Source organism: Dasypus novemcinctus, chromosome 5, assembly GCF_030445035.2.
Source record: "Dasypus novemcinctus isolate mDasNov1 chromosome 5, mDasNov1.1.hap2, whole genome shotgun sequence".
In the NCBI taxonomy this organism is placed as follows: Eukaryota; Metazoa; Chordata; class Mammalia; order Cingulata; family Dasypodidae; genus Dasypus; species Dasypus novemcinctus.
The window spans coordinates 29,322,365-29,600,955 of record NC_080677.1 but is presented as its reverse complement, the minus strand read 5'-3'; the positions used below and the strand labels follow the sequence as shown (position 1 = coordinate 29,600,955).

Sequence of the window (278,591 nt, the reverse complement as noted above, 5' to 3'; positions counted from 1 at the left end):
AGGGGTCGGTCCAGCTTAGGACGAGGGGTCGGTCCCACTTGGGACGAGCGGTCGGTCCGGCAGCAGACGAGGGGTCGGTCTCACAGGGGTTGCGCGGTTCAGCTGACGGGGTCGCCCGGAGAAGCAGGCGACGAACTGGGGACAAGGGAGGCCAGGCCCTTGTCGGGGGCTCTCAGGACTGGAGAGCGCAGAGCAGAAGAACTACCGCGGAGACAAGGTAAACACGCAAGTCCACTTTATTGAGGGAGAGGCAACAGTTTTATAGGGGCTGGGGAAGGCTGATTGGTCGAAGCCACACCCTGTTCTGATTGGTTGCCGGCGAAAGGTCAGTGGGAGGTACTGGACGGGGGAGGGGTGGTGGTTAGGGATTGGCTGTCGCTGTTGCTGGGGGAAGGGGCAGGGTTTAGGGATTGGTGGCTGCTGTTGCTGGGGTGGAGGGCAGACTTGAGTTTCCCGCCCACGCCTGGCTGTTGCTGCTGTCGGGGGAGGGGAAAAGGGCAGACTGGAATTTTCCGCCCTGCGCCTGCGCAGGGAGAAAGAAGAAGAAGGGTGCCACCCCACAGGCATCGTGTGGCGCCATCCGGGAGGAGGGGCGGCCGCGGAAGCATGGCTGCCGAGAAGGGGAGACCCGAGGGCACTCTGCGCCCATGCCGAGCTTCCTTCAGGGGTGGCGGTGAGTCCGACCAGCCACCCTATTATGGGGGCAGCGGCTTGGCCTGCCGCGGCTGCTCCCCCGCCAGGCCAGCAAACCACACTTCAGCCGGAGGGGTGACCGCACTGCTGGATCTCCTTTCTTCACCGCGAGCCTCCGTGAGAACCTCCAATCTTCAGACAAGTCTGTCAGCCACCAGCCTTGCTTTATTGATCCCTGGGGAATTAGGGAGCGGCTGGGGAGAGCGCTCAGATAGCCTGCAGTGGTGGCAAGTTTGCCAGAGGCAGCCAACGGGAAGTGAGGAGAAGATGAGCCAAACGAGAGGGATGGCAGCAAACTATTGCTCTCGGGAGGCCCCTCGACGGGCTGCCACCATCTGAGACGAGGGCTGAGGCACTTCATTTGGATTTCCAAGGTTGGAAAATGTGGGAAGACTTGTGTCACCTTAAAAACAGTCCAAGTTTGTTCATAAATACCGAATGGTGATAAATAATCGATTACTTGGGAGGCTACCTCTTGTACTTAATGAAAGTCTTCCGTAAAAATGAAAGTCCTTGGAGATACACATCAGTCACCCAAAAGTACCAAAACCAAAGAATTGGCTTTGTTCTTGTATTGGTCGGTGGCCATCGAAGGCCTTTCCGGGCTCACCAGGGGCATGGCCTACATTTGGACTGTCCACGGACTACCAGTGGCCTCAGAAATCCAGCCTGTTCTCTACCCAGCCATTTCAGGCAGTCCCATCCACACTTCAGCAGCCTGGTGATAATACATCTCGCGTGCTGACCACCAGCGTCCTTGAAGAACGGGCCTGTGCAAGTGTCGTAGGGCAGTCAGACACACAAAACTACAGCGTTTTTTTTTTTCTAACCACATTGTAATCATTTTGGAAAATATTAGAACATATGAAGAAGGAAGTATTTAAATGATCTGTAGTTTCATCTACTGGGCAAAGACACACTAATATGTTTGTGCATTTAATTTCATGCTTTTTTCTACGCATTTTTAAACAAAATCGTATGTGTATATGATACATCACATGCGATTTTATACTTTCCTTTTTTCACTTATCATACAATAAATGTTCCCATATCATTAATAATCCTTTGAAAAATTTGTAGTAACTACATAATACCTTATAATAAGGTATACAATATGAAATGCATTGAAAATAAAATTATTTCCACATTTTCAGTCTTATAAATACACCCAAAAGAAAAGGGAGCAAATAGCATGAAACAAGAGTTTACAGAATTTGAAGAAATGTTCTTTGGACATAAAAAAGATACCCAAATTTATAAGTATTTAAAAATTGCAAATTAAACAATAATGTGATATCATTTTCACTTATACATTGCAAAAATAATTTAAGACTCCTACTAATCCCTCATGTTGGTGAGGACATGGAGAAAAACACTCTCAAAACTACAGGTAGAAGGATAAATTAATTCAGCATCTTTAAAGATTTATTTTTTTATTTATTTCTCTTCCCTTCCCTGCCCTGGCCGCCCCCCACCCCATTGTCTGCTCTCTGTGTCCATTCACTGTGTGTTCTTCTGTGCCCACTTGTATTCTTGTCAGCGGCACCAGGAATCTGTGTCTCTTTTTGTTGCATCATCTTGCTGTGTCAGCACCATTCCTAGGCAAGCTGCACTTCTTTCGTGCTGGGTGGCTCTCCTTATGGGGTGTGGCCTTGCATGTGGGGCTCCCCTATGTGGGGGACACCCCTGCATGGCACAGCACTCCTTGAGCTCATCAGCACTGCATGTGGACCAGCTCATCACACTGGTCAGGAGGACCGGGGTTTGAACCCTGGACCTCCCATGTGGTAGGCAGATGCTCTATCCATTGAGCCAAATCCGCTTCCCTAATTTAGCATCTTTAAAGGACAATATGGCAATTGCAATGTTGTTTGTAATACTGAAAATTGGAAATAACCTAGATGTCCATTAATAGGGGATTAATTAGATAAATGATGATAAATTAAAACAAAGGAATATTATGGAGTCTGTATAAAGGATAAGATAGATTATGTATGTACTGACATGAAAAGATATCCAGAACACATTGATATATTGTAAATTTTAAAAACAGAAACAGAAGAAAAAAAACATGATGCAATATACTTCATCCTCTCCACACCTACTTCAGTGTGGGGGATTGATTTGTTCCTGGAAATGGGAGCTCTCGCTGAGTCAGTTACACAGGTTGTCACAGCCCTGCCCTTTCTAAGATGCATTTTTTACTTTCCACATTGGCAAAGGGTTGTCTATGCTCTTTAAATTTCTCAGAATAATGGCATGAGTCCAGCTACAGTTTATGTACTTGTCAGTCCATTCCACTAGGCTAGGGTATTGTTTAGGATGTCCTGCCTAGTGTCAAAAGAACTTTTGCCATCATTAATTTCCTGTTAAGCTTTATCCTTTGTTTCCTCTACTGTTTTCTTTAAAGTGCTTGAGTCTTCTTAAAACTTGTATTTTAATATCCAGCATTCTCTTCTTTTGTTTCTTTGGACCAGATACAGCATCATTTCCTTCTCAAAAGATTCTCTTCTTTTGTTTCTTTGGACCAGATACAGCATCATTTCCTGTAAACTCTTTTGCTAGTCTATAAGGGGTTAAAACTTTCTGCCAGAATTCAAACAAAATAGCAAGAGGAGCATAAATAACATGTATCATATAGCAATTACAGCCAGCGCACAGAGCTCTCATTGGCTGAGTGCAGTCGCAGCAGGGAGCACAAACCCTCATTGGCCAAGAACATACACTCGAGGGTGCTCTGCTGGCTCTCATTGGCTGAGGGTGTAGAACTGTACAGGGTACGAGGACCACATGTGGTGGTGTTCTGTAATGGATTTATATATATTTAGGATAGTCTTTGAGAGACAAATAATGTTGTCATATCATTACTAAGGTGAGTTAAATGGAATATGTTTCTATGACCCTGCTTTTGTAAAGATATATATTAGTCACAATGTCAATATATACAAAGACAACTATTAGCCAGTTAACAATGGTTATCTCTGGGCAGAGGGTATAGGAGACCTTTCTACATTATATATGCATATGCTCTCTTTGAAAATTTTGTAATGAGCATGATTACTTTTGAAAGCTCAAAAAAGGAATAAGCTTCTTTAAAGACAGGTGGCTGCTGGGTGTAGGGAGGGGGAGGAAGAGATGTGATGTGGGGGCATTTTCAGGCGTTGGAGTTGTCCTGGGTGGTGCTGCAGGGACAGTTACCCGATATTGTATGTCCTCCCATAGCCCACTGGGTGGACTGTGGGAGAGTGTGGGCTATGATGTGGACCACTGACCATGAGGTACAGCGGTGCTCAGAGATGTATTCACCAAGTGCAACGAATGTCTCATGATGATGGAAGAGGTTGTTGTTATCGGGGGAGGAGTGGCATGAGGGGGTGGGGGGTATGTGGGACCTCATATTTTTTTAATGTAACATTAAAAAAATAAATAAAGACAAAAAAAAAAAGACACTTTAGTGACCAGCTTTATGTAAATCTTGGAGTCTGTTTCTGATTATTTCCCCATGATAAACTCCTAAGAGTAAATATTTGTGGTCAAAGACCTGCAATCATGTAAGGCTCGTGATACATTAAGCTTTATTGTTTTTCAGAATGTTGACTAATTTACACTTCTATCAGCAGTTTTAAATTCACTCATTTATTCATGGATCCAACAAATATTTATTAAGTGCCCCTGATGTGCCTGCTACACTGCCAAGATTTAGGATTACCACAAGTAATTCAGATTTGATCCCTTCCCTCATAACTTACATAGATGTTCATCAAATAGATGTATAGTAACAAACTCCGGTGATTGCTGTGAAGGAAGCTAAAGGTTGCTTCAAGAGCCCATTGGTAGAGGAGATGGGTAGAAAAAGCAGAGTGTTCCAGCAAAACGGATCAGGCTCCACAAAGGCCCCAAATTGGGAAGGGTGAGAGCACCTTGGGGACAGAAAGGGAGCCCTTTGGGCTGAGCGCCTGGTGTACCCAGGGAGGGAAGCAAAATGATGGACAGCCAAAACCAGATCCAGAAAATTTAAGGTTGGAGGATGTGATATTTGGGATTATTGCACCCCCCATTCACCCACCCTTTATGAGATACATTATACTTTCATGCCCCTTTGATGTTGGATTTGGTCATGTGGCCCTTCACTTTGACCAATGGGCTGTTAACGTGACACACAGCAAAGGCTTGGAAATGTGCTTGTTGGGTGGAGTCTAGATTTAGACAACCTTCTGTGAGAAGAGCCTGTCCCACGTAGAAGAAAGAGAGGTCTGTGGAGCAGAGCTAGCTTTGGGCCTGCTGCTCTGCAGGCTGAAGCAGAACCACTAACCGCCCCCAGACACGTGAGCCTCTTGTTTGCCTCCAAGTTTGAGAATGAGTTCTCCTCATTCCCAGGAAGCATCTCAAATTTATTATTTCCATTACTGGTTTAATTTTCCAACTTGTCAGTTCTGCTCCATAAAGAGAATTTTCATTTTTTTAATGAAAAATATTGTTTAAATACCATCTTTTCTTATCCCAACTGAAGGAGGCTTTTGGCTTTGCCTTGTCTTTCCACACCTCTTTCATAGGGACCCTGTCAAGTACTTTTGTGGGATTTTTGTCCTGTTTCATACATTATTTTCAAAGCCAAACTGTTTCAGAATCTTCAGAAACATGCATACACCCTTTCCTTCTGCTGAAGTGTTGAAGTGTGTTTCCATGGGCTCCGTTTTCATGCTCATTTATCTCTGAACTATGAAAGATCTACTTGGGTTGAGTATTTGCCAATGGCTAAGCATTGAGATGAACTTGGGCCTGCTCAGTGTCACTGTGGATGCTGGTTGATGTTCACAGCTCCTGATGTTCATAGGTATACATTGTTTATATTTATCCTATGGGTTCTGCTAGAGCTGTGGCTGCTTGGCCTGGTTCTGACACTAGCTGTTCATCTCATAAAGTACAACCCGTGCAGTAGAGCGCCTGCTGCCTGGGTTTATCGTTAGTAAATACTGGTTCTCTGAGGTGGAGGCGAAGACTAGGGATGTGACTTACAGGGACTTCCTGCTTCATTTTAGGTTGACTGGTTTGCTCTGTTCAGATAATACAGCTCCATGGACCTGTAGTTAAAACACATTGTGGACCTTCTGACAGTATTAGAGCGCTTAGGTTTTGGCTGTTTTCTGTGTATTCATGGGGACTGGAGCAAGAACGCATCAGGGACTTCCAGGCGTTTTAAATGAAGACCGCTTTTTCTTTGTTTTGGAAGAGGAGCATTATCTGATTTCATCAGATCTGTCCAGGACCCCATCAACATTTTAAGTGGCTCAGGATCCATGGACTTGGCAGTTGCAGAATTTATGTTAGTAGTTCCCATTTTTCATAGATTATCCTCGTGGTACACCACACATAGATAGTTGTCATTTTACTGAGGCACAAATTTGACTTGTCTGCTATCAAGCTGATATATGAGAGCACATAACACAGCTACTGAATAAACTGGATGACTGTCTAGCATTCACATCACACTGTGGCTCTACTGTTTGCTACTTGCTAATGCATAGTCAGCATTTCAGCTGAAATGATTTTTTAAATTTGTATTTCTTCGTGGGAAAAAAAACTTGACATTAAGAGAAAACATTTTAACAATAATTAAAGTGCCCTATGATATGAAGTATGCAAAGAAAATGTGTGAAGGAAACATGATCGAAAAGAAATGCAGGAACCTGCATAAACATCTTTGTATGTGCAAATTTAGATATTAAAGAAATCTTAGGACATGCACCCGGTAGATACCAAGGGCTCTCTGTACTACTTTGCTTAGATCACTCTTACTTAAGTGATCAAAGTTCTTGAGTGTGGATTTATGGGAGCTGTAAAAGTTTAGATCAATTCCATGATTGAACTGAAGATGCAGAAGATAAGCCAATTTTTACTACTGCTTCTCATGTACTATTTATTCTTTGCTCAGTGCCATGCATGTGTTGAGCACATTACGTACATTTTATCATTTGATCCTCAAAATAAATCCAACAGGTTTGTGTTATTATCACCATTTACAGCTAAAAAAATTAAGGCTTATATAAGTTAAATATCTTTCCAAGTTCACCCAGCCTGTTAGTAGCAGAGTGGCAACTGGAGCTCTTCTCTCCATCACACCTTCGGCCCTCTCTCTAGCATACTCTTGAGGCTCCTTAAACTATATTCCTACTAACTTACAGAAACAGTACATAGTGGGGAATCTGTTTTATATCTGGGTCTAATAGAAGTTGAATAAAACGTAGTGCTTCTTAAAAATAAGGCAAAGTTTGTCCTATTAAGGCTGTTTTGCAACAGACCAAGAAAACAAATTAGTTTGGAGTAACTACACTTGCAGTTCCAATAATCTACACCGAGCTAGCAGTCCATTGCCTTATTCCATTAAAGAATAAAACCGAAATTCCGGCTCTCAGGGAAGATGTTTAGAATCACAGACCCAGAAAAAAATGTAGGGTAACTTGGATAAAGCCGTTTCATTTTAGGGATGAGAAAACTCAGGGACAGAAATATGAAGGAGCATGTCCAAGGCCTTAAGACTTGGTGGAAGAGCTAATTCTAGAATTCAGATCTCTTGGCACTCCTCCAGGGATTTTCCCACAGTACCATGGTAATAGCTATGAAAAGTAAACTTTTGTTTTGTTCTGTTGTTGGCATTTTCATAAAATCTGTGTGTCAAGTTAACAACTAATTGCTTAATTCCTCTTTGCTTTAGTGAGCAGATTCTACCCAGGCTAATTTTATTTCACAAAAAGCAGGTATAAGGCAATATAAACTATTTAAAATAAGATCTTTATAGAAGAAAAAGACTTTTATTATACAGCTCTGAATAGCTAGCGGTACACACCTATAGCACACAGGTGAGTCAGAGGGTGTGGTGACGGAGCAGAAATAGAAAACTGATCATCACAAACAAAGCAAATGCCACAGAATCTCCATTCCTGCTCAGAGACAAAGGCTAAGAGGAATCTGGTCTTTTGAGGCTAGTATTTCATCCCCTGAAAGGAGCAGGTCTCGCCTAGAAGCAGGAAGGGCCCATTGTGTTCACACCTGCTCCTGCCTTCACTTCCCATCCCGCCCTCCTCTGGTTTAGGCCTGCGCTACCTCTAGTGGCATCATGACAGAAGCCTCCAGAATGGTCTCTGCCAGTCTGTAGTTGACTGCAGTCAGGGAATTGTCAGATTCACGCTGACTCATCACTTTGAGCCAAGCAGTCAAAACAGCGCACAGCGAAGTCCAAGCTCTTTAGCCTCACCCAAGCCCTGCCGCAATCCAGGCCTCTGCCTGGGGGCTAGTTCACATGCTCCCCTCCGTGAGTCCTCATTCTATGGGTTGGTCTTCTGGGTGCCACAAGTGTGCATTGTGCATTCCTTCCCTTACGCCCTCAACCTAACAGCCCCAACCCTTTTCCCCACCTCCTCCTCCTCTCCACATCTCCAGGCCCTTCCCAGATCTTTAACCAGCTCAGCACCCTTCATGGAACTTTCCTGGAGCATGACACAGCATGAGGCCAGGCATGCCTCTCCTGGATCTCCTGCTGCCGGTAGAGACTGATAAAACTCATAGCACGTCCCTGTGCTCAGCTCTGTGCTAAGTGTTTCCTCATGAACTAACCCATTAAATCTTACACAGCAGTCCTGTGTGGCAGGCATTGCTATCTTGGTTACAAGTGACAGATGAAAGCACTAAAAAAGTTATTGTCTTACTTAAATGAAAAGTCCCGAGAAAGCAATGATTCCAAAGGCCGCATGAGAAACCATTCTCTTGCCAGCGCTTGGCTCAGCTTCTGCGGAGGAGCTCCTTTCTAAGTTCAGGGGGTGAGGTTAAGGGTGAGCAGGTACAGAAGCTTCTGGCTCTCATCACTCAACACCCAGTCAAGCAGGAATCAAGAATCTTTCCCAGAATTTCCAGCGGTCACATTCTGTCTGCATTATGAATAAGTCACTTGACCGTTTCTGAGTCAACCAGAGTGCAAAAGGAATGAGACTTGTGATTGACTTTGCCTGCTCTTACATGACTTGCCCTGCTGCCATCCTCAAAGCACACAGGCGAAAGTGGAGAAGGAGGGGTCCTGTAAAGGGAAAGAGCGCTGCTGGGCAGCCAAAAGCCACAAAGGCCATGTAGGAGACTGAGAAACATCTTGACATGGAAAGCATTCCTGCACACTAAAAATAAAATGAGTCCTGCTTGTCCAGACGCATGGCGAATATATCTTTAATAATAAGCCTGAATGACAGACAGCTGTTTGGAGGTTGTCCACCAAAAAGTATTTTTGAGAGTTATCTCCAGCTAGACTAGAAGATAAAAAACATGAATTCAGTTTCCAACTCAATTCATATAGCATTATTCAAAACCTTCTATTAGAAGGTTACATTTTAAGGTAGGAAATAGCACAAAAATGGACTTAACATTTTCACCCCACCCCCAACAGCTGCCTAAAGGTGGAAGCACGCCTCCACCTGCACCCTTAGGTGACAGCTCGCTGCCCTGAAGAGTTAGCCTTCAGCACCGTGAGCACGTGCGCACATCCCCTGAGAGTCCCCTCAGGGTTATCAGAGGGGAAATCGAGGTGACCGGGCCCCTCCTTTACGCGGCCCCGAGGTGAGACTGGGTGCCGGCAGAAGCCGCGGCCACCCAGCGCTGGCTGGAAGCCGGCCCGGCGCGCAGGCCTGAGCCGTGACCGGGTGGCCTTCGCCCGCAATCCCTTTCCCTCCACGGAGCCGCCAGGAATGGCCAGCCCAGGGACGCGCGGGCGCTCTGCGTGGAGGGGGAGCTTTAGCGAGTGCCCATCTTCCATTTGACCGAGAATTTCCGCATTTCGGACCAAACACCCGTTGCATGGAGTAGAAATGTTCACCCCATTCATACGGGAAAGGAAGGCTCCAGAGCGTTCCGAATCCTCAGGGGACTCATCTCCAGTGCATTCGCTGCCCTTTGGTGCAGACCAAGGAGCAAGCAGCAACGGGACAGTTTTTCAGAGCTTTGTTCTCTAGAAATTGGGATTAATATTCATTAAAAGGAGAAAAAATGGCATTGAGGCAGATTTGCAGCAACAAGTGCTTTGTGGCTTGCAGGAGTGTTTGAACATGACAGTGTCACGTTTAAAGGTAAAATGAAAGTTGCTGTGTACTTACCACCAAAGGCAGAAACTGGAGAATGCCCAGCACTGTACTGGCTGGCTGGCTTAACTTGCACAGAACAAAATTTTATATCAAAATCTGGTTGTCGCTAGGCTGCCTCAGAAAGGTCCTGGTCGTTGCTCCAGCTAGCAGCCCTGGTGGCTGCAATTTTAAAGATGAGAGCTGGAACTTCAGCACTCGTGCTGGGTTTTATGTGGATGCCACGAAAGAGCCTTGGAAGTTGAACCACAGAATGCTCTCTTCCAGAGCAGAGGAGTTTCCCAACTCACAAAGGTCTATTTCCCAGTGGACCTCCAAAGAATGTCTGTTGTTTTGCTTGAATGGGAAGGCATGGAGGTCTGATCTGTATTTTGCAGAATCCAGGAAAATAGACCTCGCTGTGGGCATTTGCTCCATTTTGCAACCCAGTGCTTTGCCCTTGGGGCAAAAAGCCTTTAGTGGATATTTGCGGCCAGGTGAAAGTAAATGGAAGGCTTCTGATGCTACCCATCTTGTGACATCTCATCCAAGGTCTCTGCTGGACATATTAATTGATCAAGGAAAAGACGCCAAGTTCCTTTCAGACAGTTGCTTCCTGCTCAATAAATTCCTGTTGTTTTTAGATCGCAAGAGGGTTATGATCACAGCACTACTTCATTGCAACCTTGATTACTTATCACATCAGACATCACGCAAAATACCTGAATGCATGAAAAACTTCAGATGGTAGAATCTTTTCAAAATTATAAAAGTTGTAATAAACAGAAATGCAGAAAAAAAATAGGTGCCTTCCCTCATACTCCAAACGTTTTAGTATCCCTATGCAGTGTTTGCATTTACTTCTACCTCTGTGACTCAGGAAGGAGAAAATATCTGGGTGGGGTGCCAGTCTTCCCCAGGTTTTGTTTATCTCTGGCATTCCTAGGCTGTGCAGCCAGATACATCAGCATGCTGTGTGGACAAACCCTCAGAGTCTCTTGGTTCTCAAAGGAAAGAAGGTACCTCTTTTGGCTTCTCAGCATGTGAAACAACAGCTCTCCCATTTTTAGTCAAATACTAATTTACTTCCCCTTTCCCTCTTCCAGCCTTGCTCTTATCCTGTCCTTCTCCACCCATCTCTCCCACCTCACTGACCCTTCCTTTATTACTTACCTTTCATTCTCCTTGTTTTCCTTTCCTTCTATTTCTACCTCTTTCTTGCCATTGATTAGCTTCTGTTACTTACCCTGCACGTTTAAGTGCAGTGTGCACCTTGGTGATAACAGTAATGTCAGTTCAAATAATTCATCCCTAAGTGATTGGGCTTAAGCCAATAGGAGTGAAATCCACACACTGGATCACCAACATGCAGGAAAACTTTTAGGAGATGGAATGGTGGTAAATTCAAGACACTTTGAGATGATGGATAAAGGATTCCCAAAACCAGTGCCACCTAGTGGTTTGCTGGAGTATGGGCTGTGGCTCAGATTTCTTCGCAGCTTTAGCAGCAGAAAGGGGCAGGGATGTGAATGCATTGTTCTCCCACAGGGCAGAAGTCCCAACCGCGTGTGCAAGATGCTATTGGTCAGGATCCTGTTGACTCCTCACAGCACCCCCACGAGGCATTGTCATCCCTCTAACTGGGGCACTGACAGGTTAGCTCGTATGTGGGGCTGGGTTTCCAACCCACACCTTTCAGACTTCAAAGACAGTGCTCTTTCTATAACACACCAAGGAAACAATAAAGCTGCTTAGTTTATATGATATGGACACAAAAATTTAGTAGGGGTAATATTCACTTGTTCATGATTTTTCGTAGAATCTAAGATGTTTAGAAATGCAGTAGAAGGAAGATTTCATAATTTTTAAAGTCAGTGGGGACGTGGTTGTATCTTCAGCTTTCTATTTCTAAAGTTAAAATGGATAGAATTTGTAAGATCCACCTCTGTTTAAAATAAAGACTCTACCTCCCCTAATTCTTCAGATTTTCAAATAAGAAGAGTGCTTACATTTCCATTTCATTCCCAGAAATGAGTTAAGCTCTTTTCCCATCAACCATGTAAACACCAGCCCCACTATCATGTTTCTTGAGACTATTTAGTTTGATTAAATGTCAACATATATGACCAAATAATTTTTTTAAAAAATAAGAAGGTTGGCTGCTCTTGATGACATGCCATTGACATGAATTAAATTTAAACAGCAGAAGTCTCTCATGTAAATTCACACAAACAAAAGTAGAGACCACCTCAGAAGGCCCTCATCCAGTAGTCCTGGTAGAGTCCAAGGTCAAAAGAGTCCTGGGACTAAACATGAGAGTCATTGGTCCAGGGCACTGGCCTGTTATAAGAAAGAGGTTGAGAATGTACACTGTAAGTTTTCCTTATACGTGATTCATTGCTTCTCCCACATGGCTTTCAGACTTGTCTTTGGCATTGACAATTTGATTATAATATGTCTCAGTATGGGTCTATTTGGGTTTATCCTGTTTGGAGTTTGGATATGCCTTTTCATGTCTTTCATTAAACTTGGCAATCAGCTGTTAATTTTTTGAGTATTCTTTCTGCTCCTTTTTTTTCTCCTGGGACTCCCACAATACAGATGTTGATAGACATGATTGTGCCCCACCCATCTCTCAGGGTCTCATTTTTCTTCATCCTTTTTTTTTCTGTTTCTCAAACTAAATGATTTCAGTTGTCTTATATTAAGTTCACTGATGCTTCTGTCTGCCAGCTCCAAACTACTGTTAAACTTCTCTAGGGAATTTATTTCTGCTACTGTGCTCTTCAGCTACACTTGGTTCCTTTTCATGATATCTCTTTTATTAACATCCTCTTTGTATTCATCTATTGTTCTCCTGATTTCCTTCAGTTCTTAATCCATGTTTCCCTTTAGTTCTTTGAGGATATTTAAGACCACTTCTAAGAAGTCTTTGTCTGTTATTTCCCAGGTCTGGTGTTTCTCCTTGAAGGTTTCTAATGCTTTAATCCTGCACCATTGCATGGACTGTTTCCTGTTTCTTTGTATGCATTGTAATATATTTTTGCAACCTCAACATCTTGATAATTTAATGTCAGAATCTCTGGAATTTAGACTCTGAGCTATCAGTTCCTGCAGGTTGTATGAGAGAGAGAGAGAGAGAAAGAGAGAGAGAGAGATTGCTGAAAAAGAAGACTAAAGGAAAAGGAGAAGCAAGGAGAGCACCAAGATGCCCATGACATCCATATTTCCAGCCTCACTTGAGGAAAGGACAGAGTTCCTGAGCAAATATGTTTGCAGCAGCCCCAGCAGGCCCAGTGCCCTAGTTGCATAGTAATGAGTCAGAGTGGTTGCAAGTCTGTGTGCTGGATGGTACAGCTGGTCTTTGGTTTCCCTGCCTGGCTGGCCAAGGCTGGCCAATGGGGGCCGCTGGGAGCCTTGCCTAATACCTGCTGTCACAGCCTTGCCCTTTATCTCTCTGCACACTCATGCTCCCACCCACACTACAGGATGGATAGTCTGTGGGAAAGCAGTGAGAAATCCCCCTGGAGCGAGGCTTGGATTTCCAGCTAAACTGTCAATGCCATGAGAATCTCAGGGGAAGTGTCAGGTGTCCAGCCCTTGGGAGGACATGAAGAGGAGGAAACACAATGGCAAGGCTGGCCAAAGAGAAGCTTCTGTGCTTTACTGTCTGTTCTCCATCAATCAGTAAGAACTCCTTTCCCTCTTTCATTTGCTTTGTCAAAATTGAGGGCAGATGCTGATCTGTGGGAGTTTATGTGGAAGCAGGAACTTTTCTTTTTACATCTTTCTTTCCCTACCTATTTATGAGAAAAGTTGGCTCAAGCCCTTGGTGAGTTTATTAGAAACTCAAAGTTGACCGTGAATAAGATAAAACAGAAAGATATTAGAAAAAAGAGAAGTTGAGAGAGAGAAAGAGAAGATTTTTTAAAGAATCAGAAGACATAGTATGTACATTTCAGGTGCTAGCTTTAAACCCATAGAAAATAATACAAGAAGAGAGAGGGGCAGTTGTTTATCCCTACCTATGTCTCCTTTGTGCACTAAATCCCAAGCAATGATCCCATCAGAATCCTAGAATTTCCAAGCTGGAAAGGCCCTCAGAGATCATCTCTTCAAATCTTTTCATTTTCAGGATGCAGAAAATGAGGTCAATGGATTCAATCACTTGCCCAAGGCTGAGCAGCTTTTCCATGATACTGGCAGTTCAGTGGGACACTCCTTGAGTTGCACTGACCCAGACAGCTGAATGAGTCTGTGTGACAGTGACAATGGGATTGAATTCTACAGAAAGCACTTTGCAGAAGAAAAGGTATGGCCTATTCATTGCTGACATTTTTTTTTAATAGCAAAGCATCATGGGAATCTGTCTGTCCCTTTGTAGTTCAACCATATTATTTTACCAACATTGTATCAGGGGCTGCTGGAGGTATGAAAAGAAGAGAGAAGGTACCCCATGGTTTGTAGATTCCTCTGTGGCTAAGGAGACACTAACACCACTTTCACCACTCTCTGACCTGGGGGAAGTTGCCTATCAACTCTGGTCTAAGTTTCCTCATCTGTAAAGTGCAGGAATTGGAAGTCCTACTTTGGCAGTACTTCTCTAAACTGAGATTAATCCAGGATAGGGCATTATAATTGTTAAATAAATACTAAATATTTAGTCTTGGTGCCATTACAGTTATCAGACAATGTTGTATTTCTTTCTGTTTGTATTTCTTGTGACCAATAAATGTTGGATGAAAGAATGAATGAATGAAAAAAATTCCTAGGGCAAAGTCATTCCAAACTGCACTCTATTATTTGCATTAGTGACTTTGAATATAACAAGCATGCTGCTCTTAGAGTTTCCTCACAGGAAAATTTAGCAGATGACAAAAGCTCTTCTAGAAATGGGAAAGGGTAAAGATCAGTTCACCCTCCATTGTCTCCTATCTCACTTGGAGTAAAAGCCAAAGGCATGACAATGGCCTGCAAAGCCCACACCATCTGCAACATCCCCAACTCAGCCTCATCTGCTACTCTGTACCCACCTGTGCTGTTCAAGGCATGCTGGCTCCTTGCTCTTCTTTGGACACACCAGGCAGACTTCCACCTCAGGGTCTTTGCATGTGCTGTTTCCACTACCCAGAATCCTCTTCTTCCAGGCATGCTTCTCTCTCACTTCCAAGTGTGATCATCTCAGTCATGCTTCTCCTGAACATCAGATTCAAAACGGTTTCACCCCAGCCCTGGTCCCTAGCAGCCCCTTCTCCTTTTCTTCTTTTATTTTCAGCTGTAGGTGTCATCTCCATCTGATATACTACAGATTTTATTTTGTTTTTTGTCTGCCTCCCCATTACTAGGATGTGAGCTCCATGAACGTAGAGACAGTGTTTTGCCACTGCCATTTTCCCAACCCCCAGGTCAGTACAGAGCAGAAAGCGGGCACTCAGTGCATGTGTGTTAAATGAATGAATCTTATAATTACATACTGCTTTGTGTTGTACTTGGATCCTTGGGAAATCAGGAGATAGAAAATTAATTAATTAATTAATTAAAGACTCACATTTTAAAAGGCCTTGCTAGGGGCTAGTAGCTCTAAGAACTTATGTGGCCTTGTGTCGATTCACGTACCCCTGACGACCGCACTCGGAGTCAAGGTCTGTTATTTCCTTTACCCTTGCTGGTGTCTCCGAGCACTGCCAGGCCCTAAGGCTCAGTCCTGGAGACTCTTTCTATAACTATCCTCACTTCCTGGGACTCAAATATCATCTGCACCCTGACTATTACCAAATGTATATCTCCCCCTCAAGGCCTGTCCTCTAAACTCCAGACTCCTTTATCCAACTGCCAACTCCATATAGCTCTTTGGATGTCTAGTGAGTATAGCAAGCCAAACCTGCCTAAAATTAAACCCTTAAACTATACCCCCACCACTAAATCTCCCGCTCAGAAAAGGACAAAACCATTCTTCCATTATTCAGGCTATTACCCAATTTCCCTTATTCAGGATGAAAACGTGGGAGTGATTCTTTATTCCCCTCTTTTCTCAGGTCCCACATCTATCGTTGCCAGATTTAGTAAATGAAAATATGGGGTGTCCACTTAAAAATTTGAATTTCAGATAAAAATGAATACTTTTTCAGTGTAAATATGTCCCAAATATTGCATGGGCCATATTTATATAAAACCCAGAGTTTAAGATCATCAGAAAGTAAATCCTGAGCTGCCCCGCAAGCCTGAATCTATTGTTGTATACTTTTTTCACTTTCTTCAATCCCTATACATGCTTTATGTCTTGAATTTTTGAAATGATATTTTCAAACCCTCTCCTTCCCAAAACAAAGAAGAAGTTGCATCAATCTAATAAATTTGTACCACCAGAGAAGCCAGGGCAGTGCATGTCCTTCCAACTTCAATTAACCTGGGCTTGCTTACCCCTGTTGTAGGATTCACTGGTGGAAGTTCCTGGAATTTACCCAGTGAAAGCAAAAACTGCTATCAGAATTAGCATTCTAAGATTTCTTCCAAGTTAGTAAGTTCATGATCTATTTTTTGTTCATTTATTCATTCATCTGAGTGTGCTCAGGACTGAGGAAGTTCCTGGGATGTGGGACTTTTACTGCCCAAACTGGGAAAGTCTCAGGCAAACTAGGATGAGTCGGTTATCCCATTAACAGGTCAGGGCACTGGGCTGGAAGCTCACGGTATGAAGATGAAACAAACAGTCGTCGGTCTCAGGGAACTTGGGGCCTTATAAGGGAGGCAGATTTAACTGTTATGTGTCTCATAGATGGTGGATGATGTAAACTCTTTGCATGTTGTGCTCAAGGGTTGGCAAACACTGAGAGGAGATGGTCAATCCTATCACAGGGTAGGGTCAGGAAAAGTTTATATCTTGACAGATTTTTAATCTGGCCTCCTAAATGTGCTCACAGTTTCACATTTTTCTCTAGGATTGCCTTATTTACCTCTTTAGTTGAAAAGGGACCTATGAAACTTTAAACTGAGAACTTCTAGAAGAACACCTAGGAGAAATCTTTGTGACCTTGCATTAGGCACAGATTTCTTAGCTATAATAAAAATGCATGACCCATGCGTCAACTTTATTGATACATATTGATAAAGCATAAATCTATCCAATGGAGGGTAATTAATGGTATTTGGTATAACCACATAGTTGTGCATTTATCACTTCAATCCTTGTTAGAGCATTTTCATTATTTCAATAATAATAATGAAGAAAAAACAAACAAACAAAAAACTCACCTCTCAATCTCTCTATGTTTCCCCTACTGTACTTAACTGCTATTCTGTTTCCATCTCTCTGGTTTATTTGTATTTATATTTTATAAAAAGTCATATATACAATATCACCCATATTCATATTTCACATGAGGTTTCATTATGTTATACAGTCCCATGCTACATTTTTTAACCTTCCTTCTAGTAATATGCATAGACTTTCCTTAGACTTTCCCTTCCTACCACTGTCATACCCATGTAATAGCTCTGCTAGTCGCAAACACCATGATGTGTTTCACCATTTCTATTCATTTTTAAAGATTTACAAATAACCTTTTTACCAATTCTGCACAGATGAACGCTCAGCTTTCCATTCTCTACCCTCATTCTATTTTCTGGTGATCTGTATTCCAATTATTAACTCCTTGAGTTTACACAATATATTTAGTTCATAATAGCACAATCATACAGTATTTGTCCTTTTGTGTCTGGCTTGCTTCACTCAACATAATGTCTCCAGGTTCATCCACGTTGTCATGTGCTTCATGACTTCATTTCTTCTTATGTATATACATATTCCATCATGTGTATACACCACAATTTGTTTATCCATTCATCAGTTGATGAATACCTAGATTGTTTCCATTTTTGGGCAATAGTGAATAACGTCACTGCAATCATTGGTATGCAGATGTCTGTGTCCCTGCTTTCAGTTCTTCTGGGTATATGCATAGTAGTAGTATTGCCAAGTCCCATGGCAAGCCTATATTCAACTTCCCTAGGAACTGCCGAATAGTCCTCTACAGTGGCTATACCATTCTACAGTGAATAAGCATTCTTATCTCTTCATATTCTTCTCTATCCACAGTGAATAAGCATTCTTATGTCTTCACATTTTCTCCCAATACTTTTAGTTTTCCGACTTTTTAATAGTGGGCAGTCTAATAGGTGTGATATGATATCTCATTGTAACTTTGATTTGCATTTCCCTAATTGCTAGTGATGTTAAACATTTTTTCATGTGTTTTTCTGACATTCATATCTCTCTTCGGACAAATGTCTATTCAAGTCTTTTGCCCGTTTTAAAATCAGGTAGTTTGTCTTTTTTTCTTGAGTCATAGTATCTCTTTACATATTATGGATATTAAACCCTTATCAGATATATGATTGCCAAATATTTTCTCCCACTGAGTCAGTTGCCTTTCACTCTTTTGACAAAGTCCTTTGAGGAGCAAAAGTGTTGAATTTTGAGGAGGTCCCATTTATCTATTTTTTCTTTCGTTGCTCATGCTTTGGGTATAAGGTTTAAGAAACTACTGCCTAACACAAGATCTGGAAGTAGTTTTCCTACATTTTCTTCTAGGACTTTTATGTTGCTGCTTTTATATTTAGGTCCTTGATCCGTTTTGAGTTAATTTTTGTATAAGGTGTGAGATAAGGGTTCTCTCTTTCTTTTGGCTATGGATATCTGGTTCTCCCAGCACCATTTTTTCAATGGACTGTTCTGGACCAGCTCGGAGGGCTTGACAGCCTTGTCAAAAATCACTTGACTGTAGATGTGAGGGTCTATTTCTGAGTTCCCAGTTCAGTTCCATTGGTCAATCTGTCTGTCTTTATGCCAGTACCATGCTGTTTTAACCATTGTAGCTAAGTAATATGCTTTAAAGTCTGGAAATGAGAGTCCTCCAATTTCATTCTTTTTAAAGACACTTTTGGCTATTCACATTCCCTTACCCTTCCAAATAAATTTGATAAGTAGCTTAAAGGCTTTTGGGATATTTATTGTGTTGAATCTGTAAATCAGTTTCGGTAAAATTGACATTGTAATGATACTTAGCCTTCCAATCCATGAAAACAGAACATCCTTCTGTTTATTTAAGTCTAGAAGAAATATTTTTAAGAAGGAGATTGGAATCCCATCTCATCTCATCTTTAAAGTATAAAAGTTTGTCTTTTTTTAAAAGGGGGAAATTGTTTGCTGGTTGTTTATTTTTTTGGTACAACCAAAAATTAGTGGGATATTGCATTATGGGAAGTGTTAACTGTCTTGGATGTCAACTTAATAGTCCATAGAATCAGGGGTGGCAGTTTTTACACCCTATACTACATCACATGCTAAATGGCAATTTGGAGTGACAATCATGCATTTAATGTGATGAACATTTTAAATTACTTCTATTCCCATGTTTTTTAGTAGAATTGTTTCTTAAAACCCCTCCCTGGTCTTGGCTCTCCCTGTCAGAACTGTGCATACATTATATCATCCTGGGTCGTGGTCATCCAGTTTTCTAATAACTTTACTTTGTGCCGTGAAAGATTGGAAATGTCGGTATGTAGTTTGTATGAGATTAAATTGTGAATCAGTGGGAGCTATGATGTAACAGCTTATCAATGTTTGAAGATATTGGTGCTTGATATTTTCTTGAGGAAGGCTTGCCTCCTAATTTTAAAAGCTGGAAATTCACTGGAATAACTTAAAAGAATTTTCACTACAAGGCGTTTCAGATTTTCATTACATACCTTAAGAAGTGTATACAAACTGTTCATGTCTGTGTCCTGATTTTCAAATCGACCAATAAAATCTCAATTAAGGAAGAAAAAAAAAAAGAAGCAGAAGTGGAGGTTGAAAGATGGTGTTATTTTGCAAGTTTTGCAAAATGTGTCCCTGTCTTATGCCAATTCTTTTCATTTCCTGTGGCTGCCTTACCAAGTTGCCACACAATCTGAGATGCCTACAACAGCAGAAATGGATTCTCTTCCAGTTCTGCAGTCCGGAATTCTGAACTCGAGGTGCCAGCAGGTCTGTGCTCCCTCCAAAGCTCTAGGGAGAATCCTCCCTTGCCTCTCCCCGCTTCCGGTTGCTCCGGTCACTCCTTGGCTTGTAGGTCCATCGCTGATCTCTGCCTCCATCTCCACATGACTGTCTTCTCTGCGTCTCTCTGTATCCTCGCCTCTTGTAAGGACACCAGTTACTGGATTTGCAACCTACCTTAAATGCCAGATGATTTCATCGTGAGATCCTTGACGAATTACATCTGCAAAGATCCTATTTCCAATAAGATTGCATTCTGAGGTTCAAGGTGGACATGAATTTTTGGGAGACACGTTGAAGCCACCGTACCAGAAGTCCTGGAGAGAGACCCACCCATCTGTTTGCGCAGTTGTATGGAAGGAGGTAGGTGCCATCGGGGCCTTATTTTGACTTTTGTCACTCTGCACTTTTGCCTTTGTGAGCCTCTTCTTTAATTAAAAAAAATTAAAGATTTTTTTTTACAGCTGTGCTGATATGGCCCAAGCTGTGTTATATTCATTATTTCCTTCTGATTCTAAAACAAATTAAAACATATTTGTGAACCCTGGGCACTGTGCCAGCCATGCATCATGAGAAAGCTGGCCCCAGGGGTGACCCACACCTATTGGAAAGGAAAATCCAGCTGATCATTTTGTACACATGAATGACCAATGCCCGGGAGCAGAAATCATGCCTTCAGAGCCTGGGTCCACTATTGATTTTCCACTAGTTTCAAACAAGCTCGTTAACCTCTCAGGGTCTCAGTCCCCCAATGTGTGAAGAAGGAATGAAAAATTCAACACTCACTTAAAACTCACTCCTAGGGTCTTAAATATTAAAAATTCACTCAGCTGTGTACCAGGTGCTGTGGTGCAAATGGGAAAATCAGAGACAAACACCCCACAGTCCCCAGCCTTAGCAGGGCTGCTGCTGAATTCCCTCGAAAGAACACTCTGTCATTAAAAATGCACAGAACAGGGGATCCGTGAACAGGCACCTGCCTTCCTTTGTCTGCTTATTTTATTGTTCATTCAAATATTGATCATTCCACAGAATGGCTTATAACCATGAGGGTTTAATTGGAAATATAAATTCTGTTGAAATCATGCATTTCCAGTGGGAGCTGTCTGTCAAAAATTCTACAATGTTATGGGTCTGTATACCATTCATGAATGTCTCCATAAGTCAATGTGTGCTCTTTTTAAGTTTTCTCTGGCTGCATTCTTTGAGACTAGCATCGATAGTGGTGGCGGTGGGGCATATGGCATGATTAAAAGCAAGATGCCTTCCCCTAGAAACTTCTCTCCCCTCCTAGGGTGCTACACTGGCCTGAGGGCCTATCGCTAATTATTCTTTCCTTTGGGCCATAATCGAGTTAAAGGTTCAAATACTCCCTTCAGCCATTAAATCAGACAGTTTTCCACAGGGACAAGGCAAGTACTGCGAATCAGGTGGAAAGAAGAGTGCTGAGAGAGGAGGAAGTTCATGGAAGGGAGCCTTGAGACAATCCCCGCCCCCACTCCACTCCCGTGACAATTTTGGCCTAATCTGGAGATAAATTCCATGTCAGTCAGTCAATACATTTTTACCTGGAGGCTCTGTGTGTTGAAGGCGTGGGTTATGAGGGGAAGTGCCTGTGCCAGTCTCGATTACAACTCTGCTGTCTAAATGTCATCAATAACAAGTGGCTGCAAATGCCGTCCATATGTGTCAGTATGTTTTTAGAAATGAACTACTTCTCCTTATTGACCATTTTACTTGAGCAACTATGGATTCAGGAGTACTTTGAGTAGAACAGCAATTTTCCCAAATAGGCAAGTCTTTGGAGAGTTATAAATGGATTCTTTCATTATCTTAATTTTCTTTCTTTTTTTTTTTAAATTTGTTTTTGCTAGTGTTTTTCTTTTCTTTTTTTTTTTTAAAGATTTATTTATTTATTTCTCTCCCAGTCCCCCCACCCCAACCCCGGTTGTCTGTTCTGTATCTATTAGCTGCATGTTCTTTGTCCACTTCTGCTGTTGTCAGCGGCACGGGAATCTGTGTTTCTTTTTGTTGCGTCATCTTTCTGTGTCAGCTCTCCGTTTGTGTGGCACCATTCCTGGACAGGCTGCACTTTCTTTCACGCTGGGCGGCTCTCCTTTCGGGGCGCACTCCTTGTGTGTGGGGCTCCCCTATGCAGGGACACCCCTGCGTGGCAGGGCACTCCTTGCGCGCATCAGCACTGCGCATGGGCCAGCTCCACACGGGTCAAGGAGGCCCGGGGTTTGAACCACGGACCTCCCATGTGGTAGACGGACGCCCTAACCACTGGGCCAAGTCCGCCACCTTAATTTTCTATTTAGTTATTTTCCCTTGATAACTGATCCCTTTTAAACTAGTACTTTTAATACATCAATCACTCATTTTTCAGCACAACAGTACATATTAAAAGTAATATTTCTTATCAAAAGGTTTTATACATTTAACAAATAAAGAGTACACGTTTAGTTCTTTCTCCTTAATACAACAACACTTTATATTTCTCTATGGTCCTTCAGATCTTCAGGCATGTTCATGGTTTGTGCTTCTGTAACCTGAGCTTTCCAGACCACACCAGCCTGGGTGACAATCAAGAGGGTTTGGCTTACTATTACAATAGCAACAACCACATCTCTGATTTGAGCTTTCCCTGGTCCTACCCAATGGCATCACTCCACACTCCAGCCTTTCTCCTGAAGGCCTTTTGTTTATGAAAAGGGTTCTTCTAAGGCTGGAGGCACCATTATCTGCCATCAGATACTCGTGAAGTCCTCATTGTCTGGAGAATAAGAGCTAAGCACAGAAGACTGTGGTAAAGGCTGTAGCAGATTCTGGAACAAAGCAATTATGTGAGCTTGGAGTAAGAAGGAGATAATGGCCCAGGGAGTCTGCAAGATGGAATGGAGGCACCTAGGTCACTGAGGAGGCCCTACTCAGAAGGACAAACTGGGAAACAGCACTCTAAGCCAGTGGTTCTCAACCCTCCTTGAACATTAAAATCACTCGGGGAGTTTTTAAAAAGTCAAAATCCAATAGAAGCCCAACTTCAGAGTTATTTATGTAATTGGCCTGGTATGGGACCCAGACAAGCACCTTTAAAATGGTTCCCAGGGGAAGGTTAGAATGATGACTGTGGTGCTAGATTAGGGCTGAAAGTAGTACGAATTCTTGTTTCTTTTAATATAGGTATATATTAAGATACAGAAGGAACTATAGAGCTACATCTATCTGTATGTGTATATCTCCTCGCTCTGTCCACTGAGAGGTCCTAGAAGCAGTGACACCCTGTATTAATGAGCACACCTACCCACAGAGCTTACTTTCTAAACACAATTCTCCCATGAATGGAATCAGGGTTTACTGGAGAAATGGCAGGTTCTAGGCCTGGGGCAGGGAAAATAGAAGATGAACCTGGAGCATCTTGTATTATAGTAAATGGTACAAAGTAAGCAAGTCAAAATTTTAGAAAGCAGGGTGGGGACCACACCAGAAGGATACCAGGGCCAGCCTGAAAGAGCTCCCAGTGGTCAGAGCTGGAACAATTTGAGCAACAAAATCGGTAAGTGTAGTATTGGATTATAACCCAAAGCATAAAATAAATATCCATGAGTTCACACTGATATAATTACATTAAATATGTGATTGAATAAATAAATAAATAGAGGAGAAGGGACAAATTCTCCACACAGAAGAAGTTCAAGTAATAAATATAAAAGGAACGAGGGGATAGAAAATCATCTTTCCAATACCCAAGTAATTGCCAGCAGGCTAGATCTACAGATGAATGCTAAGGGCAAAGCTTTAAGGAAAAACGGGGTATTTTCCTAAAGAATAGCACCCAAATATTTGTTAATTGCAGTAGTGGCCTTAACATACGTCCATAGAACTCGTTATACTTTGTCCAAGAAGTGGTACCTGGTCCCCTGCCTCTTGGGTGTGGGCTGGACTTGTTGACTTGCTTCTGACTAATGGAGTAGGGAAACATGACAGCTTCACGGTGGAAGACCTGGCAGACACCGCCTTGACTGAGTGATCAGGCTGACATAATCAGCAGGAACTCATGTGGGTCCCAGGTACCCTCTCATATGATGCAATGAGAAAGGCCCTGCACCTCTGTGGGATTCTTCACAAAAACCCACAATCATGAGAAAACAGGCAAACCCGAGTGACAGTCTACAAAATCCTGGACTAGTACTTTTTAAACATGTTAAGGTCCTGAAAAACAAGCTAAAAATAAGCTTTCACCGATTGGAAGAGACTCGGGAGACATGAAGACTGAATAGAATGTGAGTGCCTAGTTTGGATCTTTGAACAGACAAAGGCCGTTAGGAAAAACGGGCAAAATCCAAATGAATTCTGAAGTTTAGTTACTAGTGCTGTACCGAAGTCAATTACAAGTACCACCATTATGTAAGATGTGAGATCAGGGGAAGTTGGTGAGTGGTATATGGGGTCTCTATGTACTATTGTCACAACTTTTATGTAAATCTAAAAGCATTTATGTAAAATATTACTACATAAATAAGATGTAACAGGAAAAAAGTGCTCTCCAGGTGATTTGAATGAGCAGGCAGGTTTGAGAAGCCCTGTTCCAGGTAAAGGCAAAACTTTGAGCAGAAGCTCAAGGGGAAATGACAAGTTTGGTGGCATACATAATAAGAAGTGGTAGAAGTTGGGGCACAAAAGGCAGTTGAGTCAGATTGTGAACAGTCTGCCATGCCGTGCAGGATAAGAATTTGGTCCTTTACACTGTAGACCCTAAGTAAACTAAAACTTAAATCTTTAAAAGAGTATTTTCTATGGTTATACTACAGTTTAAGATTTCTCTAATGTTGGACATTTGGGTCATTTCAAACTTTTGACAAATTAAGAAATAAATATCTTGATACATAAATCCTTGAATTTCTAACTAGTTCACTCGATTATAGATGCAGATTTACTGAATTAAAGTAAACAACAAATGTAGCTAAATTGCCCTTTCCAATGATTATTTAAGTTTACAGTCTTATCAGTAATGTAAAAGAGTATTCATTTAATTATATTGAATATTATCTTTAACAAAACAAAAAACAAAAAACCTTTTCCATTGATAAGTAAAAAGAAACAATCTTGTTTTCATGAGACTGGTCATTTTAAGGTTTTTGCTATTTTCATAAAATATTAAATGTATGATTTCTTTTAATGTCTTTTGTTCAGTTTAATTGAAATTGTCAGGCAGAAGTTGTTAACTTTCATGAAACCTTTCTATACTAAGGCCATGAACTCAATTCTATACTGAGTTTTGCAAATATTTTCTCCATTTTTTTATTAAATTTTTATTTTATGTGTAGCAGGTCTTAAAAATATGTACAGGGAAACAGACTTTGGCCCAGTGGTTAGGGCGTCCGTCTACCACATGGGAGGTCCGCGGTTCAAACCCCGGGCCTCCTTGACCCATGTGGAGCTGGCCATGCGCAGTGCTGATGTGCGCAAGGAGTGCCCTGCCATGCAGGGGTGTCCCCCGCGTAGGGGAGCCCCACGTGCAAGGAGTGCGCCCGTGAGGAGAGCTGCCCAGCGCGAAAGAAAGTGTAGCCTGCCCAGGAATGGCGCCGCACACACTTCCCGTGCCGCTGACGACAACAGAAGCGGACAAAGAAACAAGATGCAGCAAATAGACACAGAGAACAGACAACCAGGAGAGGGGGGGAATTAAATAAATAAATAAATCTTTTAAAAAAACAAAAAGTACAGAAGTAATACATGTTTTATGTTGTCATATCTATTACAAATTCTTCTTTGTAATATTTTTCCATTGGTATTTATGCTTGAAAAGTCCTTCCGTACCCCAAACTCAGAAAATCAACTACTTTTTTTTCTTTATTTTATGGCTTTATAATTTGTATCTCATTCTTTAGTTCACCTGGAATTTATTTTGGTGTATGGTATGAGATGAAGATCTAAATCAGTTTTTCCTGAATGTTTAACCAACTATTGAGATACTAAATTATTACCTCTACAAGGATCTGTTGAAAAATTCTTGGACCTTTTGGAGTATTCTTTCTCCCAGAATAATTTGGAGTGGTTTGCAGTTCATTGCTTGCTGGAAGCAGTATACGGTAAAATTAAGATTTCAGGTGACTATTACTCCTTCACCATTCCTGGTTTCTACCTGTATTGACAACTTGTTCTGGGCTGCAGTGAGCCTCTGAGCAACCTTGTCCACCTCCAAGTGCATAATGCAAAATGGCAGCCACTGAGTAGAAATAGAGAGAGTCATTAGCTTGGGATGAAATAGCCTTGGCTGCCTCATAGAGTAGTCGCTGTGCAGGGAGAGGTTACCAATGATTGTGTATCAGTGACGGTCCAGAAATCTCCTACAATTCAGGTCAGGGGCCTCTTAGACACTTCAGTTAATAAAACTTCTGGAAGGTGCCAGATAGTTGATTAACATGTCTAATCCACAAGACAGTTGCACTTTGCATTCCTTTCTGTGATTTCATGAAGTTTCAGACCATGTATGTTAGGGAAGGGTATGGTGAGTCAAGTATCTCTCTGCCCAGCAGACCTCCTACTCCAGTAGTCCAGTAATATTTTCATACTTATTTCACTCAAGTCAGCCTTTTAAAGAGGACTTCATATTTGCCGACCCATTGATTATGTGATAAATTTGGTAATTTCCCTACAGTGCTTTGCTTCACTATTCATCAACTTAGATTTCTTTCCTGGTATTTTGCCTAAAAGTTTTGTCCATTCGAATCCTTGTAGACTTGTCAATGCTTATGGCTAATATCAAAGAGAGAAAAAATGATGATACGCTTTATTTCCTAAAGCTATCTTTATCCAAAATTACTCCTTGACAAAAACTTCTCCAAAACCTTAGTTTTTGAGTGAAAAATGTGTGTTTTCCCCTAAAGCTGGTCTCCTTCTTCAGGTGCCTTCAGTAAGTGTATCCCACTCCACGTAATAGAACAGGTTGCCCAAAATAACCCATTCCCAGCAATGTTGCTGCAGCAGAAGCCCATACACTGTGCAGCTTCTTTTATTCTGAGCACAGTGCAATCTCTCCTTAGCACATTGATCTTTTAGCAGAATTTCTTCTTCACTATTTAGCGAAGTAACCCACTCTGCTTTAATCTACCCTCCATAAGTAAGTAGAGTTAAGTCTGTTTTAATACATTACTTAATATGTTACGCTATTGTATTCTGCAGTCACAAATAAGCAGCCGAATCAACCTGCCTGTGGGCTGTTGAGTCTGAATTTTAAATGGCACACATAATTGGGTGGCACTTGAATCACCTGTTTGGGTAGTGACTCGAATTTGCCTTTTGAAGGGATCCAAAAGAAAAATGCAAACAGGTTGCCATGACATCTCAGATCAGTGGTGTGTTTCCAACGCCGCCCCCCTTCCCCCCCACCAATTGTTAAGAAACTTACCTGAGTTAGAAAAGTTGCTTCAACTACTTGCTCTGGAAATACATTGCACTCCCCAAGGCTCCCAATTAGTGTTCAACTTGAATTTATTTCTACTCTAGCCCAAGGCCATCTCAGGGATTTTGTCCACCCCCATCCAAGACATGCGGCATTGCTCTTTTCATGAGGCTGGCTGTGTGTCTGTCCATTAGCCTGGCTCATCTGAGACTAATTCAAAGATGCTAAAAAGACCAGAAATGATGCTACTGGGCACATTTACAAAACCACAACTCATGTCAAAGCTAGATTTGGATTCTTTTTTAAAAGTAAATATTATGTTTATTTTCCATTCTTTATGAATGAAAGAAAATTCAAAGTTTCTCAATCAAAAAGTATATGCCAGAAGCAGATATGGCTCACCTGATTGAACACCTGCCTACCATATGGAGGGTCCAGGGTTCAATCCCCAGGACCTCCTGACCCATGTGGTAAGCTGGCCCATGCGCAATGCTGCTGTGTGCAAGGAGTGCAGTGCCATGCCCTCGTAGGGGTGCCCCACATGCAAGGAGTGCACCCTGCAGGGAGAGCTGCCCCGTGTGAAAAAAGCGCAGCCTGCCCAGGAGTGGCACCACATACACAGAGAGCTGACGCAGCAAGATGACGCAACATAAAAGAGACATGGTTTCCCAGGGCCACCTGATAATGCAAGCAGATGCAGAAGAAGACACAGTGAATGGACACAGAGAGCAGATAATGGGGCGGGGGGGAGGATGAGGAGAGAAATAATAAAATAAATTTGGGGGAAAAAAGTATATGCCAGTGTTTGTAATAAAACTTTAATCCATAAAAATCTATAGAATTAGACTTGCATAATTTTCATTATTTTGATTCTGGGGGAGAGTGGGTTGCATTAGACTCTGTTGTTTTGGTTGGCGATTACCAGAATGTCTTGTTATTTTTCATGGTTACATTTGGGACCATGGACATATTCCTATAAATGGCTTGGGGCAGTCCTGCTCAAAGTGTGATGCACAGATTGATGCTGGTCCAAGAGGAGATACAAAAAGAGATTGAGAGATGATATCTGCTGTTGGAAAGGATGGGGAGCAACTGGAACTCATTCATTGCTGGTGGGTGTGTAGAATAAAACAGCCATTTTAGAAAACAGTATGGATTATAAAGTGAAACATACATTTATCATATCACCTAAAAATCCCACTCTTTGTTATTATTCAAGAGAATTAGAACATATGTTCATACAAAGACTTTTATGTATCAATATTGTTTATAATAGCCCAAAACTGGAAACAACTCAATTATGCACCATCTGCTAAATGAATAAAAAACTGTGATATATCTATATTATAGAATACTTTATAGAAATAAAAAGGAATGAAATATTAATATATGCAACCACATGGATGAGCATCAAAACATTATTTTAAGTGAAGGACATCAAACACAAAAGACTACACACTGTATTATTCCATTTATTAAATTCTATTAAAAATAAAACTAGAGTGACAGAAAGCAGGTAGGTGATTGCCTGGGATTGGGGGTGAGGGTGGAGGAGATCTATTGCAAAGGGGCATGATGGAACTTTCTACGGTGATGGAACTGTTCTATATCTTGATTTTGGTGGAGGTTATTTGACCATACACAATCATCAAAATTCATCAAACTATGCATTTAAAATGGATTATACCTCCATAAAAGAAGGAAGGGGAGGGAAGGGTAAGGAAGGGGACGGGACAGGAGGGGAGGAGAAGAAAAGGATAGGAAGGGAAGGGAAGAGAAGGAAGGGGGGGAGGGGTAAGGAAAGGGAGGGGAGGGAAGGGGAGAGGAGGGGAGGACCAAGAATAGTAAATCTTCAATTCTGAAAACAGATGGTTTGAAAGGAAGAAATAAAATTTCAGGGAAGCAGACTTGGCCAATGGATAGGGCGTCTGCCTACCACATGGGAGGTCCGAGGTTCAAACCCTGGGCCTTCTTGACCCGTGTGGAGCTGGCCCATGTGCAGTGCTGATGTGCGCAAGGAGTGCCGTGCCACAGGGGTGTCTCCCGCTTGGGGGAGCCCCACGCGCAAGGAGTGTGCCCTGTAAGGAGAGCCGCCCAGCACGAAAGAAAGTGCAGCCCATCCAAGAATGGTGCCGTACACATGGAGAACTGACACAACAAGATGATGCAACAAAAAGAAACACAAATTCCCAGTGCCGCTGATAAGGATAGAAGTGGTCACAGAAGAACACAACAGCAAATGGACACAGAGAGCAGACAACTGGGAGGGGAGGCGAGGAGGAAGGGGAGAGAAAAAAAAATTTTTCACTGAGCCACAACCAATAAGCCTGCAGTGGATATATTTTTATTTTATGTTAAATACAATGAATGCCAAGATTCCTTTGTAAAATGGGTGCAGGAGGACAGGACTGATATGCACGTTGCAATCTCGTGACAGCAAACACTGCAAGTCAGGGTGCACCATTTGACCTGGGGTCTATCCGAATCTTTGTAGTAATGTGCATTCAGATCAAGCCTTTGGAGTGTGGTCCACTTTCTCTGAAACCAAAATGTCATTCTTACTATAACATTTCTTTTGTGTTTTTTCTTTTTACCAGCACCTCACTCAGAAATTAGCATCAACAGCTTGATGTTTACATCAATGAATCAAGGCTGTTTCCATAGCAACTCCTCTAATTCTCCAGAGCTGCAATTTTATGTCAATTTACTATTAATGGTAAACCAAATAAAAGAAAGCAGACAGAACAGAGAAACCTTAGGACTTAAGATGACTAACCGAACAAGAGGAGGGGAGTAAACGTGTCATTGGCAAGGGTTTGAATGTTTAGTGGCGGTGATGCTATTTAGCAGTTAACCATTTCATGCTTAGGTTTGTATAATGATTTTGTAGGACCATAGAGTCTTTGAGCTAAAATGGACCTTGAAAGTCATCTAGAACCCATTATTTTAAAGTCGTGGAAGCTCAGTCCCAGAGAAGGGAAGAGATTTAATGCAGGTCATCTGGCTGGTATGCAGTAGAGCCAAGACCAGAACACAGGGTGCCAAGATTAAGCCCGGGGCTCTTTTCACTCACGACTGGATACTGTCTCTTTTATGTGTCTGTTTGAATGCGGAGGCTCAGCTAAATAATTTCTGTGAAAATTCATTGTACTGCCTAACAAGAGTGTCTCTACCTGGCCTACCAACAAGGAAACTGAGGCAATCAATTATAGTTAAGCATGGCCATTGCCTGCAACTGAGAAGAAAAATCAGCAGCTATGCAGCAAGCTTGTATTAATCAGTATTCAAGCATAAGAAGCAGAAATGGCTGTAGGGATTTTACACAGAATAGAGTTCATTATAGGGAATTAGATGCATACAAAATTGGTGGAGGAACTGGAGGACTGGGCAGTAGGCCAGGTCCCCATTACTGGGTCCTAGAATCCTGCAGAACTGACCCACCAGAGGAGCTATGATCACATCTTTCCCAATTAGGAAGGAGGAAATCAGGAGACTGTCCCTGAAACTCCTGAACTCAAGAAAATGCCAATGCAGATAAGATTCACGATCAAGCAGGTGGCATCCACAAGTCACAGGCCCCTCAGCAACAACTTCTTATCACTGAAAATCTGGCAACTTGGACACTGGAACACTTCTGGAAGGAAAACAAACAAACAAACAAACATAACTACATTCCATGACCATATCTGGCAGTAGAGAACAGCCAAAATCAAAAGGAATTTGCTTCCACCTCATTTCTAACCTCAAGTTTCCAACGAATGCATCTCATTGGCAGTATGTAATTTGCACCTAGAACTTTATCTGCAGGGAAATGTAAAAATGCAGTTTTTAAAGTTTTCCAGTTTCTTCAGTACTGGGAGGTGCACTGAAATGAGGAGGGAATGAACACTGAGCATCCATTGACAATATCCAGGTAAAAGAATTCATTAATCCAGTGGGTTAGTTGATAGTATAAATCCACAACTTGGAGCATTACCTTGGAGTAACTTGATGGATGGGAGGGCAAAAATGGAAGGGAATAAGACAAAGCAGCCACTTTAGAGAGCTTTGGACAATAGCAATGAAAAACTTTCAGGCCAGTAGACCATGACTCAACAATTCCACTTATCTTTTTCTAACTCAGAAAAGCAATTGTGCATGTGCACAAGCAGGCACGAATGAAGATGTTCATTTCAGATTGCTTGCAGGGAAAAAAGAAGTATTGTAATAGTCATCAATAGGAGAATGACTGAATAAATCATGGAAAATTCTTACTGGAGAATACAGAGTAAGGTTAAAAAGAATAAGATGTAACTGTATGTATTATCATTAAAAGATCTTTAGGACTTACTGTAGAGTGAAAAAATTTTGTTTTAGTATATATGATATGATGCTACTCATATGCACGAAAAAGAGAACAATCCACAAAAAAAAATTGTTAAGTTTTATGATGTGTAGGTACATATCTATAACTTTATATCTATATCTGTATGCACATACATATATATGATTGTGTAATGAGATACCAAATTGAGTCTCTTTCCAGACCTACTTCACCTGAGGTGTCAATACAGGTAATATCAGATGTTACAGTGATTATGAAACACCCTGTAGGGATAATTTACAAAGGCAATAGCCAACACCAATTACAAGGCTCAGTGATGAAAGAGAGAGATTCATGAGATTTCTCTTTTGTAAAATTTTTTTAACAAATCAATTTTATTGATTCATATTAATAAAGCATAAATCCATCCAAAATGTCCAATCAATGGTATAATTACTTAGTTGTGTGTTCATCTCTTTAATCCATTTTAGAACATTTTCATTATTCCAGTAATTATAATAAAAATAATAAAAACAAAAACCAAACACACAAAACTCATCACCTCTCAATCTCTCTCCGCTTCCCCTGCCCTACATAGCTGCTATTCTGTTTCCTTTTCTCTGGTTTATTTGTATTTATATTTTGTAAAAACAGTCTTATATATGCAATATTACCCATATTTGTATTTTACATGAGTTTTCACTATGTTGTACAGTCCCATGTTACATTTTTAAACTTTCCTTCTAGTAATATGCATGTCCTTAGACTTTCCTTTTCAACCACTGTCATACCCATGTGATAGCTCTGCTGGTCACAAACACCGTGATGTACTTTCACCATTACTATTTATTTCCAAAGATTTACTAGCAACATTTTAAGCAATTCTGCACAGATTAACCCTCAGCTTTCCATTCTCTACCCTCATTCTATTTTCTGGTGACCATATTCCAATTATTAACTTCATGAGTTTACACAATATATTTAGTTCATAATGGCACAATCATACAGTATTTGTCCTTTTGTGTCTGGCTTCCTTCACTCAACATAATGTCCTCCAGATTCATCCATGCTGTCATATGTTTCACTACTTCATTTTTCCTTACCACTGTATAATATTCCATCACGTGTATACACCACAGTTTGTTTATCTGTTCATCAGTTGATGGACACCTGGGTTGTCTTCCGACCTTAGGCAATCGTGAGTAACTCTGTTATGACTATCCATGTGCAGATGTCTGTTCCTGTCATTGCTTTCAGTTCTTCTGGGTATATGTCTAGTAATGGTATTTCCTGATCACACAGCAAGTCTATATTCAACTTCCTTAAGAACTGCCAAACAGTCCTCCACAGTGGCTATACCATTCTGTATTCCCACCAACAGTGAATAAGCATTCTTATCCCTTCACATCCTCTCCAACACTTAGATTTTTCCAACTTTTTAATAGTAGCCAGTCTAATAGGTGTGAAATGATATCTCATTGTAGTTTGTATTTGCATTTCCCTAACCACTAGTGATGTTCAACATTTTTAAATGTATTTCTTTACACTTTGTATTTCTTCTTTGGACAATTGCCTTTTCAAGTCTTTTGCCCAATTTTAATAGGGTAGTTTGTCTTTTTGTTGTTGAGTTGTAGTATCTCTTTATACATCAAGGATATTAAACCCTTATCAGATATGTGATTGCCAAATATTTTCTCCCATTGAGTCAGCTGCCTTTTCACCCTTTTGTAAAAGTCCTTTGAGGTGCAAAAGCGATGAATTTTGAGGAGGTCCCATTTCTCTAGCTTTTCTTTTGTTGCTCATGCTTTGGGTATAAGGTTAATAAGCTATCCCCTACCACAAGATCTTGAAGAAGTTTTCCTACATTTTCTTCTAGGAGTTCTGTGATTGTAGCTTGTATTTACAGGTCCCTGATCAATTTTTGAGTTAATTTTTTTAGAAGGTGTGAGATAAGGGGTCCCATGAGATTTGTTTTGAAGAGATTTCCGAGCATGGGAGGAATTCTTGTTGCCTTCAGGTCTAATGAAAGGGGCTTCACTGGAAATACTGGTTTATATTCCCTGTATTGAGGAGTGGAGCAGAGTGGATGTGAGTCTGACTCATGCTCAGGAAATGTGAAGGGTAGAAAATGGTTGACTAAGTGCTTGGTGTGGGAGCCAGAAAAAGGTATCCACTCTCCTGTGAGAGGCAGAAGGTTCCTTTGGATCAGGATAGCTGTGTGGGCAGTGGGAGCCCTTTGAAATCCTGCCCAAGTGGACCCACCAGGAGGGCAAGGAACCCCAGCTTCTGGAGCATATGTTGGGTGGACTTCTGGGAACCACAAATGGAGTAGGAAGCCCAGGGGATCAAACGCTTTGATGCCATGCAAGTGTAGAAGGCAAAGAGGTCCCCGGGGCTGGGCATGTCCGAACAGAGGGAACGTGCCCAAAGCCAGGAAGAGCCAGCTTTAAAACCCACCAGGCCAAGAGAGCCCAAGACCACCCAATGAACAGAAGCTGTCTGATGCCATCGTCTCTCCTCCTTAGCCTTGGGAAACCACACCTGGCAAGCAGGGGAAAGGTGAAGGTGAGTAAGGAGCAGGACAGGGGGCCCAACTTCGTCCCCGAAAAGCAGACACCACTAATGACAAGTCTTGGTGGGGGAAAAAAATCTTATCATTGAGTGAAGATTCAAGTGTTGATCAATATCTTGGATTGGATGTTTTTTTTTAAAAAAAAAGTCCGGTATGTGAAAGTACCTCAATAAACCTGTCTTAAAAATTCCAAGTATGAGAAGGATTTGACAAGCCTTTGCTGGCTGAGATGTAGCTCACATGCCTCTAGGATCTGAATGTGGCCCCTGAGAGCAGCCAGCAAGGAAGGAGGCCCTCTGTCTGAGAGCCGCAGGGAACTGAATTCTGTCAACAACCCAATGAGCTTGGAAACAGATTCTTCCCAGAGCCTACCAATAAGGGCCCAGTCAGCCAGCACCTGGAGTCTGGCTTCTTGAAACCAGAAGCAGAGAAACCAGTAGAGACAAGCTAGACCCGTGACCTATAGAACTGTGAGATAATAAATTTGTGCTGTTTTCAGCCACTAAAAAAAAAAAAAAAAAAGCTTATTATGGAAAATTTCAAACATATGCAAAATTAGAGAGAATAAAATAATGAATCCTCATGTACCCATTACCTAGCTTCGACAATTGGCAACTCACGGCCAATCCTTTTATTTTAATCTATACCTTCACCTACTCCCCAGTCCTCCAGATCATTTTGAAGCAAACCCCAGATATATAATTTCATCCATAAATATTTCAGCCATGTATGCCTAAAAGATACAAACTATTTTTGGAAATAAAAAATAGCCATGATATTGTCACACCCTCAAAATTAAAAATAATCCCTTTAATATCATCAAATATCTACTCAATGACCAAATCTCCCCATTTGCTATATAAAATTTTTCATATATAAATTTCCCCCACTCAAAGATTACCGCTGTTAATATTTGGCATATTTCTCTCTGGACTTATTTTTTTCTGTTTTTTTAAAAATTAGTTTATTACGGACAAAATTCCTTCCCTTGATTTTTTAACTTCTCTCCTACTGCCTGGTCATAGCAGTAGGAGAATATTAATATTCTATTAATATTTGTTCTCTAGTCAGAAAAATCAGTAACATCTTTTAGTAATAAGTACTATAACATTATGACAATTGATATTTATTGACCACTTACTATATTCCAGGTACTATGTTAAGGACTTTATCACTTGTAATTATTACAAAAACTTGATGGAGTGGGCTCTTTTATTGTACCCGTTTTAAAGGTGAGGAATCTGGGGCTTGGAGAAGATAAATATCTTGTCCAAAGGTGTAGCAATGTCCAGTTCCTTTATGTAGCTAAGAGGCTGGGCTGAAACTGTCCAAGGGAAGGTCTTCTCTCTGAAGCTGCAAGTATCTTAGAGGAAAAAAAGTCCTGCAAAGTCCTAAATTAAGCAGTGAGCCAAGAACAATAAGACAGATTGGGTGGGCGATTGGAGGGAAGCAGGGAGCTCAGAAACTGGTACTGAGAGCCACAAAACAGAGCCAAGGAAACTGCAAACTAGGGAGATGAAAGCAGGAGTGAATGCATAGAGGGGACAAAAGTTTCTAGGCTAACTTCTGGGACCATAGTGTCATCCATGACTATATTTAACATGCCCGGATGGGCCAGGGGTGGGTGGAACCAATCCATTTTAATACACCGCTTAGCACCGAATGCCAAGCAAACACATTCTTTCATTTTTTGCACCATTGCTGCCCTGGAGTTGTTGTCGACATTCATCTGCCCTCCCCACCCCTTGACTGACCTCCCTAGGAAAAGCCAGCAGAGCTAGTTTTTCAAGGTCAGTACCTTTTCTTTTCCTGGTACTCTGGAGTAAAGGATTTCTTCCAGCCCATTATGATGAGCTATTTCTGGTGGGGATAATCGCAACATCTGACCTCTGGATTTGTGCATCTAGAGCAGGGGTTCTTAACTATTTCAGGGGGTCCGTGAACTTGAATTGAAAATTCAAGAAACCATTATTCTTGTGGGGGTATGTTGGTACGGGTGTGTCATGAAACTATCTGCTGCTACATTCTGAGAAGGGGTCCGTGGTTTTTACCTGCCTGGCAGAGGGGTCCGTGGAACAAAAAAGGTTAAGAACTCCTGATCTAGAGAGATTTTATTCAGCTAAAAGTCTTGAAGAAATGCTCCAAATTGCCAACTACATCCTTGTCCTATGTCTCTTTTCTCAATTGTATTTACACTATAGTTACCACTGAAAGAAGAAAACCAGTGAGATGTAGCACCACTGCTTTCTGCAAAACAGAAAAGATCTTAAGGATATTTGAAGGAGCAAAAACTATTCACTTAAAATATTATTTTATTTTTTTAATTATAGAGAGCAGCTAGTTAGCCCAGGAAACTTGACATATTTTCCTTGATATTGCCAGTCAGAACTATTTTGGACAGGTGGCAGCAGAGGGCACTCTTTCTACAGATTATCAAGAGTTTTCCTTCTCAAAGGGAAACATCGGTGGGTTAATGCCTTTATGTATACTAGTTCATGGCTCCTTGTCAAAAAATAAATAAATACATAGCTTGCTTTTATTGCTAATGCCCTGTTCATTAATTCTGAAACTGTTTTATTCTGTTCCTTTGAATAAATACTACTTATTTCTCCTTAAGCATGTTAACTCCCTGTTTCACCACGGTAAGTTTAAAGTTTAGCTCAGAAAGTGAGGGCTTCTACTGCCTTTCCACTCCAGTTTAGGTACTTTCCTCTACTGAAGACCACAAGTCATTTTGGGAGCATGCCAGGAGAGGAGGCTTTGGGTGCACTCTCTGCGTGAATCGGCCACAGACTTCTCCGACACTCCTTCCTCCTCTTCTTTCCTTGTCTCCTCTCCTCTCCCAATCTCCCTCCTTCTCCACACCTTTCCTTGCTGTTCCACACTCCCATTGTTCCTTTCCGCCTCCAAAGTCAAAGGCTTCACCATCCAAACTTCACATGTGTGGTGGGCAGCCTCCAAGATGCCACCGGGGATCCCCACCTCTGGTGTACTCTCCCTGCAGCCCCTGCTGCTTGGAGCAGGGCTGACCTGTGTAAACCTGTGCTAAGATAGTGTGTGACTTCCCAGGTGAAGGTCACAAAAGACACTGTGGCTTCCACTCTGCTCCCTCTTGGATCACTGAGCCAGCAGCCATGTTGTGAGGATGCCCAAGTAGCCCTGGGGAGGGTCCATGTAGCAACAAACTGAGCTCCTGCCCACCCGGCACTGACTTACCAGCCTGTAAGGGAGGGAGCCACCTGGAAAACAAGTCCTCCAGCCTCAGAAGGCCTTCAGAGGAATGCAACCCTGGTGGATGTCTTCACTGCAACCTCTTAGGAATCCCTGAGCCAGAACCACACAGCTTAGTTACTTCTGAATTCTTGACCCATGGAAGCTGTGAGACTTTGTTGTTTAAGACAACAAGGCTGGGGCAATTTGTTATGCAGCAACAGAAAATGAACCTTCCTCTCATCCTGCCTACTGACACATTTAACCTGGCTCTCTTTGCAGTTTAATATCCTTGTGATGACAACTCTACAATGGCTCATCAATAATTTCAGGATAAAATCCAAATCCCTTGACATGGTGCAAGGTCTTCCATGACCTGCCCACTGCATGCCTCTAAGCCTCACTCCACCCACTCTCCTTTCCTCCCCATCTCTCCAGCTAGACACAATGCATTCCCCCAGACATGGAGGGATAAAATTTCCAATACAATACAGGATGCCCAGTTAATGTGAATTTCAGATAAACAACAAATGAATAATTTCTGTTGTTATGCAATATTTGGGACATACTTATGCTAAAAATATTGCATGGGACATACTTATCCTAAATAGTTATTCATTGTTTATCTGGAATTCAAATTTAATTGGGCATTCTGTACTTTTATTTGCTAGATCTAGCAACCCTACAGGTGTGACCTACTTTCTCTCCACTCTGTGCTCATCCCCCTGCCTGGATCACCCATCTCTCCTTGGCTAACTTCATGTCCTGCAAGATTCAGCCCAGACATCACTGCCTCTAGAAAGCCTATGTGACACTCCCGTGCCCACAGGTGTGCCTGCTGTAGGCGCTCACATATCTCTTATCACACTACACACAATGCAATTCTTAACTGGCCCATCTTTAGTACTAGAGGCAGAACTTCTTGAGCTCAGGCACTTTCTTATTCACTATGTAGCTTCAGTGCCAGGAACACAGCATAATCACAGCTGACAATTACTGGGCGCTCACTAGTCTCTGCTCTAAGATATTTACATATGTTAACTCATGGAATCCTCTCATCAAACTGAGAAAGATACTATTAAAGCAAACGGAGGCATGAAAAAGTAATCCAGCTTTCCCACACTCACTCTCAGTATGGTTGGGATTCAAAGCTGGGGATACTGCCCTTCGTGGTGTTTGATGAGTGCTTACTGAATGAATTCAAGGACGCATTATCTCGCTACGTGCCTCCATGCTAGATAATTGCCTTCAAACGAGGGCCGGGTTAAACTTTTTCTTCTCCGCCCCTTCCTTTTTCACGATCTCCAGTCACCTCTACCAGCACAAAGCCCAGTGCCTTCCTCATGGTGAATAAGAAAGGGTCATTCTGGTCTGCTCCCCACTCCTCAGATCCAGGGACCACCACGTCCCACACTTCCCTCAGGAAGAGGCACAGCACGTGCCTTCGGAATATGGATGAGAATGTGACACAAACACATAGTGGGGGGGGAGGGGGGTATGTGCCAACAGAGCATGTGGTTACTAGCATGTGTTCTAGAGTGAAACTTCCTGGGTTCAGAGTTCAGCTTTCCTTCTTACCTGCTGTGTGGACAAGCCCCGTGCCTTAGATTCTTCCTCTGTGGAACGAAGATAATGATAGCTGTTAACTCACAGGATGTTCTTGAGTATTAATAATGGGCCTGGGACAGAATGTGCTCAGCAAGTGCTGGCTGTGACAGCGTAAACATCATTGTGCTCAGCCTGCGTGGGCCTGGCACCCCCAGGAATTCCTGTGACTTCCTCACCACCCTTCCTCTCTGTAAGGGTTAGAAAGGTATATCTGCACTGATATCCTCTGGAGTTTCGGGGCCCAGTCTTAGAGATCCAAATTGAGCAAGCAAAATCGAGGTGAGCGGCTGGCCCCAGGCCGGGAGAGCAGCAGCACTGAGGCACAGGCCCACTGCCCTCACTCCCTACCTGCTGTGCAGGACAGGCTGCTCCTTGCTCCAGACCCACAGGTCAAGCAGCAGCTCTGCATGTGCGGCTACCCCAGGGGAAAAATGCACTCTCACTCTCAGGGTCTGCAGCCCCAAAGCCTGCACGACTCTCACAAGGGGCCTGATATCCACAGGAACCTTGGTGCCTTTTTAGGGTGGGTCTCCCAGCCTGCCTTAGTCATGAGGGTGAAGAATGTGATGAAAAGGAGGACTCACTGCCTGCCAGGCACTGTGTGGGTGCTGTACATCCATTACCTCACAAATTCCCCACGATAGTACTATAAGGCTTGGAAAAAGAAACTTAGTAATTTGCCACATCATACAGCTAATAAGAGAAGAACCAGCTTTTGAAACCTGTGTTCTTGATGCCTGTGATATAGAAGCAGACACTTCAGCTGCCCTACCCTGTGAGAGCATCTCAGTACACTATTCTGTAAAGTCTACAACAAATGGGGGAAAACTAAGTGGCATGCATTAATGTATAACAGAAATCAGTAACATGTATATAGTACTTGTGTCTGTTAGAGATTTTTGGTTGCAAGCAACCAAAACCAACTCTGGCTAAGTTAACAAAATAAATTATTGAAAACATAATGGTACGGGTCACACAATCCAAGGAAATCTATGGCCTCACAAAAGAAAGTAGCCAGGCAGGGTGCCTTACACAGATCAAGGCTGCAGGACCTCCTGAAAGATGAGGCTGCTTCCACCATTTTAAGATGATATGATCCTAAAACCATGATTCACGTTCCATGGAAGAGGTTCTATTGGACTCACATACTTGCCCCTTGGCACCTTGACCCACAGTCCCAACAAAACTATATCTGATTGTTCCTCAAAATAACACTGGGATGCAATCCCAGAAGGAGGGGCACAGATGCTGGGCAGGTAAGCCCAGTAAAAGTCCACTCTAATACTGTGCCATTTCCAAAGTGTTTTTGCATCCATCATGTGAGATGGTCAGTGGTTGATGCAGTGTATCTGGATGCCAAATAAAATTATGCCCTGACTTTGCCACATCCTTACTATTGAGTACCTTGTAAATTTTTAAAGAAAGCACTGTAATGCATAATTTATTATGTTACTCCACTTGCTGAGAAATGTGGGCTTGCAAATCAAAGAGATCATGCCTATAGAACTTGCTTTACTAGTAGACGTGCAGAAGCAGAGCTAGGGGGAAAGGTAGCTAGAACGGGCCTTCAAATTTAGTACCTATTTCTGTTGCCAGCGTCTACATTTTGTCAAGCACTTCAGGTCAGACCATTTCTTAGCAGTTAGCCATACTCTGAGAGCACTGCAGCTCTGGAGCTACGACAACTGGGTTCAAATCCTGGCTCTGTTATTGATAGCTATGTGACTTGGGGGAGATGTTTAACCTCCCTGTGCCTCAGTGTCCTTATCTGTGAAAAGAAAGTGATGATAATAAAAACACTAATATAGAATAAACATATTAAATAAACTATTGATTATATAGTTAATAAAATAGTTATGTTATTACATAGTTAAATTATTATATAAAATAGCTCTTTATATAATAAAAAGAGATAAAATTCACCACATTGGAGTACTGTGAATATTAAAAGAGTTAATACATGGAAGGTGCATTATAGAGTACACAGCCCATAGTAAGTCCTTTTGTTTGCTATTATTAGAATTTCCTAATTTCAGAGTTCTTACTTGAAAGAGCTTCTGGAATATGATAACGAAAGGCCTGTACCCATTTCGAAGGTTTGGATCTGCTTCAGAGCAAGTCCTTGCCCTGGTTATGGAACAAAGTTCTCTGGTTTTCCATATGATATGGAATCACATTTCCATATGATTGTCCTTCCCTGGGTTCTCTGCTCACTTCTTCAGTCCATCCTAGTGACCTTTTACTGAGACCCAGCAGCAGGCCATGAAAGGCCCCAAGGCGTTCCAGGTGAGAGTCCACAACAAACACAGCCTTGTTTGTCCATGAGGGTAAAAGGTCAGCAGAGCGGCAGACTGACTGTCTGTGCTTTGAGAGGCTGGTGACCTGGAGCATGAGGCCCCTGAGGTCCCGTATGTAGGTATGTCCTCGCCACCTGCATTACTCGCCCGCATTCTTTCTCGACTTCTTCATCTACTTAGGGTTGCTATGTTTAGTGAATAAAAATACAGGACACCCAGTTCACCTTGCATTTCAGGTAAACAATGAGTGGTGTGTGTTTGTTGTTTATCTGGACTTCATCTTTAACGGGGTGCCCTGTATTTTACCTGGCAACCCTATACCCACCCCCTGTGAACACAAGGGCCCCTAAACTTACTAAAAGATGGGAACAAATAGGGCCCATCGGGGATGCGAAGACACTTGTTCTGTTGAGCTAGGTCTGCCAAGCTAAACACAATGTAGGTTTCCAGGCAACGTTAATCCCACAGTATACTTGCAACTCAGATGTCTGTGCTCAAATAAATCTGGGAAATTCAGCAATCTCTAACTCAATCACTTTCTTCTCAGTTTACACATTACTCTTGTCCAGTGTTTTGGTTCTATCTTGTTTTATTATCCATACAAGGATATTGTTATTTATAATACATAATATACAAAACCTATAGCATTTATCTGTTAAATGTATACTATCTACAGAATAAATACATATCTATTTCAAGTATTAGTGTTCTATAGAAAGTTCGTTTAGATAGAACATCTTTTAAAACTAATTTTTTTTACTCACTTTTCCTTCCTGCATCTCAGACCTTCCCCATGGAATCAGTTTTTCTTTCCCTAAATAACATCTTTATTAGTGAAATCTCTTGGTGGCAAACTCTTGGTTTTTGTTTGTCTGACAAAGTCTTTACTTCATTCTCTTTCCTGGAAGACAGTTTGATTGAGAATTCAATTCTAAATTGTCAGTTATTTTCTTCCAGCACCTCACTCAGCATTTCGTTCTTTTCCAGATTTGGTGTTGTAGTTCAGAAGTTTGCTCTGCTGCTATGGTCTAATTGACATTTCTCTGCCTACAGTCCCTTTTATACATGACAAGATAAAACAACTTTTCTTTGTCTTTGCAGTTTCATTGTAACAGGTTTAAGCATGAATTTCTTTTTATTAAGTATGATTAGGACTTACTGTGATTCCTAAATCTATAGGTACATGTCTTCCATGAATTCTAAACTATTTACTTTCATTATCTATTCATATAACATCTCTATTCACTCTTTTTCTCTCCTTCTGGATCTCCCATCAGTGATAGTGAGCTCTGCACTGTATATCCTTTCTCTTAAATTCTCCAGATTTGTGCCTGTCCATGTTGCAAATATTTCAATAATTTCTTCAGCTCTATGTTCTAGTTTCCAATCTGTTTTTAGCAATGTCTTATCTGTTACTTAATCTGAATTTCAAATTTCTAATTTCAATGATGGCATTTCTTATTTTTAGAAATAATATTTTTTTCTTTTTCAAATCTGCCTGTTTTTAGAGTATCTTATTCTTTGCTCATGTTTTGTAGTTGCTCTTTCCTTCCTTTAAATGATTTAAATGCTTTCATTTTATATTTCATATGCAATCATTCCAATATCTGAAATCCTTGGGTATTCTGATGTTAATGTTCCAGAAAACTTATAATAGTTGTTTCATTACCAGTTTGTGTGATATTGGATTTTGAACTCATATTCAATGGGTTTTCCATGTGGAAATACCAAAGGGCTTAGATGAAGAGTGAATTTTATTTGATTATTCCAGGTACCATAGAGCATCAAAATCTAAAACCACAGAAAATCAATTTCTCGCATTGTACCTTCTCAGATGATAAAAGTAATCTACAACATGAAACAAAATGGTAGACTTTTCCCCACATACCTAATATAGGTCAAGTTAGAAATATTTCCTTGTCATCTCCTTTTTCTGCGAATAGAATTTTTCTAGTCTACCCAACGGAGTAGCCATTGAAGGAGCCAAGCTTAATGCAGGGTCCCAGTTCCAGCCTCTATCCCTCATACAACTAATAAAATCCAAAATACTGGGTTTTCATCATCAGAAAATGCTCCCAGTTAGGTGTTTATATATATATATAACAACATAAACATTTTTTATTAAGCTTCTTAGTTTCCTTTTCCTTTTTTAATATAATAAACTTTATTTTTAAAGAGGTTTTAGATTACAGAAAAGTTACATGGAAAGTATAAGTGATTCCCATACACCCCTCCCTCTTGCCTTCCCACATCTTCCCCAAGTAATAACATCTTATAATTGTGTGGCACATTTGTTACCATTGATGAATAAGTATTGAAGCATTGCTTCTAACCAAGGTCTATAGTTTACCGCTCAGTTTCTTAATATCACAATAGAATGATGAAAAAACCAGAATAACAAAATCATGAGTCTTTGCAAATCTCTGACAAAGAACAGAGACTTCAAGGCAATTGGGGGCGCGGGGGCACTTGGAGAAAAGACTTGATGGATGTACCAACATCGTGTCTCTCCTTGGCCGTCGGGGCAGGGGAGGGGGGCATGCAGTGGTGCGAAGGCACCGCTGTCAGAAGCTGCCCTGGCGTTTCTGCCTCACGGCTGAGGCCCACGGGACGGGCACAGCCGGCCTGGGACTGCCGGCGCCTTCCTAATACCTGTGGCCTCCTGGGCCCCTGCGGGCTCCCAACACCAAAGGAACTCTAGCCAGTGCTAAGATCCTCGCTGAAGCCGGTTCTGCTGGGCGGTGGCGGGCGAGGAGCACCGAGGAGGCACGGGGGCAGGCGACACTGCTGGGGGGTGGAATCCAAGGAGAGGCCGAGACTTGTCTGGGAGCCAGCCGGGCCAGGGGTGCTGCAGGGCTGCGCCAGAGTTCCATCGGGCTTACCGGTCTAGTTTCTTGTCTCCTTTTAATTTTGCCCTGGGGGTTGCTCTAATTTTGCTCAGTTATGTATTTATGTTATTTTATATAGAATTTCTTGTATAAAAGGTTTTTCAGGATGTCTGGTTCACTATGTTACTGGATAATGGAATCCCACATACATTCTCCAGACTGCTCTTGAGATGCCTATTTACACATGAACACATTAGCAGGTCCTGAAATTAAAAAGAGGAGGGGAAGGGAGTGCTATGAAGTGTTCTTTAGGTCAGTTTTCTCTAAACTGTTTTTGACCCTAAACCCTTTTTTCAAATAGTACCTATCCTTCAGAGCTAGAAATTCCTGAAATACTGTTTAGGAAACACTGGTCAAATTATTTGAATAGTGATAGTGCCAGAGTCTGCCTGCCTAAGGACAGAGGCCCTTCTTGGTAAGTCTGGGAAGTGGCTAAGAGAAAATTTGCAGATTAAATGCCTTGGCATTCATGAAGATTTGAGTTTTTCTTGGTTTGGGCTTGGTTGTTGTTGTGGTCTTGGCGTTATGTGGAATCCAGATACCCCATGTACATTTGTTTTCCCCTTGGCTGGTTCACAGAGCTAATGGCATCTCTCTTCCCACAAGGAAGGAAAAGAAGGCCTTTTGATTCTAGCCCTTGTTTTCATACCCAAAAATTTCCATGGTATTATTCTGGGCACACAAACTTTCCAAAGCCAGTGCCATGCAGTAATTTGGTGGAACAGTTGTACAAAATCTGTTCTGTCATTTTTGGATAAGGGAACTTATTATATTTATTTCTAGACCATAAAGCTTCTTTTTTTCTGACAGCTCAGGAACAACTAATACTGAAATAGAACTTCACATAGAGTTTCTCCTGATTGAAGGACAGAAGTTAAGGTAGTTCTCCAACAGTTGGAAGAAAGTTAAATGAGCCGCATAAACAGAACATAGTCCTACACAATGTTCAACTGAGTTTTGGACTCAGTGATGGAATCAAATTGACCTGTCACAGAATTCTTTCATTCCAGAGCACAGATAGTTCATGTGCTTCTCAAACAAGAGTTTCCTAAATTATGGAGTTCCATAGCTAAGGAAATTAATTTTGCCACAAAATTCTTTCATTCCAGAGTACAGATAGTTCATGTGCTTCTCAAACAAGAGTTCCCTAAATTGTGGAGTTCCATAGCTAAGGAAATTAATTCTGTGAATATTTTCAGGGTCAATGCATAGGGTGTTGCTGTGGAACTTATAATAATGCAGTATTAAAAGCAAAAGTCACATAGGAAATAAACAGGAAAAACCAGATTCCTTTAGGAAGTGTTTTTATTGTTGGGCTTGTTATAGCACAAACTTATCTAAAGACGGGGGAAAGCACTGGGGTCTCTTCCAGTCCTGAAGTCCACATTTAAATTTTTTTCACTGCACTTAGGAATACAGATTTAATAAACAGACTTCTAGGAAAACATAATCTATCACAAAGAATGGTCAATCAACAGCCAGTCAAATAACCAGTCAATGTGTATTGAATACCTACTCTGTGCAAGGAATTCAAAGAAGTAATGGTCCTTTCCCTCAAAACATTTCTAGTGTGTTCTAGGAAGAAAGATATGTATGTGGGAAAAGCTAGGAAGGGACATCTCCTTTTTCACAGGTGTCTGTATGATAGTGCCTGATGAGGCCTTTCTAAATTTCCAGCTAAAATACCTAAGATAAAGAAAAAGGTAAAACTCATGACACCAAGAAAATTTTTTTCCACAAGGTATGCATTCCAATCACTGAAAATAATAGTGAAGCTGTATTAGAAAAGCACCTACTTACCTTCTTATGCTTCCCTGCCCACCTTGAAAGAAGGAGTGTCTCTCCCATGTCCCCGAGAACCAGAGGCACAGGATCAGGAACTCCTGGAGAACCAGGCAGCTGTCTCTCCTACGTGAATATCACCTTTAAATAGGCCGAGGGCACTGCGTACCTTTCCTACCCGCCACACCTCAGTGCTATAAATGCATCTGGCATTGCAATCCCAAGAAAACAGAGAGAGCAGCAAAGACCAACATTGGCACATTACATCCCGGGAAGCATAGTTTTGATGTGTACCTAGAAACTATGTCTAGTAGTTGTGGGGTTGACTTGGAAGAACCTTGGTTGGAGTTGCTTCAGATGTTAAATCCTGGGAATTAGGCTGAGGATGTTTCAAGATAGAAACGGGAAACAACAGAATGAAGGTAAATACCAGGCAACATGTGGTAGAGGTAAATAAACAGACTTTATTGGAATAAACTTACTTGCCAAGCACCAGCAAGAAGAAGCATCAGCCCCCATTCTCTCATCATCCCGTGAAGAGGGGCAATGCAGCACAGATTTATGTTCTAGAGGAGGAGCTCTGCCGCTCTGCTGCTCCATCTTCTTATAGTGCAAAGGTGAGAACAACCTTGTATGTAAAGAATAAAGTATTGGGGCATAAGTGCCCAGCAGTTTGAGTGTTCCTGAGCCCTGCAGGGAGCTGTCCGCATACTCAGGTGGTCAGCACCTGGCAACTTCTTAAGTTGGATTCAGGCTGCTGGGAGAAGGTTGTCCAATCCCATGGGAAACTGAATTAGTCCAGTCCCAGTCTGCCCCCAACCACTCTGCCTGCGTTTCTGGGGTCATATAACAAACAACACTGTTTCTCTCTCTGACTGTGTAGACTCATGAAACATAAGCCCACATACTGTGCGCAGAAAATGATTGAATTTTCAGAGGTGTCTTCAGCATTTGCTGACACCTCTGGGGGAAACATTCATGTCTTAAGTGGGAGAGACCTGGGTACAAAGCTCCTCATGAAGTTCAAAGGCCCTCCCAAATGCTTGGTTATGGATCTCAGGCCAATCCAGAGGAAAAAAGTCTCAAGGATCTGGCCTAGAGCCATTTGCCTGGCCCCTGAAGTGCTATAAATATGGCAGTACTTGGTCACAGATCTTAATCCAGAAGCAATGGGAGGTGTTGGCCATTAAGTACACATGAGATGACTAACCAGTAGGTAATCTGAAGCTAGTAATTATTCAACAGAACTAACTTCTGGAGTCAAAGCTGGTCTCTTTGACAATAAGAGACTAACTGTCTTATTGGTAATATCACTCTAAGGATGCTGGAAGATGGAGTATCCTGTCCTTGGGTAAAATGGATTAATCTGTCTTTGTCCTCTCAGGGAATACCTGTCATTGGTATTAGAGGCTGAGGATGCTGTGGCTGCCGTCATATTTTGGTGATTGTGAAGGATCCAGTGATACTTCCAGGGAACACACGGTATTTGACCCAACAAAAGAGCAGGGATGGTCCTACTTAGCTCACAGAAAAACCAGTGCTGATATCACACAAAGGACCACCTGATCTGGTCTATGGTGACCCTCTGCATCAATTTGCTTTTGGCACCATATGTGCAGGTTATAGGAACATATATAGGGTCAGGTAGTAGCAAATCATGAGCCTTGGAGGTTTATTTTGGTCAGTCTCAAGACAGAAGATTCCATGGCTAGATTTACCCTAAAATTCTACCTATTTTCCAGAGCAGCTGATGCAGCACTCGTTAGTTTTGGCTGCCTCGAGACAGGCTATACTACTGAGGCCTTGAGTTTCCCACTGAACCAGCAACTCAAGTAAGGCAGCAAATACTATTGGGTGGGCAGCCATTCGCCCATGAATTTGACTGAAGCTTTGAGGGCTGGATGTGGCCTTCAGTCGGATGTACCATTTCCGTTTCATAATGGAATTTCCTTGGCATTTTCCCACCTTGTGGATATTTTTGATTCAGGAGAATGAGATGGGCAGTCGGGTCAGAGGGTCATCTTTTTTTTTCTTTAGTGGGATAACCTGTTCCTCCCAGAGCTCAAAAACAGAGGCAAGCTATTCTGCAAAGGAAAGTCTCAAAGGACAAAAAATTAAAAACAGAAAATACGAGCAGAATCTCATTGTCAAAAGCTCCAATTACCTGTGAGGTCACTTGTAACTTCTTGGGGTCTGAAACAGATAAGGGGTCCAAGAGCAGAAATTGTTTTACTGCTCCCCACCCTGCTTCCAGGGTGCTTGCTACAGGCAGTGCTACTTAGATAGGCCTGCCTGGCCGGTGAAGTATAATAGCAGCTTTACTAAAATGTCTTTGTGGGATGTGCTGCATCTGAGGAGGCAGACCAGGGGCTGGGTCTCTTTCTTTGTAGCAGCCATAAGGTTAGCAGTGGGTCTTTGAGAAGTTGTGAAAGATTGCTTTGGGCTATTCACAGGTATTTCCTCAAGAAATGGGAGACAGGGACCTGAATTCCTGAATCTGTCCTCATTCCAGGCCCAGCTGTCTGTTGACAGCTTTGCCCAGCCAGCCCACTGAGCATGAAAACAGCTTTCATAGCTGGAGTTATGTTCAAGATGCCTTCAGACTCAGGGAATATTTGAATCCCCAAAAGTGGTTCATGTGTTAAGGATTGATTGACACCATATTTCTAAGGAACTCCACTCCTACAATGGATTGGTAGAGACGGGCTGTGTGCCCTGTTAAATAAAAGCAAACTTGGTCTTCTGCCTAGAGAAACACAAAGAAGAGGCAATAGCAATTTCTAGAGCCACAGACCAAATGCGGGGAGTAGCTATAGGCAGTTCAGTCACTGTTCTGTGACCAGTTCCTTGTTTAGTTCTTGTTATCTACAGTTATCCAGTTATCCACCAACCCCCGCTTTTTTTATTAGCCAATCTGGACTACTGAACTGGTAGATAGTGGGCATTTCATCTTTGCCTACATCTGTATGATGAGAATGATTTCCTTATCCCCCACTAATATTTAATTCTGGCTGGCACAGGAGGTGCAGGTGACTCCCAGGAATTCAGCCAAACCCCTAGTGCAGAGGCTCCAGCACAGGGTATAATATGGGTGCCCACCCAGCCTTAGTGCACCTTCCTGGGACTCTTATGAAGAACATCCACCCCAATTAGGCCGCCTGAAAAATCACAAGTACAGTCCAATCACACAGGTCAAACACCCACAGATGTTTTTGCCCAGGCTCTCAAATAGAAAAGAATATTAATTTTGAATCCTGACTGGGGGGTTTCTTCCTTTCCAGAAATAAGATAATAAAGAGAGAGGACAGAGATTTAAACTAACTACACACAAGTTTCGAAAGTGAAAATATGAGCAGAAGTGATAAACTAAATTGAGACAAAAAAATAAATAAAAGAACTCAGGCTGGAAATTACAGTTAGAGAACTACGCCTAGGTCCTGGCAAAACCTCTAAATGGCAAAGATCATTAAAGTCCTATAAACTTCCAGAGGAAAAAAAATAGTTTGCTTCAGCCTACTAAGAGGAAGGTTAACTTTAATTTTGCAGTTCTTAATTGCTGAAAATATTACTGATGTCTTCTAAATTTTGTGGAAAAAATAAAAACCTGTAACTCCCAAATGCTATAGCTTGTCAAAAGAAAGACATTTTAACAAGCATTTTGAATTCAACCTGGGTAAAATGGAATTCATCATTTTTCTTCAAAATGCTGCTCTTCTCTGTTGTTCTCTAATTCAGTGACTATCACCCTGCATCTATTTTCCAGGCCAAAGGAGAGAAAACAAATATCTTTGCCTCTTTCCACTTCCTCATGTCCTACATGCAAGTACTAAGTTGTATCATTTCACATTCTAATTATCTCTCGAATCCACTCTTTTTTTTATTATTATTATTCCCATTTCCCCTTTCCTAGTCCAGGTCGCCATCAGCTCCCACCTGGGTGCTGACGCAGCCTTCTGGACCGTACCCTGATTCTAGCTTTGCCTTTCCTCTATCCATCAATGCATTTGGGCTGTTTCCTTGTTAAAAAGCCTTTCCCTGATTCCCTTATCATCTTAAAACAATGTCCAGGCACGATTTGCTTGCCTTACAAGGCCTTGCAGGATCTGCCTCCTGCTTTCCTCTCTAGATACTTCTTCAGCCCCTTTCCTTTCACACTCAGCATTCCGCCCACTACAGTCGAGTCTCCAAACCACCATCCTCTCTCTCACCCTTACACATGCAATTCAATCTCCTGGAATACTCTTCCTTTCCCTTGTTCCCTTTGTTGGCTAATTCCTACTCAATTTCCGATCTCAGTTTAGATACTTCTGCTTTGGGAAAGATTCTTTGAATGCATATGTCCTTGTAGGTGCCCCTTCTGTGTAACTCCTCGGGGTCCTGTACTTTGTAACAGCACAGCGTTATCATGGCAGACTACTAGCCCTTCTCTCCCCTCAGAATGAATGTAAATGCCGAATATCGCCATTGCCTACCAGAGTGCTTCCATAAATATTTTGAATGAATGGACCTTCAACTACTCATCAAATATACCTATCCCGTCCATTTTTTGAAAAAAAATTTATTGAAGATGTTCTCTAGCCAAATCAGATACTAATAAAAATTAGCATAGCAAGAATGTGGGAAATCATGGTTCAAAAGGCTAAGAAGATCTGCCCTTGTTCAGTTTGCTCCCCAATTCAGGAATCCAGTTGAATTCTTCATTCTGGGGGTAAAGCTTGACCTTGTATTATCTCAATTAACCAGTCATTTAATTGCTTTCTCCCTTTTCTAGTAAAAGGATACATGTTTCTTGAATCATAATCTTCACTGAGCAAATCAGATGGCATCTCTTAACTTGTCTGATGACTACTTGAAACAATAACTGCTGTTGTTCTTGCAGAACTTGCTAACAGTGGCTAAGTTTTTACTGAACTGTAACATTGTGCCAAAAGAAATACTTAACAGAAAGTCTTTTTTCCCCCTTTTATAAAAGCAGAGATGCATAGAACAACGTAATGGACATTTTTATTGCTGAAGTTTTTGAAAAGTTATATTTTTCAACTTCAAAACTTATTTTAAATAATTTGGAGGAGTCCTTTTTTAATTGAAAAAACTCTAATGTACTACCCAGGGGCAAGAAAACAGTTGTCCCCAGATCTCCCTTCATAGCCTTAGGATCTGCTAACACTCCTGAGTTAACTGTGGTTTAAAACACGTGCAATATGATCTTGACCACTTAACAATATATGGGGAAAAGATTATAAAGAAATCTATCAAAATGTAAGGGGCTATTATTTCTAGATAGTGAAAATCAGAGAGATTTGAATTTCTTTTTTCTGCTTTACTTCTGAAAGACCATTTTTTTAAAAATCACAAACAGTTGTCATTCTTTTAACAAAATCAGACTATATACTTCATGTTTCCATATTAACTAAGTAAAACAGAAATGTATAAAAAGGAAAATGGCTGGAAGGAAGAATACCAGAGTCGAACATTCTTTGAATGATTTCATATCTGCTTCTGGTTTCTCATATTTTCAAATTGTCTATAATGCGGGGAGCAGACCTTTTTTTCATGTGAAAAAATCACTTCTGTTTTCTTAAGTAAAAAATTAAAGGTTAATAAAAGTCAGGAGGAGTGGGTGTAGCTCAGTGATTGAGCGCCTGCTTCCCATGTACCAGGTCCCCGGTTCAATCCCCAGTACTTCCTGAAAAAAAAAAGTAAATGCCTGCAAAAATAGTTCACATCAGCAAGATTCTGGGAGAGGGAGCAAGCCAGGGGTCAGGAGTGGTCTTATGGAGACAGAGATATTGCTGGGCCTTGGAGTACATGCAGGTGTGACTGGGCACAGAGGAAAGGGGAGGGCACGGCGGGACAGGAAGTTGGCCTGCCCACGAGTGGAGGTGAGGTATTGAGGCCTGAGCAGAGAGGTCAGCAGGGTAGCGGTGGGGGAGGAGCACGAAGGGGGCTCCTCTCGGCTGGGGAGTGCTGTGGATGTCCAGGGAAGGGCCTTGATCTTATTCTATAAGCAAAACATTGGAATTTATGCCATAAGTGCCCCAAGCGGCCCAAGAGATGATTTTCAGTTACACTCGGGTATGTTTCCACCAACTGCCGGCCCAGTTCCAAAGTCAACAAGACTGCCATTGGCATTGTCCCAAGTCGTTTTGTTACTTGTATTCTACCTCCTGCTGCCCTCTCTTTAGTATTTCTTTTATTCTTCCCATAAGCCCAAAGCTCTTGACTCCAGGGCTCCACTCGTGTTTTCCCTCTGTAGCAAGTTCCCTACTCTACGAAATCATCCCACTTTCTTCTTCCCATCCGCTCCCATCCAAGAAAAATTGTCCTTTTAGTGCTATTGATGGCAAATAGGAAATTATCCAGTTAGAGTAATTCACAATAAAGGAGTTTAACTTTTACTTTCAAGGGATATTCACATTTCAAAAGTGATGCTTGTACATCAGACAACAGAGGGGCGAGGTACCCTTTTGAATTACTTGCCTTATCCCTCAAAAACTACCAGCTCAACTCCCCAAAACCAACAACTTTGGACAAGCTATCAATCCTGCTCCAAACAGCAATGATGGAAAAATTTTAAGCATGGAAGTCATATGATGAGACCTGAACTTTAGAGAGACAGTCTGTCAGCAGTGACTAAAAAGGACATTATTTGGACTTAGGTATACCTCAGGGGAATGTGTTTACAGGCACACAGCAGAAACCCAAGTAACAGCAGGTTTCATCTTGCATAACAAGAAGTCCGGGGCTGATGTGGCAACTCAACAACACACTCAAGGACACAGAATCTTTCCATTTTCTGCTCTACCATCTCGACTCTTATGCCTTTGTCAACTTAAGGTCACAAAATGGCAGTCTTGCATTTTGAACTCCCAGGCATTGTGGCTATATTCCAGAAAGGAAGAGAACAAAAGGAGTAACCATGAGGAGGTGGTATCTGTAACAGGAAAGCAAAAGCTTTCCCATCCTCAGTTTACATCTTATTGACCAGAACTGTCACTACAAGCCCCCCTGAGAAGCAAATACATTTTATGGGGGACACATTGTCTCCTCAAACAAATCAGGACTTTTTAGTAAGGAAGTAGGGGAAGAGAAGGTGTGATACGCAATTTGGATCAACTTCCTTGGCAATCTATGGTAATTATCCTAGTCATTTATTGCAAGGCTGTAAAGGCCTAAACCAGGATAGTAACAGTAGGAAGAGAAAGACCAATAAGAATCTTAGAGACATTTCAGAAAAAATTCATCAGATTTGGGAAGTGCTATAAAGCCTAGTATAACTTGAACGGAGAAGAAATACGGTCTTCTATAATAGGGAACTTTCTAAGTATCTTAGACTTACTATAAGTACTAAAACTTTAAAAATGAAATTTGTGGAGGGCTTTGAAGGAATACTGGTAATTAATGTATGTAGAAGTTTTAATTAGCTTGACTATAAATGTGTGGAAATGGATAGAGTTGATGGTAACACATTATAGTGAGTAGCAGCTTGTTTATAAAAGGGATGGTGGCCGAAAAGGGTAGTTAAGAGATGTATGTGTCAGTTGAAAGAAAGTTAGAGAATAATCTAGAGACTGAATAACACAGTGAACTCAGAGGTAGATGAGATTTGTGGTTAATAGGGCAAATGCAAGAACGTCCTTCTGTGAACTTAGACAGATGTACATCACTCTTGCAGGATGGTGGGAATGTGGAGAAGCATGGGAAAAAATACAATTAATGTAACTTATGAACCATTATTAACAGCAATACTGTAATATTCTTGCATCAATGCCAAAGGTGCACTGTGTTAATAATATGGGGGTTTGGAAAATATATGCCAAATGTATGCTATGGACCGTAATTAGCGGTAATAGTCTAATATTATCTCATAATCTGTAACAAATGTTCCACCACAGTGTGGTGTGTTGGTGAAGGGCTGTTGCATGGGAACTCTACACACACGAATGATTGTTTCGTAAGTTCACAATCTCTGTAATAAAAATACATATTTTTTTAAAATTAAAATAAAAAGAAACTTGCTTGACTGGATTTTTTTCTGATTATAAAGGTAAGTTAATTAAATTGTGAAACTTTACAAATTTAAGCACTTGGGTAAAAATCTTTGGAGAAAAATCACTTATCCCCTTTCTTTCTTCATGGAATATTTTGACAATAATATCACTTTCCTGGACTATTTTGAGGTTGAGTATTATAAATATTTGCTAGTGCTGTGGAGAAGCAGCCCCACCGTAGCCCCCGGCAACCTTGTTGCAGAAATCCACAGAGGCTGTATGGACAAGCCTTGAAGCACAGTCTGTACTCAGCCCTGGTGATTCCCTGGAATCCTCCCAGGAATAATGCAAGATAGCAGTCTTGGGAGAAACTTTCCCAAGACCGTTCTGTTATCTCCCTCCCAACCTTGGCTCTCCATATATTTTAAATTATTACTGTAACTTAAAATTAGATTTAATATCCAGTAAAGCAAATCCTTTCTCCTGGGTCTTCCTACTCTCTCTCCCCTTTCTGCCCTTAGAGGTTTCTTGATTAGTCTTGGATCTTTACTTCATATAAATTTACAAGTTGCTTTAGGGGCTTGAGATGTCCTATTGGAATTTTTTTATCAGAATTGCCTTAAATTTATAGTTTCATTTGGGAAAACTGGTATCTTTACAGTATTGACTCTGTTAATCCATTATCATGGATTTCATTTAATCACATCTTTTGCTATGTTCTTCAATAACTCTTCTTATTTTCTCTATAAACCTGTTGCATATCTTTGCTACCTTATTCCCAGTTTCCTTACAGTTTTTACTGATATTGTGAATGCCGTAATTTTGTTCTTTCACATACCCTAGTTGATTATTGGGCTACATAGAAACACGACTGATCTTTGTGTATATTAATCTTATAGCCAGTAACCCTACTAAGCTTTCTAATGTGTTTTAGCAGTTTTCTATAGAATCCCTTGGGTACTATGTTATTTTCAAATTCTTTAAAAATTTTTCAAGTTAATTGGCATAAAATTGTTCACGGTATTGCCATATGATTTTTTTTAACAATTATTTTTTAAAATGTATTGAAGTGTATCACTCATATATAACACACATAAACAATAAGTGTATAGTAATAGTTGTGAACTTATAAAACATTCATACATAACATCATACAGGGCTCTCATACCTCACCTTACCACCAATACCTTGCATTGTTGTGAAACATTTTTAACTAATAATGAAAGAACATCCTCAAAATATTACTACTAACCAAAGTATCTTACATTTGGTGTATTTTTCCCCTAAACCACCCCATTATTATTTTTTAAAATCATTTAGACTTGAATATACATAAACAATAAGTGTATAGTAAAAGTTGTGAGCTTACATAGCAAACATGCATAACATCATACAGGGGTCCCCTACACCAACCCAATACCTTGCAGTGTTGTGAGACATTTGTTACAAATTATGACAGAATATTGTCAAAATCGTGCTACTAACTATAGTCCATATCTTGAATTGGTGTATTTCCCCTCTCACCCACCTTATTATTTTTTTTTAATATATTTTACGATAGAGGTTATATAGGTTGTGAAATTACAAAACAATCATGCGCAGGTGCAGAATTCCTGTACAGCACCCCTCCATCAACACACACTGTGGTAGAACATTTGTTACGGATTATGAGATAGTACCATCAGACTTGCCACATGATTTTAAGTATGTCCATCTATAGTTACATACTTCAAAAACTTATTGTCATAACATATATTAAAATTGCCATTTTAACCATTTTTCAATTGTGCAAATCAGTGGCATTAATGACATGTGCAAGGTTGTGCAACCATCCCCACCATGCATTACAAAAACTTTTCCATCTCCCCAAACAGAAAGAGGCCCCCTATCTTGTGGGAGGCCTCCACAGGGCAGTTTCCCATCTGCTTCCCTGGCTCCAGTGGGCTCTGCCATGGGACAGAGCTGAGGACTATCAAACTGCTCTGCTGTCCTATGGCTTGAGCTCCTCAGTAAAGGGGTGTCCCACAACTGGCATTGCAACCATTGGCTCCTTTTCTTTCGTGTCAGCCTTTTTGGTGTGTGGCTTCTCTCTCTCTCTCTCTCTCTCTCTCTCTCTCTCTCTCTCTCTCTCTCTCTCCCCTTCCCTCTCCCTCTCCCTTCCCTCCCCCGCCCCCCCCCCCCCTTTGGGCACATCTGGCTTCTCTTACTTTCATTGTCTAAGTAAGTAATAAACTGTCACCCAGTCTGAATCTAAGAAAGGCTCATTGTATTTTTATCAGCCAAATCTGTCAAGCCTTGGCCTTGCCTTGTTGTTTGCTTGACAATTGCACACCCCATAATACAATGACAATTTCAAAGCTACTTGAGTACTCAGATTTTTAGCCTATAAGTTGACACTTCTCAAACAATTGTGCTCTTTTAAAACATTAATGTATCTGGAAATCAGCTTTCGTCAGGCTCTCAGCTGTCTCTTCTTGAAGTCCTCCTTTCCCTTTTTCGTTTGCTGCTCTTCGGGTGTATCCTAGTCAGCCGGCTCTGAGAGAGGATTGATCACCTCTCCTCCCGGCCTACAGCGCAAGCTGCTCACAGCCTCTTGTCTGCAGGCTGGAGGCTGTCTAGCAGGCAAGCTGGCTTAGCATCTGATGCCAGGGGCTGGAGCCCCACAGGCGTGGGAAAAACCAGCCTTGCTCCACAGAGCCCAAAACCTGTAGGCGAGGCTCAAAGACCAAGGAGATGGAAAATGGGTTCCAAGAGCAAAAAGTCACAAGGAAGGCCACAGTTGCCTCTAGAATCAGGGTCTGAGGGAGAACGGTTTTGGAATATTTGGGGGAAGGACGGTCCTGGGAATTGATTCCAACAATCTTGAGACAGGCAAGTTTGTCTGTCAAATGGGTAGATGGTGTGGGGCAGGGCCAGAGGCGGGCACACAGGGGTGACTGCCTCGGATTTGGGGGAGCTGTTCTGACACCTGCCTCCTGTTATTGTGACTTGGGGGGTGATGCAAGGACAAGCTCTGGACAAAGGGCCAATGTACCCCGTGTGGGCTGGGGTGGGGGAGCACTGGGGGAGTGGGGTGAGGTGTGGCCGAGGGCACCTTGGGTGTGTCTGTTGAGACGATTGCGACAAAGCCATCAGGCAGCTGCTGTGAAACCAGGGCCTCCTCGGGTGGCTTGACTTTGCTTTCCCTTGGTAGGTGTCTGGCCATCCGCGGCAGCCTTGATTTTACACTGGTTTCAAAATGTTTCATGTGTCTCAGATGATTAATTGAAAAGTAAATAAACACACAAGGGCTGTGAGAAAAAAACAATACTGATATTAGAAATTTCATATGAAACACTGAATTCAGGACCGAGGGCTGTGGGAAGCAGGATCCGAGTGAGCCTGAACTCAGGCCGATGTGGGGAGCCCAGCAGGTGCCCCGCTGGTCTAGGCAGGTGAAAGGCAGTTTGCCAAAGAAATGCCCACGGTCTTGGGCAGAGCCAGGGAGCCCTTGACCCCTGGAGGTGGGGTCACATGCTTTGTTGCTGATCCTCCTGCCCACTTGTCCGGTGCCCACGGCCAGGAAGGAGGAGGCAGGGGGCTGTGCCGGGGACAGCACCCATGTGCGGAACAAATGGAAGGGCTGCCAGCTATTAGTGCACTGAACAGGAGAGCCGCTCCCACGCAGACAGGAGAGCCGCTCCCACGCGAACGAAATCACCTCATTTTACACCCCGGTGAGTCCCAAAGAGGACGGCTTCTGCCCTCTGTCCAGCTCGAGCTGGCTCCCCCCGAAACTTGGAACGTGCCTCCCTTGCTCCATTTTCTCTGCTCTCAGTCTCTCGCTGCAGCGGGATGAAAAACAATGCCAGTATCACCAAGAGTCCCAACTAACCTTCTGGGCCCAGTTCTAAGGTCTTTGCATACAGAAGCCCATTTTTCTTTACAACCACCTCCTGATGGAGGAGCTGTGATGTCACTGTTCCATGAATGAGGAAGCTGAAGCCCAGAAAGTTCGAGTCTTCTGCCCAAGCCCACACGGCTGGTAGGCTGCAGGGCTGGGATTTGAACCCGATGCTATTTCTATTCGCTCTGTGTTACTGCCTGAATTGTATAGCCCCCTAAAGCTTTGCTTTCACCAGGTATGTAGCCAATCTTGGATCCATCATTCACACAGAACAAAGTCCAAACTCCCCAGTCAGGAAGTAAGGTGCTTTCACCCCCTGACCTGGCCCTAATGCTGAGGTCCAACCTGGTCTCCCTTCTGGCCAAATGAAGCTATTCAGTATCCTCTGAACTTGCACATACACTCAATATCCTTGCACATTCTTGACCCAGCACTTTGCCCTCTTGCCCACCTCTTCCTCTCCCCCAACTCACTGGAGCACCTGCTTCTCCGTCCCGGGACAAAGCTTTAGTACAGATGATGATTCATACTTCTTCACTGATCCCCTCTTCTCCTTAGTTCTAATTGCTATTTATGGTCCCCCATATTTAAAACTCCTGGCCCTTCTTCCAGGAGCCAGAAAAGGTGAAAAGCTACATCTACTTTAGTAAAATACAGTCCTTTTAAAGGGTAGTGTCTTTAAGATTCTCTAGGCAAACAGATCAATACAACCTCCAGAGTTTTATCGAACCATCCCCTGTCCAACTAAAACCTTTTTTTATCTGTCAACAAAATCCAACCACTCATTTTGGGTTCTGTCTTCTTCCAGTAATAGCTCTTGGGGTCTCAATGAAACCCACATGAGCCACCCCTCTGCCACCTGCCCCAGTGTCCCTTGCTTCAGTGGCCCTCAACTTTAGCATGCGCACACCTCACTGGGGGTGCAGATCTTAATCTAGTAGGTCTGGGGCAGGCCTGAGCATCTGTATTTCTAATGAACCACCAGGAAATACAATTACTGCTGGTCCAGAGTGGTAATTTTGATAAACTCAACCAAACGCCTGACTGGCTATAACAAATACCAGTTCTATCTCTCTCTCTGCCAGTAGGACACTTACTGGGCTACCTCCAAGACAGGTCCTATCCTGGATCTATCCCAATTACACCCATGGAAACCCTCTGTCTCATGAAAAATCTGGAATCCCAGTTGCAGCCTCTTGGTTTCTCCTTCTGCTGGCTCACAGCTTCCTCTTATTTCAACTCTTTTGCTCTCTCTCCTCCTCTCCCCTCTCCCTACTTTGTATTTCTCCTCTCTTGGACCCATAACAGCTTCAGTTCAAAAACCTTCACTATAACTCTTGTCTTAGGCTCCTCACTAAAAAAACACAGCAAGCACTTCCTGCTGCCCAGAGTTTCTGTAATTACAACAATAATGTGTGCATACAGTTTTAAACAGTGTGCAGGCCCAACATGCTGGGAGGCGCATGTACCACACAGGGGGAGCATGTCGGTGTGGGAAGAGAATTAGAAAGAAGCTCAGAAGAACATCTTGTACTTGATACTTCGTTTACATGGGGGCTTTGATTATTTATTAGGAGAGTTCTTCTTTCCTGTAATCACAAAATAAAACGTATTATTGAAGTCGAGGAATAGTTACGGAGCCCTGGGGAAGCTCCAGAGGCTCTCAAAGAGCGTGAACAGACCTGTCACGTTCACACAGCCTGAACTGCTGGAGGCGAAAGCAAAATGCTCCCACCGCCTCCACGGGCTGTCACGCCTGGCAGCGGACAAGGCCATCTTGGAGGCCCCCCGTTGATCACCACCCAACACCGATTCTGAAACGTTTTTATTTCATGGAAACTTTTGGTAACATGATGAAAGATAGGACCTCTGTTTCCGGGTGAGCACAATCACTCAAGCAAACATCATTTCCTTCAAATTTCAGGGGTTCGCAGGCTTCCCAAAGATAGGAAAAGTGAACCCCAGATTAAAAACGACCCACCTACAAGAAGCATATTAAGCAAGAGTGATGTCCCAGAATTGTAGAGAAATGAGAGGTGGCATTGCTCAGTGAGGAGGACATTTGATATGGCAGGAGATGTCTGGATTCAAATCCCAGTTCCACCAGCACTAGGATGACACCTTGGGCCTCTTACTCAGCCGCTCTGACGTGGTAACACTTGGTGGTCCATGGGCTTATGTCAAGGATTCAGTGCGGCAAAGGAAGTAGGTACTCAGTCAGTGCTGGCAGACAGGGCTGTGTCACTCTGCTATGGAACTCAGCAGGGCTTTCGAAAGAAATAATTCTTTTTTTTTTTTTAAGATTTATTTTTTATTTATCTCTCTCCCCTTCCCCCCACCCCCCGTTGTCTGCTCTCTGTGTCCACTTGCTGCGTGTTCTTCTGTGACCGCTTCTATCCTTATCAGTGGCACAAGGAATCTGTGTTTCTTTTTGTTGCACCATCTTGCTGTGTCAGCTCTCCGTGTGTGCGGTGCCATTCTTGGGCAGGCTGCACTTTCTCTTGTGCTGGGCAGCTCTCCTTATGGGTGCACTCCTTGTGCATGGGACTCCCCTACGCGGGGGACACCCCTGCATGGCACAGCACTCCTTGGGTGCATCAGCACTGCTCATGGGCAGCTGCACACAGGTCAAGGAGGCCCGGGGTTTGAACCGCAGACTTCCCATGTGGTAGACGGATGCCCTAACCACTGGGCCAAGTCCACCTCCCAGGAATAATTCTTGATCAGAGTGAGAGATCTGTGCATCTGGGTCCAGGGAAAAAGGGCCTTGCCTGGCCTGTTTGTTGGAATGGCTGCTGGTCGGTTGAAGAGTGAGCACTCGGCAGGGCCTGGGTGAGATGTGGTAGAGCACCCCGCCTTCTATAGTAACCCTGGGAAAACGCACTTAGGGTTAGACTGTACCCACAAAAAACCTATAGAAGGCCTGAGAAGCCTGAATCGTTTGCTTAGAAGTACCGTTTGAAGTCCTTGGTAAAAATGCAACCTAAGGACAATTGTATTTCCGCATTGAAAGCTTTTTAAAAATACTTTACCCTGGGAGGTCAAGACATCAAAGAGCGTAATGACTGGCTCTTTATCTCCATTACCCTCTGCTTCTGGTACTTCTGTGAACATGTCCTGACCTCAAGAAAAGGTGGGGGGATCCAGGAAGCCTGCTGCCTGCATTGTGCGGGCCGTGAAACTTGCCTGAGTGCTTCTGCAACTCGGCCAGGATGAAACAATTCACATATACCTACCCCGCAAATCTCAGCTTGAGAGTGATGTCTAAGTCTATGAATTAAACGATTTCAGACTGTTTTCCAGTCATTTGGTAGGTGCTGCTAGTAAACGAGGTTGGGAAAATTACATGAGAAAAATGTTTTTGAAGCAGATCATAGAATTAAACGTGAAAGCAAAACCAATCAGGCGTCTAGACAAAAATAGAGGAGATCTTTATGGTCTTGGGGTAAGCCAAGATTTCTTAAACAGGGCACATGCACAAAAACTAACCATAAAAAGAGAAAAGTGACAAAACATTTCTCTATAATCTTGAGAACTTCTGTCCATTAATGGCACTATTATGGGGTTAACAGGCAATCTAAAGAGAGGGCAGCACCAATGCCTACCGGAAGCACCCGTCCCACAGTGATAAAGGACCTTGACTTATTTTTTTAAAAGACAGAAAAATAAAATCTTCAGTGGCCAAAGGACTTGAGGAGGCTCTTCACAAAATAGCATATCCAGATGGTGAACGGGCCCATGAAGAGGTGCTCAACATCATTAGGGAAATGTAAATTAAAATCACAGCAAGATACCTTTATGCACCCCCCAGAGTGGTTAAAATGTTAAAAACTGACAGCTTCAAGTGTGAGAAAGGACGTGGAGCAACTGGAACATCACACGCTGTGGGCAGGAATGTCACTTGTTTTCAACATCTTCCCAGGACTCCCCTGCGAATATGAAGTTAGTTGGTAGTAAGGGTTTAAGGAATTGTGCCTTTGACATGGGCCTTCTCTTTCGTGTCACCTTTTTTTCTTTCCTTTCTTCCCTTCGGTTGAGATCTCTGGCTCTGGGGCCACTGACCTGGTCTTCCTGCCCCCCGCCCCCCCCCTTTCCAGGGGGAGTAAATAGAGCAATAGACAATGCAGGCTGATGAGTTCACTCCTAGCACTGCAAAATGCATGCCTAAGCAGCCTCTTCCCATGATGGTAAGATCTCTTCTTTGTTAAAAGATACTCATGATTACTGTAGATGTAAATGCAGTCTTTTCCTGTAATTACTCTTTATTAAGCATGAATGCTCATGATTATCATCTTATTTAGTAAATTATCCTTGACGTCTGTTCACACCCATTGCTCGGTTACTCTGTTGTGTGCATGGGGCCTTATCCCTCCTCCTGCCGGGGACACCCAGCCCTCCTGCTGTGGCCTCTACAACACAGCGTTGCTCACAGGGCCACGGATTTCTCATTCAGCCAGTGGCTTCATTTGCCAAGGGCAATTTGGGAATATTGGTTCACAGCCTCCTTTCACAGCTTGTGCACACGTTCTGTGGCTGAAGCCATGGAAAAAGGGGACAAGTGATGGAGTCAAAACCCAACCCATTAATGCTTTCATTCGTTCATTCAGCGAATATTTTCAGGCACTATTCTAGGTGCTACGCATAGAGCTGCGAATCAGACAGGACTCTCAACGCTTGCATCCTACAACAGAGAGACCCATGAGGAAAACATAGACAAATTATTTTTTCCAAACACTACCCCTTCCGACACCCCCATCTCCTGGTAACCTCTCACCTACTTTCCATCTCTGTGAATTTGCAGAGATAATTTCTCTCTCATAAGTGATGCCACACAATATTGGCACTTATGTACCTTGCTTATTTCACTGAGCCTCGTGTTTTCAAGGTCCTTCCGCATTGTGGCATGCCTCCTTGGTGAACTCATTTTATCAATATCATTTTCACTATCTCAGAGATTGATAAACACTGTGAGAAAAAAATAAATAAGGTTACGCATAGCGCGTGACTGGAGAACCACCCTAGTGGCTTCAGATGGGCAGACAGAAAGGCTTCTGTGAACAGGCAACATGTGAGCAGACACTGAATACTAAGAAGGAGCCAGCCATGCCGGGATCTGGGGAGAGTGTTCCGGAGAGCAGCAGCAAAGCCCCTAAGAGGGGAACGCGGGCCGTGTGTGGCTAGTGTGTCCTGGGTATAATGAGCAGGAGTAGGAGATGCCGTTGAAAAGGCAGGAAGGCCAGATCAGGTGGGGTCTTGTGGGCAGTAGAAAAGAGTTTGGAAGGTGTTTGAGGGTTTCACACAGTGGCAGGACCTGATCTGCTTTGCAGCTGTGTGGAGAGTGGACCATAGGGAGACCTGGGATGGAGGCAGGAGGCCGGTGAGCAGGCCACTGCGGTAATCCAAGTGAGGGTCCTAGAGGCGAGGACCAGGGTGGGTGTAGGGGAGATGGGAAAAAGAGGGAGATTCAGGGTGAGTGTTGAAGGCAGAGTTAACAGGACTAGATTTGGGATTAGTTGTGGAATGATGGCACCATTTACTGGGGTAGAGAAGACTAAGGTGGATCATTTGAGGGGAGGGTCCTGTGGAAGGAGAAGAGAATTTGGACATGTGCCATTTGAGAGGCTTACTACACATCCAGATGGAGCTGCTAAGAGGGCAGCTAAATGGTACAACCACCATCGTCATAACAATTCTCATACTTAAGTGGGCGCCTGCTATATTCAAGGGTCCTCATAAATGTCAACTGGCTTCCCACTCAGCCTTACGAAATACGTGCTGCCACAGTCATCTTCCCCAGAAGTCCAGACAAGCGTACGGAGACTTATCCAAAGGTGAAGCTTCTTGCCGAGGTCCCGCAGTGGGGAGGTAGCACCAGGGCAGGAATTCAGGGCTTATGACTCTCAGTGCCCGTGCTCACCCTGAGCCCACCTGGCGAGAGGGTCGCTGGAGAGGGCTTCCATTTCCCTCTCCAAGGCTGTTTTGTGTGAGCACAGAGCAGAAGTGGGGCCCCCTGTGTAGGGCTGGGACTTCCTTAGCCAGGCCATTAAAGCTTCCTTGGGGATCGTTCCCTAGGCAACCTCCATCTCTTCCTAAAGAGAAAAGGAAGAGATCTTCCATGGGCTCATGAGAGATTCATCTTCTGTTTAAGTTTACTCAGTCTGAGAAGCTTTCAATTTTAGAGCAAAGATCGATTCTTCTGCATCTCCTCTCTCAGGGCATTTTAAAAATGTGACATGAATCACCACATCAAAAATATTCTCCAATGCGCTTGCAGTGAAGGGGGGACAGGGCACTGCTCAGGTTCTGGCCTGGAGGAAGAGCAGCCTCCACAGAGAGGCCCTTGCTTATCTCGCCTGTAAGGATTTCTTTAAAAGCTCCTGGAAACCTGTGTGGTGGGAAATGGTGACTCCAGTCATTGCTCAAACTGAATGTGAACCATGATTCCATTTATGTAGGGCGGTCAAGCAGCGATAGTAGCAAAATAAGATGGATGCTAGAGCTGGAGCGCCTCTCGGCGGGAAAAAGCAGGTAAGACACCAGAGAGAAGGAGGACGGTCCGGTTTTTTGGCTTCTTTTCTCCCTACCCCTAACGCTGCGATCAAGTTCCTGTGATCGCACAGGTTCATAAAGGGACACCAAGACACACTTTATACCCTGAGAGCAGGGTGGATGACACAGGAGGGGGCAGGCACCAAAGCACTTGAAGCTCAATCTCAAAGGAACGTTTCCTTTTCAAATTCATAATCCAGATTGTGACCCTCTGTATCTTTTCCTCTCTGTCTTCTCGCAGATCATTTCAACAGAGAAATCTGGCTCCCCCAGCAGTACACAACCAGTTGGTGTTCTGAGCTTGAGCAGTGCTCTCCTTGGATTCCTACCCCCTCAGCTTGTCTTTTGATTTCTATAAAACCAGACATTATCCAAAGGATCCATTGTTCACTGCATTTTCAGACTCGGTGTCATTTATGGACAATTTCAATAATGTGCCTGATTCATTTGTGCTTGAAGCATCAGAATGAGGCCCTCTGGACAATGCCAGAGATGCTGGCCTGTGGGTCTTTTCTTTTCTCCTGCCCTATTTCCCTAGGAGGAGAGTAAAACAAGAGTCCTGACTAGTTATGGGGTTATATGCACCATTTCCCCCCAATGAACTTAACACCCAGCATGAGAGAAGCAATTTCCACTAGCCTGATCAAACAAGTAAAGCTTTGTACTGGGGAGGGGTTAAGTGGGAAGTAGATCAGATTCCTGGATTAATTGATTTCAACCTCCTAAAGCAGTTAGACCTCTATGGTTTTTAAATTATTATTTGCCAGTCAACACCCAAAAGGAACAACCGTGAACAATGTATTAGGTTGGAAGTCTAGGAGTGTCCCTCTCAAGTGAGTGTCTGTACTTTTCCCAAAAAAGTGGTAGGTGGGAGAGGAGGTAGGAGAGGTTGTTTGTCTGCTCAGCTACGCAGCTTTCCCCCCCTCACTTGCCTCAACTTTTCTCATTTCACTAATTCAATTACCTTTAATACAAAGAACTCTTCTGCATTACATATCACACACATTTGACATATATTCTCTCATTTATCTCATCTGAATGTGAGCTGGATTTATTATTATTCCTAGTTTCTAGTTGGGGAAATTGCCATTCAAGGAAGTGCTGCAAATTAAGACAGAGACCACATTTTAGGCTTTGGCATCTAATTCCCCAGGGACTATTCATTCTAAGGGATCAGCCAGCTGTGGTCTGAAGCTTATAAAATTCTTTAATGAGAGATGTTTTTAAGCCTCTTTTTAAAAGTTCAAGCTAATATCATGACGATTGGTTTCATTGCTCTGATATCATGTCTACAAAGTATTAAATGCTTAAATTCAGAGAGAGCAAGCACTGTGAGATTTATCCCACCCAGAGACTGCACACAGGGTGTCATCTATCAGTGTTTAATGAATGAATGTGTTTCTGGGTAGTAATTACAAAATACAGTTATTTTCTTCTAAAACATTATATCCTCATTTCAAAACATGCAAATAGTAGTATATGCACAAGGAAAATAAACTAGAACAATTTATACTAAATTTTTAATGTCTGCCACAACATGATTAAAAAGGAAAAACTAATGGAAAATAAAATACATTGTAACATCCTTATGCAACAACAACTATGAGGGGAAACAAACAGGATTGAAAGCCCAGTTCCTCCACTGCCCACTGTGTGATTTGGGGCAACCCCTTTGTACCTCATTTTTCTCACCTGATAAATGGTGATAATGATAGTGTGTATTTCAGAACCTTGCAGTGATGATTAAATGAGACAATGGACATATAGTGTCCAGCATTCAATTGGTCATTCTTACTATTGTTATCATTCTTCTTATCACTTCCCCCCAAAATCACATTTCTCTGATCTGTACAGCACCATACCATGGCATGCAATTGCAAAATCTATGGCATTAATTGAGCAGAATGTAAGAACTAGAATTTTGTTTCCCCATCCTTCTTTATTAACCCCAAAAGAAGAGGCAAGAGTATTGCTGAAACCACAGTAACCTGGAAGGAGAAAGAAAGCAACCTGTCTTCAACCCATCTGGCATGTGCCAACAGCAGATGGAAGGGTGGCACACATGCCATTTTCTGTTCTCGGTCCCTGTCTACTTATTTTCTGACTTATCTCCATGTGGGGGTAAAAAGCATCTGCAATTTTACCTGCCAAGTACACTCTGGGTTGTTCAAGTTAAATCACTGTTTGCTAACCTCCAGAGCCAAATCAAGAGAGGACAGTAATGGCATATAATTTTTCTCCTTTTTTGTTTTTAAATAACCAAGTAACTCTATCAGAGATGTTCCAGCCCTGGGGACAACACACCTAGTGGAAGGTCAGGGAGAGGACAAGGGACTGAAAATTTTAAGATTAAATGTTATTTTGGGGACATGACACGGACAACCAGCAAGATGGCAGCAGAGTAAGGCACTTCTAGAGTTAGCTCCTGCTACAGGGCAGTTAGTAAACACCCAGAGCGCTCTGCAGTTAGCTGAAGCACCTGTTTGGGGGCTTCAGAAGACCAGAAGGGCATCCTGCCATATCCTTGAAGGAATGGAAGGAGGAGACCACCCATCTGCAGAGAAGACTTCTAAGTAGAGGGCTCCACGCCCCAGAGGCCCATGCCCATCCTCCACTGGAGGCACAAGCTACCTCAGGAGCTGTTCCAAGGCTGGAATTGAAAGCTCCACTTCCCAAAAATGGGGGAGGAAGAGACAGTTGGGCACCAACTTCAGCTACTGATGAGTAAATTCATTGGGCTAAAGTATGATTCTGAGAACAGCTAAAATTCAAGTCAGAAAGAGGCTGGTAATTCCCATCTAATCTCCACTCCTGGCATGAGGGAAAGTGGGGAGGACTGAAAAATCACAGTGCTGGTGGGAACCAGCTTCCATCCAGGTCAGATTACAGGTCTAGCCTAAGCCCCAGCCCCACCTCTGGGAGGGAGGGAGCTGGGGGAACCTGCACCAGCCTCTCAGGGAAATTACTGACCAAGCTGTGGAGGCTGGTGATTGTCCTACTTTGGAGGCGCAAGCTGCCCCAAGACTATTCTGTGGCTGGAATTGGAAGCTCCATTTCCCAAAAAGAGGCAAGGAGGAGATGGTTGGCCACTGATTTGTGGCTACTAATTACTAGACTCAGCTGGCTAAGATACAGCCCTAGGAACAGCTGGGGTGTGAATCTGTCCAAGTCTAAAAGAGGCCGGTGGCAGCCATTTTGACTCTACCCCCAGCCTGAGGGGAAGCCAGGACCAAAAATCACAGTGATGGTAGGAACCGGTTTCTTCCACCCAGATCAGCCTGCATCCTTAGGCTAGGCTTCAGCCCCACCTCTGGTAGGGAGGAGGCTGATGGGCCCTGCAGCAGCCTATCCAGGTAACTGCAGCCACCTTGACTGGCACAGACTAAATAATCGGAAGTCTACCCGGGCAACTGCTGTCATCTTGGACTGCACTGGATTGATTGCTGCCCACACCTGCAGCTCCATCCCTGCCTCAGGCAGTGGAGAAAGGGGTGTGAAGCCTCATCAGTCTTTCTCAGCAACTACAGTCTAGGCCTGCACAATTTGGATTATTCTACACAGCTGTGACTCTGTCCTACCCCTGGCAAAGGAGAAAGTTGGGAGAAGCTTCATTGGTCCTTGGTGCAATGAGGGCAGCTTGGGCCTCTACAGCTTATAGCACCAACTATATCCTTGGCTCCTACTGCACAATCCACAAGGGAGAAAAAGCAGGAAGCCCTAAACAAAAGATAAAAACTGCACCCAGAATAAATACTCTAGTAAGCCAGCTGCCAAGACACCAACCAAAAATTACAATCCATACCACGAAACAGGAAGGTATGGTCCAGTTAAAGGAATATGATAAGCCTCCAGATGACATAAAGGAGTTGAGACTACTAATCATAGATGTTCAAACAAATCTCCTTAATAAATTCAGTGAGATGGCTAAAGAGATTAGGGATATTAAGAAGACATTGGATGAGCACAAAGAAGAATTTGAATGTGTAGATAGAAAAATAACAGATCTTATAGGAATGAAAGGCACAATAAATGGAATCTTAAAAACACTGGAATCATATAATAGCAGGTATGAGGAGGCAGAAGAAAGGATTGGTGAGTTTGAAGAAATGTCCTCTGAAAATGAACATAAAAAAATACAGATGAAGAAAAGAATCGAAAAAATTGAACAAGTTCTCATGGAACTTAAAGACAGCAAAAGACATGCAAACATACATGTCATGGGTGTCCCAGAAGGAGAAGAGAAGGGAAAAGGGGCAGAAAGGATATCTGAGGAAATAATGGTAGAAATTTTCTCAACCCTATTTAAGGACATAGTTATTCATGTCCAAGAGGCACATCGTACTCCCATCCAAAAGAACCTGAATAGAGCAACTCCAAGACACATAATAATCAGAATGTCAAATGCCAAAAACAAAGAGAGAATTCTGAGAACAGCAGGAAAAAAGCAATGCATAACATATAAAGGATACCCAATAAGATTAAGTGCTGATTTCTCTCCAGAAACGTGGAGGCAAGAAGACAGTGATATGATATATTTAAGATACTACAAGAGAAAACTTCCAGCCAAGAATCTTATATCTGGCAAGATTGTCTTTCAAAATTGGAGGGCAAGATTAGAATATTCACAAATAAACAGAAACTGAGAGAATTTCTAACCAGGAGACCAGATTTTCAGGAAATGCTAAAGGCTGTACCAGAGCCAAAAAAAAAAAAAAAAGACAGGAGACAAAGGCCTGGAAGAGAATCTAGAAATGAAGATTATATCAATAAAAGTAACCAAAAGTGTCAAAAGAGTGGTGAAAATAAAAGAATGACAGACAAAACTCAAATAGGAATAAACTTAACCAACGATGTAAAGCACTTGTATTCAGAAAACTGAAACTCAATGTTAAAAGAAAACAAAAAAGGCCTAAATAACTGAAAGAACATTCCATGCTCATGACTAAATATCATAAAGACATCAGTTCTACTAAAGTTGATATATAGATTCAATGCAATCCCAATAAAAATTCCACCAGCACTTTTTTAATTGAAAACATGATTATCAAATTTATTTGAAAGTGTAAGGGATCCAGAATAGCCAGAAACATCTTAAAAAGGCAAAGCAAACTCTTATCTCCAGACATTAAATTATATTACCCAGCTATAGTGGTAAAAACAGCATGATACTGGCATAAAGACAGACACATAGAGCAATGGAACCAAACTGATGGTTCAGAAACAGATCCTCATATGTATGGTCAAGTGATTTTTGACTAGCCTGTCAAACTCACACAGCGTGGGCAGAGCAGTCCATTCAACAAATGATGCTGAACGAATGGAATATCCATACCCAAAAGAAGGAAAGAGGACCCCTATCTTATACCTTATACAAAAATTAACTAAAAATGGATTTTAAAAAAACTAAATATAAAAGCAAGAACCACAAAGCTTCTGGAAGAAATTGAGGAAGCTATCTTCAAGCCCTGGTGGTAGGTCATGGATTCTTAAAAGAGATAAGAGGAGGACTGAGATGGACTATGGATGTTTAATGTATGTAGAAGTTTTAATTAGCCTTACTGTAAAAGTGTGGAAATGTATAGAATGGATGGTAACAAATAGTGAGTAACAGCTAGTTTATAAATGGGGATGTGGCTGAAAATGGTATTTCAGGGAGGTAAATGCCAATTGACAGAATGCTAGAGAATAATCTAGGAACTGAACAGCACAGTAAACCAAGAGATGGAATGAGAATTCTGGTTGATGGTACAGATGCAGGAGTGTCCTTTGTGAGCTAAAGCAAATGTACATCACTACTGCAGCATGGTGGAAATGTAGAGAAGCATGAGAAAAATACAACTGGAGTGACCTATGGACTGTGGTTATCAGTAATAATGTAATATGCTTGAATCTATGCCAAAGATGAACTGTGTGGATAATGGAGCAGTATGGAAAATGTGTGCCAAATGTACACTATGGACATGGTAACAATCAGATGATATTATTTTATCTGTAACAAATGTTCCACCACAGTGTGGTCTGTTGATAGATGGATGTTGTTTGGGAATTCTGCACATACATGATTGTTTTATAAGTTTACAACTTATGTCATTAAAAATATATTTAAAAAATAATAATAGGATGGGTTTGGGGAAAAAGATACCAAATGTAAGATAAGGACTATAATTAGTAGTAAGATTTTGACAATATTCTCTCATAATCTGTTACAAATGTCTCACAACAATGCAAGGTGTTGGTAGAGAATTGATATATGGGATGCTTTTATATATGTTATGATGTTATGCATGCTTACTTTGTAAGTCCACAATTTTACTATATACTTATTGTTTATGTATGTTCATATCTAAATGATATAAAAATAATAATAATAGGATGGGTGGGGAGAAAATACTTTATTTAGTAGTAATATTTTGACAATGCTCTTTAATCATTAGTTTAAAATCTTTTAACAACAATGCAAGGTATTGGTGGTAGGGTGAGTTATGAGAGTCCTGTATGATGCCATGTGTATTTGTTTTGTAAGTTCACAGCTATTACTATACACTTGTTGTTTATGTGTGTTTATGTGTGAGTGTTATACTTCAATGAATCTTTTTAAATTAAAAAATAAAAGTAAATCTGGGTTGTGAATGGTGAAGTTCCCCTTTCCCCTATCCAGATCCCAGAATTTCCACAGTCAGGTTTACAATACTCATGCAAAAAATTAGAAAGATCTTTCTCTGTAAACACTCAATAGGCTTAGAGAAAAATATTTTCAGATACTGACGTCAGAGAATTATCCAGTACAAAAGCTGCCTCTCCTCCTATTAACCCCCTTTAACCCCCACCCCCAGAGGAACCTGCTATTCCACAAGCCTCATCCATGAACCCAGAGCTTCCAGTTGAGGATGATTTCTTCAATATCACTGACCACCAGAGGCCACTGGTTATTTGCAGAAAGCCTCCAAGATGAAAAACAGACACTCGAATAAAAAGGAACTTGAAAACAATGGAAACAATGCAAGAAATGCGAGGAAACTTCCCCTAATTGCCCGGTGTGCAGTGGCTGAGGACAGCAGCCTCCTTGGTAGTGTGCGTGGCCTGTTGCCTGCACGGGTTGCCCTAAGGGACCTTGCAGACAGCCCTTCCTTGCCTGTTGCTGGTCCTGTCTGTGACCTCGTGCCATCCCCTATCTAGGCTCCAGATGGGTATGCGAGGTGCCTTTGGAAAGCCTCAGGGGACGGTGGCCCGGGTCCACATTGGCCAGGTCATCGTGTCCATCCGCACCAAGCTGCAGAACAAGGAGCACATGATTGAGGCGCTGCACAGGGCCAAGTTCAAGTTCCCTGGCCGCCAGAAAATCCACATCTCCAAGAAGTGGGGCTTCACCAAGTTCAATGCTGACGAATTCGAAGACATGGTGGCCGAGAAGTGCCTCATCCCAGATGGCTGTGGGGTGAAATACATCCCCAACTGTGGCCCCTTGGACAAGTGGCACGCCCTGCACTCATGAGGGCTTTGCTAGCACTGCCCTCGCCCAACCCGTGCACTCCAATAAATGACAACAAATGCTCAAAACAAAACAAAACAAAAAAATATGCAGAGACAAGAGAAAATACTGTATCTACGAAGTGAGAACAATCATAGTAGAAGAAAGTGCTCTTGGAAATTATAAAAATGAGAGCCAAATTTCAAGTACGACCCCCAAGAAAAATTCAACAAAAGGAAAATAAGAAAGAAGATATTAAAATTAGAGTAACAATCTAGGAAGTCTGTATCATAAGACTAAATTTGGCTACATAAAACAGAAAACCTAAAACAATAATAGCTTAAATGGATAAGGGTTTATTCTCTCATAAATGAAGGTAGGCAAACTAACATTGGTATGGCAGCTCCAGTGAGACTTCTATCTTTTTGCTCTATCTTCTTCACTATGTGGCTTCTATCCTCAAATTCACATTAAGGTCCTAGATCACTGCTGGAGCTCTAACCATCATATCTTCACTCTAGCATCCTGAAAGAGCATGCTAGGAAAAGAAGAGAAGGTACTCCTCCCAGTTAAGTTAGCTCCAAAAGCAGCCTTCCAAGAAATCTATACAACACTTACATCTCATTGGCTAGAACTTAATCACTTGATCCCCACCTAGCTGCAAGAAGTGTGGGAAATGCAATCTTTTATCTGGTATTCTATCACACCTAACCACTAAAGATTTTTCTACTAAGGAAGAAGAGGAGGGTGTAAAAAATAGACTTAGAGGGAAGTGGATGTGGCTCAAGCGATAAGGCCTCTGCCTACCATATGGGAGGACACAGGTTCGATCCCTGGGGCTTCCTGGTGAAAAGGAAGAAGAGAAAGCCTGCCTGCATGGCAAGCCAGTGCCCGTGTGGTGAGCCGAGTGCCCACATAGCAAACCGAGTGCTCGTGTGAATGCCCACGTGAAAAGCCGAGTGCCCACGCGGTGCGCCTGTGCCCATGCAAGTGAGTCACGCAGCAAAATGATGATGCAATAAAAGAGAGACAAAGGGTAGAGTCAAGGTGAAGCACAGCAGAGACCAGGAACTGAGGTGGCACAATTGACAGGGAACCTCTCTCTCCGTATCAGAGGTTCCCAGGGTCAAATCCTGGTGAATCCTAGAGGAGAAAGACAAGAAGACAAAAAGAGAAATAGATATAGAAGATCACACAGTAAATGGACATAGACAACAAAAACAGCAGGGTGGGGAGGGGGAGAGGAAGAAAAATAAATAAATAAATGCCCTTAAAAAAAATAGAGAAAAAGTATCTTCGGATATTGAAATCTGAAAGTAGATGTAGGCAAGTAGCAGTCTTTGTTCCAGTGTCCAATTTATGATTAAAGGAGGTCTACAAAAGATGAATGAACAGGGAAAATGGGCAGGAGGAAATTACTCAGAATTAATACAAGGATATTATATTTCCAGGTTGATGGACTGTCAAGTAGCAAGAATAATAAATGAGAAAGGATCCTCCCAAGGCCCATCCTTAGGAGACTTCAGATTACTGTAAGTAAAAGAGAAGACCAAACAAAGGAGCAGAGATGAGCATGGCCATGGGTGTCTCCACCACACCACGGAAGCAGGAAGTCAGGGCAGCTGTGCCTTCCACATTCTGAGGAAAATAATTTTCATCCTAGAGTCCCATGCCTGGCAAAATAACAATCAAGTATGAGGAAAGTCTCAACTAATAAAGTCTCTTCTTGGTTACTTGAGAAGAAACTAAGAAAGATAGAAGTATGGAATCCAGAGGACAGGACAGTCAACACAGGAGGAAGGAGAGGAAATTCCCAGCAAGCAGCTGGTCAGCAGCCCAGAAGTAGCCACCCCATGGACTAGGAAAACAGAATGGATTTATTATCTGAAATTTGTATTAAGAAGCTGCAGGAGGGTGTAAGAAACCTTAGCAAGAGGTACAAAGAAAAGTAAACAAATAAAATATAAAGCAGTTACAAGAGCTAAATCCTCATCTACCATAATAGGAAGTTAGAAGATAATATCTAAAATAGATTAACGGAGGAATAGCAGTTTATGGATGTGATTTAAAATATGGACACATATAACAAATGAAAGAGCTAGAATAGTGGAGAGCGGTTGCCTCTGCAGAAGACGAAGGGGGGACTAAAGCAAGAAAATTTTTTCTTTTATATAAGCCTTTCAGCACTATTTTATAATTATTTGCATGATCACTTTGATATTAAAAATCACCAATTGCTTAATATGAAAACAAATAACCATTTGCTCTTCCTTTACTAAATTGTCCATACCACTTCAGTGGTGCCTTTCACTGAAATTAGAGAAATAAAATGTTAAATGAAATACAATCAATTAATCTAGATTAATCTCACCTTTATTAAGAATTCAATATCTCTATCACCTGATCCTGTGGATTCTAGAAATCAAGCTTTTTATGATCAAGGCTTATCTATCTCAATCTCACCACCTACAGGAAATGCCATTTTATATTAGGAAAGCGGACACGTGAGTATGTGCACACACACTCATGACCTTTCTGCCTGGGTTTCACTGATTCAGTCTGAAGGTGTTAGAACAAAAGAGCCACAGGAATGGTTTACCAAGTACCAGTCTGTTAAATTTCTGGGCGCTTAGAAATCCAGGTTCCCTGCTGTTGAAAAAAGCCAAAATGCATTGATGAGATAAATTGTAGAGAGAAAGAATCTGTCAAACTGAAATCAGGGAAGGAGACAGCTAACATAACATCTCGCCTGAGATAAGTATTATTTGAAAACTCACAGTGCAAGTTTGCCACTAAGAAATCCTGCTCCTCAAAGAAGCATTTAACTGGATCGACAAAGACAAGAAAAACGTGGGTGTACCGTGTTATCGTCCATGTGCCAAAGTACCCAAACCTTCCCTTCCGTTCCCTCTCCATGAAAGAGGTTTTGATTAAAGAGGCACAGGAAGCTTTTCTATCCTATTAGATAGAAACTGGAGAAGTTAATGGGCCTTTACAGTGTGTACCACAGAGGTGACAAAAACAAGAACCACATCAATCTCTTCTTGCTTCCCCTGGCAGGGGGAGAAGCATCAGCCTGTGTTCCAGGCTGTCCCCAAGCAGCAGAAAGGACAGGGAAGGTTCAATTCTGCCGTAACTGAGTTCCACACCTCTCCTCTCTGTGCTCACTTCTGATTCAACCTGAATGAAATGTCATTTCATTTCACAGATGCGGATTTTCCATTCATTAATGAGTGCCAGCCCTCAGTCTCTCTCCAAATAAACACCGCATTTTGAAATCAAGGTGCCCTCGAGAGTGATGTCATTCTCAGGGTGACATGAGCTTCGGACTCCAGGCCCCTCCATTCTTACCACTGGACAAGGAAAAATGCTCATGATGCATTGCTAAGTGAAAGGAGCAGGACATGGATGTGTGCACATGCTACCTGTGTGCATGTTTCAGAGAAATAGATCAAAATATTGTCTGTGGTTGTCTGTGTTAATAGAATTATGGGTGATTTTTCAGTGTTCTTCTTTGTAATTTTCTGTATCTTCCAAAATCTCTACAGGGAGCCAAGGACCATGATAAAACTTTTATCATTAAAAGCAAAACAATACAAACCTTGGAAAAAAAATTCTTTTTTCTATTTAGAGCAAAAGAAAGCACATCCTGTTCCTGCCTCGGGAGAGAGGGAGAAGCGGTAGGAGGGAGCTTGAGATGGAGCCGTAGCTGTTAACGGCCTTCTGGTTGCCCAAGGCCGTGAGAGCCCTGCAGTCCTGGTTTCAGAGACAGGCTCGGGTGGTGGCTAAGGGCAGAGGCCAGGGGGTGAGACTCAGGGTGTTACCCTGAGAATGAAACAAACTGATGCACCTGGGGCCCTTAGCACTGCGCCTGGCACACACTGGGAAGTGTTTAATGAATGTTAACGATTATTCATATTGCTCAGCGATTTTGGTCTCCCCTTGCCCCTCCAGTTCCCCTCCTCTGGACCCAAGGCAATGAGCAATTACTTTTATCCTAGAGGAGCTCCCAAGAATATTTTCCATCTGTGCAGGTCTGCTACATTCTAATGCATCATTGGGATGTGTGGGGATTTACTGGGAGTTACATTTTGAAACTGCTGTCCATTTTTCTGGACTGGATCACCTAGCCTTTGGCCTTCTAAACTCATCTCCAAGCTGGGGTTTCATTCTTCAGCAACGTTTTCCCAACATCATTCCGTCCTCCCTCTTCACTAAGTGTTTCCTGACTATTTCACTTGAATAGCCAAGAAGGATAAACGCTTTAAGCTGATTAAGATGGACCTTGGTTTATGATCATCTCTTTCCAAGGATTTTCAAGACAGAGTCTTTTATTCCTACTATGATACAGAGAACTGACAGGCAATACCATCAGGAATGCATGCTAGTTTTTCCCCAACACAATATCCCTCTTCAACCTTACATTATCTCAGAGCAAGAAATACCAGGCTTAAAGCAAATATACCAACCTTTCTAATGACCACAGTTAATTTTATGTTTGAACTTGTTATATTTAGTTGTCCCTCTTACAAGTACAAAGTAAAGATTTGGAAAAAAGGAAGACAGATTTCTTTTTTTTGAGAATTGACTGATTGAGGCCTGCTATGTCACCTGGTTGACCGGGCTTTCAAACAGAGGCGCTGTCACTCTCCTTTGTTGCCAGTAAGTGGCAACTTAATACCATGTCCCACACCACCATTGTTATCACTTTAACCTACAGAAGTCCAAGACTTGCAGGAAATTCCATTTTGGAGGATCCTTGTAAACGGCATGACTCCTTTTAGGGCAGGGGTATGTACCCTTTTTTGTTCTATGGACCCCTTTGCCAGTCAGATGAAAACCACCGACCCTTACTAAGTCCATAATATACTGTGTATTACTTAATAAATATATCACACCCGCACCAACATGTCCCTACAAGAATAATTTCAATTCAAGCTCTCGGGCCCCTTGTTAAGAACCCCTGGTTTAGGGAGTAGGAGCACAGAAAGCCCCAAATGGCAGGTAATAAAAAAGTGCATCTATTTAGCCTTGGGCTACTTTTCCTTTTACCATTTGAAATGTGAGTAGCTGTTGTTCAGAAGTTTGAGCCACTTTAAACAAACTAACAAAGCTGCAAAGAAGACATCTGACTCAAGAATTGTTGCAAAAGCATCTTTCTCATTCTACCCTTCTGTTCCAAACTGCTCCCTGATTTCACACCACGTGGGTGTGGTTGGAGTCCTTCCTCAGCCAGAGAGAAACCCAGCGCTCACTTTAACCAAATTGTCACTTTGAAGCTGTGGTCTTTCTGGTGGAGAATTTTCCATGGGCAGGTGAGGAAAAGGGGGCTAGATACTTTCTTTTTTTGTTAATTAATCAAATCATTTATCAAGTGCCCTCTTACTCCGTGACCCTTTAGGTGCTGGGTGTGGTAGTCCTGGGATAATGACACCACTTCTGTCCTTAGGCTGTATCCTAATAACCAATGAGCTGTGACATCATGCTGTAAGAGCTAAAGCACAAATAGGAACAAGTGTGTGAAATAGTCACAAGAGGGACCGCTGATCTACCTTGGTCAGAAAGCCTTCCCAGAGTAGGCAGGCTTTGATATTAAAAGAAGGGAAGGATTCTCCAAAAAATGAGGAGAAAGTCCTTTCTAGGCAAGAAAACTTGGTGAAAGCCCAGTGAGGAGAGCGTATGGTGAATCCAAGGGGTAGCTGAAGGGTAGTATAATATGGATGGGGTTGGTGAGGCTAAGGTGCAGCAGCAGATCTCGGAGGGCTTCAGAGGCAGTACTGAGTCATTTAGACTCCATCCCGAGGGCAAAAGAGAGCCATGAAAGGATTCTAAGCAGGCGACTCAGATGAGAGAATTCCCAAGTTACACACTGCTGCAGAGCAGAGAACAGCTGGGAGGGACTAGAACACGGGAGCCAGAGGCACCAGCCTGGAGACCTGGCAATAGACCAGGCCTGAACGAAAGCAGTGGGAATAGGGGAAGACATGGGCAAGGAGGAGTTTGGAGGCAGAAGACCCAAGGTTTTGTGCTGGATCCAATGGGACGGTGGAAGTCAGGGAGAAGAGTAGGATGACCCAGGTCTCAGCTTAAGAGAATCGAGGTTTTGGGAAGTGTCCATGCCATGATCAGAAACAAGTAAACAAAGAGGGGGACAAACTCCATTTGAAAGCCTCCGACATCATGTGTCTTCCAGAACAGAGGTTGCATGGGAGCACAGTTGAGCTGAGACACTCATGAGTCATTCATCTGGTCATATGTTCAACCTGTGTGTCTGGGCCAGGCCCGTGCTGGGCACTGCAATGATGACGCCCTGTGGCCTGCTGGGAAGATAGCGGGATTGGTTCCCATGCACAACTCTGCCACTTAGCAGCTCTGGGACTTTCACAAGCCAATTTACTGTTGAGCTTCCATTTCATCATCTCAAATATGGTGAGCGAATCCTCAGCTTGTTGGGATGATCGTTATGACAACACAGGGAAAGCCCTTGGTAAATTGTAAATTGCTGTAATCTGAATGATAATTTCCACAAAGAAGCTGAAAGTAGAGTTTGCCTTGTGTATAACAGACCACATTGGCTACAGAAGAGCAAAGAAAAGCCAGGTGAAGCAAATCAGTCTTCTTAGACGTGAGATGGGTCAGCAGAGAAGAAAGGAGGGAACCAAAGAATACCACTACCTCTTCTTCCTGCAGTGCACTGGCTGTACCTTTACCCTCAAGGTAAAGGAGGTGACCTGTTTATAGACAGAGAGAGATGTACTGGAATAGCAAAAGGGAGGGAGTAAAGTTGAAGACAGTTATCGGTGACCGTTATCTCAAATAATAGCTTTCTTTTAGTTGGCGTTTCCAGTGAATGCAGGTTAATTTTAAAATATGGTACAGGAAAACAGAGTTCCTTACATTTCTGTTTCTGCTAATAAGCCAAGGCCTTTCAATAATTTCATAGAATTCACTTCTTTGTATTCTGATAAAGACTCCACAAGGCAGGGCAGAAATTATTACACGCATTTTGTAGATAAAAGAAATAAGATTTTGAGGGTCTATAAGCTATTGAAGTAGACAAAATCACACAGCTGGTTAGTAACAGCTTGAACCCAAGTCTTTTTGTCTCCAAGAAAGACCAAAGCTTTTTAATACTGTTTTATGCAATTTACTTAGAAGAATCAAGGGATTTGAAAACTTTATAAGATATTGTTCAACAAATTCCTTTTATTTCTCAAAGAACAGGTCTTAAGAAGTTATTTGCCACACAAATTCTTTGCTCTAACTCCCTCGCTTTCCTGAGTTTTGAAACCTCTTTCTCTACTGGTGCTTTTCTCTTAACCCACAAGCAAGTTTGGGTTTCCATCTTTCCTTGACTCTCCCCGCCCTGGTAGATATGGCCCTACCTCTCTCCTCCCCTTCTTGATAAAAAAACAGTACACACTTGAAGTGTAGTCTACACTCCCTCAGTTCCTTTTCACATCTCAACCCACTAACGTCAGACTTGTGGGTGTCCTGCGGCATTGAACTTGCAAAACAAGGGTAAGGGATAACATCCCATTGTTACAGTTTTGGCTTTTGGATGTGATCTCCCTGAAGTATGACACCGTTGGCCACTTCTCCTCTCCGCGTGGCATCTGTGACCCCACTTCCCCGGCTCCTCTCCTCTCCTTCTCTTTTCCATTCAGTAAAAGCCTATGTTCAACCGGGACTGGGCCTGGGTCTTTCTCTCTTCTTTCTCAACAAGTGATGCAGTGGGTTTCGACCTTTTTGTATTTGCAGCACATTTTGGAACAGCTTGATTTCTGGAGGCAGGGTCATGGATTAAATTCATTCATAGATATTGAACTATCCCCTTGTTCTCCCTTCAGGTTGCTGTTTGAAGAACTGCCTGCTGTCTGTTTGCTGTCTCTTATGTCTATACTCACAAAGTCAAGTTTCTCAACCATCCCAGGAAACCTGCACGATTACCACAGCCCAGCCAGAGCTAAGTGATGGAGTGCCAGGCCCTTAGCCCTTACAGCGAGAAGGAGCTCCTCCCTGCAGGAGTCTAGAGAAGGTCCTGTCTGCTAACCACCCGACAGGCAAACCCCACTTTAGTTGTGAGCTTGTAGCTCACTAGAGAGAAGCCTTCTTACAGAGGGTGGCAACTACTGCCCTACCATCCCCTCCAAGGTTTTATTTTGTTTTAAATGCTGATAATTCTCAAAACTATACTCATAAGCACTTACCCAAGAGACATAAAAACATTTATCCACATAAAGACTGGTACACAAATATTCAAAGCTACTTGATTTGTAACATCCCCAGGCTGGAAGTAACCCAAACGTCTGCTGTTAGGTGAATGGATAAACAAACACTGGAGTATCCATCAAATGAAAATTACTCAGCTTGGAACAAACTATAAATAATGACATGGATGAATCTCAAATACTTTTGCTGAGCAAAAGAAGCCAGACACAAGGATACATAATATATGATTATACATATATGGACACTAGAAAAGACAAAACCAATCTCCGTAACAAATCCAATCTGCGGTTGCCTAATGCTTGGGGTAGGGATGGACTGCAAAGGGCACAAGGGAACTTGTGGGAGATGGAAATAGTCTACACCTTGATGAGAGTGGTAGTTACATAAGAGTATACATTTGTCAACATTCGCTAAACTATGCACTCAAAATGACTGCAATTTGTTATATGCAAATTATCCCTCAATAGAGCTGATATTACAAGTTAGAAAAAAACTACGTAGACTCTCAAACCTATAGCTCAGGGCTCCTACACTCATTTGTTCGTTTCTTCCATAACTCAACAATTATGCGTTAAGCACCTATTATATGCTGGTCTGTGCTATGAGCTAATTTATACAATGGTAAAAAAAAACCAGACGGGGTTTCTGAGGTCATTGGTACCATGGCCTTATCTGGGGGGCAGATGTTAATCAAATCATCAAACACATAGTGTCAATACAACTACAGTTAACTCTACAAAGACCAGTATGTGAGGGTATGAGAGTTTGTAACAGGAGAAGTTGACTTAGTCAAGATCCAGATAAGTGACGGAATTTAGTTAAGATCTAAAGGAGAAAGACGAAGAGTTAACTCTGAATGGGTGTGTACGTAGGAAGTGGGTGTGTATATAGGAAGGAAAAATGGAAAATCCTGGGTAAAAGGCCTGTACAAGGATCTACAAGAAGGCCAATGCACACCCAGCAGAGTTAATCATTTCTTCTCCTTTATCACCTCTCCACCTAGGGCAAACTTTTCTATTACACTGAATTTCAATATTCTATATGCATGCAAGCTTCTATATGCAGCTAAGCAGTCAGCTCCATGCAAGCTGGCTGTGAATTCATCTTTACATCCCCAGCACCAGTGCAGTCTTACCATAAATAGCTGATCTACAAATATTTGTAGAGTTGAACTAAATACATGTATAAAGCATTTAAGATTTCTATAGTGCCTTTGTCCCAAAAAGTTGAAAAAGTTATAGAACAAATATGAATATATCTTTACAAGTAGAATATGTGAAGGTGAACTATTGTAGGCATTTGCTTGGTGAGCAGTGGGAGAAGGAGAGGTTTTTGCCCATAACCTGGTCACTGAATTAGTTAGGAATACATTTGGCTGTAAGGTATAAAAAAAAAAAATCTCAGTGGCTTAAACAAACAGGGGTTATTTTTCCAACATGACAAAAAGTCCAAAGGGGCAGTTGCAAGCTTTGGCTCAAGCACCCAGTAATCCCACTACTCTGTTTTCCACCCTGTCATCCTAAATATATTGGCCTTTTGGCATCAGATTTATTGTCTCTTGGTTGCAAGCTCCTCATTCCTGCAGCACGAAGCATCTCGGTTGAGTTCAAGGCATGAAGAGCGGTAAAGGCAAGCAGAGAGCCAGCAAAGTTTTCTCGGAAGCTACCCACCTGATTCCCTCCTACAACTCATTAGCCAGAACAGACTCCCCTAGCTGCAAGAGAGGCTTGGAAATCAGGAATGGGATTGTCATGATAGTCTTGGACCAATCATGATCCTGCTATCTGTTGACAGGGAAGAAAGGGGAAATAGCTTTGCTATTGGGAAGGTGATTCACAGTGTCTACCACTGATCAGATATCCCCCGGTGCCTCCCTGCAGTTATATACTTCCTGGTGGAGCTAGATGGGAGCAAATCCTTCTTTAATGTCAGCAGAAACAAGAAGCCACTATCAGAGACAGTTCACATGAACATGAGACATTGGGCACCTGACTTAAGGCCCTTTGAAGCTTTCAGCTCCTAATGTCCCCACTCTCTAAATACTTTCTTCACTCACCACCTCCCCATCCCTTTCAACCAAATCAGTTCAGCTCATCCCTTAAGATAAATAACAGCCATTCCATCCAACTTGCTCATTTTGGGGCCATTCAGCAGAAGACTTGATGGGAACAGTGTGGGCCTGTGGAAAAAGTCTTCTCTGCTTACTAATTTATTTTCTTCCTTTTTGTTTTAGAATGCTCTTAGTTATGCGTTTAATGAGCGCAAACATCAGGAGTCCAAAGAAGGAGTCTAGATAATATGTCAGGAGTTTTTTTTTTTTAGTAGCAATCACCCATGCAAAAATGGTTTATGGATTTTAAGTTGGAGCATGTTTTTTTCAGGTTTCATGCCCAGGATCATTTACTGTGATTCTAAAGGAGGAAAGGACAGTTGGAGGACCTCAAGACAAACAGGTGGAAAGCACATATTTCATTGGCTTCCTCTGGCTACACATACACCCCTCTTCACCTAAATCAAAACAGAAAAGCATATTCTTGACAACAGAGGAGTGAAAGTAATCATGAGTAAATTATTAATGCTCGCTATAAACATAAGCCTACACATTGCCAGGCTATAACCATGAGTAATTAAGAAACCAGCCAAGGGCTCCTTAGGAACTTCCTTGAGAGCAGCTAGTACAGAATTCAGATGTGGAGGTAGGCTGCAATTCACGTGAGAGCCTCGGGACGGGCGTTAACTGCTCCCTCACCTGTGTTCCCACACACTTGATACCAGCCTCCCAGGGGAGCACCAAGCACAGGTCTCTCCCACACTCCAGGCCAGTCATTCCTTTAGAGTTGGAGACCCTCTAGAGTTAGAGGTTTTCCTTTAGCAGTTGGAGACCAGCACACCCCAAGGGCCCTGCAGAAACTGAAAGAAACGTCCCACCACAGATAGAAGGGTCCTTGAGGATCCCCATAGCCACTCTACTGGCAGGAATGAGGGTGCGGAAATTGTCACCAGACAATCACTGGCCTCAGGCACGAACGTTCTGCATCCCCAAGGGACGGAACATTAAGTGTGACAGAGGGGTACTAGCCACAGCAAGTTCTGTGGCTCCTCACACATACTTGCATTTTCAAGTGGCTTTGGCCCCCCTGGGACAATCTACCTCCACAGGGAACCCCTTCATCCGGATAATTCATTCCCACCCTTCAGTTGGCCCCTTAAATCACAAATTCCTCCAGGAAGTCGTCCCTGATTTCCCCCGAAGTTTAAATTAAGTGCCTCTTCTAAGCCTCTGCCCACTCTTCTCGGTTTCTTGGCCATTGATCCGTTTTCCTTTCTAGACATTTGTCTGCGCGAGGGCAAGAGGCAGTATCTTGTTTTCTTTTGAGTCTCCATTGCTGCTGACACCTCCTGGAGCATAGCAAGGGCTCCCAAAACTGTGGAGTAAATTGATGAAAAAATCAAGTGTCCAAGGGCGGGCCGTGCTGGGAAATGATATCGCACCACCCCTCCTATCTAGGGAACTCCAGCCTTAGGCCCCACTCTCCCCGCAGCACAGACTTGGGACTCTGTCCCTGGGAGGCGCACCCTGCGGCTTGGTCCCGCCTCCAGGTTTCCAGAGCGACCCCGCCCGCGCGAGCCGCGTCCCTGCGCGCCGGGCGGCGGCGGCGGCCCCCGAGCAGGAGCCGCCGGAGCAGGTGGGGGCGGCGGCCCCGCCTCCGAGTCCCGACAGCACTGGAGCTGGCGACCGGGGAGCGAGCGGGGCGCACGAGCGCAGCACCCAGCGCAGCTCGGCCGCGGAGGCGCCGCGTCGAGCACGGGCGCTGCGGGCCGGAGCCCGGAGCCGAGAGGCGGCGGCGGCGGGGACGTCGGCCGAAGCGCGGGTCCTGCCGGGCCCCCACTCGCGGGCTCGGCGGGTTGCAGCACGGCCAAGTGCAGGTAGCGCCTCCGCGCGCGGGTCCCGGTCGCTGCAAACGGGCGGGGGTGCAGAGCGAGCGGCGGTTGCGGCGGCCTCTCGGGCCTGGCCCGCAGCGGAGTGGCCGAGGGTGGGGAAGGGTGCTGCGTGCCTGTCCGCGCCCGGGGGTCCCCCAGCTCGGGCTGTGGCCCCCGCACCCGGGCGCAGGATCGTAGCGCTGCGCCTTCCTAGCGCCCGCCACTGGCTCCCCGCCGCGCGGCGCTACCCGGACCCGGCAGCCACCGGACCGCGGGGAAAACGAGGTTGCTGGGGACTTCCCGGGACCTGACCCTCCAGTGAACGGCCCCTGGCACCAAGGCCTCCGCGGCCGGCCTGGTCCTTCTCGAGGCTTTCCCTTTTGCTTTCCTCGCTTCACCCCCAAAACAAAAGGCGGGGTCTCGCTGAGGAGGGGTTTGTTGCGGGGAGAGCTGGGGCGCGGGGTAAAGGAGAGCTAGAAAATGGAAGAGGTGGAAGTGGCTTTGGGGATACTGGAAGCCACCCCCAGAGCTGGGAAGGGACTTGCCCAAGGTCACACAGCTGGGCTCAGAGCCAACATCTCCGGCTTCCTCGCAGTGCTCTTCTCCCAGCCCTTGAGGTTAGGGTTCAGGGTGTGCATCGGCAAGTTAAATCTGGCCACTAAGGCGCTTTAGACTCCTTTGGAGAATCAGGGAGAAGGTGGCAGAGCCTACCTGCGCGCGCCCCCCAGCCCCCCTCCCCCGGGAATGGAGGGGAAAGCAGTGTTGGTGGAGGGGGCACAGGGTTGCTCCGACATCGAGCCCACCCGGTTGCCGTGGGCAGGCACACACTGGCTTGCAGGCACAGCTCCTTCCGCGGGAGGCGTGCCAGCCGCGTGGGTGTGCCCGCCGCGCGCCGCGGGAGCGGGGGCGGCGTGGGCCGAGTGTGCGCTGCTCGCCGGGAAGAAGTTCTGCCGCGGAGAGGCCGCGAGAGCTGTTCCCCGCGCGGCGCGCCTGGACCAACCGGCAGCATCCCTGGCACTCGCGACTCTCTTCCTTTGGAAGGAAAGTTAGACTTGTAGCAGGAAGTTGGGCTGTCATTTTACTTCTCTGTGCCGCGGTGTCCTTGGCGCTAAGAGAAGAGCCTTGTTCAGTATGGTCTGAGTGATTTATACAGTCTGCGCTCCACGCCTCCTGCTAGAGTCTTTGGTCTATAGAGGGAGGATTGAAAATATATTCCTGTGTTCAGCTGTGTTCATTACAACTTCAGCCTTCCTTTAACACATTTTAACTTGAGGCAAACCTCATCTAGGTTGCCTTTGGGCCTTGTGCTGACCTGGACCGCGGGTTTACTGGCCGTCTTGATCTGAGTAGTGGTTGCGCGGGTGTACCTTTACACAAACGTATGAAACCAAGACCGTGCACTTGGCCTAAGTAAGTTTTACCTCGATACAAAAAGTAGATTAAAATCTAATACTGTGTGGTATTTGAGGCCAAGTATTTTAGAGATACATTTAAAAACCACAAAAACCAAATTAGAAAGTTAAAAGTGACAGGGCTGCAAAAGAAAGTTGGGAAATCATGAAAAATGAAATATGTGCTGGAGAGTGCTTTACGAAGTGCCTTTACCTGCATCACCTCCTATGATTCTTGAAGGGTGGTATTGTTTTTGTGCCTTATATACAGCTGGGAAAATAAAAGGTGACAGAGGTTGAATGACTTCCCCAGGGGGCCAGGGTAAGAACCTGGACACACAGACTTCAAATTCTGGAGCAGTGGCCAGAAACTGGCCATTGGGGGCCTCCTGATTCAGGACAGAGTGGTCAGGTTGACCGAAGCTGGAGGGCTGGCTTCCTGCCATGCCTCCTTACTGTTCCTTCCAGGAGTCTCGGTTGTTTTCACATTGTTGTGAGTATAAGATTGTGTCACCAACTGCAGTTAGCCAGCAGCAGAAGGAGTGGAGGAAGCGTGTGTGTCTAAGAACATGCAGTTTTAGGAATGGGAGAAAGCCAGCTGGTTCAGGTTGGCAGAGCTCTTTTTTAGTAGATTTATTACAGACATCATATATTGTGTGTGATTTTGCAGTCACACACACACACACACACACATACGGAGTAAATATAGCCTAGAAAAGATCTGAGAAATCAAAATGTAATTAATTCCAGCAGAGAAAGCTCTAGAATTTTTACTAGGGGACAGTCCCTTTTTCTCACCTTCTAGAATTTACAAATACATGCTTATGAACTTTAAAGTAAAAAACAGTCTACAAAAATAACTCAGCAGAAGGAAGGAAATTTGTTTTCTAGCAAATGTGTTTTAAATACATGTTAAAATGTGGTGTAGAAATCGTTGACACTTTACAGTACAATAACAATGTATTTAGGGAGAAATCCTGAGAAATCTCTAATCTGTACTCATGATTTTATACCTTCTGCCTAAAACCTAGAGAAGTAACAGCATGCTTTTAACCAGCCGGTTTCAAATTGCAGAGAAGAGCCCATTGTTGTAAATGTTTCCTTTGTACTTGGAATTGTAGAGTTTGGGTTTAAAGAACTTGGGGTAAATGGGGCAATGACAGAGTTATCTCTGGGTGAATCCATTCCCTCAAGTGCCATCAAGCATGATCATGCATCATAAAGTTATCTTTAGGCGAGTTTTGCTTTGTCACAGTAGCGTTCTGCCATCTGGCTGCTGGAATATTTAGAAAGGAGCCGTAATGTTTGACTGACTATGCTGATAGCATGACAAAACAAACTTCAAGAAGGAACTATTAAATATGAGTTAGGGTTGGTGAGGAAATGAGGAATTGCTTCTTATTTAGCCACTGCAAGAACGGGAGTTCACCCCAGATGCCGAGCAGGTGCGCGACTTCAGTGTATCACTGCCTTAGCCGATATGTGCTTTTCACCCCCTCCCCACTCCCCGCCTGTGCAATTCTAGCTGTGTCTTTCCTTAGATCTGTTCCACCAGGAACCTGACCTGCATATGTGTTGCACCTCACTCTTGGAGGAATTGCATACTGAGCTACATTTTTCAGGAGCCAAAGAGATAAAGTATAGCAAATGTAGCAGAAATGCCAAGAGGGCATTATGTAGGTCAGGCACTGTTGAGAGAAATTCATCTTGTGTGGGCGATGTATTCCAGCTAGACACTGAACCTGGGATTGTGGCACCCAGAAAAGGGTGCCAGGAGCACCTATGTACTCTGTTAGAACCAGCTCCTGGGGGTATCTGTGGCCTCTAGCCAGTGGAAGGGGTTGTCACAGTGAGCTAGGAGGAGGCAGTAGCCAACCTCAGTTTGAGTTTCTAGTCTACGTGTACATGTGGATATGAGTATGTGAGAGCACTAGGTGCCCAGGCAGCCCTCGCCTTATGCCTAAAGTGCAAAGAGCCAACCTGTACTGAGCACTTACGGTATGCCAGGGGCTAGGCTGAGATCTTTGTGTGGATGAAATCATTGCAACAGCGCCATAAGGGAGCTACTTAATTCTTCATGCTCCCATTAGCAAATGTGACACCAAGGTGGGACTTGACTCCAGAGGCCAAGTGCTAAACTATACTTGATACTGCTCTCAGAATGATCATGTCTCGCCCCGCTCTCTTCTCCTATCAGTCCACTCATAACTCTGCAGCACCTCTGACCTGCCTGACTCTTCCTTATTGAATGAGCCCCTGAAGGGCAGGTACTGTGTTTGCTTCTTTTGTTACCAGCACCTGTACCATGCCTGGCATAGGATGGGTGCTCTCGAAGGGTTGTTGAATGAGTGAACCAGTGAATGTACATCTTCAGCTATGTTCCAAGACCAAAGCCAGTGATTTTTGAGAGATCTGTTCTTTTGGCTAACACTGCCTTGTGCCCCTCCGTTGCTAAGGATCATCATGCATGATTGCATGGATAAGATGTATAATAGGTATCTCCTTTAGGGCTGAAAGATGCCAAGCTCAGCCCATAAAATCAGAAAGCCTCCGCTTTTTTTTTTTTTTTTAACAAATTAAATATTATTTCTTCCTTTCTGTAACTTATATAATTCAGAATTATATAAGAATTTGATCTTGGGGTCATCATTTATTTGCTATATCCTCTTGGGCAAATTACTTAACCTGTCCGTGCCTCAGTATTCTCATCTGTAAAATGGGAATCGTGATAACACTTATCTTGTATTTAGAGTAAAGAAGTTAGGAGATGTTCAGTGCTTAGTACAGTGCCCAGCCCATAGCAATGTTCAATAAATTAGCTATTATTCTTTTTATTATTATCGTGTGATACTTAAAAAATTGTTTGCCTTAAATGTGTTTCTACCTATTCCTGTTCACAAAATCATTTGAGTTTTCAAAAATATATAATAGACAACATAAAATTAGTAGATAAGGAAATTGGGATAAAGGGGATACACAAATTAGAAAGTCCTATAAAATCAGAGTTCATTTAGAGAACAAAATTGTATCATAAGGTGCCAGTAGCTTCTGTAGATGGGTTTACTCTAAGGTCTTGTGTAGTTTCTGGAGGTGGGATTCAAAATTTGTCAGAGCCTCTCAGCAGCCACAGAACCAAGAGAAAAACACAAATAGTAACATGAACCACAGTTACCATGAGATAAAAACGGCTCAGTTACACAGCTTTTCCTGGTCCTAAAACCTGGAATAACTTTCTTTTGGCGGGTCTTCAAAGCAGACCCAGTTGCCATAGAGATCTAAGTCTTCCACATCATCCCTGCCATGAAGACAATGGGAGTTTTGTGGCGGAAGGCAGTAATGTTTCCTAGAACCTTATTGCCTGTAGTTCCAGAGACGTAATCCCAGAACACGGCTCTGTAAAAGCCCTTCTGTGAAGGACCAAAACAGTATGGTTCAGGGACATGATCTTTCCTTAGACATGTTTCCCAGATGCCTAGAAGCATAGAACGATTCTTCTTTCCAAAGATTTAATTCTTGAGAGAGTCGGATGAATAGGCCCATCTTTAGGAACACTGGTTCTGCCTGGAGCCACTTAAATGAAGCAGATCAGTTTACCTCATCCAGAAAATGTGTCTTCATGCACATTAACTCTTTAATAGATGATTGTGTATTCATGAATTTTCATAATATCGATAATCCTGTAATCTCCCTTTAGTTGCAAATGTTATTACCTTATTATCCAGAAAAAGAAAAATCCAGTGCTCTGTTCTACCTCTTAATCCCCTTACTGCTTTCAGTACTTCTTGGTTACTAAGAATAAATGATGACATCCTACTTTTAAACATCTTAATCATTCAAATCACGGTCATGTCTTTTTAATCTCACAATGTGTGCATTTATCCAGATATAATTTGGATCAGTTAGGACTGCATTTACCAGCCAAAACAAGCAAATAAAAATAACCATGTACACCTGAATCTGGCTTAAACAAACCCAAGTTTGTCTTGTGGAACTAGATAGCCCAAGAAAGACAGACTAGGTCTGGTGCAGCAGCTCAAACAGTGTTATTGGAGAACTAGCCTCTTCGTTCTTCCAACTTCGCCAGCCTTAGCCTGTAGATCTCATCCTAATTCTGGTTGCCTCATGGTCACAATATGACTGCTTTATCTGCTTACATCTGCTGTACAGACAGGAAAAAAAAAGGAGGGGCAGGTGGCAAAAGGGTGAGAGTCCTTCTATTAGGAAGATTTTGTCTTTTTATTCAAAAAGGAATGCTCTCCCCTGGTACTTCAACCAACATTGGCCCTAACAGTGCCAAAGGGTTGCCCTAAATGTAAGGGAGTGTGAGAAATCAAATATTTTTAGCTGGGTAAATTGCAGCACCCCCCCCCCCCCACACACACACCATCACCAAGAAACTAGGATATTTGCTATAAGGAAGAAGGGGAGTAAGCAACTAGCAGTATTTAGCCACTTGACTTATTCCCATTACCCATGTCCTTGACTTAATTAGAAATTATGCAGTGGGGGAGCAGGTGTAGCTCCAGCAGTTGAGCACCTGCTTCCCATATACAAGATCCGAGTTTGATCCCTGTTACCTCCTAAAAACAAACAAACAAAAAACCAACTTTCATTGGGGAGTAGATGTAGCTTAGTGGTTGAGTGCCTGCTTCCCATGTATGAAGTCCTGCGTTCAATCCCTGGTATCTCCTCAAAAAAATTATGGTAGGTGACCCAGTAATTTAAAATGCTACACTTTGCCAGCTCTTCATAGAATTAGCATTAGAGAATGAAATACACCCAGCTGCCTTATATAAAGATTCCTACATCACTGTCACCAATCCCGCTTCTTTTCTCAAATTCAGATCTAAATTTCCATTTTTCAAAGGTACCTCAAACTCAATATGTTTAACACTAAACTCCCCCCATCTCACACCCACACACTTTCTCCTGCTTTCCTTATTTAACACTAAAGTGTCTTGGCGAAGAGCCTTGGGGTATCCTGGACTCTTCCTTCTTCCCCACCCTAGACATCCAATCGAGTTGCCGCCTGGACTGCTCCTCTCTACCCATTGCTGTGCTCATCCGAGTAAATGCTCAGTTTCGCTCCCGTGACCCCCAAATGGGTCTACCTCCTTTCTATTTCTTCTCCCTATAATTCATTTTCTGAACGCAGCCCACAGGGTGCTATTTCAAAAGCGCAGGTGTCTCAAAACATCTTTCCTCTCCTTAAAAGCCTACAAAACAAGGCCCTTGACAACCCGGCTGAGTGAGCTCTGTGCTCACTGCGGCAGCTTTTCTCCCAGCCGTGCTTGCACCTGCAGAGCCCTGCTGGTGCTCTCCCCGCTCCCTCCGTCACTGAAGGCTGGCTCAGAGGGTTCTTTCTTAGACTCTTTCCTTGTCTGTAACCCGTGGAGACAAGTGATTGCCTTTTCATTCATGGTTCCAAAGCATTTTATATTTCTATTAATAGTCTTGGCCCTGGATTCTGGTTTGTCTGATATTAAGAATGCTGCATCAGCTTTAAAAAACAAAAAACAAAAAAAAACAGTGTTATTGAGATATAATTCATATTCCACAAAATTCACCGTTTTAAAGTGGTTTTTACAGTATTCACAGAGGTGTGCAACCATCATGACTATTTATTTCCAAAACATTTTCATCAGCCCAAAAAGAAACCATTAGCAGTCACTCCCCCATTCCCTCCTCAGCCCATAATCTTTCTATTTCTATGGGTTTGCCTATTCTGGACATTTTATATAAGTGGAATCACACAATATGTGGTCTTTGTGACTGGCTTCTTTCATTCAGTGTAATGTTTCCGAGCTGCATCTATGTTGTATCATGTATTAGTACTTCATTCATTTCATTTTATTCTAGTACAGATATACCATATTTTGTTTATTGACTCATCAGTTGATAGACATTTGGGTTGTTTCCATATTTTGGCTATTGTGAATAATGCTACTAAGAACATTCATGTGCAAGTTTTTGTATGGACATATATTTGCATTCCTCTTAGATAAATACAAGTGGGTCATTTGGTAAGTCTATGTTTAACATTTTGAGGAACTGCCAAACTTTTCCAAAGTGGCTAAACCATTAAAAAAATCTTCCCATCCATGCTCAAGGGTTCTGAACCAGCTTTTACTGTCTGACTTGTATATTGTTGCTAACTTCTAAGCCTTGTTTTGTTTAGTCATGTTTCTTATAAAGAAGATATAGCTGGATTTTTTTTTTTTTTAAAGATTTATTTATTTATTTAATTTACCCCCCTCCCCTGGTTGTCTGTTCTTGGTGTCTATTTGCTGCATCTTGTTTCTTGGTCCGCTTCTGTTGTCGTCAGCGGCACGGGAAGTGTGGGCGGCGCCATTCCTGGGCAGGCTGCTCTTTTTTTTTTTTTTCACGCTGGGCGGCTCTCCTCACGGGCGCACTCCTTGCGCGTGGGGCTCCCGCACGCGGGGGACACCCTTGCGTGGCATGGCACTCCTTGCGCGCATTAGCGCTGCACATGGCCAGCTCCACACGGGTCAAGGAGGCCCGGGGTTTGAACCGCGGACCTCCCATATGGTAGACGGACGCCCTAACCACTGGGCCAAAATCCGTTTCCCAATAGCTGGATTTTTTAAAAAGCAATTTGTCTTTTAATCTTTTTTTTTTTAAAGTTTATTGAGTTCTCCAGTGACATTCATTTTTTATTTTATTTTTTTTAATAGGAAGTACCAGGGATTGAATCCGAGACCTAATATATGGGAAACAGGCTTTCAACCATTGAACTATACCCTCTCCCTTTTAATATCTTTTAATACAAGACTTTAATCTGGTTATGGTTATTGTGGTTATCTGTATACTGAAACTTATTTTGTGTTGTCTACATACCATACCCTTTATCGTTATCTCCTTCCCCCCCACCCCCCCTCCTTTTCTGCTTTCTCCTAGAAAAATACCTGGCCATAGAAACCCTAAAGAAGTAAGCATTAGTTATTATTATTAGCTATCATTTGGCAGCAAGGACCATAATCCATAGATTTGTTTATTCATGAAATATTTGTTGATTACGTGCTATTCATGTTTATAGTTTGGCTCAGGGCCTAGTATAGTACCCAACAGAGAGAAGAAGCTCAGTAAATATTTGTTGCATTGCAATGACTATGCAGAATGATATGCTTGTCGAAGACCAGGTGGTATAGTGGAAAGCTCCCAGGTTTGGATTCATACATACTTGGGTTTGAGCTCGCTTTCTCACATCCCAGCTGTTTGATCTTGGGCTGATTACATTATATCTTTGAGCCTTTGTTCCCTCATCTGTGAAATGGGGATAATAATGTCTGTTATGCAAAGTTGTTTAGGAAATAAAAGATAATTATATAACAATCAGAACTGCTAGCATATAGAATACACTCAGTACATGTGAACTAATGATTTTTTGTTAGTGACTGTTTAACAGAGCCCTCTCCCAACCAGGTACAGCAATATTAAAACATCAACATGCCTATCCAGGGAATCGGGTTAGGGTAACAAAGAAACTGGCCCCTTTCCTATATATCTGACATAAACAATCACTAACCTATTAGATTAAGCAAGGGGCTATTTTTACTCATATGGTAGAACCAAGGAAAAGGAACAAAGATGTACTTTATTCTTCTTTTTAAAGACTCAGAAATAGATTTTTAAGTTTCCAGTGCCCTTCAAAGCTTTTGTTTATTCCATCAAAGCTGTTGTTTATTCTAACATTCTTGAATGAAACGTTTTCTTTCAATTGTGCTATTCTCCAGCCACTCAGAGGAAAAATAAAGTAGCTTCAGAAATAGGTAAGATAACCAACTGCCCAAGATGAGACAAGCAAGTGAACGTTTTTCCTGAATTTAAAATTCACAATCCCCACATTTTAACAGTTTTCGTATGTTTCTTTTTTTTTTTTCCTCTGGTTTCCATCAAAATATATGCCCTCAGGCTTTCAGAAATTAGCCTGCAGTCTTCTAGGGGGAGAACTGAGGGCGGCGTACTAGGTCTGTGCCTGGCACTGTGCTTTCCTGTGTTTGTGGATGTTCAGTGAGTTTTACGTGATGACATTTGACTGACTGTCGTTTTGACGCTCCCCATAGAGATTACATGCTGAAGGATGGTGGGCCAGAAGCCTGTAGGATGTAGGGGCGTAGCATTTTGTGGTTGGGGTAAGAAAGCCAACAGTTGTCTTTTCAGAGCTGTGCGCTTCCCACGGTGCTCCCTTTCGCCCCAGGAGGCCCGGCCGGTGGTGTGGTGGGAGTCAGCGTGCCAGGCCAGCACGGCAGAGCCACTGCCAGCTCTTCCAGTACGTCCTGGACTACCCCAGCAGCAGTGCATATGGACCGAAGCAAGACGGTTTTTCATTCGCATTTACCTTTTAGATGTAGAGCAATTTCCAAACATTTTAAAAAACACTCCGTCAAAAATGTCCCCTGTAAAAAAGAAAGTTCTCTGAGTTAAAGATCCAGAACTGATCTTTTACGTTTTTAATAAATTTTAAATACATAAATAGTACACATGATACATACTTCAAAAAGTTTAAAGAGGGATGTATAGTGTAAAATAAGTCTTTTGCACGCCCCAATCTCAAGGTCACCTACTTGTCATGAATTCGCTAAATACATTTTCTACTTACATAAGCATAAGCATGTATGTCTAAATCTATAAATATATACATACATATGACACACGTAAAGACATACTCATTCTATATACATTTTCTGCTGCCTACTTTTTTCACTTTACAGTATTACCTGGCGATCATTCCATATGGGTATGTAGAGAAAGCTGCCATATTCTTTTAACATTGACCTATTGTGTCATTATCAGAGATGAACTGTGATTTCACAACCAGCTCCCAGTTGATAGATATATAGGTTATCACTGGTCTTTTGCTATTAAAAACAACACGCAATTTTTTTCTACCATGAGTGTATCCATAAGATAAATTCTTAAAATCCAAAAGTGCATTTTAAAATTTTGATACATGTTGCCAATTGCTCATTACAGATGTTGTTTAATATATATTTCCACTAATAATTATAAGTGTTTGCTTCCCTGCACTCTCTCCAACACATTTATCAAACTCTATGATCTTTGCTAATCCCATAGGTGAAAAATGGCATCTTCTTGTGGCTTTGGTTTGTAATTTCATATTATGAATAAATTTGAGCATCTTTGAATATACTTAAATGCCATTTGTATTTTCCTTTCATTTTTGGGGCCTTTTGTCCCTTTTTCTATTGGGTTATTATTATTATTTTTTTAAGATTTTATTTTTATTTATTTAATTCCCCTCCCCTCCCCCGGTTGTCTGTTTTCTGTGTCTTTTTGCTGCGTCTTGTTTCTTTGTCCGCTTCTGTTGTCGTCAGCGGCACGGGAAGTGTGGGCGGCTCCATTCCTCGGCAGGCTGCTCCCTCCTTCGCGCTGAGCGGCTCTCCTTATGGGTGCACTCCTTGCGCGTGGGGCACCCCTACGCGGGGGACACCCCTGCGTGGCAGGGCACTCCTTGCGCGCATCAGCACTGCGCATGGGCCAGCTCCACACGGGTCAAGGAGGCCCGGGGTTTGAACCGTGGGCCTCCCATGTGGTAGACGGACGCCCTAACCACTGGGCCAAAGTCCGTTTCCCTCTATTGGGTTATTAATCTTTGTTATGGATTTGTAGGAATACCTTGTATAGGAAGCATAGGATGTAAAGGAAATCAGCCATTTTCCTTACATTTTATTTTACTGTAATTTCCTCTCCATTTGTAGTCTGATTTTTAAAGTTTTACTGTGATTTTCCTCCAACTTTTATATGACTCTTGGCTTTGTTTATTGTGGACTTATGTATATACATATTTACTTATTTTTGCAGAAATATTTTCATCTATAGTTTTTAGGAAGGCCTTTTTAACTTTGAGACTATTTTTATTTTTTTAATATATTAAAAAAAAAAGACATTTAGATTACATAAATGTTACATAAAAAATAAAGGGGATTCCCATAGACACTCTCCCTACCCCACCCACATTTTCCCACATTGACAACATCGTTCATTAGTGTGGTACATTCGTTAAAATTGATGAAAACATTTTGAAACATTGCCACTAAGCATGGATTATAGTTTATATTGTAGTTTACACTCTCTCCCACACAATTTTGTATGTTATGGCAAAATATGTAGTGGCCTGTATCTGTCATTGTAAAGTTTATTCAGGACAATTCCCCAGTCCCGAAAATTCCCCCATATTTCACCAGTTTTTCCTTCTCCCTGCCCTCAAAGCCTCCAGTGGCCACCACCTCCACATCAATGATATAATTTCTTCTATTGCTAGAATCACAATAAGTCTATAGTAGAATACTGGTAAGTTACTTTAAATCCATAGTTCATTCCCAATCCAACTCTAATTGAGAGGGGGCTTCTAGCCCTTGGGGCAGATAAATGGGACTCTCTTGCTTGCAGTTGTAGACTCTCAGTTCCTTGGGATAGTTGTTGTCCATCATCATCTCCTTGTTAGTTGTAGATGAGTTGTTTTGGCTTCTTCGTCTCTCTGCCTCTCACTCTCCTGGCTGTTGTGAGGCAGTGTCCTGATCTGCTGTACCCCAAAGCAGGTCCCCAAAGCAGCCTTTGGCTCTTTCTCCATGTTTTAGTGAGAGCTGAGCCTTATCTGCCTGACCTGACGTCCATGTTCCCACAATTGTCTGAGACTATTTTTAATTCTTCCAAAGTTTTTTTCTACTGTTTTCATTATTTCTTTTTTAAAAAATCAAAAATTGGATCTCCTTGGAAATTATTTTAATGTGAGGTATGGGATCCTCACAATAAATGATCTCACTATATTTTCCAGACTGCTACCCAGTTTTCCCAGTAATTTATATTGAATGACTCATTTTCCCACTGATAGTCTATGTCATTTAAAAAAAATCATTTTCAAATTTCCCCAAAATACTTAGGTCCCTTTCTGGATTCTCAGTTCTACTCATCTCATTGACTCTCCATAAATCAGTACCATATTGTTTTCAGGATTGTGGCTATATAATCTGTTCGGAATTAACCCACACACACAAACCCCAATCTCTTACTCCATTGCCGCTACTCTTCTTTCTGAGGATTTTTCTATTTTTCAGTGATTTTAGTTTCCATGTGAACTTTAGTACCCATTTGCCTAGTTCTAAAAAACAAACAAGTTGTTATTTTTATGGTGATCACCTTAAATTAATATTTGTATGATAGTTAATGTTCCTACTGAGATTAAAATATATTTTTTCTATGGCTTCAGTGTTTGTCAGCAGTGCTTTAAAGTTTTATTTAACATGTGTCTTCATATTTTTATAAATTTATGCTTAGGTATCTTTTTGAAAATTGCTCTTATGAACATAATGGTTTCTTCTGCAATATTTCTAACAGTTTATTTTTTGTATATAGGAATACTATTGAATTTTATGTCAGTTTAGAAAGCCATCTTTCTGAGTTCTTTTATTGTTTGTCATAATTTTTCCATACTATCTGAAAAAGAAAAGATAATTAAATCCCCATCTTCCCAACTAATACAGGTTTTTCTTTCCTTCTCTTATCTAATTGAATTGCCTACTACTTCTAGCATAAAGATAAATAGTCACGGTAACAGTGATCATTCTTATCTTATTCCTGACTTTAATTGGACTTTATTCAGCCTTTCCCCGTTCCATTTGGTGAATTCTTCAAGTAGTTACCTTGGTAACCACAACCTATATAAGACTATGATTTTGTTTTTGTTTTAAGCAATACTGAATATCCACCACCTTCTAACTCCCCTCTCTCCCTCTCCAGACCTCCCTTCCAGCATCCAATTTTAGCTGATAAGGCCATTTTCCTGTGTTCTTCTAGTATTTAACATTTGTACCTTCAGATATACTTTATTTATAGTTTCATTCTCTTAAATATACGTGTTTTACTTATTTAAAAGGTATCTTTTTTATTTTATTGTGATAAAATTTTTATGACAAAATTTGTCATTTTATCAACATTTTAAAGTGTATAATCCAGTGGTAATAGTATCTTTTGGCCACCTGGGGATAAAAGCTAAGCAAATCAATATACATATATTATTTCCCATTCTAGCTCCCATTTTACCTGCCAGTTTTTGTTATATTTTTCTATTTTGCTTTCACTTACAGCAGTTACATTCTGTTCTATTACCATAATTCTGTAGGTGTTTTAGCCTTGTTTCTACAGTTAATTCTGTACTCACTGGCCTACTTTCTCTATTTTTTTTCCCTGCTTTTTTTCTTTTCTTTTCTTTTTTCTATTATTTTTCTATTTTTTTTCGATTATTTTTGCCCTATTTTCTCTCCTCAGCCTTTGAAAAACTGAACATTTTTCCTGCAGTAGCACCTTCAAAAATTTTCAGGAAACATATATCCTGCATGTTTTAAAACATTTGTCTCCTGCCTTTTTACTGCAATGACAATTGGATGGGGTATAAACTTTGGAGTCATACTTCTTTTCTCCAAAATTATGTAGCATGCTAAGATGTCTCCAAGACTGTATCATTTTTCTTCAGATACTATTTTAGTTTCTTAGATGCTAAAACAAATACCATACAATGTGGTGGCTCGAACAATGGGGATTTATTGGCTCACAATTTTGAGGCCAAATGGAGGTGAGTCCAAAATGGAGGTGTCAGCAAGCGATGCTTTCTCCGTGAGGACTGTGGCCTCTGGGGCTGGCTGCCAGGGCTCCTTGATCCTTGGCTTTGCTGTCACAGGGCACTGTCTTCTCTTTTCTCCTCTGGGTTCTGTTGACTTCGGGTTTCTTGCTCTTCTCTGGCTTCTCCCTCTGTGCCCAATGTTCTTTGCTTATTAGGACTTCAGCCATATTATTTTAAGGCCAACCTGGTTCAGTTTGGACACACCTTAACCAATCACATCTTCAAAGTTCCTGTTTACAAATGTGTTCATACCCACAGGTCAGGGGTTTGGACCTGAGCCTACCTTTTGTGAGGAACATGAGTTAATCTCCAACAGATACCATGTACCTTTTTTAATCTACAGAATTAAATCTTAGTTTTGGAAAGTTCTCAAAATTAAATATCAGAAATCATGTATTTGAATATTTTCCTTCCAGTACCTATGCCTTTTATCTAAGAAAAGCAATTTTTAAAAAAGATTTATTTATTTATTTTTATTTCTCTCCTCCCTTGCCCCACGTTGTCCGTTGTCTGCTCTCTGTGTTGATTTGCTATGTGTACTTCTGTGTCCACTTGTATTCTTGTCAGCGGCACCAGGAATCTGTGTCTCGTTTTGTTGTGTCATCTTGCTGCGTCAGCTCTCCGTGTGTGCGGTGCCACTCCTGGGCAGGCTGCACTTTTTTTGTGCTGGGCAGCTCTCCATGAGGGGCACACTTCTTGTGCGTGGGGCTCCCCTATGCAGGGGATACCTCTGCGTGGCACAGTACTCCTTGCGCGCATCAGCACTGCGCATGGGCCAGCTCATCACACGGGTCAGGAGATCCTGGGTTTGAACCCTGGGCCTTCCATGTGGTAGGCGGATGCTCTATCAGTTGAGCCACATCCACTTCCCTAAGAAAACCAATTATTTTTATCTGTTTTCGATATCTACCACTGTCTCTCTAATCCTTTGAAATTCTTTGTCCATTTCCATTTCATTTTGTCTGTTTTTTATCCCCCCCTCAATCCTCCATGGTCTTCACTGTGTTTTCAACTATATCTATTTGCTTTGGTTTGCTTCTAGTGTGGTCTTCATTTTTCTCTTTCACTTCTGCCAAATTAGGTTTTGTCTTTGGCTATTACCTTGCTATATCTTCCCAGAGTCCTTATCGCTTTCCTTTGAGCCCTTATTTAAATTGTTAATTGTTTCATTGAATTCTTTGCATTAATAATTATATCTTGTCACAATTTCCATCTGCTTCACAGCAGTATTTTTTTAGATAAATGTTCCTCATCTATCATCTGTTCTTTTTCCTGTTACCTTCCCCACTTTTTCTTTGTGTAGATTTGGTACTGGTTCCCTTTTTTTATTATTCATCTTAGAATGAGTTGGCTTCTTCTTGGACCAGTTATTTGAAGGAAATTTACTTAAGGAAGGGTCAGGGCAGCTTTGGCTCAGGGAGGTATTCTTTATGAGGGAGAAAGAGAAAGAGATCAGAGAGGTGGAGGGAGGAAGAAGGGGAGGAGAGGGGGAGAAAGAAAGGAAGAGAGAGAGAATGTGTGTGTGTGTGTTGTGTGTCTGTTTGCAATTTATTTTAGATACTCCATCTCTAGTCAACAGAGATGACTGGAAAAGGCTGCTGGTGATTTAGAATCTCTGTCCTTCAACCTTCCTCATCTCTACAGTGCACCTGCTGAAATGGTTTGTCTTTGCACCTGCCCTCCTCCCTGGTGGGAAGAGGTTTTCCCACCCAGAGGAGGCGGTGCTTCCTGCTTTGGAGAATGGTGCTCTGTGTGCTGTGTCTGACACTTGCCGCCACAGATGTACTCTCTACAGCACCTTATCATAACTTGTATCTGGTCATCATGACATTAGGCAGTCCTGTCTCATTTACTGAAGTTTAGGGTTACAGAAATCGAGTTTTACCAAAAAAGGAGCTTATATTTCTGATTTTCCATTTCCTTATTATTTTGAAATGATTTCCATGGAAAGGAAGGAACAGTGATGTTTTCACTCTACTATCTTCAAACCAGAAGTCTTTCTTGGACTCAACTTTGTTTTGAAAAGTGGATTTTCTCATCTTGAAGACTAAAGCAAGCTTTTTTCTCCTTCCTTTCAGATAGAGCATTTCCATTTCCAAGGAGTGACCACATCCTTACTTAAGAAAATTAACTTGGGAAGCACTTTGCTTTTTGGAGAGGATCAGATGCTATTTCTAATTTACTTAATACCTGTCTCACAGCAGTACTCATGAGTCCAATTTATGCAAATTAGGAAAAGAAGAAACATTCTTTACTTTTTTTCCTTCCCCTCCCTCTCTCCCACCCTGCTCTTCTTTGCGGTCTTTGTCCATTCACTGTGTGATCTTCTGTATCTATTTCTCTCTCTTTTTTTGTCTTCTCTTCTTGTTTCTCCTCTAGGAGTCCCCAGGATTTGATCCTGGGGACCTCTGATGTGGAGAGAGGTTCCCTGTCACTTGTACCACCTCAGTGCCTGGTTCCTGTTGTGTCTCACCTTGTCTCTCCCCTTCGTCTCTCTTTTTGTCGTATCATCTTGCTGCGTGGCTCACCGTACAGGCACTTGGGGTTGCTGCGTTGGCACACCTTTACCAGGAGGGCCTGGGGATTGAACCTGGGTCCTCCCATATGGTAGGTGGAAGCCCAGTCACTTGAGCCACATCCGCTTCCCTCTTCACCTTCTTATAGATGGATAAATAGATGGGCAGCGGGGGCATTTGAGCCAGCTCTAGAGACCAGTTCTCCCACTTACCCAACAGTTCCCTTTGACTCCAGTGTTGTTCAGCTTGCTGGGTGAGGCTTTCCTAGTAGGTGCTATAATCTTAGAGAACCCAACATCCATAATGAAATTTGTTCTCTCCCTGGTAATGAGGTCTATAGTTGGACAGGAATTTCTCCTGGACTTCCCCGCTTATTTTAGTTTGTAATATCATCCTTTAATAATCATTAAGATGATTATCTCATTTATAGACTCATTGAATTTTCCAAATGTTCTGCTGCCAAGATGTGTCTTCATCTTTTGGTTGAGCAGTTGGCCCAATCCCTGATATATATATCTATAAGCTATATCTATATGTTGATACATATAGATATTAGATATAGGTTGACATATAGGGATATGATATGCATAGGGATAGGATAAGGATAGAGATAGGAATAGGGACAGGGATGAAGGGAAGCAGGCAGCCGTGGCAATACCAAGATATCCAAGACAGAGTCCCTGTCTTTGAACCTTGAGGAGTCCATGGTTAGGTGAAGGGAGAGACACAGATCTGTGAAAAGAAAACGTCCAGAATGCCGAGTACCACAGTAGAAATGTGAACAAAATACTGTGGGAGCAGCAAGTCCATCAGAGGGAGAAGAAAGGCTGTGCAGAGAAGCTGGCACCCAGGAGGGGTTTTAAAAGAATTTTCCAGATGGAGAGGCTATCGCATGCAGGCCAAAGAACAGAGACAAAGAAGGAACGTTTGCAAGAAAATGTCAAAAGTGTGGTGTGGGTCAAGTACGGGATGCCCAGGAAGCAGCAGACGCTGAGGGTTTGACTTTGTAGTAAAAGGTCTTGAAAGGAGTTGGCGTTAAATAGGGGTGTGACACTGTGTAGTCTGAAGCTTGAGAGCTGCTGATCATTTTAGCAGACTTGGCCGTCAGTGAGCTGTGCTTGCTGCTCTAGGAAGGAATCTGCCTGGTGACAGATGAGGGTGGCCCCTTCCAGCGGGTTGTTTGAGGCTCTCGCATGACTTCAAACTGGGGAGGGGCTGGGGGCTGCAGAAGCTGCTTGGACCTTCTCTGGCCTCAGCCAGCAAAGCTGCGCCAGTGAGGACAAGGTGAAAGTACCTGAACTAAAGTCTCAGAAGCAGAACTTGGAAAGAGTGGTCTTTTCTGTCTTTCTCTCTCGCCTAGACTTCTACTCTGTGCCGCTCTGTTCTGCATGGTTTGGAGGAGTTTTCAGGAGTCCTCACAATTCTAAGTGAAGCCTTAAAAAGGAAGAGACACCTTCCTTTTGAAATCTAATCCTATAAAATGAATTAATTAAAGAGGTGATCAGTTATTTTGTAAAATGACTTATTATTTTATAATATTAAACTCCTCTTTTATACACAAGGATCTCTTGATTTGAGGGAGGTGTCATTTTTCAGAAGCATAGCTGTTATATAAAAAAATGAGGTTTACTTGTAAATGTATGATTAATATCATGCATTTTTAATAAACCCAGTACTTCTTTTAGCTAACTCAAGGGCAGGGTAAAAAAAAAAAAAAGACAGGAAACCAATACTTTCTCCTTTCATCCTTGGGTACCACATGCACAACAATTTCTAATGGTCTTTAAGTATAATAGAAATGCCTGCATCAATGGTAAATATTATCTGTTTTCCTTTTTTCTCTTCACCAAATACTGTTCAAATATTACAATGAATTCAATGAATGATATGGGAACATATTTGCATTTCAATAAGTCTTATAAAAGGAAACCAAGTTATGAGCTCATGGGGAGGTGTGACTTACCAGGTTTCCTTTTAGACTGTGGTTGAGAGTGTGTCTTCATTTTAGAATCCACGGAGACAAATCTGCATTAATCCTTCAAGATTTCCAGTGGTTACTTAACTGTACTATCCCGGTAGGGCTGAGCGGATTCAGTTTCAGGAGCCCTTGTCCATGCTGGAGTTTCTCGGGTGTCAGAAACCCTTCATATCATCTGTGGGTGCGAGGTGAACGGACACTCAGCTGGGTTTCGCTTTCCTTTTTGTGTATCAGTGCCAAGTCTAAGGCCCCAACCCACTGAAATTGAGTCAACATGAACACAGGTCTTTTTAATAGAGGGCACAATTTCTTTTAGTAGAGGATGAGACAGAGTTTCATCAACCTCGATGTTCTAGAACAGAGCTTGTCAAACTTCAGTGGGCATAAAAATCACTCGTTGATAAGACAACACCAAGGGGGCAGGTTCAGCAGGCCTGAGGCGGAGACTGCATTTCTTACAAGCTTCCCCGTTCTAGAACTACTCAAAGTGCGGTATTGGCATCACCTGGGAGCTTGGTGGAAACTCGGGCTCTGATGTCCTGGGATGTACTGTTTCCCAGAGCACGGTTCACGGTTATTAGGGAAACCTGAGATGAGTTTAGATAATGGGTAGATGAACATTTTGAGTCTAGTAATTGTTGGTTTACTTTTATTATTATCTCTTTATGACAAGTGGTATTAGTTTTCCATTTCCAGGAGTATATAAAAAGCTTCTTTTTCATAATGCACTTAGTTAAAAACATGAGTTGCTTTATAGAAAATTTTAAGTAAATACAAGTTCAGGTGGTACGTGGATGTGGACAAAAATTATAAATATCTTATGTATACAAATGACTTAGCAAGATGTTTAAGAACACGGACTCTGAAGCCAGACACCTCATATCTGAGTGCCAGCTCCTTCACTGTTTTTGACCTTGGGCAAGTTTCTTAGCCACTCTATGCTTCAGTCGTGGCACTTAAGTGGGTTAATATATGAAAAGCTCTAAGAATAGCAAGGGCTGTGTCAGGGCTAACCTCTTTTATGATTACTTGAACAAACGCTCAGGCCTTTTTTTTCTGTGCCTTTTATTTCTGCCTACCCCATACTCTGCTGCTCTGAGCCCTCACCAAAAAAGGCTAAGTATTTCCAAGATTTTTATACCAGTGAGGAGAGTGAGGGCAGCAACTTCCTACTGCCAACAGGAGGACAGTTTTAACTGGGAGAGGCAGGTGCGAATCAGGTCATAAAAGGTGGAAAGTCCCTGGAAAGGACAAGTCCCAGTGAAATGGCTCATTAAACGATGAGGAAGTGACGGCATACAGTGAGCGCCTCACAAAGTTGTATCATCACCACCACCTGGAGATACAGTTTCAAAAAATGCTTTATTATTTTACTTACAGCTCTGAAAACTTGACTACATGTATTCTGAGAACACTTTCATTTGTGCCTTATCTGCACATGGATTTAATTGATTGATCCTAGGAGATGAGAGGGTCATAAATATGAGGCCATAAATGTGAGAAATGAACTGCCGTGTGAGGTTCACTTGCCTTCATTAGTTTAGAGGGGAGGGAATCTCTGTTCTTTTCCCCAGTTTCACAGCCAAAGAAACAAGGGAGTCAGTATCAAAACATAAAATGTTACGAGTGCATAGAGAACCTTATATTCAGATTTCTGTTCAAATGTATTTTTAGAATCAGAAAAAATGCTTTGTCAAATGATAGTAGGAATCTTTCTTGCTTTTTTTTTTAAAAAAGCATATTTTCTGGTTCTGAACAGCTATAATCTGACAGACTACTCTTTAAAGAAAAAAACCTTGAGAGTTTTGATCAGAGCAACTTGGGTATAAAATTGTTTATAGTGGCTTATTTCTCTCAGAAATAACTCACAAAGCTCAGTAGTCATAATTGCAATGAGTGTAAATGAAGGATGTTGTTAATGTGGGAAAATGTAGGAGGTGTGGGGAGCAGCACATATGGGAATCCCCCATATTTTTTATGTAACATTTATGTAATTTAAGTATCTTTTTAAAAATAGAAATAAAAAAGGAAAAGGAAAAAAAAAGCTCGGTAGGCACATACATTTTTTATATTTACAAGATAGGTAAAGCCAGTCCACACTGATTTCTCAGCAGGTGCGGAGAGGCTGATTAAGTAGGGAAAGAAGGGGAGGAAAGGGTAGAAGGAAGAATCGTTACTTATCTACATGAGAAGGGCATTAAATCCTTCCTTCTGCTCGTAGCTCCCCCACCCTGTGCCCCCCAAGAAAAAGCTCCAGGTAGAGAGGGTGCAGTCAGGTGTAACTTGAGTACATTTGTCTTCCCACCCATTTTTAAAGATACCTTTTAAATTGGTTACCCACATTTAAAAACTGCATTTCACATAAAAATCTGCATTTGGGACCTCTTGGGGGAAAAGGTGGGGGGCGGGGGGGTGGTAATCTGGCCAGAAGTGGGCTTGCCTTCCCACAGGGTACCAGTCAGCCAGAGCTGAGAAGGGCCTCCTGCTCCCGGCCCAGGCCTTCCCTCCAGCTCGCTGGGTCTCCTCCATGCGTGCAGCTGCACCCCACTTCTAGCTGGAGCTGCCTGCTCCCCGCCTGCAAGGGATGCTGGGAAGTGGCTTCCTCTCTTCTGTCTTGGGAAGACAGGACTCAAAATGTGAGAAATTCCTCAGACATAGGAAAAAAGTTCAAAAGGTGCTGTGTGACCACAAGACAGGTGTCCACCCCTAGACAAGGAAGGCAATACTAGCAGAATAGTTCTAGCACCATTTACGCTCCTCTAGTGATTCCAGACTTTTCCTTTTCCCTCCCACACCTCTGAAGCCTCCAAGGCTGCTTGCATTCCATTCTCCCACTTGTGTACCTAGACGTGTACAGTATCCTTCTAACTAGAACAAACCCGTATATCCACCTTCCTGCCTCCTGAAAAATGCCAGAGCCTCTACCATGCACTTATTTATTGTCCCCTCTTCCCGAGTTTGAGTTAATTATGACATTCCCTACTCCATACTCCTCTTGGGACATTCTCCTACTCCTCCTTTAATTATAGTTATTTGTGCTCCTGGCGATGGTGGTGATGGTGATAAATACAGCTGCCAGTTAAGTGTCTGAACCTGTACTATGTTCATCATAAATAGTATTTGTTTCAGTACTCATAACAAAGTAAGCATTAAGGATTATACACCCCCTTCCTTTTACAAATGAGAAAAATGAGGCTGTGATTGAAGTTAAATGACTTAACCAAGGTCATCCAGCTGGAAAAAAAGTAGAACCCAGATCTGTCTGGCTCTAAGACCAAGCACAGCCCCCTGGATTCAGGGCTGCACACGGGAACCTGTGTTAGCTCTGTTCCCATTTCCACCCCTTTCCTTGATGCTTGATATCTAATGCACATTTTGATACTGTTTTTCAAAGTTCTTTCATGAGTTGAGAGAAAGTATAAAAGGCCTTTGAAAATCTGTTTTTTTAATCCTAAACATTTTTTACACATTTCAAAGCAAAATAACATTTTAGAATGGGTTGGGAGAACACAAAGCATCAAAGAGCTCATGGGTACAGCTTGTGACTTCCTGGAGCTCTGCATTCTTAACTGTCAGATTTTAACAAATACTTCTCTAGATAATGGCTTAATTATTATATCTGTCAAGAAAAAGCCTTCAAGCCATCAAGCATTACATATAAAAATATACTTTAATTATAGACTTTGAAAAATCATTCCCTGTACTTCCAGCAAGACAGAATTCCAGTAGCACCTAATCATTCTTAGATTCATAAGGATGAAACTAGATGAAGTGCAAAGGCATTTCAGTTAGGGAGGAACAAGTGGAAGAATTACACTTAACTTTAGGGGATCCCTTTCACTTGAGGGTCTCAAAAGAAGTTTTAAATATTTGCAGATGGGACAATAGAGGCAGAGAAGTAACATGAACTGAATCACACCAAGTTAGTGAAACAATGTGGTTTTAGATCAGAAAGCCCAGTTCTGTAAACGCAGTTCTGATACTCTTTCTGAGATTTTGTGGAAGCTACATAACCTCTGAGCCAAAGGTATTTATCTGCTATCTGGGTTGTTGAGAGGATTAAATGAAATTATGTATTAAAAGCAACTAATATAGTGCCAGGCATATATTTGGGATACAAAAATTATATTCTGTTTCTGTTAAATAATAATTAATGGCTATACAAATGAACTTCATGAATCTCCAAGTATCAACACAACAGCAGTTTATTTTCCATACAGTCTAATTGGATGATTGGCTGATGGGTGGCCTTTTAAAGGGTGAGTCAAGGACCCACAGGTCCAAGAACATCTTATGGTTCTGCCAACCCACAGGGCCTTTGCTTCAGCCAATGGATGGAAAATAGAGAAAAGTAGTATGTTTTTATGGGCCAGGCTGGAGGCAGAGAGCATCACTTCTACCTTCATCCCATTGGCTGGAATGCAGTCATGTGGTCTCACCTAACTGCATGTGAAGCTGGGAAATGTAGTCTAGTTGTACAGTGAGGAGTTACTTGAAGCTCTGCCACAGTTCTCCTTAAAGGTACTTCCTATTGTCATTATTTCCTTAGATAAGTGGCAAAACCCTTGCATTTAAATTTTTTATGTTATTATTCTAGTTTCATTCCAGTTCTTCCTAGGGGAAGCAGGCCTGTCTCCTCTCATAAGTTTTACTTAAAAGATGAGATTCTTATATAATGTATTTTCTCTTGTTCTATTAATACTTCAGCCAACCCTTTCATCCCTGCTATAAATTTTTGTCTGAAATTAATGTTGTCACTGAATGAAAAATGATATAAAGTATAGGGAAGCATTCGTGACTCAACTGCTGGAGCGTCCATCTACCATATGGAGGGTCCAGGGTTTGATCCCTAGGGCCTCCTGACCTGTGTGGTGTGGTGAGCTGGCCCACGTGCAGTGCTGCCACGTGCAAGGAGTGCCATGCCACACAGGGGCGGCCCGCAAGGAGAGCCGCCCCAAGTGAAAAAAGCACAGCCTGCCCAGGAGTGACACCACACGCATGGAGAGATGGCGCAGCAAGATGACACAACAGAAAAAGAGACACAGTTTCCCAGTGCCGCTGAATAATGCAAGTGGACACAGAGGAACACACAGCAAATGGACACAGAGAGTAGGCAATAGGGGGGAAGGAGAGAGAAATAAATAAAAAATAAATCTAAAATATAAAGAAAGGAAGGAAAGAGAGAGGGAGGGAGAGAGGAAGGAAATATCAAAAGAAGAATTCCCATCTCTACTTGAGCCAGTCACCCACTCCTGGAGAATTCCAAGCTTGCAGCCTGCCCTATGGAATTTGAACTTGCCCATCCCCACGGTCCCCTTTGCCTGCTTAGTACTAGGACTGTGAGTGAAAAACCAGAGGAAGGCAGTTGACAGTCAAACTATTGACAATGTAACCACTGATGAAGAAGAACTGAGAAAAATGTGAACAGTTAAACATGGGCTACTCTAAAGGTCCAGAATAATTGGACCTCGCATCAAAAAATAACTTCATGGCCGATGGGGTTAACTACCAGGGCAGATGGCCCCTCTTTGGAAATGGTGTTTATGTGTGATGAATCTGGACTCAGATGGGATCTCCCTTCATAAGACTTTCATGCTAATGTGCTGGAGGTGCAGTTAATGTTGGGGTTTAAGATATATTTAGGGGATTTGAATCTCTGGACTGACAATGTGATAGCCAGATCCTGAGCCTCAACAGACTCCAGCACCTACAATCTGATTTATTGGACTTACCACACTCAGCTAAGATGGAGTTGAAGAAGGACAACCACCACACCATGGAGCCTAGAGTGATTACAACTGAAAATGGGAGGATTGCATCCAGCATCCAGGTGGAATCTGACCCTCCTCTTGACATAGAGGTGCAATGGACACAACCAATCCAATGTCCACATAGAAGAGGTGGCATTGGATTGGGAAAAGTGGACATAATGGACAAAGGGTATGGGGAAAGGCAGGAAGAGATGAGAGGTGGAGGCGTCTTCGGGACATGGAGCTGCCCTGGATGGTGCTTCAGAGGTAATCACCGGACATTGTAAATCCTCACAGGGCCCACTTGATGGAATAGAGGAGAGTATGGGCCATGATGTGAACCAATGTATATGAGGTGCAGAGGTGCCCAAAGATGTACTTACCAAATCCAATGGATGTGTCATGATGATGGGAACGAGTGTTGTTGGGGGGAGAGAGGGGGAGTGGGGGGGTGGGGTTGAATGGGACCTCACATATATATTTTTAATGTAATATTATTACAAAGTCAATAAAAAATAAAAAAATTAAAAAAAAAAAAAACTTCAGCACAAAGTAACTCAACAATAAAACCTTATACAAGAGGGAGAAACTGACCTTCAGGGTAGATACATTAAAATAAACACATGGAGAGTTCTGGGAAGATGGCATTGGAGTAGGCAGGCAGGACTCAACTCTCACAAAAACTGCGGGGAAAGGGACCTGCTTTGGGAGTCAGCAGCCCAGGACAGTGCTGCACAGTCCCCAGGAGGATGAGGGACACGGAAGTGAAGAACCCAAAATGTGCGTTACTAAACCCCCACAGAGACCAGGAAGGGCCCACACCCCCCACCCTCAAGACATTAAGCCTGGATAAATCCCCTGGCTCACTACAGCTCGCTTAGAGGGAAACAAACATCTTCCTCCCTGTCAGCTATAGCAGGGGAAGAGAGTGGGTGCATCAGAGGGCAGAGAGTGGTTTATTTCTGGTCAGTTTGGCCAGCAGAACCCACTTTGAATCTCAGCTCAGGCCAGAGCAGAAACACGGGAGAGCAGAGATTAAAAAAAATACCTACATGGAAAAGTTTGCCAGCCTCCTGACTGGCCAGGAAATTTTAAGGGAAACAATTGCTTTTAGTTCTCTCTTTAATCCCAAATTCTGGGAGAAAATCTGCTCCCCATTAGTAAGTCCCAGGCCTAATTTTGATGACTTGAGCTGGGCAATATTCTATTGGTTTTTTTTTTAAAGGAGGTCCCAGGGATTGAGCCTGGGACCGCATACATGGGAAGCAGGTGCTCAACCACTGAGCTACATCCACTTCCTGGGAGTTGGTTTTTGTTTGTTTGTTTGTTTGTTTGTTTGTTTATAGAAGGTACTGGAGATAAAACCCAGGACCTTGTAGATGGGAAACAGGTGCTCAACCACTTGAGCTACAGCTGCTTCTTCCTGGGCAACTTTAAACACTCAGAATAAGTCGAATAAAATATTTAAAAATCAAAGAAGAAGGTGGCGGACTTGGTCCAGTGGTTAGGGCGTCTGTCTACCACATCAGAGACCCACGGTTCAAACCCCGGGCCTCCTTGACCCGTGTGGAGCTGGCCCAGGTTCAGTGCTGATGTGCTCAAGGAGTGCCGTGCCACGCAGGGGTGTCCCCCGTGTAGGGGAGCCCCATGCACAAGGAGTGCACCCCATAAGGAGAGCTGCCCAGCGTGAAAGAAAGTGCAGCCTGCCCAAGAATGGTGCCGCACACACGAAGAAGTGACACAACAAGATGACGCAACAAAAAGAAACACAGATTCCCGTGCTGCTGACAACAGAAGCGGACAAAGAAGATGCAGCAAATAGACACAGAGAACAGACAACCGGGATGGGGGGGGTAGGGGAGAGAAATAAATAAAATAAATAAATCTTTAAAAAAAAAATCAAAGAAGAGCTGTGAAAAAAAAACCCACTAGGCAAGAGAGACAAGTTAACCATCAGAGTAAGTTCACCAAAATACTCAGATGCCTAGATATCAGCAAAAAATTACAAGACATACTAGGAAACAGGAAGAGATAGCCCAGTCAAAGGAACAAACCAAATATCCTGATGCAATACAGGTTTTAAGACAACTAATCAATGATAATCATACAAATCTCTTAAGTCAATTCAAATAATTGAAGGAAAATAAGTCTAAAGAGATAAAGAATATTAAGACACTGGGTGAGCATAAAGAACAATTTGAAAGCCTGCAAAGAAAAGTAACAGAGCTTATGGAAATGAAAGACATAATGGATGAGATTTAAAATGCATTAGAAGGGTAATGGGTGTATCTCAGTGGTTGAGCACCTACTTCACATGTATGAGGTCCCATGTTCAATCCCCAGAACCTCCTAAAAGAAAAAAAAATTAGAAGGACTTCCAGGAAGATGGAGGATTAGAGAGGCAAAGGGATCACTTCTCTCCAAGAAAAAAATACCTTGAGAACAGGCAGAGACTGTCTAGAAGGCTTCCCTGGAGCTCAGGACACTGGGGGAAAGCAAGACACCACCCAGATGAGAGAGGAGTGAAGAAAAGGAATCTCAGCTCATTGAAAAATCCTGTGAATACAGCTACAAAAGCAGCAATGGCACCCTTCCCCTCACCTATGGAGCAAACAGCAGTCTGTGGACTGCAGCAGCTGCAGACTGAGGGGATTACAGAGGTCCTCTTCCCCAAGAAAGGGGAAAGGGAGGGACACAGCCTATAGCAAGTTCAGATTTTGGCCTGTGAACTTGGTCTCCTGCATTTGAGGGGTTGCAGAATTCCAGGCCAGGTGGGGCCACACCATTGTTTGCCCTGAGAGCCAGCAGGAGTAGGGAGAGTGTAAAGATAATTTGCCTTCTAAAACACCTGCCCTGGGCTGGTTGCTGAAGAGGCAGAGGCAGAGAGAGGGAGGTGTGATAGGACAAAGGTGGAGAACAGCCTCTTGAGAAAGTTTGTTTGTGAGGCTTCCTTAGCCCTGAGGACATTGCTTCTGTACCACCTACCCACCTAAGGAGTTACTCTGGATGAATTCCCCCCAACACTTGTGATCTGAGCTGAGAGGTCTATCAAAGAGTGTCATCTGCTGGCGAAACCAGAAAATTTCATGAAAAAAGGAAAAATAATAAAGAGGCAAGCAGATGCCTTTACTGCCACCCTTTCCAAGGCCCTTTGAAACTGGCCCGCACCCCATTACTGGATCCTTAGTCCTGGTTTAAGCAGTTAAACAAGGGCAATCCTAAACATCTAGAACAAGTTGGACCAAGAGTCAAAGATCAGTGGTAGCACACAGCTACATAACAGTAAATCCCTAAGCAAGGGAGAGAAACTGAACATCAAAGTAAAGTCAGCATCAGAACCAGATATCTAGACACCAGCATCCATCTACCACATGGGAATTCCGTTGTTCAAATCCTGGGCCTCTTTGACCCTTGTGGAGCTGGCCCACATGCAGTGATGATGTGTGCAAGGAGTGCCCTGCCACTCAGGGGTGTCCCCCGCATAGGGGAGCCCCACGCGCAAGGAGTGCGCTCCATAAGGAGAGCCACCCAGCGTGAAAGAAAGTGCAGCCTGCCCAGGAATGGCAGACACACACACGGAGAGCTGACACAACAAGATAACACAACAAAAAGGGACACAGATTCCCATGCTGCTGACAACAACAGAAGCGGACAAAGAAACAAGACGTAGTAAATAGACACAGAGAACTGACAACTGGGGGGGGGCGGGGGGGGGGAGAGAAATAAATAAATCTTAAAAAAAAAAAAGGCTTAGCCTATTTTAATATAAAACAATAAAAAAATACAATAGAGGAACAAAACAGCAGATTTGAGATCATGGAAGAAAGAATCAACGACATATTAGAAAGAACAATTGAAATTGAAGAGGAAGAACAGAGAGAGAAAAGAATGGAAAAAATTGAGCAGGGTCTCAGTGAGTTGAATGATAACATGAAGCACACCAACATACACTATATGGGAATTCCAGAAGGAGACAAGAAGGGAAAAGGGCAGAAAGAGTATTTGAGGGAATAGTGGCCAAAAGTTTCCCAACTCTCATGAAAGACCTGAGTCTATGTGTCCAGGAAGCACAGTGTACTCCAATTAGTATAAATCCAAATAGAGTTACACCAAGACACATAATATGCAGAATGCCAAATGCCAAAGATAAAGAGAAAATTCTGAAAGTAGCAAGGGAGAAGCAAAACATCACATACAAGGGCCATCTCATAACACTTAGTGTGGATTTCTCTTCAGAAACCATTGAAGCAAGAAGACAGTGTTATGATATAATTATGGTACTGAAAGAGAAAAAATGCCAGCCAAGAATTCTTTATTTACCCAAACTGTTCTTCAAATATGACAGTAAGCTTAAAATATTCACAGATTAAACACAAACTAAGAAAGTTTGTAAACAAGAATCCAACTCTACAGGAAATATTAAAAGGAGTTCTGCAGCCAGAAAAGAAAAGACAAGACAAGGGAGAGAGGCTTGGAGGAGAGTGTGGAAATGAAGACTGTCAAAAAGGGTAACCAAAAACATAAAAAGATGGACAAAAATAAGATATGACATATGAAACTAAAGTATAAAATGGCTGAAGTAAGTAATCCCTTTACAGTAATAACACTGAATGTTAATGGATTAAACTCCCTAATCAAAAGACATAGTCTGACAGAATGGATAAGCAAATATGAGCCATCCATATGCTGTCTGCAGGGGACTCACCTTTATACCCAAGGATGCAAACAGACTGAAAGGGAAAGGTTGGAAAAAGATATTTCATGCAAACAGTACTCAAAAGTGAGCAGGAATAGCTATACTGGTGTCAGACAAAGCAGACTTTAAATGCAAAAAAGTGATAAGAGATGAAGAAGTCCATTATATATTAATAAAAGGAGAAATCCACCAGGAAGGAATAACAATCATAAATATCTGTGCACCTAGCAGGGTACTCCAAAATGCTGAAAGGAGAAATAGACATCTCTACAATAATAGTTGGAGATATCAACACACCACTCATATCACTAGATAAGAGTAACTAGACAAAAGATCAACAAGGAAACAGAGAACTTGAACAATATGGTAAAAAAGTTGGACCTAATAGACATATACAGAATATTGCACCTCCAAATCATCTGGTTTTACATTCTCCTCAAGTGCTTTCTACAGGGGAGACATGTTGGGCTGCAACATGACGCTCAATAAATTAAAAATGATTGAAATTATACAAAGCACCTTCTCTGATCATAATGGAATGAAACTGGAAATCAATAATAGGTGGGAAAGGGGAAATTTTGCAAATATATGGAGAGTAAACAACATACTCTTAAATGGTAAAGGGGTCAAAGAAGAAATTGCAAGAGAAATTAGTAGATATCTCAAGATGAATGAAAACGAGAACACAACATATTAAAACTTATGGGATATGATGAAGGCAGTGCTGAGAGGGAATTTTATAACCCTAAATGCCCATATTAAACAAGAAGAGCTGAAGTCAAAGAACTAACTGAACAACTGGAGAAACTAGAAAAAGAACAGCAAACCACAATCCCAAGGCAAGTAGAAAGAAAGAAATAACAAAGATTAGAGCAGAAATAAATGAAATTGAGAATAAAAAAAAAACAATAGAGAAAATCAACAAATCCTTAGCAAGACTAACAAGAAAAAAAAAAAGAGAGAGAGAAGATGCAAATAAATAATAACAGGAATGAAAGGGGGGACATTATGATTGACCCCACAGAAATAAAAAGGACCTTAAGAGGATATTATGAAGAAGTATATGCCAACAAATTAATCAAGTGAGATGAAATGTAAAATTTCTAGAAAAGCACAAACAACCTATACTGACTCTACAAGAAATACAAGAACTCAACAAACCAATCACAAGGAAAGAGATGAATCAATCAAAAATTTTCTAACAAGGAAAAATCCAGGACCATATGGCTTCACAGGTGAATTCTACCAAACATTTCAAGAAGAATTAATACCAATCCTATTTGAACTCTTCTCAAAAATTGAAAAGGCAGGGAAATTACCCAACACATTTTATGAAGCCAACATCACCTTAATGCCAAAGCCAGAAAGATACTACAAGAAAAGAAAAATTACAGACCAATCTCCCTAGTAAACATAGATGCAAAAATTCTCAACAAAATGCTTGCAAATCAAACCCAACAGCCTCTAAAAAGAATTATACATCACAATCAGGTGGGTTTTATCCCTGATTGCAAAGGTGGTTCAGCATAAGAAAATCAATTAAAATAATACACCATATTGACGTATCAAAGGGAAAAAAATCACATGATGATCTCAGTTGATACAGAAAAGGCATTTGACAAAATCCAGCATCCTTTTTTTTTTTTTTAGATTTATTTTACTTATTTATTTCTCTCCCCTTCCCCCGCCCCCCCCCCCCCCCCGGTTGTCTGTTCTCTGTGTCTATTTGCTGCGTCTTTGCCCGCTTCTGTTGTTGTCAGTGGCATGGGAATCTGTGTTTCTTTTTGTTGCATCATCTTGCTGTGTCAGCTCTCCGTGTGTGTGGTGCCATTCCTGGGCAGGCTGCACTTTCTTTCACGCTGGGCGGCTCTCCTCACGGGGTGCACTCCTTGAGCGTGGGGCTCCCCTAAGCGGGGACACCCCTGAGTGGCAGGGCACTCCTTGCACGCATCAGCACTGCGCATGGGTCAGCTCCACACAGGTCAAGGAGGCCCAGGGTTTGAACCGCGGACCTCCCATGTGGTAGATGGGCGCCCTAACCGCTGGGCCAAGTCCGCCTCCCAGCCAGCATCCTTTCTTGATAAGAATGCTTCAAAAGATAGGTGTAGAAGGAAAGTTCCTCAACATGTTAAAGGGCATATGTGAATATCCCACAACCAACATCATACTCAATGGGGAGAGGTTGACAGCTTTCCCTCTAAGATCAAGAATAAGACAAGGATGCCCACTGTCACCACTGTTATTCAACATTGTGCTAGAAGTTCTAGCTAGAACAATTAGGCAAGAAAAAGAGATAAAAGCCTCCAAATGGAAAAGAGGAAGTAAAATTCTCACTATTCACAGACGACATGATCATATATTTAGAAAATCCTGAGACATCTACAACAAAGCTACACTAGCTAATAAACAAGTTCAGCAGAGTGGCAGGATACAAGATTAACATGCAAAAATCAGTAGCATTTCTATCCACTAGTAATGAGAAAGCTGAAGAGGAAATCCAGGTAAAAATTCTGTTTAAAATAGCAACAAAAGACTCAAATATCTAAGAATCAATTTAGCCAGCAATGTAAAGGACCTGTATTCAGAAAACTACAAAACACAGCTAAAAGAAATCAAAGAGGATCTAAACAAATGGAAGGATATTTCATGTTCATGGGTTGGAAGACTAATAAACATCATGAAGATGTTGTTTCTACCCAAACTGATTTATTGATTCAATGCAATACCAATCAAAATTCCAACAGCCCTCTTTACAGAAATATAAATGTCAACTACCTAATTTATTCGGAAGGGAAAGAGGTCCCAAGTAGCCAAAATCATTCTTAAAAAGAAGGGTGATGTGAAAGGCCTCATGTTTCCTGACCTTGAAATATATTATAAAGTTACAGTGGTCAAAACAGCATGGTATTGCATAAAGATAGACACATTGGTCAAGGAATTGAATTGAGGGTTCAGAAATAGACTCTCACCTCTGTGGTCAAGTGATTCTCAAAAAGCCTTTTCTGGGATTGAACAGTCTCTTCAATAAATAGTGCTGGTAGAATGGTATATCCATAATTGAAAGAATTAAAGAGGATCCCTATCTCACGCCATGTATAAGAATCAACACAAAATGCATCAAAGACCTAAACATAAAAGCTGGGACCACAAAACTCCTAGAAACATCTATAAGACCTTGTAGTGGGGGAGGGGGGGAGGTCTTAAACCTTACACACAAATCACATGCAACAAAATAAAAATTATATAAATGGGACTCCTCAAAAGCACTTTTGAACTTCAAAGGACTTTGTGAAGAGAATGAAAAGGTCTACTCAGTGGGAGAAAATATTTGGAAATCACACATCTGAGAAGGGTCTAACATCCATGATATGTAAAGAGATCCTACAACTCAAAAAAGACAAATGACCCAATTAAAAATAAGCAAAAGACCTGAATAGACATTTTCCTAAAGAGGAATTACAGATGCCAAAAAACATATGAAAAAATGCTCAGTATCTCTGGCTATTAGGGAAATGCAAATCGAAGCTACAATGAGATATCATTTCACAACTACTAGAATGGCAATTATTAACAAAACAGAAAACTACAAGTGTTTGAGAGGGTGTGGAATGTAGAATGGTACAGCCATTGGGAAAGTCTGTTTGGCAGTTCTTAAGGAAGTTAGATATATATCTACTACATGACCTGGCAATACTCCTACTAGGTATATGCTCAGAAGAACTGAGAGCAGTGACATGAACCGATATCTGCACTAATGTTCATAGTGACATTATTCACAGTTGCCGAAAGATGGAAAATGACCCAGGTGTCCATCAACTGATGGATGGATAAACAAACTGTGGTGTATTCACATGATGAAATATTATTCAGCTCTAAGAAGAGATGAAGTTGTGAAGCATATGACAATGTGGATGAACCTGGAAGGCATTATGTTGAGTGAAGCAAGCCAGACATTAGGTCAAATAATGTATGACTTTGCTGTTATAAATTAAATATAATGAGCAAACTCATGGAGTTAATAGCTAGAATATAAGTCACCAGAGAAAAGAATGTGGTTAGAGAATGGAAAGCTGAGGTTTCATCCATGCAGAATTGGTAAAAAAATTGTTTGGAAATGTTTGGAAATGCATGGAAAAGGTGAAAGTATATCATAGGATTTGTAATTACTAGTGCTAACATATGGGAATGATAGTGGTTTGTTTTTTTGTTGGGATTTTTTGGAGTAATGAAAATGCTCCAGTATTGATCGAAGTGATGAATGCACAACTCAGTGATTATACCAAACGCCATTGATTGTAAAAATTGTATGGTTTATGAAAGAAAAAAAATAAGGAGGGTGGGGTGGGGGGAAAATATACCAAATGTAAGATATGGACTATAGTTAATAATAATACTTTAACGATGCTCTTCATAATTTGTTACAAATGATTCACAAAAATGCAAGGTATTTGTGGTGGGGTGATGTATGAGAGCCCTGAATGATGTTGTGCATGTTTATTTGTTAAGTTCACAATTTTTACTGTGCACATATTGTTTGTGTATATTCATGTATGAATGATATACTTCAATAAATTGTTCTTAAATGAAAAAAATATATTAGAGGCTCATAACAGATTTGAATTACTCAAAAACAGAATTAGTGATTTCTAGGACAGAGCATCTGGACTGGAAAAGAAAGAACAGAAAGAGAAAAGAATGGAAAAAATGGACCACGGTCTCAGAGAATTGAGTGACAATGCAAAATGCACAAACGTACACATTATCAGTGTCCCAGAAGAAGAAGAGAATAGAAAGGGGCAAAAAGAATATTTGAGGAAATAATGACTGAAAACTTCCAAGCCCTTATAAAAGATATAAATATCAATATATTCAAGGACAGTGCAACCCAAACAAAACAAATCTGAATAGAACTACCCCAAGACATCTCTTATTCAGAATGACAAATGTCAGAGATAAAGAGAGGATTCTGAAAGAAGCAAGAGATAAGCAAAGCATCACATACAAGGGAATCTCCATGAGATTAAATGCCGACCTCGCATCAAAACTATGGAGGCAAGAAGAAAGTGGTATAATATATTTAAGCTACTGAAAGAGAAAAACTGTGGGCTAAGAATTCTGTATCTCACAAAAATGTCCTTCAGAAATGAGGGTAAGTTTAAAGTCTTCACAGACAAACAAAAACCGAGAGTGTATGTTACCAAAAGACCAGAATTACAAGCAATACTAAAGGGAGTGCTGCAGCCTGAAAGGAAAAAACAAGGGAGAGAGACTCAGAGAAGAGTGTATAAATGACCATTAGTAGGAAAGGTAAATTAAAGGGAAAAAAGACAGACAATAGTAAGATATGACAAGGGAAAGTCAAAGGATAAAATGGACAAATTAAGTAAAGTCATTATAGTAATAACATTGAATATTAATGGTTTGAACTCCCCAATCAAAAGGCATAGACAGACAGAATGGATAAAAAATATGAACCATCTATATATTGTCTACAAGAGACTTACCTCAGAAGAAAGGACAAAGCCAGGTTGAAAGTGAAAGGTTGGAAAAAGATATTCCATACAAACAGTAACCAAAAAAGAGGTGGAGTAGTGATACTAATATTGGACAAAATAGATTTTAAATGCAAAACTGTTATAAGGGATGAAGAAGGTCATTATATATTAATAAAAGGAACAATTTGCCAAGAAGAAGTAACTTATACTAAATATTTATGCACCTAGCCTGGGTGCCACGAGATACCTGAGGTGCACTCTGGCAAAACTGAAAGGAGAAATAGATAACTCTACAATAATATTTGGAGACTTCAGTATACCACTCTCAGTATTGAATAGAACATCTGGACAGATGATAAATGAAGAAACAGAGAGCTTGAAAAATATGATAAATGAACAAGACCTAATGGACATTTATAGAGCATTACACCTCAAACAGCAGGATATCCATTCTTTTCAAGAGCTCATGGATTCTACTCCAGGATAGACCATAAGTTGGGTCACAAAACAGGTCTCAGTAAATTTAAAAAGGTTGGAATTATACTAAATGCTTTCTCTGATCATAATAGAGTGAAGCTGGAAATAAATAATGGATGGAAAAAATTAAAATTCATAATTTTATGGATATTAAACAACATACTCTTAATAATCAAAGAAGAAATTACAAGAGAAATCAGTATAAATATCTTGAGACAAATGAAAATAAGAATACAACATATCAAAACCTATGGGATATCAAAAAGGCAGTGCTGAGAGGGATTTTATAGCCTCAATGCTTACATCAAAAAGGAAGAAAGAGCTAAAATTGAAATCTGACTGCACACCTGGAGGAATTAGAAAAAGAAGAGCACACTAATTCCAAAGCAAGCCAAAGGAAAGAAATAGTAAAGATTAGAGCAGAAATAAATGAACTGAGTATAACAACAAAAAACAATAGAATCAACAAAACCATAAATTAGTTCTTCGGGAAGATCAACAAAATCAACAAAACCTTAGCTAGACTGACAAAGAAAAAGAGAGAAGATGCAAATAAATAAAATCAGAAATGAGAGCGGGACATTACCATGGACCCCACAGAAATAAGAGCAATCATAAGAGGATACTATGAACAACTGTACGCCACAAAACTAGACAATATAGATGAGATAGACAAATTCCTAGAACACTTGAACAACCTACACTGACCCTAGAATAAATAGAAGACCTCAACAAACTAATAACAAGAGATTGGGAAGCGGATTTGGCCCAAAAGATAGGGCGTTCCGCTACCACGTGGGAGGTCCAAGGTTCAAACCCAGGGCCTCCTGACCTGTGTGGAGAGCTGGCCCATGCGCAGTGCTGATGCACGCAAGGAGTGTCATGCCATGCAGGGGTGTCCACTGCGTAGGGGAGCCCCATGCACAAGGAGTGCACCCTATAAGGAGAGCCGCCCAGCGTGAAAAAAGTGCAACCGGCCCAGAAACAGCACCACACACACGGAGAGCTGACACAACAAGATGAGGCAACAAAATGAGACACAGATTCCAGGTGCTGCTGACAAGAATACAAGCAGACACAGAAGAACACACAGTGAATGGACACAGAGAGCAGACAACTGGGGTGGGGGGGGGGGAGGACAGGAAAGGGGAGAGAAATAAATTAAAAATTAAAAAATTAAAAAACAAACAAACTAGAGATTGAAACAGTCATCAAAAACCTCCCAAAGATGAAAAGCCCTGGACCAGATAGCTTCACAAGTGAATTCTAACAACCATTCAAAAATGATCTAATACTAATCTTGCTCAACCTCTTTCAAAAAATTGAACAGGAAAGAACACTACCAAACTCATTCTATGAAGGCAACATCACCCTAATACCAAAACCAGATAAAGATACTATGAAAATAGAAAATTATAGACCAATATCTCTAATGAATATAGATTCAAAAATCTTCAACATAACACTTGCAAACCGAATCCAAAAGCACAAAAGAATTATACACCATGGTCAAGTGTAATAAACCACATTAATAAATTGAAGAAGAAAAATCACATGCTCCTCCTGATTGATGCAGAAAAGGCATTTGACAAAATACAGCATCCTTCTTGACAACAATACTCCAAAAAGATAGGAATACAAACTTTTTCAATATGGTAAAGTGAATATATGAAAAACCCACACCTAGCATTGTACTCAGTGATGAAAGACTGAAAGCTTTCCTACTGAGATTGGGAACAAGACAGGATGCCCACTGTCATCATTGTTATTCAGTATTGTGCTAAAAGTTCTAGCTGGAGCAATTAGGTTAGATACAGGAATAAAGGGGGGCGGCAGACTTGGCCCAGTGGTTAGGGCGTCCATCTACCACATGGGAGGTCCGCGGTTCAAACCCCGGGCCTCCTTGACCCATGTGGAGCTGGCCCATGTGCAGTGCTGATGCGTGCAAGGAGTGCCCTGCCATGCAGGGGTGTCCCCCGCGTGGGGGAGCCCCACGCACAAGGAGTGTACCCCATAAGGAGAGCCGCCCAGCACGAAAGAAAGTGCAGCCTGCCCGGGAATGGCTCCACACACACGGAGAGTTGACGCAGCAAGATGACGCAACAAAGAGAAACAAAGATTCCCGTGCCACTGACAACAACAGAAGGGGACAAAGAAGATGCAGCAAATAGACACAAAGAACAGACAACCAGCGTGGGGGGTGGGGAGGGGAGAGAAATAAATAAATAAATCTTTAAAAAAAATAAAAAAGGAATAAAGGCACCCAAATAGGAAAGGAAGTAAAGCCTTCACTATTCTCTGATGATATGATCCTATATCTAGAAAATCCTGAAAAATCCATGAAAAGCATCTAGAAGAAATAGAAGAGTTCAGCAGAGTGGTGTGATACAAGATTAATACACAAATATAAACTATTTCTATACACTATTGATAAGCATTCTGAGGAGGAAGTCAGAAAAAAAAATTCCATTTATAATAGTGACTGAAGGAATGAAATATTTAGGAATAAATTTAACCAAGGACATAAAGGACCTGTATTCAGAAAACTACAAAACATTACTAAAACAAACCAAAGACTTAAATAAACGGAAGGACATTCCGTATTCGAGGACTGAAAGACTAAATATCATTGAAGTGTCAATTCTACCCAAACTGATATACAGATTCAACATAATCCCAATAAATATTCCCATAGCCTTTTTTGCAGAAACAGAAAAGCCAATTATCAAATTTGCTTAGGGGAAGTGTATGTGGCTCAAGCAATTGGGCTCCCGTCTACCATGTAGGAGATCCAGGGTTCGATTCCCAGGGCCTCCTGATGAAGGTAAGCTGGCCCGTGTGGCGTGCTGGCCTGAACAGAGAGCTGGTGCACGCAGAGTGCTGGCCCACACAGGAGTGCCGGCCTGCTCAGGAGTGCTGGCCCGTGTGGCAAGCTGGCCCAAGCAGAGAGCTGGTGCAGCAAGATTATGCAACAAAAAGAAACATAGAGGAGAGACGATAAGAGATGCAGCAGACCAGGGAGCACAAGAGATTGAGTACCTCTGTCCTACTCTGGAAGGTCCCAGGATCAGTTCCCAGAGTGCCTAAAGAGAAGACAAGCAGACACAGACAGAAGAACGCCCAGTGAAGGGACACAGAACGCAGACAATGGGGGTAGGAGTGGGGCTATAAATGAATAAATAAATCTTTTTTAAAAATTTGCTTGGAAGGATAAAGGGCCCCTATTAGCCAAAAATGTCATTTAAAAGAATGAAGCTGGAGGACTCTTACTCCCTGACTTTAAAGCATATTACTTAGGTAAAAACAGCATCTTACTGGCCTAAAGATAGAACGATGGAATACTTATTCACTCTTGGTGGGAATGTAGAATGGTACAGCCACCATGGAGGACTGTTTGGCAGTTCCTAAGGAAGTTGAATGCATACTTGCCATGGGACCTGACAATACATTGCTAGGTATTTACCCAGAAAAACTGAGAGCAGTGACACGAACAGACATCTGCACACCAATATTCATATCCAAAAGTTGGAAACAACCCAGGTGTCCATCAAATAATGAATGGATAACAAATTGTGGAGTATACACATGATGGAATATTGTGCCGTAGTAAGAAGAAATGTAGTCATGAAGCATTTAACAACATGAGTGAACCTGGAAGATATTATGTTCAATGAAGCAAGCTAGACACAAAAGGAGAGTACCATATGATTGTGCCATAGAAATGGTGAGATCACATCATAGTGTTTGTAACCAGCAGAGATAGTATATGGGTATGATAGTGGTTGAAAGGGAAAATCTAAGGACATGTATATTACTATAAGGAAAGCTAAAAAATGTAACATGGGACTGTATAACACAGTGAAACTTTATGTGAAATCTGAATATGGATAATATTGCATATATAAGATTTTTTACAAAATAGAAGTAGAAATAAACTAGAGAGACAGAAACAGAATAGCATCTATGTATGGCAGGAAAGTACAGAGAGATTGAAAGATGATGAGTTTTTTGTTTGTTTTTATGTTTATTATTATATTGGAATAATGAAAATATTCTAATAATGGTTGAAGTAATAAATGCACAACTATGTGATTATACCAAACACCATTGATTATACACTTTGGATAGATCATTGCTTTACTAATATATATCAACAAAATAAATTTGTCGGAAAAAACCAGATGCCCAGACATCATCAAAAAATTGCAATCTATACTACAAAACAGGAAGCTACAGCTCAGTCAAAGGAACAAAATAAAACTTCTGAAGAAATACAGAATTTGGAACAATTATTTTTCAAATAAATTAATAAATCTCTTAAATCAATTCAAGGACATTAAGGAAAACATGAATATAGAGCTAAAGGATATTAAGAAGACAATTTGAGAGCATAAAGAAGAATTTGAAAGTTTTAAAAAGCATAACAGAAAGTTTGTAGATGAAAGCACAGTAATGAAGAATGAAAATAACACTAGAGGGGTGAAGTAAATGTAGCTCAAGCAATTTGGCTATTAATTACACTCACAACGTATGTGATTAGAAGGGGAAATTTTAGATCACATATATGTTGCTAGAAGAAAAATTAAAAGATAGAACTGTAGAATACAGTGAACCTTATTAAAATGATAGATTATAGTTAATGTTACAATTATAAAAGTGTTCTTTCATGATTATAACAAATATACCACACTAATGTGTGCTAAGATCAGGTCAGCGATAGGTTGGCTCAAAGGGAAGGCAACGCAGAACTTTATGAAATAAAGGACAGAGAGAAAGACACTAGAGAGGAGATAAAGATGGGACCAGGGGACTCACAGCTTCTGGAACTAAGAGCCTCAATCCTAGTTTCCACCTTGTATTTATTGGAAACTACCAAGCAACTGTTTGCTATCTGAACTGCAACATCATCTGCAATAACAGGGAACAACTGCAACATCTACAATAAGGAACAATTGAATAGATGTAACATTTACAATAAGGAACAGATCATACAAAGTCCAAATACAATTTAAACTTTTTCCCGCAAATGTGAGGTGTTAATAATGGGGGGGGGCATATTGAAAAAAATACACCCCGATGTTAACTATTGAGTACAGTGCAATTATAATAGTCTTTCATCAATTATAACAACGGTATCAAACTAATGAAAAGTGTTAATAATAGGGGGTTTGTATATGGGAATGTATTTTTTGCATGATTTTTCTTAAGTCTATAACTTCTGTAATTTCTAAAATTAAATAAACAATGTACCAAGTGCCTATTATGACAGAAAGAGTTTGTTACCACTAAATTGGGCTTGACTCCAATTTGCTTTGGCACTCAATCAGTAAAACGTTAGCTTTGTCTGCCCTGTTACTGTGTGACTTAGATTGCATAATAAAATAAGACAACATTGACTCTACCAGGAAGAAGGACCCATTATCAATGTTACTATCATTTTATGCTGTGGACTCGTATAAGTTTTATTGTTTGTTTGTTTTTTCAATCTTCCTGTTCTTTTTTAAAGTCTAGGAAAGAGGCAGTGACCTGGTAATTTTCAGACCAAATACTTAGGATCTTATACAATGATCAGCTCTTGTACCTTCTTGGAAATCTGAATAAGCTTTGATGGACTCCTTCCACAAAAAAAGTTGTACTTCTACATATATTTTATCCCATTTTAAACTTTAATACAATGGGGGGGGGGGCGGTTCTTAACCCTGCTGAAAAGAGGCTGGACTGGAGAGCCTAATAAACCAATGTTCCAATCCCAGGTCTACCCTCAATTAGCTCTGTGACTTTGGCAAATTACTAAACATCTCTGAACATCCTCTTCCTTACTGATAAAAATGCGAATACTACTGACCTTAGAGGACTGTTGTGGAAATTAAAATGATTAACCTGTCACATGATAGTCACTGTATAAAAACATAAAGAGAACTAACAGATTAAGTAAAAGTGGACTGTGAAGGAGTTCCTTGAGGCTTCGTGAATAAAGTACCATGTTATATAACTGCCTTTTATCTCTGTGGAGGTAAAAATGCTAACAAGGAATAAAGACAAATGCCATAGAGTTTAAAGATGAATAGGCAGAGGCACAAGCCTTATCCTGTCTGGCTGTCCAAGGGACCGTAGGAACACACACTCATCACTGCCCACCTACATTTGATATTATTTCAGTTTCTGCCTAAATCGTTTTCAGGTCCTTGCATAGATTTTCCTCATTCTTGTACAGTGGGGTTTTCCTATCAAGGCAGGTTTTAAGCCCTTGTGGTGTATCTTGATAGGGACACAAGAGGACAGACCTCACACTGCAGAGAAATACATCTTTATCCACAGATCAGACATCTTACAATTTTAACTACTTGAAACAGAACCATATTAGCAGAATAATACCAAAGAGCCCCCCTAAGTAGCAATTGTCAACTATCAAGCCTCTGGAGAGGAGAGGTGGCATGCCCCTACCCAGGTGGTTTTGTGGAATCGACCCCGGGACAGCCAGGAAAGGAAGAGCTGGCACAAGAGGGCCGGCTAATGACTCGTACCCTTGGAGCCTGGGGCATCAGCCTGCTGAGGCTGGCATCACGAGGAATGTTGAGCCTGAGGCATTCAGAGAAGGTACATTGCTTTCTGTTTGCTCCACTTCGGAAAATGGGAATTATATACAGAATATTTTTAAATTGCATAGAAAATGATAAAACTAACAGTTTAATGCTAAAGAGGTAGGATCCAGTTATATGGAAAAATTACGGAATGACATGTTGCTATTTAGATTTTCTAGCTATATTGAGACAAAGATAGCTAAATTCCATGTTTTATCACCTAATTTTCTCGCGAATCTGGCTACTTCTTTCCGTCCACGACACAACACAGAGTCTGTCTCACAGTGAGCGCTCGGTATTGAATGACTGAATGAACTAATGAACAAATCGACAGTTGAAAGAATGAGAGGATCTATAGTGCTACTGGAGCTTGGCTTTCTAGGTCCTTGGCTACATCCATTGCAAGAAAGAATTCAGAGATGTGCCAGTTTAATGAGGCCAGTAAAAAAGGGTTTATTGAGAAATAATAGAAAAGAAATAGTACTCACCCGAGATGTGAGTGCAGGCGTCCTCCAGTCTCAGAGACGCACCTGGGCTTCGTCGGGTGCCTTCATTAAAGCCGTCTTCCCTCCTCCCCCTTCCCCATGTTGGGGACGGACCCCAGCTGTTTGCCTTTTTGATTTTTTTTTTTAAGATTTATTTTTTTATTTACTTCTCCCCCCGCCCCCAGTTGTCTGCTCTCTGTCCATTCGCTGTGTGTTCTACTGTGTCCGCTTGTATTCTTGTCAGCGGCACCGGGAATCTGTGTTTCCTTTTGTTGCATCATCTTGCTGCATCAGTTGTCCGTGCGTGGTGTGCTAATCCTGGGCAGGCTGTGCTTTTTTAGCGTGGGGCGGCTCTCCTTATGGGGCACACTCCTTGTGCGTGGGTCTCCCCTAGTGGGGGACAACCCTGCGTGGCACGGCACTCCTTGCGCGCATCAGCAGTGCGCATGGGCCCGCTCCGAACCGGTCAGGAGGCCCAGGGTTTGAACCCTGGACCTCCCCTGTGGTAGGCGGACACTCTATCACTTGAGCCAAATCCACTTCCCTGATTGGTTGCCTTTTTATCCTCACCTGTTAACTTTCAGGGGACCAACAGGGAGGCTTTTCTGTTTGGAGCTATCCAGGGCTTCTTTTTTTTTTTTTAGATTTATTTATTTATTTATCTCTCTCCCCTTCCCCCCACCCTGGTTGTCTGTTCTCTGTGTCTATTTGCTGCATGTTCTTTGTCTGCTTCTGTTGTTGTCAGCGGCACGGGAATCTGTGTTTCTTTTTGTTGCGTCATCTTGCTGTGTCAGCTCTCCGTGTGTGCGGCACCATTCCTGGGCAGGCTGCACTTTCTTTCGCACTGGGCGGCTCTCCTTATGGGTCGCACTCCTTGCTCGTGGGGCTCCCCTATGAGGGGGACACCCCTGTGTGGCAGGGCACTCCTTGCGTGCATCAGCACTGTGCATGGCCAGCTCCACACGGGTCAAGGAGGCCGGGGTTTGAACCGCGGACCTCCCATAGACGGACGCCCTAACCACTGGACCAAGTCCGCCACCTCCGGGGCTTCTTTTGAGCCTGGGAGTTTCAAGCGGGACCTGGTGGCCAGGGTCTTGGTGGGCTTTTCGGGCTATTGGCTGTAATGGTTGGGGCTTTGTTCTCCAGTAGCTGCCTTCCCTCGGGGGTCTCACAGCCATGTCCTCTGCCAGGTCCCGGCTGTGACGGGCCGCCTTGTTTCCTCTCCTAACCTGCCTCAATGGTGTCCATATATCTGCACGCCATGTGCTGTCGGTGTAGGAATAAAGACAGTGAAGTTTAACCTGTCCTTTTTTTTTCTTTTTCAGAGCAGAAACAACTCCCTTGGGACCATTCATAGGCAAAAGACACCCACACCGTGACATATGCCGGTGCCACCACCGCCACCGCCACCTCCTCCTCCTCTGCCTCCACCTCCCCCTCCTCTGGGTGCTCCTCCCCCACCCCTACCATCAGCGCCCCCGGTAAGACCTGCTTTTCTGTTTGGTTCACTGTTGCAGTAAGCTGCTTGGAAATGCTCGGGCAGAAGGTTTTATGTGTTCAAAACCAGCCACCGCCTAGCTCCTCTGTGGCAGGTGGCACCTTGGGTGGTTGGCTCCCGCATCTGATTCAACCAGCCTGGCCCAGGGGTTTTCTCTCCACCAGTCCTCTGCAGGGACTTCCTTCCCCTCAGTGTGGTCTACTGGTGGCTCTATAATTTCTCCGCTGGTGCCTGCTGCTTGGCCGGGTCTCCTGACCGACTCCTGCTGCGCTGGAGACCTCACATGAGGGCCTCCGCTTGTATCACACCCCACTTTGCTGTGCCCGAAGCGTGTGGACCACGAGGTGCTGCAGAGTCCAGTTCCATTTGTTCATTTGGATGACAACCGTGATGACTTGGGCTTCCATCCCCTGGTTCTGGCCTTGAGTCTTATGAAACCCCACAATGAAATATACATCTCTAGACGAAGTTTCCTTAGCTACCATCTATTTCCTTTTGTGTTGCTGGCTACTCTTGGTTTAATAGTTTGGTCTGGGGTAGGACACCGAGGAGTGTAGCTGTACAGCGGCGTGTCTCTGTCTCACCATCAGCACCGTTTAGGGCCAGGAAATATGGTTGTGGGGTCTGTGCTAAGCACTGTAGGATGTTTGGCAGTGTCTCTGGCCTCTGATCCCTCACTGGAACGATCAAAAACGTCTCAAGACAGTGCCAAGGTCGCACCCCCCCCCAACCATTTTGGAAGATGCTAGTGGTTACTGCCTACCGTAACCTTCCCCGGTTTGGAAGACGTGGAGCACTGCGCTCCCCTCATTTCCTGTGCCACGCCACTCTCAGCAAGGAGGCCTGGCCGCAGGACGGCAGCTCCTGTTTCAGTAGGAGGTGAAGGATGTGGCAACGCACAGGCAGTCCCGCTCAGGGATGATAGGAGCCGAGTCAGCAGAAGCCAGGAATAGCCTCCTGCGGTCCGGCTCCCCGCTCAGCCCTCTCCCCCAGGGCGGGGTGTCAGGACCACGGGGAGTATTGGTGATGCCCGAGGCCCCTGCGGTGCGCCCCCAGGGCGAGAGCTCGTCTCACAAGCCATCCCCGACTCTGTCTGCGGGGCGGGGCAGCGGGTAGCTCTGCCTGATCCTTGACCCTGAGAAAGGGCCGACTAGTGGAAAAGAAAGCAGCTCAGTGTGAATCACTTAGGAGAGCTTTCTAACCAATGTATCGGATGAGTGGGAGCGAGCATCCAGATTCCTGTGCTGAGTTTTACCCCACAAAGGACAGCAAAGGAGATGAACAGTTTTAAGGGAAGGAGACATTTGAGAAACTATTATAAGGGCAACTTAGAACAATTTTAAATACCAAAAGACACCTGTAAAATTAGCCAGAATACATAAATTGACCAAAACCCATGTTACTGGAAATTTGGGAAAATAGACACTTTTAAACCTTGCTGCTTACACACAAATATCTGGGATGCAATTTTGAATAAGTCTTTCTGGCAGAAAACAGTAAACTCTGTTGTATCATAGTTTTTCCCTGGTAATCTGGTGGTTTTATTTTTGAGACTGACTTAAAATAAGAGCCAAAAAGAGTCTATAGAAGGATGTGCATAGCAATGCTATTTATTCTAGTGAAAAATTAGATTGCTACTGGTTTATGAGAACTAAATGAAATGTTTTATAGCATACTGTTAATTAAAAATTGCATTATGCCATAGAGTTAATTAAAATTACAATTATAACTGCTGATTATGGAAAAGTAGATATGAAAGGAGAAAAAAAATCTCACATATTTGGTACATAATGAAATCAGCTACAAAACATAGACAATAGAAAAACCTGGAAGAGAATTTGGAATTCTGATGATAAAGTTTAATATTTCATTTGGGAATTCTTTTTTTTTTTAAGGAAGTATAAGCTCATAATTAAAAATATTTCTACATTGGTTGATTTTTTGCATTCCCTCCCAAATTCTAAAACAAAAATTTGTCATCCATGTCATAGAGAATTAAGGCCACTTTAGGAGGAAGAGAACCATATAAATTTTAATATTCAAAAACGTATATTTGTCTGTGGTCTCTGAGAAATATTTGGAATGAATATTAAAGAAAAAGAATCAGTAACTTTAGTATAATTGCTCTGACAGATCAATACAGGAAGGATGAAGAGAAAATGGGCATAGGAATAAAATAGGGGAAGAAATGCAAAACTTTCAGCCTCACTGCAGTTGAATAAATACAAATTAAAACAATGAGAAACCATTTTCACCTGTCACTTTGGTAATGGTACGTATTAAATGTTGGCTTAGGAACCAGGCACTTATAATTCCCAGTGGAAGCAAAGACGGATATCACTCCCTAAACTACCACTTGTCAATATAGATCAAAAGCCTTAAAAAATGGGTATACTCTATGACCCAATTTCACTACAATTAATTTTTCCTTAAGTAAATAATCATAGATGTACAGAAAGACTTATCTATGGGATATTAATGAAAGCATTGTTTAGAGCAGCAAACAAAAGAAAGAATAAGAAACAATTAACTTTTTAATACCTGCAGATTAAACTATTGTGTAATCCATAAAATGGATACTGGGCAGCCATTATACATCATCTTAAAAGTTACTCTGTGGCTTCCACTGTAAGGATTGATTCAGGCCAGGATCATCCACGAAGGCTAAAATCTCTGAATGAAAGGTTGTTGGGGAGCTGGTCCCAACCGTCACCCCATGGACCTCTTCTAACTACAAAGGGGAATATATGCCTTTGAAGTGGATCAAACTGACTATCTGCAGCAGCAGAATAACCTCACATCACCAGCCTTTCGCTGTGATGGAGCAAGAAGTACATAGCTTCACTTTGTAATAATATGCCAGAAATGGATCTGCTCATGAGCAAACAATTAGACACATCCAGAATGTGGGACATCCTGCCACAGTGGTTGGCAAACTACAGCCCTCAAGCTGAATATAGCTCGCTGCCAGTGTTTTTACTGCCTGAGTGCTAAGAATGGTTTTTACATTTTCAAAATGGTTGAAAAGAAACCAAAAGAAGAATAATAGTTCATGACCCCTGAAAACTATATGAAATTCAGATTTCAGTGATCATAAACAAAGTTTTGTTGGAACAGAGCCACGCTCGTTCATTTCCATACTGTCTATGGCTGTCTTCGCACCGCAGTGACAGAACGCCAATTAAGCGAAATGTTATCCCCCCAGAAAGAATTCTCTTCTCACTGGTCGATCTGTATTACAAATACTTATACCCCATTGTTATTATATTTTGAATTTTGTCAATACAAAATTTGTGGGAAACTGTTTTCTCTCTGGGTATATAAATACATATACAATATCCTTGCCTGTTGGCCCACGAAGCCTTAAATATATACTCTCTGGCCTTTAGCAGAAAAAGTTTGCCAACACCTGTTCTTCCAGATAGCCGGCCTCGTTCAGTCTTCCATTCATACCCAGCATCAGATCAGGCCCCTCCTCTGCTTCACGTTCCAGGAACTCCCGGTCACTTTCTTCACCCACTCAGCGCTTCAGGACCTGCACCCTCTCCCCGGTGCCTCCGCTGCCCTGCGGCCCACGAGGCACCCTCCTACTTGGGGCCTAATGCACAGCCGTGCCTTCCGCGTGGAAGGCTCTTTCTGCTCCTCTCAGCTCAGATGTCCCTTCCAAGAGCATCAGTTCCTCCCTCCTCCCAGCGGATAGCTCACCGAATGAAAGACTTGTAACACACCTTTAAAACTGAACTTCATAGCAGTGAGCAGTTTCTACTTGATTGGGGTCTGCATTTTGTTTTGTGCCCTTTTGTATCCATAGTGTCCGACTCACAATAGGCGATCAGCTCATTGCATGAATGAATGAGCGAGCGCATGAATAAATGAATGAATACCTGTATGGGGGTGCGGGGAGGTTGGAAATGGATTTCAGTCTCTTCACATCCAGAGTTCGGGTCTCTGAACATCTGTGCTCAGGGGCCAGCGTGTCAGATTTTATTATACGTAGTCTTTGCAGGGATGGGGCCATTTTGCGTGATATGCCTGATCCTCTGGAATGAATCCCATCCTATCAGACCTCTCCTTAGCTCTGGAATGTCTGGAGATCAGTCCAGGGGAATCAGCCTTTCCCTTCCCCACTTTGTGCCCCCTCCTGTCTCCGCTTCTGTGACGTTCATTTTCTCTAATGCCAATGATGTGGATCAGGGAGAAGGGCCAAGCGGGCCTGCTGTTTTGTTTTTGGTGTGCAGTCTTGTTTTCCCTTCTTTTCTTATCTCCCCATTCACCTGTTTTTTGAGCTCTCCTCCTTTGTCCCACCCTATAACAATATCAAAATTGCCTGCATGATGCATTAATCCATTTAAAATTAAATTATTATTGTTGTCTTGGTTACAGGATGGAACGTTAAAAGTTATCTAAAGAAAGTACAATGGATTTAAATCTTGAAATGCAGGAGAATTTAATTGAAATTTTGTTTTCAAATCTATTCTGACCCCTTGGTAGTATCTAAGATGAGATAATATGTTCCTTGAGGGCCAGTGATTTCTATTTTCTTGCCATAATCCCTAACACTGTCCAGTAAGCTCTGCACAAGAGGAAGCAAATACATGTGCCACCTCCCAGCTAGTAAAGTCTTAGGAGTTAGATCACCCTGGCAGAGCCTGACAGCAGGGCTGAATGGCCACACATGTTGGATTTTTTATAAAGTAGATGCATGGATTTTTGCAGCATTATTTTTTAATGTTGCTGGTCAAACTAAAACATCTTAAAGAGGAAACAGTTCTACTGGGGCAGGCCTCTCTTATTATTAAAAATCAAAGGGGGAAATCTGTTGGCTTGATAGTCATTAGAAAAGCCGTAAGAAGCAAAACTCTAAGTAGGAAGCCACTGCTGTGCCATGTATTTCCACCTGCCCATTCCTGGTGCAGTGTTTAGTGAAATGCTGACGGAGAATTGCAGTGAGAAGCATATCAGGCTCCCTCTTCTCTTCTCTCATGACTGTTGGCCAGAGCCTTTGTTTGCACTCAGGAATTGCAGTGGCATAATTTTTCCTACTTGTAGTATATATGGATTGCATGGTTCACGGGTAAGGTTGATTTTCAAGTGTTAGTACCTGTCAGCTGTGGTTACAAGAGGAAGTTTTCCCACCATCTTTAGGTGCTGATGTGGTTAGAAAAACATGTCAACCTGTGAAAGAAAATGCAGAAAATACAGTGTTATCTGAAGTCTGTGAAAGCCTTTTTTTAGAATTTTATGATCGCTGTGGCTAAAAAAAAATGCGGTGGAGGGGGTTTACACTAGGTGGAAGGGGTTTAGTAGAATTGCATATTACCATATTCTGGAAAAGATCATTTGCATGTTTACTGGTGCATTTGGAATAATGAGAGGCTTAAAAAGTCTTAAACCCTGTCTCTCAGGTTCTCCCGACACTCGATGCTTTGGTTAGTGTTGCTAATGAGAGACTGGGGACGTTTGCCAGGGTGGACAGCGGCCACTAGGACCAGGACAAGGCTTTTGCAATCGGCCAAGCTATTCAGATAGTATTAAATTGATTTCTGGTCTCTGCTTAACAGCTTATGAAACTACACCATTGTTTGCAAGTAATTTTAAAAACTTGATTCTCCTCTTGTCCTTTGCCGGTTTGCGCTAAGAGCAGTAACACAGCCTTCGTGAAAAAAAAAAGGGGGGCCAGTCTTTGCAGGGGATTTACTTGGTCTGTAAGGACGAGAGGTGTGGCAGGACCTGCCACTCACACTTTCAAAGGGCCATTCAGGATGGTATGTAAATGTGTTTCTTTTTTCACAGCTGTGGGGTGGGAGGGGTGGCAGGAACAAAAAGGGGAAGGCTTGCCGCGGTGTGCAGGAGGCGGTGATTACGCACTCGAAATGCCGAGGACTTGGCATCCATCCATCGCCTGCGAGCGCTTGTTAGAAGCCTTTATCAAATTCCGTATGCATACAGGAGCGTAAGCCTCTCTCACGCAGCATCTGAGCTGAGGGGTATGGCAAGAAGGTGGTGCTGGGTTTGTTACCAAAGGGGACCCTTGGGAGCCTCGGGTCCATCTCTGTAGCAGTGATTACTAGCCAGAGCTTTATTTTGTACCTAAATCTTGTGGCTCTTTGCCCTGGAAATCTTTCACAATTACAGTGTAAGTAACAATTCCTAGAATTCTGCCATGAACCGTTTCCCCCCACTCCCCGAGGCCGTCTTTTCCTGTGTTCGTGGTTTGGGTTGGGAGGGGCACTGGGGTTTGGAGACTGGGGTCACTGGGACCATGTCCCCTATCCCCCAATCTGCTCCTTCCTTCTTCCCTTTTTCTTGTTTTAAAAAGGAAAAAACAAAGACTACCAGGGCCAGGTGGTTGCTGGCAATTAGATTCCAGCCGTGTCCGAGGGAGTAAAGAACCAGAGATGGTTCATGCTACCCGGGCTTGGCCCAGACAGGGTAGGGAGAGCTGCGAGCCGGGGCAAGGGGCGCCTGGGCCTGCCAGGCACAGCCCTGCCGTGGGAGTGCTGGCAGCGAAGTCGTCTTTTCCTTAATGAAAAGACAATTAACATGAAGGGAAAAGAGCAGGGTACATAGAGGCTGTGTGGTCCCTGTTTCTAGAAAGCAAAACGGCATGTGAGCTTGTCTTTTATGCACTAGCCAATGAAGACTGCAAGGAATAGAACATATATGTCACCGCTGGTTATCTCTGAGTGGGGGAGGTGTTTGGGGGGATTTTTCATTTCTTCTATGTATCATTCTGCATGTTCTCAGGTATCTGTAGGAGCATATATTACTTTTATAATTAGGCTTGTAAAGGTTTAAAAAAAGAAAAAAGAATGATCACTTGCCTGTTGGGTGAATTATCATATTAATAATACATAATAATAATAGCCGGCATCTGCCGAATAGCTATTGTGTACTAAGCACTTAGCATAGATTATCAAAATTTGTATTTACAACTGATAGTGCCATTCCCATCCTTCTCCCACCCTGCCCACTGATGGCTCCCCCATCTATCTGCTCGTTGTCTGCTTATCTTCTTTAGGAGGCACCGGGAACGGAACCCAGGCCCTCCTATGTGGGAGGAGGGCACCCAACTGCTTGGGCCACATCTATTCCCTGCTTATTGTGTCTTCTCATTGCATCAGCTTGTTACGCCAGCTTATCTTCTTTAGGAGACACTGTAAACTGAACCCACGACCTCCCATGCGGGAGGCAGGTGCCCAACTGCTTGAGCTACATCTGCTCCCCTGATAGTACCATTTTACAAATGAGGAAACAGAGGGGTAGCTAATGGGTCCAGTGACACAGAGCCAGTGTGTGGTAGACACTGGATTCCTCCCACACTCTCCAACTGCAGAGCCCATGTGCTGAATCTCTGTGCTCTATGGCCTCCAGATGTAATGAGCAAAAACCTCCACTTCTGTTGTGCTCACTGCTTGCTTTGCATCGTTCTAAGTGTAGCACATATTAATTGAGTTAATGCTCACAGTGACCTCTGAGGTGGCTAAGATTGTTATTCTCATTTTATAGATGAGCTAACTGAGCCACAGAGAGGGAAAGTGACTTACTTTGGTCAAAACACTAGTATCTGGCAGAACTGTGGATTGAACACTGGCATAGGCTGATGTCCCTGCCATGAACCACTAAACCAACTACCCTGGGTCTTTATGGTTTCATTGCTTTCCACCACTTGTTTGTCACCCTCTGAATAAAATCCTTGGTTTAATAGCCAAGGATCAGCATTCAAAGAGCAAATACAATGGAAAGGAACCCAGTTTTGTCTTGTTTTCAGTTTACAGCTGGGCAGTGGTTGGGCTTGGAAAGACAGGATCACTGCTGTTGCCAAAGCAGGGCACACAGTGGGGAGAGGAAATGCCACTTGATTTCAGCAGCCCGTGTCCTTAACTGTGACTAGCCTATTTTGCAAACGTACTGAACTTTTGCAGCCCAGAATTACCAGGCCTCTGCCTCTGAAGAGTTTGGAATCCGAATCTGAGAAGCCTGGGCTTGTCAGTGGTCACTGCGGCATCGTGGAAGTCCCAGGCCAGCCTCTTTGTTAAGTATTTCCTGCATTTGGGATCCGTAAAGTCTCTTTAAAAACCCCCTTGTCCTCTGAAACCGTCACCTTTCATCTTCCTAGGCCTGCTACTCTGAGCATCAGGAGCAGGTATGTGCCTGGCTGAGGAATGCTTTGAGCTCTCTCTAGAACAGGCCAGAGGAAGGTGAGTGATGAGGCTCTTGGAAGAACTCAGCACCTAGCATTACTTCCTGAACTAGGGAGTTCTGCCATGATGTAACTCACAAGGCAAACCCACTGTGCGCTAAGCAGCCACTCCCTTACGTCTTCCACTGCCTAAGCCTTGAAAGCCAGACCACGTTAAATGCTGTGTTGTGTCAGGACACCAGCAACACATTCAAGTGTTAGTGAGAATATGTTATAGAGCAAGCAAGTACAGTATATCAGAAGCAACAAATCTAGGGATAGCAAAATTTCACACTTGGGAACTATCATTTAAAAAGTCATAAAGTGTCCTTTGGGGCAACAGTCCCAGTTACAGTATATTCATTGTTTTCAAAGAGAATGGACTCTGTACCTTCGCTTTGCATAAAGGCATTTAAGAATCACAGTTAACCCACTATACCTTATGGTAGGAATAGACTTCCATTTTAATGATGTCTTCTCACAATAGAGGAGTTCAATGTCTTTTCAAACCTGGTGAAAGGAGGATTCCACCTGTACCACATGTAGAATTTAAAACACAAAGGTGTAAAAACATGTTTGTGTCCTTTGGTCATCCATTCAGCAGTAAGCTGTACTAAGCTGTCAGTTTTAATAGTGGTCATGAAATGATGCAATGTGATGTGCTAAAAACAAAACAACAATCAAAAACATGTGGGCCTTAGAGTCACACAGATTGGAAATTGAATCCCAGCTCTGCCATTCACTAGCAATATGATGTCAAGCAAATTAGGCAACAACTCTGAGCCTCAGGTTCCTTATCTGCAAGTTGGAATAATAGTAGACACATTGCCCCTGGAATGGGAACTCCATGAAGACAAGAATTTTGTCTGTTGGCTTAGAGTATACGTCCTTAACCCTGGAAGCAGTGGCTGGCACATAGTAGGCATTCAGTAAATACATGATGAATGAATGCATTAGGAAGCTGTTGAGAGAACCTAATATGAAAACAGTAGCAGTTGTTCTTTACCAAGTCCCTGCTAGTAGGTACCTAGTGTTATTTGGGAATCGAAAAACAAATGAGAAAATAACCACATCTGGGACTGACACGTTGAGGGCAAAAGTGACACGTTGAGGGGACAAGGAATCAGAAGTAAAGATCAAGGTTGGGGGACTGACTAATCCAAAGTGGAGAGTTAGGCCAGCAGTCTAAATGAACATAAGCCCAAAACAGGTGGGCAGCAGTTACCACCGGCATGTTTCCAAGGGTTCTGAGCCCACTACGCCAGCAGCTGCTCCTGTAGCGTGGTTCTGAGGAGTTGAGTGGTTTGCCTTCTGCCCTCGTCTGTGCTTCCACCTGGTTTTGGTGGCCCTGAGTGCACAGGTAAAGCAGGAGGTGCCTGGAATCAGCCACAGATTGGGGCACTATGGCCTCAGCTGTGGACTGCCCCTGCTGAGTGAGCTGGGAGTGGGTGAAAACCGGGGGTGTCCTTTAGCATCCACTCCAGTGGAATGGCAGCCTGATTAAAATAGCTAAAACATTTAGGAGGCTTGTTTTCTCAGCTGCTGTTGGGTTTGTTCTTTCAGTGGCAGCTTCCGTAGTAGCTTCCAAGTGGCTGCCGAGGGGAAGGGCACAGGTTCCCCTGAAAGGGTTAGTACATTGCCTGGCTCCTAGTTCCTATCTAAAGGAGGAAGAGATGTTCTTTAGGCCTTGTGGCAGCACTGGGATGCCATAATTCAAATGCTATGGCTTGGTCTTTCTCTACCTGAACCGGACATTCATTGAAAACTATGTGGATCAGGGAAATTTGAACATTGATAGCATATTGGTTGATGTCAAGAAACTCTTGCTACTGTAATTGTTAATTTTACTTAATAATATTATGGTTGTATTTTAAAGAGCTCTTTTCTTTTATAGATATACACTGAAATATTTGTGATGATAGCAATGTTGGATATATGTGTTAAATAAGCAGGGATTTGGAGAGGCAAAGTGTGTATAGGGTGAGAGATGAAACAATATTGCCTGTGAGTTCATTGTTGAAGCTGGTGGGTGGTATGGGTGATGGTACATGGGGGCTCATACTGCTCTCTCGATTTTTGTATATGTGAACAATTTTCTATAATAAAAGAAGCTTTTTTAAAACAGACATCAGCCACCTCACGTTTAATGCAAAATATAAGTGATTTGGCAAAACGAGGGAGGGAATAATTCAGGTCAGTGTTTGAAGCCAAATATCATATGATTTTTAATTTTAAAAGAGCCATGTAGGGTATTTGTGGTTATTTTGTCTAGAGGCACAGGACCTCTGCTTGAAATTCCGTGTTTGAGTATGTCAGTGTGATTTGTAACCACCACACCCTCCCCCAACAATCTGGCTCCTGGTTTTTAGGGATTGATGGTAAGATTTTTTTTTAGCACTGCTTCTCTACAGCTGAAGTACCATATCTAATCGTTGAATTAATATGTGGAATGATTTGTTTTCTCCTAAGAATGAGAATTGATACAAGAGACTTTGAACTAGAATGTCAGAGAAACAGTGAGGTTTACCGTCACAATCTCCTTTGCTACTTTTTGTTACTAAACCTTGAGACCAAATGTGAACAGCAGATAACAAACAGCGCTTTGTGGAACTGTTGACTTTACTGTTCTCTGTCCTGGTCCAAGGACACCTAGCAGGAGCTGGTGTTTTCTCCTTAGGCAAAGCAGAGGACATTGTGGGAATCATTTAAGCAGAACTTTCTCAGTAGCCAACTCTGAAAGCCAAGGTCGCTCAGATATGAAAGAATTTTCACCATTAGTGTTCTCCTTTCTCTGCCTAAATGCCTCTTGTGACTGTACTGTTGAAGGATTCCAAGGGACGGTGAGGGGAGAGACGCTTTAAAACCAACGCTGAGGCAAAAGCTCTGGGCCTGAAGATAGTCTGAAAAGTGTTTATTATAGTTTCTTTTTCTTTTTAAAGTTTAATTGTTAAAGAAGAACATCACCTGAACTATCAAGAGACAATTGTTAAAGGGAAAGAAGTCCCTGATTGTGCCTGTGAAGTATTTTCAGATAGATCGATGTATGTGCAGAACAGAAAAATGTCAGGTGATGGAGTTCTTTAGGAAACGGAATCTAAGACAAGTTAATTATTTAAGAGCTGAGAATCATCAGAGGAATTTGTAGTTTTTTCTTCTGGGTTGTTTGGAAGGGCTGCTCTTTGTTGGGGAGAAGTGTATGTCTTTAAGGATGAAAGAACAATAATTACCTGAATATTTAAAATTTATCAGGAAACTCATTCATATGCCTTTCTGGTAGTTATAAATCATGCCTAGTGTTTGTTCAGGTAATTATACTGGGAGAAAGTATATTTTTCCATTAATATGAAAGTGTTACTTTAGTGGTGAGGCACCATGTTTTCCAACCATAATTTTTACCTGGCATTGTTCTAAAAATATATATATATATAATTCATAGAGAATTCCTGAAAGAAGTAAAAACTAAATGCAGTGATTGGTGTAAAATTAGCAAGCGCTACTTGGGAGCGTTAAAGGAAAGGACATTTATGAAGGAGAATGAACGGAAGAGGTAGTTTAGGAACCACAATCTGGGGCTCTTCCCGAGTGGAAGAGTGAAACAGGATGGACCCTTGTGGCTGGGTGGGGTGGGCAGTTGCCCCCAGAGGCTCTCCCACGTAGGAGATCACGTCACAGGCCACCACTGAGATTTGGACCCAAACAGGGGAGTGTGCCACTCTCCCCACACCCCCTCCTCCCTACCACATACTTGAAAATTGCTGTGGAAAGCAAGCCCTGCTGCAACTGAGAGTCGGGATGGAAAAGTGGAGGAGCGCCGATAGATGGGGTCACTCGAGGGGCCGCACTCGGCACACACTCACCTCTGAGCTGGGAGAGGAAAGGCCACAGCTTCCACCTCCCATGGACCCGGCTCTAGAACTTAGCAGTTCCTGGAAGCTGGGCAAAGCCTCTGGGACCTCTGCATCCTCATCTGTGAAGTGAAAATAGTAATATCCCATGGGGTTGTAAAGAAATGAACGGAAAGACGGTTTTAACAGCATCTCCGTGGTGCTTGAGACACACAGAATGCTCAGTTATGTTAGTGGTGGCCTCCTCTGCCTGTTCCTCCAAATCCGGGGCTGGGGCTCCGGCTCATTGGGGTTCACGTGGCTGTCTCCAGGAAGAAAGTAAACCCTCACATTCGGCTGGTGCCGAGCTCTACCTTGCTGTCAGTTCTGCTCAGCTTGGTAGGGTTTTATCAAGTAGACTTCTGTTTCCATGCCAGGAGAGGCTGCTGTCAGGACGGTGCTGGGGTAAGGGTGGGGAGCTGGGGCAGAGACCAACAACTGCCTTTTCCCTGGGGCTCTCCAACAGCTAGACGGGGGCTCATGTCCTGGTGGCCGCTTGGCAGGCATGTTTTTTCCTATTTTCATTTTAGTGATTTCTCAGCAGCATGCAAATCATGCATCAGCTCTTTTGCACCTTCTTGGGGTGTCATTTTAGCCCAACCTCTTCTCTTTTTGCCCAAGTATTGTCATTAAATCATCAATTTCTGACTATCATCTGGGAAAACTCAGGGCTGCTTCTCCTTAGCAGGGCCACCAAGGGCTGCTGCCCCCTGACCTGCCTCCCCCACTCCCTTGACTTACTGTAAGATGAATAATATAGTTTTGTTTTCAAGGCACATAAAATTTCCATTTGGGGACAGTGCCAGGTTTGACCTGTTTGGCTTGGATAAGAGCAATGGTAAAGCAATTGACCTGTTAAGCTCCGTGAACGCTGTAAAGTCAATGTCACGTTGTTCCTTCTGTGCGCTGGCACCTGCCGGTGAGGGGGTTGGCAAGAGCACCCGCTCACTGGTGCAGGTTGGGCGGGCTCCCACTGAGCCGCAGGGGCCGGGCAGCCTTCCGATCTGCTTCTCGGTGTCCTCTGTGTAACCTTGGACTTCTCTGCCTTTCACCTTTTCGGCCCCAAAGTGGGAACAGTCCCATTAGAAGAGTGTGGGGTACTTTTCTTTTTATTTCATTTCATTTTCATTGTTTCTCCATAATGCCTGAAAAGAAAGGATAGTCTAAAGCTTTAGACATGCTTTTCGAAAGCCTGGGTTCTCAGGTGCAAAGTGGGGGACACGACATGACCATCCCCACCTCCTGCCACTGGTATGAGGAACTCACAGGATTCCATAGAAGTCCTAGAACTCACACAAATGCACACACAGCCTTGTTTAGGTCCTTAGATGAAATGGACTGACTGGGACTGCAATTCCATCTGTAGTTCCCCTTAAATATGGCAGCTCTATTAGGCTTAGCCCTCTGGAGTGTGTAACTTTAAGGCTCAGCACCCAGAAGAGCCAAGACCGGCAAGAATCACCCAAGACCCCAGCCCCCGAACTAGCCACTCGGATGCCCAGCCCACTCCCACTTCTTGGGTGCTGTCTCCTCCCTGCAGTGAACCCCTTACTGTCCTTACTTGAGTAGTAGTACATGTCACCATACCATTTGTTCTTTTTGCGGTTTAATTTTTTTCCCCTTCCCCCAGAACCTAGGGTTTCTGCCACAGGCTCAGTGTTGATGCTTTGAGTTTCAGTTTGGAAGGACAAGCTTGGAAAAAGAAGAGACGCAGGGGGTGGGGGTGCAGCAATCCAAAGCATCTGTTGGAATGGAAGCATGTCCACAACAATTCTAATAGTAGGCCATTGTCCTCCTATTCGTAATCATGGCCTTCTGATGTTTTGCTGTGGAGAGTTTCAAAACCACCTTCCCATAGAATCTCATTGATCTTTCAGAAGCTCTCTGGGTCTAATTTGGGGTTCACCAAAATGTAGGTCTGAGGGAGCGTCTGGGTGTAAGTCATTTGCTTGGGAGATGATCCTGGGAATCCCTCATGAATGGGTAAAAGGAAAACCATAAAGGGGCAAATAAGCAACTGGGGCTTCCTCCTGCAGGGCACCCTGGAGAGACCCTGAAGCATGCCTCAGAGTTGTCCCACTGAGGAGGGTGGAGTTTTTCCACCGACTCTTGTTACTCTCTGGTACTTTCAGCAGGTCTCATCTAGGGAATTCCTTGGGGCCCAGCGCCTCTAGCCTGCAGGCAAGTGTCTGAAATCTGCCTCTGGGCTAGGCATTACCACCTGCACTCCCTGCCCCGCCCCACACTGCCCCCAGGCTGTGGTTGTGGAAGAGAAGGCTGGGACATCCCCCCAAGCCCTGTGTTAGGAGGCCTGAGAACAGGACCCACGGGACTGGCCTTCTCTGATGGTGCCTGTCCTGTGTTGATTTCCACAGGGACCCTTGCGTAACTGGTGTGGCCCCTTTAGGAGGCAGCATGGCAGGGGTGAAGGCTTTGGAGCCAGGCTTCCTGTGCGCCTATCCTGCAGGTCAAGTGGCTTTAGGCAAATCACCTAAACCTTCTGTGCCTTTGGTATGTTCTCTATTAAAATTGTATCTACCTTATTAAGGTTGATGAATTAATACATGTAAAGTATTAACACATGTAAAGTGCTTAGCACAGAGAATAAAGAGCATAAAATGTTAGTTGTCCTTGTGCATATGGATGCTCTTTTTCCTTTGACTAACATTCTCCCAGCTTTAGAATGAACGTGAGCTTGCAAAACAAAAGCTCACATTTCACTGCTGCATTCATGTCAGAGATGCACCTCATCAAACTTAAACACCATCACACTTATAAGACGATTTTGTAAAAAATCGCCTGCCTTCCTTGCACGCTGGCAAACTCCTTGGGTACAGATTCTGCTTTGCCCTTCACAGAATCAGCAGTGCTGGGTGCGATCCTGGCCCCGGGTGCTGTTCAGGAAATGTCATTCAATGAATGAAATAACACCCCCCTTGGTTTTGCTGGTGCCCCCGAGGCTCGGGTTACATAGCCAGGCCACCTGCTGGTGGTAGCACTGGTATGAAAATAATTTAAAAGGTTGCACCAAAGATGCACTCCGCCCCAGAATTCTCTCTGTATATATAGAATACTATTCTGAGGTCCTCAAAGGAATGCTCAGCTGTGGCAAATTCTTTAATGCTCAGCGAGACGAAATGGGAACCTTAACTATGAAGTGTGGCGTTCTGATGTGCAGCATTAACATCTACCATTAATTATTGGTATTAATGCTTTATAATGGACTAATTTTATCATGTTTGACCTTGACCTGCTCTTACCATGGGTCAGGGTCAAATAGGGAATCCTGTTTTACGGATGAAGTTCGGAGACCCACTTTGGCGTGTGGAGGGTCCTGCAGCAGAACTGGCCTAGGCCTGTCGACTTGTTCACAACTATCAAGTTGTTTTTGGTAAATGTTGGAGGCACTCTGTAGCGAGAGGTTGGGTGATGGTTGCCCAGCCTCACCACCAGGTCGCAGACCCAAGGCCTTTTCAGCAGGCTAGTGCAGAAACTGCGTACTGGCTCCAGCAGCTCAGTGAGGACCCAGTTCTGTCTTCAGCTACTTCCACTGTGCCTGGAGGAGAGGCTCACTTGGGGTAGACAGACTCCCCAGCCAGAATGCCACAGCAGTATCTTCACTCCTCTCCTGCATATGCACATCCTTCCCCCAAGGTTGTGTGTTTGATTTCCTCTTCCCTGTTTCGTTTTCTTGAATGTTTAGAGCAACACAGGTTCTCTGATGAGAAGCTGCCTCTTGCCTCTGAGACCTTGTGTCAGCCTTGCTTCTTAGGACGTGAATTGCTGAGTGTGCTGCAGGCACAATGCATTTCAGAATCAATGAACAAATAAAGCTCCTCTGGAAGCTTATAGGGAGAGCTGTGTGTATTCCTTACAACCTTGGATCGTTTTACAATCCATTATAAAACTATCTTTCTCCGTCACAAAGCATATTGCCCGGCTCACATGCCGTGCAGCAGCTGCTCACTGGCCTTCTTGGGACTTTGTTGTTACTAATTGATTCTTGCCAAAATGCTCAGTTCTGGATGGAGTGCATGGTCAGGGCCAGGGTAAGCCTCCAGAGGTCTTAGTTGCCTTTATACCTATAGCTGCAGAAGTACAGTGTGACATCAAGTCTTCAGTGCTACCAAAGAAACCACAAGAAGGAAATGTTCATTTAAAAACAAAAAACAAAAAGTCTCACTCCTTCCCTTTCTTTGTTTCCATCCCTTTTACTCACTCTCTCTTCCCTTTATTACTTTCTTTCTGTATAGGATTGCCAGATTTAGCAAATAAAAATACAGGACACCCAGTTAAATTTGGATTCCAGATTTGTTTTAAAAACAACAATTTTTATATAAGTATATTAAAAATTCACATGGAACATACTTACACTAAATGTAATTGTTGTTAATCTGGAATTCAGATTTACCTTGGCCTCCTCTGTTTTATCTACCTTTGTGTATCTCACTATATGCCTTCTTTTGTGTGTCATATATACATTAGCTTATCTGTCTTTTCCCTCCTGTAAATCCACAACACACAACACATACCTATTAGATAATTTTAAGTTTCCTTCTTAATTTATAATTCTGTAAAGTTAAACACTTGAGAATTCTCTCCTTACAAAAAGAGTACGGTAAGGTCATTATCAGTTTAGATATTCTAATTTGCTTTTCGTTACTCTTTTTTATTTATATATTTTGCCTTGTTAGATCAGTGGCTCTTAATCAAAAGTGGGATCACATCCCTGGACAGAAAACCGATGGGGTAGGATACATGTCACGTGAGAACTTCGTGGGGACTGCATAAGAAGTTTGAGGAAACTTTTTTTTTTTGTCACATTTCATTGGTATGCTTCAAAATCTTGCAGTCAATTGGCATACATTTCCCTAAAGTCTGTTTTTTGTAAACGACTTCTCTAAGCTCTCGGACACCCAAATCAGTGAAACCCATGGGTTTCTACTCTCACATAAGACATATGAAAAGATAAGAATACAAAGTGATATATATTTGTGGCAGCAAAGAATGAAGAGTGTAGGGTAAGCTGGAACTGAATGCCGCTAGACCTTAGAAATAGGTCAGTCATTAAGCGATCAAGTTAAAATGGTCCCGTTCTCCCAGTGTGGATGAGGGTGACACAGCAGGGGGGGACAGGGGCGGGGCCAGGGAGGCTTGGAGGACACACACCTGCTCAGGATCCCGAGTGAAGCTCCCTCATAACCCAGCGTTTCACACGCTAATAAACCAAGTAGTTTCTCTTCTAAAAAGAATCGGGGCAACAGTTTTTCCAATTATTTGAGAAAAGTATGAATAAATGAATGTATTTTTCTTAATTTTTATTTCATTATATCTTACCTTGTTCTATAAAATGCTGAGACAGCTGTTTTAAAAAAACTTTGCTTCTATAAATGTTTCCCAAACCCTTTCTGCAGTACTTGGCTTCCATGGATTTTTCATCAACTCAAATTCTGTAGATTGTTAAAGATTCTTCATCTTTAAAATGATCCCTTTGATGACTTTGCTACTCAAACTAAATAGAATAAGAATCCAAGATTATTGGTGTTTTTCAATGTGATTGCTTAAAAATGTGTTAATTTTTTAAAGCGAAATGAGATATGCTAGAGACTAGAATGGTAGCTGGCACATCATAGGCAGTCGATGTTGGTTGACCTTATTGATATTTTATTCCTTAAATATTCCTGTGACTTCCAGTGGCCTTGTCACCTGAAGGAGTGTGGGAGGACGGCTGCCTCTTTTTGCCTCCGATGGCTTTTCCACATGCAGGGCTCTAGACTCTTCCTTAAGGTGTAGAGTTAGCTGGATGGAGAGGCAAGAGACCCATCAGTGCAAAGGAAGTCCAGTGTACGGGGACCTATCTCTGTTTTCAGAAGCAATGGTTGCATCAGCCGACACCACTCCGATTACATACAGCCTCAGTCAGCACGCCTAATTTTAGGAGGTGCAAGACAAAAATACAGCTGAGAGAATTGAGCTCAAAATAGTTCCCCCTTTATTCTGTTACAATTCAGTTCTTCAGATGGTTGATCTATTCCATCTAAGCAAAATGTCTTTTCCTGTCCTAATTGTCGTAAAGACATGTTTCTGGTTATTAAGAACAATGAAAGCCTACATGTCATTTTGATTCATTGCAGTTGTGGTGACCTTCGGTTTATTTCTGCCCTCTCCTAGCCTTGCCGGCATTCAGTTAAGCAGATACTACTGCATTTTTCCAGGAGGGTTTGAGGTGCCCCATTTTATTACAAATATGCAGTGAGCGTCAGTAATAAAATTATGTTGTGTGAATCACTGTGGGAACCCCTTTGCGATTCTCATGACAAAGATACTTGTCTATATTTTTAACTCACACTGTAATTTTCACATTGAAGAAGTGATTTTTTTTAGCAAATTTTTTCTCCCCCCTCCCCCCTTCCTCTCCCCCCACCTCGCTGTTTTTGCCGTCTGTGTCGATTCACTGTGTGATCTTCTCTCATTCTCTTTTTGTCTTCTCTTCTTGTTTTCTCCACCAGGATTCACCAGGATTTGATCCTCAGGACCTCCAATGTGGAGAGAGGTTCCCTATCACTTGTACCACCTCAGTTCCTGCTTTTCTGTTGCATCTTGCCTTGACTCTCCCCTTTGTCTCTCTTTTTGTTGCGTCATCATCTTACTATGTGGCTTGGCACTGGCTCACCACATAGGCACTGGCTCACTGCGAGGGCACACTTTTACCAGGAGGTCCTGGCGATTGAACCTGGGTCCTCCCATATGGTAGGCGGAATCATTTGATCCATATCTGCTTCCTTTTAGCAAATGTTTTTAGAGTTTATTTTGCTTAAAACCTTATGTTAAATCTCCTGTGTGGGGATGGTCAAAGGCCATTTGAAGATCAGTTCTCAGGGTGAGGGTTGATGATGCTGGGATGAAAAGCCCTCCTATTCTCCACCCATGGCCATTTCAAATGTGTCTCCTGTGTTCATGAATGGTCTTTGTGGGTGGTGGTTGGATCACAGAAGGGTTTGAGCTACATTTCTGAGCCCGTGAGGAGCAGAGCAGGATTTTGCAAGTAGAACCTGAAGGCAAGTATGCCCATGAGACTTAAGCTCCCCCAGGAATTGCAGAAATCTTCGAGAGGCTTTGAGCTCCCTGAGGACCTCCAGTAGGATGTCTGAGCCCATCTCCTCCAGATCTCAAGGGCTCAGGGAACCCCAGCTGATACCTGCTAATATGGGTTAAGAGCTATTATGCAATCTGGATAAGACTGGGAATGCAGAGGAGGGAAGAACTATTTCTGACTCTTGTATTAATTTAGGGCTCTATGAGACAGTCTTCATAGCTTGACCTTAGAAGATGAGTGTGTTTTCAGTAGGCGGAGGTGGGAGAAGTCAAGCAGGTGGAATGAGAATCAGGCTTGAGACATAAAGGGCATGACCAATACAAGGATGTGGATCTAGGTACCGTGGCTGGTGTATAAGATGTGGAGGGTGGGAGATGGGAACAGGCTGTGGTCAGGTCTGGAAGGCCTGACAAACCATTCCAAGTACGTGTCCTAATCCTGTGGGCATCTGATCCTGATCTAAAGAAGACAATTGGAGAAATGGCATGAAAGTTGAACTGAGAGGGAAGGTTTTGAAAACAAGAGACCACTCCATTAGGAGACCACTTAAATCCATCACTCTCGCCTTCCCGCTTCCACCCACGTACCTGCAGAATGACCTACTCCCACTGCTAACAGCAGAGCCCAGGTTTAAATGGTGTAGGTGAGAGCATGTGAGTGAGAAGTGAAGAGAGTGTGAACAAAGTAAGCGGCAGTGGAACTAGAAGGGTGATAGGATTTTGAGATACATTTGGAGGCAGAATTAATAAGAAATAGAATTGGCAAATGCCTGCATGTCAAGGGGATGACACAGGCAGTTGTTGGTTTTGAGCCTGGTTGACTCAAAGGAGGTTGCTGAGATCCATGTCACAAGAGAAGTAACAGGTGAGCAGTTGTGTGTGTATCTGGGGGAGTGGGGGGGGGTGGGATGGAGAGATGATGAATTTGTTTTGGAGGTGTCAAGTTTAAGTGCTAGTGGGACACTTGCATGGAGATGTTCAGCAGCAGTAAGCCTGGGGCCATAAACTCAGCGCATTCTGAAATGCTCTGTCTGGGGATCGTAAGTGCTAGCAAGGCCCAAAGGCAGATAGGGTCAATTCCAGGGTTTCAGCTCGGTTGGTACATTCTTGAGCCTTACCCAGAAAGTCATATGTAGAAGTTTCTGGCTCCTCCTTGCTCTGTCCCTGTGCATAGGAGATCCTCAGTGAGTATTTGTTACATGAGTAAGAGCAAAAAAAGCCTCTGGTTGGCAGTACTAGAAAAATAGGAGAATTTATGCTTTGCTTGTAAATTATAGCATGGAAGTACTGAACTTCCTATATTTATTTATATTTGGCCTTTTTGTCCATATATATATTGATATAACAAATACTTTTCCTAATAAAAGAAATTTAACTTTACAAAAGAGGCACAAAAAAATAAAGAGAGAAAAGGGGGAAAAGAAGAAATCTTCATCCTACTTTATTTACTTGTTTCTTTATTTTGACCTATTACTTAATGTTTTAAACTTCTTTGCTATTTAGTTAGATATTTAGATACTGTATAATTATTGTTTATTCATTTTAGATAGTCCTCCTAAAGAGCAGCAATCAAGGCTAAAAATTTTTAAACCAACGTGTTGTGTGTACTCAATCAAGAAAGTCAAGCAAATATGGATTGAGCTCCTGTTGTGCTATAGTCACTGGGCTTATAGGGTGAAAAATGAGGGAAATAACACTTACCCAGCAGGGTTGCTTAAGGCAGCCCATGTGTACGGCAGGACTCATACACTGTAAATGTATGTAACTGCAGGACGTTATTATTATTATAGTATTAGTAGCAGTTGTTGTTGTTATTGTTAAGTAGCAAAAATCAGGTAGGTGAGACAGGAAGCAGACTTGGCCCAGTGGACAGGGTGTCCGCCTACCACATGGAAGGTCCAAGGTTCAAACCCCAGGCCTCCTTGACCCATGTGGAGCTGGCCCATGCGCAGTGCTGATGGGCGCAAGGAGTGCCCTGCCACGCAGAGGTGTCCCCCGCAGAGGGGAGCCCCACGCTCAAGGAGTGCACCCCATAAGGAGAGCCGCCCAGCACGAAAGAAAGTGCAGCCTGCCCAGGAATGGCGCCGCACGCATGGAGAACTGACGCACAAGATGACACAACGAAAAGAAACCCAGATTCCCGTGCTGCTGACAATAACAGAAGCAGACAAAGAAGAACAGGCACGCAGCAAATGGGCACAGAGAACAGACAATGGGGGGTTGGGGGGAAGGGGAGAGAAATTTAAAAAAAAAAAAATCAGGTAGGTGAGAGAAAGACCCACTAGAGTTTGCAGAAAGCGCTTCATGGAAAAGGTGTATTTGAACAGTGCAGAGTCATTGTATGGTCTTAAGCAGAAGAGAGACGTGATGAAAATGGTGACTGGGAAGGTTTGTCTGATTGTGGAGTGTGGTGTGACAGGACCGGAGGGAGGATACCTGAAAGTTTTGCTGCGATTCAGTCGAGCAGTGGTGCTGTGGTTGTTCCAACAGGAGGAGGGTGCCGTTCTGACGTTCCGTGGTACCCATGGCTCCCCAAGGTATGGGGGGTGTAATCCAGAGTGACTTATTCTTCCCAGAACATGGCCCTCTTCGCTTCTTCGCCAGCAGTGCCTCCTGGCCCATTCACCTTGCTCCACCACACTTGCGTACGAGACAGTGAGGCAGCTACATTTGTTCAAGATGAGAGTGGAGGAGATGTCCTTCCTTGCTTCTTCGGGAAAATGTCATCCGTGGTTGTTTGCTGGTTGGAGAAGACTCCCTCTAGGACTGCGAGGTGATAGTGGGTCAGAGAGACCCTGGGGAAGTGGACAGAGTGGTACTATGGGCTGGAAGGGCAGGTCTCAAGGTGTGCCATCATCTCTCTTCTGCAAATGAACAGAAATCAGAACTTAGTGAGTGGTCCGGTGGGTCTGTCAAATCCATGTATGCCCGTGGTAAAGAAACGAACTAGTGCAGCAAGAAGGCAGTGAAAGGGGAGCATCAGCCTGTCAGTATAGTGTGTTTTAGTGGTATTTGCTATTTTGGTGGTGGGACTAAGGAAGATAAGTTTCTTGTGTTACGTTTAAGTTCTGTAGAAGTCAAAGTTCTCCAGGGAAACAGAACCAACAGGACGTATAATATATATATATATTTATGTGTGTGTAATAGTTTCTCTAAAGAATAGTATTATACATAACTATTGAGAGGTTTATTATAGAAAATGGCTCACAAGACCATGGGCATTGGCAAGTCCAAATTCCATAGGGCAGGCCTCACGCTGGAAACTTTGAAGAAGGTGGTTCTACAATCTGGTAAGCCTGAACTCTGTAGGGCAGGTCTCAAGCTGGGAACTCCAATAAAGATAGAGCTGTATTCCCCCAGGAGAAGCTGGCTGGCTGAAGTAGGAATTTTTCTTTCTGACGTTTGAAATCCTCAGGTCTAACTTTAAGACCTCCAACTGATTGGATAAGGAGACTCTCCTCATTGCTGAGGGCAGTCTCCTTTATTGATTGTAGATGCAATCAACAGTAGATGCAATCATCTGGCTATAGATGTAAATCCATTTACGAAATACCCTGACAGTAACAATCAGACTAGTGCTTGCTTGACCAAACAACTGGGCACCATAACCTAGCCAAGTTGACACATAAAATTAACAACCACAAATTGGAATCTCTGAATAATATGCCAACTCACTTATTTCTTGGTTTATCACATTTAGACATATCTATTGACTTACTGCTATGAGAAATGAGGATTTAGCTCCCTTATATCAGCCCTCATCTCCTCTCTCCAACCTCTTCCTTATTTTTTGCTACTGAAGGCTTTATTTTTACTTCCTTTTGTGGTTACCTTTGTAACTTTAAATAATACACTTAAATCTCTGCTTTTTTTTTTTCTCTTAAATCAGTGTTTGACAGAATACTTTGACCTCCTATTTTGTGAAATGAGGTCATTGGCGCCCCTGCCCTTTCTTCCACCTCCTTTTTATTTCCCACTTTCTAAATTTTCTCAGCTTTATGTATGTGTTTTTTAAATTAACACAGAGTGAATTTGACTTTGACTTCTGTAGGGCAGGGTAACAACTCTATGCGTTAACAAAATATTTACAGAGTCATATAACCACTACCACAATCAGGACACACAATCCATCACCCCAGAAAAACTCCCTCTTGCTACTCCTTTGTAGTCATCCTCATCCCAGCCCTAACCCCTGGCAGCTACTTATCTATTCTCTATCACTACAGTTTTGCCTTTTCCAGAATGTCTCTTCTTACAGTATGACTTATAACCTATGAGCTTGGCTCTTTTCACTTAACATAATGTATTTGAGATTCTTCCATGTTGTTGCATTTATCAAGAATTCTGCCTTTTTAGCTTTTTATTATTATTCCATTGCTGGATAGTATTCTACAGTTTGTTTATCCATTCACACATTGAAGGAATTTGGGTTGTTTTCAGTTTGGGGTGATTGTGATTAAAGCTGATATAAATGCTCATTTCAGGTTTGTATATGGACATAAGTTTATTTCTCTAGGGTAAATATTTAAGAGTGAGATTGCTGGGTCATAATGTGAATGTATGTTTAACTTTATAAGACACTGCCAAAGCTTCAATATGCGTTCATTATTTGTAACAAATGTACCACATTAATGAAAGATGCTGTTAATGGGGGAAAGTGTGGGGGGGGGATGGGGTATATAGGAATTCCCTATATTTTCAATGTAACATCTATATAAGCTAAACCTTCTTTAAAAATAAAGGAAAAAAACTGCCAAACTTTTTGCCAGAGATGATATAGCATTTTACAATCTCACCAGCAATGTATGAAAGTTCTGGTTGCTCTGCAGCCTTGGTAGCACTTGGTGTTGTCAGATGGTTTGTTTTTGTTTTCTTTTATTTAGCCATTCTAATTCTAGGGTGTAGTGATATCTCATCATGGTTTTAATTTGGATATTAAACATCTTGTTCTTATTTGCCTTCTATATATCCTCTTTGGTGAAGTGTCTAAAACTTTTGCCCGTTTTTTTAACTGAAGTTTTTGTTTTTTTAATATTGAGTTTTGAGAGTTCTTTACATATTCTTTTTTTTTTTAAGATTTATTTTTTATCTATTCCTCTCCCCCCCCCCACTTTTGTCTGCTCTCTGTGACCATTCGCTGTGTGTTCTTCTGTGACCGCTTCTATCCCTATCAGTGGCACTGGGAATCTGTGTTTCTTTTTGTTGCATCATCTTGTTGTGTCAGCTTTCCATGTGTGCGGTGCCATTCCTGGGCAGGCTGCACTATCTTTTGCGCTGGGCAGCTCTCCTTACGGGGTGCACTCCTTGCGCGTGGGGCTCCCCTACGCGGGGTGCACTCCTTGCTCATGGGACTCCCCTACCCCTGAGTGGCAGGGCACTCCTTGCGCGCATCAGCACTGTGCATGGGCCAGCTCCACACAGGTCAAGGAGGCCCGGGGTTTGAACTGCGGACCTCCCATGTGGTAGACGGACGCCCTAACCACTGGGCCAAGTCCACCGCCCCTATATTAAGTTTTAATATAATGTAGTGTGAGTCCGCCAACTTCGTCTTCTTTTGTAAAATTGTTTTGGCTATTCTAGTTCCTTTGCCTTTGCATATAAGTTTTAGAATTGGCATGTCAATATCTACTTAAAAATCCTGTTGGGATTTTCATTGGAATTGCACTGAATTTTAATATCAACTTGGGGTGAATTGACATCTTTACTATGTTGAGTTCTCCAATCCACCAACATGTTATGTCTCATCATTCAAGTCGTCTTTGATTTTTTTTCATTACACAATCGTAGTGTTTGGTTAGTTATGCCTAAGTATTTCATTTATATTTGGAGCTATTATAAAGTATTGAGTTTTTTGAAAAATTTTGTTCTAATTATTTATTGCTTGTATATAAAAATGATTGAGTTTTGTGAGATTACCTTGAATCCTATGACCTAGTTAAACTCACTTATTAGTTCTAGGAAATTTTCATGTATATTTCTTGGGATTTTCTATATAGAAAATCATGTTGTATGTGAATAGGGACAATCTATATGCTGTTTCTTTCTTTGTCTTGCCTATTGCCCTTGCTAAGACTTCCATTATGATGTTGAATAAGAATGTTGAGAGTGAACATCCTTGCCTTGTTCCTGATCTTAGGTGGAGAATTTTTTTGTCCTTCATCAGTAAGTATGAGGTTAACTGTGGGTTATTTGTCAACGTCCCTTATCAGGTTGGGGAAATTCCTTTCCATTCCCGTTTTGCTGAAAATTTTTATCATGAATAATTGTTGAATTTTGTCTAATGCTTTTCCTGCATCCATTGATAGTCTTCTTTAAATTGCTAATATGGTGGATTTTATTGACTGGTTTTCCTATATTGTACCAGCCTCCCACTCCCAAAATAAACCCCAATTGGTTGTAGTTTGTTATTCTTTTTATATATTACTGGATTCTTTGAACTTCTTCATTGTTTAGGATGATAATATTTATCTTCAGTTGTACAAGCATAGTTAAGTGTTTCCTGTTTTGCCTTTAAAAGTTTAAAACTTCTGAAAAACAGTATTTTAAGGATTATGATAGTATGAAATCTATTCAGTATGGAATATTCAAATAGGAATCTATGGTTGCATTTCTTTCTCTGTGGAACTAGTATACTCTTACTATTATAACTATGTGGTATCTCCTTTCTTAACTTATTAAGTAGTTCACAATTATCATCAGTCAGTGTCTTTCTTGGATACTTTTCTCTTTTTTCTTGTGTTCTTGTTTCTTTTTTTGTTGGTGGTGGTAAAGGGGAGAAAAGGCATATTCCTTCTCCTTATGTATAACATCTTCCAGCTTCTTACACAGTTTCTTTATTTTTGGAATTCATTCCATTCTTTTCTAATTTGAAATATTTTCTAGGCCTGCTGCACAGTTGTCATCTGGGGATTTCTTTTTATTGGATTCCTGGCTTTGTTCCAGAGAATGCAAGCTTTAAAACAGGAAAAGGTGGGAGTTTGTTGGAACTATTAGAGGGAGCCGATATTAATAGCTAACATTTATTGAGAAATTACCATGTGCCAAGCCCTTTTTAAGTTCATTATATTGCGTACCTCATTTAAGTCTTTACCACAATCTATGCAGTAGTTATTCTTATTCTCTTCCCAATTTTATGGGTGAGGAAATGGAGGCCTGGGGAGGTCAGGTAATTTGCCTTAAGTTATGCAATTAATAAATGGTGGGTCCAGGATCCCATTCAAGATGGTGGGATCCTAGAGCCCTCATCTTTAACTACAAGGAAGAGCTATCTCCCACTGACAGAAGACTGGTGGGCCCCTCCAGGAGTGATTTACTCTGCCAAGACCATTCAAATACTGGTAAAACTGGGTCCACATATTTCCTTAGTGTCAACTGAGCCTGAACAGAATAGTAAATTGCAGGGCTGATCCTCAAACCTAGGTCTTGCCATCACACTACAGTACCTTGCCAGTTAACATGCTTTTGGCAGCCCAGCTAGCACCAAAAGAAGTGGCTCGGGTAAGAATAAAGGATGTCAGGAGCAGGAATCACACAGAGACACCGGGTGGGGTGTGAAGGATTCTTTGGCTGCCAGGTTGGCGAGGCGGGGCCGTCCACTCTTCATTGAGGAGGAGCAGAACTGGAAGGTTGATGACAGAGTTATGTAGTGTGTGTGCTGAGTGCCCAGAGAATTTTGACAGCAGGTTCTGGAATGAAGGAGAATACCATCAGAACCAGCAGCAGACTCTCTTGGTTCTGTCCTTGGCCTTGTCCTAAGGTATGAGTCATTGTTTCTCTAGGCTCTAATCCAGGTTCAGATCCAGAGACTTCCGCTGGACTCTCCTTACAAAGGGCCTAGAAAAGTGACAATAAAAAAAGAAAGTCTAGATCCATTTACATTTTCATTTATAACAGGCTCAATCCTTTGGCCACATCTTGAAATTTCTAGAAATTCCAGATAACCTCTTGGTTATTTTTGTCTCCTTTTATGTGTGAGCCATGTTTCAGAGGCAACAGGGAAGTCATGGACTGGAAACCCTGCATGCTGCCTTGCAGTTGGCAGGGAGGCATGGAAGGAGAAATGGGGACCAAAGCTGGGGGAGAAAGAGGTGGCTCAGCAGGGCTGGCCCACAGGAGGTTCAGCGTTACCCGAGGAGGGAGTTTCAGGTGCAGGTTATTTACAGTTGAGGGTATCAGCCACGCAGGCTGTGTAGGGTTACTCAGTGCGGTTTCCATTTGAAGTGCTCTCAATACCCGCCTGCCAAGGCAGCTCCTGGCGCACATGTAATGCTCTTATCAGGCTGTTCTCAGAGTCCCTCCTTAAGCCTTGGCCCCACTTGGCTCCTTTAGCCCCAGTCTTCTTGGAAGCTCCACCTACTCTCTCTCTCTCTCTACCCTGCCCTTCCTTTTCCCTCCCCAGTGCCCTTCCCTCCGCTCTCCTTCCTGCTCTGGCCCTCACACCTACCCAGAGTGCGAGTGGACTCCACCCCGCAGGGCTGCAGGGCCGCCCTGTGCTCCTGGCCAGTTCACCTTCCTTACCTTCCTGGGTGATGTCATCACTTGAGGGGCTTTACAGCACAGTCCTTAGAGAGCCAGACCCCCGGGCTCACCGCTGAGCCCTACGCATGCTAGTGCCTCGTCTGAACTGGAGCTCCTGGTGGGACCTATAGTATAGGGCTGTTCAGGTGCATTTTCAATGTAAAAGTTCACTTTAAAACACCCCAAGTGCTTACAACACTGCCTGACACACAGAGATGTTTTCACATTCTCTTGTTATTGTATTGTTGTCCTTTCCAGTTGCAAGTTACAGTCTGCTTGTTAGTTTCCTTACCCAGGGTCCAAAATCTCTTCTGTGTGCCCAGTGTGGGAATGGAGAAAGCTTAGGTATTTCAAATGAAGGAGAGGTGTTTTCAAGCCTGAACGAGCCAGAGAAAGCCTTTAACAAAAATGGAAATGCTGGAGTGATGAGTGGGATTTGATGTCCACAGTGTTATTTCATTAGTTTGAAAATTAATCTGTGGAAGGGGGATACGTTTCTTTTTTGTAGTACTTTTTGTTCATACAGAAGCTCAACCAGTCTTTGAGATACTGTTTAAACTATGAATTATTTATTCCCTCTTCCTAGTGCCATGGACTCATTGCCTACCTCTGGTCTTTTTATTTAGAGTTCTCAAAGCTCTTCTTTCCAAATCCAATGTAGGTTTTAAAATCTGGTTTTCTCATAATTTAAAATTTATTCTTAAAAGCTTGGGAAAAAGGAAGAGTGAAACTTAATCGAATTCACACTTCTAGGGACAGAGTAGCTAAAGGATAAAATGTCCTTTGGAACAATCAGGGCTGTGGCATAACATTGTCTTTAGGAAGATGAAAATAGTCTGGAAATAGTGAAAGTTGCACAGTATTATCAACATATTTAATGTCAAAGAAATGTCCAAGTAAAATGGTTAAAATGATTTTTATGTTAGGTATATTTTACTAAAATTTAAAATAAATAAAGATTTTTAAAAATCAATTTCTCTCCCACACCTGCAAGTTCTTTTAAGAAGTCAAACATGATTTGCCAAAGCAGGCACATGTCCGAGCCAGCATATTCAAAGATCCGGGGGCCAAAGTTTATATAAAGTTCATTAAAAAGAAATACTAGGGAAGCGGCTGTGGCTCAATCAGTTGGGCTCCCGTCTACTGTATGGGAGGCCCTGGGTTCATGTCCTAGGGCCTTCCCATGAAGGCAAGCTGGTCTGCGCCCGCGGAGAGCTGGAGCAGCAAATGATGCAACAAAGGGAGACAAGCAAACACAAGAACGCACAGTGAATGGACACAGAGAGCAGACAGCAAGCAAGCTGCAAGGGGAGTGATATAAATAAATAATTAATTAAAAATAAAATTTGAAAAAGAAATACTAATAGATTGTCCACAGGTGAAATATGCTGGGTTCACTGATAGTGGAAAGGTGAATAGTTTGGTTTTGGCATGCTAAGAGTTTCCATGCAAGGATAAGGGGTAATAACAATGTATAAAAACTGTAATTTTGGGCAAAATATGAGTAGCACTCATAATTTGAGAACTACATACCATGTGCTTTGGAAGGGGGAGGTGAATCATATAGGAAAAGGTCACCTCCAGTTCAGGATGTTTAAAAAAAATAAAGATTTTGTAAAGTAAACTGTATTTGATATAGAGGTTTCAAGGGAAGTGAAAGATTTGGCAGGTTTGGCCGGCCCAGGGAGAGGTAATAGCATGAGCTAAACCAGGGAAAAGTCTGGAGCAGTTGAAATGAGGCGTATAATAATCCACAAATATCAAAGAATACATTGGGGCTGTACAGCTCGGATTCCTTGATTTGGCATAGAGTGGAGAGCCACAGAAACATTTGGAGAAGAGGAGTCAGACAAATTAGTGCTTTAAGAACAATAATCTGGGAAGTGGATTTGGCTCAACGGATAGAGCATCCACCTACCACATGGGAGCTCCAGGGTTCAAACCCAGGGACTCCTTGACCCGTGTGCACCTGGCCCACGTGCAGTGCTGATGTGCACAAGGAGTGCCGTGCCACACAGGGGTGTCCCCCATGTAGGGGAATCGCACATGCAAGGAGTGTGCCCCATAAGGAAATCCGCCCAGTGCAAAAAAAAATGCAGCCTAAAAATGCAGCCTGCCTAGGAGTGGCACCGCACACATGGAGAGCTGATGCAGCAAGATGACGCAACAGAAAGAGACAGATTCCCAGTGCTGCTGACAAGAATACAATCCGGCACAGAAGGACACACAGTGAATGGACACAGAGTGCAGACAACAGGGAGTGGGGAGAGAGAGAAATGAAAATAAATAAATAGACCTTTTTTAAAAAAGAAGAATAATCTGAGGCGGTGGATGCTGGTGGGAAAGCACGGGCAGGGCAGTCACTCAGAGGGTTAGGCTGAGTGATGGGGTGCTCCTTCCAGCAAATGGAAAGCCGGAGGAGAGGGTTGTGTGAAAGGCTGAAGAATTCAGTTTGGGACCTGCTGTGCCAGACAGCAGAGAGATGCAAACAAGGGCCTGATTTCTTCAGAGAGGGGTAAGTGCTGGTGGCAAGGCCTTAACTAGGTGTGCTCTGCAGAGCATGATGGGAAGGAAGGTTTAGTGGGTGGAGAGGGGAAGAAACAGAGGGAAGTGGGAGGTGAGTGGGTGGGGGGGGAGACTCAAGGATAGAGTCCTGGGGGCAGCACAGCGAGGACGTTTAGAGAGCGTGGGGAGGAAAGTTAAGTGGGCAGTGCTGGGAGGCACCCTGGGATGGTGCAGTGTCTGTGGAGCCTGGCGAGGCAAGAGTTTAAAAATGACTGTGAGAAGAACACACAGCGAATGGACATAGAGAGCAGACAACTGGGCGGGGGGTGGAGGGAGCAGGGAAGGGGAGAGAAAGAGATTTTTCTAAATCTAAAAAAATGATTGTGAGGTTTTCCTGCTAAGCAGGGTAGAATAGGAATTGGGCGGAAAGTTTTTGAATGGCCACTGCAGAGAATTCCTTAGGGTGTCAAGAAGACATGGAGGGGGCGGGAGGAAGGACTGCTGTGTAACTTTGAGGACCCAGTCAAGCTCAATCTAGGAATTTTGGGGTCTGAGACACAGTGGAACTAGTGCAGGAATATAATTTAAAAATCCCATAGTGATATTTACGCACAGGCCTTCAAAAATTCAGCATATTAGTTTATTTAATACAGAGTATAAATAGCCATCTGAAGAGATGAGTGAAGGTCTATCTATGATTATTCTCTCAACAGGAAAACAGCATTCTAACAAAAATATTCACAGAAAAGACAGACATAGAAGGAAGATGTCCAGATTTAAAGCCAACTAAATAGAGCGCAATTGCCTACTTCATTTGGAGTGAAGATTGTACATGTTATCTGTCTTAACAATAAAAAGTAACAAAGTAGATGACAAAACATAATAGGAGAATGCAAGGAGAGGAAAAAAGGAGAGGGAGAGCACTAATTTTCTTTTTTTACATAATTGGGAAGCAGAACATGTTTCCTAAAATTGATGCCTAAAAAACTAAAATTTAGTTAAAATTTAGACAGTAACAAATAATGGAAATAAAAGTAGAACATTTATCTAAAAATTCATCAATATACAAACAACAAAATCCATACAGTAAGAAGTTCCATAGAAAAAAATCTTTTTGCTTCTTTAACAACTACAAAATGTAAGGATTAAAAGAGAGATGTTAGAGTACCTATAAATAGAGACTTATGAAACATATTTTCTAATGGTAGTGTATAGATTTTATATTAATCTCAATTAATTAAAGTGTTTAAAGTAATGTCAATCAATGAAATAAGTAAGCTGACCGTGTAGTTGCTGATATTAGGAAACAGCCACTTTAATGTGATGATGGGATTGTGATTATGTCCTAAACAAAGGGATTCTTATCTTTGAGAGACGCATGCTAAAATATTTAGAGATTAAAAACATGATCAACTTTATGGATTGTTGAAAGTAAAGTAACAAGCTTCCAAAGAATACATCTGCAAGTGTGAAACAACATGCCACCTATGGCCATGAAGAAAATAATAGAGTTTTAGAAACCAGTCTAAATTAGGTGTTCTCTTCAGCCTACATATGAAGTTTTAATTAAAACACATTCACAGGAAGCAGGTGTGGCTCAGTCAGTTGGGCTCCCGTCTACCATATGGGAGGCCCTGGGTTCGCGTCCCAGGGCCTCCCTGTGAAGGCAGGCTGGCCCATGTGCCGCGGAGAGCTGGCCCAGCAAGATGACACCACAAAGGGAGACAAGCAGATACAGAAAAAAACACACAGCGAATGGACACAGAGAAGACACAGCAAAGAATGAAACAAGTTGCAAGGGGAGGGGATAAATAAATCTTTGAAAAAAAAAAAGATCAAATTCCTGAATGAGAATTGTGAAGGTCTTCTGCTCAATGTACGTTAGGGGAGTAGAAGTCAGAAATATAACCTTGAACGCTTGAATGCCTTCATAATTATTTAAGTTCACACACACACAAAATCGAGATAGCCAATGAAATTAAAATAGAATCAGTAATTTTATTCATATACACATAACATATATGCATACACATACACAAATGTGTACATACACATATGCATATATATGCAGTATGCATACATATACATACATGAACACATACATATGTTTATGTTCCCTGAGAGAAGGGTCCTGACTGGCCTTACCCGTAGAACATCCCCAAGTTGACACTCAAATTGTAAATATTATCGGGTTAAGTTAGTAACAAAGGAGATTGCTCTGATTTCTGTTTATCATTTTTTCAGGTCCCCTTTGTCCAGTAGTTTCAGTGAACCGCTTACAAACTCATAAGCATATGAAGATGTGTTTTTGTCCAGTGGCTGATCTGCCATTTATATGTTTAATGCCCTTTTGAATTCATGGCTCTATAGTCGTTGAATCTCTAATCCTGGTCTCTGAAACCCTGTTTCTTGAAACCCTTTTTACACATATCCCAGATGCCTCTTTCTCCATATTTCTTCATTTCTACTTTTTTCCATTCCCAGCCTTCATTCTCCTATTTTTCTAATTATTCTCTACTGAAAGGACTTGGGATTCATGTTGGAATGAAAAATCTCAGTGCTGCTGAAAATAGGTTTGGAAATATATCACCAGAAGAGCAGTGTGTAGTTAAGCAGGGATTGCCATACAGTGGAACTGCTTTATATCGCTGGTTGTAGAAAAATGCTGACAGATATAGTTAAGCTCAGGGTAGCATATGGAAATGCAGTCAAGCCCCACAGGTGACATTAATGAGTGAAGCCAGCAGTGCTCTAGGGTCAGCAGGGCTGGGACCCAGGGCCCCGGGACAGGGACGGCGCTGTTGGAAGGGGGTGGCCAGACATTTCCCGGCAGTGATTGCTGCCAAATAGACACTGTGACCCGGTACTGCCAGATCTTCCCATTTCACAAGAGAAACTTACACAAAGTATTCAAATTTTTAAATATTGTCAAGTATTCAAATATTTTAACACTCTCTGTGTAACCCAAACAAAACATGCCGGCAGACCAGAATTTTGGCCACCCATAGAATCTGTAGGCTAGCCATGCAATATGAGGGTCTCTCATGGTCATCTTATTTTGGAAGAGTTGGTTTCCATAATTATACCATAATGGACTGGACCCTTAACTGTGTCCTCAGCCTGTGGTGGAGAAGCCTTCTGCACCCTGACTCCGAGGTGCTGTGCTGGGCTTGGGGGGGAGCGGGAGTATAGAGGTGGGCATTGATGATGCCCTGCCCTCAGAGGCTCCCGGGGGAATCGAGGCAAATTCATTGAAAAGCCTTCATCCACGCCTTCCTTCAAGTTGTGTTCTCATCCATTCATTCAGGAAGGAAGGAATGTATGAAGTGGGTTAGAGAAACAGCAAGAAGCCAGAGTGGGCATTTTGAACTGAGCAAGAGAGCAACAGAGAGGTAGGAGAACTAAGAGGGATTCAGGATCCGGCTCTCTGTGGCCTCATGGGCAATGGTAAGGATTTTGTGAATTTTTTATTTTGAATGAGATGGAAAGCCGTTGTGGGTTTTGAATGCAGTGATGTGGTCGGGGTGGCCAGTGCTCTGCAGAGGTTCAGCATGTGCTCTAGGAACATTAGAAATGGCACTTCATCTGGCCTTTCAGGACCAGAAGGCTTCCTGGAAAATAGTCAGGAGACAAGTGGAGAAAGGGTAGAAAAATCTGCTCAGGCTAGACCTGAAGGTGAGCTCAAGTATGGACTGTTTAAGGCATGGAAAGTGTGGGGTGGGTCACTAAGGGCCTCGTGAGCAATGCAAAGAGATTTGAACTTGATCCTGAGTGCAGTGGGGAGCCAGTGGAGAGGAGACTTGGAAAGTGGCATGCCGCTTATAAAGATCACTCTGGCTGCTGTGGGGGCAGGAGGGGCAGCGAGACAGGAGGCAAGAAGACGAGGTAATGAAATCCAGAGGTGATGGTCGCCAGCATAAAGAGCATCCCAGGGATGGAGAAGAGTCACATTCTAGAGGAGTCACTTGGGAAAAACCATCTGGGCTTGGTGATTGCCTGCTAGGCTGTAGAGAATGAGGAAGAGGGAAGAGTCCGAGATGACCTCTCAGGTTCAAGCTTGGCCAAGGAGGTGGCATAGGATAATCCAAGTCATGAGAATGGACAAGACAACTTGTCGGTGGTTTTCTTATGGCTGTGGAGAACAGAACCAGACTCAGCAGTCAGGTGTACAGCACCAATAAAAGGAGCCCCTAATTCTGCTTTATCTCCACATAAGAGAAAAGGCAAAGCGTGAGTCAGCTCCATAAGCCAAGTGACCGTCATGGGGTCTCTGTATAGTTTTGTTTAAGATAGCCAGACTTTAGAAAAGGAGGTTAGAGGGACCTGTTTTGGATCCATTCTTTTTGCTCATGGATTTTAATTGCGTATGTGGATCTCTAAAATAAGATTTAAAACAGATTACAATATGCATCCTTCTTGAACAGCTTGACTTATGCACATTTGGGGTACAGGGAACACTGTGTCAAACCCAACCGGCAGAAGTTAGTTTTCTCTGAAATTATTTCACATCTCTCTTTTTCGATCCCAGGCTCTCTTTGTTCTTGTACATAAAGACAGTAGCAGCAGGAGGGTGGCAATGCCATTCTGTCTGTCCTTTCATTTATCTGTGGGATTCAGTCTTGGTAATGAAATGCAAGTAACTTGGTTGTTGATACCTGACTGGCCTAAGTTTCTATAGAAGACAGGGGTCGGCTGAGGGCTGAGGGTTGACAAGGAGACTTGTGGGACTGGAACCCTGTGCCTTAATTTTAGGCTTAACAGCCACATAGGAGAAGCTTCCTTTAGGAGACAGGGCTGAAATTGTGTTAAAATGATAGGTTAAGATCAACCTTGAGACAGATTGCCATTTGGATCAACACCCTAGAGTTTTATTAGCATTTTTTTCATGGACGTACAGTAATGGCATGTGGTGGCAGAAGGACAAATAGCAGGATATGCATTTCAAAGTTTTGATCTAGGCTAGTTTGCTACCCCCCTCCCCCAATCTACATTAAATTTTGTCCAAATAAATTAATGCCTACTTTAGTCCACTCATGGGTTGAAACAACAGAGTGACATGCAAAAAAAAAAAAAAAAATCGATATGAAATGCTTTTATAACTTATCAGGGTAAGAAGACAGGCATCTCACCAATTTTTAATCCCATCCTTGACTTTGTTAGTGCGATTCAACTGTTATATTTCTAATCTGATTGGCTTACTCTAGTTTTTCTGCTTTTGCAACTGTGAGATGGGCTAATTTGCATCACTATTCTGCTACTTTGCATCTTTTTTAGGATCCTGGGCTATTTAGTTTGAAGCCTGCTGTAGGAGAACTGAGTCAACAAACGTTTTGTGTGGAATGCTGCATATTATCCTACTCAATAATAATGTTAACTAGAAAAAACAAGAGGGAGCTTGTGTGTGTGTGTGTGTGCATATATTTGCCATGGGAAAAAGTGTCTAGAAATGGTTTTCTCTCCCTTGATTACATTTCTGGTCAAGTTGCCAGTGACTAGGATTTGCATGAAATAAAACGTCCAGTGAATATTGGGAAATCTTTCCCTTCCTGTTTCCATATCCCCTAACCACAGTAAAAAGACTTAAGGTTGCGGAGATTTTTTAAGAAAGTAAATTACGATTGGATTGTTCATAAATTTTGCATGTGGAGTAGAAACCACTGTCATTATGTAATATGATCTTCAATTGCAAATATGTCCTTAGATGTCCTTTTGTACAAAACCCATTAAGCCTAAATGTATATGGCCACCTTAGCCGCAGTTAGTAATGCTTTTCTACCTCACAGACTATCCAAGCACACGATATAATATCAGGTGAGGGAGAGCCCTCTAGTGGAAAATCAACAGGGCAGACACAGGAGCAGGAAGGAACGCTGAGAAGTCTCAGGAGAAAGGAATGTGAAATTTAGCCTGGAGTGGAACTGCATCATGTAAACATGAAGCGGACTTGCCGTGTCCTCCTGCTACTTGGAAGATTTTTATCAACAAACCTATCATGTGAAATTGTCAAGCAGTTATTGAGACCTGTACTAAGTAGGTACTAAAATTTAAATCATTTTTTTCAAGGAAGTAAAACGTTCTTCATAGCCCTCCCCTGAAAAGCTGGGGATGGGTGGGGTCAGAGAGTGGAGGGTGCATTTTGGTAATAAGAAAAATCAGGTCTACACTGGATTAGATGATCCCCCGGGGCCTAGTTAGGGAGAGGGATTTGTCCTCAGCCGGTGGCTTATTTCAACAGAGACTGTGCCATTCTAACCTGAGCCACCCACCCCTTGCCTTCCCCAAGGTCATCTTGTGGATTGGGACATGAATATCATTAAAATTCACTATACTGTTTATCTTACAACTAGGAAGAAAATGACAAAGCACTTTCTTCCCCCAAATCACTGACCAACAATGCACACCTGAGACTGTCAGGCCAAATTAGAGTAAAATTGTTCATCCGCTCTGGGCGAGGGTCATAATATTTCTGTTGGTCCTTATTGCTGTCATTATTTATCAATAAAATGGGAGGAGACTTCAAAATCACAAAACTTTGCTGTTGAAAATGATTCATTGCTATGAATGGTTTACAAATAAGGTTTTGTTTTTTGTTTTTTTTTAAGTGTAGGGTTTTGTTTTTTCTTTCAAGTGCGCCTTGTGGGGAATATTCTGCTGGGCGTGTGCATTCACACACGTGTTCCCCCCAAAATGCAGCTCCGATGCATTCAGATTGGGGCGCCTTGCCCGCAGCTTTCTTGTTGACCATTATCCATAAGCTTCTTTCAAGGGTTCAAAAGGCATGTTTCTAGGCAACAAGAACTCTCTCCCAAAAAGGACAAACCAGGTGTGCTGACTAGAAACTCATCACCTCTTTGGTGTCACAGACTAGAAACAAAGGCAACTGTGGTTTGGGCTAAGCTGTGCCAAAATGTCTACATGTTTCATTGTCCAACTCTACTGCATGGGACATGAACCTTATGCAAGCTCTGAAGGGTATGAGCTTCCAAGTCAGGTTCTTGTTGCCACAGTGAGGCCTGGTCAAGCCTATTTTTTCCTTCAGGGACCATCTGAAGTCCCACATGCTCCGTGAAGCCTGCCCAGCCTCTCTGAGCTCGGTGGCCCTCCTCTCTGTGGGGCCCGTGTGCATGCTCAGTCCCTGCTGCGTTCCAGTGTGGCTTGGCCCCTGGCAGGGTCCGTCCTGTCTCCCAAGAGCATCCACGTCTAGGCCATTCACTCGCTCCTTCACTCACCCTGGAAATAGGTATTGGACTCCTATTTGGTGCCAGGGTGTACTTATGAATAAAACAAACAAGGTATTTTTCCTTCTAGAGAGTCCTATGGGGATGATGGACATTAAACTTGTGGCCAGAAAAGTAAACATAAATTTATACCTGTGATAAATGTTTCAGAGGAAAGAGGAATAGGGTACCTTAAGAGAAAACAGGGAAACGGACTTTGGCCCAGTGGTTAGGGCATCCGTCTACCACATGGGAGGCCCGCGGTTCAAGCCCCAGGCCTCCTTGACCCGTGTGGAGCTGGCCATGCACAGTGCTGATGCGCGCAAGGAGTGCCCTGCCACACAGGGGTGTCCCCCGCGTAGGGGAGCCCCACGCGCAAGGAGTGCACCCATAAGGAGAGCCGCCCAGCGCGAAGGAGGGAGCAGCCTGCCCAGGAATGGCGCCGCCCACACTTCCCGAGCCGCTGACGACAACAGAAGCGGACAAAGAAACAAGACGCAGCAAAAAGACACAGAAAACAGACAACCGGGGGAGGAGAAGGGAATTAAATAAATAAATAAATAAATCTTTAAAAAAAAAAAAAAAAAGGAAAGGCAACAATCGGTGGCCTTATTATAGATTGGAGACCAAAAAGGCCTCTGAAGTGGTGATGTTTGAGCTGAAAATGAAGACACATGGTATTCCCTGTGCAGCAGGTGCTAGAAGTATTTCCTGCTTTCAGAAAAGTTGAACCATCTAAAAGGTCACGTGGTCTAAACTTCTAATTACAGAGAATCACATCCTGACTGTGTCTTCTAATTCAATCCTTCCCTTCCCTTATTTGCCACCTACCTCCCATGCATCCTTTCTAAGGCTCCCTGGTTCTAAATAGCCCATGGAAATCCCTGCCGTTGCAGCTCACAGTTACACGGCAAGTGGAACAGTTGACTCTCAGTGCTCCTTAACAGAGGAAGGACAAAGGTTATTCGGTTTGTATATTTAGGAAGTATTTGAATAGTTAGAAGGCTTATGCTAACTAAGCGTTTGAATAGCTACAGTGTTTCAAAGTAAAAAGCACATGGGCATTGGAATTCAGATATGAATTTGAATCCCCAGCCCTGTGACCTTAAATGGATTATCTCATACTCCCAGGTTACTCATCTGTAAAATAAGGGCAAGCTCCTTTTAGTCTCCCAAAGTTTTGTGAAGATTAATGCAACACACCCAGGAACAGAGTAGTTAATCACCAAATACTCATTGTTAATTCCCCGCCCTTCCTTTCCCCTGGCTTCATGACCCTCTGGGCTCCAATTTCTCTCTAGCTCCCCAGTTACCTCCTTTGTTCTATGATTACAGGAGGGCCAGCACCCCTCCTTCTGGCTCCGTAGAGTGGGAATCTGCTTCAATTCTGAGACAGAACAGGCAGCGGGGAGTGGGTACTTGGGGCTGAGCAAGACTTCATTTGCACACAGCAGAGCAGCCCATAGCGAGGCAGGGCAGCAGGAGCAGCTCTCCTCACTCAGGGCTCCCTGGGTCTAACTCAGCACAATTAGACATTTGGGCCTGGGTTGTCTAGAAGGAGGGGTCTATTCTAGGTAACTTTAGGTAACTGCATCAGTGGGATCAGCCCTGGGATTGGAGCAAAGGCGAGTCAGGGAAACAAGGAAGGCAGCGGACTAGGAAGGGCAACCTTAGTGCAGGCAGGGCATTCCCTGTGTCTGCAAATGCTCTAGGTGATTATGGTAAAATTGCTCTCATTCCCTCACAGGTAAGCACTGATGCTTCCAGCCTGCGAAAGGCAGATCCAAAAGGCCGAAGTGCGTTGTTGGCTGATATCCAGCAAGGAACCCGCCTTCGAAAAGTCACGCAGATCAACGACCGCAGTGCCCCGCAACTCGAAAGTAAGTGAGCAGCTTGGCCAGGCCTGCGGGCGCTGAGGGCAGGGCACATGAGCTCCGGCCAAACACCCCTGGTTTGCTCAGGAGTCAAAGCAGAGGCCACACATCCAGACAACTCAGACCTGCTCAATGTGCAGGCCAAGCGGGCCAGAGAAATAGGGCTTCTAGGTCTGTGGATGGTTCATAACGTAGATTCCAACATTTTTAAGATGCTAAAAAAAATCTATATGGTGGAATAACTTGTTTGTGAGTGTGACAAAATACCATTTTAAAGTGTAAAATTTAGGGGCGTTTAGTACATTCACAATTATGTGCAACCATCACCACTAACTAGTTCCAGGAACCCATTAAGCAGTCACTCCTCAATCCCCCTCCCTCCAGCCTCTGGCAACCACTAATCTGTTTATTCTCTCTATGGCTTTGCCTATTCTGGACATTTCATGTAAGTCATAGAATCTGTGGTCTTTGGGTCTGGCCTCTTTCTTTTGGCATAGTACCTTCCAGGTTCGCCTCGGCTCGAGCAGGTATCAGGGCTTCACTGCTGCTTGTGGCTGGGTGATATTCCATTGTATGGATGAACCTGTACATTTAGTTTATCTGCTGGGGTAGCCTTTAAAGGACACTTAGCTTGTTTGAACATGTTCCTCAGCTCAATAACAGAAAATTAAGTGCCATTGTTTAAAAAGGAGGGTTTTTTGCTTTATTTTCATAAGGAAAAAGATAAAGGATTTACTTAGAATTCTCTGTCCCGGGGTCATACGACAGCAGCCTTCTGTGACAGAGTGAAAGGAGCCCCGTGCTTGGGTCAGATGACTCATTTTAGAGTCCTGGTTCTGCTGCCAAGCAAAGCAAGGCACCTTTTTTTTTTTATTTCTCTCCACTTCTCCCTTCCCCCCTTCCCCCCTCCCCCGGTTGTCTGTTCTCTGTGTCTATTTGCTGCATCTTCTTTGTTCGTTTCTGTTGTCAGCGGCACGGGAATCTGTGTCTCTTTGTTGTGTCATCTTGTGTCAGCTCTCCGTGTGGGCGGCACCATTCCTGGGCAGGCTGCACTCCTTGCGCGTGGGACTCCCCTACGCAGGGACACCTCATTGTGGCACGCACTGCTTGTGCACATCAGCACTGCGCGTGGGCCAGCCCACCCTCCCCCCCACCCCTGGTCAAGGAGCCCCACAGTTTGAACCGTGGACCTCCCATGTGGTAACCTAACCACTGGGCCAAGTCTGCTTCCCAATCAAGGCACCTTGTGATTCTTGGTTTGCTTGTCTCCTCATTTTTGGCCCTTTTTGTCAAAATTATTGAAAGTGTAAATAATCTATAATCTATACTTAGTATTTATAACTGCAATGTATTATGTCTTCATATGTTTTGCAATGACATTCATGATGGTAATTCTCAAAGAAAATTTTTAAAAAATTTTATTGTGGTAACATATCTACAACACAGAATATCCCTTTTTTGTGTACAATTCAGTGGTATTAATTACATTCACAATATTGGGCTACTCTAATCATCATTCATTACCAAAACTTTTTCCTCATCCTAAACATTAAGTTTTTCACCCACTGAGCAATCACTCTCCATTTCCCACCCTCTGGTAATGTATAATCTACTTCCGGTCTCTATGAATTTGCTTATTCTAGGTATTTCATTTAAATTAAAGCAAACAATATTTTTCCTCAAAGATAATTTTTAAAAATACAATTGTATCTGATATCTATAATGTATATGCTAAGGCACAAGAATAGAAAAAAATTTTAAAGAAATATTTTCAACTTCCATTGCAACAAAAATCAGTTTCTAGTTAAAATACTATCTAATTGGGTAAATCCAATGAACAGATAAATTCATTTTTTGGAAACACCCATTTCCTAATCATTCCAATGAGTGGGTATGTTGTGATATTATTACTCAGAATCATCTGGCCACATTCATCCACCAGCGGGTACTGTGCCCTGCTTTCTCCATGCATATTAATTTTGGGTTAATATCTGCCAGGGATTCTCATGGAGGCTGAAGATCATCTTTTGCCTCGGTGGTAATCACACACACGTCTTGACTCAGGAGCCTTCTCATCATAAAAGCATGTCTATTGGGGCAGAGAAGTGTGAGAGGCTGGGGCATGCGAGCTGGGGAGAGAGAGAAGGAAAATGCTGAAGTGCAGATCATTGGTGGCATCCCCTTCCTGCTTGCAGTTCCAGTTAGGGCTATATGGACAGGAAGTTAAAACAATTAGACTAAATCTATGGGTTTTCTTTATCTAGTGCTCCTGCAGTCAAGTTGGAAATAGAGCAAACTCTACACCTACATTTGGGGTTTCTAATGTGACAAGTGTTGTCAGTTCCCCCATTGACACCTACAAAATGGCAGTATTTAGGTTGCCTTTTCTCTGTCACTTTTCAGGGGGGCCAGCCAGTGATGGTCAGTGCTTTGGTAGGAGCAGAGAAGGTAGCAGACAGGTGTAGACACATGAGTCTGCACTGTACAAGGAAGAGGGTGCTTGGGGGAAGACCTGGAGTGGACGGATAACTTTGGAGGTGGGAGAATGGAACGGCTGCCAAGGGCAGGATTAGACCATGGCCAGAAGGAGAACTGGCTGCTCAGCTCTGCTCACAGATCCTCTTCTACTTGCCTCTTCTCTCAGATTCTAAGGGAACCAACAAAGAAGGAGGAGGTTCTGCCAACTCCAGAGGTGGGAGCACACCCCCGGCCTTGGGAGATCTGTTTGCTGGTGGCTTTCCTGTGCTGCGACCAGCAGGCCAGAGGGATGCAGCAGGTAAGGGAGAGTTTGGGTTGGCCACCTTGTGGTCTTTATCACCTTTAACTTGTAGAACCAACTGTCAATCTCACATGCTTTCACTGAACAGTCATAGAGTAGATCATACATTTTCAAACCACAGAATCATTTTCCATGTATCTTTTAAGTCATCATCCCATTTATTGGCCCACAGTTTGAGGCTAGGAGACTATTAAAACTGAGGTGTCAGTAAGGCATTGCTTTCTTCCCAAAGGCTGGCGTTCTGGGGCTGGCTGCCTGTGATCCTTGGTCCGGGGCTCCTCTGTCACATGGCCGTGCACATGGCAGCCCCTCCTGGTCTCTCCCCTCTCTTCTGGGTTCTGTTGATGTTCAGTTTCTGGCTGCTCCCTCTTTCTTTTTCTGTCTGAATTTCATTCTGCTTAAAAAGGACTTGATATTTGTATTAGGACCCATCCCGATGGAGTTGGGCCATGCCTTAATAGAAGTAACCTTATCAAAAGGTCCTACTCACAATGGGTTCACACTCACAGAAATGGGTTAAGTTTAAGAACATGCTTTTCTGGGTGCAGGTCACAGAAGTCATAATGCAGCACTGGCTTAGAGCTCTCAGGGAGTGACTATTAAGACAAGATGCAATGAGTTAACATGATCACCGTGTTGTCTAGAGTGTGACATGAGATGGCCATATAATCCAGGGACTTCAGAGAAGCAAGATTTAAGGAAGAAGAAATATTCCATCTTTTGATAAACCACCCCCTTTACACCAGCTCTCAAAGCCAATTCCTTTCACATCAGCAAAGCATCCTTGAGGTGTCCCTGAGCTGGCCTTTCCCCACACCCTCATGCCTGCCTTTTGTGTTTTATGTGAGTTTCTTGGGCTGGCCTTCGGAGCTCCCTGCTGGCCCTGGGCCTGCCTGGCTTCCACGCTGCTTGTAAGTAGTCAGCTCCTTTCTCTCCTGTGGGCTTCATCCCAGAGTGGGCATGAATATGAGAAGAACAGGGATTTGTGTTCTTTTGAGACGTTTGGATTAGTTATTCAGGATTGGACCCTGTTTTGTTTTACAAATTTATTATCTCTTTTAATTTCACCCAGCAATTAGACCTCACCCTGTTTGGGGAGCTGCCTGAGTCCTCATGCCTGTGGACTATGGAAACAAGTTTGAGGACTTTTCGGCAGGTATCCCTGAGCCTGGTACCTGCCCTGGACCTCACATGAAATGTCTAACACTGAATTGGAGGCTGTAGTCCTGTCCCTGGAAGGGCCCCTTGGGCCTCTGCCTCTGTCACAGTCAGCCAGCTGTTCTGGAAATGCCAGCCTTTGGACTCCAGGATGATCAGATCAGAGACAGAGTGAAGGCCTCAGTGTGTAGGCATTCTCTCTACTGGACCCACCTCAAAGAGAATCCTCAACAGGAGGATTCTGCCTTAATAGCTACTCCAGATCAGAGACTACAGTATATAATGTTATCCGAGACTCCCATTTATGCCAGAGGGTCACCTGGTTGGAAAGCCACAACTCGGTCCTGCCCACTCAGCTTCCTCCCCTGGCATCCCTGCCACCATTCCTTGCTGTGATTGCCCTGGCTTTTGGCACCAATTACTTTAGACTGTGATTTAGCACTGGTTGGGTAAATACACTAGAAACTTATCTGAAATGAAAGCTGGTTTTCCTAAGCTGCAATACCCAGGAAGTTGTAGGGGTGAGAAACAAACATTTTCACATGTTTTTCACATAGTTTCATGGGGATTATGAGATATAGCAGTGCTGAAATGGAGAAAAATGTGTTCTCCAGAATTCCTCTTAGGGATAGCACTGTATTTATTAGGAAAAAATATTTCACCATGCCTCTTGAGTAGATGGTGATCCTCTCAGGACATGTTTAAGCAGCTTGCAGAACTTCTCTGCAGTAAATTGGAAAAGGAACTTATTTCTCCTTAAAGTGAGGCAAAGGAAAAAGAGGGCAAGACATAGCAGTGTGGTGAAAGGATGTGTAATGAGTGATGGGGCCCTCCCAAGCAGTGCCTTTCCTCCAAGTCCTTAGTAAGGTCTGTTGAACACAAGTGCACATGGTGAGCAACTGTTGCCATTGTTGAACTCAAAAGAAGCACTGAATTTCAAGCTGGAGTTGATAGACGAGGTAACCACAGAGTGAGGAAGCAAGGAGACCAAGTGACAGTGAGTGCCTTGGAAATTAGCATGAGAGCTTTGGAAAGGGAGCTTTGAATTTCCAGAGGCCATGGAACTGGCAATGGTCAAGGCCATTGGGTCTGGATCACCAAGGGTTGGGTGTCTCTCCACTGACTTATATATTCAGGGGACCTTGAATATTCTGTTCTTGGTGCAGAAACAGAGTCCTTCTTCACCAAATGCTGAGCAGGATGGAGGAAAACCTCTCCAGGGAGAGAACTTCTGGCCAGTACTCCTGACAGTCCAAACCAGAATGTCTGGGCTGGCTGGCCAGCCACTAGTGGAGGCCTTGAGATGAGGAGGTCAGGGCAGTCCTGTGTCCCGGGCTTGGAGACTCAGAGACTCCCAGGTGAGGGCAGGGGTTGGCACTGCACTGCAGACAGTCCACCTCGGCTTGTTAATGCTGGAAATGACCTTGGAGCCGGTCCACTCGGCCCTCCTGTGTGACGGCTGCTTCTCAGTGGACATGCAGCAAGAGATGTGCCCACCATGCAGCTCACTCACATGTGGCTGGAGAGCTCGGTGACTGTCCTTCCTTCATTGCTGCGCTAATTCAGATCTTGTCTCACTTCCAGGTGGCAAGACAGGGCAGGGCCCTGGCTCCCGAGCACCTTCTCCCAGGCTTCCCACCAAAACTGCCGGTGGTCCACTTAATCCCCCCGCGTCTCCCAGGCTAGGAAATGCCTCTGAAGCTCATGGCACTACCAGGACAGTTCCTCCTCGCCCCAACATGCCCGCCCCACCTCCTCCCACCCCACCTCCACCTCCCCCACCCTTATCCCTACCTCTTCCCCCATCCTCCCCCACCAAAGCTCCGCTGGTGTCCCCACCGGGTCCCCTGAGCAAAGGGAACCCCCCGATGGGTGCTCCCCCTCCTCCCTCCGTGGCGCCGCCACCCCCACCGCCCCCGCCGCCAACGCCACCCCCACCCCCGCCGGCCCCCATCCTCTGTGACAAGGCAGTGAGGCCTCAGCTGACGCCCTTGAACCTACCGCCCATCCCGCCCCCGCTTCCCCTCCTCCCACCTTGTGGGTATCCTGGGCTCAACACAGAGGCGGCGAGCCCCACCCAAGACGTTCGGGAGCCTCCGGCCCCTCCGCCCCCGCCACCCCCACCTCCCCTTTACGCATCATGCAGCCCCAGGTCCTCTGTGGCGGCGCCCCCCTTGCCGGGCGCTAGCAGCGGCAGCGACGCAGCACCCCCGCTGCCCGCCAAGTCCCCCAGCTTCCAGGCGCCGCCTCAGAAGCCCGGTGGGCAGGCCCTGCCGGCACCGCCCGCCCCTCCCGGGCCCCAGGCGCTCCTGCAGAAGAAGAGGCACGGCCGAGGCGCAGGTGAGCGGCACTAGGAGGGCAGGGGCGGCGGTGTCAGGGGAACCCACCTGCCGGTAGTTACGGCAGCGCTCGGGCACACACCCCGCCCCTGTGGACCCCCTGGGGAAGGGCCAGACGGGTCACATCTCAAACCTGGGGATTTCGTTTTAGACCAGATGCTCAGTGGCCCTGCTGGAGTGCAGTGAAAACTTGTCATGGTCTGGTACTTTATTGTCTGGGGCACGCGTGTTACAGACAGGGAAGCAAGGCCCAGAGGGGCTGAGACACATCCAGGACCCCGCAGACAGTAAGTGAGGGCTGCTGGCCTTGAGCCCTCGCTGTGTACCTGGGGTGGGACCTGGGAGCGCACTTGGCCACTCTGTGCCTCCTTCTGCTCATCTGTAAAAATGGGGAGAACAATAGTTGCACCTCTCACGGTTGTTATAAGATCAGTGAGTTCATATAGGAAGGTACCTAGACCACAACCTGGCAGCAGTGAGCTCTAGAGAGGGGTCATTTATTCTCAGTATCATCACTCAGATTCCAAATCTACTGCCTGGGGTGGGGGAGCAGTGGGTCCAGTTTATTTCTGGAACCAAGTCTCCTGTTTCATCTTGGCCTGAGTTGTTCCAGTCTGGCTTCCTGCCAGAATCTTCACTGGCTGTCGGCAGATTAGATTAGCATCCCATTCATTTTTGGCAGGTTTTCCAGCTGACAGGAGAAAAATGAGGGTCTATGTTTTCAGCCAAACATTAAAAATTGTTCCTTCATAAATCTAGCAGTGAGAGGGTTTTGAATCGAGTAAATATGCCCATGACTGAGAATTCTGTGTAGTGAGGCTTCCTTCCCCTTAGGTGCCCTTGTGAATGAAAGCACACCCCACATTTCACACACACCCCACACACGTGCTCCTTGCCCCATACTCGTCCACACACAAATACGCTTATAAACACATAAACACACACATGAACACATTCATTATCATATCCATCATACATACCCATACATAGGTACTCATCTGACACACCCATACACACTCTTCAACATACATCCACGCTCAGACTTACATGCACACATATATTACTTGGCCTTTCAGAGAATCTTCTGATGCAGAAAACTTCTTAAATGCTTTTCCTTGCATTAAAAATAAAAATAATATATGCTCATTGTAGAGCAAATACGAAGAAAATAAAGTCAGCCATAATTACATCGCCCAGAGATGAAAACTGTCACATGGAAATACCTTTCCTTTCGTATTTTTTTCTGTATGTATCTACATATTTAAGGTTGTGCTGAAGATTAAATGAGAAACACTGCTTGCATGTAGCTAGGGCTTGGGCAGGGTGGTTTCCTCTCCTTCTCCTTTACAATGTGAAGAAGCAGCTTTTCATGCAGCACAGAGGCCAAAAGCCCTGTTAGCCCTTAGCCCGTTTAGTCCCTTTAGTTTGCCTGATGGATCCTGGTGCCTAGGAAGGGAAGATCATAAAGGCAGAGGAAGAATATGGGGAAGTTAGAAAGAAAGGTGGGCAGAAGAGGAAGGGAAGGGAGAAGCTAAGATAGTGACAGGTGATAGGACCCAGTTGCTATGTCACCGGTGCCTTGACCTGCTCCAGAGCATAAATCCAAGGCCAGGGGTAGATGCTTGTCTGGCCCCTTTCCGTGTGTCCTTGGATGTGAACCTAGTTTTTGCATATATAAAATAAGGGTAATTTCTTCTTCAGCCCAATTGGAGGGCAGAAGGGCAGCTGGGGATAGAAAGAGGCTGTAATTGTGAACATCTTGGCACAGATAATATTGGTGTAATTATCTTCATTGCAAGAAGCAGAATGATGTTTGCAACATCACTTAAGCAATAAGCAACAGTAAAATCCTGAACTGATGTGCCAAGACAGCAGGTTATTAATTGCCAAATGCGGTCTACAAAAAGGAATTGGCAGAGGAGAGAGTGAGCTGCTCACAGAAGTGATCAGGGAAGGCTCAGTGGAGTAGGAGGGATTTGATTTGGCCCTTGGGGGTGGGTAGGGTTTAGATTGGCTGGAGGAGAATCCAGGATTTGCAATGGAGGGGAACCAATCTGAGCAGAAACACAGAGCAGACACCAGCCCCTGACAACGGGCCTTCTAGCCTCCTTCTGAGCCCTCGCCTACAGCCGTCCGTTTCTCATGACTCTGCAGTGCTTCCCTCCTTTGGGCTATTTGTAGCATTGGTAATGAGGGTTATCATCATCATTAATATTATCACAGCACCTAACATTTATTGAGCACTTACTGTATGCCACTTATCAGCTCATTTACTCCTCTCAACAACCTTAGGAGGTCTTTGTACTACTTATTATTACTCCCATTTTACATAAGAGGAAACCAAGGAACAGAGAGTCAGTCCCAAGCAGGTTGGCCCCAGAGGCTGCCCTTTTACGCACTACATCATATTGCTTCCAAAGATCTAAATGCCTGACCTCTGACAAGGTTAGAGCATCCGTCAGTCCCCATGCCTGTATCTGAATGCAGTCATTTCTTTGTAAGGGGCCAGTGGGGGGAAGCTAAATCCACCCCCAGCACCACCTGCGAGATCACCAACCACAGAGCTTTCAAGCAAGAGCCAGCAGGGCCCAGCCTGGACCCTGGCCCAACAGCCCGGAGGGCAGCTGAAAAACGGAAGCACGCACATCATCGGTGAGTGTGGCCACCGTCTGCCAGGCCAGCTGCCAGTGAGCATGTGTTTTCCTCTGGCAAGAGCTCACTGGCCCACGGTGCTGTTGAAAGTTTCAGTGTGCCTGCTCCTTAACGAACAGGGGCTCACTCGAGCACAGAACCACCTCCAGGTTCTGCTAAATGGGGTTTCCGGGCCCGCTCTCCCGACTTCTGATTCAGAGCAGAGAACTCTGCTTACGAGGAAAGCACATGGTTTGAAAGTAAAGAACTCTCATTATAGAGGGAAGGAGGCCAATCTTTAAACACTGTGTGTGTCTCCGTGGAGACATCAGTGCCTAAGCCTGAAAGACCAGAGCGAGTGGATATGGTACAAGGATGGATGGCAGGCCCACCGAGAAGGGAGACAATTAGAGCAAAAGTACGGAGCTAGGAAGGAAGGTCACCTGGGGTCAGATATGACCACAGTCTTTGGGCCCCTTCTGGGTGCTGGGCTGCTGTCAGACTCAGAAGCTGAACCCAGGAAGGGGCCACAGCTCCCAGCAGGAGCTGAGGGCAGCACCTGTGTGCTTCAGGGATCCCAGGTTCTGGACTGGACAGGGCCGTGTTCCCTCTCACCAGCCAACATGAGGGCTCCCTCCTTGTAAAGCCCAGGAAGTAGAAAACCGTGTATTCAGCCAGATTAGCCTGTGTGCTCCTAGAAACTAGCAAAATGTGGGTCATCACAAAAACCAGAGTAACCTGTACCTTGTCCCACATCTGCAGATGACTTTGAGTCTAAATTTACGTTCCATTCTATGGAAGACTTTCCTCCTCCGGATGAATATAAGCCTTGCCAGAAGATTTACCCCAGCAAGCTTCCCAGAAGTAAGTACTACCTTGGTAAGACCTCTGGTTTTTTGCGCCCCTCTGAAATCAGATGCTGTGTGTGCACTGATTGGCCACAGACTGCCTGAAGGCCAATCTCGAGACTGCACTCCACTTCTACAAGGATACGGTTTGCTCTTTGGGCACAGGAGAACAAGCAATGCTGTTCATTCTTCTGGAAGTTTCCAAACATGTCTTTGCTCCAATCCTCAGGGCTCATTTAGAGGTTTGACAGAACACCAGGGTTAAGTGGGTATCTGAATATACCACACTTCCCTCACATCCTGGAGACCTAAACACCCCTAAACTACAGGAACTTTGCGTTAGTAGCTGGGGCAGAACCTGAGACCCCCCCAATTTAGAGCCCTGGTAAACTATGAATTTGAAAATGCCCTCCCTTAAGTTCAGCAGTTCTCAACCTTGGGAACACATGAGAATCACCCAGGGAGCTTTTAGAAATCCTGATGCCCTAGCTGCATCTAGACCAATGAAATGAGAATAGCTGGGGTGGGGCCCTGGTGTAAGTAATTTTGGAAGCTCCTAGGTGATTCCAGTGTTCAGCCAACATTAAGACTCACGAGTCATCTCCTGGGTTAATTCTGTGGCTTGGCTACAAGAGAGGCCTTAATTCAGCTTAGCCGCTCTGTGTTAAGAGTGGAAAAGAATGAGTCTGGCCAGCCTGCCCCTCGAAGCTTAGCAGGCAACAACCTTGTGGTTTGACAAAGGAAGCAAGGAGAGCAAGGGTGGAGTCCTGAGTGCACAGATGCCCTCTGGTTAACATGAGTTACCATGTTCAAATCGGTGCCTGCACCAACAATAATCTAATGTTCAGGAAGGAGCAGTAAAAAACAAAACACGGAAACGGACTTGGCCCAGTGGTTAGGGCGTCCGTCTACCACATGGGAGGTTTGCGGTTCAAACCCTGGGCCTCCTTGACCCGTGTGGAGCTGGCCCATGTGCAGTGCTAATGGGCGCAAGGAGTGCCCTGCCACGCAGGGGTGCCCTCTGCGTAGGGGAGCCCCATGCGCAAGGAGTGCGCCCCGTAAGGAGAGCTGCCCAGCGCGAAAGAAAGTGCAGCCTGCCCAGGAATGGCGCCGCCCACACCTTCCCCTGCCGCTGACAACAACAGAAGCGACAAGACGCAGCAAATAGACACAGAGAACAGACAACTGGGGGAGGGGGGGATTAAATAAATAAATAAATCTTTAAAAAACAAAACAAAACAAAACAAAACTACTAAAACTACTGAATGAACTGATATCCTGCAGGCTAGGAAGGGTATTCTGAATTTCAAAAATAAGTTATTGTTTTGGATTGATGCCACATTGGTAGATGGGAACCTGAAATACTTCAGTAGCCTCATTATAAAATTACTTGAGCATGTTCCTGCCATCCCGGTGAGCAGTAGGGTAGAGCCTGGTTAATTACATTCGTGTGCCTGCCTGATCACATTTCTCCTTACGGTTGTCCTCCTGTTCACTCTTGACCTGGTTCCTCAAGAGCTAGGAGACAATGTTGGTTCCTTTGGATGAGTGTGATCTCATGCTTTTTAATTGCAGGGCTGGCTGTGTCTCCCTCCTTTCCTACCACTTGCACACGTGCATGCACACACACACATTGTTTTAGTCTGCTAAAAAGCTGCCAAAAGCAATATACCAGAAATGGGTCAGCCTTGGCAATGGGGATTCATTAGGTTGCAAGCTTACCATTCTGAGGCCATGAAAATGTCCAGATTAAGGCACGAGGCTCCTCCAGGTCTGGTCGCTTTCACCTACCTGCTTTCTGCAGCCTCCTCCCTCAGCTTCCGGGAGCCTCTCTCTGTGCCTCTGTGCTCTGCTGAATTCAGCCCCCGCCTCTGGGACCCTGACTCTCAGCCTTTGAGGGTTTCTGTCTGAACTCCTGTGTTTCTCTGCAACCTCTCTCTCCATATTTATCCATTTATAAAGGACTCCAGTAAGAGGATCAAGACCCACCCTGGGTCAGGCCTTACTAAAGTAGTCTAATCAAACAGTCCCATCTACAACAGGGTCACACCCACAGGAACGGACCAGCTTCAAGAACATGATTTTCTGGTGTACATAGGGGCCCAACACATGTGCACGAGAGCACACAAATAACCCTAATGCTCTTCCCATAGCACCTTCACTGTCTCCACTTTGCAGGCATTAGCTCTTTCCTTCCTTCAGTAGGATGATTTTGTCTAGTTTTAAAAAATGTCTTTTTAAAATGCATTAGGTCACAAATATTTATTATCATACTGATCATCATCTCAGCAGTTACTTACTGAGGTCTGGGAGTAGATTCCTGGGGCTGCCATAGCAAATTACCACAATCTGGTGGCTTACAACAAGAGAAGTTTGTTCTCCCACAGTTCAGGAGGCCAGAAGCCCAAAAGCCCAAAAGTGTTGGCAGGGTTGGGTCCTTCTGGGGCTCTGAGGGAGCATCTGTCCCATGCCTCTCTCCTAGCCTCGGGCGGTGCCGGCGATCCTTGGTGGTCCTGGGCTTGTGGGCTCGTCACTGATCTCTGCCTCCATCTCCACGTGGCTGTCTTCCCCGTGTGTCCAGGTCCTCTCCTCTCCTTATAAGAACACATGCCATTGAATTCAGGGCCCTCTCTAAACCCAGGATAGTTTTGTCTCGAGATCCTTGATTGATTTACACCAGCAAAGACCCTATTTTCAAATGGGGTCACATTCTGTGGTTCTTACTGGCCATGACTTTGGGGGGGCAGGGGCCTCCAACTCACGACAGGCTCCCTCCCACTGGAGAGATGTACATAAATGAGTTCCCCTCAAGGAAAGCACATTACGGTGGAAGATGGAAGGGAAGACAGATGCCCAATATATCACCGCAGTCTGATTTTTTTCTCAGCAAAACCACCTTTCAATGGGAAAGCGGCTGATTTCCACCTTGACTGTTTATGCCCCAGCTCCTGTTTTCAAATAGGTACTTTGTACTTACAGTAAAACCAGCCACCAGTATTTCCACTATTGAAGGAACGTCATCAGGCTCTGCAGTAACTTTAACAGTACAGGTTCATGTCCAAAATATCAAAGGCTGAGCTGTCTGGAGGCAGGCTCAGTAGACGAGCACATTGCAGGTGGGACGGTGTTTATTCCAGCCGCGTGGAGGGGAGCAAGGACCTCAGGGAGCGTACATTCCCAGCCTTCCAGCGCCCCGCTCTCTTGCCACTCCTCCTGTCTTTTGGTCACTCCTTTTCCCTCTGAACTGTGATAGCTATAAAATATCTCTGCTCCCCGGGCCATTTCTCAGCCCCTCTTTCCAGCACTTCCTCTCCTCCTGTTCTTGCTCAAGCTAGGGGCATTTTATTTTCTTTTTGTTTTATTATTTCTTCCAAATTTTTCTAAAATAAATATATATTGCTTTTAACTGTCATTGAAACTAATTTTAAAACCCAAATCCTCAGAAGAGTGAATATGATTAGCCCAGCCCTGGTCCGAGTCCCTAGGGGGAGGGAGGTGAGGCCTGAAGTCTGAAGAGTGTCCTCTCTCCAAGGGGACGTGGTTGAGGAGGGAAGGACAGGTGTCTCCACTATCAGCCTGATCTAAGACCCTGGCAGTGGGGAAGGAGAAGAAAGGCCAGAGAGGCAGTTTCTAATGTTTAGATCTGGCAGATACTAGAACTATCATTTCCAGTGAAACCTGTCATTTCCTTCACTTAGAGATTATGAGAAGCCTCCAGTGTTAGAAGAGGAGAGGCTCTTTGAGGTCATCCAGCCCAATTTCTTTATGCACAGCTGAAGGAACGGAGGCCAGAATTATAGGGACCTGCCCCTGGTCACAGAGTTAGCTGGTGGCAAAGCCAGGCTGGTGTCCAGGTTCTTTGCTCCATGTCCATTGTTCTTGGCACCACTCCTGGCTGCCTCTTCACTTCCTACCACAAGGGGCTGTACGTTTGAGAGGCTGAGGTAGCCCAGGGCTGACCCTTCTGTCTGTTCCCCACCAGAGCCCTCCCCTCTTCTCACCCCCCCTCCCAGCCCACAGGAAGCCCACGTGGCTGGTGGGGGTTCTGGAGAGGCTCTCAGAGGGACCCAGATATAATGGTCAGCCATGTGGGTGTGTCCTTTCTGGACCTTCTCCAAGTCCTGCACTCTTCATCCTTTTGTTGGTTGACCAGAAAGTGATTTTTTTTTTCTGTCAGGAAAATACTTCTGTGCCTGGCACAGGGTAAAAAAAGTCTTGCTTCATTTACAAATGATGAAAAATAAAATTGGAATCCAACCTGGCCCCCGTGTTCCTTTAGCCCCAGCACCAACTTGCTTCTTTAAGCACAGAAGTTCAGAGAAGTCTTTCGTATTAGGGCTACTCCGGAGCCCGCAGCTCCTTCTGCCACATTTACAGCTATGTTAAGAGCCAGTGGGAGACGAGGAGACACCAAGAGCACGTCCCCAGGGGCTACCATGGGAGAGGAACGGGGACCAGACTCTGTCCCCTGTCACTAGTCAGGCTAGGGTTAAAGGCAGTGCTTCTCAAACTCGGGCCATAACCAATTAGCAAAGCATGCAATCAAGTGGCCACATCAGCTTTGTTTTGTTTTTAATGTAGCAGATTGGAAAGGAAGGGGAAAATTTGTTTCTGTAAATGTATGATATATGTTATGTGTACATAATACTTACATAGACATATATGTATGTATACATATACATACATGCATATATACTCACACTGAGTAGAGATGTATTAATAAAATATATTTCTTGCTATGAGTTGTGGTACAGAGAATTTGAAAACAACTGTTTTGGTGACTCTGAAATGTTCTTTTATGGAAAATTGCCCATGGGAAGGACTATTTCTGCCAATGGCCTTATTTTTTGAACTCTAAAAGATGCCAGAAAGAGATTCTAATGGCATCTTATGAGGAAAACTCCCTCTCAGGAGATATTTGGATTAAAATTACCCTACTCACAGCTACCCTTTTCTAGCAGGAGTGAAATTTCTTTTACAATAAGATGGATGGTTTGTCTTCCTCTTTTATGAAGAAGTAGCGTTTCCTTTCTTTTCTGCTCGTTTCCTGTGGTGTTCATGAAAACCACTTGGACCTGCTTATCTGTAAAGAAACTTGTTTTATTGCCCAGTGGTTCTCACAAGGAATGATTTTGCCCTCCAGGAGACCTTTAGCAATGTCTTTAGGCATTTTTCAGTTGTTCCAGATGGGCAAGGGACTTGGGGTTATGTGCTGCTGGCATCAAGTGGGCAGTGGCCAGGGATGCTGCTAAACATCCTACAATGCACAGGACGGCCCCATAGCAAAGGATCGTCTGGTTCATGGAAGAAATTCTATCATTGATGTGGAGACAGTGGCCGCAGGAGTTGGAGTCAGGGAGAAGGAAAAAGAGGTGTGATATTGGGGCATTTTTGGGACTTGGCATTGCCCCGAATGATATTGCAGGGACAGATGCAGGACACTATATATCCTGCCATAACCCACTTAATGGACTGGGAGAGAGTGTAAGAAACAACATAGACTGTAATCCATGCTGTATAGCAGTGCTCCAAAATGTACTCATCAAATGCAATGAATGTGCCACACTAATGAAAGTGGTCCATGTGGGAGCAGTGAAGAGTGTAGGGAGTGAGATATATATTTATATTTTAAAGATTTATTCATTTATTTATTTCTCCCCCCTACCCCACCCCGGTTGTCTGTTCTCTGTGTCTATTTCCTGTGTGTTCTTCTTTGTCCGCTTCTGTTGTTGTCAGTGGCACTGGGAATCTGTGTTTCTTTTTGTTGCGTTATCTTGCTTGTCAGCTTTCCGTGTGTGCGGCGCCATTCCTGGGCAGGCTGAACTTTCTTTCACGCTGGGCGGCTCTCCTTACGGGGCGCACTCCTTGCGAGTGGGGCTCCCCTACACAGGGGACTCCCCTGCGTGGCTCAGCACTCCTTGCGTGCATCAGTACTGTGCGTGGGCCAGCTCCACGGGGCAAGGAGGCCCAAGGTTTGAACCACGGACCTCCCATGTGGTAGACGGACGCCCTAACCACTGGGCCAAGTCCGCTTCCCTTATATTTTTTATTGTAACATTTTGTGTGGTTTATGTATCTTTAAAAATAGTAATAATACAAATTTGAAAATAAAAAAAATGTCAACACATTCAAGATGGAGAAACCTGGCCTAGAGAAAGCCTTTTTTTTTGTAGTGGACAGGAGTTTCTTAAACCTAACAATAATTTCCAAAGCCATACTGGATTAGATCATAGTCTGTATATCAGGGTCTTTTTATTCATTTAATAAATTGGTTAAAAATTGAACACTCCCAATGTCATTTGTCTCCAAATATTTTAGTCCTAGAACAAATGCACTCATTAATTTTTTTAATGTTTCAGTAAAAGTTGCAGTACCCATTTGATTAATGTTTTATAAATTGCAAAGACCTTTCTAGACGATAATTCATTTTAAAAACTGAACTTTACCTTAAAAGATTCTTACAATGACTTCTATATGTTCCTTTAGAAAACGTGGAAAGTACAGAAAAGTATTTTTTAAAAGAGATTTTTAAAAATTAGTAATCCTACCACCCAGGAGGAAACATGGTCATATATTACTTCCATTTTTTCCTATGGATTTAAAAAATACTATATAATTCTTCATTTCTTCTTTCTCTTCTGCTTTTTTCCCTATGTTATAAACATCTCCTCAAATTACTTAACTCCTTATACACATTCAAATGGCAGTTTAGCATTCCAGTACATGCTAATGAACCTTGGATTAACTAAGCACTTTTGTTAAACACAGGTATCAGTTTTTCACAATCGTAAATAATCTGTGATGAGCATTTCTGCTTCTCATGTAGCTTTTTAAGTAGCACAGCAGCCTGGATTGTTCAGAGGACTTTGGAACATGGTTATTTAATTCCTAGGCCATGATAGAAGCAGGACAGAAAAGTCTTACACAAAATGCAACAGAGAAGAGACACTAGGGGATACCATTCAGAACCCAAAGAGAGTTCTGGAGTGCCTGGAAATGTGGGTTTAAAAATTGGCTGTATCAACAAACCACATATTTGCATGTATACATATATATGTAAGCAAATGCCAGAAAGAAAAACAAACCTGGAAGAATATACACCAAATTTTTAGCAGTGGTGACTTTGGGATAGAAAATTGGGATTAGGGGAAGAAGCATATAATGCATTGGTGCTCTTTATTTTTTCAATCTTTCTGGATTCTTTGAATTCCTAACTATGAGGATTTACCCATATATAACTTGTATAATATTTAAACGTAATTCTAGAGAGTGAGTTGGATCCTCATGAAACAGAAGCCTGATTTATATCAACAGATACTTAACTTTTACTCCTGTTTTTTAACCATCTCCAGCACCTTGCTGGGTACACCAGGGGAATGGGCCACATGAGCGTGTCAGTAGACGGCGTTCTATTTTGAGTTAAGAAGCTCTGATACGCATTTAGATGCTGGGCCTTAATCGTGTGTTCTCCTCACGGTATATTAGACTTGGCGCCCGCGTAGCCACAGCCTGCGACACAGGAGACGGTGGGGCGGAAACCGCGGTCCAGGGGGGAGCCCGAGGGTTTCGGTTGGTACTCTCGTGTTCCCCTTGGTTCCTCTGCTGCTGCTTTAAGTGCTGCTTTGGTGAGAGCTTCTTCACGCGGCACGCATACCTGGTCCGGAGGCCAGCAGATGGTGAGATTATTCCTCTTTCTTTCAGGCCGCACACCTGGTCCCTGGCTCCAGGCCGAGGCAGTGGGGCCGAGCTCCGATGACATCAAAGGCAGAAATTCTCAGGTAGTGTGTCTCCCAGGTCTCTGAATGTAAAGCCAGGAATTCTCAGAGGAGCACAGAAATGTTGAGGAGGTCCTTTCTCCTTAACAGTTTAAAACTTTTCTTCAGACTCCTTTTCCTCAAGGAAAGCCACTTTATGGACCTCTGTTCCAAACTGGAATGAAACACTCGTGCTTTCAAAATCTGAGGAGTGAAAAAGGGACTTCCCTGGAATCACCACCACATAAACAACTTTGGCAACCCAGACTCCCTTTAGAATCCCTGGGCAAAAATGACCCCGTTCGCTCCCCGTTTCTCACCCTGAGAAGCCAGAGGGGGAGAAAACCCTGTGAGGGTTCTGACACACAGAGCAGTGTTTCCGCTCACCTACAAGGTGGTTGCTTTCATGGTTTCTTTCTGCACCCTTGGGGTTCTTCACCCCCATCAGTATTTATTCATAATTTATTTTAGCCAAATTTGGTCACAATTCAAGTCCTGGTAGCGAGAGGAAATTGACACAGCTGGAAGTGGAATCAGATAGAAGCTTGTGTGATAAGACAGTCTTTGAAGAAATGCCATCGCCCTCATCCAAGGCCACGTGGACAGAAGCGCTGGCTAACCCAGGTGGAGATGAGATGGCATCTCTCATGGCACCTGATAGGGTCCTTTGTTTCTTTGAAAACACATTCAGTCCTACCCCAGTCTCCTCTTGTTTAGAGTTCTGTGTCACAGACAAAAGAGGGTGGCCTGCTTTAACTGGCCCCTTCTGTAGCTGCATCAGACCTCAGGGAAAGGGGCATGAGAAGGAAGGGTCTGGGGGCTCCCAGAAGCCTGGCCAGACTCCTCAGAGTGGAGGAGACAGTGCTCCTAGCAGGCATGCACCCTGACTTCTAATCACTGAGAACTGCAAAAATTATCCTCAGGTGCTCACAGGTTCAAAACTGGGTGTACAACTACAGTTAAGGAAAAAGGTATATATGCATCTTCCTAGTGCATTTCTGTGATTTCCAGATTTTCTACAATGAATACATCACTCCTGCAATCAGAGCAATTTAATAATAATCATAATAATAGTCCTTTACACATATATGACTGTACACATTTTTCACATAGCTCATATCTTATTTGATCCATTTAAGAGTCCTGTGATGTAAGCTGGAGAGATAGCTTTAATGCCATTTTGCAGAAAAGAAAACCAGACTTCAAGGGGCTAAGGAATCTGCCCAGGGTCACATGCACAGACCCTCTCTGTGTCCAGGGCTCCTTCCACTCTACTTACTGCTTTTCCTAGCCTGTTAGGATGCCTGGGACGATGGGCCATCCTCACCATCACCCATGGCAAGTCTGTATTGGATAGTGTGCAGGATCTTTAGGATCTGGTCCTCTGCCTCATGGCAGGTACTTGCCCAAATCACCTAAGACTAACGGTTCATATTCCTGTCCCTGAATGTGTGATCAAGGATGGATCATGAATTCTCCCTTGGGCACTCCACAGTCAAGAAAATCTTTTGTCCCTCTGGATACCTTTTTAACTCATTTCCACATCAGTGAGACAAAAAGCATCTGCCTCCATCTTCACATGACCTTTTTCCCTGAGTCTGTCTGAATGTGTCCAATTCTCCCCTTCCTGTGAGGACACCAGCCTTATTGGTTAGGACACACCCTAATCCACTTCGACCTTAAGATCATCTTAACTGATCTTAACGTCTTCAAAGACCCCATTTCCAAATAGGGTTACATTCTCAGGACCAGGATTTAGGGCTTGAACATATTTTGGGAGCTGACAGTTCCACCTAGAACTCCGCCTTGGGTAAAAGTCAGCTTCTTGCATATGATGGACCATCTTCCTGGCTTGCAACCTTGCATGGGTGAGGGAAAGCTGCTGGGCCCAGCCCAGGGGTGGGTCTTTTGTGTATGTCTTCTCACCCCACCCAGTCATGCGGTGTTGTGTTTCCACAGTTACTTCTAAAGACACTCCGGTAAGAAGACAGATGAAGCCAAGGTCCTGTGAGCCCCCTGGGGTTCCATATCCCAGGCTGGGCATCCCCGGGAGATCACGCCACACCCCACATACTCAAGTTGTAATTCATTTGACATACAGACTCTGAATGGAGCATTTATTTATTGTAAATAGGTGGTTTGCACAGACTTTAAATCAGTATTGTAGTTGACTTATTTGAGTAACATGAAGAAGAAAAAAACTTTTTTCCATTTAAAAAAATGCATCCTGGCATTCATCTGGCAGTACAGATAGATCCCTGCTTTCTCCTCCCCGTGGTGTCCATTCCATGACTGTAAATAGATGTGCAGGCTGGTCCTCGCTAGATTCTGAAGCATTTTTAGAAGAGTCTTTAGTTTTTAGGTAATTCCAAAGCCATAGTATCCACAGCAGCTTCTTATTGGCACGATTTTATATTCTCATTGCACCAATTGCAAACTCAAACCAAATAATGCCTTATAAATGATGCAGCTCAGAGAAATTTATGTGTCCCCTATACCCAGATGATGCCATGCCGCCTCCGGTGAACGAGATGCTATGTCTCACTTCTGTTTTTGCAGTACAGGGATTTTTTTTTTTTTTCTGCCTAATGTAAATATAAAATACGGGCAAGAGTGGGCTTGGTCCTTCCCATGCCGACCCCAGGGTACCTTTTGTAACTGAACGATCCTACAAGTAGCCAATGCTCTTACTGTTTACAGTGCCCCTTGTGCCCAAGACTCAGTGACTTTCCTCCTGTCGCTTCCAGGTTCAGAGCCCTAGCCTGGCAGCCAGGGTGAGGCAAGCGTTATGATAGTTCAGTATTTCCCTGCAAGTTAGAAACATCAGCAACTCGTTATTATAGTAAATTACTGATTCTATCTCAGAGGTCTTTTTGTTGTTGTTCGCGTGCAGGATTTCCATGGAAAACACAACATGAAAAAGTGAAGGCCAAAATGTATCGTGAAATAGCTGCCTCAAATATCTAGTGCTCCATCCCTATCACCTTGCAGAAACTGGGAGCCACCCATCAGGCAAAACGCAGCTCCCTCCTAAGCTCAGAGGCCACTGGTCTGACACTGTCTCATCCCCTGTGGCAGGGCCTCTCTGAGATGGGAGAGGTGTGGAGTTCAGCCCACCCCAGAATATGGAAAGGGACAGGATCAGCTGGCACGGCTCTCACACCCTGTGTCTTCGACCGGCAAGGGAATGGAAGGTGTTTTTGCTTGCCACCTGACCCCAGATGCTCCCCATCCTTGGAGAGGAAGGCTGTGATGCAGAAAGGAGAGGAAATAGAAGGAAACAGATTGATCCCTCGGCTGTGCTCAAAACAGCTGCAGATGAAAGGAAACCGGGGAGAAGGGAGGGAGGAGCAGTGAAAAATCACTTTGAATTGGAACAACTTACACCTTCAAGATATTATGCCCAGGCCGAGCCACCCAAAAAAGGTGTACATTTCAGAGGGTTTTGGCAAGGATGTGCCTGCATACGCCCAGCAGTTGTCTGGAGTAAAGCTCAGATGGTGCCCCACATTGTTGTCATGCTTTCCTACATTGTCATTCCAGGTAGAAGCAACTGAGCAGGGTTAGTTCCCTTCTCTAGGGAGTAAATCATGCCAAATTTTAATAGCTAAATCGATGGGAGAAAAGCTCTTGTGGGTCATCAGCTCTGGGCATAGCTGATTTGTTTTATTGGTTCTGGAAGGTGTCCAAAAGGTTGAATTTTTTAATTCTAAAGTATCTATTCTACTCCCTCCCAGTTGTATAAAATCATGATAAAAGCGTTAATGATCATGATGAAAAAGCCCTGGACAAAGGCAGTTCCTCCCCCATGGAGAGTGGCCTGCCTGATGAGGTGTTGACACAGTCACGTTCTGCACTGCTGGGATGGAAATTAAAAACACAGCTCTTCAAGGACAGAGAGAAGGACAAAGCAGAAACCAAAAATCACAGTTAGGTAGCACTCTCAGGAATCCGGCCCCGCATCCTCTCGAGACCCGTCCCTGGACTCCCGGCCCTCGGCGCACGGCCGGGCACACGGGGTTCCCTGACAGTCTTGCGGTTTAGCCGCTTGGCCATGAACTCCCAGGTAGAGGCATCCCGATCGCGGCAGCCCGACACCCCACATTCTCCCTCACACCGCGGTCCGTGATTCCCCGTGTTTTCATGTGTATTTTATATTTATCGATGTTTATCTCTGCTGATTTGTTTGTACCCAATAAACTTTAATAAGTGGAAATGCTTCCGGCCATGTCATTGTTAAAAACCCATCAGTGGTCACCAGGGCTAATTTAAGGCAAACTTTTTAAGGATTAGGAAGACTTCTAAGGATGACAGAACAAAACGGGTATTTATCCAGGACCCAAGGCTTGAGCTAATTACCTAATGTGTTAGAAATGGGGCCTTTCTTTTTGGAGCTGACATTTCTGACAACGCTACATAATGTTTTCCTGGTCTTCATCATTAAGTAAACTTCTGGGTATTCAGAAAAACCAACCATATTTTAAAAAAAAAACTTTCTCAAATGCATTAAAGTAGATAACACTGTGTTTAGTTTTAGTAATATAGAATGAGGAGAGTATTGTTTATAAATTCCTCTAACATGTGAAAATGGAATAACTTTCAACTTAAAGTGCTCGTAACCCATCGTCCCCCTCCAGCAAAGCCATCAGAAAAGCCTCCTGTATAAGCCACATCAACCTTGAGCTCCAGGATGCTGCTTTTAGTGAAATTTTGGAATACGGTGCAGGGCAGAGGAGGGCTATCTGCTAGTAAGCTGGCTGAGGATGAGGCTCTGGAAGGCAAACACGGTTCTGAATCTTAGTTTTGCCTAATATAAATGTGGGGAAGTAAATTACTTGACCAGACTGTGCCTCAGTTTCCTTACCTGTAAAATTGGGGCATATTTATTGAACACGTAGTTGTGAAGATTCAGTGACATATCCCGTGGAAAGCCCTTAATCCTGGGGCACAACAGGCCCAGGCTATGATTTCAGGCACCCCTTGAGGAATTGTGGGTCAGTGGTGGCACCCAGAGGACTGAGGGGAGCAACTGAGCGAGAAGGGCTCCAGGGGCAAGTTCCAAATTCTTAGGCCATGCCCCAGGAGGCTTTGGCACCCTTCATGAACCCTGCTCTGTCACCTTAGAGCTTTGCCGGAGGACTGTGCTGTGTTTATGAAAAAAAAAAAAAAAAGCTGGGAATAAACTTTGAAAGAGCATTTCCTTTTATATAAACTAGGTGGTCATCCCCTCTGATCTTGACATAGGCCACTTGTTATAGGTGACTCAGTCCTGTTTTCATCAATGAGACAGTCAGTTGCAGTTTGCCTGTCACAGTGGAGATGGGGGCCTGGAAGGAGTCTGACATTTCTGTCCAAGAGTAGAAGGTGTGGGCTTATTTCCCCACGGCATCCTCTCCTGTTTGTGGAGATGGTATAGCTTTAGAGTAAAGAGGCGTAGTATAGATGGGAGCTGCCATTCCGACTGACGTCTGATTCCAGTGTGGTTTTTGTTTATTTTTAAAGAGAATTTATCTACAGAACGGCATGAAATGGAGAAAGCTGCTGAACTAACTGTGACGGCTAAGGGATGGCTATTTGGGTTTTCTGAAGTCTGGAATCTACATCTCCTTTCATTCTATGTGTTGTGAACTGATGTCCACCTTTATTCATGAAACTTGACACAGAGGAAGCCACTCGACAGTCATTTCAGCATTTTTTAATTGTATGCTTGATGCATTTAGAGACAATTCCAAGGGTAAGCACTGGATGGGAAAGTTATCTAGTTCGTAGATATTTGTACAAAAGACTGTTAAGACTACAGGTCAGTTCCCACTGCAGGAAACAGAAAGGTTTTCTTTTTTTATTATTCCCTGCTAATAGCATTTTCCAGCTAACACATGTAAATTCTCACAACATGATTGCAAACGTGTATGCACTCGTTCCCACAAGAAATCTGCAGATGACATTTCAGGACCTTGGGAGTGGATCAGATAACACACATTTTGACACAAAGTATAGGGAGGGAGCTGGGACTTAGGGCTGTGAGGGATGAAATGCCACTGCTCCGCAGAAGCATCACGTGGTCCTGGGACATCCTCCTTCCCCTCCACGCAAGGGCCGGCCTGGTGGGTTTCCCCTCCCTCCTCCGTGTGCTTCCCTCCTAAAGCTGAGAACTCTGATGAAGACCTTCCCCAATAAAGGACAGATGGGTCTGTAGTCAGGAAGGCAGTTGGCATTTAGCAGAACAGATGCAGTGGGCCCACCTGGCTTCCTGCTGGGCCAGCCAGGGCTGAATAACATGTGTGTCTTTGTGGGGTGACATCAGTTAGGAAGCAAAGTCATTTGCCTGGCTGATCATTATTTTTTTATATCTAATGATTCAGACAAAAGAACCTCCAGCTAAGATCTAGGCTACACCTGCTCTGTTAGCTGTTTAAAAAAAAAAAAAAGACTGCTAATAACACTGTCTTTGCATTATCGGTCACCATAATTTTGATTATATCTTTAGTCTACCTAAAGATGCAAATCACCTCCAAGAATGAAAAGTAGCACTTTTCCTTTTCTAATTCACTTTTACCAGTGCCTCCACCCTTCTTAAAGTCTGAGAACTGCCTTCACCCATGGTAAAGCCCACCTACTAGATGAGACTGGACTACCTTACATTTGGTTACGGTGGGGAAAGGGAGAGATTCTGCTCTTTGAGGCCGTGGCTTTTTTCTGCACAAAGCATGCACGGACACCCCCACCTTCCCCAAGTCTTAATAGATACACAAATGGTATTCTAGGAAGCTGCTTACACACTGTGACCTTTAAACGTGATTTTCATATTTCATCTCAAATATTCGTTTTCTCCGTATTGCCTTTAGAAAAGCAATCCCTGGTCAGAAATCATCCAATTAATGATGAGCATTTTTCAAAAGCAAAGTCTGTTAGCGTATTTAAAAACAAATGTACCACCAACCACGGCATGCTCAAGATCCAACGACATATTTTGAGCTGTGAAAGTAGATTTTTATCACTGAAAGTTAAGTACAGCAGCAGTAAGTTTGCTGCTCTCTTCTTGTCTCTCCCCACCTATCTCAATGCACAAGGAGTCTGTCCATTACCAGTACTCCGTTTTTAACTGTACAAAGACCCCTACATGCCTGATGGCAGTGCCTTTCACCTCGGCCAGGCGGTGCCAAGGAGGACTGCCATGCCCTCTAGAGGTGGTGGCACAGAGGCTGCCTCGACAACTCAATTAAGGGTGCCCTTCTCTGCAGTGCTTCATTCAAGTCTATGACTCCTAAGAGAAACAGCTGTTGGGTTTCCTATTGCACGGCTGGGGAATGGCATCAGGCTGGCAGGGGTGTCTGTGACCTCTCTTCTGCCCATCGTGATGAAGACATGCCTCTACGTAATTTATTTTCATGAGATTTCTTCTGACCAAACCCCACATCAATTGCTTTAGGTGTCTCAGACACACAGGTCTGAGTGGAGGTGCTTCCACGTGATGAAATTTTAGAGTGGCTTTCGGCATCATCTTATCTTAAATAACTGCTCTGTGTCACAGCCTTACACTCCTGCTGCAGGCAGCCTTGGGAAGGGGTGGGGTACTTAACCCACCTTGAACTGCCCCCTGCAGCCGCTGCAGACTGACATAGCACGTGGCCACAGAGAAGATGTCGAATTCATCCCCAGTGAAGGCCCAGGGCCAGTGCTGCCTGACACTCTCAGCACCACAAGCCCCCACTGTTGGTTGCCATTAGTTTTGTCAGTTCAAATAATTCTTCTCCTCTCTCACCCTGAACAGGTAATGATTTTACATAGAGAATTTATAAAATGACTAGGCAAAAAAGCCCATGGTGCTCTTAGACCCAGGCTCTTCATGGGAGTTGGCAGAAAAAGATTTTTTCTGACCAAACCTCTGACCCTCAGTGTCCCCATCTGCCCCGGGTCCCTTCCAGCTCTGATGGCCTAGGGCACTGTGGAGGAGAAGGAATTTAACTCTCAGTCACTGCCGGGGCTAGCGATACTCACAGTGTTTCCTTGTGCAGAGTGCTATCAAGAATGAGGAAGCAGGTGAGGCCCCAGGGGTATGCGCGAGGCTGGGGGTAATGAAGCGGGTGCTCTCCCACTGGCTGTATCTTCCCCTATCCTTCCATTAATCGTCTCTGCCCCCTTTCCATTTAGCTGGAGGTAAGCACCCCTGCCCACCCCTGCCCACATCAGCTACTGGTCTGGAGGCAGCTGCTGAGACGTGCAGCATTTGGAGTACTGAGGCCAAGGCCAGGAAGGCAGCCGCTTCCTCCACATCCTGTGGGATGGAACAGGCTGGGCGGGACAGGTGGGGGTTGGGTTGTTATCTTGGAACAAAACGCTTCTACATTCATCTGCTGCCTTCTTAGCCTCCGTCCTCCCCAAGGGGAGGCCATCTGGACTTCTTTGCACGCTTTTCTATGCTCTGGTGGTCAGTCAATCCTTTATGTGAACACTACGTTGGAATGAATCTGTTTAATTACCCTCTCTCTGCTGAGCTAATGTAGTGACTGCTCAGATCTCAACTACTTTAACTGGAATCCAAACGGCCAAGGGTTTCTCTTTTTCCTTCCCTCATTAGCTAAGAGAGTTGCGGCACTGCGGGGTGGAACTATCCCACAGGGCCATTTAATTAATCCTTGACTAGATGTTGGGAGCTAGGCCTAGAAGTATTTCTCCACGAGCCCCAGCCCCGGTGTGTAAACTGCTATGTAGAGAGAGCGGCTGTGCCTTTGGGGATCCCCACGGGGATTCCGGGAAGTCATTGGCATGGCTGCCTGGGCGTCTAAAGGGGGCGTGGTTCAGCTAGCACAGGCACCCAGTTCTGCTGCATTCAGGCGTGGAAGACAAATTCTTCAGGAGCGTGGACATCGGGATCAAGTGGGGACTACAGACGAGCCCCCTTTATTCTTTCTCGTTGGTTTTGCCCGCAGAAGACAGACAGACACATTCTGCACTACAGACATGAACTCAAATTAAGGGAAGCCAGTGAGAGTCCCCCGGGACGACACTCACACCAAGACACACCTTTTGTTAACCTGAAAGAATCTGTTACTGAGAGAAAAACTAAGACTTTGAAAGATTTTGCTTTTTCCACAAATTCAGCACTGTGGAGACTGTCTTTCAAGGCTTGATGAATTCTGGTCCTCTTGTGAAAAGGCTAATGTGTCCATTGTCACTGAAACACAATAACAGCAGCTTAAAATCCACACTCATACAACTTGATGACAGCCAACGGGATTACAGCACAAAGGAAGGGGACACACATGGCAGAAGAGGGGGACATTGGGAGAGTCAAGGCAGAGCACAAGCTAAGAGTGCGATTTGGCTTCAGAAAAGAAGACCACATCTTAACGTTCTCATTTTACTCGAACAGGAGAGAGGTTTGTTTTGCTGGTAATTTAGTAAGAGGGGAAGTTTCAAATAAGAAGGGGAAAGGGACTGCTTACTTCACTTAAAGAACTTAATCTCCGTGTCAACACAGTCATAGAAAAGGTCCCCCACTTCGGCAGGGTCCAGAGGGTCAGAGCTGGCCAGGATTTCTTCCATGGCCTCCAGGCCTTGCTTTTCCAGCTCCAGCATAGTCTTCCTCAGCTTGCGACCTTGCTCCTGAGGAGGGAAACAGGCGCTTTACCTCAGCAAAACGATGGGCCTGGGGGCCCCTGCAACCGAAGCTGAAAGCCCCCTGGAGAAAGGGGGTTCTGCTGACCTCCTGCCCACTCCCTTCAATCTGTTTCCCACACTTCTGCCAGGGGGATCATTCTAGAATGCCAAGATGGTTTCGTCACCGCCCTGCTTAAAAACAGCTCCCTGCTGCCTCGCGATAAGATCCAGACTCATTAGTGACATTCAGAAAAGGCCCTTTGTGACAAAGTACAAGGCGCGTGCTGGCCTCACCTCCTGCCATGCCCACCCCCCTTCACGCATCTCCGTTCTCTTCAGCCAGACTGAATTAACTGCGTTCCTTCAACCATGACACGTTATCGCTGCCACGCTTGCCCCCACGCAGGCCACCCCGCTCTCTGAAGGGCCTTTCCCTCCCTCAGTGCTTGGTCATCTTGCACCCACTCTCCACTCTCCAGGTTTCTTTGCAAAGCCCTTCCTGCCCCCGGAAGTTAGGCCCCACCCCGGGCTCCCACAGTGAGTGCCTTCACTTCTGCCAGAGCCCTAATCTTCCTGTCTCATAATGCATCGCCTATTTAGCTGTGTCCCCACATTGGACCACAGTCTCCCAGGGAGTGAGAACTTACCTCTGTCCTCCAGTGCCTAGGATATAATAGACATTCTCAGTAAACATTTGGTGAATAAATACATGGATTGATGAACTAACACACGACAGGTCTAGCACCTATTCGCTCATTTTCTGAGGTAGTGAGGTTTCCCTCCTCCAAGGGGGAATCATTTACAGTGGAGGATTGCTATTTGCCCAATTAGTCCCAGAACCGAGAAGCTGCTCTCACCACCTATCCACCACTTCCTAATGCTGCCTTGACTCAAAGTAACAGTCGTTTCTCAATTTCAAAACCCACCTGACCTCATCAGTCTCTTCTCTTTGGGTTACACAGAATAGCCCAGAATACATAGCCCTTTCTACCTCTGCCTCCTAATTGCCACATACCCACAGAATCACATACCACCCAGTCATTTCTCTGTATCTCCTTGGGCTTCCTGTGATCTACCTACGAAATAGGCAGTGTCAGGAAGGTATTTGGACAGCCTGGAGAAAACTAAGCTTAGTGCAGCAGCAGCACGCATGGGTCCAGGGAAATGTCTGGCAGGGAGGACAGATGTAACATACTGTGTGACTTTTACATGTCAAAACAGTCATTTCTGTGAACTAAGAAAGCAAGTTCTCAGAGACACTTTCTGAATTCACTTGGATCTACTGCTGACATTGCCTTTTTTATATCCTTTCTATATAGTCTAACATGCTGAATGGGAGAAAATAAGCTCACCCCGGCCACAAAAAATGTATGCACCAATTTCCTTAAAGGGTGTCCATTTCCTTCAGGACAAACTGGACCTACTATACATTGTCAATGAGATACCTGTGGGAAGCGGATGTGGCTCAACTGATAGAGTGTCCGTCTACCATATAGAGGGTCCAGGGTTCGATCCCCAGGGCCTCCTGACCCATGTGATATGCTGGCCCACAAGCAGTGCTGCTGGGTGCAAGGAGTGCCATGCCATGCAGGGGCGCCCCCACGTAGGGTTGCCCCACACACAAGGTGTGCGCCCCACAAGGAGAGCTGCCCCGCGCAAAAAAAGTGCAGCCTGCCCAGGAGTGGCGCCGCGCACATGGAGAGCTGATGCAGCAAGATGATGCAACAAAAAAGAGATGCAGTTTCCCAGTGCCACTGGATAATGCAAGCGGACACAGAACACACAGCGAATTGACACTGAGAGCAGACAACGGGGGGAAGGGGCAAGAAATAAATAAGTCTTTAAAAAAAAAAAAAAAGAAATACTTGAAGAAGCAAATGAGCCTCTCATGAGCACATTCCTTCCTCCCTTCTTCAGTAAAAAACGCTGTTAGTGTGGGCGTAGCTCTTATACGAAAACCTATCCCTGATGGCTGCGGTGGGTAAGGCTAAGGGCCCCTGGGGAACATATATTGGATGTTTTTCTTGTTTGAGCTGATGTTTTATAACTTTATTAACCAAATCTTTAGGAGGGGGAGAGTTGCATTTTTAAGAATTGTTTTTAAAACACGTGATTGCATCTTTAAATAAAGTGTTGCCAACAGTACATCTTGTTACCCTTGAAAGTATACACATAATTTTAGATAGCAGAAAAGCACCCTTCCCCCCTGGAACTCCCATTTCTATTTCTCTTTCAGTAAGCAGTAAATGAAAGAGGAGTATCCATTTCCCACTGGGTTCTAGAATAACATCTAGAGGGAAGGCCTTGTTTTATTCGGTTTCAAGAGACTGAGTAGGAAAACAACACCAGCAATCTAGGAACGGCCTCAGGGAACCGAGGTTTCTGGGAGGAGACTCGACATGCTGGAGAGGAAGAGAGTGACGCTGCTTGCCACTTGCACCTGCTTTCCTGCCTTTCTCGCTGGCTTCTTCTCACCCCCTCCCCCACCATGGCCCCCACGCAAACCTCACCTGGTCACTCTCGATGACAGCGCGTGCCCACTCGTGGGCCTTGTACAGCTCGTGTCGGCGGTCTGGTTTCTCCTGGAATCGAGGCTCCTTCTTGGCCGGGTCATCATCCCCAAAACAGGGAGACTGTGCTTTGGGGACAAGCTTTACATCTTCAACAAAGATGAAAGGCTTGAATATGGACCTAGAAAGAGAGGAGCAGTGCTTCAGCCAGACTCTGTCTGTGTGCAGCCTGGGGACACCCACAGATTGTTCTTCCATTCGGCAGGTATTTCCTCAGCAGCTTAAGATGGGGAGGGGAGGTGCGTGTCCAGAGAGGCACAACTTCATATTATTTTAGTAAGCTAACTGTGGAGTACAAGCTTCAAAGTCTTCTATTTACAGAAGACATCAAAACGGATTTCCTTTATTCCAAAAAAGACCATTTGAGAAGCACCTTTTAGTTGTATAAAGTAAGGGAAATAGTGTTCTCAGAAAGGGGTCTAATGGGCCATCTATTTGAGTTGGAAGAGGTTTGCCTCTCTCTCTACCATGGTTTGCTGGGAAGTGGCCTTCTGGAAAGGAAGGGGCTGAGCACCGCCCCCCCCCCCCCGTCCCTTTTTTTAAAGTGTCTCTGACAGACTCAGGGAGGGGACAGATTAAGACAGATGACCAAAAAAGCAGAGGGGACACACCACAGAGAAACAAAAGTCTAGTTGTGAGTTAGCTGTGTGCACAGAATGTGGCTAATTCAAGAAGCCTTTTTGATGTAGCTCTCTTGGCACAATGGAGGCACCTCAGGAAAAATGGCTGTCGGTATGGGCGTATTTGTGTACATGAAAGTAGATGCGTATTTGAGTGTGTTTGTGTGTAGGCATGGGTGTGTGCGTGTGTGTGTGCTTGTGAGGGGCTGGGGGAGGTGGGTGTACTCCTGTGGGTCTGAGCACATAAATGGTCGTGTGTCTATCTCTATTTGTGTGTGTGTATATATTTTTGTGTATTTATGTGCATCTGTGTATGTGTGTATACTTGTGCATACTGGGCACGAATGGCTGTGTATTTGTGTGTGCATGTGTGTGCTCGTGCATGCCTGGACATACCATGCACACTCATACACCGACAGAGCCACGTATCTACAGAACCGTGGCCTGGGCGCTCAGCCCAGCAGGGTGACCCCAGATGACTGGCGCTCCAGCGAGCGGGCCTTATTCTTCCCTTTGCACCCAGAGAAAGCACTGCTGCATCCCGGGGGTTCTCTGGGCCCAAGTCCGCAGTGTGGCGCTGGCAGAGCACAGGCACCCCCAGGGCCCCGGGATGGTCAGTTTTCAGACGCACCATGGAGCAGCAACTGCAGTAACAACAAAGGGAATGAGCTGCTGCGCCCACACCTGCCAGGTGTACTACTGACATTTGGATCTTTTCTCTCCTCTCAATTGGTGACCTTGGCCCACTCCAAGGTGCCTCAAGTTGGTCAGAAGTGAGCTGGGATGTTGATGCCCTCAGCCCTGTGCGAGCTGGCACTTGAAGCAGCCAGAACAGCTGCTCCAGTTTGCCACGCAAATATTTTCCCATATGCCATGGTCTGAAAAAGGCTAGGATGCAATAACCCTTCTGCCCAAACTGGTCCTGGAATCACCTGTAGAATCTCAGGCCCCCGCCCCACTCCTGATGGCTCAGAATCTGCCTTTTCACAAGTCTCCTGGTGATTCACACCGTACTCAGGTCTGAGAAGCACCACTATTAACAACAGTAAGGAGAAGTCACCTCTTAGATTAGTTTCCTGAGGTCACATTGGGAAAGTGGGCTCAAGTGAGCAGACATTGAGCACAATATGCAAAAGTGGAGCTCAGACTAATTTAATTCAAATAATAAAAGCAGTGAGACTTTTGTACCCCAAGCTGGTGAAGTGGGTGACAGTGGTTAAGGATAAGGTGATACACATATTAATAGGAGACTGATCCCATTCCCAAGCTAACCTGCTGGCAAGCACAAGGGCATGTGTGCTGGACCTAATTCCACAAGGCCAAGTCCTACCAAGAACCTGCCCTCCCCTCCCCAGCCATCATCCAAGGAAGTCCTCCAAAGACTCAGGAGAGCTACCCTTCCCCAGAAAGAACACACACTTCCACTTTCCACGGCCTCTTGAAAATAGGCCATTCCTTTTTCTTTCAGAATGTTGAATGAATGACTATTGAATGTGAAAGGGAATTAATACAAAATCAAAAAGTGTCTCAATCAAGTTTAATTACACGAAGTTGAATTCTCTAATTGTTGATTCAGGTAACTCTGCAAAAGGTTTGTAGTTTGGAGGCTCATGGAAAGAGGTAATGGAGAGAAAGACTATGTGATCCAGCACAGCGACAGCCAGCACTGACCGCCTCTGGGCCCCTCTGATCTCTGAAACGCAACTGCCTCACGATGGGCAAGTGTCCTATCCTTTGGGGCCAGTGGCAGAGTGCACACCACACCGATTGGTCAGCAGACACTAACCTACAGCTTCCTGGGCTGGCACAGAGTTGCCCTTCTGCAAGTGAATGCCAGCCCAGGGCCTGCACAGGTCATACTTTCTCAGCTCCAGGGCCCGTGCTGGGAAGAAAGAGAGCAAACTCTCCCACCTGGGGCTGTTATGCTTTATGGTGGGATTGTCAGAGGCTTCACAATTGCCCAGGGAAATGTCGTTTCCAATAGCGCTCGCCAAGCCTGGGCTGCCGAGGAGACCCTTAGGGGAGGAGCTTGCCTCATGTTTCCCACTCTATTCCATGCTTTTCATGATGCTCACATGTGTGATGCTACTCCAGACACTTCCCTGCATGGCACCTCTTTTCTCTACCACTCAAAAGCCAGAATGGGAGTGATGCTTTTACCAAGAAACCTGTAATTTCATGTATAAAACCTCAGGGCTTTACAACTACATATCTCAGAATTGTTCCAACACACTGACCCCACTGGGCAGAGGCTGGCAGGAATGGGGCAACTAGGGAGCCCCAGTGAAATCCCAGGGTCCACCTGTCTTATTACAGGGCAGGTGACGGGCAGGGACCTCAGCTGGGACTCCGCGCTCCACCCCTCATCAACTGTGGACCTGTCATTTCCCTTCTGGGCTCTTATTTGGACTTAAGTGATCTCTATCATCCCTTCCAGCTTCTAAAGCTATTCTGTTACTTCTGTTTCTATGGCATGAGGCCTGTGAACGTGTGACTCTGACACAGTAATTCATGCTAACCACAGTCATGTTGTTATACAGCCAATATAATAAATATTAGCAGAGTAAAAATTAAAATATTCTCTTTGATGAACTTCAAGCCCACTGCACACTAAGTGACATGGGAAGGGTTAGTAATGTCTGAGGATATTTGAAGGCTTTTCTAAGACATAAAGTTCCATATGCTTATCATGCCTATCACTTTTTTTCTAAAAGAAAAAGAATAAACAATAAATATGACAAAGGTACCCGTAATATTTGAAAGCAGCCAAAGCTCTCCAAGGATTTTTTTCATGTTCTATAAGGAAGTCAGCATCCTCAACTGCTAAAAATATGAAGCATAAATCTGTCAGGTTTGATATTATTGATGAATTCCGAAAAGAAATATTGGATTATGATTATAAACTGATCTTTTCCTCTGGGCATATTAGATTATATTGGATTCATAAGTTTACTTGATTAAGTAATTATAAAAACCTCTTGTGCCAGTAGGGCATTGAGTCCCCACCTCTTGGTGGGTAGGGACTCATAGAAGGCCTGGCTAAGGACAGAGTTAAGGGTTCTAAATGTTGGAGTTTATTCTGAAGTTTTAAGCTGGAGCCCCAGGAAGTAAGCTCCCAGAGGAAAGAGAAGCAAGCCCTGGGAAGAAAGGAACTTTGAACCCAGAGAGAAGCAAGACCCCGGAAGGGAGGAACCCAGGAAGCCTGGACCGTTGCAGATGTCCTCAGCCATCTTGCTCCAACACGTGAAAATAGACTTTGGTGAGGGAAGTAACTTATGCTTTATGGCCTGGTATCTGTGAGCTCCTCCCCCAAACAAAGACCCCTTATAAAAACCAACCAATTTCTGGCATTTTGCATCAGCACCCCTTTAGCGGACTAATACAATTGGTTAAAGGGAAGTCTCCTGAGATTGAATAAAAATGATAGCCAATAATAAATTATAATGATATTAATATTTACTTAAACCAAATTATGGAAATTATCTACAACTCAGGTTTGATCATTTGAGTCTATGTATTCAGAAAAGGGGGATATGGATAACTCAATGGTTCCCAAACATTCTGATTTTATCAGACCTGATAGAAAATCATATTAAAAATCCTAAATAGGTAAGGAGATACTCTGACATTTTCCCACACTTGAACCTCAGATGGTAGTTTCTTAAATGTAGTTGAATGAATGTTTGCCAGTTAATGGCCCAAGGAGATGAAATGACTGGCCCAAGGTCACATCTCCAGCTAGTGGCACAGCTGATGCTGTATCTGGGTCCGATCACCTTCCCAGCCTGCCCAACTACTCGTCACTTGACTGGAGTTCCAAGGGTACCAGGGGTGGCTCTGATGCAGGATACAGCTAAGAGGCCTCAGTAAGCTACTTCTGCTTCCGATCTCAGTGCTGACTCTCAGATTCGGTATAAGGGAAGCCGCCTAACCCAGAATTTGCCCCAGTCACTCAGCCCTTCTCTGGTGTGTTATGAAATGAACACAAAGTGATAGGCCCAAGAGGGGAAAGTGCTTCCAATGGCAAAGATCAGCCCAGGGGCTGGTTAAGGAGGAGACTTAGAATGGGCTGAGGTAGTGCAAAGGGGCAAACAAACAAATGAGACCACGAGCAACACTAACAGAAGCTGTGACACTGGCAACTTTTGGCTCTCACTAAGACAGTCCAAGGCACCCAAGCCGACACCACACCTTTGGGTTTCCAGGGTTCACAGCCTTGGTGACTTGGAGCTATAACCAAAAGATGGCTCTGCAGGAAGCATCATTGCCTTATCTGTCCTATCTTTTTACTTCTAAAACCTCATCATGGATGCACCAAGCCGGTGTAAAGAATCTGCTTCTCAATCATTTATTTTCTCCTTTCAAAGGACAACACAGTTATTATGAAAATCTCTACCATGAGATAGTGCACTGCAATTTTCAAAGTATTTGCATTCAACTCTTATGGCACTCCTAGTCATTCATTACATAAACAGGTGTCGAGTGCTATCTGAGTGAGATACTATTCTAGGGACAAGGGATACAGTGAGCAAGGAAAGGCAAAAACTCTCATCCCATTTTACAGATGAGATTACTGAGGCTCACAGAAGGTGAGGGACTTGGGCCCATGTCACATTCCTAATAAGGGGCAGATTTGATGTTATAAATCCAAGGTCAGCTTTTTTCCCTACTATCTCTCACCCTTATATCCTTCTGTTGGTTTTTCATACAAATTGTGCTACTAGAAAAAAATTAAGTATATTTTGGGTTTTGGGGTTTGAAATTTTAATATCAGTGGCCACCCAAGGGCTCTGACCCCAAACATGACTCTGTTCTTATCAAAGATGCAGAAATACCCTGAGTGATTAAGCGAGGCTGATCACGTGACCTGGAGTCCCTGGCAGATCCACTGAGAGAAATCATGCACAAAAAGAACAAGAGAAAGGCTGCTGCTGAGATGAATCTACTAAATCTGGAGCCAATCTAAAAAAGAACTTGTAATAACCAGTTCCTCTCCAAATGCAGGTGTCCCTCTGGGTTTGTCCATGGGTCATTCCAGCTTTCCTGTGAGCTACTTTAATCATACAGTCAAAGCCACATCTGGCTGATAGCAGGACCACTCCATGAAAGGAGTTTCTCTTTTAGAGGGAAAAAGACTTTTGAAGCCTGGGACAACCTTAGGGATGGCAGGGTACCCAGTGGCCTAGGGCCTCTGTTCTGTGTATCTGTGCAGGCTGTGTCCCTCCAGGGTTGACATTTGCATACGCTATGGTGTGAATGGCACTCCTGGGAGGTGTGCAGTGCAAGGCCCTGCTGGGGTTCATAACCTTAGAACTGGTATTTAAAAGAACATGCCACCTCTTGCTAACATTTGAATTAACCACATAATACAGCCAATCCAGTTTAGCTTCTCCAGCTTAGTACATTGGGAAAAGAAGAGGAATAAACAAAGAAAACAGAAAGAGATAGAGAAACACCAGCTACATGCCTCTAAAGTAGGTCAAACCTCCTATTTTCCTACATCTTCTACCTGCTCTCCACTCTTGGTTTACTCATCTTGTATCTTGAGTGACTGTGTATTGTCCTAGATGTGAGGGTCTGTCATTGGAGTGCTGGTTAAATAACTATGTCTCTGAGAAAAAAATAAGCCCTGATTTATTGTGTTTGCCAATTTCCACCAAGGCCCATTTCAAGCTACCAATGTGACGACCCTGAACAGGAAATTGGGAAGAGATGCAACAACTGGCTCTCACTGGCCCCAGCATATCACAGGACTCTAAATTTTACAGTCTCAAGATGCCAAGGGACCAATCCCTCTCCTCTTCTCTCCAGTTCTTCATATTTGTGAAGCATTAACAAGTACTAGCTGCCAACTAGGAAGTGGCTTCCAAAGGTCAGAGCCAGTATGCTAAAGCTAATTAGTGTCACTATAAGGATGGCTAAGGTACCAGCTGACTAAACAGAATTTTAATACAATGGAATCTGCTGCCTCAGTAAAGTTAGAGGACTTTTTAAAATCTCCTTCAATCACTCAAACTCTCAGACTTTCACATCTCCCTCCAACTCTCAAACTTCCATAGTGCCTAGCACACAGTAAAGGAGAGAAGAAGGAAAGGAGGGAGAGGAAAAGAGAATGGGAGAACACGTTATCTTAAAGAGAACTGTAAATAATAAAGAAGACAGAAAAGCATCCAGGCAGACAAAACAACAGTAAGAGCATGTCCTGCTCATTGATCATAATCTTTTTTCATAACTTCACTCTCTGAAACTATCTCCTGAAAACATCTAATTTTTCTTAGCATTAGCAGAAATCAGTTAAAACCTACATAATTTTACTACCTGCAAATCCGAAAATAGATAACTATGATTCCTGCTGACAAAATACAAAATGTTGAACATGACCAATTACCAAGAAACACTGAAATGTTAGAATAGGAAAAATAATCCAAGGCAGTTCTATAATCACAATAAAAAATGCAGCTCATTTAACCACGGGAGATAAAAATGACTTCTTCTTCCTTAATATTCTACAATGTCTTTTCAATTAATTTAAACGTGAATACTTTTCTTTGAAAACTACTTGAGATTTCCCATTTTAAATATCAGAAGGCCATTTCCAACCCATTTCTCTAATTATATTAGGCCATGTACTGCAGCCTAGGAAACAGAATTCCTTTATACAAGTGTCCTGGAATCTCAAAGCCCTGACTTCAAGCATACTTAGAGCTGGTGAATGGGGAGCAGGTGTAGCTCAGTGGTTGAGTGCCTGCTTCACAGATACAAGATCCTGGGTTCAATTCCCGGTACCTCCTAAAAAAAATAGAACAGGTATGAGGCATGAGGGCCAGTAGGCTTGGTATGGTCATTCCTCAGTTCAACCTACTCCTCAAAGGCTCCTGTTTCCTAAAGAACAATATCCAAATGCCTTGGCAGTGCAGTCAAGGCTCCACCAAGTGAGGCTCCAAATGTCCCCAGGTGAGAATCCTCAGACCAGGCTCCTGCGCCATGAGCAGTTAGGACAGCACGCTAGGACAAAGTCCGTAAGGAGGGGAGGCCCAGACACCAGAGGGAGGAAGGATGAGACCCAAATATGAAGGGCCAAAAAGTATGTGGGCTTTGGGGCCATGGAGCCATGGAACCATGGAATCAGAGCTAGGAGGTCAAAGAGGAGCATCCTGAGAAATTGGCTGGAACTCTGCCGAGCGGCTGAGCGTCACTGCTGGAGGCCAGCGGAGGCTTATTTAGTGGAGGGGCAGGGGTGTGCAGGACAGACGGAAACCCCGTCACCAGCCTCATCTACAAGGAGACGCACAGGTGTAACTCTGCCAGGCTGCTTGATGCCTCTGTGCCTTTGCATATACTGTTCTCTATGCCTAGCGCGTTATTCCTGCCCTTTTTTTTTGTATCTAACAAGCTCTTACTGTTCCCAAAGTCCAGCTCAAGGTTTTCTTTCCCCCTCTGTGATGCTTTCTCCTTACCATCTCCTTCATGCCTCCTCTTATCTTGTACATGCCTCTCTTGCTGTAATTACCAAGTTATTTGCTATTCAGAAATCTCCCCTCTTAGACTGTGACCTCCTTGGGGACAGAAACCATGACCCTACTGTCCAGTGAGCTCAATAAGTCTCTGTGAAGGGATAAAACAGTGAGTGGAAAATTAAGAATAGCTTATAGTGAATTTAATAGTCAGGCAGCCACTACCTGACAGGGGTAGGATTGCAAATCTTAGTCATTTATTGTAGAAGCTGTGTTCTTAATCACCATGCAATACTGCCTCTTTGCCAACACACATGGAAAGAAAGCAACCCCCCAGAACACAGTGTCTTACACTTAATGTATGCACAGTACATTTAATGTGGCTTCCATCGATATTGTCTCTGGGCCATTCTGTCCTCTGTCTCAGAGAAATTGGTCATTTTGATAAGTCTTGGGCATTCCTGTCTCTCTCTGCTTCACTGTCTTGTTCATCTTTGCATCCCAATGCCTGCCCATGATACGTACTCAATAAATATTTGTTGAATTTAAAACAATTTTATTCCATGATTGTGACTACTATGTGACTAAAGCTAAGAATTTCCCCCAGCCAAAGCTCCCTGTTCTACACTGCTCATGCTGAGGCAGAGAGGAGACTCTGCTATATGAGAGGAGGGCGTGGTGAGGAACTTGGCATAAGCTGGTTGAACGAGTTTTCAGGGAAGCATCTCTTCCTGCCTACTTGACTGTGACTCAGACAAACCTGGAAGGATCTGGGGTCCCAGTGAAGTAGTGAATGCATGGCAAGCTTCTATTCTGAGGCAGGACAGACACGATACTGGCTGTGGTGAGGAAAGCTTCAGAGTCTATACAGACTCCACTGGCTTTGTCCCGTAAGATGTTCATCATCGTTTCCACAGTGATGCTTTCTGTAAAAAGAAAGGGAGAGAGAGAAGGAGATATAACTGTGGCAGCCTGCTAACACAAATCCATTCATTCCTTTCTCTTTTTAGTAGGAGAACCCCTGAAATTATAGCTGAAACAAAGCTGCCAAACTAAGACTGTATTTCCCAGCTTCCCTTGTGGCAAGATGTGGTCATGTGATAAACGCTGACCAATGGGATGTGAGCAGACATGGTGAGTGCAACTTCCTCAGCACATCCATGAAAAGGCATGCGTGTCCTCGACTTTTCTTTTCTCCCTTCCTGCTTGCTTGGAGATGATAACAAGTAGAGCACAAATGGGAGCCATGTGTTGAGGCCAAGTAACACACCAGGCCGACACTGACCATATACATCTGGACTATAACGTGGGAGAGAAATGAACTTCCATTTTCTTTAAACCACATAATTTTGGGGTCTCTTTGATATAGCACTTAGCTATAACTCGACCAGTGCAGTAATTCAGTCAAATGACATCCCTGGGAAAATAGGTACAATCTATATATGCTCCAGTAAACACTCTCTCTCAAATAATATGGTTGGTTTGGGTCAATAGTATATTTGAAGAATGATCTCTGAAGTAGTAAATACACATACAGAAAGGCATTTAGAATATACAGAGTCCTGAGGACCACTGGGTTTGAGTTGAGATAAATGGATAAACAAATCCTTGACCACCTAAGACCCCAGTTCCACATTTCCCTCCTCTGGTTATAAGTCATTGAAACACTATTCTTTCAGCGTATGTTCAAAAAAATGGGATCAAAGCATCACAGGCAACTTCAAATTCACTAATGCAATCCACATCCACTTTGGAAAGCCCCTATTTACAGTATATCAGACCTACAAATATGGAGTCCTTGATTTCTTTAACTATCCGTTATTCAAACTTTCTCATCGTCCTGTAGATGTTTTCTTAGTTTATTGATCTGAATCAGGATCCAATAGGTTGATTATGTCTTTTAAAATCACTTTTAATTTCTATCTCTCATTGTCCCCCCTTACATTTTATTTGTTGGAGAAACTGGGTCATCTTTTCCTACAGTATTTCTAACAGTATGAACTTCGCAGATAGCATCTCCATGGTGTTTTTAAATTTGATCCTCTGTCTTCTATATTTCCTGTAAACTAGGAGCTAGATCTAGGGATTTCATTGGATTTAGTTTTGATGTTTTGCCAAAACTTCTTCATATTTGGTATTGAATACTTGCATTAAGTTATTTGCATTTATGAAAAACTTGTAGAACAGAGTTTTAAAATTCCCATTTAAAAACAGAGACCTTCTTGCCTTCTTCCCTAGAATATATTAAGTTTTACAGCAAAAGCCCTAAAGTATTCTAGATTAAGGGTAGGCAAACTTTTCCTTAAAGAACCAGACATAAATATTTTAGATTTGTGAGCCATCAGTCTCCTTCACAGGACATGCAACTGCTCAACTCTGCCCTTGTAGCATAAAAGCTGCCATAAATACAATGTAAATGAATAGCCATGGCTGTATCTCAAAAAAAAACTTTTTACAAAAACCACAGTCACAATTGCTGACCCTGTTCTAAAGGATCAAAGATTTGATTTACAAAACACATTTACCACCAGCAAGAGTAAAATGTAGCTGGTCTGGTTTATTCGGAAGACTTTCACTCAGGACCGAAAGTCCCATTTACCTAAATATGGACCCTGATAAAGTAAAAAACTGGGTGGAAGGCAGAGGGCTCATGGAGAAACTCAATTCAACTTAACAAATGCCCGTGGCACAAATGACTTAGACTGGTAACACCAGGATATCTGAAGATGAGTAGAAGACAACACCCCTACCTGTGAGTCCCAGCAGGCTAAGGCACTGGGTGAGAGGAAAATATAGGGAAGACAAGTCAAATATACAAGTACAGAGGTATAAGGAAGGCTGCAATTTGTCTCATAAGAGACAAGCATGACATCAGCATTTAAAGGAGAAATAATGTCGGTAGAAGCACAGAAGTTCCATGGTAAGGAAAGTATTGTGGGAAAAGAATTACAAGTTATCTTCTTGCCTGGTTTGGTCTTTACATACTAGGTCTATTCTTTACTGCTCGGCTTACCCTCTTAAGTTCAGACAAGCACTCTGAAATCGCTGGAAGACACAGGATATGACAGGGAGAGCTGGGAGGGATACACCAACTCACCTTCTTGCTTTTCTAAGCTGTCTTTGCCAGCACAGCAGTCTAGATGGTCATCAGCTGGAGAAAACACTTCAGAAAAATTGAACTCGTCCTCTCCCGTCCACCAACCTTGACTCTGCGCGTAATTCCTGAGTTCAGGATGCTCCCTGTCAATCTTAGTGGTGAGTGAGAGCTGGTTGCAAATACATTTCACTCCCTCTGCAGAGAGAGCAAAGGGTAGTTAGTTGAAAATACACCTATAAAGAATTAATCAGGAAATGAAAATTTACAGGGAAACCCTCCCCTTTAACCCTGACTTTAACTACATGGAGAATGGATTCAACTTTTGAAGGAAAAAGCATACAATTATTTTCCTCTTTCTAGGAGACCTCCACAAAGGTCTGACTAGTCCTGACCAGGTATTATTATGTTTTAAATGGGCAACGATCTCTTTACTGATCTTAAATTCACTATTAAAAGGAAACATGTGAGGCCCTCCATTCTGGCTTAAAACAAAAGAAAAAACACCCTAAGCATAGTAGTACTTACAAGAAAAGCAAAAGAAAGCAGTAGCCTTTGAAAAAGGCTACTGTGCTACTAACAAGATGTGGGTATTGAAACTATAGAGATTCTTCCTCCCCAATCTGGTTCTTTTTCACCTGGAGAAACATTTTATACCATCTCCTCAATGCTCCTGCCCTTTGCCCAAATATGTATAGCTTTAAAATTTGTTCAGGTGCCAACATGTAGAAAAGACAGTGGCTTGAACAACCTTTTTTTTTTTAGTTGGAGCAAAGGGAGAAGATAATTCTTTGTGCAGATCCCATAAAGACTGTGCAGAAATGTGTATAGTCAAAGTCAAGCAGTTCCATTTACAGCACTTTTTTTTTAAATATAGTTACAATATGGTGTGAATTGTAGCTTTTTAAACTATGAAACCCCTGAGAGATTGTGTCTTCTAGTTGAAATAAAGTATTTATAATAGATTGTGGCTTCAGATGCTGTTTGCCGCTTCTTGGACCTTTAAGAAACATTCTTAACTATATAGAATTCTGAGGGCAGTTTCTTGTTTTTCCTTCCCCCAAGTTTTAAACTGCTTCAGTATCTAGAAAAGGTCTGAGAGAAATAGACAGTGTCCTTGGCCACTGAAGATGGTTTCTCACATAATCAAACAACAGTTTATACATCTTGATCCCATTCTTTTTTTTACTGTGTGTTTCTTTGGAGTTAAAATAGCTATGATAGCCTCATCAAAAACAGTCTTCAATCCCTTTTGGGTTAAAGCTGAACATTCCACATAGCAGCATGCGCCTATCTCTTTCGCTAGTTTCTGTCCTTGTTCCACACATACAGGCTTTTCTTTCATATCATTCAGTCTTGCTAAAGTTTTGGGGTCATCTCGGAGATCAATCTGAGTTCCTATTAATAAAAAGGGTATATTTGATGCATATTCCTTAAGCTCTGGTACCCACTCCTCCTTCACGTTTTGAAATGAGGCTGGATTTACCACAGAGAAGTATATAAGGAAGACATCAGTCATGGGATAAGATAAAGGCCTCAGACGGTCATAGTCTTCCTGTCGGGCCAAGTCATAGAGTCCCAGGAAGTACTGCTTGCCCCCACGGTGATGCTAACTGCGTAGTGGTTGAAGACGGTGGGCACGTACTCCTCCGGGAAGGCGTCATTGGCATAGCTCATGAGTAGGCACATCTTGCCCACTGCCCCGTTGCCGACCACCACGCACTTGAGCATCAGCGCGCCGGGCCATGAGCCACGCTGAGGCCGACTGGCCTCCAGGCATGGACACCCCCCCCCCCCCAGCTCCCGCCCTGGTCCCGGGCTCAGCCCCAACCCGCCTGGGGGGTCCGCTGCTGTCGCTCCACGCAGCAGGGCCACCCCCATCCCCGGCCCCATGCAGCGGTTCCCCCACCAGAGGGGAGGGATCGGCGGGCTCCGAGTGCTGCCACTGCCTCGGTCGCGCCTGGGTCCCCGCCCCGGCCCGCTGCCCGTCCCCCACGGCGCCTGCGCCCTCTCCCCGGCCCGGCCTCCCCAGGAGGATCCGCTGGATCATAAGACCGTCCAGCCCCCGGGGAGATGGCAACTTTGGGGAGGGCAGCGGAGGAGCCAATCATTTTTAAATAGTGGAATGTACCCTTGAGTGCGTGCATGCATGTGTGTGTGAGAAATCTACAGGAATTCATTTTTTTACATAAAAATATAAGTGTAGCTAAATAAACCTAGACTGAAAAATGTGTGCATTTGAATACACTCCACCCTGATGAATGAGGGTTAGGCCAGAAACTGTCCTATCAGTTGGGAGTCTTGCTGTGTCTTCTCCAAAGCCTGAAATGAAAATATGCAAAGCATGAATTGGCCTAACTTCAAGATGCTGTCTGGAATGCAAACACTAAAAAGTTATCAGTTGTACTCAAGGGGCCATTCATATTTGCTACTTCAAGGTAGCATGACGTTCTTCCAAATTCTTGAAGAATGCAGTGGAAGGAGAGAAGGCCAACAACAAATTGCAATAAAGCCATTACTGCCTGAAACCACATCTTAGAGACAGGGATCCATGACTCTAATTCTTCCAGAATGTTTCACTTCACTGATTTACACTTCCAAAATAAGTATTTCTGGCTGATGGGCATGTGTCCATTGCCTTCATCTTTTCAGAGAGCATCCCATAAAAAAAATTATAACAGTCGTAGCCTAAAGAAGAGGTTTTGACATTATTCATACTAAGCTATTAAAAAGTATCTTGTGAGCCACTCTTCAGATTTTTTTTCTAAAGGACTAATTTATAATAGACATTTGCTTTCAAGTAGGAACATTTGGGAACAGCATTCATCAAATCTTAATGCAATCACACTGCTGTTGGGATCAGAAGACTTGAAATCAGTGAGCCCAAGGAGTGACTGCTTTATTATTATTATTACTATTACTATTATTATAATAATTATATATTTTAAATATTTAGTGAAATACACATCAGTTTTGAGAGGATGGATTTTTTAAGCTTTCTTTAGAAGGGAAGCTCAGCATCTGAAATGCAGTTGTAGTTCAAAGAGTTCTACTTAAAAGCAATACAACTGCTTCTAAGTATAGAACCACTAGCCCTCTTGATGGAACCATTCAATGGGAAGAGCTCATTTTAGGAGGGTCTTCTATAAAGGAGTTTTAAGTCCCTGCATATCAGGATGTTTGGAGATGTGGGGGGCCACCCTGCTGTATTTGTTTTATAAATACTCTAAGAGCCGGATGAGCTGGCATGTGCCCTCGTGAATATGCACTGAGTGCACATGGGTTGCAGAAACTCTGAGACAACTGACAGGGACACCACAAGCCCATTCTGCCTTCTTGTGAGAATCAGAAGCCACTGCCCACTCCTGCTGGCAAACTCAGCCTTTGCACAGCTTGGCCAGGAAACGACAGGCAGAATTTGCTGCCTCCACTGAGCAGCTTTGTATAGGATACAATGCACCCACTGGTCACAGCAACCCTGATCACTGAACCTTGGCCACAGAAAACAGACTTGATTGGCACCTTCTGCTTCTAACTCAGGTCACTGTTGATTTAATCATCCCTGAAGTAGGCAGGGCAAACAGATTTCATCCCTAACATCATTTCTGGTGAACTGGAAAAGACTTCTTAGTAATTTCAGCTGAGAAAAATCCAGAAGTCAAGTGCAACCAAAAGAGTGTGGTGATCGACTTGCCATGTCGGCCATGAGCTCAGGATGGCAGCATACACTCAGGAACTTAGGAGAGGCTTCCGTGGCTAACTCTCCCTTCGAACTAATCAATCCCATGCTGGGATGCCACCCAGTCCAGAACGCGAGGGTGCTGAGGTAATGATACACGACCACCACCCCCAAACCCCACCATTTCCTTCCTCAGAACTGTCTTAGAAGCAATATGCTAGAGGCTACAAAGCAGCAATTTTATGGGTTCTAGATTCTTCTGAGTGGATCACTTAGTCCTTTGTTCCTCTAGGAACACTGTTGTACAGGGAAATGCCTTGTGGGCCCACAGTGGTGTTCAGTGACCCTCACATAAATCTAAATCCCTATTTTAGAGGAACGTCCCAAGCATGAAGAGCTGCAGGGCTGGGGGCAATAAGGAGGAGCTCCCTGTTGAGGTGATTCATTGACCTATTCTGAATGGAGCTTCACCACTCTCTTGCCCAATTAACAGAGTAACAACGTGGATCATGAACTGCTGATAGTTAAAACCGAGTCCTGCCCAGAAAAAAAAAAAACAGGAAATATAAAGTGGTGAGTGCATGTGCTTCCCAAGGGCTGAAATCTCTTGACTCCAGGTTCTTATCTGGAAGCAGAAGCTAGGCATGAGCAGCCCATCTAAGCTTAAGGATCTAGCATGGTGGAGATGTTCTGCACCAGCAGCAGGACTCCCCCAGGGTGGACTCTACAAATCCAGGCAACATCCACCCCAGCCTTTCTCTGTCCTCAAACCCCTTCTCCATCCCCACCACTCACCTGTGATTTTCTCCGCAGCCCAGTACTTCCCTATGGTCTCAAGCACCCAGGCTTCTTCACAGTCCACAATCAGATATGCACTCTGGAAACTCTGGCAGGAGTTTGCATCTTCATAATAATTTCCGCCTTGTCCGTGTTCTTCCAACAAGGAGACAATGACATCTAAGGCTTCCTTAGCTGTTGTCCCTCTTTCTAAACCAAGCCTGCAGTAAGGAGACCAGAAGTATACCTTAGTCATCTCATACACAAGATTAGGACCATAGAAAACAAAGTCTGAGATAAGGCCGAGTTTCACAACTCACGTGCAACTCACAGCACATGCAAGAATGTTAGCAGCTCTCTGAGAAGACATCCCTCCTGTCTTAGAGATCGCGGGGCTGTTTTCTGTCTTTGGGCATCTCCCTTTCACACAGACAAAAGAGGCAGGAATCCAGGGGCTTCTTCCTCTTCCAAGGAAGCTCAGTCATCCCTCTGTCTTCTCTGCCTCCATTGTAACCAGCCAGCTCAGAGCTTGCCCTCAGGGAGATTCCTTTCTATGGCTTGTTCTTCCTCCTGCCTCTAGACTAGGCAAGAGAAAATGTCCTAGTCCAGCCAGGTATTTTGGCTACATATAACGTTCTTTCAATTACAGCCATTGTCCTCTGTGCATTAATTTGCTTAAAGGTCTCATTAGGAATGGGTGGGTGGTTAGGGCGTGTGCAATGCTGCTTGTAAACACACATATATGTACATCCGTTCCTTCTAAAGTGAGACATCCATCTCTCCCCAAACCCTTCCGATTAATACACCCTTTAAAGAGAGCACAGATCCAGCCCCTGTGTGCTCTGTATGACCTTACAGAGGTTTCATAGTATACTTGAACTTGAGTTTTATGTCACCTTTAAATGATTACCTACATCATTGGGTTGCTATGAAAATGGATTGTATGACATAATGAACATGAAAATATATAGCCTTAGTGCCCGGGACCAAGTCAGTGATAAGTAAATTTTGAGAGATAGTACACTATGGCAGAGAAACATTTTGTTCAGAGATGAAGGGACTTTGCTAGGACTTCTGGTTCTGCTACTTATTCACTGGCAGTACAATTTAAGCAATGTAACATTGCCAAACCTTGATTTTCTCGTCTATAAAGTGGAAACAATATACTTTCCCTCAAAGGCTGACAGGAAAGAGGTTGTCACCTAATATATTCTCAGTAAATGTCCATTTATTCACCTGTCCAATCACAATTATACTTTTGGTGGCAGGACCACAAGTCTTAGAATAGAGGCAATGGAACTTGCTAAGAATGTGGTATGGATCAGTTCTTGGCAAATTTTTAACTTGAGAAGCAATAGCTATTAAAATTGACCTAATTTGATACTTCCTGAAGGGACATTTCACTGTGTCCCTAGGGGGAAAAAAGATAATAGAACTACACACTACAGACATATTCTTATAACGGGCTTAATTTCATAGGCATCTAATTATATATCAATTTGTTTGCCATTTCTCAAATTTAAGCTTATTTAGGAAGACTTAGTTGCAAGGGGCAATGATTTACAAAGCTGAAGCCTAAGATCTTAGGATAGTGATTTGGGGGAAGATGTGTAAAATCTCCATTTCTTGGTGCCCTGAGTGTTCGGTCTCCTTGAGACGATAAGTAAAGCCTGATCTAATACAGACAGCAGTTCTGGGGCACTGGAAAGTTCCTTAACCTTCCCAGCCCCAGTTCCCTCAACCACCAAATGGAAGAAAAGAGCCCTACTTCATTAGGTTGTTGTGAGGGCAAAATGAAATGAAATGATATAAGCAAAGTGCTTCTGCTGATATAGCTTAGGAATTACACGGGTGCTTCCTCTCAAGTCGCCTGTGAAGACAACCCTCAGACCCTTCTAGATTTCCATACTGGCTTCTTTACAAGGGTTTTTGTGTTTTGTTTTTACATACTGAGGGTCTGATGGAGTGTGCCCAGAATTATGAGATGTTCTGAAGTTTTTGGACTGCCTGGGTTTTAGAGCCAGAGTCAATTAAACACAAATGGGAGCATCATGTGTCAGTCTGCAGAGAAAGAAAAGAGTAAAGCAGTTATGCAAAGGGAAGAAGGAGCACAAAACAGAGAAAGAATGTGGTGGTGTGCCAGCTAGAACCAGCCCAGCGAGCAGAATATTAAAATTTTAGAGTAATTTGTTCAACCATTGGTAGGTAGAAATCAGTCGGAATATTTACACCATGGAAACTGGAAAAGGCTACAAGACAAGACTGGCCCCCCACCAAGCCAGTTAATAAACATTTACCGGCACTGGCTTACTGGTGCCGAAGCTTTCTAGTTCCCATCCCTGTTGCGGCCCAGATGCCTCATCAGGAGAGGCAGACCTTGGGTTATAAGAGACGCCTCACACGTGCCGAAAACAAGTTCCCACGTTTTAATGCTAGCTCCAGCCAGCATTACGTTGTACATTGGAACCAACCTCATGAAACAAGTGAAAATGTGTATTTGTGGTATGTGCATTTTCCTAGGGAGGAAGGGATATTTGTCAGGTTCTCCCAGAGATCCGTAGATTAAAAAGACAGATAAAGTTTGGCTTTTAGCATAAACATCGCTGAAAATGAATCATAAATCAGTATTGCCTAACGCCTGCATTCCAACAGCAAGCCTCTAGGAAACAAATACAAATGATCCTTTAATCTTAAAGTCGGTGCCTATTAAATTGCTGTTGTTCATTATGTCTCCAGAGGCTGAGGTTGGATGTGACATGCTGCTGGGAAGCACAAAGCATCAGTACACGCGTGCAGGCAACCTCTGGATTCTTGCTGAATAATCAACCGCAGGTCTAGTAGGAACTTGAAATAGAGGGTAAAGTGTGAACAAGCCACTCTCACAGGAGCTGTCCAGGAAAGAACTGGCCCCAAGCATAAAGGCAGGCAAGGACAAAAGAAGGACTGGTGCTTCCTGGCAATCCTAGGAAAATGCTGAAGCCTAAAATGTTTCCTCTAGAGCAGTGGTTCTCAAACTTTGTCAGGTATCAGAATCCCCTGCGGGGCTTGTTAAAACACAGATTCAAGGCTCAACCTAATTCTGAAAGCAGTCCCCACACTTCAGAACATCTCACAATTTACATTTCTAACAAGTTCCCTAGTGATGCTAGTCCAGGTACCACACTTTGACAACCACTGCTCTGGAATCTTAACACTCAAACTGTGATTTGTAATCTGCAGCATCACCTTGGAGCTTCTTAGAAATTATTATGAAAGGCCTTTTGGTTCATCCCTCACTTTCACGGTTTGGTAGCAATGAAATGGCCCCTCAGAATCTGACTATGCTTGGCTGGACTAATCATATCCTGCAGGTAGCTCAGCCCAGCCCTTGAACTCACGGAGACCATCAAGGTACGTTCCAGGTGACTCCATCCCCAACCTAAAGAACAACCAGTGACAGGGCGCTTTGTACATTATTTTATATTGCAATAGCCAGACAGAGCTAGTCAGAAAAGGAGTTAAATGACTAAGATTAAATCCTTACTCTGTCATCTACTCCCAAAATTGATTATTATCCCAGACCTTGCTGTCACGACATTAATTATGTGCCAAATGTATCTTCTCTGTCTGTTGATCCAGGTCAAAGGCAGCTCCTCCTCGAAGCATTTCCAAATATGCCCAGTCTATGTTAATCTGCAAACATCCAGCAGTGTTTTCTGAGGGCCATGACCAGGAAACCTGGGTTATTCATGTGGCTACCAATCTCAGACGGCCTTGAATTACAACTCTTTTACTGGTGCCTTGAATTATTCTTAAAATCTGTCGTTCATCAGTTTTCTATCTTCTCCTGCAAACGGACTCAAATCTCACTGAAACTTTGAGCTTCTTCATGTGCCCACAGAATCTTAAACAAAGTAGATATTCAGTAAACCCCTGTTGCATTTTTGGTTGATAATCTTGAAAAGATGTATCAGAGGCTTTAAAGGAAAAAAAAAGACCTTTTTCTTCCTTTATCCCTTAGAAATTAATTGTGAAAATGGTGATTTTGCCACTTCTACAAACCCCATGCCACAAATATTATAATTCAAAGTAAATATCAATAAAATTAATATGAGGTATAAAAAGAAAAGGGAATATTCCCCATTGCTAACTCTTTACTTTCATGATTTCTATTAAGTATGGAAGGAAAATATTGGGGAAGCTGTCAAAACAGAAGCTCAAACCTTGTTATTGTATATATTTTATTCAGTTAATAAAAAGAAAACTGATTGTAAATATGAGGTTCTTTCCATCTTTTCCCCCGCCCAGGCAACCTGCTCCTTCTGCATTTATGAAAACCAGGAATAATAGAGGGCGAGGAAGGCAGAAAGGCAATTATGCTATCAAAATGGTTGGCAGAAGCTGTGGGCCACAGAGGTCTCCACCAAAATATGTAATTGCCCCCACAAAACCAGTAGCGAAACCCCTCGTTCTTTTTATAGGATGTTAGCTTGAGGAGGCTCATTAGAGTCATCCAATCCAGGCCTCAGAGGAACAAATGAGAACACCATGCCCCAGAGAGGTGATGTAACTTAGTACATGAACCTGGAAGTCAAGGCTCCCAGCTCCCAGCCCAATCTTCTTTCAACTACATCATGACGCTGTCTCATTTCACCATTTCAGAAAAAAAAGAAAACCACTTAGGGTACTGTTTCATGCCAGCCCATCCTCTACCTCAGTTATAAATCACCTATTTTGTAGGTCAGGCACACAGTTCCCAGTGCTTGTGACAGAGCAGTGAACAAACAGACAAATACCCCTGCCTGCTGAGCTTCTGCCCTGCGACCTTCTGTTGTATGGAAGTTGGGAGACTACTGAGCTGGAGGGGAAAGAGGGGAAGGTGAGCTCTGTTCTTGTTTCTTTACCAACTTTCTTGAGATATAGTTCACACATCATAAAAGACACCCATTTGAAGTGTATAGTTCAGTGGGTTTTAGTATATTCACAGAGTTGTGCAATCATCTCCTCCAGCAAAGTTCAGGACATTTTCAACACTCCACAAAGAAACAGTCATTCAGCTTTCCCACTTCCCCCACAACCCACACCACCTCCTGGCAAACACTAATCTTTCTTCTTCTACAGATACGCCCATTCTGGACATTTCATATAAATCCTACAATATGTGGTCTTTTGTGACTGGCTTCTTTCACTTAGCATAATGTTTTCAAGGTTCCTCCATGTAGTAGCATATGTCGGTACATCATTCCTTTTTATGGGTAGATAATATTCCATTGAATCTACTCTTTTTTCCATCACTTCTAAGCTTATATCAAGAGGCAGACATCATCTTTGAGGGTACCGTGTTCTAAAATACGAAGTTGAGGGGAGGATAAGTCCTGTCCACTTTTCCAACCTATTTCTGGGCAGCTGTTTCAAAGAATCACAGTGCAGTTCACCTCCCCTACCTGACCAGATCCATCCCCAGTAAGGCTTCCGTCTCAGCAGCAGGTTCTCTGGTGTTGATGGGTTCGTTGGCGATGCACACTCCATGCTCATTGGCTCCCATCTCTGCCCCCCAAAGCCAGGCAGGTCTGCTTATCACGATGGCATGGGTCCTGGGAACTTGGTCGATTGAAATGTAAGTGCACTAAAAAGTGAACAAGAAAGAAAGGGCCATCACCTGCCAGGTACCACTTAGGTTTCATCTTGGTACTTACACTGAATCATTACATCAGATGCAAAAAGAGCCAAAAAAAGAAAGGACCTTCTTGGGAACAACCACACTTAAAATATATCCCAAGTCTCAATGTAGCTCAAAGGCTTCTCACAGTGGGTGTGAGCTCTGCCACCCACTCAGTTTTTCATCTCTTTGGTACAAGCCAATCTATCCATAGTAATTGTGCATATGGTGACAATCTTCTTGAACCAGTATTTCTTCTACTCTTTACTGGAACATTATTAACATCATTCTGTGTCTGGTACTTCCAATAGGCACAGATGCCCACCAGCGTTTCAAACTCAGCTATTTATTCTCAGTTGCAAAAATCCAGCTAAATCAGTGGTTTTTTTTTTTTTTTTTTTTTTTTCTTTTTCAGTTATAGAGCCTTGTCTTTAAGAGAAAATCTACATAGACGCCTAACATAGAGAACAGATAAAAGTGAAGAGGGTTTGTCTGAAGGGAGGTCCCTAGGCCCCTGCAATGATCCCTAGGGCTCCCTGGAACACAGCTTGACAACCACCAATTTCCATGATTGCTCTAGCACGGGGGGTTTAACCTTTTTTGTTCCATGGACCCCCTTGCCAGTCAGGTGAAAACCGTGGACCCCTTACTAAGTCCACACTATACTGTGTATTATTTAATAAATACATCACACCTGCACCAACATGTCCCCACAAGAAAAATATTTTATTTGAATTTTCAATTCAAGCTTACAGATCCCCTGAAATCTTTTCACGTCCGTGGACCCCTGGTTAAGAACCACTGCTCTAGTCATAAGAAAAGGGAAAATGATGATACCACTTTAAGCTTAACTTTTGCATTACAATGTATACTTTCTAATACATTATGCTTTTCTGCGCCATTTGATTCTCACACTGAGCCCATGAGGGGAATACCAGTAAGGAAATACTAATATGAATAAGTATGTTTATACCCAGAGAGGTGTATTTTTAACTGCTGTAGAACTGCAGGCCATGTCACTTAGAGTTGAGTGTCTTACCTTTTCCAGCTGCCGCATTTTTCACTGGAAAATGAGAGCTAACCCAGATCAAACTGTTTCTAAGTATTTTCAGCCTCAGAACCCTTCCTTCAAACAAACTCTTACACAGAAGCACAACATCATAAAACCGGTCCAATGAGTCGAGGCGAAGAGAGGGCAGGGAGGTCAGAGTGGGGCAGGGGCGACCACTCACAGCCTTGCCTGCCGGCTCCTCCTTCCCGTCCCCGTATCCTACCCCAAGGGGGGAGGGGGCCCCCTGCAGCAGCTTCAAGACCACTAAACTAGGCTATCCATAATATGCTCCCTGACTCTGGCATTCTATGAGTCTCTGACTCATTCTTTGTGAGGTGGATGCTGTACAGAAACCAGCTTGGAATTGCACAGAGCTCCTTAGCTCTCAGGGGAAATTTTTATCAGCTGCAACAGCCATTTGCATTTTAAATTGGGCAGCTGAAAGCACTGCGTCAAATGCAGCCTTGAAAGTTTTTGGATCCTATTCTGCACTGATTTCCCATCACCTCTAAACCTCAAGTAAGAGCTGAAATACGTGCCGCACGCACGCTCATTTGTTAGGTGTCTTCCATACCTTCACAATTCACTTTTGGTATTGCTCTGCTCTGAGATCATTTTATTTCACTTGGAAAAGAATATCTGTAAACTAAAAGCTAATTAAGCCGACAGGTTATCAAGAGACCCTTGAGTTTTTCATGGCAAATTGATAATAAGATATATTTTGTCTTGAAAAGAATGGGTAACTAGGGAAGAAATCTCAGCTTCATAAATATAGCTTTATGGGGGAAAAAAGTAAAAGAAGAAAGAAAAAGTAAAAATAGGAAATGGGTCATTTGTACTCAAATTCATTTTTATACATTCATTCCCATTTCACCAATTATTTATAGAGCATCAACTGCACACAAGACATTTTGCGCTAAGTGCTGCTGGCAGATCAATGGATGAGAATGCCCGGTCCCTGTCCTCTCAGGCTTGAAGGAAGGAGAAGACATGTAGACAAATTATTCCAACCACAAGGCAGACTCCAGTGGTGTCACTAAGGCCTAGCCACTTGATATGCATGGCTTCTTGCACCTCCTTCCACCTGGTACTTCTGATCAACCTCATCCTGCTGCTGGGCTTTTTCTTTTTTCTATTCCATTTATCCCCTTGTAAAATACTACCTACTCGACTTATTTATTGTATGTACTGCTTATGTATGGTATCTTCAGCTAGATCATGAGGGCAGGGGTCTTTGTTGTTCCATTTACTGATATATCCCAAGTCTGGTACATACTAGATACTTCCCAAGAGAATAAACGAATGAACTGAAAGAATGTATGAATAACAAAGGGCAAAGGGAATGTTACAGAGGTTCAAAGGAAAGATGGAACATATCAAGTGGCTGGGAAAGGAGTCTGAGGTCAGAAGCTTTATCAAGAGGGTGGCATTTGAGTTGATCTTGAAAAATGGGCTGGACATCAAGGTCTTCCAGACAGAGGCAAGAGGCTGAGAAGAGAGAGACGGGGAGGTCAAGGGCATGTCCATGGTGTAGGCAAGTCCCCTCTGTACCACTGAGGGGGGCTACTGGGATGGCAACAAGGCACAGAGCGGCAAGGGCTCAGTAAGTAGTGACTGATAAAAATGTTGAAAACTGAATCAAAAAGACCATATGATCCCAGAGGAAGGAAAGGGACTTCCAAAATGGGCCAAACCAGCCCCTGCTAACCACAGGGCTGATGGCTGACGCTGCCAGGCCCCAGAGCCCCCCTCATGTGCCACAGAGCAGGAGGCATATCCAGGCCTTGGTGTGGCTGGAATAGATGCCCCAAGAGCATCTCTGTCGTGGACTGCAGAAACCTGGGCCTAACCAGGGCCTGTCTGTGACCACCATTCACACACACACTCCACTGGTGTTTTAAATCTGGAGAATCATAGGTCTAGGGAGGGGACAGGAAAAAAAATAATTGTCTCATAGAGATGGGTTATTTAACATGCCAGTTTTGGAGCAAACCTCAATAATAATGAGCATCTATGCATGATGTATTTGGCTAAACTTTCTAAAGTCAGCCATCTAGAACATGAACTCTGCAGGCAGTCTTTTAAAAATAAAATAAAATCCACTGACCTTCACAGTTGCCACATTATTAATGAGACAGAGAATAAGAAGTTGGAATTGAGCTAGCAGGAGAACTTTCACCTGGGAAAAAATGCAAAAGGCACCTGAAATTTTCTTTCACTGTGGCAAAAACAATTGAATTTTCCAAGTCAAAAATTCCTAGTCAAATTTCTATTAGAAAATAAGAAGGAGAAGAGAAAACACTTGCCACTTAAAAGATGAATCTTTGCAGCTTGCATTATTAAGCTGTCAAAGTGAGCAGGAGAAAGAGGTGAGCAAATTTTCTTGCTGCCCCACAGCCACTCCCACCCTGCAAAAATAAAGCAAATCTGCCAGCTAGTGTGAGCCAGCGTGCCACATCATATAACAATATATGAATACCCGGAGTGGGGAAGGCACATTTCTAAACGTTGGCACTGCCTAACGCTAATCATGGGGTTTTCAAGGTATTGCCTGTCTTGAACTTGTCATTCTTTCAGGTGGCTCCTCAGGGACACCTGGCAGGTTGGAGGATGGAAAAGATGAACTTTGAAAAGGCCACAGAGACACAGACAAAAGGCAATTCTTCTGCAGAGCAAGCTGTTTATTATTCTGGGTGATTCTGTAAAAAACGTAAATGCAAAATAAGCTTCATTGCTGTCGCCTACCCCTGGTGCATTCCAGCACGCAGTATTTCTGGATATCACCCAATGAAAGGGAGAATAGAGACACACACAATAGACGCTTCAATTAATGAAACACAACCATTGTGCTTTGCCTACTGTACTCAGATGGTGAACACAACAACCCTGGCACCTCCAGTGAAAGCCACTGTGAAATGAGTTGATGAGTCAGCCAAACTTCTTAGAGAGGGGGAAAAAGCAGGGAAAGTGGGATGCTTTAGAGAAATATTTTTTTTTGTTTTGGAAAAAGCAACGTTGCTAATTATCATTGAGTTTTTATTTTATTTTATTTTGTTTTACCCCAGTGTCTTTTTTCTTATTGCCTGCCTTTGAAAGTGTGTCCTCAAGGTCCATATGAGTCTACATGAAAACAGAAGAAGGGGTTGAAATTGGAGGACAAAGCCCACACCCACATTTCCAAAGAGCTCCTTTTACTTCCCTGTAGCTTTAAGATCTTTGTGGATAGGCAAGGCAAAGGCAAGAGGTCAGAAGCAGGCTTGGGAAAGGGGAGATGATGGAAGGAAGCCCACTGCTAAGCCACTTGCCCATGGGGGCAAGGGAAATGCTTCAGACTTCACACATGTCTGAGGATGCCTGCTCCTGGGGCTGAAAAGAAGAAAACAGAAAACAGAGAGGAAGATCAGCATGCAATTGCCCAGCAGCCAGCGAGCTTTGTTTAGCTCTGATTCACCTAAGTCCAGAATGACCTGTGCTTTCCCACTATAAAAGATAACCTTCAGAATTAAAATTCAGACCCCCTCTCCATACACACACACACATACACACACTATACCACACATCACAAATACAGCTTCTGTCTGGACCATTTTATTGATAATACTGCAAATCCTCATTAATTGGTCATTTTCTATCTCCGTTTGTAAATGCCTTCATAAGCGAAGAAAAGAGAAATTATCTACCAAAGGTCTGTCTGCCCCAAATCATGAAAGTTGCATAACCTCACTGAGGATACTGAATCCATTCATCACTTCACACAGAGGAAAAGGGAAATAAATTTTAATTTACTTTCAAAAAAAGGATATGAGATTTTACATTTTAAAAGAGGGAAACAAAGGAGATCAACTGCCAAATAATCAGAGAATATTATAAAAAATATTAGGTGTCAAACCTGACTGGGTGATCAAGAATTCTGTCTCCATAAATTGTGCTATAATTAGCCTCTTGTTGCCCCCAGTGTGAGTAATGTAAACTTCAGCTGAATTTTATAGAAGTAAAAATGGTTTCTAAGCATGAAATCCATTGTTTTTCTGGAGCAGTACTCTAATATTCGATCAGTTTGTGGGGTTTTTTCCTACATAGAAGGTTCAATCATATAAGAATAGGCCTGTACCCAGCTATGGGCACGCGTGCATGAATACACACACGCAGGAACACACATACCCTCTCACAATCACACACACCACACATCTTGATCCAGGAAGCTATCTACTTCTTCAGCTCCCCTAATCACGGGAGGAGTGGGACTTAAGGTAGAGATGAGTTCTGTGATGCAGTGTGGCACAGCATCCTTGGAGAGGACAGAGGGGCTTTCAGAAAAGACGGACACATTTTCACCCACCCTACTCTGCAGCCAAAAGAAAAGTTGTTTAAAACCCAGAAGCCACAGGGGAAAGACTAAAGGATTTAAAATTAAGATACTCCAATCTGCCAACTATGCAGCTGAACAAAAACGTGCAGTGTAATTTTAGAAAGTAAGGCACTCTGTGCTGGTGGATCTTATTTTAATTCTTTTAGCCTCAAGCACAGTGACCTTGACATATAGTGGGTAACGGGCAGATGGGGCAGACTGGTGGACAGACGATGGAGGGACGAAAAGGTGGGTAAGTGGAAAAGCTGGGAGGGAGGACTGCCTGGAAGGGTGAACCAACTGGAAGGGTGCTTGGGTGGATGAGTAATCAGGATGATATTTTGCACATGGTTATTCTCAGAAATGAGTTCCTGGGACCTTAACACTCAAGTGTCAGGTTTCTAGGGAAACCTTAGAACACATGTTTAAAATATCATGAAATGGCTGAGGAATAGATGATATATTGTACAAAGTGCTCTCTTCATAGATAAAATAAGAATTTCTATATGCTAATGAATGCTTTTATGAAAATTGGACAAGGTAGTGATTGTGACTCACAGGGCCAAATATGGAAAAAAGAAACCATCACTCTGTAGTTGGGGCAAGAACAAGGGATGGAGACAGGTGTTGATGTAAGGGAATTAAAGAGAGTAGAGGAATTTAGAAAAGCAGATTCAGAAACCTGTGATAAAGGTAGGAGTTTGGTAACTGAGACCTGGAGTCACAGAATCTCAAGACACGAGTCAGTTCCTAAAAAGAAGAAAGAAAACCTCCCTCTTCCCAATGTTCTCCTTAAATGCACTCACATGCCAGCTCACATGTGCCTCAAAAAGCCCCGTGAGGCAGACAGAGCAGATGTCATGATCTCTATCTGGCAGATGAATCTCAGAGATGCTCAAAGGTACAGGGCACAATAAATGGAAAAGGCAGGACTAGAACCCAGAACCCCTGCCTCCCAAGGTGACTGTAAATTTCAGTGCATTTATAATGATAGCGCGACATGCATAACAGTGCAACATGGATGAGAGGAGTGGTAGACTAAAGAGGGGAGGTGACATCAGTGCTGGGGCCTTGTAGGATGCATAGGAGTCTACCAAGTAGATGAAAGGAAGGGAGAAGAAGTACACTCTAAGCAAGGATAGAAAAAGCACAAAGAAATGCATGTGTGTTGTTTGCTTAAGAAATGGCTAGCAGTTCAATGAGACTGGGGTCTAGGGTATAAGCTGAGGGAGAAGAACTAAGAATGAGGATAGTAAGCAGGAAATTGTACAACCCATGTGGAAGGCAGTTATTTTTTTAAATTCTACCTTATGACCCAGCAATCCTGCATCTGGCAACTTAAGCAATGGCTACAACTGTACATGTACAAAATGACTTATGGACAAGGTTCTTCATGGCCACATTTTTTGGACTAGCAAAATACCGGAAACAGTCCAAGTGTCCACTTGGGGGGACTGATTAAATAAATTGTGGGCCGTCTCCACAATGGAATTCTATGAAGCTGTAAAAAAAAATAAGAACAATTTCTATGTACATATATGGAAAATTCTTTAGAAAATGTGAAGTGAAAAAGATAAGTTGCAGACCTTTTCTGTAAGTTTGAAACTATACATATATTTTAAAAGCAAGTTTCAGGATAGGATATATAATGTGCTACTTTCATTTAAAAAGGAAAATAAGGGCAATTATTCATATATAAAAAACACTGGCATAATGTGCAAACAATGAATAAAAATGGCTATATAGGATGGGACTTAGGGTAGAGAAGAGAGAACAGGGGGAGTAAAGCTTCTCACTGTAAATCTTTTTAATATTACCTCATTTTTGGACAATAGGAATATATTACCTTTTGAAAATATTAAATTAAAAGATGCTTTTAAAAAGAAAAGAAGAGGAGAATAAAAAAGGCAAGAGAAAGCAAGATGCTGGTGGGGAAGAGCTGGGAACAGTGGGCAAAGCATCCCGGACTCTCAGCCTGTAAACACCTCCAACAATTTTTCCACAAGGGAGTAATCGCTTCAGAGATATGTTCTGGAAAGAAGACACTGGTGACTCTGCAGAGAGAAGAATCCCAGACAAAAGACCCAGGCCAACAAGATTAGAGCAGAAGGGAGGTGGGGGTCAGTCTGAATGAGCAGAAGAGACGGCACACAGGACAGGAAGCGACGCCTGGGGATGGGTGGGAGAATGGGAGCAAGGTTTCCCAAAGCTTAAACCGTGTAGCGGACACTGGTGCTGTGAGGGAAAAGGCACAAATGAAGCAGGGAAAATGAATTTGGTTTGTGACCCGTGACATTATTTCACCTGCAGAATATGCCAGTGGAGATGTGTGTAGGCAGCTGAAAACACAGCTATTGAGCTCAGAAAAGAGCTCAGGACTGCCTTTGAGAGAGATTACATCAAACTGCACTTGTTTATGCAAGGGGGCATGATTTAACTGCCAACATACATGAGTAATAATACAGCATGGGTAAAAGGAGTTTACTCTTCTTCCTAAATAACTATAACCATGAAAGAAAAATATCGAGTTATGTAGTTACCCTCTAAAAGAAAGTTTTCTAAAATATTTATTTCAGACATATTTGTAAATGGCTTTTTTTTTTTTTACAATGTTGTATGTATGGCTACTTAACAATACCCAAAACTTAGTAGTGTAAACCTGTTCATTGTGCTCATGAGCTGGAGGGGTCAGGAATTTGCACAGGACACAGCAAGGACAGCGGATCTCCACTCCACAATGTCTGGGACCTAGAATCATCTCAAAGGTCATTCAGTCACATGCCTGGCAGATGAAAATGGTGGTTGGCTGAGGGACCTCAGTTTCCTTCCAGGTGGTCTCCACATGTGGGTTAGTTGTGGCTTCCTCCTGCCAATTGTTTGGGTCCTAATTACTAGAGTTCCCAGAGAGACAAGTGGAAGCTGTTCTCTTTTATGACCCATAAAAGAAGTCACATAGCATCACCCTGACCTGACACCACTGGTTAGAGCCATTCCCAAGCCCTCACCAAGATCCATGAAGGGTGAGGGGAAAACAGGAGGAACACCGGCCCCACCTCTCGGTGGGAGGAGCACCAGTCACATTGTAAGAAGTGCACGTGGGCTGGGAGAGATGCTGAGGCGGCCATCTTTGGTCATCTTTGGGAAATTAAATCTGCCCACATAAAAATCAAAGCATTATTCCAGGATGTATGATTCTTTGGGGAGAAAGGTAATATCAGAGGGAAACAGAACAGTGCAGTAGCAACTCTAAAACACACACCAAAAAAAAAAAACAGAATCCACTCTGTTCCAGGAACTTAAAGAAACATACAAACCCAAACAAAGGAGACAGTCACATGCTGCCTAGAAGTGTGGATCCAGCACACTTCTCAACCTAGACGAACGGAAAGTCCACTGAGGGTTAGGGGTGGACTATGTCAGTGGTTCAGCATGAGAGGCAAGTTGTTCTGGTGAAAGTCCTGCGGGAGAGTCTGCCACTGCCCTATCCATAGACAGCCACAGGAAGGCATTCCAAACTCTCTCTTCATTTCAATGCCTTTGTTAAATTTATCTAAAATAAGCAGATCCTTGTAGAGCTCTGTTGCTCTTTGGTGCTGATCACTGCTTTTAAAGGTTTGAAACAGAACCAGTAATTTAAGATTGAGATGATAAGAAAATAAAATACACTTTGATGAGTAACCAGAAAAATCAGTTTATTTTGAAATGCAGGGAACACCAAAGGGCAGAGGTTACGTCAGTGGAAAGAGATTGTTTAATTTGCCAGCCCCAATTTTTTCACCAAATTCTCCATCCTTTAACAAACAACCACCACTTAAAACATACACACACTTAAATAAATATACCAGAACCAAGAATCTTATTACTTGAATACAAAGACAATCCAATCTGCCATATAAATAACAAGGAAAAAATTAGGGGATTATCCCGTGATCACTACAAAGATCTTCAGCAAAATCCAACACCTATTCCTGAGGTTAAAAAAAAAAAAAACAACAAAACCCAGAATTAATGGGGGAGCAAGTGTAGCTCAGCAGTTGAGTACCTGCTTCCCATGTACAAGGTCCCAGGTTCAACCCCCAGTCCCTCCTCAAAAAAACAAAACAAAACAAAAATTGATGGATACATTCTTAAAAAAACATGATAAAACTACATAAACCTCAGTCCCAAAGCCTGCAACTTACTTAATGGGGAAGCAATCATAGCAGCCGCACTCAGATCAGGAACAAAGACAAAGGTACCCAGTGTTGTGTCTCCACTATTACTGAACATTGAATCAGCGATAGAAGCCAAAGCAATTGGATAAGAAAATAATTAGAGATATAAGAAAAATCAAACTATCTCTATTTGCAGGTGACATAACAATATACCTGGCAACCCAAAAGAATCAATGATAAAAGCTGGAACAACCAATGAAAGAATTTAATAACAGTAGGATGTAAAATTAACATAAAACAGCCATCATGAAAGTTTGACAACACACTCTGGGGATATGAAGAAACAGGCATTTCATACATTGCTACTGGGAATGTAAAATGATTTGAAAGGAAATTTGACAACATCTAACACACATATTCATTTACACTTTGACCAGCAATTCCATTTCTAGGCATTTATCCCAAAGAAATACTAGCAAAACAGTATTTTTAAAAACCATTTGAAATAGGAATTGATGGAAAATTTTTTAACATGATAAAAATATACAAACCAAGACCAGATACCCTGACAGATGCCTGGAACTATTCACATTGTAATAGCAAAAGCCTGGAAAACAACTCAAATGTCCAACAATAGGAGATGACTTAAATTAACCATGGTACATCTGTATAATGGAACACTATGCAGCTCTCTCATATTGTGTAGAATGATCTCAGAGATATGTTTTTAGTTTAAAAAAATCAAAGTGGAGAAAAATATATATGGCATGCTACTATTCTTCTAAAAAAAGGGGGAAAGGGACTAGGAATGAACATGCATTTGTGGGTATATGTGTGTGTAGTTTTTAACATACACATGTAATTTTTTAAATGGAAGAAAAACCAAAAGCTTCCAACACATGGTTTACCTGTAAGAGAAGAGTAAACAGGGTAGAAGAGACAGGAATATAAGATAGACTTCTGTTTTATCAATTTGACTTTGGAACCATGCAAATATTTTGCTTAATTTTAAAACAAGGGTCCTAGCAGCCGACGTAAGAATTCTCCATGTGACCCTGTTTAGAAGCTATGAACAAACCTGAAAGGAATTGGGAACAAGCAGAACTGACATGACAGTTCTGACTAGTGAGCAGGCTTCCAATAAAGAAGCTAAGGTGTGCAGGTGGGAACACGGAAAGAGAGTAGGTGCTAGATGAGACACTGCAATGCATGACTTACCTCAACTTTGCTCTCAGGTTCATGATCAGCAGCCGAGAAATACATAACCTCCTGCACTTCATCTCTGGGCCGGGCTGAATTTTTCCCAAAGACCACCAGACTGTCCTTAGCACGTGGTGGGAAGGCCACAAAACAGTAACTTGGTGGAGCTACAGCCATCCTGCAAAGAGAATGCCAGCAACAGAATGGAAGCAGGCCTAGCATGGAACGATTCCAACCACAGGTTCTTCAAGCATATTTCACCAGCTAAAATAATTTTAGTATTGAACTATGTGCAGCTCGCTCATTAAGAGATCCCAGCTGGCAAATGAAGGTGGGGCGCCTACAGTAGAATTACAGAGCCCCCGAGACCAGAGATTGTTTAGTACTTTGTGGGATTAAATGAGCTCAGATTTGCAACAAACCGTAGAGGCAGCCAAAAGTGCAGTGACATAGGAGAAAGGAAAAAAGGTTATCGTTCCAAGCAGAAAACACACACACTGCAATCTGTCACAGTAATAGAAAAATATATAAATATACCTTGTAAAACAAAAACAGTGCACTTACACAGTGCTTGGAACTAGAGATTCATGGCTCCCGCTTAATTGATTTTGGGGTGGTGATGGGGAAACAGGTCTAAAAATAAACTGAAAGATACCATTTTATTTCTACTCTGCCTTAATGACAAAACACTCAAGCATCTCTTGGTTCTTCTCCCACCTCCCTGGCTGCACCTGAACTGGCTTATCCTCTTTAACCTGGCCAGGAAGTGTCCTCACTGTGTGATCCTTCTTTTTTCATTTAATACTCTTTCTCTTTAGGAAAACTCATGTATGTCCAATAATGTGCCAATCACCTTCACATTTAATTCTAACCCAGCTCTCCCATTGAGCTTCCAACCCATAGATCCATCTGCCTACCTGATATCCAAAGCTGATTTCATCATCTTCATTGCCAAACTGAGTCCCTTCCAGTTTCAGGAAGGGAACCTTCCTGACTCAGTGGCCAGCTCTACCATCCATCCCAGTGGAGAAACCCGGACTCAGCAACTATCCTTACCACCTGTTTCTCCACCACCTAACATGTCACCAGGTCCTGTAGATTCCACCTCCTAAGTTTTTATCTACTCTCCATCTCCATTACCACCGCTCTGGGCCAAGCCACCATCACTCCTAGCTTGGATCACTGCAGTAGCTTCCTAAGATGTTGCCCCATAACCTTTATCATCCCCTCCTCCCAAACATTCTCCATGTTGCAGCCAAAATGATCTTTTTAAGAGGAAGAGCTGATCATGTCACCCCCTACTTGAAATCCTTTGGTGGTTTTCTTAGTATAAAGACTAAAATCTGTAACCTGACCTCTTTGGCTCTGTGATCAAGCTCTTTTCTCTCATCTCCCACCACATGCCCAGCTCACTGGCCTTTTTCTAGTGCTTCTAATACTCCCAGGGCTTTTGCACATGCTGCACTCTCTTCCCTGGGCACCCCTTCCCCTCTTCCATACACCAAAACCATTTGCCTAATTAACTCCTGCTCTTTAACATTTAGATGTGAATGTCGCTCCTTTTTTGTTCCACAGACCTCTTTGCCAGTCAGGTGAAAACCATGGCCCCCTTACTAAGTCTATACTATACTGTGTATTATTTAATAAATATATCACACCCACACCAACACATCCCCACAAGAATACTGTTTTTTTGAATTTCAATTCAATCTCGCAGACCCCTGGTTAAGAACACCTGCTCTAATTTATGTCCATTTTCTATATACTCTCATAGCATCCTGTCCTCTTCCTTTATAGCAACAATCACAATCTGAAATATTTGTGTAGTTATTTTTTTACCAACTCCAAACTCTAAGCAATATGAAGGCAGGGACCATACCTCTCTGCACACCATTTAAACTTGGCATTACACGGTGTCTTTTGCTGCAGATTTTTCAATAAATAACGAACAAATATCGTTTTCTTGTTTCTTAATATTCTACCAAACTGAAGCTACCTCTCTATAGTTTTCTTTTCTCACTACCATACCTCTGGACCTGGCTAGGATGCTCTTCCTCTAGGCTGTGCATATCCTTCAGTATCTGATTCAAAATCCTTTTCTTTTGAGGAAGGTTTCTAGAAAGGACTCTGCCATTTATTCAGCAAACAGAAACACTAATGCATCGTTTGTTCTAGGATATTATGCTTGCAGATGTACTTCTTCAGTTGTTTCAAAGAAAGTTCCCTGCAGACAAGACCTATGCCAGCCAACTAGAGTAGCTCTTTCTCCCACGGTACTCAGTACACTTTATCTGTTGAGCGAATTATTGTACTGTGCCATTAATTATCCAACTTAAAGGAGTTTTATGAGCCCCAAATACAAGAGGAAAGAAAAGCAATGTGCTCAGAAGCACACTAGACTTTAAACACCAGCCCCACCAACCTACTAGCTATGTAACCTTGAGAAAGTCACTTTACCTCTCTAGCCTAGATTTCTTTTTCACTAAATATTCTGCCCCAGCCCACAGCTTTAGAAATAAGATGATGCTTGAGTATGTATTTTGCAAACTTTGGAGGCTACAAAAGCATACGATACTTTATTGGGGTTTTGACAGTTAAAACAGAGCAGTATCGCAAGATTTCTGTTGAGCAAGCCAGTCAAAACCAACTTAGCTTCGTTTATAACTGGAGCAGTCATCAAGCTGCAGAACCACAATATTCCAAGTTTGGAAATGTCATTGTGAAGAGCCATGTTGCTATTTCGACATCCAGGTCACATCAGGTTAGTCTGCACATGCATACCTTGGGCAGTCCGAGTTCTCCCCTGCAGAGCAGGGAAGGTGGGGGGTACCCACCCAACACTGAAAATCATTCTTTCCTAACCTCAGTAAAATATTCCCTCTCCCTTCTGTAAAAAGATAAACCAGGAATATAAAGACATTCCAGTTATTTCTCTCCTTCACCTTCCCCATTTTCACAAATCTGCATTAGTGTTGAGATGTGGGAGTAGAGAGAACAAAGAGATGCAAAATCTGTGTGCGCAAGAAAGACTGAGACTAATTATAAGATAAAACCTTTCTTAAGGTTTCTCAGAATTTGGGGCTGGAAGAAACTGATTGCAGAGGCGAACAGAACAAGCCCCAGGAGCTAGGACGGGAAGGGACACTTTTACCTGTGTTTTTATGCCTCGTGTGTCACATGCCTTCCCCCCTCCTACTCTAGAGTTCTCAGAAGCACTGGTGTCTCAGCTCTGAGCCAAACCATACTCTGATGTGATCCTTGAAAACGGTAGGAATCCACAGGCCTTGCATGTAAGAGATGCATCTGTAGAAAGTAACTAAAACCCACAGAGGCTTCTTCTGTCAGGGAATCTGTGTGGTCAGCAGGTCATTTGGGTCCCTTGACTATGACGAGGACGTAGGGATGTGGGCAGCAGAAGCCCAGGGGATGTGGCCTCTGGTAGATGGATTTTCAATTGAATCTGTGGATAAGTGGGGATGCCAAAAGGGAGCAGAATTCCAATACTTGAAAAATAAATAATAAAGCTAGACAAACCAGCAAACTGCATCACAATCAGTAGTAAACTAGCCAACAATAATTGTCCATTTAATTTTCCTGGATCACCATTCTACACACTGATCAGTCTCCAAGATGACTGAGCTGGATGCCTTTCTACTTTCTAGAGCAGTGCTGTCCAAAAGAATTTTCTATGATGATGGAAATGTACCATCTCCACTGTCTAATATGGGGACCACTAGCCATAAATGGTTATTGGAATATGGCTAGGATGACTATGGAACTGAATTTTTAATTTTATCTGATAGTCATTTAAATTTAAACAGCCACATGTAGCTAGTAGGAATCCTATTGGACAGGGTAGCATTTGAGCTTTCCAAATGAACCCAGAAGTACAGATTTTCTTATTAAGACTTCCAAAGATCCCAGAAGTAGTTATTTGTGAGTTCCTCCCTTTTCTCTAATGACAAAATGTACCATCATCCATATAAATTGAGTTAGCAAAAATAAGGAGGTCTCTTCTGAAAGACTAAAGAAAAACATTAAGAAGCAGCTATTGGAGTCACTAGGCTGGCTTAGTTTAAGTAAATTCTTTTCTGCAAAAACCGAAAGTGATCAAGCCCTGGATGTCAGTTACATTTCTCCTGGAATGAATCTCATAACCCTAACTCTGAATGCACCATGAAAGTAGCCCTCATGTCTCCCTGGAAATCTTTCCATATGCCTCCTGTCAACCCCACTCTCCATCTCCTAAATGAATTTTTGATACCTTCACTTTTCTTCAACTCTCCATCCATCTCCTCTAAGCAGATGGTTCACCTCTTGACCCACAAAGCAGCTAAAATCGATGAGTCGGGCACTCAAATTACAACCCTACAAAATAATTTCTCAGCACCATCCTGTCCCATTACCAGAGGGGCTAACCTTCCCAGCTAGGGCCTACCTGTTTTCCACATGTGATTTAGATCCCACCCTCTCCCATCTCAGGAAGGACACCCACTGGTTTTCCCTTCTCTGCCTTACGGATGCATTCAAACTCCTCCTCTAGATCTTCAGCTCAGACTTTTTTCCCATTAAAAAAATCAACAAGCCTCATCCTCCTTCCCTTCCAGCTACCACCTTCCATCTCTCACTCCTCATAGGCATATCTCTTCCAAGAGTTATCCCTTACCTCACCATCAAACCTCTGGAGAGAGATAAAAGATGAAAAAGAAGTGAGCCAAAATGGGGTCATGAGACTATTCTAGAGAGAGAACATACAGGTACAAGGCTCTAGGCTGGAGAAAGGATAAATAAGCTAGCCAGTGAATTAAAAAGCCAGTGCCACTGCCACCAGAGAGATAAGATGAAGCTGGAAGGGCAGTAGGTAGGTAAGCAGTCCTCGTTGGGCCTAGAAGGCCACATCAAAGATCTAACTGCTCATCTCGCGATAAATACCAAAACCCCTGAAAACTTTCACCCCATGTTTTAGGTAGGAAATGGAGACAATGCATATAAACACTTTTCAAAGAAGTTGGCTGTGATAGGATTAGAAGGCAATAGATGGGGGGAGATGGATAAGTAATTATATCCATTTCATGTATCTACCCCTAAAGATGGATAAAGATTTATACGCAAAAGTGTTCATCACAGCAGTATTTATATGGGTGAAAAATTGACTGAAACCAGCATCAGAGAAACAAATATGTATACAACATCCATATGGTGGAATACTCTAAACCACCAAGAATCTGTTTGTAAAGAGTTTTTAATTGAATAGAAAAATACATACAAAATGATTTTACAAGGGAAAATAGAATCCAACATAAACAATCTTAAAAATGTAAAAATATGCACAGAAAAAAAGATTGGAAGGAAATATGCCCAAATTATTAAGTGTAAGCACTGGACTGAATTTTTTCTGTATGCTCAGTTTTCTTTTATTTCAAATGTTTTTACAAGTATTTATGTTTATATAATCATAAAAATGATTTTTTTAAAAACCTGTAGAGATTACCTATTTAGGAATTTTATTTTAAAGAAAAAATATGACTCTGCTTTTATTTCAAAACTACTAAAATTTCAAACATGGCAAATGCTTATTTGAGTTAGAGATGAAATTAAACTTTTTATTCAGCTTTGTTAAAGTTATTCTCTGATAACTTTTAAAACTTTTTTTTACAGTCTGTCAAATTTAGAGTTACTCAAGGAATATACAAATTTTCCTTAATTCACACAAAAAAATGAATGGGCCTCCCATAATTGTCTACTTAATGGGAAAAGAAAAGCTGGCCAATAAGGAAGACAATTCTCTCGTGACCTGGGATGAAATATTGCTCAAAGTGATTCTGCGAAACTCAGTTCTGTTCCTTTCATTTGTCAAAATACTGGTTAACTTACTAGAATGCATACTAAAAAAAAATCTGACAAGGTAAATCATCTACATACTATATGACTAAACATGCATTTTGAAATCTTTGTTTACTAATTTTTATAGACTCTTAAATTATTAATGCCTGTCACATGAAACTCACTTTAATTTTTTTCCTTTTTCCCTTTATAATTTTATTTAGCATTATGAGATCTTACACTCTCCTTCACCAAGAAAAATAAAACTGAATTTCAAAGAACTTCCAGTCACACATGCTAATAGAAAATATGTAGCAGGAAACAAATTTTTTAACCATTTATATTAAGCTTTGAAAAATGGAGTATGACCATTTGATAATGGGTTTTCTATCATAACTACACTCTACTTAAAAACCAGCATTAAAATAGGTAAAGGGTACATATCCAGAAATAGAGCCACGATTGATAGCCTCTTCTTTTCTTTTTAACTTGCTTGCTTTGTGGAACAATTCTGAATCTGTCTTCTGAGCCATGGGGACCAGGAGATGGGAGCAGCCCTGTTATCTATGGCCTGAAACTGAACTTGGGCTGTCTAAATCAGTGTTTTTCAAACTGCATGTGGTGGCCAATTTAGTGAGTAGAATCAGCACAGCATTTTTTTTTTTTTAAGCATTTTAGAAAAAAATATATGCATCTCACACAACAAGGGTAAGTGCTATTAAAATAAACTTTAATTTTAAATTCAGGTATATGTATTTTATATATATACACACACACACAAGTAAATTATGTAGTGGGTTGAAATACATATTTCTTACTGTTGGTCTCAAGCAAAAACTTTAAAAACAGCAGGCTTAAAGGGTAGGTCTGCTGAATAAGGCTGCTTTGTGGTAAATACCAAATAGGATTCTTGCAATGAGTTGGCAATAAACTAACAGTTCCAATTAATAAAACACTCCAATTTAAACTTGACAGGCATTTCCTAAAAAGTACTTGTGAATATTTTAAAGTACATTTCCCTGTAGTCTGTATATTTGTACAACTATGTTCTCTAAATTCTCAAAGTGGAATTATTTTAAACGTGGCATGCCACTGGAGAAGAGGAATGTTAAAACTCTGGAGGTTGGCATAGGATGCAACTTGTAAATATTAAAACATCTTGGGGGAGTGGATATAGTTCAAGTGGTTGAGCACCTGCTTCCCATGTACAAGGTCCCAGGTTCAATCCCCGGTACCTTCTAAAAACAGAAAACAAAACAGGGAAGCGGACTTGGCCCAATGGATAGGGCGTGCGCCTACCACATGGGAGGTCCGAGGTTCAAACCCACCGCCTCCTTGACCGGTGTGCAGCTGGCACATGCGCAGTGCTGATGCACGCAAGGAGTGCCAGGCCATGCAGGGGTGTCCCCCACGTAGGGAAGCCCCACGCGCAAGGAGTGCGCCCCGTGAGGAGAGCCGCCCAGCGCCAAAGAAAGTGCAGCCTGCCCAAGAATGGGGCCGCACACATGGAGAGCTGACACAACAAGATGATGCAACAAAAAGAAACACAGATTCCCGGTGCTGCTGACACAAGCAGACACAGAAGAACACACAGCGAATGGACACAGATTGCAGACAACTGCCGGGGGCGGGGGAGGGGCGGCGCAGAGAGAAGAGAAATAAATAAAAAATAAAACTTTAAAAAAAAAAAACCAAGTCTCATTGGGGAGTGGATAAAGCTCAGTGACTGAGCACCTGCCTCCCATGTACAAGGTCCCGGGTTCCTGGTACCTCCTTAAAAAAATCACAAAGCTGGTATCACCTTTGTGGTGGACAAAAGGATTCAGATGATTTAATAACTGGTATGTTGTGAAAAAGTATTTAAAAAGTATCTGGTGCTTATTTTCCCACAACCCCTGCCTCTTGTCCATTCTCAGTAAAGGTCACCAGTTTTCCTTTAGACTGGTGCTGTTCAATAATAAATAGAGATAATGGAAATATTTTATATTTGTACTCTCCAATACAGGAGCCAAGAGTACATGAGGCCACTGAGTACTAGAAATGTGGCTCAAGTGACAGAGAAACTGAGTTTTTAATTCATTTAAATTTGAATAGCCTCGTATGCTAGAGGCCACTGTATTGAACAGCAGATCTTTAGATATTCTGTCAACAACTGTGCTGAATTATCTCTAAGCTCAATTTCTAACCACCATTGTCCTTATCAAAATTCTTTTAGGACTCATGGCATCCTGCTGAGAACAAGATATAACTACTTCTCTGGGGTCTCGCTAAAGGAGCAGGAACTACCAGCATTCCCCGCCCTGGGGTGGTGACAGGAGGCTAGAGTTAAGTCTCGTGGGGATGGAGTACTGAACTTCTGTAACTAGGAAACCGCTTGCAGAATGTCTAGACAAGGAGGGAGGAAGCTGCCTGGGAGAAAAGGTCTTTGTCTTCAAGTTCAGTGTGTAGTTATTGAAGGGTATTTATGCTCTGAGCCAGGGCAGGAGCTTTCTTTCCCTGGCTGCCAAACAGTCCTGCCACTTTAGCTCAATGAGGCTACAATGTCCCTCATCAGTAGCCTTATATTGTATTATGAATGACTTGAGTTACCTGAGAGGAAGAAAATTACTGTCTATATAAACTATAGACTTATAAACTGTCTCTCAAATAACTGTGACAAAGTGCCTTTACTTGGAAAAAAGAAATGAAACCCAAATGTCCAGCTAGTATGCTGCTTTATGAAGGAGAATGGGTCAGTTTAAATTCAATGTCTGTGGATTATCACCTTCCAGAAAGGCGAAGAAGAAAGTATTTTATTTTGCTTACTGACAAATTCATTTTTAAAACGACTGACATTCCTATTGATCTGAAAATAGGACAAATGATATTTATAATTAAATTTTTGTTTGCCTATCTGCTATTGAAACAGTAAAGAATAAATGAAGTGTTTGGTTAAAGGAATAACTTAACCAAAAATTGGGATGTAAACCACAGCTGATGAAAGTCATACAAATTAGCGCAGACTCAACTCGCTCTACCTGAAAGAAATAAGGATTCTACTAAGTGTTCCAAGTGAAAGTTCAAGATAGTATAGCCTAACACAGTAGGACTCCAGTGACAGTGAATTCTAGCTTCTAATAATCAATTATTTGAATAAGGCACTAATGGAAGAAAGAATGTAGATGGTATTAGGGAAACAGGCTTTGGGGTCGACCTGGATTAGCATCTCAGCCCTGACCCTTTTTTTATATAAAAGACATAAAGATAGGTAGTATATTATCAGTCAGGGTTCTCCAGAAAACAGCAGCAAAGAGGATTTGGGGGTAGGGGAGGGCTTGGGAGAGAGATTTATTGTAAGGAATTGGCTCATATGATTGTGGGGACTGCCAAGTTTGAATTCCACAGGGCAGGCCACAGGCTGGAGATTCCTGTAAAGGCCATGTTGAAGTCTTGAGTGAGGCAGCCTGGTGTAGGATGGGGGTGGCAAGCTTCATATTTGTTTGGCTTAACCCAGAGTGTTAGCCTAGGTTGTGTTTTTTTAAGAACCTGAATTAGCAGTTTAAAATCTCCCAAAGAAATTCATATACATGTCTCCTTAAAAACTCAAAAGATCTGGCAACACTAGGCCCACTTTCTGCATGACGGCCAGGCTGGAATTAGGCCAGGACCCCCTCTCCCAAGGGCCTGTGCCCGCCACAGCACCCTCCACTCCCCCGACACTGAGGCCACAAGTACCACTCATCACCACCCTTGTGCTATTGCCCTCTCTTTTATTTCCTAATGCCTGGTCAACAGCACTCATTTACAGTCCCCGCTTGATCCTATACTTCTCGCATGCAGGGTCAAGAGAATGACACTCTTCAGAGACACACAGACCCTTGTTCACATCTTAGCTCTATCCACTAACTGTGAGAACCTGAAAATGGGAGGAATTCCCAATACATGAGAGCACCAGTGTTTGTAAAAGAATGTATGGAAAGCACCTAGCCCTGTGGCTGTATACTGTGGGTACTTGATAAATGTTCACTTTCCTTCTTCTTACTATTCCCTGGCAATGGGTATGCCAGGTTTGCACTAATCCCTACTATGCTTCTTCACCCACTCATCAATGGTTTGCACCTGGTACATCAGACAAACATTCCAAAGTACAAGTAAAATTTCAACTAAGGATCAAACTGAATCTGATCTAGCTTCTAGACCTAATTATCAATTTACTGGGAATATAAATGACACAAGGATGCAATCAGCAAAATCCAGACTATAATAAGGCAAATCTGGCTTCTTCAACAATAACAAAAATCTGCAAGAAAAAAAATTGAGACGCAGTGACTTAGGAGACATATCAACCAATTGCACTGAATGGAACTTATTTGGATCCTGATTTAAACAAACTACAAAAATAAATTTTATAAGACAATTGGAGAACTGTGAACACTGATTGGACATTTGATGACATTAAGTAATCACTGTTATTTTCTTAGATGTGATAATGATATTGTGGTTATGTCTTTCTAAAAAAGAGCTCTGTATCTTTTAGAAATACATACTGAAACATTTACAGATGAAATAAGATGAAAGAAATCCATCTGGGGAGGGAAAGTGGGGGTTCAGGTAAAATAAGATTGGCTATGTAATAATTGTTCAATCTGGGTGATGGCTACATAGGAGATTAGTCACTATACTGTTCTCTTTACAATTGTATACGCTTGGAAAAAATTATGATAATTTTTACAGTAAAGCACATGATGTTTAAAATTCTTTCTATGTTAGAAATAGCACTGGGCTGATCACTTCAAGGGAAATCTTTCCTTGGAGTTTCTATTTGGGGATTCAAGTAACTTCTGAGGAAGGAATACTGGGGCAGAGGGGATGGGGAGGGATTTTAGTTTTTTTAGTTTGCTTGGTATGTTAACGCACTGGGGGAAGAGAGCTGTCAGTTCCCTCTACTTGCCTTATTTCTTTTCCTCAAGTTTTATAATGTCCATCTCTGCTCACTGGACTGTAAGCTCAATGAAACAAGGACTTTAATGTAAATCCTGAGTTACCTGGCACGTAAGCATAGAGATTGGCACCTAACAAGACCTCAATAAATGTTTGTGGAGAGAATGAAGGGGCAGGTGCCATCTAAACTTCATCTGCAACACGAGAAAAAGATCAGGAAGCCTGATTTTGGCAAGGTGTTTCCATGCTACGGTTTGATTCATGGCATTCAAATTTGTCCAAGCATTAAAACAATCCGTGGATCTTGTTAAAGTGGCAAATTCCTGGACACCATCTACCCTCACCCCGACACTGGAGCTTCTGATTCAGTAGGTCCAGGTGAGGTCACGGGAAGGACATTTTTAACAGATGCCCCAGGTAATTCTGATTCAGCCAGTTCAGACTAGTGTATGATAATCCACTGGTATATGTTATTTAACCTCTTTGCTTCTCAAAAGCAGTAGTCTTTTTTTCTGCCTGGCTCTTTTTCATTAAGGAAACTTACAAACACATAAAAGCAGTACAATAAACCCCTTTGAGCCATCACTCAGCCTCAAAGCCCATCAACTTACTGCCATTCTTATCTCCCAATTTTATTCAAGGAAACCATTTGCTTTGATCTGAAATCAGCAGCAGCCGTCAGCAGCAGTATCTCTGCTTTAAAGATGAAGGTAGGTGAAGTCCATCCCTGGTTAACTTGAAGGAAGGGGATTCTATCTCCTCTCCACTGGTGTGAAAAACAAGGGTGTGTTTTCCCACCCTTTGGTTTTAGAATTGGGAAATTGGGGAAGCAGATGTGGCTCAAGCAACTGAGCTTCCACCTCCCACATGGGAGGTCCCAGTTCAGTTCCTGGTACCTCCTGGAGAAGACAATCAAGAGAGCAAGCTGGCACGATGGGCAAGTGCTGCAAGCTGATGCAACAAGATGATGCAACAAAGAGACACAAAGAGGAAAGACAATGAGAGACACAACAAACCAGGGAGCAAAGGTGGCTCAAGTGACTGAGCACCTCTCTCCAGATGAAAGGTCCCAGGTTCAGTTCCTGGTGCCTCTTAAAGAGAAGATGAGCAAGCACAGAGCAAATGGACACAGAGGGCAGACAGTGAGAGCAAATAAGGGTGGGGGATTAATTAATTACGTCTTAAAAAAAAAAAAGAATTGGGAAATAAGACTGTGTGCCAATCTGGACTGTTAAAGGTTTTTTAAATGTTTTACATTTTTCAATACTTTAAAGAAATGAAGTCTCATCCAGCTCTTTATAAATGCCTTTTTAAAAAAGTCTTCTTCAAAATAGGTAGAAGGTAAATCCTTTGGTTACTTTGATGTCTCTTCTGCCTTGGATAGGAAATGAGAATTTGTCCTAGAAAACAGAAGAGCTAAATATCATTTCATGCAGCTGAAAAGTTCTCAATCAGTAGGTCCTACTAAGAAAGGTCTTTTGGCTAATTTTTCTTACTAAATGAAATTATCACATTGATTTGTTATTCCTTTCCAAATACTACAATTTGGGTGATAAGTGGTAGGGAAATGAAGAGAGCACCTATTGAAAAATCAAAAATCAAAAACCCCAGGAAACTAAAAGCTACTCAACTTGATTATAACCCCAGATAATTTATTGGACCTTTGTTGCTATATCTCCTCCCTGCCACAAAGTACAGCCATTTAGATGATCAAAGAATTCAAAACCACACAAACAAATTTATTTTCTGTAATTGATCATGAAAAGCTGAGAAATATATAAATATGTGGGAACAAGTTGGTGAACTAAAAAGAGGTCTCACAAATGTATATATTGTATTAAATTATGTATATTATCTGGACAGATAATGGAAAAAGATCATAATGGAATGCAACAAAATGTTAAGAGTTTAGTATCTCCGGGTCATAGAAGCATGGATGATTTCTTAACCTCTTTATAAATGCACAAATTTTCAAATTTTTCACATGAAAATGCAGAATTCCTAATGAAAATATTTTTTAAAAGAGAAGGAAGATTTGAAATCAAAATAATTATTTACCCCAATCCATTGCAATTAACACACACAGCCCTGCAAAAGGGCAGAGACTTTGGAAAATAAAATAACTATTTAAACAAAAAAACAGCTCAAGCCATGGAAAATTTTAACTTTAGCCACATCCAATTCTACTTCATTTGCAAGGTATAGGTGCAATGAGACCTATGAATTAAATGGAAATATCTAATTTATTGTCTTGAATCATATGACAGACTAAAACTAAGGAAATGTTTTCTATAGTCAAATGGAATGTTATGCTTCAAAATCTACATTTATTCTTTAGATAAATTAGTGGGTAATTGATTACTTTACAAAAGTATTCTTCAAGTCACTCTAGAATTGCTCTACAATGCAAAATTTCCTTGCGTAGTGTTTCCCAATGTTTAAAGTAAAAAAATTTCATGGATACCTCCACCTAATAGTCATTGTGATTGGTTAGAAAAAATATGTATATAATGAATATATGTTCAAAGTTTATAAATACTTGTAATGGATTTGAATGTACTAAATGACAACAGAATCTATACACGTTTGAAAATAGTAGTACAGATACATATGGGCCATTATGTAGTCTGTATTCAATGTCGGGACAAATATGGATTCAAGGACCATTTGCAGGGAAGCGGATTTGGCCCAAGGGATAGTGCATCTGCCTACCACAGGGGAGGTCCAAGGGTCAAACCCAGGGCCTCCTGACCTGTGTGATGAGCTGGACCACCAGCAGGCGCAGTGCTGTTGCGCAAAGCGTGCCCTGCCCCGCAGGGGTATCCCCCGCGTAGGGGAGCCCCACGTGCAAGGAGTGCACCCTGTAAGGAGAGCCGCCCAGCGCAAAAGAAAGTGCAGCCTGCCCAGGAATGGCGCCGCACACACGGGGAGCTGACGCAGCAAGATGACGCAACAAAAAGAAACAGATTCCGGGTGCTGCTGACAAGAATACAGGCGGACACAGAAGAACACACAGCAAATGGACACAGAGAGCAGACAACTGGGGGGGGGGGGGAAGGAAGGGGAGGGGAGGGGAGGAGAATCACTTTCAAAAATTCCACCACATTCAGTGACCCTCTGTCCACTGCTCTGGTGCATTTAAATAGGGTTCCACTTTATAAGAATTTCAGGCTGCATGCGCATTTTACAAGAGCTCTTTTTAGGGATTTTTCCATGAAGGGGAAGAGAAGAAAGGGTTGGAATGGCATCAGTTCCTCATGGATTCAACAATTTAAAACCTGGGAAAGAATAAATAGCTTAAGTAGTATTCATTCTTCATTCAGTCTCACCAAATTAGAAAATTATAATCACATCAAGTACTTTTTAAGAAAGATGTTTTCTAATACAGAGTTGGCTGGAAGATAGTTTTCTACCTTTCACAGTAAAAAAAGAAAGAAAAAATATGCTTGCATGGCATTAATGATATAGGTTAGACCTGTGCAGTCAGGATAATCACTCTAAGAGGACACACTATGACTCTTTAAAGAGAGAGTCAGACAGACATATGAATTCTGTCACATGAATCAAGACAATAAATTAGATACTTCCGTTTAATTCCAGGTGTGGTTCCTAGGAATATAATGATAATGGAGATAAAGGAAGAAGAATCTGTTTGAAATAGGCAGGCGTGTGATCAGCTGCCAAAAGCATTCTCTGTGGGAAAGATCTGGGTATTACTTAGAGAGCCACATTTAGGTCCTTTCATTTCCTTCTGCTCTCATTTCTGACACTGCTGCCATTGTGCCCACTAATTTGGCAAGGTTGCTTTAAATTATGACCTTCCTTTTCCCACAATCTGTTTTCCTCTCCCATCTAAATAGCACATTATCTATTCTGATCTTTTCCTATTAATGTGATTTGATATGTACCTGTGAACTCTGTAAACTGGGATTTAAAAAGTTTCCCAGTCATTCTTAAAATGATAGTTGACCACTTAACTATCTGTCCCTGTAAAAAGTTAGCTAAACAGAGGAAATAACCTTATTTTAAGTAAGATTTAAAGCCTATTATGTGAAACCAGGTTACTTTATGTCTAGCAAACACAGAAATGAAAAATACTTTGCAAATATCCTTCAAAGCTAGAGCTATTTGCTGGGTTTTACCATTAGGAATTTATCCCATATTGTTATAAAAAAGGAACCTATATACATATAAATGAATATATTAGTGTACATGTACATGCATATGTGTGTGTACATATACATTTATGCAAATATAAGGATATACCACATGTATTCACATAGATACACATATATAAAGAGAGAGAGAGAGTGAGTGAGTGAGCGAGAGAGAGAGAGGATATAAAAGGGCCTAGAAAGATTAATATCTGAGAAAGGGGAATGAGATTAAGGGTGGGGATATGGAAATAGAAGCTTTAAATTTTACTTCATCTAGTTACGTAGTTTAAAAATTTTTTATACAGAATGCTCATATCATTTCATAGGTTTTTTAATAAGTTTTAAAAATCTGATTACTTTAGTGCTTAAGAAGGACACTTTAAAACATGTCAATTCTTTCAGGTCACTAGGGCACTAAGTGAAGTAAAAAAAAAGCTAAGGTTTTACTTTGGGGGGGGGGGGAGATATTCAAGAGAGCTTTTGACCACTAGATCATTTTAATTAGGATTTTAAGAAAGATGAATTACCAACATGCATTTTGAGCCCCTAACAAGCTCTATGTTCAGTCATGAGGGAAAATGAAGCTAAAAAGGTCTTTATTGCCTGGACGAAGAGGCACTCGTGTACACAACCAAGAGAGTAGGGCAGTAATCCCATTAAGCACTAGAAGATTTAGGTTAAATATATGACCATTCAGAAAAAAAAGAAGAGAACATTAACCATCTCATTCCTTCTCCCTGCTCCAGGCGAGGCTCAGGATGGGAGGCCCCCAGCTCCTCCTTTCCAGGCACCCTGACTGCACCCCCCAACATTCACCCCGTTCAGTCCATCCCCATCCCCAACTCAAATGATGCCAGAAGTTTTGGAGGGAGGGATTAACTGACACCTCACTTCTTGCCTTCCTGGAACTCATGGACCTCACCTGTTGTAATGAGAATGGGAGTGCATGCTCTTAGCCATCCCTCCCAATCCACAAGAGCACTGTATCCAAACCTGAGAGCTGCCAGGACATTTCCACACTAGGCCCAGATTGGGGTGGGCAAGGGAGTGAGGGCAAAGGGACAGAGAATGATGGAAAGGATATGCCGATCACTTATTACAGGACAGGCACAAAGTGTTGGTGGGGGTGGCTGGCCTGCCTCAGATATAATGCAGGTACGTAACCTCCCTCACCCCCAAGGGCTCTTTTCTACATTTCTTGGCTCTTCCACCTGCTTATTTCCCAAGGTGAACTTTTTGAAAAATTGGTGAAATGTTTCCAGAGTCCCTCTGGGCATTTGATTGGGATGATACTGAACTTAAAGATTCCTTTGACAGAGGAGTAAAAGAATCGTAATCACAAAATCTAATTTTATGTTAAAACATTAAGCATTCACTTAATAACATGCCATAATCGCATAATCCTATTATGCAGGTATTATTATCCATATTTTACAGGTGAAAAACTGCAGTAAAGAGTGGTTAAGTAACTTGCTTAGAGTCATATAAAATAAAGCCGTAGAGTGGGAACTCAGACTCTAACGCCAAGAGCCACTGCACTTAACCACCAGGCTGACCTGTCTCCAACTTCCAGACCATGAGCAGGAAGCATCTCTTCTTTGGTATGAGCTTTTCTCTCCGTTCATCACTGGAGTTCCAGAGTTTTCTTTATGGGGGTATCGCCCAGTTCCTGATAAATTTACTAGCAAGAGCTGTGAAAACCCGCAATGAGGATCATAGTAGGTCTCTATGGGAGAGATGTTCCTGTCCTTTGCTGGAAAGATTCAAAGCTATATGGAGGCAACAGTCCTTCCTAAAATCATTTATGGATTCAATATGGTAGCAATCAATATACCCATAGGACTTTTGAAGAAAATGGGACAAAAAAGATCCTGAGGTCCATCTGGAAAGGATATGTGGGATTGCTTAGTCATGAAGTTTCAGAAATAAAACTATTGAGGAGAGACTAGCTTTATGTGGTATTAAACTATAAAAAAAACAAACCATTATAACTTAAAAAATGTAAATGCTTACAAAAATGAAACCATAAAAATACAAAACATATGGGTAAATTTAAGAAAATAACATCAGAGAGAGAAAAGCCTATCTAAGTAAGAAAAAAAAGTCTATAACTCACAAAGGAAAATATTGATAGACTTAATTATAAACTAATTTTAAACTGCTTGCAGGGCAAAAATTTAAAAATGAAAAACTAGGAAATAGATTTGCAACTTACACAACAAAAGGGATAATTTCCTTACTATACAAAGGGGTCTTTGTATATTAATAAGAAAAAGATGAACTTCCAATGGAAAAATGTGCAAAGTAAATAAACAGTACTTCAAAGAAAAATTAGTACAGGGAAGCAGACTTGGCCCAGTGGTTAGGGCGTCCACCTACCACATGGGAGGTCCGCGGTTCAAACCCCGGGCCTCCTTGACCCGTGTGCAGCTGGCCCATGCGCAGTGCTGATGTGCGCAGGGAGTGCCGTGCCACGCAGGGGTGTCCCCACGTGAGGTAGCCCTACGCGCAGTGAGTGCGCCCAGCATGAAAGGGAATTCAGCCTGGCCAGGAGTGGTGCTGCACACATAGAGAGCTGATACAACAAGATGACACAACAAAGAGAAAAACAAATTCCCAAGCCGCTGACAACAACAGAAGCAGACAAGGAAGAGCATGCAGCGAATGGACACAGAGAACAGACAACTGGGGGGGGGGGGGGGCGGAAGGGGAAAGAAATAAAAATAAAATAAATAAGTCTTAAAAAAAAAAAAAAAAGAAAAATTAGTACAAACAGCCAGTATACTTACTAAAAGATATTCAATCTCACTCATAATTGAAGAACTAAATTAAAATAAGATACTATTTAAACATATGAGATTAGCAATGATTTAAAAAGTTTGATCACATTCAGTCTTAGTAAGTGTGTAGGGAAAGAGGAATTTTGGGGAATTTGGCCAAACCTGCCAAATTAAAAGTCATTTGTGTTAGTTACTTTTTGAAGATAAAATTACCTTTAGCACTATCGATTCACACCATAATGTAAATTACTTTATTCAATTATTTATACAGTCCTTTAAATTTTTCTAACTGATATCCAACCCACTGGGATCAAAGGGAAAAGTGGAAAAAAAAATAAAAAACAAAAAATAAATAAATAATTTAAAAATTAAAAATAAATAAAAAATTTTTTAAAAAGGGAAAAGTGGACTTATTGTTAAGATCTATAATTGAAGCTTTATGTCTATAAACAGAATAACTGCTACCATCAATCCTGAAATAACTAAATGTGGGAAGTGAGAGAGAAAAGGAAGTGGAAAGGTATCATACAGAATCTCTGACAAATATCACAGCTATAAGGAATCCTAGCTAGGGACATAGTGGACTAAATGTAAAGGTCCATTAAAGAAAACTGTCCACACCTTTTATATACATTTTGTGTTGTTTTCATGTATGAAGATACACATGTACTGATGCATCTTTGAAATGTAGCCACATTCAGACATTCAGACCAGCAAGAATTTCATTAAAGTCAAGAGCAAAACTGAAATTACGTCTCCTTCTATGAAATCAATAAGAGTACTTCCACTGGCAGAACCAGAAGAAGGGTGTGTGTTGGGTGGTGGGAAAGAGGTTCTCGTGTACAAGGTTATATAAGTAAAATTAATCTCAGCGTGTAGTATTTTAATAAATTAATATCAAGTATAATAATCCCTTGTGTTTTAAATACACCATTCTCACCCCATAGAAACCATCTTGTGAAGTTGATGGACAGCTCTTGTTCATCCCATTTTAAAAAGGATTCTGATAAGTGACTCGATAACTGACTTATGAAAGGTCATGCTCCTATTCAGAGGCAGAACCAGAGCTAGAACCCAGGTCCCTGACTTGCAGCCTGGGTCCTTCCTTTTTTTTTCTTTCCAGGTAGTGACTTTATTTTTTCAGTTAACATAACCAGCCCATGGTACAGCATACTCAATCAAAAAGACTTTCAGAAGTACAAGTCCAATGAAGGTAATATCCTTACTAAGTTACAAAACTTTGGCATATCAAGACAGTACTCCTTGAATACCATAAAATCATATTTTTGTTGGAGCCATATGTTATTTTATACTGATAATATTCACTCAAAAAATATCACTTAAGTACTAACTCTAAACACTGGTTTTTAATGGTGGTTTAGAGCAGAGCAAGTTCATAAGCAAACTACAGATTTTTTTTTTTTAGCAGGCACCGAGGATCGAACCCAGGATCTCACACATGGGAAGCAGGCATTCAACCAATTGAGCTATAACCGGTCATCTTATTTTGATGAGGGAAAACAGATGTACAGAATTTGGAAGGAACTAGTTACTTTCCAGGGTATTGCACAGATTTCTCAGCACTGCCCTATCACTATCCTAGGCACCATCCCACCACCACAACCTCTTGCAACCTCAGTGCCCATGACTCTGAAGCTTGAATCACCACACAGTGAGCTATTTATGCTTCATAAAGTCTCTTAACCCAGCAGTCGTAGCCACTATGGACTCACCCTCTACATCTACTGTGTCTCTGTCCTCCTTCCATTTTATCCCAGTCTTCTCTCTGCTTACCTGCCCGTTCTACAAACAGTATTATGTATCTCAACCAACCTCCACTTCCTGTTAATGAACAATATAATGGAAGAAAGATGTGAGCCACATATGTAATTTTAAATTTTCTAGTAGCCACATTTTAAAAAGCACAAAGGAGCTGGTAAAAAAATGGAAAAATGGATAGATAGATAGGTCAACAAATGGGTTGTCAGACGGATGGATAGAATGATATGGCAAATGTGGCAAAATGCTTAAAATTGGTAGATTTGGGTAGCTGGGGAGATGGGGTACGTTAAGTTCTCTGTATAGAGTTTGTATTATTTTTTAAACTGTCTTATAAGTTTGAAACTATTTAAAATTTAGAAGTCTAAAAAATAGTAAAGAAGCCAGTAAATATAAAGGTACATATAAATAATTTATCTTTTAAAAAAGGAACTAGTACAACTATATTAATAAAATATTTTATTTAACTCAATATATCCAAAATATTATTTCAACATGTAATTAATATAAAAAACTAATGACATAGTTTACATTCTTTTTTCATATTAAATCTTCAAAACCCAGTGTATATTTTACAATTCAGAAGAGACACATTTCAGGGGCTCAATAGCCATATGTGGCTATATGCTACTGAATTAGACAATGTAGAACTAGATTCTCATTCCAATGAAAATGATCCCAAACTTTCAAAATAACTGATTATTGCTGAATGGGAGTATTACAGGTGATTTTTAAAAAATAACTTTTGCTTATCTATATTTCTATTGTTCTATAACAAAAATGGCACATATTTTAAATATCTTTGGCATGAGTCTTCACATTCATGCGCTAATACAAACTATTTTATATGAATGGCAAATGCCTCACAAGCATCTCTCCACTTAAACTAACCAATCCTATCTGCTTCACTGTCTCACATTATTCTCCCTTTCCTGGTGTTCCATCTACCTTCTCACTCTGTGGGTCACTGGCTGTGAAGGTACAGGATGCCAGGAAGAATTATTTTTCATATCCTTACTTCCTCTGCACAAACACCAACCCAAGCACAAATTCTAGCTCTGCTTTGCTAGATCTGGGGTCACTGGTACATGACTCAGAGAAGAATTCAAATTCAAATTACAGCATAAAGCCTCTGTCCTCAGTGCTGTTTCTAAGTTATTTTTAAATCACTTTTACTTAAAATTAGATAAATTCAAAAGCTATTACATGTCCCCTTTTGGATCCTTTTTAAATCAAAGAATGTACTTCTTATCTCAAAGATTTTGACTAAAATCATGGTTTGGATCTTACATATAGAAGCATTCTGATCACTAGGTAAACAGAGTTTAAGAAGTCATATGGGCTTAAATTCAGAAACTAAGTGGTAGTCACTTACTTTAAATACCTATAGATTTTTAAAATTCATGTTACAGTTTGGTGCACATTGCTCAAAGTATTTGCCATCCTAATAATGACAAGTTTGCCTTTCCTACCCCCTAGCTTGGAAAGGTGGCAAGAGGAACCCTGGACTGGGGAGTTACAAAACCTGGCTTTCAGTTGCCAGGCAGCTAATATAGGACCTAGGGAGCCCCTGTACCCTGGTGGTTTCATAATCCAGGGCTGTAAAACGGGGTTCACAGCAGTGCTTTTTCAAGCTACTTCTAGACACTGCAACTCCTGACTGCCACTCCAAACCTTTGCATTAATCGTCCTCCTCCTTCCATTATCCCTGAAGCACTTTCCTCCTCATGCATCCCCCTCCTTCCTAAATGAGAAGATGGCTGGCAGCACAGCATGAAAAGGGAAAAAAAGGCTCTTAAAATATACATGCATATCCTAAAATGAGTCACCTTTCAAGAACTTGCTATTCTTCGGCGCTAAATCAGTTCTTCCCATGACACCTGCTTTAAGAACCTGGTATTTGGTATGTGCACTGTTCTTGGGTGATGTTTACACTAAACACCGATCTCTTTTAAGATCTACTTGCAGGTACAAAACAACACGGAAGTTATGCTACAGACAGACATCAGCAGCCAAATAAATCTACTTATTTGAGCCTGGAGAAAACCAGATCAAAATTCCAGAGAGTTTAGATTAGGTCTTTGTGCCAGGTTTTGGTAAGTTAGAGAAATTACAGCTCCCCAGACTTCCCAATTAACATCCCCAGAACATTGCAGCACCTTAAAATCTAGCCTTCCATAAGAATCAGACTCCCGAAAGCTGACAGCAGCAAGGCCTGCTGGGGCCTTCAGGCCCGCTGATCCCCTCACCCAGGCCTAAGCCAGGGGGCAGCTGATGTTGGCTGTAGTCTGTGCTGCTTCCTCCTTGCCTGAATTTTATATGCTGCCATTTTGAATCAACATAGGCTTCCTCTGCAGATGATGCATCTTCTGGCCAGGCTTGGAACACGGTAGTAGACACACACACAGACACACACAGACACACACACACACACACAGACACACACACACACACAGACACACACACAGACACACACAGACACACACACACACACACACACACACACACACCCCACCTGGAAGCAGGGCACAAGCTTAATTCAAGGCACTTGCAAGCCACAATTAAACAGAAAATCCATATTATCTAACAACTCTACGAGGTCAGCTCGGGGCAAATGACAGCTTCATAAAATGCAGATGGGTTTAATGGGCATTTTTTAAATCCCTAACCCGAGTTCTCTGCAATCCCTAAAGTTTAAGCGTCCTTCTCCAACACCCATGCTTTGCAGACCACATTCCTCTCAGACCTCATAAGTGATGTCTCCAAATAATGGGCTCCCGGCAAGTCAAGCGAACCAAGGAGGCCAAGACAAACGAGGTGGGCCGTCATCTCAGAAATACACGAATGCCCTTCACCTTTAAGCGCTTGGGCTCCTTGGCGCTGTCATGCTCTAAACCCCAGCAAAGAGTCCTCCCGGATGCAGCACGGAGGGAAGTTGTGTCAAATCCCACGGAGATGAGAGCAACAGCTTGCGCGTCTGCTCCGGGCACAATTCGGCGCTCGAGGACCAGGTGGACGCCCGGGGCAGGCAGAGCCCGGCCGAGCGCAGCGGGCCGCTCCAGGCAGCCAAGGCCGCGGGCAGCCCGCGCGGTAGGTGCGTTACTTCCCAGGCAGGTGCCTGGCTGCTTCAGCCACCCGCGCCAAGCCCGAGCGAGCACCGAACCCCCATCCCCGCGAGCAGCCCGCGGGCTTGGGCGGGGAGCGCCCGAAGGTGGGGAGCAGGCATACCCTCCAGCGGGACGGCAACTTGGATGCCAGGGAAAGAAAACACAGGAAAAGCAGCTTGGGGTTTTACAAGAGTTAACGAAAAGGAGGGGGCTGGAGAAGGGGATGGGGTGTCGAGAGCCGAGGCAGGTTCCAGTTAGGCTGCCTGCCCGAGCCCCGGGATAGGGCGTCCCTCTCCCTCGCCCCAGGAGCCAACGAGCCTGAACCCCTCTCATTCCTGATCCTGGCCAGACGCCGCCTCTCCGGAGATCACCCAGAGACCCCAAACCCCACCTCCCTGGGGCTTTCGGCCGGGGTAGCGTCACCCGCGAGTTCGGAGGCAAAGCGAGGCGAGAAGGCTGGGGAGCGACGAGGAGGGCTGGGGGAGCAAACCCGCCGGGGGAGGCAGGCGACCGCGAACGTCCTGCGCGGTCGCGTCGTGGCCCGCCGCGTCTCACCTGCCGGGCGGCGGGCTCGGCGCTGGGCTCGGCGGGGCTGCTGCTGGCGCCGCGGAGGGTGCGACGCTGCCGCTGCCGAGATCCCTGCGGCGGCCTCGGGGCTGGAGCTGCAGTCGCGTGGGCGCGGGCGCCTCTGGCTCCCCAGACTCCCTCCGCCCCACGGTAACAGCTGGCCCGGCTCACGTGACCTCGGGCCCATCCCGCCTCCCCCACCCACGGTCCTAGGGCGCCCCGCGCTCGCCGGGTCTGAGGCGCTGGGGCGGCAGCGCCGCTCTCGGCCTGGAAGGGGAGGAGGGCGCCTGGGAGCAACAGAAGCGCTGGAGAGAGCGCATCTCTCCCCACAAAGTGCCTCCCTCGTAGCTCTGGTTTTTTTTTCCTCTTTGGTCCTGGCCTGGGTTCTGGGTCTTTCCGAAAGGGAAAAGCAGGTGTTTCAGGAGCCAGGCCCCACTTCTTCCCGGCGCCTCTCTGCGAACCCGGATTGGCTGCAAACTCCGGGCCTCCGGGCCTAAGGGAGAGCCCCCCCCCCCCCACCCCCCTTCCTGAGTCTTGTTGACTCACAGGTTCAAGCCGACTCACAGCTTTTAAAGGTGCCCTCCTGGACAATGTTAATATGCCAGGCCCTGTGCCGGTGCTATAGGTCTTATTATTCCCGACTTATAGAGCAAGAAATTGGGGCCCAAAGAAGTTAAGTAACTCGGCCAAGGTCACGGTGAATAGCAAAGCCAAGATTCCCATCCGGGTCAATAAATCCAGGTAGAAGTAGGGATGTGCGTGTGTGTGTATGCATGTGTCTTAATTGCTGGCAGCAAGGTCAAGGGTCAGGGCATGACGACCCTCTGTGCCTAGAATACACACAGACTCTAAGACTCTATCTTTTATAAATGAATTAGAAAATTCCATCTCAAAGAATATAAAGAGTTACTTTACAATAAGTAAATAAATACAACACTACTCAGGCATATGAAAATATGTCCAAGCTCACTTAACTGAAAATCATATATACAAGGTAGCACTTTTCCCACCCACCTGACTGACAAGTATCAAGTGTTATGGTCTCCATGGAAGACAATTTGGCAATATCTCTCAAAATAGCAAGTAACTCCAGGATTCCACTTCTAGAATTTAGCCTACAACTCTACTGACATAGATGTGAAGTGATAAGAGTATAAGGTTAGTTGCAACATTATTTGTGCAAGCAAAATCTGAAACAATTGTCCATCAATAGAGGACTGTTCAAATGAATTATAGCACATCAGTTCAGTGGGATCGTATCCAGATTTTTTGTACAAAAGAATGGACATGTCTGTGTCCTGATATGGAAAGATTTCCAATCTGTATTAAGTGAGAAAAAAAAGGGGGGGGCGGGTACAGGACACTGTATATGTTTTCATTTGTGGGAAGAAAATAATGTGCCTGTGCACATATTTTTAAATACACAGAATTGTATTTGTATTTCTGTGTATTTTTAAATACACAGAATTGGTAATAGTAGATACAACCAGGGAGGAAAAGTAGGTAACTGGATGTAGGGGAGGGAAGATTTTTTTTCATGTCTTTTGAACAGTGTGCCTGTGCTGTGGTTTGCCACATGAGTGAATGAGTAGAGGGAGAGGGTTGAAGGAATCAGTGCAGACACTCTGCAATAGTTGGTTCACAGACTCTGAGCAGCGAGGGACCTTATGTGCATTTAGCCCAACTGAGGAAACTGTAGCCCAAGGTGTATAACTAATCAATATTAGAATCTCCTGGAGGGCTTGTTCCTGAGCCCTGGACCCAGATCTACTAAATGGAGATTCTGGGGGTGTGGTGAGGAAATCTGCATTTTGTCAAGTTCCCAGTTGATGCTCTTGCACATTAATCTGAGAACCACTGGATGCATAGTTTAAGGTCACGCAGTAAGTTACCATTATTAGAAAAGCAAATCCAATTCAATGCCTTCCTGTAGCCATAATGTCAACTTCATGGAAAGGGCAGCCCCTGACTATGCTGCTCCATTGTTGGAAGCCATGACCTTGGTATACAGACAGGGAAGACTACTGGTCTACATGCCTAGCCTGAAAGCTTTAAATCATGTTGATGTACTCTTTTTTATTTTTTAAGATTTATTTTTATTTATTTTTCTCTCCTTCCCCACCCACACCCCTTCCCCCAGTTGTCTGCTCTCTGTATCCATTTGCTGTATGTTCTTCTGCGTCTACTTGTATTCTTGTCAGCGGCACCCGGAATCTGTGTCTCTTTTTGTTGTGTCATCTTGCTGTGTCAGCTCTCCATGTGTGCAGCACCATTCCTGGGCAGGCTGCACTTTTTTTTCACTGGGCAGCTCTCCTTACCGGGTGCACTCCTTGCGTGTGGGGCTCCCCTACACAGGGCACATCCCTGCGTGGCAGGGCACTCCTTGCGCGCATCAGCACTGCGCATGGGCCAACTTACCACAAGGGTCAGGAGGCCCGGGGTTTGAACCTTGGACCTCCCATGTGTTAGGTGGACGCCCTAGCCATTGGGCCAAAACCACTTCCCTTGATATATTCTTATATAGCCACAGGGGCTGTGAGGAGAGGAACCCAGGAAATATATGAAGATTGAGGGGTGCCTGCTTTTCCCTAACGTCTGCATGAAGAACCTTATTTTCTGCTATTATTAACAGTTCTTAAGCAGCAGCATCCTTTGGGTCTCAGCTTTTGCATACGAGAGGCAGACCCTGACGTCAATGAAGCCCCAGGAATAGGGCGAAGGGAACAGAACATCCAAGAAATACACAGAACAACAAGAAATATCAATAAAGACTTTAATCATTAGACTATCAGTTATGTGAGATTTAGATATGGATAAAAGATTTCTGTGAGCTAGCTTGCAAGGAAAAATAATTTGTCTTAACCTGCAATTGTACATACAGTCATTTATATTCCATCTAGCCACATTCAGAGATTTAAGAATTAATAAATAAAAGTACACCAGATTCTACCCCACAGCCCCCACCCACCCACCCATAGAAGGAGGAAACAAAGGTTTTTCTTTATCCAGGACACATACACGCGAAAGGTAGGGAAGAGAAGAAATGTCAGGTTTTATGCATTGTCATGCAGAGATACTCATAAAATTTCTCTCTAGTGATGCGTGTCACGGGAAAAGCACTATGGAAACATTTCTGGCTTTATTTACAAACAGGAATACAAAAATGAATTTACTGAGGAAACCATAAAATATTCTATCATGGCAGATCTGACAAGTGTCAGAACTGTATTTCTTTACATATGCCCCTATTTCTATTTTTGTAAAGTACTTTCATAAATTTTTAGTTTGTTCTGAAAGTGAGCATGGTGGTCTGGTGCATGTTCTTATTCTCTATCGATTCCCGTGGATAAGTAGCATGTTTTGATGAGGCCACTTCCATTAAAATGTGGACCACCTCAATCAGGATGAGTCTCAATCCTATTCCTGAAGTCCTTTATAAGAAAATGAAACTCTACAGATAGAGAAAAAGCTTCAGGGGGAGCAGCCAGAAGTTGTACATCAACAGAACCCGAAAGAGAGGGGAAACACTGCCCTGTACCCTGCCACGTGACAAGATGAGGACCAAGATCGCAGGCAGCCAGCCCCAGAACGCCAGTCTTCAAGTAGAAAGCACCATCTTGATGATGCCTTGGTTTGGACTTTTTCCTAACCTCAAACCATGAGCAAATAAATTCCCATTGTTTAAGCCAAATCTTGCATGATATTTATTTGAGCAGCTTATGAAACTAAAACAGTGAGTAATCAGTTGCCTTGGATTGGAAGAGGAGAAGAGGATGACCTAACACCAATGGAAAGTGGCCATGGTCACTGAGGGCCAGATTGGTTTGGGACTCTGTCATAGGTTGGGTTTTCCAGCAGACAGTGAGATAATATTTTGAGTGTTAGAGATTTATAGGGATCAACTCATGTGAAAGGAAGGGAGTAGAAGCAGGATTGAGCAAAGAAAGAAATAGACCCAACAAAGTTTCATTCAACCTGGGAGGAAGCTCTAGAGCAAGTGATACCCATCAGAGTATCCCACATAGAGCCAAAATTGCTAGGTCTTTATATCCCCATCTTGCTAAGTCAATAGAAGTGGAATGCTCTGGGAAAGGTAGTTGTAACCCTGAGGTAGTTGTAACCCTGCAGCTGAGGCAAACAGAGCTGACAAGCAGAGGCTGTCAGCAAAATGCATCTGGAGAGTATACTCAATGTCTACCACAGTAACTAATATCAGTGTTTTCAGTTTGGGGCAATTAGAAATAGAGCTGCTACCTTTATTCAACTACAAGTCTGTGTGTGAATGTATGTTTTCTTTACTCTTGAGTAAATACTTAAGAGTGGAATTGGTGAGTCACATGGCAAAGCATATATTTAAATTTATAAAAAGCTGCTAAACTGTATTCCAAAGTGGCTTTATCACTTTATATTCCACCTGCAAAATGAGAGTGCTAGTTGCTTTATATATCCTTGTCAATACTTACTGCTGGTCTTTTAAATGTGTAGTGGCTTCCCATTGTGGTTTTATTTTGTATTTCTCTAATGATTAAAGATGGTGAGCAACCAATCCTATATTTACTGGCCACTTGTATATTTGTTTTTTGTAAAGTGTCTGTTTAAATGTTTTGCCCATTTTTAAAATTTGTATTTTTAATTTATACTCGAGTTAAAAGAATTCTTTATATATTGTCAACACAAACCCTTTGTCATATATATGTATTGCAAATATAATGTGCAAATATTAATGGTGTCTTTTAAAAAGATTTTTATTTTGATGATGTCCAGTTTATCACCTTTTTTCTTTTATAGTTAATGCTTTCACGTCCTATTTGAGAAATCTCTGCCTTTCCCAAGGTTGTAAAGATTTTATCCTAGTTTACATCCAGAATATTTGTAGTTTCAGCTTTAATGTTTAAGACCATCATCATTTTGAGTTAATTTTTGTGTATGGTAGGAAGTAAGGCTTGAGGTTCATGTTTTATATAAATAGTCCTTTATTCTTGCACCATTTTTTAAAAGATTTATTTATTTCTGTCCCCACCCCAGTTGTCTGTTCTCTGTGTCCATTTGCTGCGTGTTCTTTTTTTGTATGCTTCTGTTATTTTCTGTGGCATGAGAATCTGTGTTTCTTTTTGTTGTGTCAACTCTCCATGTGTGCAGCGCCATTCCTGGGCAGGCTGCACTTTCTTTCACACTGGGAGGCTCTCCCTACAGGGCGCACTCCTTGTGCATGGGGCTCCCCTACATGGGGTAGGGGGGGCCTCCTGCGTGGCACGGCACTCCTGTCACGCATCAGCACTGCAGGTGGGCCAGCTCCACACCGGTCAAGGAGGCCCAGGGTTTGAACCGTGGGCCTCCCATATGGTAGACGGACGCCCTATCCACTGGGCCAAGTCCACTTCCCTCCTGCACCATTTTTTGAGAAGACTATGTTTTCTCCCAATGAATTACCTTGATATTGTCAAAAATCAATTGACCGTATGAGCATAGGTCTATTTCCTGACTCTCTCTTCTGTGCCATTGATCTATGTCTATTCTTATGGCAATATCATAACTCCCTTGACTGCCCGTGCTTTATGGTAAGTCTTTCAACTTAGTTTTTTTTTTCAAACTGTTTTGGCTAATCTAGTTCCTTTGCATTTCCTTATACATTTTAGAAATCGGCTTATCAATCTCCATAAAAATCTTGATTGGGGGTACATTGAATCTATAGATCAATTTAAGGAGAATTTACATCTCGACAATATTGAATCTTCCAGGCTATTAACATGGTCTATCTCTCCATTCTTTTTAGGTTGTCCTAAGTTTTCTCAGCAATTTTTTGTAATTTTCAAGACTCATGTCTTGAACATATATTGTTTAATAAATATTTCATGGTTTAGAGGATAAAACTGGTCATTTTAAATTTCATTTTCCAATTGTTCATTGCAAGCATATAGAAATACATTTGATTTTTATATATTGACCTTATAACCTGTATCCTTGCTAAATATATTATTTCTATTAGTTTTTTCATTATTCATTAGGATTTTCTCTGTACTCGATAATGTTGACTACAAATTCACTTTTAGGTCTACCTTCCCAATCTATATGCCTTTAACTTCTTTTCTATGCCCTATTGCATTTGCTGAGACCTCTTTAACAATACATTTATGGCTTTGCTCTCTGCAAAATACTGACCTACCAATACGAGTTGGTAAGTGCTTTCTTCCTTGAGCTCTGTCTCCTCAACTCAGCAAGACGACAGGGCTCTGTTCTGTTTCCACACTCTTTGCCATGTGGTTCAGAAATTGCACATATTTTTCAAAAAATTTCACATATTTTGTTCACCATAGGATGATAGCAAGTGCCATATGAGCAGTCATTCCTTCCTGGGCAGATGTGGAAGTCTGGGAACTTAATGTCTCTGAGGAACAAAATGCCCTGATAAAGATGCCAACCTGAATCATCATGTGAAGAAACTACCAATGCAGAGTCTGTTTAAAGAATATCTTCACCACACTAGCATAAGAAATATTTCTTGAACACCTGTGCTAGGAATTACACTATTGTTACAAAAATGAAAGTATACCATAGCCCCTCCTCCTCAGAAGTCACAGTCAAGAAAGTAAGTATAGAGGAAATATATGCCTATGTTATATTTTATTGTCATGGTAATATAAAGGCTATACATAAGAACATTCATCTAGGATATTGGAAACATAAATAAGTTTAAGGGGTGATCAAAAATGAGGGTTACCCAAACCTAATCCATTTAAAAATGTATTGATGACAAATTTGCCTTTTCATCTATCCAGTGTTGCTGATTGTCTAAAGAACCTTAGACAATGATTTAGCTTTGAAGCTTGAAGTTCCTATGTGTCATTGAGAAGTGCCTTTAGCACTTTGCATATAGAGGTGTTCTACTTAGTGTATAATCGTAGCAGGAGGAAAAGGGATCTGTCACTGGGCAAATCTCATGGGGGTGAACTACAGACGATATTATGTGAATGAGACACTTATGTATGGGTAAGAAAGTCTGCATAATTGTCCTGTATATAATCTCATGAGAACCAAAGAAAGGAGATGACCAAAAAAAGCCTATGGAAAATAAGGAAGAAAAACATTAATCATAAAGTAAAGATTAATCAGCTACTTGCTTTAATCTGATGACACTTGTGTTTAAGGAAGGTTAATTTTCTGAATTTGGTAACCATAGTAGCAGACCTTTAGAGTGCCCTTAAATCAATTTACAGAATTATTGACCATATTGGGTATAAGCAACATGAGATTATAAGTATTAAAATCTATTTATAAAATTATTTTAGAATTTATGTAATCCATCAAGCACTTTGGATGTAAAATTTAGACAACCATAAATTGTATTTCCTGGTTTTCATGTATGGAAAAGGCTCACCTCATCCTATGTACAATTTTAAAATATGGCTTGTTTTAAGAGTCTAGTGACATCTGATGCCTTCTTTTAATAGATGAAGGACTGAGCTTATATTTTAGCAATTTTAACATCAGTGCTCCTCTGAGATTTTATATATATATACACACACATGAGACTTTAAAGAGGTTAATATTTGCTATTTTCCAGTTTTTCAGAGAATGAAATGAAGTCCTCTAAATTGTAGAAATTTTGTGTTCAATTAAAGGAAGACTTTCTTCACACTATGAATGGCTAAATGATTCAATATATTTGGAGAATGTATGAAATTTCTGACTGGAGATAGAGTACTTTGCTTTGGGTGCTTTTCTATTTTCCATGAAAGATCAGAAAATTGGTACTATTTTGTGCATGTTGGACCTCCTTTCAGAGAATTGGGGATAATCTAGATATATGGAAATATTTTATTTTTAAAGTCCTGGTTATTCTTTATTCTCCTTTGCATTGACTTTCTGCCCTTGTTAACCTAGCCATGGGTTTTACTATTCTTAGTGTGTATGTGTATATACATACAGGTACCAGGACTGGGGATTAAACTCAGGACCTCATACATGGGAGGCTGGCGCTCAACCACTGAGCCACATCAGCTCCCCTGAGTTGGCTGAGTTGGCTCCCTTGTCTGTTTGCTCATTTGATTTTTCATTAGGAAACATCAGAAACTGAACTCGGGACCTCCCACGTGGGAGACGGGCACTCAACTGCTTGAGCCACATCCACTCCCTCATATCTTATACCATTTGTTCAGAGGATTTATTTTTCACATATATAGAATGATTTATTCCTTAGGGCTAGAGTTTTTGGTATACCTTTGAATTTTAAAAAGCACCTATCATTTTTTAAAATAAAAAGTAAAAGTGGAAATTGTTTTACTATCAAATAAATTCATCAGATGATTGACTTATTTTTACCCTAAATCCAAAGACAGGATTGAGCTTTACAATTATTAGAAAGTGTCCAGAACAGGCAAATCCAGTGAGAAAGTAGCTTGGTGGTTGCCCAGGGCTGGGGAGGTTGGGTAGAAATGGGAACAAGTGCTAATAGAGGCTTTCTTTTTGAAGTGATGAAAATGTTCTAACACTGCTTATAGTGATGGTTGCACACCTCTGTGTATATACAATTCAGTGAAGTGCAAAAAAATTCCTACATATCAATTTTATAAAAAATAAAATAACCTCTCCCACCAAAAAAAGAAATGTTAGAAAACCATTGAACATTGCCCAGTTCAGAGGACAAATGTGGCAAAGAGAGAGTTAATAGTTTTGAAGATATTATTGCCATAGTAAAAAAGTGTTAGGAAAAAAAAAACTCCAAGCAGCACAGTGATTTACTGCTCGGTGTTAATGTAAGATTCAATTAACTTTAGTAGGCCACTTAATCAAAAAGATTACACTACCAAACAGAAAACCATGGCTATTACATGTGGGGAAAAAAGCATCTATGTGGCATTTAGTCAGATCATGCACTTTATAAAATTTAGCCAAAACAATGCAAGGAAAAACTTAGTGAACAGTCTGAAGGAACAGCAGGAAAGAACAATTATGTTGTGGAAAATTCAGCAATTCTAAATGGGGATTCACAGCAAGACCCTTTTTTAAGTTCTTCCCTGTTTTCCTGCAAGTAAAATGCTATTTGTTGGACTTATTCTATGCTCTGGCAGTATAACTCGAACAAATGAATGCGAAAATACTCTTTCTATACCTGAATTTATATTGTGCATACACTTGTTTTTACTGCAACTGTTTACTAGATAGGGAATTATCTTTATCCCTGTGCAGTGTAAAATGTTAAATTGATGAAATGACTTGTAAATGTCCCCAAATCCCCAAGTGGAATGTAATTTAGCTGTTACTAGAGACCAAGGGGACACCACTCACTTTACTCTGGATTTTTAGAGTAAACCTGAGCAAACCTTTCATGTCATTTATTTGGAGGTCATCATAAAACAAAATTGATGTTCGTCTACCTCACATGCACTTAGACTGGCTTTGTAGGTTATTGGCTGACTCATACCAAAGGCATCCATTTTATACTAGAGGCTTTATTAACTACATAGGGGGACAATTGCCAAACAAAAGCATTCACAAACAATGTATTACATGTTTCAGATCTCCTAAGTCATCTAAATGATTTTATCCTTTTCCTTAACAATAACCTAAATATACTAAGATGAGTCATTTTGATCCCTTTGGTAAACCTCAAATTGATGGGAAAAAAGGATTATTTTTGGTTCCACATGGAGAATTACTATAAAATTTTACTTTAAAGTGAAACACAGAAATATGGGGAATGAAACAGAAGGAAGTTTAACTCCACAGTAAAGACAAGTTTTCAGAGAAGGGGACTCATGTATTAGAGAGAGCATTTCAATGATTAATATCTTTGGTACAAAATTATATATAAAATACACACACACACACATTTTAAGGAATAGTTTATTTTTCTTCCACATCTCCTTACTGCATATTCTTCCAAAGGGGTGGGTTGCATGTAATTATAAAAAATAATACAGAAGAGTAACTTAGGGAAAATTTTCTTCTTCTAGCAGGGAAAAGTTTCACAAAAACATATTTACTGACCATCTAGATTTTTGCTATTAAGTATTCAGTAATAAAAAATTTCTAATCCTAATCCAAAAATAAAACATTATTTCCATACAACTCATCCTTTTGACTATAAATTCATTTTTAGACATAATTAGTTGCCCCAATGCACAATGCTTTCCAAAATGCAAGAAACAATGTTCACAGATGAGATCAAAACAGCAGATTATCTATTCAAGGGCAGAGAATTAGTGAAGTTAATTTGAGTGTCTCTCAAATTAAGGTTCCTGGACCACTTAGATCAGGATAACCTAGAAAGTAGGTAAAATGCAGATTCCTGGGCCCCATCAAAACTAATCAGAATTTCTGAGGAAAGGGTTCAAGAATCTGTACTTTTGATGCACACCCATGTAATTCTTGTGTATATTAAAATTTGTGAATCACTGCTACATTCTGCTGCCTTTAGCAAGGAAGTAATACCTTGCACTGAATTTGGGCTAGCAAACTAGTGTTTGCTAAGGTCTCTTTCAGCTGTCAGACTGGAACAAGGAGCCAAGCTGGTGAAGGCAAAGCTGAAGAAACCCAAACAGTATTTCAAAGAAAGAAAATAATTTACCTTCGAATAAAGACACAAAACCCATATGTGAGAATAAGGGGAATATGCAAATCCTACTTAAAATTTTTTTTTTGAAAAGGCTGTTACAGAGAGTGATAGAAGTACTGTAGTTTTAATTGCTTTCAAATTATATCCAGGGTTATTTAATTAAAATCTTAGAATGCTAATTTGCTTTTTTTTTTTTAAGTATTTTTTACCATAACATTTTACCAAGTTCCTTTTTATCTTCTTGCAATTTCCAAACCCTGAGAAATCACCGATAAAGTTAACTCAGTAAGGAGCAACACCATGCTGATCTCTAAGTAGCATCACAGATGCTACTATCCTACATCATGAGTAAGAAAGGATGTATTCATTTCCACAAGAGCCAAATGGCTAATCACTTTATCTGAATCTGAAATCGTTTATTTTTTTTTGGCAACTTCTCATTTCATTTAATCACATACAGTATTTTATAGCACTAATTTATTTAGTAGTGCTAAATCAGCATAATGTCAACCCATGACACACACTAAAATCCTAAACCAAAGCAACAGCAATAAATAAACACATCACATAAACACACACCTCTTAAATTTCTTCTGTGTTAAAAATTCACTATTGACTATTTGCCCTAATGCTCAATTCTTTAAACCAAACCACAGATATATTCCTTAAAATATATCTAAACAGGCTAGAGAATCGGAAGCACATGCAAGGTGTCACTATATCCCCTTTCTTCCTACCACCTGTCCATCTTCTTCTCAGTTTTGACATAAAACTCAAGAATAACAGATAATAAAACCAATAAAACTGCTGAGGAAAATGGTGCTTAAAGAATTTTTTGTAAAACAATCACTTATTCCAAATAAACTTTATTTTGAAAGAATAACCCAACATATTCATATAAATTTAAATATGACACATCTAGCAGTATTGACTCAAATTATATACATGTGGAAGTCACAGTTCATTCCCGATTATTCCCACTAATGGAGAGGTACAAAGGTACAAGCTAAATCAAAATGCAGATAATTTTAAAACAGCCAGAACCTATTTATATGTTTTCATTCCACCCTTGTGTGCACATATTGGAGATGGGAATTGATAAACATTCACATGAGATAAAGAAATATGCTGCCTAGATAATCAAAATTCATTCTACTTGTCTTTTGCCACCATGGATAGCATTATCGGTGATTTTTTTTTTAAAGATTTCTTTTTTACTTATTTCTCTCCCCTTCCCTGCCCTGCCCCACCCTGCCCTGCCCTGCCCTAGTTGTCTGCTCTCTGTGTCCATTCCTTGTGTGTTCTTCTGGAACCGCTTATACTCCTATCAGCAGCACCGGGAATCTGTGTTTCTTTTTGTTGCATCATCCTGTTTTGTCAGCTCTCCGTGTGTGCGGCGCCATTCCTGGGCAGGCTGCACTTCCTTTTGCGCTGGGTGGCTCTCCTTATGGGGTGCACTCCTTGCGTGTGGGACTCCCGTACGCCGGGCATTCCTTGCACATATCAGCACTGCGCATGGGCCAACTCCACACGGGTCAAGGAGGCCCAGGGTTTGAACCGCGGACCTCCCATGTGGTAGGCTGACGCCCATCCATTGGGCCAAGTCCACTTCCCGATCAGTGATGTTTATACAAAGCAGCAGCATAGGACAAGCTACGCTTCTTCCTCTCATAATACAGTTTAAGGCTTTCTGCACTGTGACTTATATAACTCCAGGCTCAAGAAAATGTCAGTGACAACATGACATAATGAGCTGATTTTGTCAGTGAAAGGTATTATATATTCTCCCAAGAACTTAGTGAGGAAAGTGTTCCAGTGAGGAAAATGTCATATGCAATTAGTGGAAGTAGTCTTATGATTTAATAATTGTTAATCATTCTTAAAAACAAAAAACAAAAACCTGCAGGTAAACTGTAATGAAAGAAATAAGCAACACACACTTGGACCTTCTCAACACACAGGGTATATGGGGCAAGTCGCCACTAACCCCACGATTATTCTCTGAAACCAGAGCCATTCCTGGATCACAGGGAGATTTCTAAAGTGCCAGAGACAGCCAGACAGCCACCTGTACAGGATAATGACCCAAAGGTGAACAATAGATATGGCTGCTCAACAAACTGAAGAAAGAGTCAAGCTCAATGATGTAAAAGCAAATTTTCACCTTTTCAAGACTAGAGGGCAGTAAAAAGACAACTTGGGGAAGCAGACATTGCTCAACTGATAAGAGCGTCCGTCTAGCATACGGAGGGTCCAGGGTTCAATCCCCAGGGCCTCCTGACCCGTGTGGAGCTGGCCCACATGCAGTGCTGCTGCGCTTAAGGAATACTGTACCACATAGGGGCACCCCCACGTAGGGGTGCCCCATGAACAAGGAGTGCGCCCCACAAGGAGAGCCGCCCTGCGTGGAAAAAGCACAGCCCAACCAGCAATGGCACCGCACACACAGAGAGCTGACGCAGCAAAATGACAAAACAAAAAAAGAGACACAGTTTCCCAGGGCCGCCCGATAATGCAAGCGGACGCAGAAGAACACACAGTGAATGGACACAGAGAACAGACAAGGGCGGGGGGGGGGGGGGGAGAAGGAAAGAGAAATAAATAAAATAAATCTTACCGAAAAAAAAGACAACTTGGGGAATGAAAACCAGTTCTACAGGTTAGCTGTCTCTTTGAATGGGAACTTCTTTGTCTATGAAATAGGTAAAAGATCCACTGGCTTATTGCATAGACTTCAGAGCAATAAAAATTGAAGACATTAAGTACTCAATATCACTTTGTAAACTTATAAAGAAGTATTCTTAATAAATGAAGGTTTGGGCACTTTTTTAAAGTAATAATGTTAAAAGCCAAGATAAAACTCTAAAGTCAGTAATTTTTTTACCCAGGATACACCTCTATTCAGTAGTAGCTAGAAAACTATGCTTTATTTTCTGATGAGGCAGAAATGGTAAAATTTTTATGGTAAGATCGCCACTCAGCTTTGCCTCACCAGAGTAGACAGTTTTACAAAATTAAGCAATTGAGACCCTAAAAACCTCTGTTCCTTTGTTTTCATAATGGCAATTATAGCCTAAAATACTTGACTCAGCCTGACCGTAAATGGAAACACATTTAAGTCATCATTGGCTTATTAATTTCTCCTCTGATACAATCCTATATACACTATATTACACTATGGATTATAGTCATCAAACAACTACAAATGGTAATCTGCTAGCCTTAAAAAGTAAACATAGAATAAATAAAACTATCTTGTCTACAATATTTTGACACATTTTATTACAAAGAAACACACGTCAGTCATAAACCTTAATAAGCTTCTAATCATTAGTCACTAGTTAACAGAAAGTTACTAGGAACTGAACCTTATCTAGTCACGTAAGTCCTAGACAGAATGTTTCCAGGCATACATACTTCTAAGTTATGACCTTTGTTGCCCACTTTAGCGCTGCACATTTCCTCAGTGAAGTCATTAACATTTTCTCCTTTTCCTCAAGCAGGCTCAAAGGCAGTTAAAGGCAAAGCTATTTCATTCTAACATGAAAACAGTAAGCATTGGGCTGGCAAAAAGCTTTTTAAATGTCAGTATCTAAGATGGAGGATCTAGAGAAAGGCAGAACTACAGGGTGTTGATTTGTGCTATAACCTGATCACCTCTTGTGGCATGTTCCCATTTGTAATATTTAAAATTACAAGTAAGCAAATAAAACATAAGGCTTCATATGTGAGGGTAGAAATGGTCCAAAGTCTCCTATTCAAAGACAATTTAATTTTTTCTTGTCAATAACTCACCAGAAAGAAATGAGCCCTTAGAATCCTTAAGGGATTCTTTAAATAATATTCAGAAAAAAACACAAAACAGTATATATATATAAATATATATAAATAGAAAATACAGCAAGAACAGAACATTGTTAAAAAATAAAACTTTCTTTAAAGATGGTTGCCTTTTTGGTATTATATAAATGAACAAACATATCTTTATAATTCATCATGTTTATATGTAAATTCTCTGGCAGATATAAATCCATCTTTGTCTTCATCTTCTTTATCAAAAATATCCTCCACCAAAACATCATGATGACTTTCATTCACCACTGCACCATGCTTTTCAAACTCCTTCTTTAAATACACTCTAACCTACAAAAGAGTGGATCTTATAATAATTCTGCTTCATAAGATAACCTCACTGAGTCAGTTAATATCACAGATATATATATTTAAATGAACTACTAAGCAATTAGTTTATGACATATTTCTAATGATAGTACAGGAATTATAAATGTTTTTTTTTCCTTGAAAACTGTTGCTAGACTGGTAGAGTAGACACAGAATATCATAAATATAAGACATATCATCTGATAAACAGCCAGTAAATCATACTATTTATTCTTAATCTACATAAAGCCAAGCATTTGAAAGACAACAAAATACAATGAATTATCCAGATCTTTTTTCTACAGAGACTCAGAAATCCAGATATTTCTCTAAGTACCAGATGAAATGAGTGCCTTTTTTTACTTGAATATGTGTATGGGAATATTATATGCTGGGGTCCTGGCTATGATCATATCACTGATGGAGCCAGATCACATCTAATCTCAGAAACTAAAGCAAAGTCCAGTTTAGACTAAAATTATCTTTTTTCATCCAGATGTTTAAAAACAAAAACAAAAATGCTGCTCCCAATTACCCACAAGAGTCACCATAATGCAATTCAATCTGTATTTTCATTTTTAATTATGTTTGCACCTCCTTCTGTTAGACTGTTTCAAACTCTCTCCCTTCCTCTACCAATAACATGCAAACATATGTCAAGTATTTTTAAGACTAAAGTGCATTAATACAGTAATTAAAAACAGAAAAGGAAAGGAATGATCAAATGATGTATTCATGTACAGTATATCTCTAGGATATATGGTATGAATATAGCAAGATGCCAAATGGCATATATTATCACATGCTACCTTTCGCATAAGAAAGGGTCAAATAAGTATGTGTATTCCCGTTTGCTTATATTTGCATAAACATTGGAAGGATACATTACAAACTAATAAAACTGGGTACCTGGCGAGAGGGTTAAACACTGAGCAGAAGATGACATGGGTAGAAGAAAGACGTCTTAATAAATATTTTTTTATATTGTATTGATTTTTGAACCATGTGAATGCATTGTATATTTAAAATGTTTTAATTAAAGGGAATTAAAATTTATCTTGAATAGGAAAAAAGTTATATTATGACTGGTAACACCATGAGATGTTACAAATTAGGTGGCTATGGATCGTGATCCCATGGCTTGTAACAACTTAGCTTATCAAAGACTTAATAATTTCCTAGCTATTAGAATTAAACCAATTAAAGCACAAATGGTGACTCATTTAACAGATACAATTTACCAAAACATTAAATTATTTTTAAATACAAAAATCAAATACCTTTCAGGAAGCATTCTATGCCCTATTAAAATAATAACTATACTGGTTAGAATCTACATTTGAGGAAAATACAACTTAATAGATTTTCAATGGAAAAGAAATTCACATCTCTTCTTCTAAGCAGGGAAGAAGAGCTTGGAAGAGAAGTCTTCCTATGTTTTTTAGAGCACTGTTTCCAAAGTGGGATATAATACCTCTAGGGATGACAGCTGATCTACTGTGATGAGAAGCATATGTAACAGAATTTTGTGTTATTTTCATCTTATCCTTCAAAATCTTCTATTTTTGCTGATTTTTATTAATGTAAATAATAACAGTAGTATGCACATATATTTATAAATTATACAAATATATACTACTGATAGGGTATGTAATCACAGAAGTTTAGAGCCCAATTGCTTAACACATATAGTAAATAAACACATACAAACATTATAAAATCAGGGCAGACTGATAATGTCTTATTTTTTTTCACCAGGAAGTTACATGTCCCTCGATGACATATGGTTAGCATTTCAAAAAGAAACCCCTATCTTAAAACCTTCCTACGGATATAATTACACTCTCTAGTCTTTGTCCTATAATAACCTGAGTACACATCATTCCTACTGCTGGAGCTCCTTTCTCTGACCTCTCAGTTTAACCACTCCATCTTCTCTATGGGTACATCTGTTATGGCATGTATTAATCTATAATCTACAGGACACTTGTTTGTTTGATTTCTATCTCCTTTCCTGAATTAGGAGCTCCTAATGGAAAGTACTGTCTTATTCTTCAGTTCTGAAGAAATTAGTTTCATGCTCCCCGTTTTCCCAACAGTATGGAGAAAATCACTGGCACCTCAATATTCCTAAAGAGTCTGGCAAGCTCTTTGCTTCCCTGTAACTCCATCTGTAAGGCAGAGAATGGAGTGTTTCTTTTTTTGTTTGTTTTAGAGGAGAAGGAAGACATTCAGCCCAGTCTATTCTACAGGCTACATGGTGATTCTCAAAGAGTGCTCTCCAGACCAGCAGCCTCAGCGTCACCTGGGAACAGGTCAGAGATGCAAATTCTTGAGCCCTACCCCAGACCTACTAAATCACAAACTCTGGCGGTGCTGGCGGGGGGTGGGGGTCACAGCAGTCTGTGTTTTAACAAGTCCTTTGAGTGATTCTGATGAACACTTAAGCTTACATTCCTTCGCAGACTGTGTCTTTGTGAGGCAGTGAAGCAACTTTGTGACAAAAGGATGTGAGTTCAGACCGCACAGGCCAGAATGGAGGGTGTGGGTAGACAAAAAACAAAGGGATAAACATCTACCTCCACTTCTTTCCCCACTACTGCAGACTAAGACAGGTATATGTAGCAATGTCTGTGGAAGCCTAAATTATAAGAAGAAGCCTCTTCTTCCTTCCTCTTCACCCAAACCCCAGGAATTTGAGGAAGCTGGGGAAGGTCTCCTGCTGTGGAAAGTCTGGGCTGGAATCTCCTTTCCTCAGGTGCTAACCTGAATCAAACTGAGCATGGGAGTTTCTTTCTGTCAGTTGCTAGGAAATGACTCAGAAATGCATGTAACAGCCAGGCTATAGTTTTTAAATAGCAACCGCCCACCTGAGCCATTTCTCACGACATCAATGTTTCTTATACAGTAACTCCAAAATAGGAATATTCTTGGCAAAATAGGTATTTCAAATATCTAAGACAAAGACAAGATTCAGTGAACCCTAATCATTAGGAAGAAAGTAAGAAACAGAGATGTTTTTTAAGTCTCAATATATATATATCTCCTAAAACAGTGATTTCTTATGAAAAAGTCAACTTTCAAAGCACCAATATTTTAATAAAACTTACAAATAACATTTTACTTAAGTATGTTTCTTTTAAAAGTGAGCTATCAAAAAAATAAAGAAGAGGAAAGGAAGGTCACCTCGTTTTTAGAGAGTCTCCAATCATCATTAAGATCCATTTCTTGGAATGATTCATGGGATCTTGGTCCATTTCGAATCTCCAGGAGATCAACATTGAATATCAGTGTACTCTCCGGGGGAATTTTACCTGACATAAGGGGAGAGGGGAAAAGTTTTTATTAAAAAGACCCAAATGGGAAACGGACTTTGGCCCAGTGGTTAGGGCGTCCGTCTACCATATGGGAGGTCCGCGGTTCAAACCCCGGGCCTCCTTGACCCGTGTGGAGCTGGCCATGCGCAGTGCTGATGCGCGCAAGAAGTGCCGTGCCACGCAAGGGTGTCCCCCGCGTGCGGGAGCCCCACGTGCAAGGAGTGCGCCCGTGAGGAGAGCCGCCCAGCGTGAAAAGAAAGTGCAGCCTGCCCAGGAATGGCGCCGCCCACACTTCCCGTGCTGCTGATGACAACAGAAGCGGACAAAGAAACAAGACGCAGCAAATAGACACCAAGAACAGACAACCAGGGGAGGGGGGAAATTAAATAAATAAATAAATCTTTAAAAAAAAAAGACCCAAAAGTTTCAATGATAGAAAACTTATGATATTCTTTTAATAGGATTAAATGAAGAGCCTTCCTAAATATTGTCACATATCACGGAAATTACTTAATGGTGTGGGTATTAAATTTCAAATATAACCAATATATTACATGTCAAGAATAACTTAGAAGGCTTTAGATAATTCAGAGTTAATTATATTACAAATGATTACTAACTTTAGTCAGAAAACCCTGACCTAGAATACACGTAGTAATGCCACTCTAACCATTGGGAGGCAGTATATAATTGTGTGAGCTCTGATCTCATCCTGCCCAGGATTAAAGCTTACATCTGCCCCTCTCTAAGCCTTAATTTTCTCAACTGTAAAATGCAGATAATAATATCTGCACCTTACGAGTCTGTTGCGGGGATGAAGAGCAATAATCATGCAAATTACTTAGCATTATGCTTGATAAATACTACGCTCTCAGTATATGGTAGACACAATTCTCTTACAGGCTTGAAAAACAATGCAGCAAGATTAAACAATTTCAAAAAGCTAGGAAACATCTCCACTGCTATAGAACTTTGTACATATGTTGAAGAAATGTCATGGAAATTGGAGGGCAGAAATTAAAATGAATTTCTGAGAAAGGAATTAAAAGTCTTTGAAAGTGAGAAGAGGTAAACGGACTTGGCCCAGTGGTTAGGGCGTCCGTCTACCACATGGGAGGTCCATGGTTCAAACCCCGGGCCTCCTTGACCTGTGTGGAGCTGGCCCATGCGCAGTGCTGATGCGCGCAAGGAGTGCCCTGCCACGCAAGAGTGTCCCCCGCGTAGGGGAGCCCCACGTGCAAGGAGTGCGCCCCATAAGGAGAGCTGCCCAGCGTGAAAGAAAGTGCAGCCTGCCCAGGAATGGCACCACCCACACTTCCCGTGCCGCTGATGACAACAGAAGCGGACAAAGAAACAAGACGCAGCAAATAGACACAGAGAACAGACAACGGGGTGGGGTGGGGGGGATTAAATAAATAAATAAATCTTTAAAAAAAAAAAAAAGAAAGAAAGTGAAAAGAGCTTTGTCAGAATCCCAGGAACCTATCTGTAAAAACCTTCTAGGAAGGAAGGACAATTTGTTTCAAACTTTTTTCCTTATAGTTATATTTAACACACTGGCGTTAAATATATCTAAATATTTCTTAGTCATCTGTCCCAGCCCAAGTATTTCCATAAAAGAACACTTGTAAGCCCCAAAGAGAACAACACTTACACTGCGTGCCGATGCATACCCTTCCAGATCTAGACAAAGGCATGCACTAGGTCGCCAGGAAAAGTGGTATCTTCTTAAAGGAGGCATGCAAGCATGATACTAAAAGACTACAAAATTAGTGTTAAATACATATTAGAAGAATTAGTTTCATGGCATTTTGTTTAAAGGAGATGACTCAAGCTTACGTCTCTACTTGTTATATAGTAAAGCTGAATTAAAAATAGTACAGAGAAAGAGTAGTGAACTAGTACTACAAATAAATATTAAAGGTAAGATAATAAAGATTCAGGAAAGAGAAAGAACATTTTTCAAGCATCAGAGAAACACCTTCTAGAGACTTGATATTCTTCTCTGAAGGCGAAATAAGAAAAATAAGAATGAATTTGGCTAGTAATGCCTATTCTTTGTATAAGATTATATAGCAAGTTTCATTTTAGAATATATATAATACCTCACATATGGTACCCATTTTTCCTTCTCAGGAATTGGGGTAAGAATCCTGATTCCCATTTTATAAATAATTAAGCTTAGACCTAAGGATGCTAAGACATTTATATTTATACTACATCAGAGTGATTCTCTGGTTTTGATGAACAACTTTTTCTTCATTATATTAGTAATATAAGCTCATTGCAGAAAATTTGGAATAGATAGAACAAGAAATAAAAATAATTCTCTCTCCCAGTCTATCATTAATATTCTCATTTATTTCCTTATGATTTACTTTCTGTGTATATATACTTTTTTCCAATACTCAGCGTAATAGTATATATATATATAGCTTTATTTTCTATTTTTATATATATTATATCATAAATCTGATATTTATATATTTTAAAAATCTTTGAAAGTACCATTTTTAATAACTGGGGCATTTTTATTCAGCTAAACCCTTCTTATACATTTATGTTGGTTCTGATTTTCACTATTAGAAACAATGCAGTGATATACATCCCTGTTCACAAATCTTTTTCCTAATATATGATCATTTCCTTAGCTTAGATACAGGAACTAGGGGATACATGCATCTAAACATATTTAGGTCTCTTGATAGATATCACCAAATGACCCTTTGGAAATTTGCAAATTCCCATTTAAACAACAGGCATATATGTGCTCTGGTACAAAGGCTCTCCAGACCAGCCAGCCTGCTTGCTTTTGCTTCGGGGCACAGGGAAAACTAAACTCATCTTACGTCATTTCATTTTTTCTTAATAAATCATCAAAAACTTTATAAATAAAAGTGAAAAGACTCCCAAAGGACTCTGCTAGTAGAGACAATAGTTCTAAGTAAGCCTCATGAGGCCCGTATCTAAAACTTCATTTAATGCCCTAATAACTTGCATTTTAAATGTCAACTCAAAGTATTTATGTTAAGTAATATATTTTTTAGTAGTGTTAAAAAAAATGGGTGAACAATATTAAGAGAGTTCTCAGTGTTAGCTCAGTTGCCAATTAAGATATTATTTTACCTTATTTTTATCTAAACTAGACATTTTAAACAATTGCCAAGACATATTTTCCAAAAGAATGCAAGCTCTCTATTACTTCTAGGAAAAAAAAATAGTAGCACTTATACTAACTCCTGTCTCCTAATCCAGGTTAGGACTCTAGTGCTCTGGTAAGAAATGTGAAGTGTTCTTACCTTTTCCTTCCTTTCCATAGCCCAGGGCAGGAGGAACGATGAGCTTCCTCTTCTCTCCCACACACATTCCCTTCAGGCCCTGGTCCCAACCTTTGAGAGCCTCTAGGATGCCCAGGGTAAACCAAATGGGCTGACCATTGTTGTGTTTGTGACTGCGATAGGAAAAAACACATTACAACTCTTTAGTGATTTTAATTTTCATTGCCTTGGTATTTTCCACCCATAAGTAGATAAAATTATTACCTTGGAAGATAATGAAAACAGCTATTCTTTATTTGCACACACTCACACTCCCCCAAGTCAACTTTACGATAATTCAATTGTCCAATTTTCTTGATGCAAATGTCACACAGTTGACTCAACAAGAAAAGGGGAGAGGGAACAGTAATAAAAACAGTGAACAACTGTTTGAGCATTTACATCAGGTACTACAGTAAGTGCACAGCCTCTTTTAGCTTTCACAGTGATCAACCCCGTTGTATAGATGAAGAAACTAAGGTTAAATATGCCAGTATCTGACCTCATATATATCTAACTCCAAAGTCGGAGGTCAGAACAGCAAAGTGGTCCTATCCCAGGAAAGCCTCAAGGTTACAGAACAGTGAGAAAAAAACGGAAAATGGGTGAATCTGGGAAGAAGACTTTCCTGCCAATACATGAGTCCATACATACGTGGACACCAAGGAGTCAGGAGCACAGCATTTCATATCCTGCCTATAAACCTTCCTGGTTTACAGCCTGCCCTCAGCTCTGATGGTCCACTTCGCTCCCCAGGAATCTACTCTGGGGGTCTGTAAGGAATCCTGGAGGAGTGGCCCCTCAAGGCCTGGAGAGGAAAGGCAAGTTAAGATATCTTGGCTCATGGGCTGAAGAGAGGCGAGCCTAAGAAAATCAACCTGCTGAGCTACGGCCGGGCTTGAGGGCTGAGTAGTGTCTGAGCAGTGTCTGAGCTCCCTTTTGGTGCAATTAGGAAAGTGTCATGTGGTAAGAATGGAAAGAAATCATTCTCTAGGATTCACGGGTACCTAGTAACTGAATCTAGGTAAGTGCCATTTTTCTTTCTGTTTTTTTTTTTGTTTGCTTCTTCACCTTTCCCCTATCTTCAAAGTAATAAACATCAACTGTAGAAAATTTAAGAAGAATAAAACAAGGAAAAATATCTACCAGCCAGCACTGACTACGGTTTTGCACATTTCTTGTCAAGGCTAAAGGATGTAAGTTGGAGGTCACATACTATGGGCCTAGAAGTGGCAAACATGCTTTATACACTCTTTTTACACAATGGTTTCAAGGTACTCCTTCTCAATACTCAGATTTACCAGTTCCAGACTATTTACAATGTTCCCCTACGGAGAACTAGAACCTTAGTAGCAAGCTGGTCAATAATGCCCCGTGGTGACCACCAGAGTTGGCACAAGATTCTGAGACCTTGAAGAAATTGGACTGGGTGTGAAAGAGATCAGACTAAAAATAAGAATGTAAAATGAAAGTTAAAAATGCAAATCATAATATTGTTTAGTGTCCACTGTAACACTGGTCTTGGTGACACTCTCAAGTGGCAGGCCATCTTTTTGAAAAAATTTTGCCAAGGTTGCTTTATGCTGTTAGAAACAGAATTCAGAAGAATGCCATTTATTTCCCCAAAACCACACAACTCACCAGGTCTGAATGCCAAGAAAGGTAGTTTGTCAGAAAGCAAGGTCTACAATGGGCCAGTATATTAGCTCATGCCAATCCCTCTACCTGGAATGTTCTCCCTTCCCCACCATCCACCTGGAAACCTCCACCCATCTTTCAAGTCCCAACTCCATTTCAGTCTCTGGGAAGCCTTTCTCTTTTAACCACCTCTCAGCACATAACTAATTCTAGGCTCCATTATACTTTGATAGTATTTTGTACCTTCTGTACTCTCTATTGGAAGTTATTCACTTGATTGCTCCCAGGTAGATTATGTGGGAAGACAAGTCCTTTAGCAGTAGACTATGCTAGAGGACAAGGACCTGCTCCTAGTCATCTTTCTACCCACAAGGCCTGCTTGTGGCCACTCAAAAGGTTTTGAAGGATGGATGGATGAATGAATTAATGAGATGGACAGAAGCCACAATTTCTGAATCCCCCTAGTACCCAGTACAGGGCCTAACATAAAAGAAATGCTCAATAAATTATTTGAAATGGCACGAATTGACCCAGTGATTAGAAATCATAACTTGTAAAGAGCTCTTCCATATTGCAGTTTCTTTGTAGGTCAAAGATTCTTAACCTTTTTTGTTCCATGGACCCCTTTGCCAGTCAGGTGAAAATCATGGACCCATTACTAAGTCCACACTACACTGTGTATTATTTAATAAATATATCACCCCCACACCAACAAGTCCCCACAAGAATAATGATTTTTTGAATTTCAATTCAAGCTCACAGATCCCTTAAGAACCCCTGAGGTACTGGATTAACCTTCATAACAAGACCCACATCCATTAATGAAGTCTTTGAATTCTAGAAAGAAACAAACCATTACTGAAAATCATGGTATTTGCCTTAATCTAAATGTCACCTCTCAGAATAAAGTTAAATAGGTCAATAGAATAGCATTAGCATATCCTTCAAGACGCAAATAAATGTGTACTTTGCCTACAAAGTTTCTATGGAAAGTTTTAAGTAAATATTATCTATGCCAAATAGAAAATGAATTTGAGTCATTTTCCCTAAGGAATGGAGTTTGAGATAGGAGAATTCTATTATACTTTTTCTACTTATTGCCTAATTACATATCCATTAATAGATATTTCTGCAGTATTTCAAAGATTCTAGTTCTAACAAACAAAACTTTAATTAGAAAAGTTGTAGGTTTTCAAAAATATCATGCAGGAAGTACAAAGTTCCCATATTACCCTCCTCCCCCAACAGTTTTTCCTATTATTAACATTTTGCATCAGTGTGATACTTTTGTTATAATTGATGAAGCAATATTATTGTAATTATACTATTAACTATAGTCCATAGTTTACACTAGGGTTCTTTGTGTTGTATGATCCTATGGTTTTTTAAAAATTTTTATTGTTAATATACAACCCAAAAATTTCTCTTTGTGTTGTTAATTACTGTGTTGTTAATTACTTTCACAATGTTGTGCTACCCTCACCATCTGTCAGAAAAACTTATCCATTACCCCAAACAGAAACTGTACCAATTTAGCATTGACTTTCCATTCCTTCCCTCTCTCCTGACCTGTATTCTAGTTGATGTCTTTATGAACTTGCATTTTCTAATTACAATTACTTTCATGTAAGTGAAATCATACACTATTTGTCCTTTTGTAATTTTTATAATAAAAAAATTAACAGCTGTATCCAGACCAGATATTTAAACAAGGCATTCAAAAACCTTGGAACACAGGACTAGCTTCTCCCAAAATAGGACAGGATATTTCAGCATTTTTTAAGACACGTTAAACGAGTCACACGCAACTTTTCCGGCTCTAAACTGGCAGAGGAGATGGGTTCTTTACTATTTTACCTGCGGGGCATAATTACTTACGTGGAGTGAAATAACGAGCCGTCCTTTTCTAAGTAGCCTTCATAGTGGACCAACATCAGATCTCCCCCTTTGGTCCTGCGATGGCAGATAAAAGGTTTCTGGAGAACTTCAATCTTCACTTCAGGTTCAGGAATCAGAGCCCCACTCAAAGAAGTAACTAAGAGCGCTAGGACCGCATTCCACATCAAAACCCGCATTTTGCTGAGGCAGGAAAGAAGTCCCTGCAAAAACATAAAAAGGGCCCCCGACTTCATAGAGTTAAGAATGCAGTTTAAGTTTTAGGAAAAACAGCGCCTGGCACGTCCATGACTCGCCCTCCCTAGGAGACGTGGCACATTCGCTACCGACAACTTTCCCAAACACTGCTGCCTCACCACTAAAGAGTTAAACCCAGACCGAAGCCTCACTGGCTCAGAGAACGCGGCCTTCTGGGGAAGGCCGCCTCCCATTGGCTGGTGATCTTGTCCTTCGGCCTCTTCTCCAGCCAATGATGCTGCAAAAATGTAATTGGTACCGGCCCAGGCGGGGCAGCAGCGGGGAGACTCGCCAGGCAGAGAGGTTTTGGAGCTCCGCGAAAGGAGAAATTCCAAAGACCCGGGGCTTTGGGAGAGGGGTGGGGCACGGAGCTGGCCGGAAACTCCTCTGGCAAATGTACATCTGTAAAGAACCTGGGCTGAGAGAGGTGGGAAAAGTCTTGCGCCAGGTGAAACAGTAGGAGTTCGAAAGATTGGCTTATTCTCACCGTTGGTGAGCGGCCGCCCAGGATTCCATATCCAAGGTTTATTTAATTAGATTATAAGCCATGAAGTCTTCCATAGAGCTTTAGGGTTCACAAAGCAGGACATTCCCGTGCGTGAACCTCACTACAACCACCATGGCAGGTTCTTTTAAAGATAAGTTTAGACTAGGAGAGGTTAAGTGTCTTGCTTCAGGTTATTCCGTCCCAATGCAGTCGCGCTCCGACCTCAAAACCAGGTTTTCTGATTTACTACAGAACAGCGAATAATGTTATGGCTGCTTGTTATCACTTAGTTGATGAGCTTAGTGTGTCGGGGAAAATATTGGCGATGGTTTCCACTTTCCAGGATAACGACACGCAAACCTCCGCTTTAAATAGTAATCATGCTCATGGATTTCACATTATTCATCTGAATTTTTTTTAAGTTTTACATTTTCCACCTAATTTCAAAAACAATATATGTTTACCGTAGTCAATTTGGGGAAAGCTGGAAAGCACTAAAAACAAAAAATACAAGAGCTCAGGTAAATCTGAATTTCAGGTAAACAACTGTCCTGTTTCGTGTGCTAAATCTGGTAACCTCACACTAAAAAAAAAAAAAGAACAAAAAGACCACCATCCACTAGTAATCAACATCGTGGTGCTTGTTTCTGTGACATACACCTAACTCAACTGGGATCACACTGTACGCTTTGTTTTGTAACTTGTTCTTTCCGCTTAATCTATAGTCAACCATTTTCATGGTCAAATATCATTAGCACAGTGCATTCTCGCACTTTAATTTGCATAGGAATCTCCTGGGGATCTTGTGAAAAATGCAGACTACTGTTTAGTTTTTCTGGCTAGGAGCATTTCTAACAAGCTCCAAGGAGGTGCCAACTCCGCTGGTCCTGGGACCGCACTTCCGGAGAGTACGCCTTAGTGGTCTCAGACGGGCTGTCTGTGAGCTCGACCCCCAGAGTTCAGTCAACACCTACTTAACACTGCTCACACAGTATTCCATCAGGAAATTCTCGTCGTCTCTGTGCGCCCTATTGTTGGATACCTCGAGTGTGTGGTACCAAGTAGAAAGCCTTGCAATAAGGATTGTAAGTTGGGGACTAAAACCCAACCTGTACCATGAGGGGGCCACGCCGACCCCCAAACACCGGAGGTGGGGCCGACGACAACATTAACTAAGCTGTGTCCCACATTCCTCTCCTTGGGCCCTCCTGCCCCCTTCTCATCCTGCGTCTACTCCCCAGACCGGGAACCAACATCTCCCCAAGACTCAGTTTCCTCGCGGGCCTGCCCAGCTAAGCCAGCGCAGCCGCCGCAGCTGCCGCAGGGCCAGCCGCAGCGAAACCCCGGAGTGGATTTTGGGAATGTTGCGCGCGCGAGCGTCGCAATGGGCATGCGCGAGCGTACCGCTCGCCCCGGCC

The 278,591-nt window shown here is 42.5% G+C and overlaps 3 protein-coding genes and 3 pseudogenes across 6 annotated transcripts; 3 read left to right on the top strand and 3 right to left on the bottom strand.

Annotated features, from left to right (window-relative positions):
- The first annotated feature begins 9,717 nt into the window (after window positions 1–9,717).
- LOC101439400 (S-formylglutathione hydrolase pseudogene) lies at window positions 9,718–10,522 on the top strand (annotated as a pseudogene).
- Window positions 10,523–71,315: 60,793 nt separating this feature from the next.
- On the top strand, window positions 71,316–71,441 carry LOC111763707 (small nucleolar RNA SNORA70; annotated as a pseudogene).
- Window positions 71,442–83,743: 12,302 nt separating this feature from the next.
- On the top strand, window positions 83,744–188,463 carry WIPF3 (WAS/WASL interacting protein family member 3). Of its 2 annotated transcripts, XM_058296833.2 has the most exons (10): window positions 83,744–83,945; window positions 127,292–127,447; window positions 166,612–166,744; window positions 169,383–169,514; window positions 172,260–173,015; window positions 175,517–175,666; window positions 176,408–176,509; window positions 184,195–184,271; window positions 186,207–186,226; window positions 187,141–188,463. In XM_058296833.2, exons 2-10 carry the CDS (start codon window positions 127,349–127,351, stop codon window positions 187,163–187,165), a joined length of 1,494 nt encoding a protein of 497 aa, XP_058152816.1. In that variant the 5' UTR covers window positions 83,744–83,945; window positions 127,292–127,348; the 3' UTR covers window positions 187,166–188,463. The 2 variants fall into 2 exon arrangements, with proteins under 2 accessions (XP_058152816.1, XP_058152817.1); XM_058296834.2 differs by lacking the exon at window positions 186,207–186,226 and having other exon boundaries at window positions 187,141–187,289.
- Window positions 188,464–189,926: 1,463 nt separating this feature from the next.
- Window positions 189,927–252,082, bottom strand: SCRN1 (secernin 1). Of its 2 annotated transcripts, none has more exons than XM_004456589.5 (9): window positions 251,554–252,082; window positions 228,451–228,610; window positions 217,465–217,646; window positions 212,060–212,262; window positions 207,589–207,783; window positions 205,252–205,417; window positions 196,358–196,538; window positions 193,694–193,853; window positions 189,927–193,422 (listed from the first exon to the last, which is right to left on the bottom strand). In XM_004456589.5, the coding sequence occupies exons 2-8, from the start codon at window positions 228,607–228,609 to the stop codon at window positions 193,695–193,697; spliced, it is 1,245 nt and encodes a 414-aa protein (XP_004456646.1). In that variant the 5' UTR covers window position 228,610; window positions 251,554–252,082; the 3' UTR covers window positions 189,927–193,422; window position 193,694. The 2 variants fall into 2 exon arrangements, with proteins under 2 accessions (XP_004456646.1, XP_058152818.1); XM_058296835.1 differs by lacking the exon at window positions 251,554–252,082 and adding an exon at window positions 250,747–251,423.
- Window positions 208,644–209,316, bottom strand: LOC139438921 (rho-related GTP-binding protein RhoQ pseudogene; annotated as a pseudogene).
- A 10,888-nt stretch (window positions 252,083–262,970) lies between the features above and the next one.
- Window positions 262,971–276,820, bottom strand: FKBP14 (FKBP prolyl isomerase 14). Of its 2 annotated transcripts, none has more exons than XM_004456586.4 (4): window positions 276,432–276,820; window positions 272,898–273,049; window positions 269,468–269,595; window positions 262,971–264,812 (listed from the first exon to the last, which is right to left on the bottom strand). In XM_004456586.4, exons 1-4 carry the CDS (start codon window positions 276,683–276,685, stop codon window positions 264,774–264,776), a joined length of 573 nt encoding a protein of 190 aa, XP_004456643.1. In that variant the 5' UTR covers window positions 276,686–276,820; the 3' UTR covers window positions 262,971–264,773. The 2 variants fall into 2 exon arrangements, with proteins under 2 accessions (XP_004456643.1, XP_004456641.1); XM_004456584.4 differs by having other exon boundaries at window positions 262,971–266,263; window positions 276,432–276,819.
- Between the last annotated feature and the right edge of the window lie 1,771 nt (window positions 276,821–278,591).

Bases quoted from the DNA above. Each gene is read 5' to 3' on its own strand.
- WIPF3 (XM_058296833.2), top strand. From the start codon at position 127,349: ATGCCGGTGCCACCACCGCCACCGCCACCTCCTCCTCCTCTGCCTCCA. The intron at 169,515-172,259 runs GTAAGGGAGAGT...TCTCACTTCCAG, and splicing joins AGGCCAGAGGGATGCAGCAG to GTGGCAAGACAGGGCAGGGC. The intron at 176,510-184,194 runs GTAAGTACTACC...TCTTTCTTTCAG, and splicing joins CCCCAGCAAGCTTCCCAGAA to GCCGCACACCTGGTCCCTGG.
- SCRN1 (XM_004456589.5), bottom strand. From the start codon at position 228,609: ATGGCTGTAGCTCCACCAAGTTACTGTTTTGTGGCCTTCCCACCACGT. The intron at 207,784-212,059 runs GTGAGTGGTGGG...CTCTCTCTGCAG, and splicing joins GGCTGCGGAGAAAATCACAG to AGGGAGTGAAATGTATTTGC. The intron at 205,418-207,588 runs GTGAGTTGGTGT...TTCTTTTTACAG, and splicing joins CAGCTTAGAAAAGCAAGAAG to AAAGCATCACTGTGGAAACG.
- FKBP14 (XM_004456584.4), bottom strand. From the start codon at position 276,685: ATGAAGTCGGGGGCCCTTTTTATGTTTTTGCAGGGACTTCTTTCCTGC. The intron at 273,050-276,431 runs GTAAGTAATTAT...TTCCTATCGCAG, and splicing joins GGCTCGTTATTTCACTCCAC to TCACAAACACAACAATGGTC. The intron at 269,596-272,897 runs GTAAGAACACTT...CCCTTATGTCAG, and splicing joins CTATGGAAAGGAAGGAAAAG to GTAAAATTCCCCCGGAGAGT.